The sequence below is a fragment of the Mirounga angustirostris genome, unplaced genomic scaffold, assembly GCF_029215605.1.
Source record: "Mirounga angustirostris isolate CCGP_5_RB_7025 unplaced genomic scaffold, mMirAng1.0.hap1 SCAF_2, whole genome shotgun sequence".
In the NCBI taxonomy this organism is placed as follows: domain Eukaryota; kingdom Metazoa; phylum Chordata; class Mammalia; order Carnivora; family Phocidae; genus Mirounga; species Mirounga angustirostris.
The window spans coordinates 70056203-70344560 of NW_026991710.1; the positions used below are offsets into that span (position 1 = coordinate 70056203).

The window sequence follows — 288358 nt, forward strand, 5'->3', positions numbered from 1 at the left end:
CAAAACTGCTTTCTTCGCTTATGGCCGCAGGTTTGCTGTCTCTCGGTTCCTCTGGCTGCATATGTAATGTCGCCAGTCCCGCGATCAGCTATGTCTTTATAGCTCCACTTATGCTCAATTTGAGTTTGACATCTAATGTTACCACTTTTTGTTCCTTGGTTGTACTTTCATCTTTCTTGGCCAATTCCCTCTTTCAATGATCTGTTTTTGTAAAATGTCACATGGGTTTATCACCGGGAGACAAGAAGTCTCCCCAACTACATGCTTTCCTGGCTGAGTGCAAACTGAATTACAGATGTGCAGTGACCGATCACTGATAGACTTTGAATTCAGTGATGTGATGGGTCACTGATCATAATGGGCATCTGTTATTGACATAGTGATTTGTGGACTAAAGAACAAGCAGTGAGTTGATACCTTATATAATCACGCAGTAACTATACCCTGCTACCAGAGGTTGGAACTATGTTGCTGGCGAATGATGCTATTTAACTTAAACCCATGGTAACTGAATTTTGTGCATATCAGAACCATGGAAAGTGAGGACTGTATATAACTCATGTGTTTTCTGTAGTATAATTTGAGGGAAGCTAAAGCAATGGCTCTCAACATACTGTTAGGGTGATCATTCTAGAATGCTTACTCGATTACATTATTCCTCTGCTAAACATCCTTGAGTGACTTTCTATACAAGATAGCGAAAATGACTACAATCCTTCACTCCTCTCTGTGCCTCAACCATTTTCAATATGACTTTTTATCTCCTCCTGTGAAGAGGTGAAGTCTCTTTCCCCACTTCTTGAATTTTGGTTGACCTTGTGACTTGCTTTGGCCAATAGGATGCAGTGATGGTATGCTAGGGCTTCGCACACTTCCTCTTACGCTGTTGGGACCCTCCTTTCTGCCGTGGGAAGCTAGCCAGCTTCAGGATCAATGTCGCAGGAGACAATGTCCCAGTTCCCAGTTGACCCAGCAGTTGACTGCAGACATATGACTGAACTTAGCCAAGATCAGGAGAATTGTCCAGCTAACTTACCTCAAAGTGCTGACGCCCAGATTTAAACAGTTTTGTTTTAAGCCATTACACTTTGGAGTGGTTTGTTCTGTAGCAATAACTAATTGATACTCTTCCCAGTGCCTATAGGACCAATTCTGACCAAGGGGCTTTCCAGCCATGGCTGAGACACCCCTAGCAACAGAGAACTCCCCACCTTTAATAATAATCTTCTCCACTTTTCTGTAATATGAGATTAAAAACAAAACAAAACCCCAAAAAGGTGGCTCTGGTAGTTATTGTTATCAAATCTTTAAGTAGCACTGAGTATATTTGAAAGTTATTTCTTTGTAATAACTGAAATCTATTACCCTGTAGTTTCTACTCACTAGACCTGGTTCCACTTCTTCTTCTTTTTTTTAAGATTTATTTATTTATTTGAGAGAGAGAGTGCAAGGGAAGGGCAGAGGGAGAGAATCTTCAAGCGGACTTCCCCTGAGCTCAGAGCCCAACCTGGAGCTTGATCCCATGACCCATGAGATCGTGACCTGAACTGAAACCAAGAGTTGGGCACTCAGCCGACAGAGCCACCCAGGTGCCCCAGACATAGTTCTACTTCTTAGGGATAAATAAAATAATCTGAGTCTCTCTTCCACATGGATGCTTTTCAGATACTTGAAGATAGCAGTTGTGCACTTCATGAGTCCCTGCTTCTTCATGCTCTATATTTCCAATCCTGAGTGACATATAACTTTCTCCAGAAATTCTTGTCATTTCCACTTCAACAACAAATTCCTCCCTGTTGATCATTGTTTGCCACAGAGTAGCAACTCCCCTGGTCACTTCCTTTACATGATAAAACTGTCAGGCAAGTTAGGACATTTTCAGATCACTGCTCTTCAGCTGATTCAGTTTTGTAATCTACATTATGAAGGCAGCTTCCTTCTTCTTCTTTTTTTTTTTTTTTCCATCTGGCCTGCCATAGCATGGACTTTTTGGAAATGATCCTGAGACTATTTCAAGGACAGAAAAAAATTAGGGAGGCTGGGATTCAAGTAATACACTTGCCAGGCACAAGTTGGGACTATTCTAGAATATTTTGTATCCTGCGTTTTTGTTTTAGGTGTATTCCTTGGATTTTTATTTTTTTTAGGTGTTGGAACCTTGGAGAAAGACACGTTAAACTTGCATATTGCTTATGTTTATTTAATGTTGCTATTTGGGCCTCTAAGGCCATAAAGATTGATTTTCGTCTGGATGCCCTCTCCTTATATCTTGGGTCCAGGAACAAGGGTATGGAATCCTTACCTCAGATAATAATTGTGCTCCTGCCAGAGAGCTGTACAAAGGAAGCAATATCCTCGTGCTAGGACAGAGTGCCAGAGGAGAGACTGGAAGTAAGGACATATTCTGTTTGCTGAATATGTAGAGATAGCCAAGAATCAAATCTGGGAAGATGTGGGGTTTCGTAGGTGAATGACTTGTATATACGAACACCATTTATTGGTTAGAGAGGATATAATGCATGGATGTGTAATTAGCTATCAGGCATCAGGGTGAACAAGGGGGATTGAGTCACCTCTATATCGCTTCCAAATCTGAAGTCGTATACTAATTCACCCTGGGTGGGGTAGGGAAGGAGATCCTTGGAACTTGACTTTTTACAATAATTTTTTGCTTAAATCGCTATTAGAGCAATACCTTCCAACTGGCCCTGTTTTCCAAATTATGTTCCCTGCCATTTCTCACAGCAAAAGTCCTTTGAATATGGACACATATGTAGAGACCTTTCCAAATTCCCATTTGTGCATAGCCCCCAAATTGGCATAGGAGTTGTAGCAATTTTCTCTTGAACTCTGGCAAGCATTTTGTCACCAATATAAATGCGCTGATGCCTTTGAGTCCCTGCCAATTCCCAGTGCTGGACCCTGCGTATTTTATATTAATAGCCATGTTCTGCCTAGAACTCCAAATCCTCCTGTCCTATCCTCGTTTTCTTCCAAATTCTCTCCAGTAACTGAGCCTAGACCAGGGTTCCCCATATGTGCCTGATCACCAACTCCATAGAAGGCATTCAGTCTTTTGAAAATCCTTTTTAGGTAGGTAAAGTAAGATAAGGGCTTGGGCGGGGGGAGGGGGGCATATCAAACCCAACCTCCTAGATCAATAAGAGTTTCTTGGACTTTTGCATTCCATGAGGCTCATTATGGCACTGGGTATGGCTGGGCCTCTGTCTGAAATATTCTCACTTAAACTGTACCTCCCTTAACTCTCACTCCCCTATCCCAGTCTGTAATCATTACCTCAGCAGTCTCCTTAATTTCCCTGCAACACAGGTTGAATTCCAAAACCTCTTACAGGTCATGCCCCCTTCCTGCAACAGGAGTCTCATAGTTTGGCAGTAACTGTGAGGGGCATACCTGGTTCTAAAATGATGATTCCAACTGAGATCAAACTGGGTTTTTCACCTTTGTTCAAAGCAGCCTGGATAAGCTGAAAAGCAAAAGCACAAAATAAAACTGTGAAAGGTGAAATGAAATGGAGTCACTTATGTCAAGGAGTTTTAACATGCAGCCAGGAGACCATTAAAGAAGTGGATCTTATGCATGTCCTCAGTGGATGGAACCATCAACTTCTGAGCTGGTCCAAGCTACAAATATTTCAAAGACTCTGCACAAACACCTGTGATTTGCTGCTTTGCTTAGTGATAGCTTAGCAACCAATTATATTCAGCCAAGGTTCATTTTCTGCGGCCAACACCAATCAAAATTACTTGTAAACAACCCATACAAGCATTCTCTTTTGTCTTTTAAAACCCTTGCCTTTTTTTTTTTTTTAAAGATTTTATTTATTTATTTGACAGAGAGACACAGCCAGAGAGTGAACAAAAGCAGGGGGAGTGGGTGAGGGAGAAGCAGGCTTCCTGCGGAGCAGGGAGCCTGACGTAGGGCTCAATCCCAGGACCCTGGGATCATGACCCGAGCTGAAGGCAGATGCTCAACGACTGAGCCACCCAGGCACCCCTAAAACCCCTGCTTTTTGTTCCCTAGGGGCACACAATTTGGATTGCTACCCATGTCTGTGCTCCCTGAATTGCAACTCTGAGACCCCCAAATAAATGCTTTTGTTTTATTTCTGCTCTGCCTCTTTTCTCAGTCGACAAATAACGTGTTACCTCTATGTCATTTGGGCGCCTGGCCTCTCAAAGAGTTGGCTAAGCTTGGTTCAAAACCCTAATATCATGGTCTGTGAGGGTCTGATGTCCTCTTGATGCCTCATGTTTTCCTCTGCTTTCACCATTCCTCTTCCCTTCAGATGTATCTCCAATCAGCCCCCACGAGATCCTGGAGATGAAATCTGTACCTTCACCACTTTTTACTCACTCACCTCAAAACTTTCATGATTTTTTCCAGTAGATCTGCATGAAGAATGGTGGTGGTTGTCTTCAAGAGATGTCACATCATGGGCTTTCGTTATCCTCCTTCTACCCCGTCTCTCGCTCTTCCTTTTCTGAAACTACCACACAATCCATCCCCTTGTCCTACATAGGACATTTTACCCACATTCAGATGCTCTCCATTTCTGAGCTTCCAACATACACAGATTCAACAAGGCTTGTCTTCCAACATACACAGTTTCGACAAGGCTTGCCCTCTCCCTGAAGGGAATTCTGGTAAATTCGATTTTTCCACTTCAACACACTAGAAAAACAGATTTGGAAAGGTCATGCTAAGGCCAGAACTACTTAGTGCCATATTTTGGGAGGAAGTAATATTTCATCTTTACTTTTGTAGTCTATTTTTTTTTAGTTGGTTTTGCCAAATAGCTTCAAATAGCCCTAGCTGGAATAATTGTTACGGACTCCATAGACAGAGAAATACTTCACCTTTGACCCAAATATTGTTGATTTGGTAATTCTTTCTGTTTGCATCTCCTTTCCTTCAGACTCTAATTGGATGCAGAACCTCTGCTAGTGTAATTAACGAATTTGTCTTTATTGCTGTGAAAAGCAAAGCTGATATACTCCATGCCCTTGTCCCTCACCATTTGTCCTTATTTATTTATTTATTTATTTATTTATTTATTTATTTATTTATTTATTTTAAAGATTTTATTTATTCATTCATGAGAGACGGGGGGTGTGGTGCAGAGGGAGAAGCAGGCTCCCAAGGAGCAGGGAGCCTGACGCGGGACTCGATCCCAGGACCCTGAGATCATGACTTGACCCGAAGGCAGACGCTCAACCATCTGAGCCACCCAGGCGCCCTGTCCTTATTTAAACAGATTGTTTGAAAAAAAGGAGGAAGAGTAAGAGGAAGAACAAAAGGAAGGAGGGAGGAGAAGGGCTACTTTAATCACCATTGCTGTTTTCCCTTATGTACTATAAAGACAGTCTGCAGTCCATTTGATAGACATTATTAAGCATGATATTAGTAGGTGAAGGGGAGGACAAACTATTAATGGGACATGACCAAGAATGGATTATAGGGAAATGCATTTTTTTAATCTTTATTGTATCATTAATCATCGAGGGGCGGATAGGAGTTTTTGTCCTTTTATTTATTCCATTATTTCTCTTTCTTGGAGAACCTCTGTGTTTTACTTATTTAGCTAAACTTTACTGAAAGAATTTAAAGAATACTTCTTTTATTTTAAATGCGTGGGGAATTTACAGAGTTATTTTCCTAGATCAGTATTAAATCCATCTTAGATGAGACTTCAGAGTCATTTGCCCAAGGTTTATATAATAACAAAAATTGCAAGTTATAAAATTTTCTTTAGCGCACTTGTGCTCTCTCTCTCTTTCCCAGTTTTATTCCCTGTGTTTAATACTTTACAAATATTTAACATTTTTTCCTCTTACATCTTCTGACACTGAGAATTTGTTACCACTTCCCTTTTAGGATGGAAGGAGAATATGAGTCTAATCTTGCTGCAAAATGACTCAGAGTTCCCTTACGAACATGACTTACATGAAAAATGAGAGATGGTGAGCAGAAGGCAGATCAGAACCTTCTGCCTATTTAATGATCCATTGTTGACCCACTGCCTAAATTGCTTTAGGCCTTTCCTGATTTAAATTTCTTTTTCTTTTTTTTTACTACTGGGGCACCTGGGTGGCTCAGTGAATTAAGCATCCGGGTCTTGATCTCAGCTCAGGTCTTGATAATAGGATTGTGAGTTCAAGCCTTGTATTAGGCTCCATGTTGGACATGGAGCCTACTTAAAAATAAATAAGTGAAAATCAATAAAAATTTTTTTACTATTGAATTATAGTTGACAGACAATGCTATATTAGGTTCAGGAGCACGATATAGTGATTCAACAATTCTACACATTATGAAATGCTCACACAATAGGTGTAGTTACCTGATTTCTCTTTGTTCTAGGGTAATGGACCAGGACTTATTTTCACGGATGACTTAATTCCTTTGCTCTTTCTTCAAATTCAGTGAGTACCTGAACTAGCCAGAAAAAGAGCACTTTTTAAAACTTTGTGAAATAAAATAGATTTATCAAGTAATCATTTTTCTATTTTATTATACATTGTTTGACAACTGCTTCAAGTAGCATCAATTTTAGCTATATTTTTATAATTTAAATTTTTATTGGAGAAATACATATATTCAGATTTTAACAAGACTTGTAATGAAAAGCAGTATCCTCTGCCACACTCATCCCCACCATCATCCTTCTCACCAGAAGAAATATTTACTTATTTTTAAACAATGTATTATTCACAATGTTCTGCACAAAACTAAAACTTTTCTAGACATACCAAGAAGCAGGAAAGAGTGAACACAAAATCAAGAAAAACAGGAATTAATAGAAACTGACCTCAAGATGTGTAAACTGTTGGAATTAGCAGAAAAACTAAAAAAAAAAAAAAAAAAAAAAAGTCCAAGTCCTCCTCCTCTCCTGCCCTCACTACCATAATCATCCCCACTAGTCTGTGTGTATCTATGAGGATTTTTTGGTTTTGTTTTTTGTTTCTTTTGTTTGTTTTTTAATTCCAGCATGGTTAACATACAGTGTTATATTAGTTTCAGGTGTGCAATATAGTGATTCAACAATTCTACACATTACTCAGTGCTCATCCTAATAAGTGTACTCTTAATCCCTTTCATCTATTTCTCCCATATCCCCGCCACCTCCCCTCAGGTAACTATTCTCTATGTTAAGAGTCTGTTTTTGGTTTGTCTGTCCCCCCACCCACTTTGTTCATTTGTTGTTTCTTAAATTCCACAAATGAGTGAGATCATATGATAGTTGTTTTTCTCTGACTGACTTATTTCACTTAGCATTATACTCTCTAGCTTCACCCACGTCGTTGCAAATGGCAACATTTCATTCCTTTTTTTCTGGCTGAATAATATTCCATTGTATACATATACCACATCTTCTTTATCCATTCATCTATTGAGGGACACGTGGGCTGCTTCCATAATTTGGCTATTGTAAATAGGGCTACAATAAACATAGGGGTGCATGGATCCCTTCGAATTAGTGTTTTTGTTTTTTTGAGTAAATTCCCAGTAGAGTGATTACTGAATCTTAGGATAGCTCTATTTTTAACTTTTTGAGGAATCTCCATACTGTTTCCCACGTGGCTATACCAGTTTGCATTCCCACCAACAGTGCATGAGGGTTCCTTTTTCTTTACATCCTCACCAATACTTGTTGTTTTTTGTGTTTTTTATTTTAGCCATTCTGAGAGCTGTGAGGTGACATCTCATTGTTGATTTACATTTCCCTGATAATGAGCCATGTTGAGTAGTTTTTCATGTGTCTGTTGGCCATCCATATGCCTTTGGAGAAATGTCTGTTCATGTCTTCTGCCCATTTTTAATTGGATTATCTAGGTTTTTTGGTGTCGAGTTGTACAAGTTCTCTATATTAATATCCAACATCCTCTATATTGGATATTAACCCTTCATTGGATACGTCATTTGCAAATATCTTCTTCCATTCAGTAGGTTGTCTCTTAGTTTTGTTGACTATTTCCTTTGCTGTGCAGAAGCTTTTTATTTTGATGTCATCCCAGTACAGAAGAGGCAAGAATATGCAATGGAAAAAAGACAGTCCCTTCAACAAATGGTGTTGGGAAACTGGGTCACTTTCTTACACCACACACAGAAATAAACTCAAAATGGGGACGCCTGGGTGGCTCAGTTGGTTAAGCGTCTGCCTTCAGCTCAGGTCATGATCCCAGGGTCCTGGGATCGAGACCCACATTGGGCTCCCTGCTCAGCGGGGAGCCAGCTTTTCCCTCTCCAGCTCTCCCTGCTTGTGCTCTCTCTCTCTCTCTCTCTCAATCTCTGATAAATAAATAAATAAAATCTTTAAAAAAACCTCAAAATGGATTAAGGACCTAAATGTGAGACCTGAAGCCATAAAATCCTAGAAGAGAGCACAGGCAGTAATGTCTCTGACATTGGCCATAGCAAAATTTTTCTAGGCACATCCCTGAGGCAAGGGAAACAAGGGCAAAAAAACCAGTCTGCTTAATTTAACTGGCTGACAGTTATTTATTTCCTGATAAATAACATGTTCACTCTACTATTTTTCTCCAATTTTACATATTCTTTTTTTATTTTTTTAGAGAGTGAGAGCATGAGTATGAAGGAGGGGAGGGGCTGTGGGAGAGAGAGAGAGACAGAGAGAGAGAGAGAGAATCTCAAGCAGGTTCCATGCTCAGAACGGAGCCCAACATGGGGCTCCATCTCATGACCCTGAGCTGAAATCAAGAGTCAGACACACAACCAACTAAGCAACTCAGGCACCCCTCTTTTACATATTCTTAATTACTTTCAACAAATTAGTTATCTTACGCCTCCAAAAAATTGCCTTTTTTGCTTTTAGCGTATTCTTATTTTATTCACCCATCCTTTATTCATTCATTCATAATACTTGATGGCAGGATAAATATCCTCTTAAGTTATACATATGTATCGGGTAATCTACTCCCTGAAACCCCATTCACTTGCTCTCACTCTTTCTGCAAACAGCTACTCCCTGGAGCTCTGTGGCCTTCTGTTCCAGTTGGGATTGGTTGCTCTCTAGGTCTGATGCACAACTATCATCCTGGAACTTCCTTTGCCTTTCTTGTGTTGGATTCCCTATTCCCTAGATCCTACATCTTTTTTAGTTACCTTTCCATTGTGTGGAGAACCTCTTCTAAGTAGCTTCCCAATAAAAGCTACATGATAAATAAAAGTTTGAAAACTTGGAACATTTGAAGATGACTATATTCTACCCTCATGTTGATTTGGCTGGGAATTTAATTTTGAGTAGAAAATAATTTCTTCTGGGATTATGAAGACATTGTTCCATTGTCTCCTAGTTCCTGTGTGTATGTTGAGAAGCCTATTTTTTTATTCACAAGATTTTGTATATAAACTTTTTTCTCTTTGTGGAAGATTTTAGGAGATTTTCATCATCCTGGTGTTCTGAAAATTCATGTTGATGTGCTTTACTGCCAATATTTTTAAATTTATTGCCTATGATATTCAGTGGGCTCTATCTGAAGGGTTATAACTTTCATTTCTGAGTGAGCTCCATGAAATCAGGAATTTTACTGCTTTACTGTTGACTGCTGAGTTCTCATCATCTAGCACACGGTCTGGAACATAGTAGGTACTCATTAAAGGAAATGAATAAATTCATGACTAAATGAATAGGGGAATTTTTTGGTAATAATTTTTTGTTAATTTCCTCCCTCTCTTTCTTTTATTATCTAGAACTCTTCTGGTTCTCTTGTTTTTTTATCTGTCTTTCTTTTTATTTTAAATCTCTTTGTTTTAATTTCTGTGAAATTTCCTTGGCTTTACCTTCTAAAACTTGTGTGTGCTTGTGTGTGTGTTTTAAGGTTTTATTTATTTATTTGAGATAGAGAGCAAGTGAGTGAGCAAGAGCAAAAGCAGGGGGAGTGGTAGGGGGAGAGGGAGAAGTAAGCTCCTCGCTGAGCAGGGAGGAGTCACCCAGGCGCCCTCCCTTCTTTTTTTGCCTTTCTATATTAAGCATAATATATTTAAACTCCAAGATTTTCCCTTTTGTTTTCAAAATGTTCTTTTTTTTTTTTTTTAAGATTTTATTCAGGGGTGCCTGGGTGACTCAGTTGGTTGGGCCTCTGCCTTCTACTGGGGTCATGATCTCTGGGTCCTGGGATAGAGCCCCACATGGGGCTTCACACTTCATGAGGAGTCTGTTTCTCCCTCCCCCTCTGCTCATGAACGCTCTCTCTCTCTTTCTCTCTCTCTCGTAAATAAATTAAAAGAAAAAAGATTTTATTCATTTATTTGAGAGAGAAAAAAAAGAGAGAGAAAGAGAGCACAAGCGGGGGAGGGGCAGAGGAAGAGGGGGAGGGACAAGTAGACTCCCCGCTGAGCGCCAAACCTGACTTGGGGCTAGATCCTAGGACCTCAAGATCACAACCTGAGCTGAAGTCAGATGCTTAACCTACTGAGCCACCCAGGCGCTCCTCAAAATGTTCCTTTTATAAAATAGCTCATTTTTCTTGTTCTAAGAATATCGTATGTCCTATGCAGTACCTTAAAACTTGAGGATATCACACTTCTTTGCTTGTTTTACTTTAATTTACTCAAAAGTTATGTGCAAAGATTAGTTTGTTTCTTTTTGGTCTCTGGGGTTTAGGTTCAGCTTTTTTCTGTTCTGCTAAATTACTTAGCACACATCCATCTGCTTTCTACATTCTCTTCTGTGTTGTAGTCTTTTTTTTTAAAGATTTTATTTATTTATTTGAGAGAGAGAGACAGCGAGAGAGGGAACACAGGCAGGGGGAGTGGAAGAGGGAGAAGCAGGCCTCCCGTGGAGCAGGGAGCCCGATGCGGGGCTCGATCCCAGGACCCCCGGATCGTGACCTGAGCCCAAGGCAGGCGCTTAATGACTGAGCCACCCAGGTGCCCCTGTTGTAGTCTTTTTTTTTTTTACATTCTGTCCTTCTATACTTTCTAAAGATTCCTTAATTGCTATTTTAGAGAAATTATGAAAAGGAATGCGGTAAGTTTAGGTCTCAATCTACCAATTTAACTAGAATTTCCCACTACATTTTCAGTGAAAACCTTAAAGGATTAGGGTTAGGTAACTTTTTTTATAAAGACTTGAGCACAGCATGGGAAAATAATCTTGATCATGAAGATGGTGAATGGGTTATTATTGGTTTTACTTTTTTTTTTTAAGATTATTTATTTATTTATTTGACAGAGAGAGAGACAGCGAGAGTGGGAACACAAGCAGAGGGAGTGGGAGAGGGAGAAGCAGGGAGCCCGATACGGGGCTCGATCCCAGGACCCTGGGATCATGACCTGAGCCGAAGGCAGACGCTTAATGACTGAGCTACCCAGGTGCTCCTATTATTGTTTTTAGATAATAAAATATAATGTATTAATAAACGGTCGTAGCATATAAGACATTTTTTGTAAGTGTGAAAAGTTACTCTCCTGGATTTTATTTGAAAGTTCTAGTGAACTTTTTGAGGATTTATACCACTTTTGATGGCCTTTGCAAAAATTCTAAGGCAAAGTAATACAAAGCACGTGTCCTACCCAAATTGGGGAGGATAGAAGGGAAAAAATAACATCTCTAAAAATTATTCTTCCACATATATTAAACATAGAAACAACGACCCAAGGACATTACAAATAGTGCTTTCATTTCAGCATAGGCCCTTCGATGGCTGATTATTTTGCTCCCTCTTGGTGGAGCTGTCTGCAAGGAGTTTAATGAATCAGCCTGAAACCACTGACGCCCAAACGAAAGTGCAAGGAGTCATTGTATAGACTGATCATCTCCTAGAAGTACAGCTTATAAAATCAAGATAAAATCTTGGTTTCCCTCAATAATCTAAAGGAAGTAATGTCTACAGCAGTGGTCTGTCATTTTAAAAACAATTTACTTAAAAATATGCATGTAAACGTAAAAAAAATAGCTAAAAGAAATGATAAAGGGGCATATATTTTTAGAACTCTTCAGCACTACTCGATTTTTTAAATATATGTGTATATATATGCATATTCTAGGAAAATAATGTATATACAGCCATATTTTGATTAATTTAGGTACTTTTTTTTTTTTTATTTATTTGAGAGAGAGAGAATGAGAGACAGAGAGCATGAGAGGGAGGAGGGTCAGAGGGAGAAGCAGACTCCCTGCCGAGCAGGGAGCCCGATGTGGGACTCGATCCCGGGACTCCAGGATCATGACCTGAGCCGAAGGCAGTCGCTTAACCAACTGAGCCACCCAGGCGCCCCTAATTTAGGTACTATTAATTGACTTCTGTGTTAGTCCAGACCCTCCAAGAGGCAGACACAAAAATGGGGAATTTATTAGGGAAATGCCTCTAAGGAAAAATGGAGAGAGAACCAAGGGAAAACTGAAGTGCTATCAGACTGCTCTGTGGGTCTTACTAAGTCAGAGAGAGGGAAAGGAGTAAGTCTGGGTAGGATCACTTTATAACGCAGAGCAATTCAAAGGAAGGTCAGCAAGGCCCTTGGGGACTCCTCGAATCATAGTCACCCCTTGGAGAAATCCCCTATCTCCCAGAAACCAGTTTACCTTAATATCCCTTTCTCTCTCAGTCCCTGCTGGGAGCAGCCCATGAGAAGTATGGATTCCACATAAATGTAGTGATGGATTTCAAAGTGCAGCGACTGGGCCCATTGGACTGATATGTTTGTTCCCTGCAGTTAGAAATCTGAGAAGGGACATTCTCATGCCTGCCTCCAGTTCCAGTATGACAGGTGAAGATTTTTGCTCCCTTTCACAGACCTTTTCCCCTCTTTTCTTCTCTCCAATCTAATGATACTCCAATTTTGATTACATCCATATTCAGGGTTTTCATTATTATGATTATGTAAAATTTGCTCATAGCTGAGCCAGATAATGTGTTATAATTATAGTATTTTTACTGTGTACTTTTTGTTTTTCCTAGAGATAGTAACTACCTCATTTTTCCCCCACTTGTTTAGTTTTGAAATTTTGGCTAAAGTTTCCCACATTCCCGATAGCTTTGTAAAATACCTCTTACTATAAATTTCCACATAGTCAAACTTAACAGCGAATCTACTAAGTTCAGGAGTGGGCTGGTAAATGATGAACAACTAGCTATCCTTGGGGGGTTGGGGCACCAGAACTCTGAAGTTTAGCTTTTCCCCTTCCATTGTCTAAATACAGATTTACACATGACCCATTTCAAGCTGCCGGTCGTGATGTCACTGAAGGCAGGGTTGCAAAGAGAAGCACACAGTGTATTCCTGTGAGCCTTTACAAGTTGGCTCCAGCACGTTACGGAGGTAGCCTTCCTGGAAATCCTCTGCCTCCTGCTCCGATCTGGACTTGTCATTCGGGAGGCTTGCTGTAACTTCAGCTCTCTTGTATTTCCCTGGTTTTCTTCTAATTCTTGCAATAGGTATTATCGGAGTTTATCTGGTCATTTTGATGAAGCATATCTTCTGGTTACTGCCTGAGAAAGGCCATATAGCAGGTTGACAAGCTTTCATTCTTGCATTTACATTTTCAAACTTGCATCTCTGAGAATGTCTCCCTCTACCCTATATTTTCTTGATAATTTTCTTATAGAACTCTTTAAAATTTTAAAGTTTTTTTTAAAAGATTTTATTTATTTATTTGAGAGAGAGAGAGAATGAGAGACAAAGAGCATGAGAGGGAAGAGGGCAGAGGGAGAAGCAGACCCCCCGCTGAGCAGGGAGCCCGATGCGGGACTCGATCCCGAGACTCCAGGATCATGACCTGAGCCGAAGGCAGTCGCTTAACCAACTGAGCCACCCAGGCGCCCTAAAAAATTTTAAAGTTTTAAAGTTATATCTCCTCAGAATTTTGTAGGCTTCGCTCCCTAGGCTTTTAGCTCCCTAATGTTACTGTTGAGAAGTGTGATACCATTATCTCCTCAAACTTTTTTTAAAGGTTTTATTTATTTATTTTTGAGAGAGAGAGAGAGAGCATGAGGAGGAGCAGAGAGAGAGGGACAAGCAGACTCTGCACTCAGCACGGAGCCCAATGTGCGGCTCAATCCCATGACCCTGAGATCATGGCTTGAACCAAAACCAAGAGTTGGATGCTTAACCAATTGAGCCACCTGGGCGCCCCATCTCCTCAAACTTTTCTGACTTCTTTTTTTTTTAAAGATTTTACTTATTTATTCATGAGAGACAGAGAGAGAGAGAAGCAGAGGAAGAAGCAGGCTCCCCGCTGAGCAGGGAGCCCGATGCGGGGCTCAATCCCAGGACCCTGGGATCATGACCTGAGCCGAAGGCAGACGCTTAACCATCTGAGCCACCCAGGCGCCCTCTCCTCAAACTTTTCAATGTGAAGTTTTTTTTCTTTCCATGAGTGTTTAGGATCAGCTCTGTCCTTAGTGGTTTGCAATTTCATGATCATGCACTTTGGTGTAAATATTTTCTTATTCACTGTTAGTAGCAATCTTTCAATCTGGACACTCACATATAAGTTGCCCTTTCAATTTAGACAATTATTTCCATCAATTCTAGTTACCTTTCTTCTTTGGTTTTATTGAAATTTCCTCCCTTTCTTATTTTTAATTATATCTTTATTTTTCTGGCCTTCCTATTAGACAGATATTGGGCATGCTGGATAGACTAAAAAAAAAAAAAAAAAAAACCTTCCCCTTGTTTTCCATTTTTTCCCTCTTTTTGTTCCTCTTTCTAGATTATTTCCTCAATTTCACCTGCCAAAGTTTTCACAGAATTTTTTTATGTCTGCTATCTAATCTGCAATTGTCAAGAACTCTATTTTGTTGTCTCGTTTCCTTTTAATAATATCCTCTTTGTTTCTTGTATGCAATATCTTTTCATATCTCTCTGACAAAATCAATTAAAGTTTAAGTTTTTATTTTCCTCTCTTTATTGTTTATTCTTAGTCTTTAAAAAATTGTTTATGATCTTTATCTGCTATGTTGGAGGCATATTTTTTCAAATACCTGGCAATACTGAGTTTCCAGTTCTAAAAAATCAAACAAATTCTGGAGACATGGGCTGGTTCACTGTAGTTTTTTTCGGAGGACCATTCGATGTTTCCATTTTGGACCCCCAGTGTCAGAATCTATAGACCTTCCCTCTTGTGTGATTCAGTTTCTTAAAGATATAGCCGCCAATCTCTTGCCTGGGGTATATAAATCTGTCTACTGGCATTCTGGAGGAGGATGTGGGAAGCATTCCTCTCTCAACATTGTTTCAACAGTCTTATCATAGAATTTCATCCAAACATTAATTGAGGCCTTACTGTGCAGAGGCACCACAGAAGAGCTGGGAATCTGAAGAAGGAAGGACAAGGTTCCTATACTCAAGGAGCTTGATCCAGTGGAGAAGCCAGAGAGCAACAGACAGATGTAATCCAGTGTAGAGAGGTTATGAGAAGGCAGTGCAGATTGCTCTAAGAGCCCTGACACGGTATACGTGACTTTGTCTAGAAGTGATTAAACACTACCACATCTCCAACTCAGATATGCAAAGCTACACACACACCTACCTCCCGTCCCATTTCCCGTGCTACTCATTAGATCAAAGTTGTGTTCTCTTGCCTTCCCTCCCATGAGCTTCATTTCCCTTTTCTTAGTTTTCTGGGATTAATTATTTGGTTTCTTCCCAAAAAAATCATCTTGTAAATGCAGTATTTAAGTTTAAATTATAATACTGTTTGCCCGAGGAGGAAGACATGTGTTATAAATGGAGAAACTGATTTTATAGAGATTGTTCTATAGAAGGTCACAGAGAAGAGGAAGACAATATGACCTCACTAGGGACACCCAAGAAAAATATCCTGACCATAGCTTATTGGAAAAAAATATAATGTTTTCACTTATAATTGCTGTATTTACCAAAAGTTAACTTTATAATTTTATTTTCCTTTAAATTTATGATATTCTGTTACAAATGAATGCATTTTACACAAACAATTTTTCTTTAGGTTTTCATGTTTGACCTTTTTACTATCTTCGGGAACATCGGGACAAGAGGAGACATTTTAGTGCTTCTGTGACCAACTTGATTCATTCCTTAATCAATGACAGCTTCACATTTAAAAAAAATTTTTTTAAAGTAAGCTTTATGCCCAACATGGAACTTGAACTCATGACCTAAAGAGCAAGAGTTACATGCTCACTGACTGAGCCAGCCAGTTGCCCCTCAAATCAGAAATTTTGGAACAGACTTCAAACTTACAGATTTTGAAGGAAGTAGCCATATGAATGAGTGCCAGCCAAAATAAATCAAGAGGAGGTAATATATGTCACTTCTAGTCTACAAAAACTTTCACTGGTGATTCACCATCCTTTTATTCCCTCTGCTGACTGAATGCAGAGGACATGAAAGCCCACTAGGAGAAAAGAACCACACACACAAAAAATAGCTTGGTCTCCTGAATGGACTTCATTTAAATAATAAATAAAATTCTATTCTACAAGCCACTGGAATTTGGGGATTTATCTGTTACAGTGGTTACTGTTACGTTAATGGATACACTTCTTCATGAAACGATCTTGCCCCCTCATTTATTTTATTTTTTTTAAGCTTATTTATTTATTTTAAGTAATCTTTACACCCAATGTGGGATTTGATCAAGATCAAGAGTCACAGGCTCCACTGACCAAGCCAGCCAGACACCCCTTGCACATTCATTTATTTAAGAAATATTTAACACCTGGGGTGCCTGGGTGGCTCAGTTGTTAAGTGTCTGCCTTCTGCTCAGGTCATGATCCCAGGGTCCTGGGATCCAGCCCCACATCGGGCTCCCTGCTCCTCAGGAGGCCTGCTTCACCCTCTCCCACTCCCCCTGCTTGTGCTTCCTCACTCACTGTGTCTCTCTCTGTCAAATAAATAAATAAATAAATAAATAAATAAATAAATAAATAAAATCTTTAAAAAAAAAAGAAACATTTAACACCTAATAAAAAGCAGCCACTGTATCAACTCATTGAGATACAGTAGTAAATAAGACTGGTAAGGTGCTTGCTCTCTTGGAGCTTACATTCTGATGGAAGGGAGACAACCACTAAATGAGTAAGCAAATAAATAGTAAACAGGTGTCAGATAGTAGGAGGTGCTAGGAAAGAAATATGATAGAGTGAATACTGGCAGGATGAAGAGGTTGATGTAGATGGGGTGGTCATGAAAGGGGCCACCCAGGTGCCCCTGTCTACACATATTTGACTAGTCTAGGTACCTCATATAACTGGAATTATAATATTTGTCCTTTTCTCCCTGACCAACTTCACTTAGCATGATGTCTTCAAAATTCACCCATGTTGTAGCATGTGTCAGGATTTCCTTCCTTTTAAAGGCGGGATAATATTCCATTGTGTGCATGTACCACATTTTGTTTATCCATTCATCTGTTGATAGATTTGGCTGGGTTACGGGATCTTAAGAAGTGGATGAGGCTTCTCCATTCTCTCTTACACCATCCAGTTTAGAAAGCCCTGAGATCTTGGAAAACAGATGAACTTCAAGAAGGAAGGAAATCGCACCCTGGAAAAACTGCCCTCTGACTAGGCATACCTGCCTGGGTCCTTTAGACGAGTAAGAAACACATTTTGGGGTGCCTGGGTGGCTCAGTCGGTTAAGTGGCTGCCTTTGGCTCGGGTCATGATCCTGGGGTCTTGGGATCAAGCCCCACGTCTGGCTCCCTGCTCAGCGGAGAGCCTGCTTCTCTCTCTCCCTCTGCCTGCCACTCTGCCTACTTGTGTTCTCTATCTCTCTGTCAAATAAATAAATAAAATCTTAAAAAAAAAAGAAAAAAAGAAACACATTTTCTTTTTTTTTTTTTAAGATTTTATTTAATTATTTGAGAGAGAGAGAATGAGAGATAGAGAGCACGAGAGGGAAGAGGGTCAGAGGGAGAAGCAGACAACCTGCTGAGCAGGGAGCCCAACGTGGGACTCGATCCCGGGACTCCAGGATCATGACCTGAGCCGAAGGCAGTCGCTTAACCAACTGAGCCACCCAGGTGCCCGAAACACATTTTCATTGTATTAATTAACCACTGGAAATGTGGAGTTTATTTGCTACAATATCTTGTGTTACTGCACACTATTCATACTGCCTATTGGCTTGACAAAATACGTTTTGGTCACTGAACCACAAAAAATTTTTTCCCCTCTATCTACTACCACAATGTCTCTGCTTCTAGAAAACCACAGTCCTGGGGCCCCTGGGTGGCTCAGCTGGTTAAGCATCTCACTTTGGCTCAGGCCATGATCTCAGGGTCCTGGGATCGAGCCCCACACTGGGCTCCCTGCTCAGCGAGGAGTCTGCTTCTCCCTCTCCCTCTGCCCATCTCCTCACTCATTCTCTCTCTCTCTCAAATAAATAAATAAATTCTTAAAAAAAAAAGAAAAAAGAAAACCACAGTCCCTTAATAAAAAAGCAAGCAATATTGAAGGGGCTCTTTGTACTTTGCCCCCATCAGTAAGAGTAAGAATTATGACTTCTTTTCCCAAACCTACTCAAGATTAATGCATCTCTTACCTTGACTGAACTAAGATAAGATACTCCTCTGTGTGACCCTGGATCACGTTTCAGTTCAAATAATGAATTTTCTTTTATGAAACTGCACAAAGTCCTTCAGACCAAAATCGTCAGGCCTTCACTTGGCAGGGGTCCTGGCAAATCAAGAGCAACTTCTGCCATCTGTGTTGGCACCATCCCCAGATGGGTTTGTTTAAGCTCTGCCAGCCAAAATGTATAAAGCTTACCTTTCTCATATTTAGCAAGGTTTTAAAAAAAGAGGGCAGCTCCTTCTGTGAAGCACATACAGACTGATCTTAACCCCATCTGGTGACAGGTTACTAAGTGCGAATAAAACCCATTAACAGTTTCCATGCTGACAAGAGTGACTACAGGCAGACTGGCTTACCTAGATTTCCAAGATTCTGGGAGCCCTCCAGGTGTCTGGTCTACCTCGCCTCCCTCAGATTCATCTTCAGGTCCTTCCAAAGAGCAACTTGTTTTCCGACATATCCTTTAACTGAAAGGTGGATTTTCCTGGCATTCAGTCTGGAAAAATTAGAAAGCGGGGGATACAAATTTTAAATGTGCGTTGGAAAAGGCAAGGGTCAGTAGTTGACTCCATCTCTGCCCAGTCGAAAGGACCTGAGAGCACAGTCACTCTGGGAGTGCAGAGCCAGCGTTAGAGGAAATGCTAAGCCTGGTTGTTCCTGGCCACGCTGGCTCCCGGAGTACAAGCTCTTGAAGGTCTCACCCTGAATGGGGAATGGGGGTGGGAGAGGATTCGATAGAAAGGAAAGGGGGAGAGAGGAGTGGGAATGTGAAGCATCAGAAATGGGAGGGAAGAGGCGAATGAAGGAGGAAGAATTGGTAAGGTGGTGGGTGAATCAGGAGGGGAAGAAATGGAAGGAGAAAAGGAGAATAAAGTGAGGAAGAGGGAGAGAGGAAAGGAAGAATGCGAAGGAGAGAGGGACAGGGATGGAAATTAACATTCACTGAGTACCTTTTAGGTAAGTGATAACAACCTTAAGGCTGGAATCTTACTTTTCAGCTTGATGGGACAGGGGTTGGGGCTGGGCTTTAGGCACTGAAGGCCATGATGTCCACAAAATCTTGTCCTGGATAAGAGCTGGTTGGTAGTTCGAGGCACCTTCAGCCAGCCACAATTTGCAGGGCCCTGCACAAAACAAAAATGTGGGATCCCCTGTTCCTAAGTTATTATGACTTTCAAGATGGCGGCAGCAGAGTATGAAAACAATCGTGGGGCCGTTCCGAGCACAGGGCCCTGAGTGGCTGCACAGATTTCATTTACATGAAGCTCATCTTGTTTTCAACATATTGGCATGACTAGAAACCTAGAAAAGGAACTAACATTCAAGTAGTGTCTATATGATAAAAAAACATCTGATTGACTGAAACTGCATCTTTGGCACCATTTAAGTGAAATGGTTGCTTTGAATTTTTCTTAGACCATCTATTTGCCTTGTGTTATATCAATTTAGCTCAGTTTTCTTTCATACCTGGCTCTACTACCTAGAGCTTTATCTTTAAGATAAGACTTGTGTTTGCTTACCGGACAACAACTACTATGAAATTAATAGCTACTCGTAGTTTTAAGGCTCAAAGATGGTATTAATTGCACAATAAAGGGTCAGGCGTCAGCTCAAATTTATCAAACACAGGGAGACCTTGTGATAAGCTCATGCAGACACACAGGAAGGAAGCATGAAGAAGAAATTCATAAAAACATAATTATTCCAGTTATTAGGGAAACAGGTATAGTTTATCTAACTTGTATTATTTTCCTTTACGCTAATGATAATAAATTAAAATGACTCTAAGTCCCCTTTCTCCTGTATTCTGGATGTCTCTAAGTTTCATATTTAGTTTGTCTTTTTTTTTTTTTTTAAATTTTACTTATTATTTGAGAGAGAGAGAGGGAGAGAGATTGAGAGAATGAGTGGGAGTGGGAGGAGGGGCAGAGGGAGAAGCAGACTCCCTGTGGAGCAGGGAGCTCGATATGGACCCCGGGATCATGACCTGAGCCAAAGGCAGATGCTCAATGACTGAACCACCCAGGTGCCCTAGTTTGTCTTTTTGCAGATGCAAATTCTGTGTTTTTTTTGTTGTTATTGTTTAAAAAGATTTTATTTCTTTATTTGAGGGGAAGGGGCATGAGCGGGAGGGGAGAAGGGGCAGAGGGAGAGGGAGAAGCAGACTCCCCAGTGAGCAGGGAGCCCAACACTGGGGCTTGATCCCAGGACCCCGGGATCATGATCTGAGCTGAAGGCCGATGCTTAACCAACTGAGCGACCTAGGCACTCTGAGAAAATTCCATTTTATATAAAAAGTCGAAGATTAAGAACTTGGTGGGTGTCTCTGCTTGGTTATTGGCACTTGGCCCTCCTTTACACATCAGAAAGGTAACTGGGTCTCTGGGCAGGAAGCTCTTGGCAAGTTCCCTGCTGCTTGCTCGGATATAGTATGACCAAGACCATCATCCTTTTATCTTTACCTTCTCACAGTGTGCATTTCTCAATCTCTAACCATCAAGCTCAGAATTTTAAAAGGGCAAATCTAAGTTTTACTCAGAAGATGCCAGTTACATATAGAGAAACTAGCACTCAAAACCTTTTTCATTTTGAAATAATTTTAGATTTACATAATGGTGATAAAAATAGTACAAGTATAACCTTCAACCAGTTTCTCAAAATGTTAATATCTTACATAAACCAGAGTATGATTATTAAAACTGGGAAATCAGCACTGTTATAATTTTATTCAAATTTTGCCAGTTATCTCACTGATTTTAAAATGTTCAAACTATACGGGCACCTGGCTGGCTCAGTCAGTGGAGTGTGCGACTCTTGTTCTCGGGGTTATGAGTTCTCGTCCCACATTGGGTGTAGAGATTACTTAAAAATAAAATCTTAAAAAATGAAATAAAATGTTCAAACTACAGGAAAACAACCTGGTGGTTGCCAGAAGGGAGCTGGGGGGTGAGGGGGTGAAACAGATGAAGGTGACTAAGAGTACACTTAGCATAATGAGCACTGAATAATGTATAGAATTGTTGAATCATTACATTGTTCACCTAAAATTAATATAATACTGAAGTTAACTACACTTGAAAAAAAATTTTAAATGCCAGAATTGAGTTTTAGTAAGATATAGCTGATAACATAGTTTTTTGATTTAAGAATTTTTCCCTAAAACGTGTTTACCATCTGAGTTGTTTGTAGTCTTAGAGCAAACACCGATATTGGTGAAAATCTGAAGTTATCATATTAAGGCAATCTCTATATAAATTATCCAGTTTTAGTGCTTGAACGGGACATTTGTTTTGTCCTAACTCTGGAAAGATAAATTGGTGAACTTCAATATCAATACAAGTCCCTAAATTTTAAAAAATTGAACATTTTACTCACTGATAAGCTCTTTCTCTTCTTTTATTATGTCCTTTGCCCAAATATATATCTTGTAACATAATTATCATCCAGATGTATATAATATTGTATTAGGGGCTTAACTTACTTAATACGAGATGACATAATTTGGATTGGATTAATATGAAATAAAGAATATTTCCAAAAATATGATATATAGGATTTGCTTAAAAATAATAGAAGAAAGAGGTGGAAGCAATCCAAATATCCCCCACTGACAGACAAATAGACAAAGAAAATGTGGTACATAGGTACAATAGAATATTATGCAACCTTAAAAAAGAAGGAAATCTGGTCACATGCTACCACATGGATGAACTTTGAGGACATTATGCTAAGTGAAATGGATATGATTCCACCATATGATTCCACACATATGAAGTATTTAAGGTACTCAAAAGCACAGAAACAAGAGGTAGAAAGGTTGGGGGCAGGAGGAGAAAGGAAATAATTATTTGATGATAAAGAGTTTAAAAAAGTATAGAGTTTCAGTTTTGCAAGATGAAAAAGTTCTAGAAATCTGTTGCATGATAATGTGAATACTCTTAACATTACTGAACTGTACACTTATAAACGGTTAAGGAGGAAAACTTAATGTTATGTGTTTTTTTTAAAAAAGATTTTATTTATTTATTTGAGAAAGAGAAAGCATGAATGGAGGGAGGGGCAGAGGGAGAGGGGCAAATAGACTCCCTGCTCAGCAGGGAGCCCAATGTGGGGCTCAATCCCAGGACCCTGGGATCATGACCTGAGCTGAAGGCAGACGCTTAACGACTGAACCACCCAGGCACCCCTTCTTAACATAATTTCTAATCCCACAGCACTCTTTATCTGAAATGAAAAAGCTTTTCTCTTATGAAAATTTTATATTTTAAATGTTAATTGTCAAAATGAAAGAGAAAAAAAAAGTCCTAACCCAGACAAAGGCTGGAAAGACCTTGAAAATAGAGACAACAATAGAAAAAAATTAAAAATCATCTCAAATCCTACCATCCACTGGAAGGATTTCGGTGTATATCCTTCCAGAATTTTTAAACAAAAAATTTAAAAAATATATCATTTGTTGCTGTCAGATAAAAAGAACTTATACTTACACTATATGGGAAATGACTCCTTTCTTGTTTGTTGTTTTTTTTTTTTTTAAAGATTTTATTTATTTGACAGAGGGAGACAAAGCGAGAGAGGAAACACAAGCAGAGGGAGTGGGAGAGGGAGAAGCAGGCTTCCCGCGGAGCAGGGAGCCCGATGGGGGGCTGGGATCATGACCTGGGATCATGACCTGAGCCAAAGGCAGATGCTTAACAACTGAACCACCCAGGCACCCCGACTCCTTTCTTGTTATCAAGAAAGTCTTTCAGGGCATCTGGCTGGCTCAGGTGGTGGAGCATGCAACTCTTGATCTCCAGGTTGTGAGTTCAAGCCCCATGTTGGATATAGAAATCACTTAAAAATAAAATAAAATCTTAAAAAAAAAGTCTTTCAAAATAGATCTATAAAGTAGCAACTACACATTGTATATACAAGATTATGTATTTATATATACACTTCCCCCCTCTAGAGTTATTATTGAAAAAGATTACATTCCAGAAATGGAAGCCTGAAGAGTTTAAGAAAAAACACAGTTGGAAGACGGTTGTTCCAAGCTGTGCTATAGCATTTCAAGTAATAAATTCAACATGACCAGAAAACAAATTATTCACGTGTTCCTGTACACTCTGGGTCAGACATGAATTTGTGATTATTATCAAAGAAGTGCCATAGCAATCTTTGAGTGACTGAAGCCAGAATTTACAGGTAGCACAATGGATGATGCAGAGTCAAAGGTAATGATGCAACTAACATTAAATAAATGGTAGTAGGGTCTTGTAGAGGCTAGGAGACTCGTATCATTTCAATACAAACATGTTACAAGCGCCATGGCATTATGAGTAGTAACAGCATTGCTACCTTTTCTTGTGGCAAAAGATATGAAATTAGCAAGAAATAGCTCATTTGATAATAAAAAAGAAAGGAATGATTCCTGGACCACACGAGAAGAGATGGTAGCTGGATACCAAGAAGAATCTTTACATGCACTGACTGGAGAATAAATAAATAAATCTTCCTATTATTCTAAATCTTCATCAATAAGTCACTATACTTCACATAGACTTAGGAATTTTATAATATATATATTTAAAAAATTTTTAAGTATTAACCTGTACCCCCAATGTGGGGCTCGAACTTATGACCCTAGACAGAGTTGCATGCTCTACCATCTGAGCCAGCCAGGCACCCTTTTATAATATATACATATATATATTTTTAAAGATTTATTTATTTATTTGAGGGGGGAGGGGCAGAGGGAGAAGGAGACAAGCAGACTCCGCTCTGGGCAGGGAGCCCAACCCAGGGCTCAGTCCTGGGACCCTGAGGTCATGACCTGAGCCGAAATCAAGAGTCTGATGCTTCACTGATTAAGCCACTCAGGCGCCCCTTATATTTTTAAATCAACTTATTTTTATAGACAGGAGTCCAGAAGGAATATTGTCCCAGGGACCTGCACACCCTAGAAATAGCCCTGGAAATGGGATTTTAGTGGGAGTAAGAACCCTTTGGGAGAATCATGAGATGGAGCCTGTCTTGGTAAAGCATTTAGAAACTCAGTTGGAACTTATAAGGAAGGAGTCTGCACTCAAAATATGCAGGAAAATTGGCAAAGAGAGCTCAGTATTTGTGCATCCAGGCATTTCTCTAAGTTTCCCTCACAAAGGATTAAAGCCAAAAGTGGAATTAAAAAGGAAAGTTTTCTTCTTTGCAACAAACACTGGGATTTTATTTATTTGGGTCTATCCCCACTCAAGTTTCTCAGATCCTTCCTCTCACACTCAGAAAAATCAAAACTTCTTACTGTGTCCTGCGTGATCCCCAGTAATCTGGTCGCTGCCTACCTCTCTTAGTGCATCACCTACAGTTCTGCCCACTTGCGCTGCCCCTCTGGCCTCATACAGCGCTTCATAGAAGTTTGCTTTTTTGTCAGAATGTGCATGTTCTTTACCCTAGGTATTTGCAGGGGCCATGCCTTCATACATATTTCTGCCCCAAAATGTTGCTTCTCAGAGAGTTCTTCCCTGACTCTACTATTTTAAATACTCTCTTATAATATTTGTCATCTATTGTTTGCCCCCCCTACTAGAATGCGAGTTTCATTAAAGCAGGAAATATATATATCACATCTTGGCTTCTTTAACCATTCATCTATCAATGGACACTTGGGCTGCTTCCATATCTTGGCTATTGTAAAGAATGCTGCAGTAAACATAGGGATGCACATGTCTTTTTGAATTAGTGTTTTTATTTTCTTTGGGTAAATACAGAGTAGTGGAATTACTGGATCATATGGCAATTCTATTTTTAACTTTTTGAGGAACCTCCATGCTGTTTTCCACACTGGCTGCACCAATTTACATTCCCACCAACAGAGCACAAGGGTTCCTTTTCTCCCCATCCTCACCAACACCTGTTGATTTTTGTCTTTTTTATTTTAGCCATTCTGACAGGTATGAGGTGAGAGCTCATTGTGATTTTGATTTGCATTTCCCTCATGATAAGTGATGTTGAGCATCTTTTCATGTGTCTGTTGGTCATCTGCATATCTTCTTTGGAAAAATGTCTACTCATGTTTTTTGCCCATTTTTTTCATTGGATTATTTGTGGGGGTTTTTTTGGTGTTAAGTTGTATCAGTTCTATGTTTTAGATATTAACCCCTTATTGTATGTATCAATTGCAAATATCTGTTCCCATTTGGTAAATTGCCTTTTTGTTTTGTTGATGATTTCCTTCACTGTGCAAAATTTTTATTTTGGTCTAGTCCCAATAGTTTAATATTGCCTTTGTTTCCCTTGCCTCAGGAGATACACGTAGCAAAATGTTTCTATGACCAATGTCAAAGAAATTACTGCCTATGTTTCCTTCTAGGAGTTTTATGGTTCCAGGTCTTTAATCCATTTTGAGTTTATTTTTGTGTATGGTCTAAGAAAACAGTCCAATTTCATTCTTTTGCATGTGGCTGTCCAGTTTTCTCAACACCTTTTGTTGAAGAGACTATCTTTTCCCATTGCATATTCTTGCCTCCTTTGTTGTAGATTAATTGACCATATAAGCATGGATTTATTTCTGGACTCTATTGTGTTCTACTGACCTATGTGTCTATTTTTGTGCTAATACCATACTGTTTTGATTACTACAGCTTTGTAACATATCTTGAAACCTGGGATTGTGATGCCTCCAGCTTTGTTCTTCTTTTTCAAGATTGCTTTGGATATTTGGGTCTTTTGTGGTTCCATACACATTTTAGGATTATTTGTTCTAGTTCTATGAAAAATGCTGTTGGTATTTTAATAAGGATTGCATTAGATCTGAAGATTGCTTTGGGTAGTATGGACATTTTAACAATATTGGTTCTTCCAATCCATGAGCATGGAATATCCTTCCATTTGGTTGGGTCATCTTCAATTTCTTTCATCAAAGCTTTATAGTTTTCAAAGTGTAGGTCTTGGTTAAGTTTCTTTCTAGGTGTTTTATTCTTTTTGGTGCAATTGTAAATGAGATTGCTTTCTTAATTTCTCTTTCTGCTACTTCATTTTTAGTGTATAGAAATGCAATAGATTTCTGTATATTTTTATATCCTGTGACTTTACTGAATTTTTTTTTTCAGTTCTAGTAGTTTTTTGGTGGAGTCTTTTAACTTTTCTATAAATAGTATCATGTCATCTGCAAATAGTGACAGTTTAACTTCTTCCTTACTAATTTGGATACCTTTATCCACCCCCCCCTTTTTTTTGCCTGACTGCTGCAGCTAGGACTTCCAGTACTATTTTGAATAAAAGTGATGAGAGTGGACATCCTTGTCTTGTTCCTGATCTTAGAAGAAAGGCTCTCAGTTTTTTTCATTGATTATAATGTTAGCTATGGGTTTTTTTTTAAAAAAAATACAACCTTTATTATGTTGAGGTATATTCCCTCTAACCCCATTTTTTTGAGAGTTTTTATCTTGAATGGATGTTGAATCTTGTCAAATGCATTTTCTGCATCTATTGAAATGATCATAGGGTTTTTATCCTTTCTATTGTTGATGTGATGCATCACGTTGATTGATTGAATATTGAACCACCCTTGCATCCTGAGAATATACCCTACTTGATTGTGCTAAATAATTTTTAAAAATATATTGTTTTTACTTTGCTAATATTTTGTTGAGGATTTTTACATCTATGTTCATCAGAGATATTGGGCTATAGTTTTCTTTTTTTGTAGTGTCTTTATCTGGCTTTGGTGTCCATGGCAATCCTGGATTCAGAATAAATTTTGGAGCTTTTATTCCTCTTCTGTTTTTTGGAATAATTTGAGAAGAATAGATATTAACTCTTCTTTAAATATTTGGTAGTTTCAGGGACGCTTGAGTGGCTCAGTTGGTTAAGCATCTGCCTTCTGCTCAGGTTGTGATCTCAGGGTCCTGGGATCAAGTCCCACATGGGGCTCCCTGCTCAGCGGGGAGCCTGCTTCTCCCTCTCCCCCTGTCCCCCAGCTTGAGCTCTCACTCTGTCTCTGTCAAATAAATAAATAAAATCTTAAAAAAAAAATTTTGGTAGTTTCACCTGTGAGTCCATCTATCTGGTCCTGGACTTTTGTTTGTTGGGAGTTTGTTATTGTTGGGAGTTTTTGATTACTGATTCAATTTCATTTGAACAAACTGTAATCAGTTTGTTCAAATTTTCTATTTCTTTCTGATTCAGTTTTGGAATGTCATATATCTCTAGGAATTTATCCATTACTTTTAGGTTGTCCCAATTTGTTGGCATATACTGTTCATAATACTCTGATGATCCTTTGTATTTCTGTGGTATTGGTTGCTATTTCTCCTCTTTCATTTCTGATTTTATTTGATTCCCACCCCTCACACACACTTCATGAGTCTGGCTAAACGTTTATCAGTTTTCTTGATCTTTTTAAAGAACTAGCTCTCGGTTTTCTTGACCTCTTCGACTTTGTTTTTTTAGTCTCCATTTCATTTATTTCTGCTCTAATCTTTATCATTTCCTTTCTTCTACTGGCTTTTGATTTTGTTTTTTCTTCTTTTTCTAGTTCCTCTGGGTGTAAGGTTAGGTTGTTTGAGATTTTTCTTGCTTCTTGAGGTAGGCCTGTATTGCTATAATCTTCCCTCTTCAAACATCTTTTGCTGCATCCAAAGATTTGGGACCATTGTGTTTTCCTTTTCATTTGTCTCATGTATTTTTTTTTAAAAGATTTTATTTATTTATTCATGAGAGACAGAGAGAGAGACAGAGGCAGAGGGAGAAGCAGTTTCCCCGCGGAGCAGGGAGCCTGATGCGGGACTCGATCCCAGGACCCTGGGATCATGACCTGAGCCGAAGGCAGATGCTTAACTGACTGAGCCACCCAGGCGTCCCTCATGTATTTTTTAAAAATATTTTATTTATTTGAGAGAGAGAATGTGAGAGTTGGGGGGAGGGGCAGAGGGAGAGAGAATCTCAAGCAGACTCCAGGCTGAATGCAGAGCCTGACACAGGGCTCAATCTTACGACCCCAAGATCATGACCTGAGCCAAAATCGAGAACTGGATGCTCAACTGAGTGAGTCATCCAGGTGCCCCTGTCTCCATGTATTTTTTGATTTCCTCTTTGGTTTCTTGGTTGACCTATTCATTGTTTGGTACCATGTTACTTAGCCTCCATGTATATGTATTCTTTCCAGATTTTTTCCTGTGATTGATTTCTAGTTTAATACTGTTGTGGTTGGAAAATACACATGATATTATTTCAACCATTTTGGATTTGTTGAGTCATAAGAAATTGGAAACATCCAGGGCGCCTGGGTGGCTCAGTTGGTTAAGCGACTGCCTTCGGCTCAGGTCATGATCCTGGAGTCCCGGGATCGAGTCCCGCATCGGGCTCCCTGCTTGGCGGGGAGTCTGCTTTGTCCTCTGACCCTACCCCCTCTCATGTGTTCTCTCTCTCTCATTCTCTCTCAAATAAATAAATAAAATCTTAAAAAGAATAAAAAAAAGAATTAAAAAAAATAAAAAAAAGAAATTGGAAACATCCAAAATGTCTATTACAAAGGAATTGTTAATTATAATCATTTAGTACTATGAGCCCAAGAAAAAGGATGAGGTTAAACTCTACTGAAAGAAAAGGCTGTTTGTGATACATTGGTAAGGTAAAAAAACAAGTTACAGAATATAATGCATGTTATCAAACTATTATGTAATACAAATGGTAAAACATACAATAAAGGAATGTAATGTATTTATCATATATATGCTTATATATGCATTAGAAAATGACCAGAAGGTTGTGCATTAATAACCTGACCGCTGGGGAATGGGATTGTGGGAGGTAGGCTTATATTTTCTACTTTACATATTTCTCTTTCGAAGTTTTGTAATCACACTTTTAAAATAACACATTTTAAGCTTCACTTATACAGTTCTTAGTTTTATTTATTTTTTTAAAGATTTTATTTATTCATTTGTCAGAAAGAGAGCAAGCGAGAGAGAGTACAAGCAGGGGGAGCGGCAGGCAGAGGGAGAAGCAGACTCCCTGATGAGCAGGGAGCCCTATGTGGGGCTGGATCCCAGGGCCCTGGGATCATGACCCCTAGCTGAAGGCAGACAATCAACTGACAGAGCCATCCAGGTGTCCCTACAGTTCTTAGTTTTATTTTTTTTTCTTTCTTTTTTTTTTTTTTTAAAGATTTTATTTATTTATTTGACAGAGAGAGACACAGCGAGAGAGGGAACACAAGCAGGGGGAGTGGGAGAGGGAGAAGCAGGCTCCCCGCAGAGCAGGGAGCCCGATGCGGGACTCGATCCCAGGACCCTGGGATCATGACCTGAGCTGAAGGCAGTCGCTTAACCAACTGAGCCACCCAGGCACCCCAGTTCTTAGTTTTAAAGCAAGGAATTAAAATGTCATCATGGGGACGTCTCTCTCTCTGACAAATAAATAAATAAATAAAATCTTTAAAAAAATAAAAATAAAATGTCATCATGAATAAAAATTATTGCCAAAATATCTAGGAAAAAACAAATCTCAAAACAATAAAACTCTGCTCAGTGCCACACACAGAAAGAATTTAGTAAGTCATTTGATAAACCAACACTTCTACTGTCAAAGAAGCCAAAGTTGAGAGAACCCTGGGACCCTTAATACCTGCTAGTTCTAGCTATTACCATCCAGATCCTTGCTTCCTGAAGGAGATTCATTGAGACTGAGAGATTAAAAATCAAAGCTCTATTTTATAACCACAAGAGGTTATTTTTTTAAAAGCACAACATATTTATCATTTGTTTTTAAGAAATTTTTATTAATGATTTGTGTTTAATCATTCATTTTTAATAAAAACAGGCAAATAGTTGATGGAAAAGCAGTCTATTATATATGAGAAAAACACAAAAACAAGATTACTCTTGATGAGTAATTACTCATCAAGTAATTGATTAATTACTACTTGATGTAGTGGGAATCAGATCTTTAATTTCTTTTTTTTTTTTTTTAAGATTTTATTTATTTATTTGACAGAGAGAGAGATAGCGAGAGCAGGAACACAAGCAGGGGGAGTGGGAGAGGGAGAAGCAGGCTTCCCGCAGAGCAGGGAGCCCAATGTGGGACTGGATCCCAGGACCCTGAGATCATGACCCGAGCCGAAGGCAGACGCTTAACGTCTGAGCCACCCAGGCGCCCCGGGAATCAGATCTTTAAAGAGAACACTCTTTTATCTCTTAGATCTACTGTCTAGTATTGGGTAGTCAGCCTAATTCTTTTTTCTGTGTTAGTTTTCATTTTTGAAGCTCAAAACTATCTAAACATCTCTGGTACCAATGATATGTGAAAGCATAAACTACAAATAAAGAGGGGTTTATCCTGGGGTTAAAATTTCAGATATTCGGGGCGCCTGAGTGGCTCAGTTGGTTAAGCGACTGCCTTCAGCTCAGGTCATGATCCTGGAGTCCCAGGATCGAGTCCCGCATCGGGCTCCCTGCTCGGCAGGGAGTCTGCTTCTCCCTCTGACCCTCCCCCCTCTCATGCTCTCTCTCAAATAAATAAATAAAATCTTAAAAAAAAAAAATTTCAGATATTCTGAGATTCAAGGAAAGTCAGGTTTTATAAGGTCATAGTATTTTAAGAGGTTATGAAAAGGGCAGAACGTATAGTGTCCACTCTTGGTGGATATAAGAGCGATACAAAGGACAGAATCAAGCAAGAAACTACAGAATACCGTTGCACTGTTTTGGGCTGCTGAAAAGGGAGAAGCCAGTGAAAGCTTCCAGATGTTGAATTTCACAGAAGTAACCTCTTTGTCCCTCGGAGCACTGCAGCCTGCTTAAACCTCGTCTCTAACTGCTAGCTCACATGGCGTACATGTTGACAAGGTCTTCAACCTTCCCTGTGTAAGTAACTTCTCTTTGCATTTACTCTCCGGGAGGTGGCTTTGTTCCCATTGAAGCAGAAAGAAAAAAAAGTAAAATATCTGAAGAAAAGAGGCCTTCTGAGTATGTTTACATAAGCACAGAAGTTTTTAAGGGGCATGGAATGAAACTGGATCTGACTGTTAAAGCTACATTAATATTCTTGAGATAGACAGGTAATTAGTCTTGTTCCTTTGCTGCTGATGTCAAACTAATGTGTTTTTTTTATATTAACAGTATTGAAAAATGTGAAATTAAGCTTTGAAGCATTGATTCTAAACTTAGATTTACATCATTAAGGTGCAGACATCTCTGGCTGGAGCTCCATTATTCATTTCATTTTGGTTTTGTGGCCAATCACTGCTTCAAACTGAATGTTCTGTAAGTGATTTATAGCTGCCAAGGCACGTTCAGGAAGAAATCTGTATAAAAAAAGATTAAAAATTCTCAATGAAAAATTTTTGACACGAGAGTTCTTTTTTGTTGTCCTTTAAAATACGGAGAGTTATCTGGTTTGCATTTAATCTTCCTGTGTTCCTCCTTTCTTCTTTCACATCTACCCCTCTCTCATGTGTGTGTGTGTGTGTCTTTTAATATTATAGTTCAAATACTGTGGACATATAAAGAAAACACTGATATAAACCATTCTTCAAACCTTCTCATATTAGTGAAATCTTATAGGAGATTTCATATGATAAAGATCTGAAACTGAAGGTCTGGACTTATTGCTGAAACTGTCAATGAATCCTGATAGGAAGCATTCACAGAAAGACACCACCAGAATATCTATTATACACCTTATAATACACCTATTATATACCTTGTAAGCCCCATGCAGGGTGTAGAGATTACTTAAAAATAAAAAAAAATCTTTTAAAAAATGCTAAGGAGATAGGATTATTTACCCAGAGGACATAATCTCAGCTTTCTTCTGAGGGACAGTTTATGATAGATTAAAATTGTATCAATGAGAAGATAGACAAAAGTACTCAAAAAACAGCCACGGCCTGAGCAGCTTACTGTTGAGCTGAGAGACTAAGAGGAGAGGAGAGGTTGTCTTGGAACAATGGATGAGAAATATCAGCCTTCTCTAACTAAGGGCTATAACTGTGAGGAGGATTCGTGTGGGCTGGAATAGTGAAGGAGAACTTCAAAAGTGTTCAAGGACAGGTAAGATTTGAGTAGGCAGATGAAAGGAAGAGCGTATGTGTGAATATAAGAAGGCAGATGTAACACATTCTGCAAAGAAAATCATATTGAAAACCACTTTGGTGTTGTTGACTAATGCAAGATTTACATCCTTGCCTCAGGTCGGGTAGAAGATGGATGAATAAGCAAAGGGGCAGGGAGAAAGACAAGTATAAGAGAACCTGTATGGGCTTTTTAACTATCCTTACAAAGAAACCTCCATACTAGTAACTGCATCTGCTCACAAAATTGTCTATCTCTGTAAAAGGAATTATATGTGAAGAAGATTAACAGTAAGTGCCTATTGTTGAGTAACAAACCATCATGACAGCTCCACAATAATACCAAATATTTTGAGACTCTTGTTTATTGTACAGAGATACCTATTCTCTAACTCTGACAGTATGACTATGCTTAGTATCTTGTTCATAAGCAAATATGCTATGATTTTTATTTTTTCAATATTAATATGACGTGTTTTGAGCCCTAATTGAGGAGGAATCCCATGAAACTCCTTTCCTACAGTTGCTTAGCAGTAAGACATTTAGTCAACTCTTGAGATGATGTTGCCATGAGGTCGAGGTTATGCTAACTTAAGTTAGTCTACTGAAGCTAAAATGGAAGACTGAAATTGATGCAGTGATGCAGCTTGTCCCCTGTTCTTGAATTGTTCTATTCCAAGGTAGCACAGTTTATGTGGATTGGTTTCAAAATCACCCAAGGTCTTGTGAAGTTATTATAGTTATCTTCTCATTGATACAATTTTAATCTATCATAAACTGTCCCTCAGAAGAAAGCTGAGATTATGTCCTCCGGGTAAATAATCCTATCTCCTTAGCATTTAAAAAAAATTTTTTTTTTATTTTTAAATAATCTCTACACCCTGCATGGGGCTTGAATTCACAACCTCGAGATCAAGAGTTGCATGCTCTACAGACTGAGCCAGCCAGATGCTCTTTTTCCTAGAATTCAATGTAAGTTCTGTTTCCTAAATCTTTAATATCTGACTTCTGTGCTTTTTTAATGGCAGGGGCCTTACTTGCATTATCTTATTTTTATGGTAAGCTTAGAAAGGAGGTATTAGCACCACCTCCATTTTATATATGGAAAATCTGAGGCCACAGAGGTTAAATAACTCATCCATGGTTAAAGAACTACTAAGTGGTAAAGTGGTTTTTCATCTTAGGTGGAGCCTTCATCCTTAATCACTTTATCATATCGTGTTTCTTTAAAAACAATCTTTGCTTCAGTTAGAACAGCCTCCAGCAGAGATGATATGGAAATCATAGAGGTGGCAGAGAATATCATATAAGTACTGAAAAACAAAAAACTATCAACCTAGAGTTCTATATCCAGTGAACATATCTTTCAAAGCTTAGGGCAAAATAAAGAATTTGTTAAACATCCACGAGGCGAAAGAATTCACAACCAGCAGAACTTCTCTGAGAAAATGTTAAAGGATACTCTTCAGGCAGAGGGAAAATGATACCACACAGAAGTCTGGATCTACACAAATGAATAAAAAGCACCAGAAATGTTAACCACATGCGTAAGCACTTAAGAATTTACCTCGTTATTTAAAGATCTTTAAAAAAGTATTCGCTGTTTAAGCAAACAAACAAAAACTGTAATGTGTGTTTTTTTTTTTTAACATATGTAGAAGTAAAATGTATGACAATCATAGTGTAAATCAGAGGGGAGAGATAGAAGTATATCATTGTAAGGTTCTTAGACTATACATGAAGTGGTATAATATCATTTGAAGGTTGACTATGGTAAGTTAAAGACACATACTATGAATCCTAAAGCAATAACTAAAGTAACAAAACAGAGAATTATAGCTAGTAATCCAAAAAAGGAAATAAAATGGAAACATGAAAATATTCAATTAAACCAAAAGGAGGCAGAAAAAGAGAAAAAAGGAACCAAAAATAAATGGAACAAATAGAAAACAAATAACAAGCTTTAAACTTAGCTTTAAATTTAACTATGTCAACAATCATATTAAATGTAAAGAGCCTAGGGGTGCCTGGGTGGCTCAGATGATTAAGCATCTGCCTTCAGCTCAGGTCATGATCCCAGGGTCCTGGGATCGAGTCCCGCATTGGACTCCCTGTTCAGTGCAGAGCCTGCTTCTCCCTCTCCCTCTGCTTGTGCTCTCTGGCTCTATCTCTCTGTCAAATAAATAAATAAATGAAATCTAAATAAATAAATAAATAAATAAATGTAAAGAGTCTAAAAACCCCCAATTAAAAGGGGTTTTATAAAATTGGATTTAAAAAAAAAAGAACAAGCTATATACTACCTACAAAAACACATTTCAAATATAAGGAAACAGGTTCAGAGTAAAAGAACAGAATAGGATATACTAAGATAACATTAATCTAAAGAAGCTGAAGTGGCTATATTAATATCAGTATATTTTACAGCGAAGTATGTTTCCAGGGATAAACAAGGTTATTTCCAACACGACAGAGTAGTTAATTCATCTAGAGGACACAATAATCCTAATTGCTATGCACATAATAACAGGGCTTCAAAATATGTGAAGCAAAAATGGAAAGAAAAGTAAAGAAAATAGACAAATTCACAATTATAGCTAGAGATTTTGAGACTCCTTTCAATAACTGATAAAACAAATAGTCAGAAAATCAGTAAAAACACAGAAGATTTGACAACACTATCAACCAATTTGACCTAAGCTGACATTTACAGAACACTCAACAATACAGAATACTCTTCTCATTCTTTTTGGGTGCATATGGAACACTTATCAAGATAAACATATTCCAAGCTTAAACATGTCTCAATAAATTTAAAATATTAAAGTCATATGAAGTAATTAAATTAGAAAACAGAAAAATCTCCCGAAAATCTCCAAAAAGCTAGAAATTAAAAAATGCATTTCTAAGTAACCCAGGATACAAAAGGGAAATTAGGAAGTATTTTGAACAGAATAGAAATGAAAACATAACATGTTAGAATTTGAGAGACAGAACTGAAAACAGTACACAGGGAAATTTTATAGTATTAAGTGCCTATGCTAGAAAAAAAAATCAATGGACTCAGTTTCCACATTAACAAACTAGAAAAAGAAGGGAAAATTAAATAAAAAATAGTCACAATAAAATAAATAATAAAGATCAGGAAAGAAATTAGTGAAGTAGAACACATGAAAAATAAAAAAAATACGTGAAAAATAAAATAAACCAAATGCTAGTTCTTTGGAAAAAAATCAATCAACTGATAAACCTCTAGATAGACTGAAGAGAGTAAAAAATCAAAAAATACAAATTGCCACTACCAGGAATGAGATATCCTAAAGATATTACAAGTACAATAAGGGAAGATTATGAATAAATTTATGCCAATAAATTTGACAATTTAGATGAAATGGACACATTCCCTGAAGGACACACATTACCAAGAACAAATAAGTAGCCTGAATAGCCCTATAGGTTTTAAAGAAACTAGATTTTTAGTTAAAACTTGTCTATAAAGAAAACAACAGGCCCAGATGGCTTCACTGGTGAATTCTACCAAATGTTTAAAGAAAAAATGCCAATCCCACACAAGCTCTTCTGGAAAAGAGGAGGGCATACTTTCCAACTTATTCTATGAAAATCAGACAAAGACATTACAATGCAGGGGTAGCTTATTCTTTAAAATTAATCAGTATAGTGGTGCCTGGGTGGCTCAGTCATTAAGCGTCTGCCTTCAGCTCAGGTCATAATCCCAGGGTCCTGGGATCAAGCCCCGCATCGGGCTCCCTGCTTGGCAGGAAGCCTGCTTCTCCCTCAACCACTCCCCCTGCTTGTGTTCCCTCTCTCGCTATAGCTCTCTCTGTCAAATAAATAAATAAAATCTTAAAAAAATAAATAAAATTAATCAAATTAATCAGGATAATACATCATATCAACAAATGGAAGTGAAAATGGAAAAAAAATATGATTTTCTTAACACAGTTAGTAAAAGCATTTGATAAATCTCTCATCAAAATAGTAATAGAAGGGAACTTCCTCAACATGATAAAAAGCATCTATGAAAAAACATCTACAGCTAACATTATACTTAATTGTGAAATATTTAATACTCTTCTCTTAAGCTTAAGAGGAATACTTGGATGTATGCTTTCACCAATCCTATCTAACATTGCATGGAAAGTTCTAGCCAGTGCAATAAGGTAAGGAAAAAAAAAAAAAAACATACAGATTGGAAAAAAAGAAGTAAAAGTGTCTTTATTTGCAGACAATATGATCATCTGAAATAATCTATAAAAAAATCTGTTAGAATCTACAAAAAACTACTAGAAATGAATTTAGCAAGGGTGCTAAATACAAGATCAAAATGCAAAAATCAAACACATACTAGTAACAAACAATGGGAAATAGAAAACATTTTCTGAATGCCATTTGCAACAGCATCAAAACCATGAAATACTTGGGGATACATTTGATAAAAGGTGTATAAGACTGTATGCTGAAAACTATAAAATGTTGTGTAGAGATATTAAAGAAGAGAAAAAAAAGGAAAGGTATTTTATGTTCTTTGTTTTCTTGGGTTGGAAGACTCAATGTTGTTAATGTCAATTCTCCCCCAGTTGATCAATAGATTCAATGCAATTTCCATCAAAATTCCAGCAGGCTTTTATTTTATTTATTTGATTTTTTTAAAGATTTTATTTATTTATTTGAGAGAGAGAGAATGAGAGACAGAGAGCATGAGAGGGAGGAGGGTCAGAGGGAGAAGCAGACTCCCCGCCAAGCAGGGAGCCCGATGCAGGACTCGATCCCGGGACTCCAGGATCATGACCTGAGCCGAAAGCAGTCGCTTAACCAACTGAGCCACCCAGGTGCCCCTCCAGCAGGCTTTTAAATAGACCCTTTATTTTTAATTACATCGTGTTCTCTTTAAACTGCCTTTCCTTCAGTTGGAATGGTCTCTAGCAAAGATTAAACTGAGATGGTAGATGTGGTAGAGAAAATGAATCATTCTTTTTTTTATAGACTGAAAAACACAGTAACAGAGAAAACGTAACTGTTCTCCCCAGGCACGGGGTGGGCGGGGGGGTGGGGGTTCCACAGCAACTTTCACAGCTGAAAGACTCTTCATTATAATGAAAGCTCTACTGCTGTTTTAGCATTTTAGATGTTTTGTGCTGTACTTACTTGTCTAGTATTATATAGATATTGAAATATGATGGAACAAAAATCATCTTCTTATTGGTAAGTATTCCATCTATCAAGCTTCTTGCAACTGCATCTGTCTCCAAAAGAGGCCATAGTCTGTGATTAAGAAGAAAAAAGTTTGGTTCTTATTGTTGTTGGTGTTTTAATTATCAAAGGCAGGAAAATTACCTTATCCTGTCACCAAATTAGGATTTAAAAGGTTCCAGGATTCACTGAACAAATGTCACCTGCTCCCCCCACCCCACACATTCCATGGGGATGTTTTGTTATCACAATCTTAAACTTTCACATCCAGTGGGCATGTTTTATGGCTCACTCAGTTAAAATATCAAAAGGGTGAAAGGGTGCCTGGCTGGCTCAGTTGGTTAAGCATCTGACTCTTGATTTCTGCTCAGGTCATGATCTCAGGGTCCTGGGATGAAGCCCCAAGACAGGTTCCCTGGGGAGCCTATTTGAGGATTCTCTCTCCCTCTGCCCTCCTCCTGTTCGTGCTTTCTCTCTAAAATAAATAAATAAATAAATCTTTAAAAAATATATCGGGGCGCCTGGGTAGCTCAGTCATTAAGCATCTGCCTTTGGCTCAGGTCATGATCCCAGGGTTCTGGGATCGAGCCCCGCATCGGGCTCCCTGCTCTGCAGGAAGTCTGCTTCTCCCTCTCCCACTCCCCCTGCTTGTGTTCCCTCTCTCACTGTGTCTCTCTCTGTCAAATAAATAAATAAAATCTTTAAATAAAGTTTAAAAAAATAAAAAATATATCAAAAGGGTGGAGAGGAATTGGAGATATAGGTGAAGAGGCTCCAGGCAAGAAGAGTAGCAGGTGGGATTATTCATGGACAGAAAGGGAACATCTGACATCTTTCGTCAGGGCTTGTGGGATACAAAGCTATTGCCAAGCATACTTTCTTTCTTCTGGAGTTATCCCATAAAGCTGGATTGTTGTTGTTGTTGTTTTTGAAGATTTTATTCATTTGTCAGAGAGAGAGAGCAAGCATGCACAAGCAGGGGGAGCAGCAGGCTGAGCAGGCAGAGGGAGAAGTAGGCTCCCTGCTGAGCAGGAAGCCCGACTCGGGGCTTGATCCCAGGACCCTGGGATCATGACCTGAACTGAAGGCCGATGCTTAACGACTGAGCCACCCAAGTGTCCCAAAGCTGGATTGTTTTGAAGGCATTTAATTCTTGAGGTCCATCTCTGAATTGCCTATGCTACAATTTAATGAGAGTTCAAGATATGCACAGGGAGTATTGCATTCCAGAGGCGTGACCTTGCATATACCGAAGACTGTGTATGTGAGTTCTTTTTTATTTATTTATTTATTTATTTATTTATTTATTTATTTATTTTAAAGATTTTATTTATTTATTTGACAGAGAGAGACACAGCGAGAGAGGGAATACAAGCAGGGGGAGTGGGAGAGGGAGAAGTAGACTCCCCGCTGAGCAGGGAGCCCGATGTGGGGCTCGATCCCAGGACCCTGGGATCATGACCTGAGCCGAAGGCAGATGCTTAATGACTGAGCCACCCAGGTGCCCCTCAAGTCAGTGTTTTACTTGGTAAACATGTCTGAGACCATGCATCCCTGGCTGCTAAGCACCATGGCGGACAGGGCTAGAAAGGTAACAGCTTTAGTTTGAGCAGGGGGCAAAGACAAGGCAGCACTTTACAGCTACATTGTAACTAGATCCTGCATTGTATGTGAGTTCTTGAGAAGCATTTATAACCACAGGCTCAGTGTAGAATTACCACTAGTGCAAGATGATGAGAAGAAATTAAAATGTAAATGGATTGAAAATGTTACATCAAAACTAAGAAGTCTGGGCACGGGTTGAATGGAAAAAGGTTGCATAGAAGAGTTAAGTTATAACTTCCTTCCCTGACATGTTCTGTGATTTACTACAGATTATTTTGTGATTTAGGTTTTCATGGCATTGAGTAGCAAACCAGCAGAGAGTAATATAAATCAATACCTTTCTAAATTATTGGGTTCTGCCTTTTCCCTCCCTGATTTTTCCTACCTGGTTTCTTCAACCCAGTATCTGAGCCAAGCCTAACATTAGTATATGAATATTTTAGCCTTTGCCAACGGGATTCAGAATCCAGCAGTCTGGGTCAATCTTCAGCTTTGCCTGTCAGCCCCTAGAGTCACCCCCAGGCATCCACATTACCTGGGATCACACTAGACTTACTCTTCTCATCTCTTGTGTCTTCCCCACCCAGTGGACCTGGTACGCTTGGCCCATACTAAGCCTGAATGCTTACCAAGAAGGTTTTATTAGGCCCAATTTGCTGTTTAAGAAAACTGAATCCAGAGTCCCAGTCATACCACAGTATTTACTTAAATATTGTGTACTTGTTAAGTGCCTATGATCTAGCACTATTAAAAACTCCACTGCCAGGGAGTGACCACAGCTCCAGAGACCACACAGCTAATTTAGAGTTCAGAGTCAGTAGCTTCAAATGAGGCTAAGTTTAAAGGAGAATTTGTTAGCTCTTTTGAATGAATATATTTGGACTAATTCCCCTTTAGTAATAAATTGGCTTCAGATGAGCAAGCTTAGTGTATTTTGTTAACCTGCAGCAGAATATATACCAGAATTGAGGCAAATTTGTGAAGGTGTCTGAATTTTAGGGCCCATCTCCTCACCTCTCTGCTTTTTTCCTCTCCTTTCAGGACCAATTTCTCCTCTCTTATGGTTTCTATTTTTTTTTAATTCTTTTTTTTAAAGATTTTATTTATTTATTTGAGAGAGAGAATGAGAGAGAGAGAGAGAGCATGAGAGGGGGGAGGGTCAGAGGGAGAAGCAGACTCCCCGCCAAGCAGAGAGCCCGATGCGGGACTCGATCCCGGGACTCCAGGATCATGATCTGCGCCGAAGGCAGTTGCTTAACCAACTGAGCCACCCCGGAGCCCCTCTCTTATGGTTTCAAATCCTCCCTTACCAGAGACAAAGTTCTCATAGAAATTCCTCTTGATTAAAGGGTTAGGGGCTCAACTTATTGCTGCTCCTAAAAGCATCTACATATTTACGGAGGACAAGGAGGTAACGGTCATCAAATGCTGGGATTATATTTAATACATCAATGTTTTCCAAACCTGTCTCCAGACTTACCTGGCAGGTATGCTTGCAAAGCAAAGCAAAGCAAAACAAAACATCTAATTCTTGGAGCTCATCTCAGTCTAATCTCTAAGGAAGACCCATAGAGTGTTTATTTTCTATGGAATCACAGGTGATGATTCTTAGGACCAGACAAGTTTGAAAAATGTTGGAGTACTTCCTGCTAGTACCGTGGAAGATGGAAAAGGGGCATATATTTGTACCTTTCCATACTCTGAGGAGAATGAACCATGAATGGGCGAGGGGGATGTTATGTAACATTCATTTTTGGAGTGGGGTTTCTAAGAGAGGACACTCTTGACATCCCTGAGCACACCTCTCCAGCCTGTCCCACCCCCTCTCATTCCCTCTTGGCACCCGAGTGTGTTGAACCTTTCACCTGGACAAAAATAAACACCCAATTGCCTAACTTGTTGGCAGTTGGTCACTCCTGCCAGTCATCAATGCATTTTCCCCCTTTGTTCGTCTAATTTCAAAGTGAAAATTTAAAGGCAGCACAACATTAAGACGAAACATTTTTCCTTTTTCATTCTTTTTCCTATTTTCTCAGTTGATCCACCTAAAAATTTCTTGTACAGATTTCATATCAATTTCTCATGCCATATTTTCATCCTAACTTGACTTTGACCTCACCTTGTGCTTGGGTTTTTGGTGAACCCAGTATTTACAAAAACTGGGCAGAGACACGAAGTTTTGATTCCAGTTTTCCCCAAGGTTTCAAGTTCTAATGTCAGAGCTCTGTGGAAGCCGACAGCAGCAAATTTGCTGGAACTGTAAGAGAATTACCCACCATCATTGCTAGATTTCTGTAAGAAGGCAATGCTGACTTGGTTTGAGAACAAGTAGAAGCCAACGTCCCAAATCTTCCACTTGGTCATCGATTTTCATTTACATTTTCTTACATGATTTTACAGAATTCTGAACGTACCGATTTCTTACTTAGCAATGATAGCAATAGAACGAATCCTAGTAATATATTAACTGCCTTACTGCTCGCTTTTCCACCCTAGTGTAAGGTTTTCCATTCAATCTTCAAACTGTTTTCTAATTAGTTTTAATTGCTATTTTTATTTTAAAAAATATGAAACAGGTAAAACATATGTAGAAAAACTATGTAATAGTATCTACACTGAAACTTCTGCGGGACTCTCCACATTTCTCCTCTCTTTCTTGTTAAGTGAGTTCCTAGTTTCTCTCTTTATCCTGGAGGCCGCTTTGACTTCTTAATTTCATTGTCAAAATCTGGAGTAAAAAGACTTTAGGTGGTATGGGTGTGCCTTTAGCATATCACTTTATCTTCTTTGATTTTCTCACTTTTATTTTATTTTATTTATTTATTTTTAAGATTTTTATTTATTTTATTTGAGAGAGAGAGAATGAGAGACAGAGAGCATGAGAGGGAGGAGGGTCAGAGGGAGAAGCAGACTCCCTGCTGAGCAGGGAGCCCGATGCAGGACTCGATCCCGGGACTCCAGGATCATGACCTGAGCCGAAGGCAGTCGCTTAACCAACTGAGCCACCCAGGCGCCCTGATTTTCTCACTTTTAAATGCAGGTTATAAAATATAGGGCTGTTTTGAGAATTAAATTGTATAGCATATGCCTTATAACTTCATTACCTATAAGAATCTATATAAATGTTCATTGTATTTTTGACCCAGGTGACAATAAAAACAGTGAAATTAAAGGCCAGCTGCTTTCTTAAGGGAGAAGCAAAAAAGGAAAAGTATTACATTGGGTTTCCACATTTCTAGACATTAAAACAATAGCAAATGTTTAATCTGTGACATTCTTACTTGTGTTTTAAGATGGTAGAGGCCGTTTGAAACAACCATGTGTGTGCAATGACCCCTAACTGACGCTGAAATTGAACTAGAGTGACCACATTCAGCGTCAGAAGTAATTTTGTCCATGACTCAGTTTAACCTTGAATATGATGTATAAGTACATAATAAATCTATTAATTACCCACACCTTTCCACTGATACTCATGTGTTGGCTGTTACAAAAAGAACTGGACCAAATGAGGGGCACCTGGGTGGCTCAGTCGTTAAGCGTCTGCCTTCGGCTCAGGTCATGATCCCAGGGTCCTGGGATTGAGCCCCGCATCGGGCTCCCTGCTCAGCGGGAAGCCTGCTTCTCCTTCTCCCACCCCCCCGCTTGTGTTCTCTCTCTCGCTGTGTCTCTCTCTGTCAAATAAATAAATAAAATCTTTAAAAAAAAATAAAAAAAGAACTGACCAAATGTTACCAAGTTAAATTTTCTATGAGGTTGATATGAAGCTGAAGTAAGCAAATGAGATGCCATTGAAGGAGTTTACAAGGAAAAGAGATTTTGCAAATAGTGTATCCTCAGGGCTCCCAACCTTTTCTCTTTGTGTCCTTGGTAGATCATGGAGTGTACTCTCTATATCTTTTAATCAGCTAGAGGCTTTCTCTCAATCTCTCTCTCTCAACACACACCATCTTTCATGGCATGAGCACAGTGGAAAATGTTTTGGGGCAGGGCTCACTCTGGTTAGCTAATCTTGGGTATGCAGGTGATGCACACGTTTATGTTCATTTGGACTTCTGTCTGTTTTACTTCTTAGTCTGTGGTTCCCTGTTTCTTTTATCAACATGTACTCATTCCAGGATACGATGGAAACATACTTGGCATTACATTTCATTGCTCTATAGAGGAGCTTTCAGAAATCTAAAAATATTTTAACAATTACAACCAGTTTCATTGTTTTAGGAGAAGTCATTTTGTAAAAGTTTATTCTAGACTACTATGTAAATTCTGTAAATAACCCTGCCACGAGGATTGGAATCTAAGGTCTAATAAACCCTTGAAAGAATATATAGTTATATCATTGCTGGAAAATAATACTTACCAATATGGAATAAGATAAGGAATCACTCCATGGCCACACACTGAAGCCACTGTGACAATGTGGCCATGATTTCTCTTCATCATGGATGGAAGAAGTGCTTTTGTGATCTTAAAGATCATTGCAGAAAGAAAAAAAAAACGGCACAGGTGTTAGGTTTCTAAATTAGGTAGTTCTCTTTTTAAGAAAAAATAGCATTTGAGACTTCTAAGATGAAATGAAACGTGTCAATATTCCATGATTACTTCCATATAAATGACAGAAATGAAAAAGATTGAAATGTATTTGTTTAAGGTGGCATTGAGGGCTGTGTACTAAGTATCATATGCTAAGAACTCATCTTAATATTTCCCCTTCCTTCCTGGGGCGCCTGGGTGGCTCGGTCAGTTCAGGGTCTGACTCTTGATTTTGGCTCAGGTCATGATCTCAGGGTCATGAGATTGAGCCCCATGTTGGGTTCCGCGCTTGGTGCAGAGTCTGCTTGCGATTCTTTCTCTCCCTCTCCCCCTACTCATGTGCTCTCTCTCTCCCTCTCTCTAAATAAGTTACTTAATTTAAAAATCTTTTTTTTTAAGGTTTTATTTATTTATTTGAGAGAGAGAGCATGAGCAGGGTGAGGGACAGAGGGAGAAGCAGACTCCCTGCTGAGCAGGGAGCTCGATGCGGGGCTCAATCCTGGGACCTTAGGATCATGACCTGAGCCAAAGGCAGACACTTAATCAACTGAGCCACACAGGTGCCCCAATAATTAAATCTTAAAAAAAAATTCCCCCATCTTCCCTTCAGAAGGAATCAAATATCTCCTTTATGGATATATCATCGCAATAATATCAAGGGAAAAATTCAGTGTTTTCAGAACCGAAAAGATCCCCTATGGTAATCTGGTATCATGTAATTTTTTTTGGTTTGGGGCTTTATCATTCTAATGAGAAGAATTGAAATCTTGTGTAACTATATCAAGGTAAGTAGGAAAAGCTGGGTTTTATCCTGATCCACAATCATTATCCATCATGATTAGATTTAGTATCTCCCTATTTGTAACATTGTGTATTATATATTGATGTTACAGGAAACAAAAAGTCATTCTTTATCTCCAAAAAGCTTTCACTGTTTTGAGAGAAATATCAATATTTTATGAGAATTTTATGAACACACCCTATGGACCCTATACAAATCCACAGAGCCAGAACTGCCAAACTAAGCCACTCCTAAATTTCTGATCCACAGAAACTCTGAAAGGAAAACAAACACTTATTGTTGCTTTCAGCCACTAAATTTTGATATAATTTGTTATGCAGCTATAGATAACCAACACATGAGGTCTCTATGTAGTTTGCTGGGCATAATAATCAATCCTCATTAGCATGTGTGAGTGGTTGGGGCAGGTGCGGGGGGACACATATCTTTTTCTTCTCTTCCAGAGTCGGATTTGCTCTAGGTTCTATACCTAATATTGAGGCACTGGAAGATTAATCCATATAAATGCTTTCTACAGAGTCATATTTCAGTTTTCTGATAACCAATTATAAGAGGTCTGTAGAGCCATATATCTAAGTTCAGGCATGGACCTAGAGCTTATCTGAGTCCCATGCAGAAAAGTTCCTAACCCCGATATACATTCAAGTAGTGATTTATGTTGTCCTTTCAGTTCTAAAATTCCATGGTATGAGGTCACAAGTGAATGTATATTGTATATATTTCCTCTAAAGCCCTGAAAAGATGTACACTGATACCCTTAGCATAGCTCCACAAATATATTGAGCACTTGGTCCATCCAGGCCATGTTTTGTGTTAGATTCCTGGATAAGAGAGACCAACGAGCCTACATTCTGGTGAGTTGTGTCCTTTCAAACTCTGTGCCCTTCTCTCAGAGACTCCCCCACTCAAATTAATTTGGTGATTCTTGATTTAAGGCAAATATAAAGGTGTGAACTTAACTACAAACTTCATGTACCTTAGGGGGAGGTGTGAGATATGCACAAACCAGAAATGTTTCTCACACTCACCCAAAAGTGTCCTAGGATGTTGACCTCAAAAGTTTTGGTAATCTCATCATCCTTGGTACTAAGAAGGTCAGCTGGATATATTGTCCCAGCATTATTCACCAGGATGGTTACATCTCCCACTTCTTTCTTTACCTTTGAAATGGAAAAAAAACACATTCACTGGATGTGTTATAGAAACTCAAAGTTTTGGGGGAAAAAAAAAGAAAAGAAACTCAAAGTTTTGGGGCTTATGTCACCCAGGGATTAGATTCTTTAATCCACTTGATGAGAGCTCTCAGAGTTCAGGCAGGAAAAAAACTTGTCTATAAAGTGAAATTAATATTTGTGTCGATTAATTGATATTATCAGTCCTGACCAAATATGTTCTTAGTGCTGAGTCATCTTCGTTCTACCACCTACCAGCCATGTGACCATGGACTGGCTAAGCCCTCTCAACCTCCGTTTGCTTATCTGGCAAATGAGGTCAATAGGGTTATTGTAGAGATCCAAGGATGCAGTCGTTTATCAGAGTGCTTGGTTCACTGTATTTGATATCTACTCTTCTAAAAACTGTTATAATAACTATTAACAATTCATTTTCTGTAGAAGACTAGATTAGCAGCAACATAAATAAAATCCCCTAGGGAAAAAAAATTACAGATAAAAAAGGCATTACTGCAAAAGTAATAGGACTAAATTGAAACTAGAAAGTGATCCTTTCTCCTGGGACTAAATCTCTTCTCTGTCACTCCGTACCACTGCTCAAACTTCTGATCAGAAAGAAATTGACCGATAACATGAAACAGTAAGAATAGGCAGAGTTGAGTGGATTCTATGCAGGGAAAAAATAAATGCCCTTCCTTCTTCATACAACTTCCTCAGTTCCAATCCAAATCAGGCAGCCAAAAAGAACCTTTACATTTTCTATGTCAATGGATACAAAATTATCTGAAGAAATTTGTATTCTGAAGTCTCACCTGCTTTACAGAGTTGTAAATGTCTTCTCGGTTACCGCAGTCCACCACATAGGCGTGCGCAGTGGCCCCCAGGTTCCTGCATTCGGCGGCCGTTTCCTCAACACCGCGCTGTAATTGGGAAAGACAAATGCAAAAGGAGGTAGGTCAGTTAGGGGACAAGAGTGGGAGAGAAAGAACTGGAGAAGTTTCTTTAAAGATTAAAATTCATGTCCAAAGTGCCCTCCTTGCTTGTACGAAGTTTCACGAGAGGCGCTGCTTGCGTAACGGGCCAAGGGCTTTTACCTGGCTTTTCTGCCAGTGAGGGCGCCTACCGGTCACGTGTCTTCACCTTGTTTGGCTTCATTCTCAACAGCCATTCTGAGTCAAAGCGGAAACAAACAAACAAAAAGTCCTTCATGTTTCTCTAGCTTTTTATCTTGGGTGAGAGGGTTCTCCAGGAGGCAGTTTTTCTAAAGCAGGCTGCTCTCACAGCTAGAACGTGCTTGAAAGATGTTGCTCTTTGTGGGGTCATGGAAATGTTTGAGGACAAAGGAGAGAAAACTCAGTTTTTCATTTAACGTATATTTGTTGAGCACCAACCATATAATAGGTAGTAAAGCAACTCTAAACGAGTGGTAATTTTAAACTCTTTGCCTCTGCCTGTCATAGGTTTCTCGATGATTCTAATTTAACCCTCTAGGAGGGAAGGTGAAAGAGGGATCCTTATTTGAGGAAGACTTTCATAGGGAGACAAACTACTCTTGGGGATATAATCTTGTGTGCAAGTGTTCTGGAGTAAAATGGGGAAGGGCCACTGGATAGAGTCTTATCTATGTAACTATTTCGCAAGTATAATAATAACTATAGTAACTTTGTAACAACTCCAGGACATGGCGATGGAGAAACTTTTCAGCCTAAATTCAAAGACCTTTTTTCCTAAGGTAAAATCGTCCTGATGTTTCTTGACCTGCATTTCTGGAAAATGAGAATTCTTTTCAAGTTTTGACCTCTGTTAATTTTTTTTGACCTCTGTGGATTTATCTCAATAAAATTCCACTTTTTCCTCTCACAATTTATAGACTCTTCTCTGTGATAAAGAGGCAAGGACAGCTGCAAGCCCTTTTCTAACACTGGGATGTTAGTTGTGTGGCTGTTGCTTGGGACAATCCCTGAATGAGTGGCAGGGGGGTTCCCTTAGCCAGCACACCACCTCCCTTGTGTCCTCCATATCCCACTACCTCAGGCTAAGCCCCGGAGCAGAAGCCTGAAATCCCAAAGAATAGACACGAACAGAAATTAGGACATGTAGTCACAGAGTCAGTGTCCCCTCATAGCCTTTTGGGGCTTGCAGAAGAGTGTGGAGGGAGGACAGGAGCTCTTTCACCAATTTAGGCTTCACCTGGTAGCTTGCTCATTGTCAGATTACAAGACCCACCATGCATTCTTTTGTCTCTCGATTCATGGTCAGTAGAGAGCATTAGTAACCAGAGCTTTTGTCAGAGGCTTTGAAGAATCAAAAATGTGTCAGTCTTATAACCGAGCTACAGAACTGCAAAATGTAATGCCTTGTCTTTTTGTAAGCAAAATAGTTGCTTTAGCTTCAACTCCGGCTTGCATTGTTTACTCCACTTTTCAGTTTTCCTAAAGCAACAGTTTAGATTGAGTGAGGGCAAACCACTAGCATGATTCCTTAGGTAAGGCAAAAGAAGCCAGCCTTAACAAAAAGGGAGTTGGCACCTTCCACAGGTAAAGGAGATCTGAGCTATATTTGCAGCCTTAGAGTGAATCATTTAATACCTTTAATGTTTAACCATAAAATCCAAGGATTCAAAGAAATCCTGTGAAGTTAGGTGACTTATCCTTCAGGCATAATCTTAAATAAGTCATTTTTATTCCTTGTCACTGGAACTTTAAAAAATGTAGTAAGTATAATCCTCTCCCCAAAAACACACATCTGGAAAGATCCAAAGGTTAGATTTTATCAAGTCTTTTTCATGGATCTATACTTATTTCTATCTTTTTGATGAATGCTTGAGAACAGCAGACAACAGTTGTCTCAATTGGTAAATTCTTGTCCTCTTCTAAAAAATGCTTTGGAATCTCTTCAAGGACCAAGCCGATGCCAAATCACTTTCATGTATATCAACTCATCTATTAAATGCCTGTGTCTGTTACATGGAAATGTATCAACTTTTCCTTGTATAGTATTCTTTACTGTCTGGAAAGAACCAGAGAAGAACTACTTTTCTAAGTTCAGGTGACATTTCTTTTTAAAGATTTTACTTTTAAGTAATCTCTACACTCAATGTGGGGCTCGGATTTATAACCCCAAGATCAAGAGTCACATGGTCCACCAACTGAGCCAGCCAGGTGCCCCCAAATGACGTTTTTGAAGGCTTTAAGAAATAGGGGCCAACTGGATGTGATAGCAAAGAACATCAGAGAGTAGTAATATAATGGCAATTAAGATCTCACTGTGATTTGTGGAAAACCTGATTCCTAAAACTTTACAGTTTTTCCAATCTTAAAATCCTGTAACATTTTTCTGTGTATATTTTCATGGCCTTACCAGAATTCACAAGTTTAGGGGAAATGATACAAAATTTCAGTTATTTCAGTTTTGAGTAGCTAATATAGTGTTTATAAATAACAGTACAAGAAAAATATGAATGCTCAAGAGAAAGCCTGACCCACTGCTTGTGGGTTTTATTTAACATGACTAATGTTTACTATGGCCAGGCATTGTTCTAAGCACTTAAAATATTCACTTGTTTAATCCTCTTGCCCAGGAGTCCACAAACTATTCTGTAAATTGCCAGAGAGTAAATATTTTAGGATTGTGTGGATGTGAGGGGAGGCACTAAGAAGTTCTGTCTTATGTTCTTTTTGGTTTTTTATCTGGTTTTGCTTTGACATGCTTTTAACAATATAAAAAACATTCCTCGCTCAGCACCCTGCCCAAGGACCAGGTTTGGCCCCGTAGCTGTAGTTTGCTGACCCCTGTTCTTGCCCATTCTGTGAGGTATTATTTCCATTTCAAAGATAAGGAAACAGTGGGCGCCTGGGTAGCTCAGTCGGTTAAGTACCTGCCTTTGGCTCAGGTCATGGTCCCAGGGTCCTGGGATCGAGTCCCGCACTGAGCTCCTTGCTCAGCGCGGAGCCTGCTTCTCCCTCTCCCCACCCTTCCCCCCCACTTAGTGCTCTCTCTTGCTAAAAAATAAATAAAATATTTTTTCAAAAAGATAAGGAAACGGGAAGCTTGGAAGTAGCCTGGCTCCGAGTCTGTGTTCTCAACCTGCATATGATGGCATAAAAAAAAAAAAAAAATCACTGCTTAGTTCTCAGTTATGTTCCCTTTGTCAAACCATCCCAATGCATATGTAAAATATGGCACTGGAGAGTTTATGAAACATTGAAAAAGAAAAATACAAAGGTAAGCAGCTGCTAAGTCAAATAATTTTTACAACATGTCTTACTTGTGACTTTAAAAGATGGGCAAGTGAATGCATTACCTTATTAATATCCCACAGAACCAGTCGGCTCTTCCGTTTTGCAAATTCATAGGCAGTCCACCTGCCTATTCCATGCCCGGCTCCTGTAATGAGAACAACCTCCCCCGCCACAGATTTTCTCCTTCGGGGAAAGAAAACCTTCACCAGTGCCTCCAAGTAGGAGTAGATGATGGTGAACAGAAGCAGGAGGAGACCGAAGATGATATTCATGGCTCTGCTCTGTATTCTTCTCTGGCTCAGTCCTTGTCTAATGCCAGGCACCCTCTGCACAGAGATCCCGGAAAGAGCTGCGCTCCAAGTGTGGATGGGACTGGCAGAAGCCAGATTTGCCGCAGGCTTTGTCCACGTGTTCTAGTAGGTTGGAAACACCTGAGTTTGGAAGTGATGCAATTGCTACCCAAAGCTTGGCACAGGGACAATGGAATCCTGGAGAAAGTGCTCTGTGGACTTCCTTACCGAGAAGCAGTTCTGTGCTGTGTTGCACAGTGAAGTTTCACCTTTAGAAATAATTCTAAAGAGAGTGCATCAGCTTTTGGTAGTCTCTTGGTATCTCCCTGTAAACCACTGTGTGTGTGTGTGTGTGTGTGTGTTTAATTGAAGGAAAAGGAGAAAGAGATACTATCTTCAGGAGACTTAAAGTATGGACCAACCAACCTTAGTGTGATTCATTTATTCATGAAAGCTCAGCATCAATATTTCAGTGAACTAATTATTTTACAGGAGATGCCCATTTCCCTGAAAACCTCATAAGTTTGGAGGAGATTCAAGGTTATATAAAGCAAGCAATTCCCTCTGTGATACTATGGGAATTAGCATTAGATCAGGAGCCAAGTCTCCACTTAAAAGTGATGCGATTTCCACTTGATCTTAGCCAAAGGGCTAATAAAAGTGGTGCGACTTCCAACACCTCCAAAGTAGAAACAACTCAAGTGTCCATGAACAGATGAATGGATACACAAAATGTAATATATACATACAAGGCCATATTATTCCTTTTTTTAAATGTATGCAATTCTGATACATGCTACAACATGCATGAACCGTACAAACATTATGCTAGGTGAAATTAGGGCCACAAAAGGACAAATATTGCATGACTCCACTTAAATGACCTAAATTAGTCAAATACACAGGGACAGAGTATATTTTTCTGTGTATATTTTCATGGCCTTACCAGAATTCACAAGTTTAGGGGAAATGATACAAAATTTCAGTTATTTCAGTTTTGAGTAGCTAATATAGTGTTTACAAATAACAGTACAAGAAAAATATGCTCAAGAGAAACCTTGGTTATCAGGAAATACCACTCTTTGGAGACCATGAAATGATAAAGTTATAGGATTTATGTACATTACTATAACCCACTGTTTGTTTAATCTAGCTACAGTAATCTGCCAAGTACAAGTTGAGGAATATAATCTCTTCAAATAAATACTTTTCCCCTCCTTTCTGGAGAGTTCATTAGTACATCGTCAAATGTTCTGTGTACTGCCAAACTGATAAAGCAGTGTTAGGTAGTCTTAAATATCTTGTAAACTTCTTGAGGCTCCTAAACCTAGGTTTGTTTGTTTTTTTAAGATTTTATTTATTTATTTGAGAGAGAGAGAGAGTGCACAAGCAGGGGTGAGGGGCAGAGGGACAGAGAAAAGCAAGCTCCCCACTGAGCAGGGAGCCCGATGTGGGGCTCAATCCCAGGACCCTGGGATCATGACCTGAGCCGAAGGCAGATGCTTAACTTACTGAGCCACCCAGGTGCCCTGAAACCTAGTTTTTATCCAAACAATCCCCAAGTTCACATCTTATAGAGGTCTCAGCATATTTTTGGTTTATGAAACCCCTTGCTTCATCTCTGCATATCAATCCAACTTCTTTCCTTATAGTAGCAAAGAGAGGGTCTTGATCTACTTCTCAATATTTCTTTCCTCGTTCCTCTAGTTATTCTTTCCCTATTAATTCTAACTTCTTCCTGCCTACAGAACCTGTCTCTTTTGCTTTCAACTCCTTTCTGTTCTCTACCATTGTAAAAATATTCTGTGAAATATTTTTCCACCCCACGCCTGTTTGCTATCCCATCTTTCATATCTTACTGTCAAAGTATTATACAGTGATTACCTCTGTTTTCTGGCTACCCATTTCCTTGGGGGAATAGAAATCTCTTGCCCTTTTACTCTTCACCTGGTGCAAAGTGCAATGATGATCCTAAATATAAGGAGCTATGTGAGCATCACCAGATCTGAAGATGGGGGGGGTGGGGAAGGTGAGCCATAAATGGGACCTAAAGGGCGAGCAGGGGTTGGCCACAAGGTGAAGAATGTTCTAGATATAGGAAACCATGTGTAGAGGCACTGGGAGGTGAGAGATCATGACTTCAAGGACTAGGAAGGTCCATCTTGGATTCCAGAGTGTGGAGCAGAGAGAAGGTAGAGAACTTATCAGAAGCTCAGTCACTCAGAGTCTCAGCATCAAGGAGGACTTGTGAAAGGTTTTGAGCAGGGGATTGCTATCATCAGATTTAGAAATGCTGTAGGATGGAGAATGCATTGGAAGAAGGGGAAGAATAGATGGAGGGAGACCAGTTGGATGGCTGCTCAGTAACCCAGGCCAGAAATGGTGGTGGCCTGAATGAACATGTTGGCAAAGAGATATTTGGGAGAGGGAATAATAGAATAAATGGGCATTCATTTAACAAATACATATCAAACCCTTTGTCTTAGGGACTATTCCAGGCATTGGGGATACAGCATTGAACAAAATATATAAAAACAAATCACTTCCCTTAAGAAGCTTTGCTCTAGGGGCAATGTAGACAATAAGGAAGATAAATAAGCAAAATATATAGTATGCTTCACAATAGTAAGGATTAGGAGAAAAATAGAGGACAGAGGGAGAAGTGGAATCTTATAGGGCATGGCTGTGTAGGAAGGTTTGCCATTTTAGATATGGAGTGAGAAGTTCTGAAAAGACCTAAGGAAAAAGACTTAAAGGGAAGATAGAGGTAGCCATGTGGCTGTCTGTAGAAGAGCATTCTGGAGAGGAAACAGTAAGGTACAAAAGTCTTCAGATAGGAACATGTCTGGTGGGTTGAGGATCATCAAGGGGACTGGTATGGCTGGAGTGAACTGAAAAGATTGTGAAGGTAGTGTGAGAGTTTTACAGGTCAACGTGACTAAGCTATAGTTTTCAACTTTTCAAACACTAATCTAGGTATTGCTGTGAAGGCATTTTGTAGTTAACATCTATAATGAATAGTCTTTAAATAAGACAAAATTAGGGGCGCCTGGGTGGCTCAGTCATTAAGCATCTGCCTTTGGCTCAGGTCATGATCCCAGGGTTCTGGGATCGAGCCCCACATCGGGCTCCCTGCTCTGCGGGAAGCCTGCTTCTCCTTCTCCCACTCCCCCTGCTTGTGTTCCCTCTCTCGCTGTGTCTCTCTCTGTCAAATAAATAAATAAAATCTTAAAAAAAAAAATAAGACAAAATTATTCTTAATGCTATGTATGGGCCTTATTCAATCAGTTAGAAGGCCTTGAAAACAAAACTGAGCTTTCTCTGTGCTATAGACTGAATGTTTGTGTCCCCCCTTCCACAAAGTTCCTATGTTGAAACCTAATCCTCAAAGTAATGGTATGCGGAGGTGGGGCCTCTGGAAGATGATGAGTTCATGAGGATGGGGCCCTCATGAATGGGATTAGTATTCTTGTAAAAGAGATACCAGAGAGCTCCCTTGCCCCTTCTGCCATGTGAAGACACAGCAAGAAGACAGGCTGGTTGGCCGTGAACCAGAAGGCAGGCTTTCACCAGACACTAAGTCCTGGTGGCTTGATTTGGCTTGACCACCTGGTGGTGGTCTCTAGAACTGGGAGGAAAAATTTCGGTTGCTTATAATCCACTGGCCTTTGGTATTGTGCTGTAACAGCCTGAACTAAGACACGGTGAGTCAGCAGAAATTCTGCCTCAAGACTGTATCATCAACCTCTGCCCAAGAGTTTCCAGCCTGCCAGCCTCCCCTACAGATTTCAGAGTTGCTACCCTCCCACAATAATGTGAGCCAATTCCTCAATTCCTTGAAATACATCTCTCCTTGTATGTATGTATGTATGTATATAAAATCTCCTACTGGTTCTATTTCTCTGGAGAACTCTAATATAGGTAATAAGGTAGTGGGTAAGAAGACTGGATTACGTATGGCCTTCTAGGTCATGGTAAGGACTTCAGTTTTAAGTTTTAGGTGAGAAGCTAATGGGGGATTTTGAGCTAAAGCATGACGTGATCTCATATTTTAAAGACTCGTTCTGGGGGGTGCCTAGGTGGCTCAGTCAGTTAAGTGTCTGACTCCTGATCTCAGCTCAGGTCTTGATCTCAAGGTCCTGAGTTCAGGCCCCACATTGGGCTCCATGCTGGGCATAGAACCTACTTAAAAAAAAAAAAAAAAAAAAATATATATATATATATATATAAAAAAAAGACTCATTCTGGCTGCTGTGCTGAGGGGAACAAGAGATGATGGTGGCAGGGTGGCATCAGGGTGGTGGTAGGGGGGTGATAAGAGGTGATAGAATTCTGGATATATTCTCAAGGTAGAGCAAACAGAATTGCTTTTGTAATGAATGTGGGAGGAATCAAGGGTGACACTAAGTTTTTTGGCCTGAGCAACTGGAATAATGGGGTTTGGAACAGGTTTGGGACAACATCACAAGCTCATTTTCAGAAATCTTAGGGTGAGATGCCTGCCGGTCATACTGGCAGAGACATCAAGAAGGCGGTTGCATATGTGTGTGACATTCAGAGGAGAGATTCAGGCTGGAAATATAAATGTGGGAATGGTGACCAATATTGAATGTGTGTGCCAGAGGTTAGAGGATTTTGGTGAAGTGAGGGATGAGGGTGAGCAGAAGGAAGGAGGCAGGTGTAATTCTAAGTTTTTAGCTTGGACACTTGGTAGACACGCCATTCTCTGTTAGGGAACACAGATGGTGTAGAGAAGACGCTAGATTTTGCATGTATTGATTATAAGACATTTATGGAACTGGAACTGGAGATAATAGAGGAGATTACACAGTCTAATTCAGTCCTTTTACAGATGAGGAAATGGAGGTTCCAGCACAGCTAGCTTGAGTTAGATTGCCCAGTGCTCTTTTTGCCATACTTGGCCACTTGTAATTATAGGGAAGACTATGAAAGTAAAAGGCACATCTCTCTCATCCCAAGATTGTCCAGTCATCCCTACACCAATTAAAAAAAAAAAAAAAAGAGGAAATTAAAGAGAAAAAGAAAAAAAAAACTTGAGTGGTCAGATTGGCTCTAAGGTCAAGTGGGAATTCCTATGTATTTTGGAGAAGGATGTGATGTCCAGTGTAGATCAAGACTATCCCAGTGTTTTCAGGCTCAGCATTTTAATTTCAGGAAACTTTAGACTGTCGTGATATTGGGTCAGTCCAAGCTAGACTTTTTTCAGGTAGAATACTTGGGCATCTGCATGTAGCATTTTGTTCCACCTTAAAATAATTCGTAGATGAAAGAGCTCCAATCAGAGATTATCATTGGCTAATTATGGAATATTGTTTGAATACCAAGGAAAGCTTGGTAAAAGGAAGCAGAGGGTGTTTAGGGTGATGGTTTGACTTTCCAAGAATTTCACTGAGGCTGTAGGATAGTGAGGTCAGCAAACATGCGTTCAAATCCTTATCTTGACTTCTGAGTAGCTGTGTGATTTTAGGTTAAATATGTTGAATCTCTTTGGGCTACCCCATCTATAAAATGGGAAGAATGATGTCTCCCACACAGAATTCTTCAAAGGAGTAAATCTATCACCCAGCCTGGGAGAGGAAACTCCTAATAATTGCTCCCTTCCCCACAGCAAAATCCTTACTAGCTATTTACGCACTAGCCAAGTTGGTGTTGACAACATAAGGGTCAATTTTAACCCTTTTCCTTGACCTGATTCCTCACTCTTTCTAATCCTCATTTCCATTATAAAGAATAGATTTCTGGCAAGTGAGAATGGTGGCATGGGAAAAGGGGTGGGGAAGAGTGTTTCTGAAGGCAAGTATGGGAACATTCTCAAAGGGAATAGGAAAGGTCAGTGAGTCCTAGTTATCCCATGGCAGGGCCCACAGGATGATAGCAAGGGTTCAGAAAGACTTTGGTGTGTCCAGGGAGAGCTGGTTCCTTGCCAATGGTCAGAATTTCCCTACCGCACAAAAGAGAGGGCTGTCTGTTATCAAGGTCTTAGTTTAGGACCACAGAATACCATGACAGGTGACAATTAGAGAAATCTTTCCCGTTTACCCCAAGACAACATAAGCCTCTTTGATTTTTGTGTGACTCTCAGAAGCAGCCCTATTATTGATGGCTGAGATGAATTTTCCCACTGAATTGTACAGAAGTGGGTTCAGAGTTAGAATTCATTCACTCAAATAACAGTTAAAAGTTTTCAGACCTTTAAATATCTGAAATTAAAAAAAAAAAAGTTTTCAGACCTTCAAGTCAACAGCAGTAATTGCCTGATGTTAGTGAATCAGAGCAAACTTTTTTTTTTTTTTTAAAGGGCAGAGAATAAAAGCCCAGAACCTCTACAGTATTCATTAACCTCTCAGCAGACCTGGGGCTGCAGCCTCTAAGGTTCTTCTGGGTTCCTGCTCCCTATGGGAATTTCACCAATGCCTTCAACATCGCCTGCTACACAGAATTGCTGGAGGTAAATAAATAAATATTAAATAAATATGTTTCTGTGGAGAAACAGATTTAAGATCTTTTACCCTGAAGTTTATGTACCTAATGTGACTCATTTGCTCCATTTCATAAGGGTCAGTATTCTGATTTATATGTTTTCTGAGTATGAACCTTCTGATATAAGCAGGGAGCCTGCTTCTCCCTCTGCCTGCCACTCCCCCTGCTTATGCATGCTGGCTCACTCTCTCTCTCAAAATAAATAAATAAAATCTTAAAAAAAAGAAATCCAACAAACCTGCTTATTTTTTCAATTTATAGGTCAGATCTTATATTCTCTATCTCACTGAGCATCCCTCACATCCAAGAAATTTCTGAGTATTAAAAAAAAAAAGATCTTTGATTACATAATCCATTTTCCTTGAATTTGAAGGTTAAGCCAAGTTCTGTTCAAGATGAAAAGATGGAGACAAAAGTTTAAGTGTGATCTGTTTATTGTTGCCACTGTGGGTACATTCTCCTAATTCTCTACCTCAAATTCCAATGATGCTTTTATATATGTGTAACACGTGTAAATCTCTAGTTTCTTTGAGCTGAAATGTTTGGCTTTGAAACGTGAGGCATCTTTCAGGAAACAGAGTGGTAATGTGTAAGATGAAATGTTTCAGTGATATTTCTTACATCACATGAAACTCATTCTGAAAGGCCACTAGATTCAGTCCTTCATTGTATTTAGAGAGTCTGAAGCTTTTGTTTTTATGGAGATTAGAAAAGGAAACATGTGAATTATATAAATTTAAATGCAATTAGAAATAAAAATATATCTTATACATTTATAGTACAAATTTTGCAAAGACTTCACAAGCCACAAAATCTTAGAAATTATTATAAAATTATTTTTGTTCCTTTTCTCTATTTTCTATAAGGTCAATTCCTAAGATTGTCCCCTCTTTGTATTATATGAAATCAGCTTTCAGATAAAGGACAAGTGATAATAAATGAGGACTGCCAGGGCCTCAAAAGATGACACTGAAGAAAAAAAAGATAATTAGGAAAAGCAGAAGTCTAAACATTAAAGTTCTGATTAATATTAGATGAAATCAACTTAACCCTGGTAAACCAGTCCTATTTATTTATAGCTAATGTATGAAGAAGAATTTAAGTTATGCTACCTAAATATAATGATGTTTTGGAAAGCAGGTATTTTTGAAGATATGTATTCACATCAACTAAATGTGGAATGTAGTCTATGTACGACTTATTGTTCTTTAGTTTTATATCCAATAACTGCATCAAAGTTAACATTGATCATTCGTTTTAAAAATACCAGGAAACGCTCAGGAAGGATCCTAAAAAAAAAAAGATACATGAAAATAATTAGGAAATTAATATTAAGTGTATTTGTAAAATATCTTCTTTTAAAATACTTACATTTATCATGTATCATCTTTTTTTGCATGAGGAAAGGAACTTTTTAATTTCTATTCTACATATGAGGCAGCTATATGTAACATATAAATCAAATACTGGAATACAACCACATCCAATTAGAGGAAGGAACAGGCACATACAAGATGGAAACTATTTGTTGGACTTACTTCCTTTCTCTTTCTTTTTTCTTTCTTTCTCTCTTTCCTTTAAGGATAAGGAAGTTTTTTGGATATTTCTTAAAAAACCAGACTTCAGCCTTATTGCCCTAGTCCCCACTTAACAATGGGTATTTGTAAAGTCTCCCCATTATAATGCTGTTTTCTCATCCACGGCTGGCTATGGAAATGCCTGTAGGATGGAGCTTTCCATCCTACGGTCTATGGAGAGCCTTGGATGAGTATGTGCTATTAGTCTTGTATAAAAACGAAGGCATGATGTGTCTCTTACTTCCCTGCACTATTTCCTAATGGACGTAAGTGCTGCTGTGACAGCTAACATAAAAAAAATTCATAGCAACTTCTTGTCATCAGTAGTTTCTCAATCAATAGAGATAATACATATCTCTAATCTGTGGTTTAGGTGTATCCCTTATCAGGTATCATCTTAAACAAGATTAGTCTTAAAATTAGGAGTTTTTTTTTTTTTTTTTAAAGATTTTATTTATTTATTTGAGACAGAGAGAATGAGAGACAGAGAGCATGAGAGGGAGGTGGGTCAGAGGGAGAAGCAGACTCCCTGCCAAGCAGGGAGCCCGATGCGGGACTCGATCCCAGGACTCCAGGATCATGACCTGAGCCGAAGGCAGTCGCTTAACCAACTGAGCCACCCAGGCGCCCTTAAAATTAGGAGTTTTAACTCTGAGTCACTACTCTATGTTCTTTCCAATTAAATCCATTTTGTTTTCAAAAGGAAAAGGAAGGAGGCTTCACCTCCTTTAGGGTAGGAGTGACTTGAAATATTTAGTTTTCGAAATATATTTATGCCTATGTTTCTCCAAAGATCTAAGAGAGGAGGTGTCTAGAACTGAAGAGTTGAGAGGCTAAAGGCTTTTAAAACAAGAAACATGGGGTGCCTGGGTGGCTCAGTTGTTAAGCATCTGCCTTTTTTTTTTTTTTTAAGATTTTGTTTATTTATTTGACAGGCAGAGACACAGCGAGAGAAGGAACACAAGCAGGGGGAGTGGGAGAGGGAGAAGCAGGCTTCCTGCTGAGCAGGGAGCCCGATGTGGGGCTTGATCCCAGGACCCTGGGATCATGACCTGAGCCAAAGGCAGACGCCTAACAGCTGAGCCACCCGGCACACCAAGTGTCTGCCTTTGGCTCACGTCATGATCCCAGGACCCTGGAATCGAGCCCCACATCGGGCTCCCTGCTCCACGGGAAGCCTGCTTCTCCCTCTCCCACTCCCCCTGCTTGTGTTCCCTCTCTCGCTGTGTCTCTCTCTGTCAAATAAATAAATAAAAATCTTAATAAAATAAAATAAGAACCATGACATTGGAAAGGAAGTGAGAAAAGGAACTAATTTTGTACTTGATAATCCAAAATATTATTAAAAATGTTCCACTGAGAGACTGAGGAGACAGAACTACTAAATGAAAATGTAGATAAAGCACTTGGTTTTGAGTATAATGCTGAACAAGTTATTTAACTTTTGAGTTTAAACTCCCCACATGAAATTGGAAAAATCAACACCTACTCCACAGTGCTCTTGTGAAGAATCCATGTGTTAATATAAAATGCTTTAAACATTTTATTTTGTACACGACGGACATGTAGTAGGTCTAACATTTTTTTTCTCCCCACCCTAAATGGACAAACCTCAGAGATACTGCAGGTTTGGTGCCAAACTACTGCAATAAAGAGAATATCACAATAAAGCAGGTCAAATGAATGTTTTGGTTTCCCAGTGCATATAAAAATTATGTTTACACTATACTGTAGTCTATTAAGTGTGCAATAGCATTATGTCTAAAAAAATTTTATAGACCTTAATTAAAAAATACTTTATTGCTAAAAACATGCTAACCATCATCTGAGATTTCAGTGAGCTGTAATCACCGATCACAGATCACCGTAACAAATACAATCGTGAAAAAGTGTGAAATAGTGTAAGAGTTAACAAAATGTGACAGACACATGAAGTGAGAAAATGGTGTTGGAAAAATGACACCAGTAGAGTTGCTTGATAAGGTTATCACAAACCTTCAGTTTGTAAAAAACCCAGTATCTGAGAGTACGGTGAGATGGAGGGCAATAGAATGACGTATGCCTGTACTTAAGAATATTGAGGAATTTGTCACATTCCAATGAGACTGAGAGAATCTAAACAGATTATCTAAGTCGGGGTAACCATAGTTGACCCTTGCACAACATGCACAACACACATATATCTTTTGACACTCCAAAAACTTAACTACTAAAAGCCTACTGTTGACTGGAAGCCTGATAACTTATATAGTCAATTAACACATGTTTTATATGTTATATGTATTAAATATTATATTCTTATAATAAAGTAAACTAGAGAAAAGAAAATGTTATTAAGAAAATCATAAGGATGAGAAAATACATTTAAAGTACTGTACTTTGTAAAAAAAAAAAATCCACCTCTAAGTGGACCCCTGCAGTTCAAAGCCATGCTGTTCAGGGTCAACTGCATATACAGACATCTGACCAGATGGCATTAAAATAAGGCTTGGCAATTGAGCACCAAACATTCACAGTCAGAAAAATCAGGGCAATGCTAATAATAGCGTTAATTATAATAATAATAGCTGTATATAACATTTATTGAGTATCTATAGTATACTAAATACTCTAAATGCATCATTTTATTTATTCCTCACAGTCCTATAATGTCTTATTGTCTCCAGGTGACAGATGAAGACACTGAGCTTCAAAGAAGTTAAACAACTCATCTTATGTTCATGTGGTGAGCAAGTCACAAACACAGCTTCATCTAACTCCAAAGCACAAACTTTGAGTCTCTATGCTAAAGGTCTAGGAAATAGAATTAATTTATTAAATCAACAAACATTTTGGTGCCCCCCCCCATGTGTCTATCAACTCTTCGAAGTACAAGCATTACATACAGTGATGAAAACAGGCGACCTTCCTTCCCTCATAGACTTACATTCTAAGGGACTGTAGTCAGAGTGCTTACTTATGAAATGTAACAAGAATAATGCTAAATACATTACACGTTTTAACTTGGTTATTCACCCAGGAAATCCTTGAGTTTTACTACCTAAACTTCTAAGGTATGTTCAACCATAGTTCCTTGCAGAATGAGCTAAAAAGGGGCTAAAAAGCCTGACATGCTTTTGATCTTTGAAGTTTTTTCAGTTCCTAGGTCAGTAATTCTCAAAGTATAATCTTGAACCAACTGCCTGTGGCAACTGCCTGTTAAAATACAGATGTCTGGGTCCCAACCAAAATATCCTATATTAAAACCTCTAGAGGTGAGATTCAAGAATCTATTTTTAAAAATTATCTCCCCAAGTGATCCTGATACCCCACCATGTAGGGACAGAGAACAAGAGGCTGGCTGGCTTCCTTCTTTCCTCCCTCCCTCCCTTCCTTCCTTCCTCCCTCCCTCCCTTCCTTCCTTTTTTCCTTTCTCCCTCCCTCCCTCCCTCCCTTCCTCCCTCCCTCCCTTCCTTCCTCCCTCCCTCCCTTCCTTTCTTCCTCCCTACCTCCCTTCCTTCTTTCTTTTCTCCCTACCTCCCTCCCTTCCTTCCTCCCTCCCTCCCTTCCTCCCTCCTTCCCTCCCGTTTTTTCCGTTCTCCCTCTCTCCCTTCCTTCCTTCTTCCCTCCCTCTTTTCCTCCCTCCCTCCCTCCCTTCCTTTGTTCCTTCCTTTCTCCCTTCCTTCTTTCCTTCCCCCCTCCCTTCCTCCCTCCCTTCTTTCCTTCCCCCCTCCCTTCCTCCCTCCCTCCCTTCCTTCTTCCCTCCCTCCCTCCCTTCCTTCCTTCCCTCCCTCTTTTAACCTAAGCCACCTCTTCACATTCCCCTCATGACCTGGACCAGCCTCACTGCTACACAGTGTTCTCATATGAATAATGAGGCAATGTGCTATCAGGAAGGTGGTTAAGCCAGTGGTTTCCAATCTTGGCTGTACATCAGAATCACTCGGAAAGTTGTATCTCTCAGAGACCAGCCCACACCTCAGGCCAATTCCAACAGTCTTGGGGAGTAGGTCCCAGGAGTTAGTATTTTGAAAACTCCCAAGTGAATTCCACTATGAACAAAGCTGAGAGCTACTACTCTAAAGAAATGCTTCTCAAATTTGAATATGCATTCAAATCACCTGTGGATCCTACAAGAATGCAAATTCTATTCAGGACATAAAGAGATTCTGTTTTTCTAACAAACTCCCAGGTGATGCTCATGCCACTGGTCCGTGCAAGTAGTAAGGCTCAAGGATCTCTAAAGTCATAGAAGATTATTTAACTATTCCTATGCTTTGATATGATTTTGCACAAAATAAGAGCTTGATGGTTATCTTTGTATATTTAGATGAATATCTAACACCTAACTATAGTCTCCTCCAATATTATTGTTCTGTGATTCCATTATGTAGTGATGCTTAAAAACTATCCTTTATAGTCATTCATCTATGAGACAAGACTTTCAGAAATATACACTTCTCTTTCTCTAAAAAGAAAACTTAAAAACTTGTGGAAATTATTCAGTTCAGTAAATGACTGCTATACAAACGTTGTTCCAAGGATTAACAAATGTGGTATTAAAAACTGATGGATTATTGAAGCCTATCGTTTTTATATACCTTAATTCCATTCAATTGTACTTTATCAAATGTCTGGTTTGAAATCTGAGTAAAAACATGTAATACATAAATCTTTATTTATAATGCTAATAAATGTAAATATCACTTACTTTTCCACCACTGTTAAAAAGCTTACAGAAAATGGAATAAAAATCATTTTCTGCTCAGTCAGGATCCCATTCATTAGCTTTTTTACCACTTCCTCAGGTTCCAGGGTGGGTCCCAAACTGAAATCAGAAGCAGTCTTTAGCAACAAAACATTTCACGGAAGCTTCTGTTTTAGTTAGGTGCTAAACAAAGAAGTTAAATTACCATAGGAATCATAACATAACGGACTTGTAGTATCTGGCCCATTATAAGTGCCCCCAAATAGTAGCTGCGTTAGCATGAATAATAACAACAACCACTTATTTAGTGCTTATCACATACTGTGCACTGTGCTAAACACGCTCCATAGGCCATCTCACTGCAGTCTTGCGACAGCCTGTGACAGAGAGACTACAGTCCCTATTTTGCAAATGAGAATTATAGATGTAGCCAGGAATAAAAAATAATTGAGCTAGATTAGGACTGACAAATTCACTTTTTTTTTTTTTTAAAGATTTTATTTTATTTATTTGAAAGAGAGAGAATGAGAGACAGCACATGAGAGGGGGGGAGGGTCAGAGGGAGAAGCAGACTCCCTGCCAAGCAGGGAGCCCGACGCGGGACTCGATCCCGGGACTCCAGGATCATGACTTGAGCCGAAGGCAGTCGCTTAACCAACTGAGCCACCCAGGCGCCCCTGACAAATTCACTTTTAAGTCTTTAGAAGTCTTGGGCGCCTGGGTGGCTCAGTCAATTGGGCATCTGTATTCAGCTCAGGTCATGGTCCCAGAGTCCTGGGATGGAGCCCCACATTGGTGGGTTCCCTGCTCAGCGGGGGCGTCTGCTTCTCCCTCTCCCTCTGCTCCTCCTCCCACTTGTGCTCGCTCTTAAATAAATAAATAAATAAATAAAATCTTAAAAACAATCTTTAGAAGTCTTGGGGGAAAAGTCAAATACCATTATACAAATTTTATTATATACTAAGTCTCTTCAGCGAACAATTTCTAAAGTGTTAGAGAAAACTAAAATATAAAAATGTGCCTGGCTCCTAGTACCCAAAATCTATAAAGAACTTATCAAACTCAAAACCAAAAGAACAAATAATCCAATCAACAAATGGGCAGAAGACATGAACAGATATTTCTCCCAAGAAGATAACCAAATGGCCAACAGACACATGAAAAACTGCTCAACACCACTTGGCATCAGGGAAATAGAAATCAAAACCTCAATGAGATACCACCTCACACCAGTTCAGAATGGCTAAAATTAACAAGTCAGGGAATGACAGATGTTGGTGAAGATGTGGAGAGAGGGGAACCCTCCTACACTTTTGGTGGGAATGCAAGCTGGTGCAGCCATTCTAGAAAACAGTATGGAGGTTCCTCAAAAAGTTGAAAATAGAGCTACTCTACAACTCAGCAATTGCACTACTGGGTATTTACCCCAAAGATACAAAGGTAGTGATCTGAAGGGGCAGCTGCACCCCAATGTTTATAGCAGCAATGTCCACAAGAGCCAAACTATGGAAAGAGCCCATATGTCCATCAACAGATGAATGGATAAAGAAGATGTGGTGTATATACACACACATACACACACACACAGTGGAATATTATGCAGCCATCAAAAAATGAAATCTTGCCATTTGCAATGATGTGGCTGAACTAGAGGGTATTATGCTAAGCGAAATAAGTCAATCAGAGAAAGACAATTATTATATGATCTCACTGATACATGGAATTTAAGAAGCAAGGCAGAGGATCATAGGGGAAGAGAGGAAAAAGTGAAACAAGATGAAACCAGAGAGGGAGACAAACCACAAGAGACTCTTAATCTTAGGAAACAACCTGAGGGTTGCTGGAGGGGAGGGGGGTGGGGGGATGGGGTAACTGGGTGATGGACACTGGGGAGGGTAAGTGCTATGGGGAGTGCTGTGAATTGTGTAAGACTGATGAATCACAGACCTGTACCCCTGAAACAAATAATACATTATATGTTAATCGAATTTAAGTTAAAAATAAAATAAAATAAAAATATTAAAAAAACAAAACCAAAAAAATGTGCCAGGCTTTAGGTCCTTCATCTCCATAGGAAACCCTTATATTTACTAGGTCTTGATTTAATTTTCAGCCTTGTTACTAGTTCTATGTTGCATCCTCACCCTGGCATATGCACTGTGGAGTAGCATGAGATCTCTAAAAGATGGCCTTTGCTATCTGCGTGTTAGAACACGTGCACTTAGGATGGTGTTACGCAAGAATTGGTCCTCAGTTTTTAACATTTTATTGATAACTTAAAAAAAAAGGTACATAATTAAATACACTCATGAAATCTGCCAACATCACCAAATATTTGAGTAACATTTTGGGGAGGCAGATTTTAAATGTGTGTGATTAGTTAAGAGAAGTGAGACAAAAAGAATTGGATGAGATTCATTAGGAACAAATATAGAATAGTTCATTCAGAAAGAAAAAAATATGCAGTAAAGTAAAATTAGGACAGTTGAGAAGTGTAGTGTTGTACTTAAAACTGAGCATGATTCATATGTGGAATATAAGAAACAGTACAGAGGATCATAGGGGAAGGGAGGGAAAACTGAATGGGAAGAAATCAGAGAGGGAGACAAACCATGAGAGACTTTTTGACTCTAGGAAACAAACTGAGGGTTGTGGAAAGGGAGGTGGGTAGGAGGATGGGGTAACTGGGTGATGGGCATTGAGCAGGGCACGTGATGTGATGAGCACTGGGTGTTATACGCAACTAATGAATCATTGAACGCTACACCAAAAACTAATGATCTGCTATATGTTGGCTAACTGAATTTAAATTTAAAAAAGTGAGCCTGGTAATTGAATATATGAAGGAGAGCAGAGTTTAAAATATATATGATACGATCTTTCATTCTCAGCATAGGGCAGTCATTTCTGAAACTACTGTGCTCTCCCGGGACCCTGAAGTATTATATAGAAAAAATGTGGAGATGCAACAGAAAAGGAAATATAATAATAAAGATGATAGCTTTTGGCCCAGAGGAGGTAAAAATGAAAGGCAATCGAAGCTTGAAGAAGACTAAGCCCTCATGTAGCCAGTGACATAAGCAGAGCACCAAGGAGGATGAGCCTAGAAACTGAAAGATGCTTGTGCCTTGAAGTGTTCAGGAGGAAATTCACCTTCTAGCACATTGCTCCCAGACTTCACTATTCCCAAGCTTCAGGAAAGCACACAAACACCTGTGTAAACAGTATAGCATACTTCTGCATCCACACTGTGGCCTTGTGAACCTACTGATCAAATAGTGTTGCACTGACTAAACTTTTCTTAGTGTACTTGATCTCTTTACCCAAAAACTTAGCCTCTGCCAAGAAATTTTCATTAAATTTAATGGCTGGCCAATACCAAGATTTTTAAAAGGCTAAAAAGAAAAGATTTCCACAAAATAATATCTTGGCAGAATGAAATCTTAGTCATTAAAATATCACTGCCCTATTCCTGACAGTCTAGTGTTAATAAGAGTTGCAAATCCTATTAAATAAATGCTCATGATGGATTTTGTAGAAACTGTCCCCAAATACTTCAGGCCTATCTGTTGGTGTGGGGAAGGAGAATGCATGTGGGGGCATAGGAATACTTAGGGACAAAGAGTATTTTCAGGTAGAAGAACTATGTTTGATTATCTAGTGACCACTTAAGTAACTGAGGAACTTTGGGGAAGGTATTTCTACTCTTTAAAGTTTAGAGGTTTTTGTTTTTGTATTTAATCTGAAAAATGGGGTTAATGCAGTGGTATGCTAGTGAATGTTTCACAACTGGCTCTCTAGCACCTGTTTTGTAGCATTTCATTTCTGTGGTGTATATACTCTCACCATTGTGGATTTCAAGCTCTCAAAACAGTGTTGCTGAATGAGTATAAGCCGGCTCCTGCATTCCACTGGTAATGTGCATGGAAGTACTTTACACAGTCATACGATACAAATGTTACTTGTTACCTTCTTATATAACATTTTCTTTTTTATAGTACTAGCCAACGAAACTAATATCTTTCTGTAGCACACATGAAAACTAAACTTTTAAAGGAAATTTAAAAAATTTTTTTTATTAACATATAATGTATTACTTGTTTCAGGGGTACAGGTCTGTGATTCAACAGTCTTACACAATTCACAGTGCTCACCAGAGCACATACCCTCCCCAGTGTCTATCACCCAGCCTCTCCATCCCTCCCACCCCCCTCCCCTCCAGCAACCCTCAGTTTGTTTCCTGAGATTAAGAGTCTCTTATGGTTTGTCTCCCTCTCTGGTTTCATCTTGTTTCATTTTTTCCTCCCTTCCCCTATGATCCTCTGTCTTGTTTCTCAAATTCCTCATATCAGTGAGATCATATGATACTTACCTTTCTCTGATTGACTTATTTCGCTTAGCATAATACCCTCTAGTTCCATACACATAGTTGTAAAGAAAATTTTTTATGTATATTTCATGTAGGAGGGTAGATATTTTAAAAGGATATTGAACAAAAATTCTTGGCTGTCCAAAAAATTTAGTCAGGACATCCAATTACACTTAATCTAATAAATTCAGATTATGCTACATTGTTGGAAATGGAAAGAGAGAACTTATGTGAGGGAAGAATATTTAATTAAAAATTGTTGATATACCTAACAAGAGAGCTCCAAAAACATGAGGCAAAAATTGACAGAATTGAAGGAAGACACAGTTTAAAAATAAGAATTGGAGACATTAACCTTACTTTCAACAATGAATTGAACAACTAGACATATTAGCAAAGAAACAGAGGACTTGAACGACAGTATAAGCCAAATGGACCAACAGCATCTATAGAACTCTTCATCCAACAATAGCAGAATTCATATTCCTCTCAAGGGCACAAAGAACATTATCAAGGTCAGACTATATGTGAAACCACAAAACAAGTCTTGTGAAATTAAAAAAAGACTAAAATCGTACAAAATATGTTCTCCAAACACAATGGAATAAAATCAGAAATCAATAACAGAAGAAAAACTGGGAAAATTCATAAATATATGGAAATTAACCAAAGGGACAAGGAAGAAATCACAGAAAATTAGGAAATACTTTGAGATGAATGAAAAAACACAACATGCCAAAATTTATGGGATGCAGCAAAAGCAATGCTCAGAGGGAAATTTACAGTTATAAATTCCTATATTTAAAAAAACCCCAAGATCTCAAATCCATAACCTAACTTTTCACCTTAATAAACTAAAAAAAGAAGAACTAAATGTAAAGTAAGCAAAATGAAAGAAATCATGATTAGAGCAAAGATAAATGACATGGAGAACAGATTACAATAGGAAAGAATCAATGAAGGGGCGCCTGGGTGGTTCAGTTGGTTAAGTGTCTGCCTTCGGCTCAGGTCATGATCTCAGGGTCCTGGGATCGAGCCCTGCATCAGGCTCCCTGCTTGGCAGGGAAGCCTGCTTCTCCCTCTCCCACTCCCCCTGCTTGTGTTCCCTCTCTTGCTGTGTCTCTCTCTGTCAAATAAATAAATAAAATCTTAAAATAAATAAAGAAAAAAAGAAAAAAAATCAATGAAGCCAAAAGTTGGCTCTTTGAAAAGATCAACAAAATTGACAAACTTTTAGCTAGAATGACCAAGAGAGAAGACAAATTATGAAAATGAGGACATTGCTGCCAACCTTACAGACATAAAGGGGTTATAAAAGAATACTATGAACAACTATATGCCAACAATTAGATGACCTAGAAGAAGTGTACAAATTCCTAGAAACACACGAAGCAATAAAACTGATTTCAAGAAAAAATATAAAATCTGAGTAGACCTTTAACAACCGATTGAATCAGTAACCAAAAATCCCAGCAAAGAAAAACCCAGGACCAGATGGCTTCATGAAAAACTACTCAATGTTTAAAGAATTAACACCAGTCCTTTTTAAAGTTCTTTAAAAAATACAACTCTTCCTAGCTCAGTCCACAAGCCAGAATTACCCTGTAACTAAAGCCGGACTAAGATATCACTAGAAAACTAAATAACAATATCTCTTATGAATATAGATATAAATATCCTCAACAAAATCCAGCATCAAACCAAATGCAGCATAATAGTAAAAGGATTATAAGGGTGCCTGGGTGGCTCAGTCGGTTAAGCGTCTGCCTTCAGCTCAGGTCATAATCCTGGAGTCCCAGGATCAATCCCCATGTCAGGCTCCCTGCTCAGTGGGGAGTCTGCTTCTCCCTTTCACTCTGCCCCTCCCTGCTTGTGTTCTCTCTCTGGCTCATTCCCTCTCAAATAAATAAAATCAGTAAAAAAAAAAAAAAAAAAAAAGGATTATATACAATGGACAAGTGAGATTTATTGCAAGAATGCAAGGTGGGGGGCATCTGGGTGGCTTGGTTGGTTAAGCATCCAATTCTTGGTTTCAGCTGAGCTCATGATCTCAGGGTTGTGAGATTACACCCCTCATCGGGCTTGGTGAGGAGTCTGCTTGAGATTCTCTCCCTCTCCCTCTGCCCCTCCCCCCTGCTCCTCTCTCTCTCTCTCTCAAATAAAACAAATAAATAAAAAGAACACACAAAAAAACCTCCAAGAATGCTAAGTGGTTTACCATATAATCAATCATTATAATATATCCTGTGAAAAGCCCCACATGACCATCTCAATAGGCACAGAGAAAGCATTTGACACAACCCAACATACTTTCATGGGGAAAAAAAAAAGCACTCAACAAACTCGGAACAGGAGGGAACTTCCTTAAGCTGATTTCACAAGCACTTGTATGATGTAGCTTGATTTCTATAAGCAGAGTGGAGTAAAGAAAGTAACAGGACTTATTAAATATGAAAAGATTATTGTCAGCCTTTCTAATAATCAAAAATATATTAATATAACACAGTACTTTTCCCCCCCATCATATTGACAAAGATTAAACGTGTGCTACTATTCAAAGCTGGCAAAGGTAAGGGGAATGGGTACTTTATACTCCACTGGTTGGCAGGATAAATCAGGACAATCCTTCTGGAGGGCAATCTAATAAATCTTTCAAAAGTAATTAAGTTCCTACTCTTCTATCCAGCAATTCCATTTCAAAAAAAAATCATAACAAAATGGTTAGAAAAGTGAGCAAAGATACATATGCACATACACATAAATACACAAGCACCCCAATTATTTTTTAATTGTCACTAGCAGAGCTTTGCCAGAAGAGGGCACTCTTGCCCACAAGGAAGGTTAGTTTGTGCAGCCTTGTCCTGGGGGCAAGGTTAAAAAATTCAAGTACAGGGTGCCTGGGTGGCTCAGTCGGTTAAGCGTCTGCCCTCAGCTTGGGTCATGGTCCCAGGGTCCTGGGATCGAGCCCTGCATCAGGCTCCCTTTTCCGTGGGAAGCCTGCCTCTCCCTCTCCCACTCCCCCTGCTTGTGTTCCCTCTCTCGCTGTGTCTCTCTGTCAAATAAATAAATAAAATCTTAAAAAAAAATTCAATTAGAATTTTTAAAAAATACGGTGTCTGTTTTTAACTGCTAAAAGAGAGTCTGGGTGAAAAAACTGACTCAAATATATTATATCAGGGTCCAGTGAGGGTTTTCCTCCTGAAAATAATGGGAGGAAATTGGCAAATCTTATCCTTGAGGATGGAATTCACCTCTTCCTTTGACACTTCCTTTTAATTTTAATGGACTCTTTAAAAATATATATATATATTTTTATTGAGATATAATCAACACATCACCTAACACATGTAAGTTTAAGGTGTATGATGTGCTGATTTGATACATTTATATATTGCGATATGATTACCATGGAATGAGCTAACACCTCTACCACATGACTGTGTGTGTGTGTGTGTGTATGTGTGATAGGAACAATTAAGATCTAGCCTCTTAGCAACTTTGATGTTTATAATATAGTACTGCTGTCTACAATCACTATGCTGCATATTAGAACTCCAGAAGTTATTTATCCACTGGTTGCAAGTTCATGCCCTGAAATGACTATCTCCCCAGTGCTCCCATCCCCGACCTCTGGTAACTACCATTCTACTCTGTGTTTTTATCAGTCCAGCTTTTTCAGATTCCCCACATAAGTGAGATCATATAGTACTTGTTTTGACAGGTTAGTGAAGTTTTATCCTCTTCCTACTCCTCCTGGTCAGCTCTACTACTCAGGCCCCCAAATTAATTTGTCCTTTGTGTTCTCTCTTCAGGGTTCAATTAGGGTTTACTTGATTAATACAGATGAATTAAAACACTGGCCTTCTAAAGTAAATATGTCCGCTTCTGTTTTCTAACAAAATTGTATCTTAAAAATAGGCTCTTGGGCACCTGAGTGGCACAGTCAGTTGGGCGTCCAACTCTTGGTTTTGGCTCAGGTTGTGATCTCAGGGTCATGGGATCAAGCCCCGAGTTGGGCTCTGCACTCAGCCTGGAGTCTGCTTGGGTTTCTCTCTCCTTCTCCCGCTGCCCCTCCCCCTGTGTGCTCTCTAAAATAAATAGATAAATTAAAAAAAAAAATAGGCTCTTGGACAATTTGATAGATTCTTCAGGGGGCTTGAGATCTTTGGACAGCTACCAAATTTCTACCTGATGTTGGCTTTCTACTCTGTCGACCTGTGGGTAGACATATTTAGGTTAAGATGTATTTAAATAGAATCTGCTATTTTCCCAAAGGGCCACAATGAATATTCTTTATTAACATAAAATATATTTTCACCAAAGGCAGATAAATGGGGGAAAAGAGGGAGAAAATTTGAGGAGACAGAATAAAACTTAAAAATTGAATCTTAACAGTGTAATAGATAATCCAAAAGTAAATCCAAGTAAATATGCAGATTATAAAGATGACATTTCAAAGCAGTGAAGGAAATGATGTACTATTTAATAAATAATGCAAAATAACTTATTAACTATTTGGGGAAAACAATTAAGCATTACCGGACCTTCTTTCTTTCTTTTTTTTTTTTTTAAAGATTTTATTTATTTATTTGAGAGAGAGAGAATGAGAGAGAGCACATGAGAGGGGGGAGGGTCAGAGGGAGAAGCAGACTCCCTGCCGAGCAGGGAGCCCGATGCGGGACTCAATCCAGGGACTCCAGGATCATGACCTGAGCCGAAGGCAGTCGCTTAACCAACTGAGCCACCCAGGCACCCTACCGGACCTTATTTCTTAAAGTAAATTAAATCTAAATGTGAAATGCAACCATAAAAGTACTAGAAAAACAATATAGGTAGATACTTTCATAAGCTTGGGGTGAAAAAGACCTTCAAAAAAACCTCGCAGAAACTCAAGGCCATGAAGGGAAAAAAAATGAGAAATTTTAATGTAAAACTAAATAAAAATAAGTTTAACAGCAAATAGTCAGCTGGGGAAAAATATATGCAACATCTATGACATATAAAAGGGTGTCTTAAACATACAACGAACACCTAGATACCAATTTTAAAACTCGATAGCTCAGTAGAAAAGATGAGCAGAGGCCATGAAACAGGCAATTCACAAAAGAAGTCAAACTACCCAAAAACATAAGAAAACACTTTGATCTAGCTACTGGGTCATCAGAAAATAAGTGTCTGCCTTCGGCTCAGGTCATGGTCCCAGGGTCCTGGGATCAAACCCCGCATCAGGCTCCCTGCTCAGCGGGGAGCCTGCTTCTCCCTCTCCCTCTCCCACTCCCCCTGCTTGTGTTCCCTCTCTCACTGTGTCTCTCTCTGTCAAATAAATAAATAAAATCTTTAAAAATAATAAAATAAAATAAAATAAAATAAAATAAAATCTACCTGAAGGAGATGGTACCAAAATGTGAAAATGTGTGTGCACTAGGATGTTCATTACAGCTGTGCCAGGGAAAAAAAAAAGTTGTGCCAGTAGACACAACTGTTCAGACTAAGTAATCAATAGAATTTATGATAAAACTCTATTTACTGACAGGAAATGATGTCCACAACATAATACTGAGCGAAATAAGTACCTGACTTACAGCCTCCAGAACCCCAGGTGTTATATATGCCAGTTACATAAAATTCAGACATTTAAGCAGTACACAGAGAGATGTCTTGAACAATGTTCATCAAAATGTTAAGAGTAGTCTGCATTGGATAGAGGGTTTCAAGGAAACTCAAAAAGAAACTTTCTTACTTATTTGTAATTTTCTATATATTGGAATTTTTCAAAAAGTATGTATCGTGTTTACAAAGACATTAAAATTATTCTCAAAGAGAAGAAACGTTAAAAGTTAACCTCAGAACTGATCCTTGATAGTTGTATTTATTTATTTATTTTTTAGAGAGGGAGAGGTGTTGGGGGAGGGGCAGAGGCAGAGGGAGACAGAATCCTAAGCAGGTTCCATGCCCAGCTCAGAGCCCCATGCAGGGCTCGATCCCACAACCCTGAGATCATGACCTGAGCTGAATTCAAGAGTCAGACGCTTAACCGACTGAGCCACCCAGGTGCCCCTTTACTTTTGTTTTTTAACCAAGTAAAGACTGGTACTCATTTTGGGGGATAACCTCTAGATTACCAAAGGAAGGTGTTTTTCACACTGTGGTCCTGGGTTATCTGTATCTGAACTGCCAATGGTGCTTGTTAAACAGAGCCCCAAGGCCCCTTCCCCCACCACCACCCTATCCCGGCCAGACCCAAACAATCAACATCTCTGGGTGGGACCCCTACGTGGTTCCCAAGCACTCCTGATGAAATGTATGTATACTTAAGTCAGAGAACCATGGCCCAGGAAAAGGAAAGAAAGGAGGATTAGCAAGTTCACCTGAGTTAACTCATATTTATGTTTATATACATTCTTTCCCATTCTTTGTCTCTCCACCTGTTTCCCCACACTCCACAGGAGCTGAAATTGAGATGAGCTAAGGGCATTGAATATCAGGTGTTTGAAGGATTAAACTATTTAAGAAAAATAGTTTTTTTTTTATCAGCCACAGAATGGCTGATATTCATAGTAATCACCAACCCTTTTGTCTTCCTTTCTGTCTCAACTTACGCAGTGCTTGGGTTTTTGATGAAGCCAGTGTTTATGAAATTAGGGCAGACACATGTTGTTTTGATGCCAGTTCTTTCTAAGGCAGCCAGTTCTTCAGTTAAAGCTTTATGAAATCCAACAGCAGCAAACTTGCTTGAACTGAAAATAAACAGAGAGAGGTCACAAAGTAATTCCAGAAAGCTGCTGCATCTGCTTATTTCAGATGTCTGTTTTCCCTACTTAAGTGTGGTCCTGTGCCGAGCCTCATGGCCATCAGATGAGTCTCAGGGTCCAGCCCAGACCTATTGAATCAGAATGTGCATTATAGACCCTCAGGTAAATTCATAGGCATTAAAGTCTAAGAAGCAGGGTGCCTGGGTGGCTTAGTCGGTTAAGCATCCGTCTCTTGGTTTTGGCTCAGGTCATGATCTCAGGGTCAGGAGATCAAGCCCAGGTAGGGCTCCGTGCTCAGTGGGGAGCTTGCTTGGGGTACTCCCTTTCCCTCTCCCTCTGTCCCTCCCTGCTTGTGTGCAAGCACGAGTGATCTCTCTCTGTCTCAAAAATAAATCTATCCTTAAAGTTTGAGAAGCATTGGCACAGAACACTTACTACATCCCAACATCACCTACTAAAGTGAGAACTGAGTAGGTTCAAAGGTCTTGCTAGGAAAATTGGCCAATGGGGCGCCTGGGTGGCTCAGTCGGTTAAGCATCTGCCTTCGGCTCAGGTCATGATCCCAGGGTCCTGGGACCTAGCCCCAAGTCAGGCTCCCTGCTCAGCGGGGAGCCTGCTTCTCCCTCTCCTTCTGCCTACCTGTCTGTCTGCCTACTGTGATCTCTCTCTCTCTCTGTCAAATAAATAAATAAAATCTTGGGGCGCCTGGGTGGCTCAGTCGTTAGGCGCCTGCCTTCGGCTCAGGTCATGGTCCCAGGGTCCTGGGATCGAGCCCCACATCGGGCTCCCTGCTCGGCAGGAAGCCTGCTTCTCCCTCTCCCACTCCCCCTGCTTGTGTTCCCTCTCTCACTGTGTCTCTCTCTGTCAAATAAATAAATAAAATCTTTAAAAAAAAAAAAATCTTAAAAAAAAAAATTTGGCGACGTGTTTGTTTTTGCTGTTGTTGTTTCCGTAAGATTTAATGTCACTAGAGCCTGTTAACTATCTAATATATCCAGGAATTCCTGGGAAAATTCTCCTGGACAAGTCCTATTTTTCCCTTTAAGTCTCAGCTTCATTTCCTCAAAGAGGACTCCCCTGACCCCTAGTCTAAACTATTTCCCCATTATATAGTAATCTTCAGTTTTTCATGATAGCCTGTTTAGGATTTGTGATTAAATATTCATTGGGGTGATTTTTTTTTTTTTTTACATCTGTCCCTCATACTTTTACTATAAGTTTTGTGACTATTTTGGTTTCCAGTAAATCCCAAGGGCCTAGCAGTGCTTGGCTTATAATAGCTGCTCAATATTTGTCAAATGAATGAATCAAAATGCATAACTATTCTTATTGTCACAGCTCCTTCATTTGGCAAGAGAAGGAAAATCATATTCTAAGCAGATATTATTTTTCTAATTAGGTATTTAAAAAAATACCTTTATTGAGAAATAAATTCATGTGTCATAATTCACCCATTTGAAGTGTACAAGTCAATGATTTTTGGAATATTACATTATTAATTTTTAAAAATTGTGTGAGAATATTTATAACAAAATTTGCCATTTTAACCATTTTTAAGTGTGCAGTTCGGTGCCATTAATTACCAGATTATTTTTCTTTAAGTCTGTATTTATTAGCAATTATACAAAGTAGTTGTAAATTCTTGCCAATTAACCTGTGCTTTGGAAAATACAAACCTGTGGAAAGTTCTCTCAACTTTTTTTTTTTAAAGCTTACACATACACTGAAGGCTTAAAAGATTGCTAAATTTACTTACGTAAAATGTAAATCTTACCTTGAAAAATGACACAAAAATAATCATATGTAAAATTGATCACTACATGTCAGACACTGTCCTCAGTTATTCAGATGTATTATTGCATTTAATCCTCACAACGACTCTGCAATAGATGTTACTATGATCCCCACTTACCAAAAGGACACTGAGGCACTGGGGTGGGGGCAGTTGGTTTACAATCTCCTTGGGAGCTTGCTGGGTATAATCTAAAGCTGCCCCCTGCTGCACATACAGGGCAGGGAGGCCAAAGAAACACAGACCACTCAAGATTGGTAGGTGGCAGGTTTAATAAGCAAGGGAACTTGGGAGGCTTGTCTTGGGCAGACATAAGGTGAGTAGATCTCCACACCCACCTGCCAGAATCTTAAAAAGTTTATATAGAGGCCTTAATTGGGTTCAGTCACATATACCATCCAGATAGTCTCGACACCACATTTCTTTTTTTTTTTTTTAAGATTTTATTTATTTAGGGCGCCTGGGTGGCTCAGTTGGTTAAGCGACTGCCTTCGGCTCAGGTCATGATCCCGGAGTCCTGGGATTGAGTCCCGCATCGGGCTCCCGGCTCAGCGGGGAGCCTGCTTCTCCCTCTGACCCTATCCCCTCATGCTGTTTCTCGCTCTCTCTCTAATAAATAAATAAATAAAATCTTAAAAAAAAAAAGATTTTATTTATTTATTTGCCAGTGAGTGAGAAAGACAGAGAGAGAGAGCAAGAGCACAAGCAGGGGAAGCACCCAGCAGAGGGAGAAGCAGGCTCCCCACTGAGCAAGGAGCCCGATGCAGGGCTCGATCCCAGGATCTCAGGATCCCAGGACCTGAGCCGAAGGCAGGCGCTTAACCAACTGAGCCACCCAGGCATCCCTCGACACCACATTTCTATATCAAGGCTGTGTCCCTGGGGCAGCTTTTGGGAATGGGGAAGGCAGTCAGATACCACATTCCAAGGACAGGGCAGTGGGGAGGAGCCTCCAATTGCCTAGGTCCAGCTCACAGGTCATGTCTTCTGGATGCCTTCCCCCTACAGAGTTATAGGGCTTGCCCAGACACACAAAACGAAGTGGTAGAATCAGGCTTTAAATTAGGGCAATAAACCAGGCTTCTATATGGTATACTCTAAACTTTATTTGCTCCCAACCAAGTTGAGAGGCAAATGACAAACTGGTAAAGCAGTTGCAATATTTAAGCCGTGGGTAGGCATTAATATAGGGCAACTTTTTTTTTTTTAAAGATTTTAATTTGACAGAGAGAGACACAGCGAGAGAGGGAACACAAGCAGGGGGAGTGGGAGAGGGAGAAGCAGGCTTCCCGCCAAGCAGGGAGCCCAATGCGGGGCGTGATCCCAGGACCCCAGGATCATGACCTGAGCCGAAGGCAGACGCTTAACGACTGAGCCACTCAGGCGTATAGGGCAACTTTTTTAAATAAATAAGACAATACTCCAATGGAGAAATGGCTAAAGGACATTAGCAGAAAATTCACAATATAAAAATACCAATGGGTATATGCATCCAAAAATGTGTTATTCCAGGAATAAAATAAATACAAACTAAAACAAGATGGAATTTTTGCTTAGCAATAATGGTGAGGATATGAGGAAATTTTTATTTGAGTTGCTTTTCAACGTACAGAATGTTTTCATTTTAAATCACTGAACTGGGAATCTTTTCTCTTTAAGCCTTCAATATATGTCTAAGCTTAAAAAAAAAAAAAAAGAATGAGAGAGAACTTTCCACAGCTTACTAGTTTCCAAAGCACAGGTTAATTGGCAGCGTTTTCTGGAAGGCAATTTGGCAAAAGGTATCAAATTCATTCAAAATATGCCATGCTCTTAGATCCAGTCATTCCTCTTATAAGTATTTATCCCAAAGAAATAATCAATCATGTTTCTAAAGACTTATATTCAAGGTTAGCCCAATGAAGGCCAATAGTTGGAAACAATTTTAAATGCCTGGAGTGGACAGCTGTTGTTTTTGCCCTTTGGCCTTCCTATTTCCTTATTCTGGTGACGTCACGCAGGTGGCACCCTGTACAGTGGCTGGATCCAGCTAGTTGGAGTGACCTCTGGAGCTAGATAGAGCGTTTGAAGGCAGTACTGGAAAATCATGGCTTTTCCCCTACCTGCTGGTTATTGGGGGACATTACTCGGGAACTGCTGGTAGCTACCTCACCAACAGACAGAGGCAAAGAGCCTGCCTGAGAGTTTTAACTACAGAGCTAAACAATTCCTCTTTTGGTCCCAGGCAGTTTAAGTGTCGTGTTCCTTGCAGCCGAAAGAGTCCTGACAAATGAACTGTGCAAAAATAATGGATAAATTGCATAAACGGTGGCACATGTGCCGCGGCATACCATGCAAAAAATGAAAATGATATTGCGCATATATGTATTAACGTGCAAAATGTTCATTTAAAATTTTAAAAAGCCAAGATTATGTAGGCAGATTTTTTTCAATGCTTGACTATATAACTGTACTGAAAGTGTCCTAAATTATAACAAATGCTAACCACGAGTATTTCTGCATGGTAAGATTATCGGTAATTTTTTTTTCTTTTACTAAACTGTATTTTCTGATTTTTCTTAAGTGAACTAAAAGTACACAAATATATTAAAGCTCAGAGTTAATAATGTTGAATGTATTAAAAGAACTCTGTTTTTGAACTTCAGGGTAAATTTATTTTTAGACCTATGTATAAATGAAAGCTAAAAGTGAGTGGATTTTTTTCCTGCACTTTGTAACATTACATCAAATTTCTTATTATTAGTAACATGAATTAATATTTCTTATCCCAATCATTCTTTTTTTTTTTTAAAGATTTTATTTATTTATTTGAGACAGAGAGAATGAGAGAGAGAGCACATGAGAGGGGGGAGGGTCAGAGGGAGAAGCAGGCTCCCTGCCGAGCAGGGAGCCCGATGTGGGACTCGATCCAGGGACTCCAGGATCATGACCTGAGCCGAAAGCAGTCGCCCAACCAACTGAGCCACCCAGGCGCCCCCCAATTATTCTTTTAAATAACATTTCATTATAAGCTAGTAAAGATCAGGACTTGATTTTGCCACGTCTTCCCATACTGGTGACTTTCATGCTTATAAATTGGCTCTTCAAGTTGACAAGAGATATTAGCCAGAGTTTCATGGTACTTTTAAATATTTTCTTTTAAAAACCAAGATACTTTTGGGGATGCCTGGGTGGCTCAGTTGGTTAAGCGTCTGCCTTCGGCTCAGGTCATGATCCCAGGGTCCTGGGATCAAGTCTTGCATCAGGCTCCTTGCTCAGCAGGGAGCCTGCATCTACCTCTGCCTGCCTCTCTCTCTCTCTCTGACAAATAAATAAATAAAATCTTAAAAAAAAAATCAAGATACTTTTGGACAAAATACTTAGCAAGCAGCAAAAATCATTTTAGAATAGAATTAAAAGGTGAACATCTCTCACCGTGAATCCAGTTCTTTGATCTTGGATTTTTCACATTAATCATTTAAAACTGGTGAACTGTAACTTCAAAATAAATTGAAACATTTTTTTCCAATATAGGTGACTGGAGCTCTAATAAATTCTTTTGCTGTGGCTTAGCAACTCAGGCCAGTGGCAGATAAAGGTTCGATTACACAGAAAAGAACCGGGTAATTCCAGACCCCCTCTCATTTCATTTCAACATTGGGGAGCCAGAGCATATGGGATTAGTTCCACCGAGGCAAAGCATTCTGGAAGCTAAAATGACAGGCAGGACTTTGCTATTTTGTGTGATTACTGGAAAGTAGAATTGGAATGTAACATCAACAGGTACCCTCCTGTTATTGAACGCTTAGAGGACTCCAGATTCTATACTAAGTGCATTATATTATACGATTTAAACTTTACAGCATCTTGATGATTTAGTTAGTTGCTATGATTAGCCTCTCGTATGGGTGAAGAAAATGAACCACAGAGGAGTCAAGTAACTTGCCAAAGGTCACATAATGTTCGTAAGTGATTAAGTCAAGATTCATACCATATGATTCACAATAGTCCCATCCTGAAAACAACCCAAATGTTTGTAAACAGTAGTATGGATAAATAAACAGCTGTCTCGTCACATCATGCAATACTATGCAGGCAAGAAAAAGATGAAGCTGTAGCTACCAACAATAGCAAGGATACACCTCACAAACATAGCATGATTCTGTGTATATAAAGATCAAAGATAGGCAAAATTAATCTGTGGTGTTACAAGTCAATACAGGGATTACCCTCGAGAAGGAAAGAGGGATTGCTGGTTGGGAAGAGTTCTAAAAAGTGCTTCTAAGGTCTTGTCCTATTTTTTGACCTGCATGGTGGTTAAATAGATGTGTCCATTTACAGTAGCTCATTGAGCTGCACATTTATGATTTCTGCGTTTTTACCAATGTATGTTATACTTCAATAAAAGAGTTTATGTTTTAAAAAGCAGCATCTCAGTTGCATTGCCCAGTTGTTAGTAACAACCACTGATAAACACTGCTTTCTGCTAGGAGAAGTCCTTCAGTGTGTCTCTGTGAAAGCTCCATCATTGATCAGATGCTGAGCAAAAACCAGAGTCAACTGAATCCAAGACAGTTACGGTCACTAGGATCATAGACTGCAGCAGCTCAGGCCATGTGCAGCTGAGGATCCAAAGAAGAGTCCTACAGGGGCAAGCAAGCCGCCGCTCCATCCCAAAGCCAGAAGTGCACAAACCACTTGTGTGCTTGCGACCCTACCTTTCAGCCCAAACGGTGCCTTTGTGTGAAGAAGAAAAACCTGCATCTCCTCTCAAGCGACTTTACAGCCATCTCCCGGAAAATCGAGTTTAAAGGGAACTGAATATGAACAGTGCAGCCTAGAATTGTGTAGTCTACAATCCACACAACTGTGTGTGTCGTTCCTGCTTTGACAAGACTCGGTGAGATCTTTTACTTCTGCTGAAAGCACTATCAGTGGTGATCAAAATAAATTTGTTTCTCACGCAAAACATGTTCTCTCTTGATTTTCACTTCTGGACATTTAATGGAAGAGAATCAAATCCGAATCAAAAGAGCTACAGCATTTACTATGGCAAAGAGAAGGAGGAGGCATGATAGCTTTCCCAGCCCTGCTGGACTCAGATCCTCTTGGCTTATCTGGGTACCTGGAGCTAAGAACCTGGCAGCGGAACAGGATGCCATGTAGTACCTGAGAAGCAACACCTGCAGCTATCTTTCATCAAGTTAAGGAAGGCCAAATTGGATCAGTCTCAGGTGGCCAGGGGACAATCACCAAACTTCTACTGGCTCTGGGCCATGGGTCTGCACTGTGACCTCCTCAGCAGTCCTTTCATCTTTTAGAAAAAAAACCTCAATCCAAGTCTGTGTTGATTTTAAAAGCTATTAGAAAACAAATATACGTTAAGAAAGAAAATAGAGATGAATAAAAGGAACAAAATAAAATTACTTGTCATTATCAAAGAATAACCACTCTCTAGGTGTGGTTAGAGCAAAACGGCTTGGTATATATCCTTGGGAACTTGTAAAATGCAAGATATAGATCTTTTATATATGTATATATATACATATGTATATATTATATAAAAATAAGATACCCACCCACGCCAATGTTTATATATTTATACCCATACAACTACATGTTGTTTGGGTTGTTTCTAGAACTTAGATACTTAATTCCAAAAGAGCATGATGGTAGAAAACAAATTTGAGCATATGTGTATGTGTATTTATTTGACAATACATATTATTTACACAATAATTCAACACCTTAAGAGTTACTACTTGCTAAAATATAGAAATGGCCAAGCACTGTTGGGGTATGTGCAACCAGTAGGATCCCCTGGGGTATGGTGGCCTCACTAATCAATTCTTTACAGTATACAGTGGAGCATACCATTACTGTGCCCTGCTTGCTACAGTAAGTTCTTCAGGTATTATAATGGCATGGCTTTTTAAATGTATAACTATTATAATTTTTTTTACAATTCCACTGTTTGGATGCTTTTAGTGTTTAGAATCCTAGATTATACTCTTTCTCTTTACACCATTTTGTTTCCACAAAATTATTAAAATTTATTATTAACTTTTATTCATGGTACAAAAATATTACTCTTGTTTTGTAATTTCTTGCTGCTAAAAGGGATGAGAAATGCTTTGAGAGCTGGCTTCTAGGGGCGCCTGGGTGGCTCAGTCATTGAGCGTCTGCCTTCGGCTCAGGTCACGATCCCAGGGTCCTGGGATCGAGCCCTTCATCGGGCTCCCTCCTCAGTGGGGAGCCTGCTTCTCCCTCTTGTGCTTGCTCTCTCTCTCTAGTGCTCTTTCTCAAACAAGTAAATAAAATCTTTAAAAAAAAAAAAAGAGCTGGCTTCTAATTTGATAATTTCCCTGCAGCCACCTCTAGACCTCTAGAATGGTCAGCCTGGAGGGGGTTAATGGTTGATAATACTGTTGTACAAGAGACTTTGTGCAACTTTCTATTTGGGCAACTTCAAGTTTATCATCATTAATGGTAGTTTTCATTAGACAGGGTAAGAAATCACACACAAGTTAAACATAGAAACAAATTAAGGAAATACATGCTCACTTACCAATAAGCAAGTAAGAAGGGGACCCCAGTATGCCCAGCTGCTGAAGCCAGAGTGACAATATGGCCATGATTATTCTCCATCATCACTGGAAGAAATGCTTTTGTAGTCTAGACATAGTGTTTATTAAGAGAAAAAGATATATTGTTATTTCTGATTTGCAGACCCATTGGGAATATTTCCAAACAAAGCTATATTTTGTTAACATTTTTCCTAGAATAAAGGGAAAAACCCAATTAATTGCCAAATGTGACAAATTAAGGCGACTGGATAGGATGCATAGATTGGAAAAACTATGCAAAGCAATGGATACTGAAAACTTTGAGAATCCATTTCATTTAAATTATGAACTTCTAATATCCCCTGATCCTCTACCCCTTTTGTCATTGATGTTTTCTATCATTTCATGTATTGAATAGATATAATAATCTAGAGTTATCAAAAGAATTTATATGTAATGTGAAAATGTTAGAAAATAATTTGGTTATGTCAGCAAAATACTGAAATGAATAGCTATCTTCCAGTAGTCACTGAATGATTCATGCAATAAATATTTACTGAGCACCTACTATGTGATGGGGATTCAAAAACATTAAGACAATGCCCTATGTTCTAATAAAGGCAGAAAGACAGGCAAATTCATCAGTTGTAATGCAGATACAAAGACAGATGCCAATAACTTGGGAATACTGACATAAAATAATACTGCATTTTCACTAATTCTAATATTCTTTAGAGATTATGTATCCCAAACTCACATCCAAGAAAACTTTGAGGGACCCTTTCAGTAACTGGCTATTTGGGCAATTTTTAGCCTCTTTAGCAACTCTCTTTCTCATATATATATATATATACACACAGATATATATATCTCTGTATCTGTATATATTGCAACTGTATATATATGTATCTGTATCTGTGTGTATATATATACACATATATATGTATATGCACATATAGATATATATTATAGATATATATATACATATATATATATCTGAATCTATAGACCTTGAATGGTGAGGTTTATGATAAAGTTGGCAACTTTGGGGCCAGAAAATACTCAAGGCCTGAGTCTCATGAGAATCCGAAAGCAAACTGGGCTTACCCTTAAAAGAACCACACAAAAGGACTCAGGTGACCCCTAATCCCTTTCTTCATAAACAATGTCACATAGATGTGAGAATCTAGTTTAAAATTAAAACATATATAACACCTGAAGTTTATTATTAATTAATTATTAGTATTAATATTATTAAGGGGGGAGGAAGAATGGTTGATGAGATTTGGTCAGAGCATGAAAAATGACTTCTTTTTTTTTTTTAAGTCTATTTATTTTTTTTAATAATCTCAACCCAACGTGGGGCTCAAACTCATGACCCAAAGATCATGAGTCTCATGCTCTTCCAAATGAGCCAGCCAGGAGCCCTGAAAAATGACCTCTTCGTATATTATTATCCTTAGTACCTACAGAAAACTTCAGTATTAATTTGATACATTTTTATGTCTGCTGAAATCTCCACTTTAAGATTTTATTTACTTATTTGTCAGAGAGAGAGAGAACATAAGCAGGGGGAGCATCAGGCAGAGGTAGAAGTAGGCTCCCTGCTGAGCAAGGAGCCTGATGCGGGACTTGATCCCAGGACCCTGGGATCATGACCTGAGCCAAAGGCAGACACTTAACTGAGTCACCCAGGTGTCCTGAAATCTCCACTTTAAACAAAGTCTTTGGGTTTTACAAAAGGGAATGTTTTCATAAAAGAAGTCATACCTACCCAGAAATGTGCAAGTACATTAACTTCAAAAGTCTTTTCAATCTGAGTGTCTTGTGTTGCAAACAAATCCGATGTGTAGACTACACCAGCATTATTTACTAAAATACTAACATCTCCAATTTCTTCTTTCACCTTTAAAAATAAGACAAATATTTGTATCATTAAGAGTTATGAAGGAAGGTTTGCATGCAAGGATTATTAAAGAACTATGTGTTCCTCTATTAGATGTGGGGGGAAAAGTAGTTTTGTAATCTATGTGCCAATATGGAAAAAAGAACCTTTTAATCTTAGGTACTTAATTTCAAAACAGCTCTACCTATAAGTCTGGTTAAGTAGAAGTTTTCTTTTGCAGTTTAGTCTTTTGACTTTTGCTCTATTGATTTTACTCTGAGAGGCATCTGGCTAATAAAAACATAACCAGTGGCAAAAGACAAAAAAACAAAAAAACAAAAAAACAAAAAAAAAAAACCCCGGCATTTATTTTTTAAATACTACTTCAAAAGGTAAGCAAAAAAATTTTTTTTAATTAATTGGCAAATGCAGGGACCATCTGGGAATCTATGTAAAACTGATTATACCATTAAGCTGGTCACATCTTCTATTTCTTTATTTTTGTAGTACAAACTATTTATTTTGTTTCTCACCAACCTTCCCCCTGCAAGTGACAGTTGGCCTAAGGGCTGGCAAAGCCAGAATATCTTATCTGATATTTTTACAGTTCTTTGAGTAACTAAGCTTCTTGGTGGATAGACCCTAGAGTTACAATGCATTCTGTTACACACTGTGTTCCAAATAAAAGCTAACTTCTGTTAAGAGTTATCATATTTAGATAGTGCTACAGTGTGCTGGGGGACTGAAGGGGAGGTGGCAAATAGCCTGTTAAAGGCTTTCATTGTGCTATGCATTTTGCAAAATTTCATTATTTATCTCATTTAATTCTCAAAATAATTCCATGAGCTGGCAACTCTTGGTATGCTCACTTTAGAGATGAGAAACGTGAAACACAGAATGGCTGTTTCTTGCTCAAGGCCATGTGACTATTCAAGGTCACATGGAGCTGAGACTCTCCCAGACCTTCTGACCTCAGAGCCCAAGACAAACCTCTAAGCTCAAACAGAAAGGAAGCCAGGAGGTGGGATACCCATCAGCGACCCAGTAGGACACCAGTGTGCCAACAGCTGAAGGCTTGTCAGCCAGAAATGAACTTCATCAGGTCGTATTTAAAGTATGAAAGAGTCAAGCTAAGATACTGGGCCCTTGGTCAACACTATTTGTACCTATAGCCACATCTCTAGCATGATATGAAAACTGTCGTTCAGAATAATGCCCCTCAGTTACTGAGAAGAACAGGACAGGGTGTGTGGTTGAAATGACGAAGGTGCTGTAACGCCTCCAAACTAGCGTGACTTAAAACACAAATTGCTCTTTTATGCTGCCAAAGAATTTGCCCAGACACACTTGTCCCTTCCTTCATCCTTGGGCTCCCCATCATCACCTATTGTCTCTCCACACTGTGAATGTCTGCTCTGCACATTTCTCAATAGTGAAAGCAAGCCATGAGTTTAAATGCTTAGGTGACACAAAATGTCCTGATATTAAAGTAACCACATTAAAATAACTTCAAAATATCCGATTATCACATGTCATTGTGCATATTCTGTTAAGCATATTGTTTATCCTTGAGCAATTTCAGTAAAAACACTAGGGTTAAAACCCATGGAATAGGTTCAAATAATGAAATTACCTTTTCCAGAACAGCCTATTCCCAGATGAATCTAGACACGATCACTGTGTGCCAGGGACTGATCCAAAGACTTTACATCATTAATTCACTTAATCCTCCTAACAACCCTGAGGTGGGTACCGCTGTGATCCCCGTATTATAACTGGGGAAACTTAGGCACAGAGAGGTTAAGTAACTGCAGTGATAGAGCCAGTGGTAACTGGAAGAATGTACATCTCTCTAAAGGAAAATCACTGTTAATTTAAGTAAAATAGTAACTGTTAAATGCAGAGGTTTCTTGTCTACAGGCCTTGCTCTTACTGTACCCCTCCCTTCCAGGAAAGCTATTTCCCACCACTAGCCTGGGTAATTTCTACTTAGTTGGTTTTTTGTTTTGTTTTTTTTCAAGAGAGGGAGGGAACGAAGGGTGGGGGGGGTGGAGTGTGGGAGGGGGCAGAGGGAGAGGGGAAGAGAGAGAATCCCAAGCAGGCTCCACACCCAGCACAGAGCCATACATGGGGCTCGATCTCACGACCCTGAGATCATGACCTGAGCTGATATCAAGTCAGTCACCTGAGACACCCAGCTGCCCCAATTTCTACTTATTCTTTTGACTTAGCTCAGGCCTCACCAGTAATAGAGGCATTAGCTCGAAATAAAAGTTTACAATTCAAAAACAGAAGTTAAAAATGTCCTCAAATCTAAAATTCCCTAAACAAGGAAGTTCTCAAGGCTGGTTGAATCAGAATCTTTATACTGTGCTGGATCAGATTATCCAGGGGTAAGGTCCAGGAATGTGTATTTTAAGGAATTTGCCCAGATAATTCTACTGACTTTCTTACTATTGTAGCATTTCGTTAACAAGTATATGTATAAATGCATTCGGAGTGAAGCTCCATTATATACACATAGCATATTTCAGTTGTATATAGAAGAGGCAAATACTGCTTTATAGAGATAAATCTATGATGAAAGTCTGATAAACAGTTAAATTTATCCTAACTCCTTAACCCAGTTCTTTGACTGGGCATCTGAAGACCCCGTCAGTGATCTGCAGTGTCATCCAAGAATTTACTTGTAGCAGAATCACATGGGTGAGGCGTGGGTGGGTATGTGGGGTACTAAACGGGCAGATTCCTGGGCCTAGCCCCCGATCCACTGAAAGCAAACCTCAGGCGTGTCATTTTTTAAAAGCTCTCTGGAAGATTCTAGAACACACTGAAGTCTGGGAAACTCAGTTCTAGGTTCTAGTTCTGGGTCTGCCACTAGCTGGCTGCACAACGTTAGGCAAATCACAAAACTTCTGCTACTTTGTCTGCATCCTGACAGTGTCATCTCCAGGATCCCTCCAGGCTCTGACATGACCCGATCCTAACCAATGCAAAATTTCACCTTCTTCGCAGAGCTGTAAATATCTTCTCGGTTACTGCAGTCTACCACAAAGGCATAAGCCTTCGCACCCAGTCTCTTGCATTCAGCAGCTGTGTCCTCAATTCCCTGCTAGAAAGGCAACAAAAAGTTTGATAAAGAGAACGAAATAAATGACATGAACATATTGTATCAACAGCTGAAAATAATTAAGAATAGTCAGATTGTTTGAACTAGCGTTAGGCAGGAATTTAACTGGACACATTTTTGTCAGGGATATAGGTACACTTTGCTCTTAGTACTTTGAAGATTCTTTTATTTGGAACCAAACTTAAAGCAAGCTTTTTAAAGAACATAAAAATCTTAAAATACTAGTTCTGTATTCATGAATTTTACATACTTTGTGAATGTGTGTGTGTGTATTCCATATCAAGATTTAAAAAAATAATATTTAGCTTTTTCTTTCTGTCACTAAAAACTATCCACATACATCAATTTTCTAGCTAAATAAATAAATAAATAAGGGGTTAATTACATTCATTCATTCATTCACTCATTCTTTTAACATTTTAATGTGTAGGTCATAGTCACGGCGCTTAGAAGAACCTTACAGATAGAAATATGAATGAGACAGGGTACTGACCTCAGCAAGCTCACAGTCTAGTAGAAAGAAACAAAAAGTAAGTATAAGATTTAGGTAGGACTTATGAAATTGTTATTGTGTCAGAATAAAGGATTGAATATTGGCAGTTTCACATGGTTCAAACTAACACGTTGTGGTAAGTATAACAACAGAAAAATATACAGAAAGTTATGGGAACACAGAGGAGGGGCATGAAATAGAGTTCTAGAAGAAAAGGTACCAGGGGCACCTGGGTGGCTCAGTCGTTAAGCGTCTGCCTTTGGGTCAGAATCCCAGGGTCCTGGGATTGAGCTCCGAGTTGGGTACCCTGCTTGGCGGGAAGCCTGCTTCTCCCTCTCCCGCTCCCCCTGCTTGTGTTCCCTCTCTCGTTGTGTCTCTGTCAAATAAAGAAATAAAATCTTTTAAAAAAATAAAAAAAAGAAAAGGTACCAGAGTAGGGTCTTAAGGGTGAGTAGAACAGACAGGTAAAGAGAGGGGAAAGGACAGGCAGGCAGAGTGTAAACAAAGGGATGGGTAGGAGAAAGGTCAGTAGGAAAATATTAACAGATTGGCGTTGCTGGGTCATAAAGCTCAAGGCTGGTAAGAGTCCAGATTAAAGGGCATTGTGTGGGGCGCCTGGGTGGCTCAGTCATTAAGCGTCTGCCTTCGGCTCAGGTCATGATCCCCGGGTCCTGGGATCGAGCCCCGCATTGGGCTCCCTGCTCCGCGGGAGGCCTGCTTCTCCCTCTCCCACTCCCCCTGCTTGTGTTCCCTCTCTCGCTGTGTCTCTCTTTGTCAGATAAATAAATAAAATCTTAAAAAAATAAATAAATAAAAATAAAGGGCATTGTGTGTCATACTAAGTTTTATCCAAAAAGTTAGGAGGGGGGCACTGATTAAATTACAGAATCAGATTTGTGTATTATACTGATTACTCTTGCTAAAGTATGGAGAACAGACTTTAGGGGTCAATACTGCAGGAAGAGAGAAACATTAGTAGGCAGTTGACAATGATTCAGCCAACAGATGACACAAGCTTGAACTGTGGCACGACTATAAAGAATGTAGAGAAGAGAATGAGCCTTAAAACATATCTTTAGGAGGCAAAATCAGCAGGGCTTGGGGACATGAGGAAGGTGGGAAGAATCGAAGTGACGTCCTTTCTTTTTTAGTTTAAGGAACTGGCAACACAGTGTTGCAACAAGTCAGATGGAAGTCACAAGGAGAGTGGAATTTGAGAGAAGGAATGATGAGCCCAGTCTGGAGTGTTGATTTTGTCACCTTAAATTCATGATCAGACCATAGGGTTCTGTTTTTGTTTTCCTTTTTTTTGTTTCCATTTTTGCTTGTTTGTTGGTTTGTCTTTACCGATTTTGTAGCTTTTTCACTGTAAAGAATGTCTCAAACCATACCTTGGATTGAGGGTTAGTCTGTGAACTCTGCAAGCCAAGAAATTATTGTCAGCTAATGCACAAGTGGGTGGACTTACTACATTTACCCACAGAGAGAACGGTAGAGCAGAACGCTAGTGTGTGAATTTGCTGGTAATCTGTAATTCCTCTTGCAGAAAACCCAAATCTGGACAGCTATGGAAAGAATTCGCAGTTCTCCCAGTGAACTTACTGTGACAGTAAAAGAAATAGGGTGTTTCCCTTTTGCTGAAATCTCTCACACAAACTGTTGTTTGTCCTCTGATGAGGAGCCCTTATTCCCCAAGGGGCATCAAAATGTCTCTAGTAAACCTTATGCTGCCCTCCTGTACCTAACAGGCAGCTTTGGGCCCCTTCCTTTAAAAGTATATTTCATTAATGTAGTATATACATACGATGGAATATTATTCAGCCTTCAAAAGGAATAAAATTCTGACACATTCTACAGCATGGATGAACCTTGATGATACCAAGCTTAGTGAAACAAGTCAGATACAAAAGGACAAATATTGCATAATTCTAGTTATATGAGATACCTAGCATAGTCAAATACATGGAGACAGAAAGCAGAATGGTGGTTGCCAGGGGCTGGAGGAGAGGGGGCTGGGGACTAATTGTTTAATGGGTGCAAAGTTCCATTTGGGGATGACGAAAAAGTTCTGGAGATGGATAGTAGAGGTCATTTCATAACAATGTGAATGTACTCAACACAACTAAACTGAATGCTTAAAAATGGTTAAAATGGAAATTTTTATGTAATACATATTTTACCACAATAAAGAAAGTTTTAAAAAGTATATGGTACTGATTCTTTGGGTATTCACAAAATTCAGTTCTTATTTAGAACAAATTCTACAATAAAACTCCATTTGCCCTTTATTCCATTTGTGGAGATTTGCTTAGTACTGGTTAGCTTTCTCCATCAATGGACAGAGTGTGAAGTGACAAACATGCCCTTCCTTTATGTCTGCAATCATGCTTTGCCTATTTCCCTGGTCTTCCCCACTTAGGGCCAAGGTATGTACTCCACACCTCCTGAGCTATGCAACAAATTTAAGTTGGAAATACTGCCAGGAAAAATCTTAGACAGTCTCCATATTCATCTGGTAAGAAATAAAAAATAAACAGACCTTTAAAATTTTTCTCAGCACAGTGGAACTGCTCATCATTCTTCAACATTTCCCTTGTTAACCTTTTTCCTAATGTGCTGGATTCAGTTCTCAATTTTTATTTTTTATTATTATTTTTATTTGTTTTAAGATTTTATTTATTTATTTGAGAGCGAGCATGCACGCACACGTGCGCAAGAGCATGAGCAGGAGAGGGGGCAGAGGGAGAGGGAGAAGCAGACTCCCCGCTGAGCCAGGAGCCTGATGTGGGGCTCGATCCCAGGATGACGGTATCATGACCCAAGCGGAAGACAGACGCCCAGCCGACTGAGCCACCCAGGCGCCCCTCAGTTCTCAATTTTTAATCCTGGGCTCTCCTTTAAGACTTTACTTATCATTCTTTGCCTCTATCCCCACAACCAAAGCTTTTTGCCCATTACCTAGACTACTAAACATCTACATGTTTTTCTGATTCTTTCCATGTTTTTTTCCATTCATTAATTCACTTTAACATTTGATAAACAGTCTTTGAGTATATATTAGGTGCTCACTACTTGCTATAAATTTATCTTCACAGGGACGCCTGGGTGGCTCAATCAGTTAAGCTGCTGCCTTGGGCTCAGGTCATGATCCCAGGGTCCTGGGATCCAGTCCCGCATCGGGCTCCTTGCTCAGCGGGGAGCCTGCTTCTCCCTCTGCCTCTGCCTGCCCCTGCTTGTGCTCTCTCTCTCTGACAAATAAAATCTTTAAAAAATTAAAGTTAAAAAATAAATTTATCATCACAAACTTATCTAATGAGGCATGGGGGTGACACTGGTCAAGAAATGTGATTATCTACATAAAACAATAAAAAATTCATGGCATCTGTCTCAGTAGAATAACAAAGCTGAAGCCACCACTAATCCCTCCCTAAATTCATGCTCCTTTTCTGTGGACTTCATGATGAGTAGGAAGATGTCTGTCCACAACATCCTGAGAAGGATATCTTTGGACATTGCTATCCTTGCTGCTTGACTTAATCTGAAAAATTTGTCTTTGGGGACAATTTGTCTTTGAACCCTGGGGGGAAAGAATTTGATCTGGCCCCTCCCTGCCCTTCCAGCTTGGTCTGAAAACAATCTGAAACTCTCCTCTTCTTCACTCATTCTCTATATAGCCACCAGCCCAAAAGTTTTACATCTCTAGGTTCTGCTGCCTGGACTCCTTGAAATTTCCACCCTACCCTCCCTCCCCAGTCAGGTTTAGTGGTTCTCAGACTTTCATAATTTTAAAACCTGTAAAATTTCAAGAAAAGTGGACTGCAGTGTATATACTGAACTAGGACTGCCAATCTTTTATTTGGTCGTATAAGGACATTAAAACCAACACAGAAACTATCAGTCCACTATCATTGTAATTTCATTAAATATATATGTATGTTTCATCCACAAAAAAAAGTGGGAAAGATATAACCTTAAAACAACAGATGGTTTATTTAAATTTAATGAATTTAACATAATAAATACTTACTACATTGTCTTTAATTTTCTGACCACTTCCGCTACTATCTCCCTGGTCTACAAAACCAGCATCATCTCTTGCCTGGATTACCACTAGTCTGCTAACTGCTCTCCCTGCAACCCAACAGCCTAGAATCTGGCTCAAAACCCTCCACTGGCTTCCCCAGGAAAAGCCGAAGCACAAACAATAGCTTATGGGAAACTTGATGATCTGGAGCTGCTGCTACTTCGGTTTCTAGACCAGCGCTGTCTCATAAAATATAATGCGAGCCACGTACCTAATTTTAATTTTTCTAATGGTCACGCTGGAAAAAATAAAATTTAATTTAGCAGTATATTTTATTCAACTTAATATATCCAAAATATTATTTTGGAATATTTGTTATTATGAAATATTGTATTTCAACATGTAGTCTATATAAAAGTTGTTAGTAAGATATTCAACATTCCTCTTTTCATACTCTTTGAAATCCTGTGTGTAATTACACCAACAGCACATCTCAATTCAGATGAGCCACATTTCAAATGCTCAACAACCATTGTGTTGGAAAGCACAGATCTAGACTTTTCTTTTACTTCTCTCCCTTCCCTCACTCTGTGCCATGCTTTGCATTTGCTGATCCCTCTCTGCAAAGATATGGGAGGGGCTGACTGTACCCTCTGCCTCTTCTGATCTTGACTCAACTATCTCCATCTCAGGAGGCTTTCTGTGTAAGATCAACACGTTCATCCCTGCCCTTCCCACCATAAGAGTCTCTATCCCCTTTCATATTTTACTTTTCTTTATACTTATCACCTTCTAGCAATCACATAATTTATTATACACCATATCTTGTTTACCGTCCCTTGTTCATGAACTTTGTGCTTTTCTTTTTTTTTTTTAATTTTTTTTAAAGATTTTATTTATTTATATGACAGAGAGAGACATAGCGAGAGAGGGAACACAAGCAGGGGGAGTGGGAGAGGGAGAAGCAGGCTTCCCGCGGAGCACGGAGCCCGATGCGGGACTGGATCCCAGGACCCTGGGATCATGACCCGAGCCGAAGGCAGACGCTTAACGACTGAGCCACCCAGGCGCCCCAACTTTGTACTTTTCTTACTGCTGTGTCCTCAGTTCTGTATTACAACAGTGCCTGGCAGATAGTAGGCACTCAATAACTATTTGCTGGATAAATACACTCCACTCCGAATCAGAGAAAATTTTGTACGAACAAGCATAAGGCATTGGGAGCCATTAACACAGATGTGTAACCTAATTCTTAGCCCTAAATCCTCTAATGTTGGCTTAAACTTCACTTTGTGAATGGATAATAACTAATGTGTGTTTACCGTATGCCAGACACTGCTAAATGCTTTGTGGGCACTATTTGGTATAATCCTCCCAGTCCTTTAAGGTAAATACTGTTATTTTATCCATTTTGCCAAAAAGGATTCTAAAGCTCTAGGAAGTTAGGAGGTAGCTCATGAAGAGGTGGAGAGCTCCACTGAGTTTGACTCTACCGCCATGTCTGACATCAGATTAGAGTGGGACTAGTTTGTATCTTTCAATGCATGTATAATTATTTAAAGTCTATTTTCCCTACAAGATTACTCACCTATTCGCCACTGTGTTCTTACTATCCATGTAACAGATACTCAATAAGTACTTGTTGATTGCTATCTCAACCATCCACTCACTGGAGAACTATTATCTAACTTCACATTCCCTGAATTTTTGTTTACAGCTACAGCGCTGGATGTTGACTAATGTGTAAGGGATGGCTTTTCAGGCCCTCAGGTGCCTTGCAGAAAACTCTCTGTCCATCTACCACTGGCCATATAAAAGGTTAGGTTCTAAGTCCTCCTCTCTTCCTTTAAGCCTACACCTATTCTTGTAAATCATTATGTATATTGAAGAGTTTTTTCTTTTATTTTTATTTAAAATTTTTTGTTTAATTTTGCTTTTTTAAGTAAACTCGAGGCCCGACATGGGGCTTGAACTCAACCCCGAGATAGGAGTCGCATGCTCTACTGACTGAGCCAGCCAGGTACCCCGAAGAGTTTTTTCTTTTATATTGTTTTTAACTAAAAGATGATTTTTAAAATTATTTTTGGCAATTGCTATGATACAGTAATATTGCTTTCTATTGGGTATCTTTTAAAACCACTTATCTCAGTAATGGCAAGTAGGACTTTTTTCTTAATAGGTGCAAACCTCTTAATAGACTAGCTTAAAACCATTACTCTTTCCATTTGTTTAAGATCGAGGGATCAGTGAAATCAGGCTCTGGAGGAGACCACAGATTCTTTTCAGGGCAAAAGTAAGGATACATTTACAATGCAAAATTAGTGATGGGTAGTAACTGGGAATCTTATATCCTCTAGGTCCATTTATCCTGTAATCATAAACATTAATGGAACTATAAAATGCCAATAGTAATTTTTTTCTCCCTACTTTATAGAGATGCTGTACAGGGTTGTTGCCTGAAGAATGCATCCATGACTACGATTAAAGGTGCCAGAAAGTAAAACATAGGAAGCACTATTACCTTATTTATATCCCACAGAACCAGTGTGCTTTTAAGTTTGGCAAATTCATAGGCAGTTAGTCTCCCAATTCCGTGTCCAGCTCCAGTAATCAGGACGATTTCTCCAGTAACTGATTTTCTCTTCTTAGGAATAAAAAGCTTCAGGAGAGACTCTAGGGTGAAGATGATCAGCAAGGGCAGAAGCTGGAGGCACTGCAGAAAGAATTTCATCCTGGTCGTTGCCGTGAGCTTTTGGTGTATCTGCCTTTCGCCAGTCACTCTAAATTGCTTCTGGAGGGCGATCCCGTCCAACACCGGAGAGAGTAAAAGCAAAAGCCAGGAAGGGCTCCTTTTATCAAAGAGAAACAACTCTGAAACCGTTCCTTCCGCTGGGCTGGGCTTGGTTAGGTCTTTCACAATTGGTTCGGGCTGCAGTGCGGAGCGGCTGCTCGCCAGCTCAGAAATCTGGGAGGGACAAAGTCCAGAGGAGGGCAAGGCTTCCCAGTCCGCTCGTCTTTGACCCACTACCTCCGGGTCTTGCGAGCCGACCTTGGAGGCTTAGCTGCCGCTTGTTTTCCTAAATATGGTCATTCCTCTCCAAGTTACAAAGATCACTGACAGTGTCCGCAGTCCAGATGCTTCTTTGAAACTTGATCTCACCACCAGTGAAGGGATGCAGATGTAGTTTCCTATCTTAAAAGGGACGTGGGGAGAAGGTCAATTGTTCCGCAAGCCCCCCCCCCCCCCCCATCACGAGAAATTATGCTATCTCACATTCTGGTTTGAACTAAGCGCGATTTCTGGAGGGCAGAGAAAATGTCCTTTCAGGGGCAGCGATAATCAAGGCCCAGGAAAAATCGTATCATATCATAAGGGATTGTATCCACAAGGAAGAGCAGTGTATTTAGATAACCTTTTTCGCTCAACCTGTTGGACCTTGTGAAAAAAACATATCACACTTAAGTAATCGTATCTTTCTCCAGGTTAATAAATAACGGCTTCCAGAATGAATCATAAAATAGAAAGAAAATCACCTTGCATAAAGATTACCTATGTAATTTTTAGTTTAGTAGCCTATTTATATAAGTATTGGTTACTGAAAAGAAAAAGACCCAATTCTGGGTTTGTGTGCAGGAAGAGCTTAATCATTGTTTGTTACATGTTTTTTGTTTTCGTTTTTTTTCCAGTTCAGTTCTTGATAGTAATTGAAATGGGGCTTTTTGTGAGACACTACAGTATTTGGAAAGAGACTTCTGTCAGTGGGTGACTGATGGTCACTTTATATTTAAGAGGCAGGAAGATCACAAAAAATTGGAAGTTCACGAAGAATTCATACATCTCTCTATCATCTGCAACTTTTTGTTATGGCTCTCAAATCCAAGTTTACAATAGTACAAATACTTGCATAGAAAGTTTCCTGACTGATGAATCACAGACCTGTACCCCTGAAACAAATAATACATTATATGTTAATTAAAAAAAAAGAAAATTTAGCTGTTAAAACATTAAAAAAAAAGAAAAGAAATTTTCCAGTTTCCAGAGCTTTTTTCCACATATATTATCTCATTAGATTTTTATAATTTTTAAAAAATATTTTATTTATTTATTTGACAGAGAGAGACAGCGAGAGAGGGAACACAAGCAGGGGGAGTGGGAGAGGGAAAAGCAGGCTCCCTGCCAAGCAGGAAGCCCGAGGCGGGGCTTGATCCCAGGACCCTGGGATCATGACCTGAGCTGAAGGCAGACGCTTAATGACTAAGCCACCCAGGCGCCCCTATCTCATTAGATTTTTTTTTTTTAAGATTTTATTTATTTATTTGACAGAGAGAGACACCGCGAGAGAGGAAACATAAGCAGGGAGAGTGGGAGAGGGAGAAGCAGGGGCCCCGCGGAGCAGGGAGCCGGATGCAGGGCTCAATCCCAGGACGCTGGGATCATGACCTGAGCTGAAGGCAGACGCTTAACCACTGAGCCACCCAGGCACCCCAATCTCATTAGATTTTTAACAAGCTTCTTAGGAAGTAGAAAAGAAAACTATTTCCCTATTTTATAAATGAATAGATCAGTTAGATTAACTTTTTAAAGCTCCCACAGCAAATAAATGCATTAACTGTCAAATTTTTTTGCCCAATACCTGTAGGAAGAAAGCACATCTTACATGTGTATGCTTTCATATATGTTGGCTCTGTTTCTAATATTTTCTATTAAGAAAATTATATTTGAGGTACCTGACTGGCTCGGTTGGGAGAGCATGAGACTCGTGAGTTCAAGCCCCATGTTGGGTGTAGCGATCACTTAAAAAAATAAAATCTTTAAGAAAAAAGAAAAACAATTGTATGCAAAGAGAACTACGTAGTTTTGATCCAATAAGCCAGCTAGAGTTCCCCTGGTCTAGGAAAAGAACCCAATGTTTGAAAACAGTCATACCTGAATCCTATATGTGTATGTGACTTCACCTCCCTGAGAATGTTTCCTAATTTGTACAACTGGGATGTTATTAATAGATACCCTACAGGATTCTTGTGAATCCTGAGCTGAAGGCAGACGCTCAACGGCTGAGCCACCCAGGCGCCTCATTGGGACAGTTTAAAATGTTTTCTGTGGGTGCCTGGGTGGCTCAGTAGTTAGGCCTTCGGCTCAGGTCATGGTCCCAGGGTCCTGGGATCGAGCCCTGCATCGGGCTCCCTGCTCGGTGGGGAGTCTGCTTCTCTCTCTCCCGCTCCCCCTGCTTGTGTTCCCTTTCTGTGTCTCTCTCTGTCAAATAAATAAATAAATAAATCTTTAAAAAAAATAAAATGTTTTCTATGTGGAGAACCTTAATTTCATGCTGCCCTCCCAGCTGCTGAGGTAGCATTAAAAAGGGGGGGGGGCAACAAAAAGTAAGGATAAGGAGCCCTTCAATGATGATTTGAGCACTTACTATGACTAGGCATTATGCTGAGTGCCTCACATATAGACACAATTTATTTTACCCTCTCAACAGTCTTAAGAAGTAGGTTCAATGAGATGTCTATTACATGAATAAAGAAATAAAAGATTAAGAGAAATAAGCAAATCACCTGAGGTCATAGTATAAATGGTAGAGTTGAATTTAGATCTAGGCCATTATCACTACTCTATGTTGCCTTTTTTCTTAGGGCAAAGAAGAAAAGCTAAGCCATTCCTAAATCACTTGGAAAAATTCAAAAGGATAAAAACTATTACTCATAATACCTCCCGTTATTCATAACTCCTATAGCATTTATAACACCTCCCCCTCATAGCATTAGGTGGCTTAATCCTTAATTAACAGGTCATAGAGTGCAGCTATTAAAAGAAAGATTTTGTTTGTTGTTTTTTAGAGAGAGAGGGTGTGAGCACATGAGCGCGCGCGTGTGTGTGTGGTGTGTGTGTGTGTTGTGGTGGGTGAGGGAGAGAGAGAATCCCAAGTGCAGAGCCTGACATGGGGCTCAGTCTCAGGACCCTGAGATCATGAACTGAGCTGAAATAGAGTTGGACGCTCAACTGACTGAGCCACACAGGCACGCCTAAAACTAGGATTTTGAATTCCTGCCAACTTTTTATCAGCTATGTGATATCTGGCTAATTACTTACCTTTTCCTGAGGTCTCAGTTACTTCATCTGTAAAATGGATATAATAGCAGCTTGGTTGAGTAAATGAGATATTTAAAAAGCAGAGCTGACATCTTACATACAAATATACTTAATGAATGATAGCTACTACTGTATTTTAACCAGTCATCAGTTAAGAGGTTTATGTTTGCAAGGCTGGCTCTGTAGAGTCCTAGTGGATTCAGAAGGAAAGGCCACCATACTTTGCAATTACATAGGCCAATGAAAAACAGTCTCTTTTCTTTTCCCCGTTACTTTAAAGAACCCTGAGGAAGAACATTCAGAAATGATTGCCAGACTGTGCTAAAGAAGGTACTTCCAATAGTTTTTCAGTCATTCTGGGATAGACGCCTTCATACTTGGCTCTGAAGTCTGAATTTTAGAGCTGGAAGGAGTTAAATGTTAGCTTGTCCAACCACATTTTTTTTTTAAAGTAATGAATCTATGCATTCAAAGTAATGAATATATCTGGTTTAAAAATAGTTCAACAAGGGGTGCCTGGATGGCTCAGTCGGTTAAACATCTGCCTTCAGCTCAGGTCATGATCCCAGGGTTCTGGGATGGAGTCCCACACAAACAAAATTTGGTACAGTGTTAATGGCTTTCCATTGTACTTGGGATAAACTGCTAATTCCTTATCATAGCCTATAAGACCTTATATGATTTGGCTTTTGGGTCAAGATTTTTACATAAATAAACCCATAGTAGCTTAGTCAAATAGGGGTTTATTTTCCTTATTAGTCCAGAAGCAGTCTAGGTAGGACAGGTGCAATGGTGCAACTATTTGAGGAAGTAAAAAAACAAAAACAAAAAAACCAACAAACCCTCAGGTTCCTTCTTGTACCCTATCCTGCCATCCATGTGTGTGGCTTTTGTCATTAGGATCTCAAGATGGCTTCTCCTACTCTAGGAAATGTGCCCTCCTTTCAAGCAGGAATACAAGAGGGAGGGGAAATTGCAAAAGGTTAATAGTTCCTGCTAAATCAGCCAGTCTCTTTTGCCCAGGAAAATAACAGCCTTCCCAGAAAACCCACACAGTAGGCTACCATGTTCATCTCATTGGCCAGGAAAGGGTCACGTGGCCCCCTTAGAAGCAGGGAGCATAGGGGGTAAGTTTTTACCTGGACACATTTCTTTCTTTCTTGTTTTTTTAAAGATTTTTTTTAAAAAAAGATTTTATTTATTTATTCAACAGAGAGAGAGAACGTGAGTGGGGGCGGGCAGAGAGAGACGGAGAAGCAGGCTTCCCGCTGAGCAGGGAGCCCGATGCGGGGCTCGATCCCAGGATTCTGGGATCATGACCTGGCCGAACGCAGACGCTTAACCGACTGAGCCACCCAGGCGCCCCAACTGGACATATTTCTACATATGACATGGAAGAAGGGAGAATGAATAAATGGGTATTGGGTAACAGAGAGCTGTGTCCACCATACTGGCCACCTCTCTGGCTTCATTCCGGATCACACTTTCTGGTTTACTACTATGCTTTAGCCTTTCTGTTCCTTGATTATGGCGAAGCTCTTATCTACCTTAAAGGTTTTGTACTTACAGTCCTCTCTGCTTGGAATACTTTCCCCAGCTTTTCCAGTGCCTGGTAGCTTCATATCCTTAAGTATTTCTCAAGAGTGATCTCCTCAGAGAAGTCTTTGCTGACACTCTTCTCCTGTAATATAGTTACTCCCGTTTCAATTATTCTTTTATGTAGCAAGTTGTCTACTTCCTTCATAGCACTTTTCCTAATATGCAATTCCTAGTTTGTTTATTTAGAGTTCATTTACCTCCCCTAGAAAGTAAGTTTCATGAGAGCAGGACCTTGTTTGTCTTGTTCATGACTTTATTCCTGGCACTTAGGGCAGTGCTTGGTAAATAGTAAGTAATCCATAAATATTTGCTATGTAATGAAATGAATAGAACAAGGGTGAAACAGTTGGAATTATTAATCACTCTTATTTTTAGTATACCTAAAATCAATTCCGGTAATCACATACATTGCTTTCCGATTGAAAAACATTAATTATTCAGCATCTTTTGCCTGCCTCACTAACTATTGTAAGAAGCACTTAAAGTTGGTATGTGGTTACTAACTAAAAAAATTAAATAAAAAATATAAGCCCTCACTTCTCTCTACTTAAGTTCTAATGATATCCATTTAATTTGGAATCTGGATAAATGGATGGTAGTATAAAACAGTAAATATCTGAGATGGCATTTCGGTTCTGCCCAAGAGTGGGCTATAGCACATGCTCACAACACTCTAGTAGATCTAGTAGATGTCCCCGAAGGGTGGAACCCTGGAGACCCTCTGTCTGAGCTAACGGTGGTATAGTCCTAGTACTGAGGAGTTGGTTTTGTTTGCATAGTTCTGTGGTTCTTTGAGCTAAGTCCATTCCAATCTCTCTTTAAGGAATGTAGTTAGAAAACTAGAGCTCGAGGAACTTTCTATGAGAATGCCTTTCTCTCTCCTGTTCCTGGTCAAACATTTTGTGGCTCACTGCCTTACTTCTCTTCTTCCTAATGACCGATTTGTCAGCACACTTCAGAGGAACTAAACATTTTAAACAGAGCCTGCCTAATTATATTTCCAGTTTAAGCAGAGGTTAATGGCTGTCAACAATTAGGGCAAAGTTTATTTGACCAGAGGAAGCCAAAGCCAGAAATTTATTTTTTAATAATAGTACTTTACTATCTGGAAGAACTGCCAAAAATAAACAGACCTGGATACTAGGTAAAGTGGTAAGGACACATTTTATTCAGTAATACTATTGTGTGAATGAACTCAACCTCCCTGAAACAGAAGGCTGGAGACTTTTTAAAGCCTGCAGGGTGCTAAGGGAAAGGCACTGAGGGGTGTTAAGGGGGTGAGTTGGTGCTTCACATGAGTAGGCCATCTGGGTTTGTTAACTGGTGCCTGTCAGAGAAGAAACTTCTATCTTTATGACAAGAGGCAGCAGTCCAAGTTGAAGAAAGGTGTCCATTGAAGTTAGGCCTACAAGGACTGGGAGACAGAACGGAGTTATCTCCCTGAAGATTGCATTTCAAAGTGAGGGGCTCTCAGGTCCTTGTGAAAAGAGTTCTGGATAGATTTTTAGCACAAAGGGCAGAGAAAGGATTTATAATTGCAAACTTTTGAAAGAAACTGCTCTAAGAGAGGGGTGTAGGTACTATCTACCTATCACGAGGTTTTGCCTGGAATAGTCAATTCTCCTGCATTGTTAGCTTTTCCACCAACGCATTTTAAGGGGGTCTCCGATTATCCTAGGGGCAAGGCCTTAAACTGCTAGAAGCCATACTAGTTTCGTCAAGTGTCTTAGTGTAGAGGTTGTGATGGAGCTGTTATATGCCAAAAGTTCTGCATTCTTCAGTCTTCAGGACAATACTTGTCAAAGTTTGATTAATCAGGCTTTTGAGATAGTCAAAATTTTATAATGTCTGTATCTATACCACATCATCGAAAACAGTGGACTTCGTACTTAAAAGTTAAGTATTTGCCACATTAGTAAGATAATGAATATAAAAAAATGAAAGCCAGGTTACAAACTGTTTTGTTCAGCCTGAATTACCAATCTTCAGTCTGGCGGTTTGGCTAATTTTTGCCCCTTGTTTTGTCTTGGGTGTTGGTCTGTATTCCTGCTCCAAGCTGCGTAGCCGACTCACAGCTGGTTTGCTCCTCCACTGGTTTGCCAAGGCCACATCCGGCAAAGCTTTGTCAAATTTAGCAGCTATAGTGAACAGCTTGGTAAAAGAGGAAGAGAAAAGCCTTAAATGCATTGCAAATCTCTAAAGTACCTCCTTTTCCTGCAACCACTTCTTCAGATAGGATTAGGACGCCCACTGTTCACTACCTGAGGGGCGTGTAACTCCTTCCTGCCGATAAAAATAAAAACAGGTACACAACTTTCTCTCAATCCCTTTTCTTTCTTTCCCCACTTCCCCCCTTCCAGCTCCCCATGTTGTTGCACTTCTCCTTTTTTTCGGGCGCTTTCTCGGTAGAGTTCGCACCACTCCACCCCAAGTACGCCTGCGCATACTGGGAGGTCGAAAAAGGTGAACGCTGCGAAGCCGGCGCTGCTTTTGCTTTACGGCGCGGCTGTAAAGCGCTGTCACGGACGTGTGAGGTCACGGGGTCCGCGTTGCTGTTCCGCGGCAGCAGGCGCTGATAACGTCCGCGTCCCTCGCAGATCTGGTTCCCTTCGTCTCACTGGTGCAAGCGGGAGATTATTTGGGGAGAGCTCCCGGTCTTGTGTGTTTCTGTGAAAGACGTAAATACTCCTTCCCCGGGACGGGAGGGCGGCCCGGTCCTAGTGCCCGCTAGATACCTAGGGCTGTGGGGCGGACCGAGGCTGTGGCCCCGGCTAAGCGTGACCTCGCTCCGCGAAGCGCCCGCGGGCAGCTGATGGCCGAACGCATCCTGGGAAAGGCTTTAGCCACAGTGTCTCTCTCTGTGGCCTTGGCCTCTGTGACTGTCAAATCCTCAGGCTGTTGCAGCATTCCGGCGTGCAGGTATTTCCTAGTGCTGCCTTCTCCTGGGTCCTGGGGTTGTGGGTGGAGCCAGCGTCCGGTCCCGCGGATTCTGTAGGCTTTGCTTGCATCCCGGGTTTTTATAGCCGTATGCACGTTTTCAAAAAGGCTCCAAAATGTTTTATCTGCCTTTTGAGGAAAACTGGTGGTAGTAAATCTTTCTTGGTCTCTGATACTGAAATTTGCCATCCTCCATAAGTCACCAATATTATTGTCTTCCCAGAGTTTAAATAGCACTTGTTTGGATGTGTGGTGTTGTCCCGTGCCATTTTTTTTTTTTCCTGGTTGATGCTTAAAACATTATGGTAAAAATTAATACATGCATATAGTTTAAAGATGTGAACAGTATAAATGGTGTAAAATGAAAAGTATAAGTCGTCATTCCTCCCCACCACCTCTACTTTTAAGTGTAGATGATATATTTATCATCTACCTCTTTACCCCTGGATAAATACAGGGATTTATGGTATCTCATACTGCCTCCTACTTTTATTCTGTTTTTTTTCTCTTAATTCATTGTTCAGTAAACACGATGTCCTAGATATGCTAGGCACAGAGTAAGGAACGAGTTTTCTGTCTCTAGGAGTGGTTTTGAAAAAATTCTTGTTTGGCGTGTCATGTTTATTTGGGCAAAAGAAAATTTTCTTCTATTCGCCCTCTCTCCATTTTTGTCTTGTCCTTTTTTTTTTTCTTTTTTCTTTTTCCCTGGAACTCTTGTGATAGCTGTTGGACCTTCTGGATTGAACTTCTTGCTTCTCTTTTTCTCTCATTTTCCATTCGTTTGTCTTTTTTGTATAATGTTCTTAGAGATTTTACTCAGATTTATCTTCCAGATTACTAATTCAGACTTCAGTCCATTGTGTCATCACTTCTATTAAATTGTAAATTTTGACAAGAACTTTTTTTTCTCTAGTTGCTCTTCTTAATAGCAGCCTTTTCTTATGGATATAAAAACCTTGAATCTGTAAAAATGATAATTAAAATAAAAAATTATCTTCTATTTCGTGAATTATCTGTTAATGGGTCAATGGTTCTGTTACTTTTCAGTCCTTTTTCCTTCTGTTCTCGAACATTTGGTGGACACCGGTTATCCATTTATATTTTGATTAATGTAAGTAATAGACATTGTTTTCTCTAAATGGGAGGACTGTTAGAACATTGGCCTCATATACCAGGGCACGTAGACTGGAAGGTTTCAGTTGAGTGTGTGTGAGCAGGGAGTCTGTAGACAGGCTGGGAACCCTCCCCTTCCCCCTTTCTTCCAGGTTTTGCACTAGTGGAGCAAGTTCTCTGCTGAGCATAGGTGCGTTAACTTTATTTCCTGGTGTTAGTGTGAACTGTGGTGATACTAAGTCTGAATTGCTGCTGTATTCTCTAACACCAATATTCGCAATAGAGGTTCTAGTCTTCATTTTAAGTTTTTGGCTTTATCCCAGGGGCAAACATAACCAATGGCAACTTTTTATTTGGGGAAGGAGGACGACCGAGTTCCATAATTATTGCCCCACTGCCCACTTAGGACAATTGGGCCCACTATTTTAAGCTTGAAAGCTCTCAGGCCTCCTCTTGTAGGCATAGCATCTCTCACTCACTTTTTTGTGCATATTCTCAAATATAATTTGTTGTATTTTGGTTTGTAAGTCACTATGAGTCCATCCACTTTCTACCTGAAATTGGTTACAATCTCTTATTCAGTGGTGCTGTTCTAGTCTCTCTCCTGCTGTGGATTTTGTTGCCTTTTGTACATCTTTATCTCTTTTCTTTTTTTTTTTTAAGATTTTTTTTATTTATATATTTGACAGAGACAGAGTGAGAGAAGGAACACAAACAGGGGGAGTGGGAGAGGGAGAAGCAGGCTTCCACTAAGCAGGGAACCTGATGCAGGGCTCGATCCCAGGACCCAGGGACCCTGACCTTAGCCGAAGGCAGACGCTTAACAACTAAGCCACCCAGGCACCCCATCTTTCTCTCTTTTCAGTGGGATTTGGGGAGGGAAGGAATAAAAGTCCATGCTTTTTATAATATAACATCGTGTGTCAACCAAATTCCAATTAACGTAAAATTTAATAAAATTACAAAATATTCCAAGTTAAAGACAAAATCAAACTATGTTCTTTGGAAGTTATGAATGCTTTTTTTTCATAGATGCTACTAGAACAGTGTAAAGTTGCTTGCCAGTGGGCGCCTGGGTGGCTCAGTTGGTTAGGCGACTGCCTTCGGCTCAGGTCATGATCCTGGAGTCCCGGGATCGAGTCCCGCATCAGGCTCCCTGTTCGGCGGGGAGTCTGCTTCTCCCTCTGACCCTACCCCCTCTCGTGTGCTCTCTCTCATTCTCTCTCTCTCAAATAAATAAATAAAATCTTTAAAAAAAAAAAAAGTTGCTTGCCAGTTACTTTTTTTTTTTAAGATTGATTTATTTTAGATTTAGAGTGCGTGTGAATGGGGGGAGGGGCAGAGGGAGAGGGAGAAAGAGAAATCTTCAAGCCAACTCCCCACTGAGCACAGAGCCGGAGGAGGGGCTCCATCCCAGGACCCTGAGATCATGACCTGAGCTGAAGTAAGAGTCTCACTGAGCACAGAGCTGGAGGAGGGGCTGCATCCCAGGACCCTGAGATCATGACCTGAGCTGAAGTTAAAGAGTCTTGACGCTTAACTGAGCTACCCAGGCACCACAGTTACTCTTCATTTTTATAATGCTAGGAACCCTGGGTGAAATGAGGATATATCTAAAACCAGTGACTGCTTATTGATGCCCAGAAATTTTTAACTTTGATGTAGTCCAATTTATCTGTTTTTCTTTGTTGCCTGTGCTTTTGGTTATATCCAAGAAATCATTGTCAAGTTTAGTGACAGGAAATTTTCCCTGTATGTTTTCTTCTAAGAGTTTTATAGTTTTAGGTCTGTGTTTGGGTCTTTGATTCATTTTGCATTAGTATTTGCATATGCTATAAAGTAAGGGACCATCTTCATTTGCATGTGGATATCTAATTTTCCCAGGCCCATTTGTTGAAAAGACTGTCCTTTCCTTTTGAATAGTCTTGTCAAAAATCATTTGACCATCTATGTGAGGGTTTATGTGTGGGCTCTCCATTCTTTGTTGTTGTTGTTAAAAATGGTCCTGTTGTTTAATCCCTAGGATCCAGATCTGAGGTATTCATTCATTCCTATAGGAACTAGTTGTACTTCCTACCATGGCCAGAACCATTTGTTTGGATACAATAAAGTTAGCTTTATTCTTTCTTTCTTCCTTCCTTTTTTCTTTTTTGATGTAGTGTTCCATGATTCATTGTTTGCGTATAACACCCAGTGCTCCATTCAGTACGTGCCCTCTTCAATACCCATCACCAGGCTAACCCATCCCCCCATCCCCCTCCCCTCTAGAACCCTCAGTTTGTTTCTCAGAGTCCATAGTCTCTCATGGTTCATCTCCCCCTCCGACTTCCCCGCTTTATAACACACACACACACACACACACACACACTCCTTCCTTTGGTTTTCTGGCATTTTCAAGTTTGTGGTAAGAGTTTCAATATGAATTTTTTCTTCAGTCTGCAATGGGGCAGATATCATGCTTGTGCAAACTTAAGGAGCCCATTCAAATTTAGGAGAACCAGAAACTTATTCTAAGGAGACACAAAGAATTGCTGATACCGTCACACGGAGTCCTTCTGTGTTAAAGAGTTTAGAAGGTGGAAATAGAGCTCCTGGGGTTGTATTCTGAAGATTTGTTGAGGAAGATCAGTGTTAGCGGGCTTCACCCTCTGGGGGACTCAAAAGTAGGTAAGTAGAGCAGAACTGGAGACAACAGCTTCTTCTGGAGGGAAGGAGTGCAGATTGGTGTAGAATGCACCAGAAGCTCTTTTATGTCAGACTTTTTTTAGGATCCAGTTTTACAAATAAACTTGTTGCCTCGGAGTATAGGGTCTTTTCATCCTGTGTGGGCTCTCCATTCTATCCCATTGGTCTATATATCTGTCTTTATGCCAGTATTATACTGTTATGATTACTATAGCTTTGTAGTAAGTTTTGAAATTAGGTAGTGTGACACCTCCAACTTTTTCTTTTTCAAGATTGTTTTCAAGGGACTGTTTGGGGTCCCTTGTTTGTGGTCTTAGAAAGTTTTCAGTCTTTCACTATTCACTATCACACCAAAAATTGGGCTTTTGTATATGGCCTTTACTATGTTGAGGTAGTTTTCTTCTTTTTCTTCTATTCCTAGTTTGTTGAATGTTTTTATTGTGAATTTTATTTATTGGATTATGACCGACTTTTTCTGTATCAGTTGGGATGATCATGTGTTTTTTTCCTTCATTCTGTTAATGTGTATTACATTGATTGATATTTGTATGTTTAAACATCCTTGCATTCCAGTAAATCTCACATGGTCATGGTGTATAATCCTTTAAATGTGCTGTTGAATTCTGTTTGCTGCTTTTTTGTTGAGGATTTTTGCATCAATATGCATCAGGGATATTGGTCTATAGTTTTCTAGTAGTGCCTTTGTCTGGCTTTGGTATCAGGGTAATAATGCTGGCCTCATAAAAAAAATTTTGGATATATTCATTCTTCAGTTTTTTTGAAGAGTTTGAGGAGGATTGGTGTCAATTCTTTAAATGTTTCATAGAATTCACCAGTGAAGCTGTTGTCTCCCAAGTGTTTCTTTGTCAGGAGTAAATAAATACGGTTTTGCATCACCTTTTAAAATTATTTATAGGGGTGCCTGGGTGGCTCAGTCGTTAAGCATCTGCCTTCGGCTCAGGTCATGATCCCAAGGGTCCTGGGCAAGCCCCCCCATCAGGCTTCCTGCTCGGTGGGGAGCCTGCTTCTCCCTCTCCCGCACCCCTTGCTTGTGTTCCCTCTCTCACTGTGTCTCTCTGTCAAATAAATAAAATCTTAAGGGGCGCCTGGGTGGCTCAGTTGTTTAGCGTCTGCCTTCGGCTCAGGTCATGATCCCGGGGTCCTGGGATCAAGCCCCGCATCGGGCTCCTTGCTTGGTGAGAAGCCTGCTTCTCCCTCTCCTGCTCCCCCTGCTTGTGTTCCTGCTCTCACTGTCTCTCTCTATCAAATAAATAAAATCTAAAAAAAAAAAAAATAAAATCTTAAAAAAAAAAATAAAAGATTTTTTTTATTTTTGACAGAGAGAGAGAGAGTGAGAGCAGGAACACAAGCAGGGGACGTGGGAGAGGGAGAAGCAGGCTCCCCACCAAGCAGGGAGCCCGATGCGGGGCTCGATCCCAGGACCCCGGGATCATGACCTGAGCCGAAGGCAGACGCTTAACCAACTGAGCCACCCAGGTGCCCCAATAAATAAAATCTTTTAAAAAATAAAATTATTTATATAACCCCATTCAAATTTCACCACTTGTCCTGCAAAAAAAAATTTTTTTTTCTTTTTTGGTTCAGGAACCAATTCAAATCATTGATTGCATTTAGTTTTCATGTCTCTTTAGTCTGCATCTATCTGAAAGAGTTACTCTGTCTTTCATGATGTTACCAGTTGAAAGAGTACACACATTTATTTTGCAAGCTGTCCCTTGACCTGGTTCTATTCTGTATGTCTTTATGTTTTCGATTCTGGTCATACATTCTTGTAAGGAATACCTCAGAAATGATCACTGTACTTCTCAGTGTATGATATCAGGAGGCACAGGATGTTGACTTATTTCACCACCCTAACAAGTTGGCGTTTGATCACTGATACTGTGAGAGCAGAGCAGGGATGCTGTCATCAGTTTAGAATTCATATATTTATCATAGTCTGACTTTCAGTAGTATTACGTTAATTCTTGTACAATGTAAGAACTTAAAACAGATATTTCCATTTTCTTGTTCTTCTTTTGTGCCATTCTTGGCATACATTTTACACGTGTGTTAGACCATAGACCATTTTTTTTAAAAAGTCTCTTCTTTTATATTTGTTTTTATGGTTGAATTTTCATAACAAACTTCCTCAACTTTTGTGCTAACAAAAGTAAACTTCTGTCCCTTTTTCTCAACTAAAAGAAATTCAGTGAGTAGGTTCCAAGTAATAAGATTTGGCAATATTTTAAAATTTTTCATATTTGAAAATTTTCTCATCGATGTTAGACTTTTATACTTTGAAATTGAAAAGTATGTTTTTGGGTCTTTGAATTGGGTTCTTTATTTTTAATTTTTTTGGCATTTATGTAAAACATTTTTCCTTTTTCTTTTTTTTCTCTCCAGAAACACATTTTCATCCTGTGGGTTTCATCTTAGCTCAAACATCATGTCTAGTTCTAATGGTGCCAAAGAGAATTCCCACAAAAAGGCTCGGACATCTCCTTACCCGGGTTCAAAAGTCCAACGCAGCCAGGTTCCTAATGAGAAAGTAAGCTGGTTTGTTGAGTGGCAAGACTATAATCCTGTGGAATACACTGCAGTCTCTGTCTTGGCAGGACCAAGGTGGGCAGATCCTCAGATCAGGTGAGCAAATCAGCTGGCATTAGCTGGTAGCTGGATGTAGGACGGTGACGAGAATGGTTGTATTTGTAAATTACCATTTTGACAGCTGAAAAATTATTTTTATCTAGTGTTTGATTTTGTCAGAACTCAGTTTCCACATTGGCTTGAATTCTTGCAAAAGCTAGACAATCCATGTTTGCTTGTTCTTTTGGGGGTTTTATGATGATCCTTCCAAAAAAGTAAATCTGTTTTACTGTGGAGTTTTATAGAATGGCAAGTGGTGGTATCTATTTTCATTTGTTCTGTTTAGGTTATCAGTAGAACATCTTTTGTGGTTATTTTCCACCACTGCTAGACTTGTATTTGAAGTAGTGAACATATTTTTCAGAATTTTTTCAGATTACTAAGAACAGGAGGATGATAAAATTAGAGCAGTGGGAAAAAAATAGAAAAGGGATAGATAAAGGAGAGAAAAGAAAATAAACACTCAAGCAAAAATCCTTTGACTAAATTCATAGAAATACATCAGTTCACATTTTATATTTATGTTCCTTTTAATGAATATAATGATAGGGTTTTTTAATGTACTAACTACAAACTAGGTGTTATACTAAGTGTTTTATAAGCATTATTTTATTCTTATACCTCTTCTGGAAGACAGATAGGGTTGTTATTTCTACTTTATAGAAAAAACACACAAAAAACGGAAGCAAAGAAAGGTTGCCCTTTACCTCTGGTCACAGAGCCAATAGATGGTGAAGCTTGGACTTGAACTCAATCTGACTCCTATAATTCATGCTCTTAACTACTCTGCTAAACTGCTCCGTGGTTTTAGAACAGTTATAAAACTTTATAACTGAACTTATAAAAGTTAGATTTAATGGGCCAATTTATTATAAATGCTTCCCAAGGGATTATTTAGTCAGGTAAGTAAAAAATGTTGCTAGTTAGATCCAGTATTAGTTCATTAGGTTAAACTTTACCATGGTCTTATGCTGTGACTTGATTTTGACCTACGGTTTTCTTATTTTATCTGATAGTACTTGAACTTTTATTTCTTATTTTTTTGTGATAGTACTTGGATTATTAATTATGAAGCTAACCTGTGGAGAAATTAGTAGCTTCAGTGAATTCTACTTCCCCTCATTTTAGAGTATTTTACGTATACATCATAGACAATTAAAATTAATGGTGTTGGCAAGGGTGCTATATAGTGTAAACAGAGGAACGTTTTCTTATTTTTCATTCAGTTTATTTTTTAAGAGTTGAATTTATATCGCCATCTAAGTCAAGCTTTATTACTAACATTAATATTTCAATTATGGTTAGGTTCATGCTTTTTTTCCCCATTGGTGAATTTCTAGAGTCCCAAAAGCATTGTAACACTGGTTTTATAATTTCATGATTTTTACCATTTAATTCTTTTTATTTGTGTGTTAGGTAGAAGATTGGTTAGAAGTCTTGAAAGAATGTCTGAATCATTCAAATTGGAACTTATTTCCAAAATAGAGCACAAATACTTCGATGCTCACTTCTTGAAATTAAAGCAAGAAAAAAAACAAAACTTATGTCAGAACTGCCTATGAACAATTCACTATCAATGCAGTTATGTCAGTGGTTTCATAATGGTGAGGAAAGTAGTTTATTTATATTTACTTTGAAAATATTTTTATTGAGGAATGACAAATACAGTAGAATGCACATTTCTTAGGTGTGTTTCTATAGCTCAGAACGATTTTATGTTTATACGGCTCTAACTACCATTGAGATCAAGATTTAGAACACTTCTAACATATAATATTTATTTTAGTCTACATTATAGTTAGTATGAAGTTTGGGGGTAAATTCATTGTTTTGTGGGTTTACTTTGATGAAAATATTAGCTAGTGTACATTTGAGGAAATTAAAGTTACTTTGAGACAGTAAAAACATCAAGATATCAGAAAGGATCTTATTTTGGGGACCACAAAGGAACCACTAATTTCCATATTGTGCCCACAGACAATTCCTCCTTGCTAATAGTAATGTAGACTTTTTTGTAGCATGTGGGAGGAGCTGCAGATTTTCTGCATAGTCCTTCCCAGAGGGGTTACAATACACATACTTGTATTATAAGGTGTTTTGGTTAACACTTTTTTAAGAAACTGTTTTGAAGGAGTAAGATGGATTTGTAAATGAAAACTGACTCTTAATTAAGTTTCATGGATACTTTATTATAATAACAGATTGACTGGCATTAGTGAGCTCTTGGTAGTATTAGGCCATTATTCTTATTTTGCTTTGGTATTCTAATTACAGTGAAAGTAACTTCTCTCCTAAGTTTAATGAAAAGGATGGGCATGTTGAGAGAAAGAGCCAGAATGGTTTGTATGAGATTGAAAATGGAAGACCCAGGTAGGTACTGGGGATGGGAGAATGTAAGAATGTAGAAAACCCAATTAACATTTATTGAGTGTTTGTATATGCCAGACAATATACAAAAGAATTTATATGTGTGATCTAATTAAAACATTACAATAACCCCACGAGTGGATATTTTTAGTTCCATTTACAGATGAGGAGAGAGAAGGTAAGCAATTCGCATACAGTAAGTGGGAGAGGAAGGATTTGAATGCACTTTTTTGTAACTCCACCTTGTAGGTAGAAATAATGAATTGAGTAAATGAACAGAGAAAGGAGGGGCGCCTGGCTGGCTCAGTCAGTAGAGAATCTGACTCTTGATTTGGGGGTTGTGAATTGGAGACCCACGTTGGGTGTAGGTATTACGTAAAAAAAAACAGGATTGAAAATTGTACATTCAGTAGTTTATTAAATTTATTAAATTGATGTCTAAAGGTAAGAATTTACCCAAATGTAAGAGTAAAAATAAAAATAATCCAGTAACTTAACATGAAGGTTCTTTCTATACTTCTAAAAATGATTTTTATACACAACTCCAAAAATTTCCATTTTCCTTAACAAGACATTATAAAAGTTAGGAAGAAATGTAAAAATTAGCATGCCTCAAATAAAACAAAGAAAGATCAGGGATCTGTAGTCATAGTTCTTACCTTGAAAAAATGTTGTGATTTGTATTCTTAGTTGCTCAAGGACAAGGCAGTGGTTGTACTCCTCTCACCATAACCTGGTCCTTCAGTTTTGCTAAATTCAGCTTTTGGTCATAACTTCACCTTTCTGTGTTGTTGGATCTTTTTAAGTCAGACCCTCCTTGCATTTGACTTATTCCTTTGGTTCATTTCTGGATAAAATATATTAAAGGATATGTACCCATGTAAAAGGATAGGCAGCAAAGGCAAGATAGCATGTTATTTTAGCCAAGAGTCTGACTAATAGAAACAACTCTAGCTTGCCTGAGTAAAAAGTGAACTTTAGGGTTATAGGATCATCTCAAGGAGCCCAAAGCATAAGTGCAACTAACTTGAGGAAGAGTAGAATTGAAAATCCATCTCTGCTTTTTTTACATGGTGCTTTTATTTCTCTTTCACTGCAAACAACTTTCTCTGCTTCTCAAGCTACAAGATAGGCTATGTGTCTTTTCCATAGTTTCTAATGTACAAGTTAGAGGCTTGGTCATCTATTAAAAACTAACATTCTCTCTTAATATTTTTTTTTTAAGATTTTATTTATTTATTTGACAGAGAGAGACACAGCGAGAGAGGGAACACAAGCAGGGGTAGTGAGAGGGGGAGAAGGAGGCTTCCTGCAGAGCAGGGAGCCAGATGTGGGGCTCTATCCCAGGACCCTGAGATCATGATCTGAGCCAAAGGCAGACACTTAACGACTGAGACACCCAGGCAACCCTTAATATTGGTTTTGATCATTTATATTCAGGAGTGGGTGGTTACATGGAATAAACATAGTTGTTGGCCGCCTTGCCCCTCTTCCTGTGAACTTGAAAAGTAAAATTATTGTCACCTGGCCATGTGTCTTGTCTTTATTTATAAATCTTGCTGAAATATTTCTGAGCCCAATACAAAAACAATAGCAAAACTCATTGAGCCTGAATAACAGTCACAGGAAAGACCAGAATAAAAAGAGATGGCTGACAGAGAAAATTTTGGCTATTTGTTTATTTACTTTCACGTATTGAGAGGACAAAAGATAAAATCTTAATAAGGTAGGACTGTAGGTTACAGTATTTTACTGGTACATAATGAAAGTTGAACATTTAAGGAATATTGACTGGAAGAGAATTACGCATGAATGTTGCTATGTTTACCTGACAGACTTTTTGTTGGGTTATGCTATTTGGTTACACAGTAAGTTGGCATTTTTATAATATTGCTTTCTTTAAAAATCTTGAAATCCTGGGGCGCCTGAGTGGCTCAGTCGGTAAGCATCTGCCTTCGGCTCAGGTCATGGTCCCAGGGTCCTGGGTTCAAGCCCCGCATCAGGCTCCCTGCTCCACGGGAAGCCTGCTTCTCCCTCTCCCACCCCCTCTGCTTGTGTTCCCTCTCTCGCTGTGTCTCCCTCTGTCAAATAAATAAATAAAATCTTTAAAAAAAAAAATCTTGAAATCCTGAGTAATACTACTAGCTCATTATATGCTACAAAATATATATTATTGGTAATAAACATCCAGGACCCACTGAGAATAAATGGACTTTTAAAAGTAACAAAAATAGGGGCACCTGGCTGGCTCAGTTGGAAGAGTGTGTGACTCTTGATCTTGGGGTTATGGGTTTGAGCCTCACATTGGGTATAGAGATTACTTAAATAAACTTTAAAAAAGTAACAAAAATACTTTCATGAGAAGGGTTGTATGAAATGGTAGTAAGAAAAGGAAATGGTGAGAAAGTGAAGACAAGTGTGGTTATCTTGAATGATAAATCATCACTTTTGTAGAGATAGATGATGATTAGGTGCAGACCATTCATCTGCCCTGTTGTAAGAGTTCAGTAAAGTTCTGGTTTGAATTTAGGAGTATAGATGAAAACAGAAAAAATTCTCATATTGAGAACAACTTTGAGAATGAGATCTTCCTGGATCAGGCCCAAAGCTTAAGACATGCACAAAAGAAATGTTAAATAACAGTGTAAGGAAATAGGAGATTTTAGTGCCAGATATGTGACAATGCTAGTGGATTTGGGATGAGATACTATTTCCCTCTTATTGTACTGACTGCCTTCTTTTGGGCTATATCAAATTGGGTTAAAAATGATGAACACATTCAATTGATTTTACATTTTTTTGTCCCAGAAATCCTGCAGGACGGACAGGACTGGTTGGCCGGGGGCTTTTGGGGCGATGGGGCCCAAATCATGCTGCAGATCCCATCATAACCAGGTAAGAATGAAAAAAACATTTCAGCAGCAGAGAGCCAAGCGATTGAGAAATACGGACTGTAACCTGTGTTTATATACACACGTATGTATGTTTGTGTATATATAACATATGCATATATAATGTATATGTGGTGGTATATATACATGTGTATGTATATAAGTATCCTTGTGAACTCTATATTTTAAAGGAACTTTATGTGAAATCATACTGATATAAGTGTAAAGCTGTAGTTGTTTTTTTTTTTTAATTTTATTATGTTATGTTAGTCGCCATACAATACATCATTAGTTTTTGATGTAGTGATCCACGATCCATTGTTTTCGTATAACACCCAGTGCTCCGTGCAGTACGTGCCCTCCTTAATACCCATCACCGGGCTAACCAATCCCCCCTCCCACCTCCCCTCTAAAACCCTGTTTGTTTCTCAGGTTCATAGTCTCTCATGGTTCATCTCTCCCTCCAATTCCGCCCCCCCCTGCCATTTTTCCCTTCCTTCTCCTAATGTCCTCCATGTTATTCCTTATGTTCCACAAATAAGTGAAACCATATGATAATTGACTTTCTCTGCTTGACTTCTTTCACTTAGCATAATCTCCTCCAGTCCCATCCATGTTAATGTAAAAGTTGGATATTCATCCTTTCTGATGGCTGAGTAATATTCCATTGTATATATGGACCACATCTTCTTTATCCATTCGTCTGTTGAAGGGCATCTCGGCTCTTTCCACAGTTTGGCTATTGTGGACATTGCTGCTATGAACATTGGGGTGCATATGGCCCTTCTTTTCACTACATCTGTGTCTTTGGGGTAAATACCCAGTAGTGCAATTGCTGGGTCATAGGGTAGCTCTATTTTTAAATTTTTGAGGAACCTCCACACTGTTTTCCAAAGTGGCTGTACCAACTTGGATTCCCACCAACAGTGTAAGAGGGTTCCCCTTTCTCCACAACCTCTCCAACATTTGTTGTTGCTTTCCCTGTCCATTTTTGCCATTCTAACTGGTGTAAGGTGGTATCTTGGTATGGTTTTGATTTGGGTTTCCCTGATGGCTAATGATAATGAACATTTTTTCATGTGTCTGTTAGCCATTTGTATGTCTTCTTCAGAGAAGTGTCTTTTCATATTAAAGCTGTAGTTTTATGTTATATGAGTAGACTAGGCATTATCTGAACAAAGTTAACTCACCTGGTATTTACTGAACATATGTTTGTTCACAGAATTGAGTAGGTGCTTTGGAGGATATAAAAAATAAAAGAATCCTAAGTTTCAGCTCCCTGTCACAGAAGAGCTATGGCTTCATTTGCAAGATGAAAAATATGAAATAAGAAAACATGTCAAGGTTAAAAAAAAAAACATGTCAGGTAACATGGGCGTTCAGGATGCTTTAGAAAATTAGATGAGGGGCCCCTGGGTGGCTCATTAGGTTAAGCGTCTGACTCGATTTTGGCTCAGTCATGATTTCAGGTCGTGAGATCAAGCCCTGCATTGGGCTCCATGCTGGGCATGGAGTCTGCTTAAATTTTTCTCTCTCCCTCTCCTCCTACCGCCCCCCCCCCCAAATTAGATTAGATGTTGGTCATGATGATGGTAAGCTGGAGCACCCAAGAAAGGCATTATTAAGGAGGCAGACTTGAGCCGAACTTGAAGCTTAGATAGGGGGACAGTAGGAGGCCTAAGAAAAAGGCTTGTAGTAATATCTGAGTACTGAGGGCCAGTGAAAAGACCACCTTGGTTGAAGCAGAAGATTTTTATAGGAGAATAGCGGGTAATCAAACTTAGTTAATTTTTGTGCAATTTTATTGTGGAGAATATTAAATGCCAAAGTTAAGGAGTGTGAACTGGAGCCAGTGAAGGTTTCCGAACAGGGGACAGGCATTCTCTTCCTGAGGCAGGTCTATCTGGTAAGCCAAGTATTCAGAAGGCCCCTTGGTGAGCATGAATCAGAATAAAGAAGGTAGGTGAATCCAGTGTTTAGATGTACTTGACCATCTCCACAGGGATCATCTTTCCAATACATCTGGAATATTCTGTCATCTCTGTCATCCTTTTAATTTTTTTATTTTTAGGATTTCTTCACTTCTCAACTCCCTTCTCACATGTAATTGTCACTCTCCTTTAAATAATGCAAATACCTTCAATATTTTTACTTTTTTTTTTTTAAGATTTTATTTATTTATTTGACAGAGAGAGAGACACAGCGAGAGAGGGAACACAAGCAGAGGGGCTGGGAGAGAGAGAAGCAGGCTTCCCGCGGAGCGGGGAGCCCGATGCGGGGCTCGATCCCAGGACCCTGGGACCATGACCTGAGCCGAAGGCAGACGCTTAACGCCTGAGCCACCCAGGTGCCCCAATATTTTTACTTCTTGTGTTTTGATATTTTGAGGCCCTTTCATTCTTTCATGAGACTTTGTTTTTCTCTGATCTGAGATATAAATATGATTTCATAGTTTAATTCTAGGAAAGCAGCTTATTTCCCTTATTTTCAAGTTCCTGGAAGAGGCACCGATATTTGTCCCATCTTATTCTCCTACTTGCCCTTTCAGTTCTCCCGCCAAAAGAGATCTTTACCCCACACCCCATCCCAGATTTATCTTTCATCCATCTACCCACCTACCAGTCCACCTCCCTCCCTGTCTACCTACCTACGTATCTACCTACCAACCTACCTATCAGTTTCAAATTCCTTTAGAAGCTTCATGGTTTAAATGAAATGGGAAGAGTTAATATATTTTTATTAATGAATCTAAGTAAAAAATACTAATGACAGTATCAGTTTCTTTCCAGTTTTGCTGAGGCTGGCTAAAATCCGGAAGGTGTGAAACATTTGAAGTAGGAATGCTGATAAGGGGCCAAGAAGAAAAGGGAAGCTAGAGTCTTGAAAGTTAGCTTCTTGTTAGCTTATTTTTTTCTCTGGTGGACCAAATATATGGGAGTGTATATGGTGATTGTGTTGCACTGTTTCAAAATAATAGACATTTTGAGCTTAATTCTGTCATTATACAAATGAGACATCTGAAGGCTTTGAGATGGTCCAAGGCTATGAAAGAGCCCACAGGTGGCAGAGTCTAGCTTTCAGCTGTGCTGTTAGATTGATGCTCTTTGCTACCTCAGTAACGGATCTATTAACCAATGAGTCCCTTTAAATAGATGAGTGGCAGTAGAAATGGAGGGAAGAGAAGAATATAAGATGTTAGTTTGTCCATTTGTTTCTCACAAAACTCCTCAAAGTAGGTATTAACCTTTCTATTTTATCGATCTGAAAATGAAGACTCACTGAGGTTAAGTGACTCGCCTAAATCTTGTAGATCTGAAATTTGAATTGGGGATATTTGGCTTCAGATATTGTGCTTTTTCTCTTTTATACCAGTTTTTCACCTAGTCACTTTTAAAGAAAAGATTCCATTCCCTCTTCTTTCAAGTACTTCATGATTCAGGAACAGTATTGTATAGTATAGAATTTCACAAATGTTCTTGTCCATACTCTCCAGGCAAATGTTAAATTTTTCTCTTCCCAGATGCCTCTCACAGAGATTCTATGTGTACAACTATCTGATATTCCTTTAGATCCTTTAAAATGAAAATGTAATGGGAAGTGTTAAATATTATTATGAATAAAATCAGATCAAAAGTTAATGGTGTTAACATTTTCTTTCTAGTTTTGGTGAGACAGGAAGGTGTGGGCCATCAGAAGTGGGGAGGGAATGTCAATAGTATATAGAAATATCATTGGTATTGAAGAAATGTTAATGAGATTCATTAATTAAAATGATACATTATTCCCATTATATCACATTTTGTTTTAAATTTGGTAATAATGTATTAGGTAGTAATAAAGAACAAAGCAAGAAACTACTTGCTTAAAATCCTTAAGTGAGTGCCTTCAGGATAAAATCTGAGAATGTAAACATGATGTGCATGCTGTTCAGTCTCTGGCTGGTCCTGCCTTGCCCGGCAGGCAGCATCTCTCCCTCTGTTCTGCTTCTCTTCCCTGTGCTGGAGCCAGGACTGGCTGGCTGGCTGAGCAGCAGGGGACTGTGTTGGTCTTTGTTTTCCCAGCTCCTTGAATGTGATGTGTAGTAGGTGCTAGTAAATGTTTGTGAGTGAACAGCATCATCACTCACCTTATTACCTCCTTTTATCTAATTAGTGTAAATGTTGTGTTTGACTTAAGTAAATAGTATAGTGATTAAGAGAACAGATTCTGGAAGCAGATTGCCTGGGTTCAAATCCTGGTTTATACCACTTACAAGCTCTGCAATCTTGGGCAAGTTTAATCTACTTCTCTGTGCCTCATTTTCCATATCTGTCTGTAAAGTAAAGGTAATAATGCAACTACTTTATAGGGTTGTTTTGAGATTTAAATGGATAAATACATTAAAGACTTAAAGCAGTTATCGGGTACGTAATAAGTGCTATATAAATGGCTTTTAAGAAATAAAAGTAAAAGGCATGCTGTCTCTATTCTTACCCTGTTTGCCTTCAGTCCTGTCCTCATCATCTTGTACATGGATCATGGTAACAGTTTTCTAGCCTCCAGTCTTGCTTCCCTCCAAACCAGCCTCCATACTTTTGTCAAAGTGAGTGAGCGTTCTAAAATACCAGGTGCTTATGGCTTTGCCCTGCTTAAACACATTCTCTGGCTCTCTAAGCAGCTGACTTTGATGAATTCTTCGCCTACTCCTCCAGCTTCATCACACCTCTTGCCCCCACTGATGCCCATGGGGCCAGACCCCACCTATACATTCAGTTTCTTGAACATATTATTTTATACCTTTGTTTTTTCCTCATGTTATACCTATGTCTGGCATCTTTAAAAACCGATGCTGTCGGGCGCCTGGGTGGCTCAGTTGGTTGAGCAGCTGCCTTCGGCTCAGGTCATGATCCTGGAGTCCCGGGATCGAGTCCCGCATCGGGCTCCCTGCTCGGCGGGGAGTCTGCTTCTCCCTCTGACCCTCCTCCCTCTCATGCTCTCTGTCTCTCATTCTCTCTGTCTCAAATAAATAAATAAAATCTTTAAAAAAAAACAAAACAAAACCGATGCTGTCTTCTTGTACTAATTATTCTTTCATTTCTAGTTATTGTACTCCTCAAACTGTCATTCTCTCTTATAATTCATTCACTTACATGTCTAGCTCCACTACTAGACTGAGCACATTCAGGGCAGGAATTATGGGATAGAACTGGTAGTCAGCCACTATATAAAGAAATTTGGAAACTCCTATTTAAACTCATTTATTTAGGGGCATCTGGGTGGCTTAGTCGGTTAAGCATCTGCCTTTGGCTCGGGGGTCCTGGGATTGAGCCCCACATCAGGCTCCCTGCTCAGCAGGAGCCTGCTTCTCCCTCTCCTCCCTGATTGTGTTCTATCTCTGTCACTATCTGTCTCTCTCTCTCAAATAAATAAATAAAATCTTAAAAAAAAAACCCTCATTTATTTCATTGAATCTGATGCAAAGCAGTGATTAGGTACTAGGCTTTCTTTTTTGGTTTAGTACTGGAAGTTCAAAGTCTTTATCTTTGCCTAAGATACTATTAGAACAATTCTTAAAATTGGGTGTTGGGGTGGCTATGGTGGGGGTAGAGAAGGGAAAGGGGAGATGTATCAGCATCTGGGAAAGAGGATATGGTTAGAAGAAGTGCATTCTGAAAGGAACCATCACCTTGATATTTATTTATTTAAAAAAATTTTTTTTGAAGATTTTATTCATTTGAGAGAGTGAGCAGGAGTCGGGGAGAAGGGGCAGAGGGAGAGGGACAAGCAGACTCTGCGCTGAGTGCGGGCCCAATGCAGGGCTTGATCCCAGGACCCTGAGATCATGACCTGAGCTGAAATCGAGAGTCGGACACTTAACTGACTGAGCCACCCAGGTGCCCCTACACTAGTTGTGATTCTTAAAAAAGGTCCTTGGACTGTTTCTTAAGTTTACACCCCTGTCTCTAAATTCTGTTTGGCTTTTAAACTTCTTTTTTTGACAGTACTTTAAGTAGTAAAAACTATTTATATTCTGAATTTTTATTACAGAGAATACAGTATCTTTTATAGAAAGTAGATACCTGACTTGGTTTGTAATAGTGCTAAATACCAAATGTTTCTATTACAAAATATTTTTCTGGTAAAACTAGCTGATTTGAGGTAAACTTATATATAATCTTGTTATAAAGAAAAATACATCTTTGTAACTTTGTCTTAAACTTGAGACAGGTCCTTTTCTTTGTTCTAAATCAGTTATGATTTTATATTACTATTTACAGGTGGAAAAGGGATGGAAGTGGAAATAAAATCACCCACCCCGTTTCTGGGAAAAACATCTTACAGTTTGTGGCAATAAAAAGGAAAGACTGTGGAGAATGGGCAATCCCAGGGGTAAGAAAAGAACTAAAATAAAATCAAATTAATGTTTTAAGTCCTTCTTAGTTGCTTCATTTGCTGCAAGATTATTTATTGTGTGTGGATCTTTATCCTTCATTTATTTTCCATTCCTCTCCACTTCAATTAGTAATTCTTTTGTCATTCATCACTGTAATGAAGTCTCATTGTCAATAGCAAGTGTAAGGTAATGCATCAAAGTTGTTAGACTTTGAGTCTAATTATAAAACCCTTGGAAAAGAACATGGACTTTGGAGTTAGGCATAGATTTGTATCCTGGCTTTTGCACTTTGAGCTGAAGATTTGGAGTTCAGATTCTTCTCTTTAAGAAATCTTTATCTTGGGCGCTGGGTGGCTCAGTTGTTAAGATAGCTTTATCTCTTTAAGATAAAGATAATGGTATCTGCTTCATAGGATTACTAGCAATAGCATATAAAGCACCTCATAAATGTTGGATCCCATTTCAGACTTCAACCTCTACTCCAAATCCAGAGTAAAACTGTTAGCATTGTTTTTTTGAATTCTGATAACTTTAGACATAAAAAAAGATAGCTTTTATTACTTACTGTTCCTTGTAGTTTTAAAAGTTTCCATAATATCAGGAATAGTGGACTGTTTTTGCATTCATGTGAGTGTATATTTGAAGTGGCATTTTAAAATGGGTGTTTGTGCAACAGAGGTTTTTTAAATTTTGTTTTGCTTTTTAAGATTTTGTTTATTTTTAAGATTTTTATTTATTTATTTGAGAGAGACACAGCGAGAGAGGGAACACAAGCAAGGGCAGTGGGAGAGGGAGAAGCAGGCTTCCCGCGGAGCAGGGAGCCCGATGCAGGGCTCGATCCCAGGACCCTGGGATCATGACCTGAGCTGAAGGTAGATGCTTAATGACTGAGCCACCCAGGTGCCCCTTATTTATTTATTTGACAGAGAGAGAGAGCAAGAGAGACAGGGGCAGAGGGAGAAGCAGACTCCCCGCTGAGCAAGGAGCCCTACACGGGGCTCTGTTCCAGGACCCCGGGATCATGACCTGGGCTGAAGGCAGATGCTTAAACCAACTGAGCCGCCCAGGCGCCCCCAACAGAGGGGTTTTTTTTTTTTTAATTTTTAAAATTTTTTAGCAACAGAGGGTTTCCTATTTTATGCCATATGAAATGGAGATAGTTTGATAAGAAGATGACTTTTATACATATACTGCTATCTGCAAGAATGGTTTTTTTCTTTGTAGGATAAAAATGGATTGGAATGAGCAATGAGGAAGTATTAGCTTGCTGTATTCTTTCTTGCCTCCAGGCCTTCCTTCCTTAGCTGGAGTTTGGAAGGTATCAGGAAAGGAGTCTGAATGGCTCAGTTTACCATAGGCTAACCTTGGACCAATTACTGTGATCAAATACATGAAATACCCTGACTGGCTGCTTCTACTAGAATCAAATGGTTTACAGAAGAACATACCACAGGAGAATGGGGATTATGATTATGGGCAGATAGAACAATAAATGTGTACTGTATCACCCAGTAAATATTTGTTGCATGAGTTAAAGCATATTACTTTTTCTTTTTCTTAAACAAAAATGTGACTGTTAGGGGATGGTGGATCCAGGAGAGAAGATTAGTGCTACACTTAAAAGAGAGTTTGGTGAAGAAGCTCTCAACTCCTTACAGAAATCCAGTGCGGAAAAGAGAGAATTAGAGGAACAGTTGCACAAACTCTTCAGCCAGGAACATCTAGTGGTAAGAAATGGTGGTTCCTCTGAAGGATTTAGCCCCATGGATTAGTGAAAATTATTTAAAAGTTCACCTGGATATCTGGTAGATTATTCTCTGAATAAAGTGAACTACCTGTGTATTTGAAATACATATTCATGAAAACAATTTAAATTCTAGGGGCGTCTGGGTGGCTCAGTTGTTAAGTGTCTGCCTTCGGCTCAGGTCATGATCTCAGGGTCCTGGGATCGAGCCCCGCATCGGGCTCCCTGCTCAGTGGGAAGCCTGCTTCTCCCTCTCCCACTCCCCCTGCTTGTGTTCCCTCTCTTCGCTGTGTTTTTCTCTGTCAAATAAATAAATAAAATCTTAAAAAAAAAATAAAAACAACTTAAGTTCTAGTAGATCTTCACTGTAAATAGAGTTCTATTTAAAGTTTTATAGCCCAACTTTAGGTCAGTTACATTAGAATACATTTTTATCCTCTGAGTTTTTCTTTGGACTAGATGTGAGCTAATGTGACCCTGAGTTTACCCATCCATCACAAAACCTTTAAAAAAAAAAATTACATGAATTTAGCTCTTTGCAAGGACACTTATATTTTAAGTTATGTTATTCAGAGTTTCTCTGGTTGATAACCATTTAAGTCTTATGTCTGTTTTGTCTACACACCCTTTGTGATTTAAAAAATCACCTTATAAGGTATATGTATACTGATGATAAGAAAAAGGACGGAGTTTCTTGTCTTTTATGCTGGCTTATGTTCCACTTGCTTTGTTTTCTTTCTAGAATTAGGATTTCTTATTTATGTTTAGGTTTTTGGTCACATTTGTGTTAGATGGCTAGATCCAAATCTTTTCATGTATTAATAGCTTAAATATTAGTCTTTACTAAATTTATTTATAGATCTCTTTATAACTAAAAGAATATTTGTATGTCTGAAATCATAATTACAGAAATTACTAAAACAGAAATGTACTTATAGAGCCTTTTAAAAAGTCATATGGCCCAAATATGACTGTTCCCAAATTATGAAATTAAAGTCTGTGGAGTTGAGGGTTTTGTGAATTTTTTATTTTCACACGAGGGGGTGGGAGAAGGGGCAGAGGGAGAGAGAGAATCTTAAGCAGGTTCCACGCTTTGCGTGGAGCCCAACACAGGGCTCAGTCCCACAACCCTGAGATCATGACCGGAGCTGAAATCAAGAGTCAGACGCATGGGGTGCCTGGGTGGCTAAGTCGTTGAGTGTCTGCTTTCGGCTCGGGTCGGGTCCCGGGGTCCTGGGATGGAGCCCCGCATCGGGCTCCCTGCTCCGTGGGAAGCCTGCTTCTCCCTCTGTCTGCTGCTCCCCCTGCTGTGCTGTCTCTCTCTCTGTCTCTGTCAAATAAATAAATAAAACCTTAAAAAAAAAAAAAAAAAGTCAGACGCTTAACCAACTGAGCCACCCAGGCACTCTGAGGGTTTTGTGAATTTTAAAGCTGACTCAAGTGGTTCTGGACAGTATTGTTTCCTGGGAAATTTAAAACAAGCATATGGAATGCTACATGAAAAAGGTTCTATGATGTTTACATTTCTTCTATGAAAGGTGAAATAATGGAGTCAGTTATGTCAAGGGGTTTTAAAATGGAGCTAAGAGGCCTTTAGGGAGGTGGGCCTTATACATTTCCTCACCAGGTGGAGCCCTGAACTTTTAAATTGGGCCAAACCACAAATACTCCAAAGACTACACAAATTCCTGCAACTTGCTAAAGAACAGACTTGCTTAGTGATAGCCTTAGCAACCAATTATATTCAGCCACGATTGGTTTTCTGTACCAACGCCAGTCAAAATTCCTTGTAGACAACTTCTACAAGCATTCTCTTTCTGTCTTTAAAAAAACCCTGACTTGGAGCACCTGGGTGGCTCAGTCGTTAAGCATCTGCCTTCGGCTCGGGTCATGATCTCAGGCTCCTGGGATCAAGCCCCGCATCAGGCTCCCTGCTCTGCAGAGAGTCTGCCTCTCTGTCTCCCTCTGCCCCTGCTTGTGTTCCCTCTCTCACTGTCTCTCTCTCTGTCAAATAAATAAATAAAATCTTTAAAAATAAAAAAATAAAAACTCCTGACTTTGTTCCCTAGTGGGACACTGGGTTGCTACCCAAATCTGTATACTCTGAATTGCAGTTCTTTGATCCTAAGTAAATGCTTAATTATTGCCTCCTGACAATTTGAGCTTGGCACTTTTTTCTTACTGTGGTAAAAAATAAGTAACATATAATTTACCATTTTAACTATTTTTAATGTACAGTTAAGTAATGTTAATTATATGCACACTGTTTTGCAACAGGATATTTACATTTTTTTTTTTTTTTAAGATTTTATTTATTTATTTGAGAGAGAGAGAATGAGAGATAGAGAGCACTAGAAGGAAGAGGGCAGAGGGAGAAGCAGACCCCCTGCTGAGCAGGGAGCCCGATGCGGGACTCGATCCCGGGACTCCAGGATCATGACCTGAGCCGAAGGCAGTCGCTTAACCAACTGAGCCACCCAGGCGCCCGATATTTACATTTCTGATTCTAATGAAGGTAACATCCATCTGCTCTACCCATTTGTGTTCATTCTACACTTTTTTTCTGCCTCCTTTTAAAAATAGATATATAAGGGATATGTTGATGATCCTCGAAACACTGATAATGCATGGATGGAGACAGAAGCTGTGAACTACCATGATGAAACAGGTAAGCTGACTTATGTTTATTAAACCGACTGGATAAGAGGCACTCTGATATTTGTGGAATGACTGCTCATCAAAGAGAATTTGCTTTTGATAGCTCTTGATAGCTTGGCCAAATTGTCTTCCAGAAATACGCCATTTTCATTCCCAATAGTGATTGAGAGCGTTACTTTTAATTTTTTGATAGTTATAATTATTTTAATAAATATATTTTTATTTATCTGTAAATATAATTATAAATATTTTCATTTATGGTTTCTGGTTTGGGGTCATGCTTAGAAAGATCCACTTACCTTAAGAGTGTAAAATGAGTTGCCAATGATGGTTTTATTTTTTTTACATTTAAATCTCTAATCCCTCTAGAATTTATTTATTTATTTTTAAAGATTTTTTAAATTTATTTTTTGACAGAGAGAGAAACAGTGAGAGAGGGAACACAAGCAGGGGGCATGGGAGAGGGAGAAGCAGGCTTCCTGTGGAGCAGGGAGCCCGATGAGGGGCTCGATCCCAGGACCTGGGATCATGACCTGAGCTGAAGGCAGACGCTTAATGACTGGGCCACCCAGGAGCCCTTAGAATTTATTTTGACATAAGTTTTCATACTTATTTAATATGAACTTTTTTTTTTTTTTAAGGCTAATATTCTTCTTAAAGGGAAAAGTTCCCTTATTGGTACCTCTACTTAAAATTTAGGAACTTGGGGGTGCCTGGGTAGCTAAGTTAAGTGTCTGACTTCACCTCAGGTCATGATTTCAGGGTCCTAGGATCGAGCCTGACGTTGGGCTCAGCACTCAGCACAGAGTGTGCTTGTCCCTCTGCCCTCCCTCCTGCTTGTGCTCTCTCTCTCTCTCAAATAAATAATAAATAAAATCTTTTTTTAAAAAAAATTAGGAACTTGGTTAAAATTTGGGCATCTGGAAAAATTTGGAACATTCTAGTTTTTAATTGACTGGGCCACCTAATACAATGATGATTTAAGACTATTTTTAATAGGAATACTTGAATCTATAGAATTATGTTGAAAAATAAATAAATAAATGGATTACTTTTTCTTGGTGATGTTTTTTCTTTGGTAACAGGTGAGATAATGGATAACCTTACCCTAGAAGCTGGAGACGATGCTGGAAGAGTGAAATGGGTGGACATCAGTGATCAACTCCAGCTTTATGCCAGTCACTCTCAATTTATCAAACTCGTGGCCGAGAAGCGAGATGCACACTGGAGTGAGGACTCTGAAACTGAGTGCTGCGGGTTGTAGCCCACATTGCTGTGGGAGCTACAGGCCAGCAAAGGGGCGTGTGCTGAAAAGAAGGCGGTATCACAGAGCTCATCCTACAGGAGGGCAGGGTCGGTCACTTGGAAATTATTTTATTCACTTTCAAAGCTATTTGCATTTATTCTATTCGCATCAGAATAAAATTAGTAAATATGGTGAAATTCAACACAGAATTTTCTGCTTTCTGATCGAAAGAAATATAAACAATCATTTTGTATGTATTCTATTTAAGCAGAGCTTAAACCAAGTCTAAACAACTGGTGATCTTTGAAGAATCATAATCTGAATAAAGATAAATTTATGGTCACCCATAACTTCTGTTTTCCATCTAGTTCTTATTTTTCAGTTCTGTTCTTTTTTTTCTATTGATCTACTGGTGTCTGAAGGATGTTCCTGCCACATCAGGCTCCTTTAGGAGGAGCACCACCATTGTCTAATTTATCTTTAAATTATTTGCTTCATATTTTGTTTTATGTGATCTTGCTGAAGCTGATTTCAAAATGGAAACCTTATGTATTCTTGACTTTAGAGTCATCAGTGTTTTGAGGAAATTTCAGTCACTTTTTTTTTTAAAGATTTTATTTATTTATTTGACAGAGAGAGACACAGCGAGAGAGGGAACACAAGCAGGGGGAGTGGGAGAGGGAGAAGCAGGCTTCCCGCCGAGCAGGGAGCCCGATGTGGGACTCGATCCCAGGACCCTGGGATCATGACCTGAGCCGAAGGCAGACGCTTAACAACTGAGGCACCCAGGCGCCCCTCAGTCACTCTTTTAGTCAATAAAGATCAAGATGAATGAACAAGAGCTCATGTTCTCACTTTTCAAAAATTCTGAATTTAAAATATGTTCAGGAAATTAGTAAATTGATTGTTTATTTCACTACTGTAACTGCATGTATCATAATAGATGTTCAAAAAGGAATTGAAATGAGAGAGACAGGGAGGTCTTTGAGAGTTAAAGTTTTTTTTTTTTTTTGGAAGGGAACGTTAAGGATTGGAATAGGTTTTTGAGAGGCTCACTGTTAACATTATAATTCCCAGAGGAAAGGAAAGAGTTGTTGATGTTCTAGGTGCTTCTGGAAGCAGGGAAGAGGAAGGAAAAGAATACTTGTCTGAGTGGGCATGTGTATCACATTCTGGCTGTAAGATATCTATTGGGAAAGTCCCATGGTATTTAGTCCTGTCAACCTAACGTATGGACGATCATAATTCCTTCATTCCAGCTGGACTACAGATGGGGCATCTGAAGAAAAGGAAGGTTAGGGGATAGAGACATGGTGTTTCCCTTTCTTCACATATTTGAGAAGGGTATTAGGTTTACTCTGTAGCTTGAGGACAGAACTTGGGCTAAGGTAAATCAAAAGGTTCCCCCCCCCCACACCCCAGATTAGTGTCAAAACTACTTTGGTGGTAAACCTGAGCTGAACTGACAGGAAGCTTTCTCTCCATTCTTGTGACTGTAAATTTTGCTGAGAAACATTAGAATGTTTGATTTCAGGATGTTTCAGACCCTTCTGGAAGAGTTACAAGGTTTAAATACGGTACTAATTTTCTAAAATCCATAAAATCCTGGTCCCTGGATATGTAATAAGGGACTTGTGCTGACCAGGATGACCTGCTCATTAGGTGATAGGTAGGATGACCTTCTCCTAGAATGAATGATTTGGATTCTACTTTTACTCTTTGGCAGGAAGAGATTGCGTTTTCCTGGCACTGAATAGAATTCTTTAAATTGAAGCTGCTTACTAAAGCTCTTGAGAAAGTTTGAGCAATTCCCTGAAGGTCAACATTTACTTATGTCTAATAGTGTTGAAATATTTGCATTGACATTAGAAAAGATATTAGATAATACATTTTATTTAAAGAATGACTAAAGCACATGATCTATAGATAATAAATTCTTCATGGCATTTTGGAGTTTTCTCTGGAACATATACAAAGTATGCAGAATTATAAAACTACTATAAACTATAGAAGGATAGAAGTAGATAATCTTCTGATAAGTGTTTTAAATATCCAGCATCATCTATAATAAGAAAAACCAGATTAAAATTTTAGTTTAAGACATTTCTGGAGGAATATCTGCTCCTATATTACTAGGTGATATTACCTCCATATTTGCTTTTCTTATATTTTAGGTATCAGGAATACTCTTGGAATACTTTTGTCTAAAGGAGATATTTAGCAAAATAGTAATAACATCCATTTACTGAGTATCTACATGATATCACTCAATCCTCAACAACAATCCTATGAAGTTAGGTGGTATTATTTCCATTTCACAGATGAAAATGATATTTAGAAAGATTGTCCCAAGGTTAATTCAGAAAGGGCCAGAGCTGGGATTTGAATCCTGGTCTGCCTTGTTCCTAAATCTGTTCTGTATTGTGTTCCTTACTAAGGTGATGAAGCTTTTACGATTTGTTACTTTAAGCATGCTGTTTGGAAGATTATATATTACTTAAGGAGTACCCACATTATCCATAGTGATATAGTTAGAGTTTACGACTTGACTTTAGGGCCACGTGTGATGTAGCTAGCATTGTTGAAATTGAAATTTTGGCTCAGAGACAGTTTATTTGGTAATATCTTAAGGCTAAGTGACAGCAACCAATATTTTTCTTGCTAGCAGGTGTTCTTAAGCTTTTGAAAGCATTTCAAACTCAAACGGAAGCATATGCTGAACTTACATAATAAGACCATAATTATCTAAAACCTAAATATTTGGTAGCTAAAGAGGGCACTTGAAAATTCTAACCACTTTTAGAGGTTAAATGCTCTATTTTCTTACAGTATAAGAAATGGTGGTTGGTATTATACTCTAACATATTTGTGAAGTTTTAATAAACTGATTTAAAAATACATCCTTTGAAGAAAGCATTTAAGTAGGTTAATTAATTACCTGCTTTCATCAGTACACTTTCATTGAACTATTAATTTATCAATATGGACATGAGCTGAGACTATTAAACTCCTAAGATAAAAATATTTTTAAAATGTATAATAGTGCTTGAAAGATATGTGGGGATTTTACTCACCGTATATAACTTCTGACATAGTAGTGAGAGATTTATTTCTGCCAAAATAAACAATACAGATTATAGTTACTATATGAAGGTATTTTTGCCATAATTTCTTCTTTGCTTCCACTCATGTCTCCCATCCTATGGTTATTTTACTGCTGATGGATTAGTATTGGTATAATCATGTGTACTGGGAGGTAGAAAATAATGTGGTTCTGTTACACCGGAAGTGCTGATAAATTTTATCTTCAACTGGGTTTTCTGCAACAAAGCGCTTAACTTCTCCCATCTGGCCTTTGATGGCCTGATACTAAGGAGCTCTAATTTGGGTAAGTCAGTTGGGTTTGACTCTGCCATATGTTTTTATGGTTCAGGAGAATTATCCTTACCTTTCCTGAGATTAAATGTCACTTGCTTTTATCAATAGAATCATAGAAATAAAGTCTTACCCCAATGAAACCCTAAAAAAAAAAAAAAAAACCAAAAAAACTCATCAGTCCATTAAATAGGTTTGTAGTTTATAATAGCTTAAAAATTAATATGAACTTACCCCAAGTTGGTTCAAAATAGAAGTGATTAACTATGAAAGAAGAAAAGTCAATGATCAGTGCTAGAGCTCTCAGTGGGTTTATTTTTTTAACTTAGTCCACATATAAGCTAAAATATTTTCTATATGAAAATCTTTCTTTTTGTTGAAAAATTCCATTTTTAGTGCTTTATTTATGTGATGTAAGATTTTAAAATGAATATACACTATCTAGATTTAAATTTCCTTAATTCAAAAAACTATTCCCTTGTAACTATTTTCTTGTAACTATATTCACTATATCTGAAAGATAGGAACTTGATGTGAATGGTTAAGAAACTCGCTGTGTACATATCCAGGCAAGTGCTATGTTTCTTAAATTATGCAAGCTCCCTATGTGAATGATACTTGAACCAAAATTGTAGGACAACTATGACTACTTTGCTTTGAGGGTCTGCTTAGACAACCCGTTTCACTGGAAAAGTCCTGCTTTGTAGCTTCCACAGGTCCTTATGTTTTAACAGACTGGCAGCTTGCTCAAGGAATTGACCACTGAAAGAAGGCGAATCCCTCTATTTGCAGAGCTGTCCACCCCGGCACATATGCAAGAACATGTAAGCTAAACACTGTCCCAATTTTCTCTTAGGCAAGAGCGATACCTGAGGTAGTGTTTGTTCTCTTAGGGGGCCTCTTCCTGCTTTCTGACTTAACTAGGATCACTGGGAGAAAAAAATTCTTATGACTATGAAGATGATGCAATTCTATAAGTTATTCAGTCAGAATTCTTCCCACGATGGGTTGCGGCCAACAGCACTTTTTTTTTTTTTTTTTAAGATTTTATTAAGTGATCTCGCCACTCAACGTGGAGTTCGAACTCACGACCCCGAGATCAAGAGTCACACGCTCTACTGACTGAGCCAGCCAGATGCCTCAGCCAATAATACTTTTAAAAAGTTCAATAAAAGAAAGTATAAATAGATATTAAGTGTTCAGATCTGGTAACCTGAATGAGTCCTGTGTCTGAGGAGTCAGTATTTTCACTGGAAGAGACTTTGGAGATAAACTATACTTTTTCCCATGGTCACACAGCTAATTTAATTGTGAAAGTAAGATGAGAATCTAAGCTTTCCAACTGCAGGCCGGTGGTCTTTCAGCCATGTTTTGATGTAGAGGTGAACTTGCTATTTTTGTAATCATCAGTAATTAATCATGGAAGATAGTTTCCTAAAACATTTTTAGTTAGAAATATGCAAGAATTTTTATTGTTTGCCCTTTGGAAATGGACTATAATGTTGCTTAAACAGAGTGGATTGTGGGGAGAGCACTAGCACTTCAACTCAAGAGACTTAAGTTCTTATTGATTAGACTCAGAAGCTATTTGATCTCAAGGTTCTGGGACGCATAAATATTGCTCAAGATGGTTGGCTTTAAATAGTCTCGAATCCGAAAATTTTTACCTCAGACACACAGATGATTTAGGTCTAAGTTTCTGACATTTGTACAAAATATGCATGTCCTTGGTTCTAAGATACCACCAACTGTAAAATGTACCACTTAGTTAATGATTGCATTTTAAAGAAAAAGGAGATCCCCTTAGAATAAATATATGTATCTGTTGTGAGTTTTGTCTTGATTTCAGAAAATGTTTAAGTATGAAAAGTATGTTTTTAGAGGAAATGGAATTTTTTAGTGTTTTCTTTTGTAAGTCCACTCAAGTATTTCTCCTGAGTTTTCATAAACTAAGATCCTGACTAACTTACTGTATCAATGAAGGGCATCATTAAAAAGTTGAATTCATGCATTTCAGTTAAAAAAGCATTATCTGTTGGAATTTAGATTTGATAATTTTTAATGTATTATGTGTTTATACTAATGCCTTGTTAGTGAAGCAATAATCAAGTCTATTTCATTTCTCCTAAAGCAGTTTATTCTGTAAGTCTTTCAACTCTTCACTTTCACCCTCATCAGTGATGGAAGAGGTGGTTTTGTCAATACATAGTTTGGATGAATTCAATAATGAATGTAGAACTGTCCACGTGCATTGAGATTGTTTTTTGGCTTTGAATTTAACAGCTGTGCTTTATTTTGTTTCCAAATGAATTAGACTAATAAAGATAGTAATTTTCGGGGCGCTTGGGTGCTCAGTCACTAAGCGGCTGCCTTAGGCTCAGGTCATGATCTCAGGGTACTGGGATCGAGCCCTGCATCAGGCTCCGTGCTCCGTGGGAAGCCTGCTTTTCCCTCTCCCACTCCCCCCTGCTTGTGTTCCCTCTCTCACTGTGTCTCTCTGTCAAATAAAATCTTAAAAAAAAAAAGCATGAAGATAGTAATTTTCATGATGAACTGGCCTATCTTATATAAGGAGTTCCATGTAACATTTTTATGAACTTTATACATTAACAGGGCAGATATATTTACCATTATAAGATCATTAAGTGTCAGGACCTAGAATAAAATGTAATAAAATAAGGAGTTGTAATTCAGCATTTTGTTTATCTTGTCTATGTTATACATTTTATATTAGCTTGATTAATGAAAACATGCTTTTTAGAATTTTTACATTTCTAAAATTATGTCATTAAGAATCATATTCACTAATATTTTAAGTAACTCCCCCTTCCCCCCCCCCCCAAACCTACTATCTCTGGAAGCATATAGTCCACATTTTCTTTTGTGGTATCCAAACACAGCAGGGACTTTTTGAAAAGGTCATTAAACTTATGCCTACTAGGTTGGAAAAAAGACTATATTTTAGGATCACTTCTTTATGAAAGAAAACCTTAATAATGTCATTTCCTATCATTGTAATAGGAGTATCATTAAAAAATTTAGTTTTAATATGCTATAAAATACACAACTTATTTTTTGGTTTGTGACTCAATCAATCTCATCACATGTAATTGTCCTCCCATTCAGCAAAATCCTGTCAAAAGTAAAATTTAAATAATCCTTTTATAACATGACCATAATCTTAAATCCAGTTCAAAGGATTCCATTTCAATAAGAATGCATTTTTATCTCATTAATGGCAGATATAAGCATATGATTTTAGAGGTGAAATGGACTTTATAAATCATTCATTTTCATTATTTTATAATCTAGAAGAAAGTAAGACTCAAAGGAATTCAAGATCACTCCAAAGTATGAAATGGCAGAGTTTGCATCCCTAGATTATTTGACTTCAAATGCTTTTTCTACTAGTTTCCTGGGTTCCTTCCACACGATCAAGGAAAGTTTCAGGTCTTAGGTAGTTCAGTTTGCAAGGGTATGTGAGATTTGTACATTAAATGACTCAAACCAGATAAAATACCAATAACTGAAGGTCCAAAAGAGAATGATGACTATTAATCCTTGGTATCAGGTTTCTCTCCAATTAAATCTAAAGAATTTTCAATTTTTTGTTTTGTATTCATTTAAATACTTTCTTAATGACATTTTAAGTATACTTACCTGATTTGGATCAAAAGGAAAAGGAAAAGGAAGAGGAATTGGAATCTACAAAAAAAGAGGGGGAAAGTGAATTGTGAATAAAACAAAATTTTGTTTTAGCTTTTTTTCTCATTAACTCATCCATCCATCCATCCATCCATCCATCCATCCATCCATCCATCCATCCAGTACTTATTGAACAATTATATGCTCTTAAAGGAGCCCACTTTCTACTTGGTGGAGCTTAGATTCTAAGGGATTTTAAATTATTTTTTTTCTCTTGAGAGGTATGCCTTTTTTTTTTTTTTTTGGCTTAATTAGTCAAATCGAAAGCCAAGGAATCTGTCTTATGGGCTTGATAGTTCTTGTGAATCTGCCAATTTCTCTATAGTGGTTTATTTGATTTTAATACTACTCTGCCATCTGGTGGAAGGAAGTTTCCATTTCAAATACTAGTGATTCTTTGTTGCCATACGGATTTACATAAGATGTTAACAGAGAAACTTAAATCTTAACTGAATTTCAGCCAGAAAACGAAAAGGGAAACAATGCTCTAGCCTTGACTAGAACCAAAATTAGCAATTAATTAGCAATTAATGATAAATGCAAGTACTTAGAAATTCAGGATATGTGAAAACATTAAAGACTGTTCCATTGAGTACTGTAACTTCAGTGACAAATTTCCAAAAGCCTACTTAAAGTTGTGATATAAACAGTTTGAAATTAAATACAAGCAAAAAGGTGTTTATTACATTTAGATATAAAACAAAAATCATACAAAACCATGTTTGTTTTCAAAGTAGGTGGTAGACAAGAAGTTAAGCAAAATTCTATTTTATTTTATTTATTTATTTTTAAGATTTTATTTATTTATTTGACAGAGAGATAGAGAGAGAACACAAGTAGGCAGAGGGAGAGGGAGAAGCAGGCTCCCCGCAGAGCAGGGAGCCCGATGCGGGACTCGATCCAGGGACTCCAGGATCATGACCTGAGCCGACGGCAGCCGCTTAACCGACTGAGCCACCCAGGCGCCCCAAGCAAGATTCTATTTTAAAATGTGTGTGAACTTTTCAAAATATCATTGCTTAAATACTGTCCAAATGTAACACATCTCCAGTCTGTGTTACAGCCTCATTGTCCTGATCCTTCGCCCAGATTGTCCTGTCGTTCTCAGGTCCTTCCCACACACTTGCAGTTCCCTCTGCCCGCAGCGCCCCGCCCACTCCTCAGCCCTTGGGACCGGGCTCCGATCACTTCTCCTCTGTGAATGAAGTCTTTGATCACGGCCCAAGTCAACTATGTATTTACATCTAGAAGCACTTATCAACTTATATTTTTACATTTACAGATTTCTCTCTCATCCAATTGTGAACTTACAGTTTTTGTATTTCCAGCCCTCACTAGAGACCCTACCATGCAGTAGACACTCAGTAAATATTAATCGAATGAATGTTACCTGTCTGTATGAGTGTAAGTATTACATAGAGAGTGAAGGAAATTCTATTATGTATTTAGCACTCTTCTGGCCTTTATTTACAAATGTTACAAGATTCTAGATATTAGAAGACATTGGAGAGGAACTAACAGGAAGAGTAAACTAATTATATTGTTTCACCTCTGAGAAAAAGTTACAGAGAGCTGGGAAAAAAAAAAAAAAGCAGCAAGATGATTTGGAAAAAGGTATTGAAAGAGGTATTTTCTTCATGAAGAGCACCTAGGCTCACCACAGTCAAAGGAATTCAGTATGAACACCTTTTTGATGGCAACTGGAAGAAGTCACTGATGATTCAGAGGGGGAAATCCTCTGGCCACTTGTCACATTCCACCACAGGCTGTGCGGGGCGGGGGTGTGAAGAGCTGATGCCTGGCAAGCTCTTAAAGCCTCATATTTGGGTATGAAAATCTGGGAAATTTAATAGCCATCATCTAAGTAATACATATGTTTTGTAATTTGAGATTCCTCAAACCCATGTTTACCAAGGGCAGTTGGGGAGGCAGAGGTGGGGGAAACAGGATCTGAGGAAAAAATGGTGGTCCTGGTGGTGGGTAAAAGCCAAATCTCTGTAAAAAGAAACATGATGTCAGTTATTTCAGACAACTGTAAACTTTAAAAATGATGAGCACCGTATTTGAAAATACGAGAAGTTTACCTGTTCACTGGTACTTCCTCCAAATTGTTCAAGCTTGTAAAACAACAACAGCAACAAGGTGAAGCAACATATGCCAATACAGTATTCGTTACAAAGAGATTTTATGAGAATAGGTAACAGGCCACTATTCGGCAGTACGCCCACCAGTGGTGCACCTTCACTTCTTCTTCTTCTTCTTTTTTAAGATTTTATTTATTTATTTGACAGAGAGAGAGACAGCGAGAGAGGGAACACAAGCAGGGGCAGTGGGAGAGGGAGAAGCAGGGTCCCCGCCAAGCAGAGAGCCTGATGCGGGGCTCGATCCCAGTTCCCTGGGACCATGACCTGAGCCGAAGGCAGAAGCTTAATGACTGAGCCACCCAGGCGCCCCTGTACCTTCACTTCTGAAATGAAAAGCGTTGCCTATCTAATGGGGAAATGTCGAATTAATTTTGTTCAGTGATTTAGAAGGTGTACTTTTTGCCTTTAAACTTACTTCGGAATGTTTTCATTTACGTTTCTTAAGAGTAATTACATGTTGCATGCCTCTTTATCTTCAAATCAACAGTGTTCTCAATTTAGTTCTCAGTGTTTAGAAGTTCAAAGTGAAGGGAGTATAGTACTGTAAATTTAAATTTTGTATCCCCAAACACAAATTTTGAAAGCTCCCTCACTTTGAAAGCTCCTTGGTTACAAAACGTGCAGGAAAGAGGATTTCTTGTCTACTGGGTGTCCTACTTATTCAGATTGTAGCTGATACAGATGACACTCCTAGATCTCATTGGTATAGATGCGGAAGGCATGGCTGTAGTCAACGTGAGATGGACTGGGGTAAAGATATCATAAATGAAACTCAATTCAAACTGCATACTTAGGGCGCCTGGGTGGCTCAGTTGGTTAAGCGACTGCCTTCGGCTCAGGTCATGATCCTGGAGTCCTGGGATCGAGTCCCGCATCGGGCTCCCTGCTTGGCAGGGAGTCTGCTTCTCCCTCTGACCCTCCTCCCTCTCATGCTCTCTGTCTCTCATTCTCTCTGTCTCAAATAAATAAATAAAATCTTTAAAAACAACAACAACAACAACAAAAAACTGCATACTTAGGACTTAGGTCACTGTGGAATAGGGTTCCATCTGGCTAAATTTATTTGAGAGCTTCCTATTTTCCAGTCAGGACTCTTATGTGCTTCAGATGTATTTTTGTTATCTTTGCACTACTCTGAGATCATTCTTATGACTCATTTTACAGACTGAGAAGCCATGGGTCAGCTCCTTGCTCAAGGTCACCCAGTTAGCAGATGGCACGTGGGACTGAGATTGGTCCTGGGAAGACTACTGGGTGAGGACAAGTGATAAATTCCTGATTCTACAACTTTCCTGGACTCTACCTTTCTCTTTTGTGAAATGAAAAGATACAGGAAAGGCTTCCTAGCCCAGAAATACTGTCTCCAGAATGGAAATGGAGTGGACAATGGAGGAGGTGTACTCACAGGGATCGGCAGAGCAGTGGCAATGCTCAAAAGGCCAGCCAAGATGAGAAATTGCATTCTGAAGGAAGAGTCTGGAATTGAAGGGTTAGAAGATCATTTTTAGTTTTTTCTAAGTCCTATTTCTGTTGTAAATAGGCTGTTTACTTAGAGCTGTTGAAATAGTGGTCAAGCTAAATTCTGCCTCCAGATTTAGGTTTTGTAAGCCTAGAACAGTGCTTTAAAAAACTTTGAATGCCTTCAGACAAGACATACATTCTTGGGCTCATAACATTGCATACAATTCCTACTCTTCCTTATAATCTCACAGTTTAGGGCGCCTGGGTGGCTCAGTTGGTTAGGCGACTGCCTTCGGCTCAGGTCATGATCCTGGAGTCCCGGGATCGAGTCCCGCATCGGGCTCCCTGCTCGGCAGGGAGTCTGCTTCTCCCTCTGACCTTCCTCCTTCTCATGCTCTCTGTCTCTCATTCTCTCTCTCTCAAATAAATAAATAAAATCTTTAAAAATATATATATATAATCTCACAGTTTAACCTATAGCTGTTTGGTCCCTGAAGTTATTTGAATTTGTGACCTCTACCCACCAATCTTTAAACACCAGTGTTGCATCATGCTTAGTATTGCAGACATACCACCACTGGCTCAAATGAGATTTTTTTTTCTTTTTTAAAGATTTTATTTATTTATTTGACAGAGAGAGACACAGCGAGAGCAGGAACACAAGCAGGGGGAGTGGGAGAGGGAGAAGCAGGCTTCCCGCGGAGCAGGGAGCCCGATGTGGGGCTCGATCCCAGGACCGGGGGATCATGATCTGACCCGAAGGCAGACGCTTAACGACTGAGCCACCCAGGTGCCCCAAGATTTCTTTTTTTTTTATTTAATATTTTATTTATTTGAGAGAAAACGAGCAGTGGGGAGGGAGGGAGAGAGAGAGGGAGAGAAAGAGAGAGAGAGAGAGAAGCAGATTCCCCACTGAGCAGAAAGCCTGATACAGGGCTCAAACCCAGGACCCTGGGATCATGTCCTGGGCCGAAGGCAGATGCTTAACCCAGGTACCCCTCAAATGAGATTTCTTATATAATATACAAATAAATCCACCTCAAGCTTCTACCCACATGAGACTTACTAGACTTTCACATAGTCTGGATGCTGTTACTGACAATTATAATTTCTCAAGAAGAAAACGATAGGGGAAAAATCTTGTAAGGCACAGTGGATTGGTAGAGAATAGCACAATACTAGTAAATATGAGTAAATTCAAAAAAGGAAATCAGTGTGGTCTTTACTGGCCAGCAGATTCTGAAAGCAAGCATTTTTATGGTCTTAAATCACATTTAATTCAAATTAACTTACCATGTGGGTTTCAAACCAAACCACTGTACTCTGGAATTGAATTTTGAAAGAAAATCAAATTCATCACATTCTTCATAAGACTTGTCACCAGCATCTGAAGCAAGGTATAATCTCTTTATAAAAGTCACTCTTCAACTATTTTATATATATTTTAAACTCAACTATGACTTATCTTCATGCTATTTTACTTTGCCTGAATTAGGCAACTCATCTACCTTTCTCTTCTTTTTCAGGTTTCTCCTTTGGACTTTTCTTCCTTCAGGATCGAAACCCTTGAATTTTCTTCTTTGATAAGTGGGCTTGCTAGAAATCATAAATTACCCAACACGAGAAAATTTTACCTTCTTTTACCTAGTGCAATAGAATCAGCCCAGAATATACCGTATGTCTTTTTAATTACCTTTGCTTCAAATGGCCCTCGGAGCAAAGAAGTCAAGGAGCAGTGTGATCTTCTAGAATCTGTACGCCTATCTAGTATTTAAGCCATATTACGAATGCCTTTATGGTCATGGGCAATATGAGTCACAAGATTTAAAGCTAAACTGAATAAATGGTTTCAGACTAGAAGTCGAACTTTTTCTAAAGTATCTCACACAGAGATAGGGCTTAAAGACTGATGACTGAGAAAATAACTTCATCTCCTTGGTTGGGATTAGAGCAATGTCTTTATTACAAACAAACCACAATTAAAAATTGTGACTACCAAGAATATTAAAGTACATCCACAATATATCATCTAGGGCAGCAATATACAAGGGAGACTTAGTGGACAGAAAATTTAAGGTTCTAAAATTTTCTATTATTAAATAATATTTATCATTCCAAAATGAACTTATTTTCAAATAAAACATTTTAATAAACAGGTAGTGTCTTTATAATTAAAATCACTTTTCACTATTCTAAAACATTTAAAATGGTAATTTAGTTCTAATTAATACCTCCAAATATAATTTCACTGTTCCTAACAAATTCATAAATTTATAACTAATTAGTTAAGACTTCTCATGACATTTCTTTGCAGCTACAAATAAAAACATTCTGAATTTTGGATTAATTTCTAAAATCATTTCCCTAGTTGGAAAAAATTATATATAATACTTAGATTTTGATTATTCAAATTGAACTTAATTATTTAGAAATGACTGGTGTGATATGATCTGGTTAAGAAGTGACTCACAGAGCTAAGAAAATAGGTAATACAATTTTGAAGTTAATCAGAGAAAATTATTCTGATAAAAAGCACACTTTTCCATAAGTTCCTTTAGATGAAATTCTTTGGGGGCACATTCTCTCAGTGACTACAACAGACAAAGCTCTTAACACAACAATACATTTTTGATTATTTGAAAAAATAAAGATAATTGCATTGATATCTTTCAGATAGGAAAATACGTAACAAAAACATTTTATTTTCTTTTAAATATTATTAAATAGAATATAGAAGGTGACAGGTTCTTTTATGCCTTAGTTCAGACCTTGGAAAAAGCTCTATTATGGTTTCTTATTATTTTTGCAATCTAGCCTTTACTGTATTGTTATCAAAGAAGAAAGAGTTCAAATGAAAACACAAATTTTCTCTTATGACTGATTTCTTGCTATCAATTTACAGTAGTAATATTTATCTCTGACCACCTTGGACATTAAGGCACTTCAGAGCTTTCTACTGTCTATGTTATCTTTACATTACTTGTATTTTGAGGACGTGAAATGTGTAGAAATTTTGCAAGGCCCCCCTTCTCCCAACACACATGGACAGCTGCACAACAATTAGAATTAGTTGTATTGAGGAGTGCATAGTCATCCATATATTAAATTGAATTTAGTAGAAAGCACTTGAATTTATTTATTTTTTCTGTTTAAATTTACATTACGACAAAGGACATTAATAAGCATCTACTATTTAGCAACTGAATATTTGTTTCCCATAGGAAACATCTTCCCCAACCACACTCACACTTTTTTTTTTCTTTTTAAAAGTAGTAGGACCTAGGAAGCACAATTACAATTTGATTTGAAGCGTGAATCCTGAGTTGGTCTTTCACATACAGTTGTTTAAATAAATGACTGGAAATAAGCTTGAGTAAGCATTTAGATTTTTATTAGGACGTTAAGATACTGAAAATAATACACATTAACAACAAAAGAGCATTATTCCATCTTCTTGAAGTGTACATGATAATATGAACAAAATGTAGTATTTTCTTCAAGTTTTATAATTAGTATCTCATAAATGGATGCAGAGAGTGATGAGTTAAACTCCTGTTCACAAATAGTACACAGTATTTTGCATATGTTGACTTTATTTAAACTTTTATTACCGAAGTTAATGTTAAATGCTTGGTGCATACACTGTTAGCAAGCATAAACTGTTAGCAAGCAATTACTCTCATTGTCTTCTCAGACATGCAAACATTTTACTAAATATAAATCTACAAGTATTGTGGCTGCATATAATTTCAGGAGTGGTCAGAAACACAGGAAGATGCTGGAATGTATGAGTTCTTTCAAATCATAATTCAAAACAGGAGATTTTCATCTATGTCTTCTGTAAAAAACAAAGCAAAACACACTTTTAGAAAATAGCCAGAGTAGTAATATAAACAAATAATGTCAGAGCTGGGGGATTAGAGAAACCATTTAATAAGACTGTAGGATAGTTCTCAACCCTGGTAGGGCATCAGCATCACCTGTGAAGCTTTAAAAAGATACTGTATGGTTTCACTTATATGCGGAATCTAAAAAACAAAACAAATGAACAAACAAAAAGCAGGATAGAGAACTGATGGTTGCCAGAGTGGAGGGGGTGGGGAGATGGGCAAAATGGGTGAAGGAGGGTGGGAGATACAGGCCTCCAGTTATGGAACGAATAAGTCACAGGGATAAAAGATACAGTGTAAGGAATATAGTCAATGGTATTGTAATAGCGCTGTATGGTGACAGATGGTAGCTACACTTGTGGTGAGCAGAATGGTAACATATAGACTTGTTGAATCCCTCTATTGCACACCTGAAACTAATGTAACTTTATGTGTCAACTGTATCGCAATTAAAAAAAAAAAAGATACACCCTCAGGCCATACCCCTGGCCTCCTGAATTAGAACTTCCAGGGATGGGACAATGGCATGTATACATTTAAAAAGCTCCATTGGTAGTTCTAATGTACGGTTGAGAAGGACTAGTAGAGGCCCAGCCAAGGAAGTATCAAGTATACTAACCTCTAAGGATTGTTAAAATATAATAGAAATAAGAAGTATAGTGCCAATTAAATCAAATTTCCAACCAAGTAATTATTATTTTTTGTGTATGCAAAAAGTTAAGAGAGTTAGAGAGAGAATGCACACACCAGAGTCGGGGGGCAGAAGGAAAGGCAGAGAGAATCTTAAGCAGCCTCCATGGCCAGTGCAGAGCCCAATGCAGGGCTCTATTTCACAATCCCAAGGTCATGAACTGAGCTGAAATTGAGAGTCAGATGCTTAACAGGCTGAGCCGCCCAGGTGCCCCTCCAACCAAGTAATTATAGGTGCCCCTCCAAACAAGTAATTATAAAAGAACTTGCTGCCACACCTATGAAAGAAGACAGCATCCTTTAGGGGATATAAGACCCCGCCTACCAGTATGGCTCACCCTCACTCACTAATTGTTGAACAAATACTTAAGCAGATAAACTTGAACCATACTAAACTACTACCCCGTCTGGGACACCAGGTAATTTTCCTGCCCAATGTAAGTCTCTGCCCAAGAGTAGGAAAGATTATGAACTTTGGCATATTTCTTTTGAATAATGGCTTCATTTGTAAAACGGACATTTTAGTCTCATGACTTGTAAATTTACTTATCGTTGTGTTCATACTTTTTGTCTTCTTTCTGTTGTTTAGATGAGAGATGTCCTTCCTGTTGACTTTAGGCTAATCCTTTGCCTGTGCCCAGGATCTCTCCTGACCTCAGAAGTTCTCCCCTAATTTTCCCCTTTTGCTTTTCTTTCTTATATCCTCCACTTTTTTTCCTCACTGGGCCCTTCCTATTAGCATTTAAATAGATTGCATATCCAGCCTTGAGAACAGTGCTTGGCACTATGTGGACCATCAGTAAACACCTGTTGAATGAATGAATGAGTCAGTGCTCAAGCTTGTTTTATTCCCAGAAATCCTTCCCTCAACTTTACAACCCTCTTTAGCTCTGTCCTGCCTTGGAACAGCCACTCTTGACCAGATCTCATCTATTCTCTCTCAGGCTATACAATCTGGCTTCCATCTCTACCATTCCACCAAAATTGCTCTTACTAAGGCCACTCAGGGTATCCTTAGTTCTATGTAAAAGGAATATTCTTAGTCTTTTATCTTGACATCTCAGCAGCATTTGGCACTGTGATCTCTTCCTCCTCTTTGAACAACTCCTTTGACAAGGCACTATCCTGTTTTCTTCCTTCCTTTCAAGAGACTTTTCATTCTTCTTTGTGAACTCCTTCTTCCTCCTCTATCATCCAGATATTGTTGTTCCTTGGTGTTCAACCCTCGAGCCTTTTCCATGTAACTGAACACATTTTTCTAAGTAATTCCCTTTTATGGTGCTAAGTACTTTTTGTATGCTCATAATCCTCATGTACTTGAATTCCAAAATGCCTTCTTGAAAAGCTGACCCATATATTCATCTATCAACTGTACATTGTCTCCCATGTACCTAAAAGTTCAACATGTCATAAATGAAGTTAAAATCTTCCCCAAATCTGCTTCTGTTCTTGTGTTTTCTATCTCTGTGCCTCTGTTTACCTGCCTGGGCTGAGCAGGGAGCCTGGGTTTCATACTTCTCTTTCTCTCAATCTCTCTGTCTGCTCCCTGCCCCCACATATTTCCTAGCAAACATTGTCTTATTATTTCTATACATCTTGAATATGTCTATATTCTTGAATATGTCTTGAATATGTTTATATTTTTAAATATATCTTGAACAGTTTTCCTTTTCTTTTTCCCTACTGTAACTGCCCTAGTTCAAATTCTCATCAACTATGCCTGAACTTACCACACATCCTCTCAACTCTTCTTGGGCTTCTCCACAATGTAACCAAAAGAATCTTTCTTTCTTTTTTTTTTTTTTTAAAGATTTTATTTATTTATTTGAGAGAGAGAATGAGAGAGCACATGAGAGGGGGGAGGGTCAGAGGGAGAAGCAGACCCCCTGCTGAGCAAGGAGCCCGATATGGGACTCGATCCTGGGACTCCAGGATCATGACCTGAGCCGAAGGCAGTCGCTTAACCAACTGAGCCACCCAGGCGCCCCAAAAGAATCTTTCTTAAATACAAATCTAGTGAAATCACTCCCTTGTTTAAAACACTTTCATGATCCTCCAGTACTCTTAGGATAATGTCTTTAATTGGTTTAGTAGGACCTGCATGATCTGACTCGTTTGCTCTGTTGGTCTCACTTAGAAGGTTCTTCTGAAGATTAACGTGGATACATGGTATGTCATGGGCACTAAATAAATAAGACTCCTCCACCTTTTAATTAAACCTCATTTTTACACATAAGGAAAATGAGACTTGCTGAGGTTAAGCGGTATGCCCTAACTCACGTAGCTAGTTAATGACAGAGCTGGAATATTTGAGCACATCTAGCTCAGATAAAAGTCAGTTAAAATTCAGGAAAACACTGGCTAAGATTTATCTTGTCCTTCTGTGGATTTCTCAGCCATGAGGGAAGGAAGAGCATAATTAAAAATATTTTGTTTTGTTTTGTTTTCCCTAGCTACATCCCAAAGCAGTAACTTGTTTACTTATTCTGACTGAATATTAAATATTTGCTTTATTGGTTTACTATGTGATAATTCTTTCCCTTCTTCAAAATAACGTGATCATGGCCAAACCACAGTGAACAAACAAGATCATTAGGAGCTTTTCGAGTTACTGAACTCTAAGCCCTTCCTGCTCCTCCCAGACAACCGCCCAGCACAGAGCCTGAGTGAGACTACATGCTGAAGAGTTGCCAGAAGTTTTAGGACAGTGGAGCACAACTGGTTTCCTTAAATAAATGGACTCTGTTCCAATTTGGTCACTCCATTAAAATTAAATGCCATGTAAAAGGGCATACATAAATATGTCCTATCCCAGCTAAGTTTCCCCCCTCTTGATAATGGTGGGGTGGGGAGAGTGGGGTGGCTGTACTTGGGTATATTTTGTCCTTTTTAAAAAATTTAAACTCGGGGCGCCTGGGTGGCTCAGTCGGTTGGGCGACTGCCTTCGGCTCAGGTCATGATCCTGGAGTCCCGGGATCGAGTCTCGCATCGGGCTCCCTGCTCGGCGGGGAGTCTGCTTCTCCCTCTGGCCCTCCTCCCTCTCATGCTCTCTGTCTCTCATTCTCTCTCTCGCAAATAAATAAAATCTTAAAAAAAAAAAATTTAAAAAATTTAAACTCCATTAGCCAACATATAGTACCTCATTAGTTTCAGATGTAGAGTTCAGTAATTCATCAGTTGCATATAACACCCAGTGTTCACCACATCACGTGCCCTCCTTAATGCCCGTCACCCAGTTACCCTATCTCCCCACCCATCTCCCCTCCAGCAACCCTCAGTTTGTTTCTTACAGTTTAGAGTCTCTCATGGTTCATCTCCCTCCATGACTTCTTCCCATTCAGTTTTCCCTCCCTTTCCCTATGATCCTCTACAGTTTCTTACATTCCACATATGAGTAGAACCATATGATAATTGTCTTTCTCTGATTGACTTATTTCTCTCAGCATAATACCCTCCAGTTCCATCATGTCTATGTAAATGGTTAGATTTCATCCTTTCTGATGGCTGAGTAATATTCCATTATGGAATATTCTTCTTTATCCATTCATCTGTCGATGGACATCCAGGCTCTTTCCACAGTTGTTATAAACATTGGTGCTGGACATTGCTGCTATAAACATTGGGGTGCAGGTGTCCCTTCAAATCACTACATTTGTATCTTTGTGGTAAATACCTAGTGGTGCAAATGCTGGGTCATAGAGTAGCTCTATTTTTAGCTTCTTGAGGAATCTCCATACTGTTTTTCAGAGTGGCTGTATGAAAAGCCCACAGCCAATACCATTCTCAATGGGGGAAAACTGAGAGCTTTTCCCCTAGGATTAGGAACACGACAGGGATGCCCACTCTCACTACTGTTGTTCAACATAGTACTAGAAGTCCTAGCCTCAGCAATCAGACAACAAAAAGAAATAGAAAGCATCCAAATTGGCAAAGTAGAAGTCAAACTCTCGCTCTTCACAGATGACATGATACTTTAAGTGGAAAACCCAAAGACTCCACCCAAAATTTGCTAGATCTCAAATTTTTCCTTCTTAACATGGGAATTAGAAAAGACAGTTTTAGCCATTTTTAGGAGTATATTTGAATTTATAAGTAATGTGCTTATAGAATAGATGTTAGAAAGGAAATTGGTATTATTTATGCAGGTCTCTGTCTTAATAGCTTGTTAATTTCCTATCAATGCTAACAGGGTATAAACAGTATGTTACAGCCAGCCTCCAAGAGCTCCTCCCACATTACAGTAGGGCTGTCTGCCTGACCAACAGAATATGGCAGAAGTAATGTATGTCACTTCTGCGATTAGGTTATAAAAGACATTACAGCTTCAATCTTAGATTCCCTCACTCTCTATTTTCTCTCTGATCACTCACTCTGGAGGAAACCAGATGCTGTGCTGTGAGCAATCCCATGGAGAGGACCACATGGTGAGGAAATGAAGCCTCCCAACAATAGCCATGTGGGTGAGCTTAGAGCAGCTGAGAGCAGAACCCAAGCCAGAACCATCCAGGTGAACTACTCTTAGATTCCTGATCTTGGAAACTGTGAGATTTTAAGTTTCTAAGCTTTAGAGTTATTGGTTACACAGCATTAGGCAACCAATACACAGCACTCGGTGCTTACAGAAATACACATTCTTTGCTCATTACAGTTGTGCTTATTTCACAGAATAATATTGCAGAGGAAAAGAGCTAATCTTTTCTGCTTACCTATTTATCAATAAGTAAGTAAATCTTCTGACTCTCCACTCTTTCTCTTTAATTTCAAGGCATTGTACATACCATGAAGAATATTTTTAAAATGAAGGTCACACAAGTTACCTCTTTTTGGGAAATTCTGACCTTTGATGAACTCACTTTTCTTTACTGATTGGGTGTACATTCATCCTACTTGTATGTTGTGAACATACATATAAAACCTCTGCTTTAGAGATTTGATGTTTACTGTTGATTTACATTGTGCAAGCAGCTCTGATTCTTCATTTTTTGAACATCTTTCCAATCTTGATTTTTAAAAACATGCTTGCTCATAAAAATCAGCTTTAACTTAGGAAAATAAAAGGAAGTACATTAAGACATAACCTAGCAAAACAAATGTCTAAATTCCTCCATCACAGGAGTAAAGAAAGAACCCTCGATTATTATTACTATTATTATTATTATTATTATTGTCATTGAAGATGAAGTCATGGATTAAAGGCATAATATCTGGACACAACTTGTGATATGAGGCCCAATCTCCAGTGCATCCGTAATGAATTCTAAGATTTTTCTGACATCTCTCACTGGCAGAATCAGACTTGCTGTTTTACTCTTTACATACAATTTTTAGAAGTTTGAACCAATACCCAGGTTAAGAAAGGATATAAAATCCCTTCTTCCTCAGAAGGGTAGCCTTCTGACATTTGGCACAGCTCTGTGGATTGACATCATTTTCTTTAGCTTAGGCAACTGCTAAGACCTCAGTGTAGTTATCCCCTACATATTCCCACCTGTTACCCTTTGAAAAAAGAGTATTGTAAGGGAAGTAGGAAATAACCTTGCCATGACAGCATGTGCACTGAGGGACTTCTACCTGCAGTGCTGCCACCTTGCTGTCTTGAGGTTTCAATCTGAGAACACAGCAGGACCTCTCTAGGAGGGTTTAGGGCTCTGCTGGAGAAAAGGACACCCCTCTCCCTGGGCTGATGATGAATTTACCTTCTTTAATCCCAAAGCAATGGCCCCACTCCTTCAGGGTGATGTGCTTATCCTTGTTGGGGTCGCACTCCTCAAAGAAGCGAGTTATGCAGTGTTCCATGGGCACCAGAGATGCTCGCAAAGGAGCAAGCTCAGAATGAGTCAAGACTCTGCAATAAAGTAAATGGCAGTATGTTAAAGAGTAGCTTGTATACCAAAGTTAACTTTTAGGATAACCAAGGCATTTTCCTTCCACAAGGTTGCTACTTATGCCAAATAAATAGTACACTCATGAAAAACTGCAAATGAAATAAACTATTTATGGGTAAGATAGACAGCGCTTGGGATGTCACAAGGTTTCCTTCCTCGCAGGCATGTATTCTCCCACGATCTTAAATTTATAGGGATGCCCCCGCCAGCAATCGTGTTTGTACAACCTGGCTCTTACCCACTGACCATACCTGATTGTTCCAGGTGTAGGCACTTTACCCAAGTTGGGCCAATCAGATTTTCTTGGGAATTTAGGATCACGAATGAGAAAGAATTGAAGGAGTCTCTGTTGCAGGCTGGGTCCTAACATTTAAACTTGGGAACCATGGTGTGGCCATATTCTGTTCTTTTCAAAGCAGTTTTGTGTTTAGACACCTAACCACATTTGTTTGGCATCTCAATGTTCTAAATCAGAGCTGGGAAACTTCCTAAATTTGTTTAGAATTATCTTTGTATAGATAAGTAAGATATTATATCAGGGAGATGACCTAGTATTGGGAAGATAAAGAGTTTTTACCTGTCCATAGGATGTTGGTCAAGTTCACCAAACTGCCAGTGCACAGGATATACATACATGTGGTAGTTTTTCTTAAAGTCCCTTAAGAGAAGGTCAATGGAATGGTCCCCAGCCAAGAGCCTCTTTTCATCCAGGTAAATTTTCTTGACCTGGGATTAGGAAGGGAGAAAATCATGGGGGAACCAGACAAGTGAAATGGAATTATCACTTGCTAAACTACTTAAAGAGTGACAGTGACATGACAGAGGAAAATAAGCCCAGACCATCATATGAGACCAAATGAAATACTTTCTAATCAACACTATAGACTTTCTTATTTCTACAGAGAATAACAACTAACATTAAAAAACAACAACAACAACAACAACAACCTGTGGTTTTCAGAAGAGATTTAAGTCTTCTGATTTTTCTTTTAACCGGGTACTATTCATCACAGTAGAAGAAGGTTTTAATGAAAGGGGCTAAATTGACCTAAGCAAAATTACTGGTAAGTTAGTAAAAAGTCTTGCTTTCCCCCCACTGACATACTCCATTCTTAGTTCTCTGTGTACTTCAGTCCAGTGTCTGCTCACAGTCTAGCCGTGGTGTGACACCACTTGGCCACCCCCATTAAAATTTCCCTGTTTTGTATGTAATGCTCTCAAGGTTTTCATGATGATGTATTAAAGAGAGAGGACAGAAATTATTTCTGGGCAATTTATATAAAACTCTCAGCTTGTGATGTTACTCATGAACTAACTGGAAGCAATTAGAACAGGGCGCTTGGGTGGCTCAGTTGGTTAAGCAACTGCCTTCAGCTCAGGTCATGATCCCGGGGTCCTGGGATCGAGTCCCACATCGGGCTCCCCCTGCTCTGCAGGGAGCCTGCTTCTCCCTCTGCCTGCCACTCCCCCTGCTGTGCTCTCTCTCTCTCTCTCTCTCTGTGTCAAATAAATAAATAAATAAAATCTTAAAAAAAAAAAAGGGAGCAATTAGAACGGAACTTCTACTCATTCCCATGACCATATTCACCAACCCCCCTCCTTGTTAGCACGGATGAACTTCCTATGCTCTGAATATAAGCCCAACCCTTCACTGGTACTCAGGAGCCTACTCCTTTTCATCTCTTCAAGAACACCCTATGGCAGTTGGGCACCTTTTCTACCCCTCATTAGTTTTTCCTTCTTTATTGGGTTACTACCAGAGGCATATAAACATCCTTTACCATCTCCCACTGGTAGATGGGACCCTTGAACTCACATTCCCCTCCGGATGCCACCCATCTCACTTTTCATCTTTATAGCAAAATGCTGTGAAAATATTGCCTATACTTGATGCTTCCACATCCTTCCTCCTATTCTTCTGAACCCTGTCCACTCAGGCTTTTCTCCTCTCCATTCTGCAGAAACAGCTTCTGTCAAGATCAACTCTGTGACCACCACATGCCATATCGGTGGCCAAGTCAGTCCTCATCTTACAACCTTTAAACAGCATTTGACACAGTTAATTCATAGCCTCCTTCTTGTTTAATTTTTTTCTTTATAGCATTCCATCTGAAGTATCTTATACATATATTTGCATATTTATTTACATGTTTATATATTTGCATGTATGACCATATTTGCAAAATTTATACACACACTCAACACATACACACATACACACATTTACACACACACACACATATTTGTTCACAGTCTCTTTGCCTAGAATGTAATCTCATAAAGGCAGAGATTTTTGTTTGGTTCATTGCTGTATCTCCAGTATGTAAATCAATTCCAGATACCTGAGATGCAATCAATAGCTATTTGATGAATGAGTTATCCCTGAGAACTTCTGGAATAAATATTCTGAACTTTTAAATCTTAATATATTACTGACTTTGCAAGTAGGGGATTTCTCTTATATAATAAATCTGTCTGGCCTAGGAGGGCAAAAAAATGTTTAAATTTAAATAATATGTCTGGGCCTGAACATAGAAATGCTGAATTGAGGTTCACTTTGCTCAACCAGGGTTTGCTCTAGAGTGTGAGTTAAAGAGTCCTTGCGCAGGCCGCTGCCCTTTGAGTAGGAATGGGGTGGTTTGGCTGTGTCTCAAACCTTGTGGCATGAATGGTGACCACTACTATTCTGTAGTACATATGAACTTACCAGGTGGGGGAAGGCAAAGTGGGCTCTTGCTGATATGCAGAGGGAGGTAGGCCCCCCTGCCCCCAACACACACATCCTTTTTCCTCAGGCCCTGTAGACAGACACTTAGGTAGCTGACCTGTGGGTAACTTACTTTATTTCTCTGCTTCTCATTTAGATATCCAGCATGTTCAGCGTTCGGCTCATAAAGCTGCATGAGGATATTCTTGAGCCAGTCTCTCATCCTTAGGGGAAACTGAGTCACTTCAAAGTCTGTACAAATAGGAATAGCTATTCCAAGGGGAAAGAAAAGAGATTTTAATCTTTGGGTCCTACTCCTGTCCAATGGCAAGTAGTCGTAATAGGAGCCTAACAACATCTGGTGACTGACGGCTCCCTTACCGTCCTACCCTCACAACAGTCTCCTTAACCCCTGGTGGCACAACAGGCCCGCCAGGCTGTTCGGAAAACATACCAGATACTGGCTTCCATTCAAAGAAATTCTGATTTGATTGGTTTGGAATGGATCTTGGGTATCAGGATGTTTTAAAAGTTCCAAAGATAATTTTGATACACAGGCAGGGCTGAGAACCACTGCACCTAGAATCAGAAAGTTGGCATGTGGAGGTGGAAGATGCAAGAACTCTTTATTAGGAGAAAAAAGACAAAAGTGGAAGTTAGATTATGCTGTGGTAACAAATAATGTTCAATCTCAGTGGCTTAAAAGAACAAAAGTGTTTTGTTTCGTTTTTTGTAGTTTTATTGAGCTATAATCGACACATAGCACTGTGTAAGTTCAGGGTGTACAGCATAATGACTGACATCCATATTTTGTGCTGGGACTACCACAGTAAGTTTAGTTAACTGTATCACCTCATCCAGTCACAAAAATTTTTATTTTTCCTTGCGATGAGAACTTTTAGGATCTACTCTTTGAGCAACTTTCAGATATGGCAGTGTTAACTATAGTCACTGTGTTGGACATTCGAGTCCAATACAAGTTGGCAAGAGGGCTCTGCTCATGGCAGTCTCTCTGGGGCTCAGGATGATGAAGACACCACCATCTCCACACAAGATGGAGGGAGCATAAGCATAGATGACCAAACACTAACTCTTAAATACATCTGCCCAGAACTCACATGGATGCTTTTGGCTGAAATTCCATTGAACAAAGCAACTCATATGGCCACATTTAACATCCAGAGGGCTGAGAAGTTTAATACTCTTGTGTGTCAGGAAGGAGAGGAGAATTGGAAATATCAGTGAGCACAGCTAAAGTGGAGAATTACTTAGTGATAAGAAGATCCAAACACAACTGAGAGTATCTTGGTAAAAGGAAGACAATTAAGAAAACTTCTGGAAGGATAGATTATCATAAAACTTCTTGGCAGAGACTTAACGTACTTGGAAAGAGGACAAGTAATTTAGCAAAATTCCAATGATTTGTCTCAGTTATTAAGTGGTAACATTATTATAGTGGTTTTACAACCTGGCTGCACATTAGAGTTGTCTTGGTTACTTTAAAAACAAATGAAAAAACAATACCAAAGCCCCAACCCAGTCCAATTAAATCAGTCTCTTATAGTTAAAGCCTGGGCATTTTTCTTTTTATTTTTTTAAAGTCTCTCCTTTAGGGGCACCTGGGTGGCTCAGTCGTTAAGTGTCTGCCTTCAGCTCAGGTCATGATCCCAGGGTCCTGGGATCTAGCCCCCAGTCGGGCTCTCTGCTCAGTGGGAAGCCTGCTTCTCCCTCTCCCACTCCCCCTGCTTGTCTCTCACTGTCTCTCTCTCTGTCAAATAAATAAAATCTTTAAAAAAATAAAAAATAAAAAAATAAAGTCTCTCCTTTAGTGAGCATCCTAGGTTCAGAACTACATTAGCCTTTTTCTGTTTGCATGTAGGAGTATATATATATATTCATCAGATATGCAGAGATTCACCCCAAATCCTCTTAGCAACGGTGGAATAGTGGAGGAATCTTACATTTGCAGGCTCCAAAATAATCCAGCTGTAGTTGGTGCCCTTTTTTGGTTCCCTCCAGTTTACACTTCGTAGCAAACAGATGACAGGAGCTAGCATAGGTCTGATTGTCAGTGCCACAAACCTAGGACAGACAAGCGTGAGAAAAAGCTCATGTTTCTGAATGTACATTGGGGAAAGACCCTGCTCCTTAAAGCTTGTAGACTGATCAACTGTGCCAATGATGTGGTCAGGTAAGTGAAGTTATTAAAGTGATAACTGTCCCATTTGGTAAAAAAAAGAAAAATCAATTAAATTTGGTGGTGACGACAATTTAGCTCTAGATAAGCTCAGTAGAACGCAAACTACAGATGTTCCAAGGATACAGTGAATTTTAAAATGAGTTCTGAAGATCAATGCCATTATTACCATCTTAGGCCACAGGGGAAATTCCTTGTTTTTGCTGGATTTTTTCCTATTCAATATTATTTCAAGTGTTAGATGATAACCTGGATATTTGCCTTTTTTTTTTTTAACCAAATATTTCAATTGCAAACCACTTTCATTTGAATCACTATTTGGGGCCCCTCGGAGACCCTTTTGTAGAACACTTACTTGGTCAAGGAGTTTCGTAGGAGGACAAGTCACTGAATCTTGGCAAACACAGTGGGGTTTTCCCTGTTGGTCAGCCTTACAGATGTGTCCTCTTTTACACTGGAAGTTCATGCAAGAATCTAACAGGAAAGTTTGGAGAGGAACATAAGCAAAGCTGAACTGAGTATGCAACCTCAAATTCATCCAGATAATTAGCTCCATTTGCATTAATGAGAGAAAACTTGGGAAAATATTAGAAACCATTTTAATGGACATGTTAATGTTCAGATGGGACCCTCCAGCATCAGACTGTTTTACGCAATAGTTTAGATTTTCTGTGCAGCTTGAATTGGGAATTAAAAAAGAACAACCAAAACAACAACAACAAAAAAACAAAAATTAAAAAGAACAAACAGCTCTTCTTGGCCTGCCTACAATGGCCATAGTCTGGAGTCTATAATTCAAGGATGTCCAAGTGGGTTAGAAGTTAAATAAGCCCTGACATTTTTATTGTGTTGAAATTAAAAATGTTTGTGATAGGGGTATGCAATTGGGAATTAGGTCTGAATTAAATAGGGGGTCTAAATTCACTAGTAAGTTATGGATTTGAGATTAAATAAGGTAGAATTAATTCAATTCTTCTTCTCAGAAGCAAAAGGATTTAGGACAAAAGAAGAACCTAGCTTTCATACTAGTATTACAACAAGACTTCCAGTTTGTAAACATATTTGCCCATAGTTGTGTATCAAATGTGTGCAAGAGAGTGTCAACCACTTATGAGAACATTTCCTTGGGGAGGATTTGGGAGAAGAAATTTCTGTGAAGCAGTGACAAAGGATGGAATGGGGAGAGCCTCGCGTAACCATTCCATTTCTTCCTTGATACCTTCACAAGCCACTTGCTTAGCCTGTACTCACCAATACCGTGCACCATTCTGTTGTCTTCATATGAACTTTCATCTTCTTTCGGTGAGCTCTCTGTTTTCTTGGCCTTTATAATAACAAGGGAAGAAGCTGAAGTGTATTTAGGGGAAATCCATTACATAATTTGTATTTCCACTGCATACCTTCACAAGGCTTTTCATACCCAAATCATTTCAGATCTCAAAAAGGCACCAGCCGTAATTATGGAAATAGACAGTAACCCTTTGAGAACGGGAGCCATTTGTATCTTCAACTGGATTCAGTGCTATATCTCTGGAGATTACTCAATCAAAGTTGGAACTAACATCAGGAGTAAAGTTGGAACCTTCCCTTTGCATTTTGGAAAACAGTAGAAATGTAGTATTATCATGTGATTCCATAGTTAAGACACAATTACATCAGTAATCTCTATGAAGCTGTTGATAAAGGTTTCTTACCAGGTTTTTGGTTTGTTTTTTTTTTTTAAGATTTATTTATTTATTTTAAAGAGAGAGAGAACAAGTGTGGGGAGGAGGAGCTGAGGGAGAAGGATAGAGAAACTCAAGCCTACACCACGCTGAGTGCGGAGGCCTACACAGGGCTTGATCTCACAATCCTGAGATCAGGACCTGAACTGAAACCAAGAGTTGAATGCTCAGCCAATGGAGTCACCCAGATGCCACAGGTTTCTAAAGTGTAATAAAACCCTTACCTTAAAATGGCAGCAGAGTTCTCAGAAAACAAGGTTACTATTGACTTCGGCCACCAAAAGCTATGGCAAGTCCTCGTGCTTGGCTGCTGGGGTTTTGCATGAGAGCTCCAAACGATTAAACAACCAATAGCAATATGCTTCTTCCTACTCCTACTCTGCTGCAGTTTTCTGATGATCACTTTGGTGTGTGTTTGCTTAATAAAGTTGTAGCTGAAGTCTTTATTCTTCATCTTTATAGTTAAATCAACAGCATTCCTGGATCTCTTACTATGTTGGAGGCATTTTGCTAGACATTGGTGATTTAACTTGAATATTACATGGCATCTACTCTTAAGACATTACAGCGGTAGCTGTCAGTGTCTCCCATCCCTCGGATCTGTCAGATTTTATCATTCTAGTGAGCGCTAGCTACTTTCAACTGCCTGTATCTGCATCTCTGTGCCTGAAAAACCATGGCAATCTATTTGGCCTGCTCAAAGGACAGACCAAAAGTGCTGGGGAATTAACACCTCTCCTAGCAATTCTCAGTCTGTATAAATGCCCCAGCTCCCTCAATCTCCAAATGGGTTAATTCAGAGGACTGTGCTTTACATGGCTTTAATGATGTACTTTTGATTAGCTTCCTTTCCTTCCCTGTATCATGTTCCACACCTCTTTGTTCCCTGAACTTCTCAGATAAACTGTACTAAAACCCAGGATCTACTTCTAGGGGAACCCAAATAAAATAGGCACTTTCAGCCTAGTGATGGAGATGCAGAGGAAAATAAATAATTTTGATATATTTTAATAATATACTGATAGAGATAGGCATAGGAGACTGAGAGCACAGAGAAAGGTCATGGCTATGTCTTGATAAAGCTAACTGCTCTATCAGAAAAGCATTATTGTAAAGAGTCTCACCCCTTGGTATTCTCCAGGTTCACTGGTATCTACATTCCCATTCTCACGTGCTCTTTCTCTTTCTCTTTCCTCTTCATATCTGAGGTGATAGGAAATGGACTGAGATCTTTCAGCCTCTATGAAGTCCTCACTTGGGATGAATTCGTAGTCATCACTTGCATCGTGTCGGGGGTCATCATCGCCATCATCATTAGCTCCATGATTTCTGGGCATGATGTTACCAGCTTCAGTAGGCTCCACAAACAGAGCCTCAGAAACAGACTTCTTATCTATCTCCTCATGGTTGCTGATAACTTCTGGTTTTTCTTCTTTGCTCTGCCATTCAGCATCTTGATTGTGCTTATTAATTTTTGATGCAGTTTTGTCTTCCATTTCTGCATTGGAACTATCCTCTTGTTCTTGGTTACCCGGCTCAAATTCATCTTTCTGCATCTTGCTTACTTGAGTTGGTTGATAGGACTCTTCCAAAACATCATCAGATTGGGTACTGTCTTCTTCCTCCTTGCTGTTAGAATGCTCCTTGGGAAAGTCTCTCTCCCTTTCTTGGTTATCGTTGGGGGTACCAACTTCATCTGGCTCTTCTTCCCCTTCCTCTTCTCCATTGGGAATATTTGGATCCTGCTCTTGGTTTCCTTGATCACTTACATCTTGGCTATGTTCGTTGCTCCTGTTCAGCTGAGGATGTAAATCATTTATTGGTTGTTCCTGTTCTTTTTCTGTTTTTGTGATGCTTTCTTGTTGGTTAGGATCTATGATGGAACTAATATTAGGAGCAAGGAAATCAGTGTTCTCTGGGAGTTTTTTCTTTTGAGGCTCACCCATATCTTCTTTTAGGTCCAGTGTATCTTCAGATGGTATATACTCCAAATTCTCACTTAAGTCACTTTCACTTTCCTCTTCATCCTGCAATCCAAGCTCTGGGCTGTAACTCTGGTCCTGATCTGCTGACTGGTCATGGTTTTCCTCCTTTGACTTTAGTACTGAAGATTTTTCAGCCTAAAAGAAAGGAAGTTTAGTCTTGAAACAAATGATAATGGAATATCTACATTATATTTATAATTCATAAGCCAACACTTAATATTCATTATTCTTTCTCATCACATAATATCAGGTAAACTCATATATGATGTTCTTCACATTCTACAGCTACAAGTTTAACTTGAATTCAAATTTTATGAAATGACATGATATAGAAACTTGGCTGAAGGTGTAAAACTCATTCTCACAGTTCTGGTGATTGGAGACAGTTGATATCATCATCATCTTTTAAAAATTAAGCTGACATGAGGTAATGTCCTTCACTATGCTTTGAAATCAAGACCTTGGGAAAATTAAAAAATTGTAATAGTATAACCATGTTACTTTTACCTTATGGTTGGGATGGTCTACAGACACTGCAATTTCCTTTTCATTTTCTGCATCTTCAACCCCTAACATGGGGATTGCAGTGTTGTTAAGTGTTACCAATATTTCAGCCTGTTGGATGGAACTCAAGGGATCAGCAGTTGGTTTGGAATGATCAGACAGGAACCTTGCATTTGTCTGAAAAAATTAGAAATTGGCTCATGTTATTCATGTCTAGATGTTAACGTTTAAAATTTCTAGTTACTCTCTTATTGTCATCATTATTAGTAACAATATGCTTCACACATAATATCACTTAAAAGATACCCTCTAGGGGCGCCTAGGTGGCTCATTTGGCTAAGCAGCTGCCTTCGGTTCGGGTCATGATCCCAAGGTCCTGGGAACGAGCCCCGCGTCAGGCTCCCTGCTCAGTGGAGAGCCTGCTTCTCGCTCTCCCTCTGCCTGCTGCTCTGCCTATCTGTGCTCTATCTCTATCTCTCTGTCAAATAAATAAATAAATAAAAATCTAAAAAAAAAAAAAAAAAGACACTCTCAGAATGTTTAAGAATACAAGCAAATGTCCAGATTATAATGTTAAATGAAAACAGAGTCTCAAACATATTTAAGAAAAAGAAAAAGTTATATATGCAGAGACTGGGTGGAAATAGAGCAATAAGTATTTCAATAATAGTCATCTTTGAGTTTTGGAATTATTTTCTGTGCTTTTCTTTTTTTTTTTTTAAAGATTTTATTTATTTATTTGAGAGAGAGAGCATGAGAGGGGGGAGGGTCAGAGGGAGAAGCAGACTCCCTGCCGAGCAGGGAGCCCGATGTGGGACTCGATCCAGGGACTCCAGGATCATGACCTGAGCCGAAGGCAGTCACTTAACCAACTGAGCCACCCAGGCGCCCTATTTTCTGTGCTTTTCAAACTTTTAAAAAATATTCATACTTCATAATTTTGAGAACTGTTGTTTAGCAGAAAGTTAAAGTCAAATTAAATTAACCAAAGGATATAACACTACATTTTCTTAACTTTTAAGTACGCACTGATAATTAGCAGAAAAGATATAAACTTTTTATTCAATATTTGTTTATTTTCTTAACACAATCAGCCTTATATCCATCAAGAAATCTTATAATAACAATAATTTAATGTAGAACTAATTCAAAAGTTGTGCGAAACAGTACACTTAATTTGAGTAGAGAAGAACAGCTATGGAGTATTATTTCAACTAGGGGGATGGCTCTATTTCTAGCAAGACTGAAGGCATCGATGAAGAGCTTGAGTAGGTTGAGCAGTGATATATGATGGAGACGTTTAACAACTGGACTTAGAGATAAGAGATCTCCCTTCAAGTCTTGACTTTGTTATTAACTATCTGTCATTTGACAAATTGTGAATCCCTACCCTGTCATCTATCAAGGTGAAGTGAGCAGAAATATCAAGGTAAGTTTATGCATATATAATAGTTTGTGAATTGTAAAAAGTTACCCAGGTGTAAAATGACTATTGCTAGCAGTGAGATCATACAGTGGTAACACTGTGAACTGTCTGATACCCTAAGCAGGTATTCACCACAAGTCTTTATTAGAGAGATGCTGTGGATGCTCAGATGTCAGGCAGATCTAGGTGTAAGTACAAAACTCAGATTCTATTTGCACTGACTTGTTTTTATTAGCACATTCTGTTGTACTGATTATGTAACATGAGGAAAGACATGGGAGTACAGGATTCATTTTAGATGCTGTCTGCTTCTTGCTTCTTATCACCTTCTCAACTAAAAGGAGTAATGATATTTGAAAACATTTCCAAATAAGCCATTTATAAGAGGGAAAGGAGAAAGAACGGTGGCCAGTCTGGCAGGTTGCCCACAGGGGCATCATGGAAGGCAATGGAAGGAGGAGATTTTAGGCTTATTAGTGGGGAACTGATCCCCCTCTCTGCACCCTTCTTCCTCTGCTCTGCCTCCCTAAGCTGGAAGAAATGCACAAAAAGCATGGCAGCTTTTCTTCTTTTAGAAATTTTCTGAAAACAAATTGTTTTATTATTATTCCCACAGCTATAACAAAATAGCCTCTGGAAATTTGTGTGGAATCTCCTAACCACACAGAATCCACTTACTTCTGTAGAATTCAGGCAGGTGGGGAAAATGATACAAGATTTTTAATAGGTAAACCCTATGAGAAGATACTTAGCTTTTTAGCATCTGACTGGATCTGCATGACAAATTGTCCTAAAGAGAAAACATCTAAAATGTGTCTATATGTAGATGTGTTATTCAAACATTTGGTTGAAAGACACTTTTGATGTCTGTTTACATAGTGGCAACAGCTGCAAGGGCAAAACACATTTTTTAGGAGAGAACAATGGGTCTGTGGAAGCTTCTTTCTGTGCTGAACATAATTTATCCCACTTTCGTAATTTCAGAGGACAATGTGTAATTTCAGCAGGAGTAGCTCCAGCTACTTAAGCATAATCCCTAGCAGTGTTGTCATATATTCTGTTTTCGAAGAACTGCTTGGTCTGGGTGGCATGATGTTTGTCTTTGCTGACACATCTGTCAACCAAATGTTAGCCACCAGCTATCCAAAAAGCAAGGACAGAATCCTAGACGTAGCGGAGAATGAGGAAGAGAGGGATGAGAGAAATTACTTTGTCTATTTAAAGGAGATTGATTGCTCCATTTGGCGAAAGAGAAAAAAATGGCACAAATCCTTTGGTTTGATTGTAGATGATATGGATCATTTGGGAAATGATCATCCAAGCCGTGGTTCCATTAACAACAACATTAAAAACTTTCACGTTATTTTAAGGCTGCTGACATGGTCTCAAATGATTCTGATTTGTGTGTGGATGATTTATTGCCATGTGAATGGTGGGGCCAGTATATCTGATTGTGAAGAAAAAAAAAGTTCTAGTTCGTCTATTTTCAACATGTTTGCTTGGACAGTATCCCCCCCCGCCCAAGGATGAGTTAAGAGCTGATTTCTGATTATGATACCGTTTCCTGACCCTAACTCATCGGTTCCTGTTTTATTACAGACTCAGAATTGATGAGCTAGTATATATTCGAACTTGGAAGAAAATGCTGCTGAAGAGTATGGATATGCACTCCCAAAACTTCTCATACTAATTTCTTGGGTTTCTCATACTAAGTGATGAACTTCCATAGGAAAATTTATTTCTCCCCGTTCTCTTTGGCTTTTGTGCCCTGGCATATCCCCTTTCTAATAACTGATAATCAACATTTTCAATTTTTAATTTATTCTATCTTATAGAATCTGGTAGTTCCAAAAGAAGTATTCTTTTAGAAAGTATTTTATCTCAATTTTTCTAGTCATTCATTCCCTGCTTGGGAAAAAATAATATTAAGATTAAAAAGAGAATTTCAAACCACTATATGAACACATTTTCTTTTTAAATGGAGGATGTCTAAATTAAATGTCAGGAATGAGAGGTGTAACAACACATTAAAAAAAGGATATTTACCGGGATTGCAGCTGCAGTTCCCAAAATGTATAGGAAAAAAAGCACAGTCTTCATGTTTTCTAGGCCTGTGAACCAAGAAGATAATTAGCAGTGGTGGGTAAAAGTTTCCTTGTGAAACATTAAAAGATAACCTTCTTAGCAAATACTGATCTTTGTATTTAAAGGCGATTATTGTCTTTGTGGACTAACATGTCTGGAAAGATGGATTAATGACAGTTTTTACCCTATGTGTCTCTGTGAGAATGACTCCTTGATTTTCTGGCCCAGTTGTGTTTGGCAGAACCTACCTTTCTTTATGCCTGTGTTTCCTTGAATAAAGGCGCTATGCAGATTTGGGTCTTAAGATTTGTGAGTGTTCACAGTGAATATAAAAGTGACAAAGTGAAACAGTATAGTATGTCAGGTTGGGATAAAACAACCTGCCTCTTTGGTGGTGGAGAAACCCATACATTCAATGCAGTTTTAGGAATGAGACACTGTACTGCCTAAAGCAGTCATCAGCGTTCATCTGATTTAGAGGTCTCATCTGTGGGTGGGTGGGTGGTGGCCTGAAGATGGGTTTGGTTTGGTGGGCACTGTGTATTTTAAACTAGCATTTTAAAGTCCAAAGGTTTCATGTAAAAACCCAGATTTGTAGTTTCTCTTGAACCATCGGGCTTCTTAGCAACAACTGGTCTTCCTGGCAATAGCTGGCTGGATCTGAGTAGAGACTCTGTTCTGTAAGAATTGCTGCATTTGCCCCTGGTCTGTTTCATTTCTGTTATTTGCTTTGAATTTGAGTTTGGTTTGTTCCAAATGAACTTTTTCAGTTGAGAGATGAGGCAAGTGAGTCTCAAAGAGGTGAAGTAAATTGGCCTCCTGGGGAATTCTCTTAAAAGGAGTGGGAGGTGTACATTTCCCTGTGGAGTATCTCTAAGCCTGGCAATCCAACTCCATCTGGGATTAGGAACAGAGTTTTTAGTCTTTATTTATTTATTTGACAGAGAGAGACACAGCGAGAGAGGGAACACAGGCAGGGGGAGTGGGAGAGGGAGAAGCAGGCTTCCCGCCGAGCAGGGAGCCCGATGCGGGGCTCAATCCCAGGACCCTGGGATCATGACCTGCGCGGAAGGCAGACGCTTAACGACTGAGCCACCCAGGCACCCTGAGTTTTTAGTCTTTAAAAGAGATTCTCTGGGTCTCCTATAAATAGTAGATGACTCTTTTAAATTATTTTTGCAATCTTTTATACATAAGTGTATCCACAGAGCTTTAAATATTTTGAGGTTTATAAAGAAAGTAAACAGTTTCTTCTGCTGGTTACCTCAATATTCTGAAACAAATGCTTAAATGGATATTTAAAATAAATATATATTTTAAAAAATATATTAATGTTAAAAATTATTCTATTAATACTGTAACAGCTATCGCTTCACACACACACCACATGCATGCACACACATGTTCAAACATACTCTTCTCCTCCTTCCCCCCTTCTCTTCCTAAAATAATGACATCACAATTCTTATTTAAATCACTATGTAACATTTATGAACAATGTGTATATTCTTCACAGTTGAGCCAAGTAGTAATTTCCTGTGTTGAATCATACTTGCATTTATTTCTTGAACAATATTTTGTTTTGTCTGGCCCTAGAAATTCCCTCCTCTTTTAATGTACTTTTCCATGTATACTTATTCTTTGCAAATTTTCCAACAAAATTAAAAAATTCCTCTTAATATGGTAACAACGACAACAATAGAACAACAACAACAAACCCGTAAGAGAATCCCCAGGTCCTATTTTCCCCTTGGAGATGTCCCTCCCAGATGCTGGTTGTCTTGCCCCACATGACTGACCCACCCCAGGCAGCTGCCCTGCTTTCCTCCTGGGATCACTAGTCCCCACCACCCTGGGAATCCCCTTTCCTTTGCTCTTTTCCTGTGTTTGAGTTCTTGCTCCCTGGGTCCCATATGTTTTTCTTTTTTTGGTGTTCTCTCTCATTTTCATGGAGCACATCCTCCAGAAGCTTCCTGAGAAACAATATATAGGGGACAGAAGTTTTGAGACTTTGCATATCAAGAAAACATGAGTATTTTATCCTTTGCTTGACAGACAGAATTTTAGATCAAAACTTTTTTTCTCAGAATTTTAAAACATGTTCCATTTTCTTTTAGTTTCCTATGTTGCTAGTAAGAATACCAGTGTTGGTTTTTCCCAAATTTTTTTGTAACGAGAATTTTTTTTTTCTTTCTTTATGTAAGTTTTTAAGTTTTTTTCCCCCATGCTTTAATATTTGTTCTTAGCATTCTAAGATATTACAATCTCTGTCTTAGTTTGGATCCTTTTTTTTTTAAATTATTTTTTATTTTTAGTAATCTCTACACCCAATACAGGGCTCGAACTAACAACCCCAAGATCAAAAGTTACATAATCTTTTTTTTTTTTTAAGATTTTATTTATTTATTTGACAGAGAGAGACAAAGTGAGAGAAGGAACACAAGCAGGAGGAGTGGGAGAGGGAGAAGCAGGCTTCCTGCTGAGCAGGGAGCCCGATGTGGGGCTCGATCCCAGGACCCCGGGATCATGACCTGAGCCGAAGGCAGATGCTTAACAACTGAGCCACCCAGGTGCCCCGAAAAGTTACATACTCTTCTAAGTTAGCTAGACATCCCAGTTTGGATCCTTCTTAATTTACTTTAGGCCCTCATTAGGCCCGTTGAATTTGAAAATTCATATATTTCAGTTCTGAGAAATTTTTACATGTTTATTCTTTGACAATTTTTGTCGCTCTATTTTTTTGTATTTTCTTTCTGGAATTCATAATAGTTACATGTCAGAATTTTGGGGTTGGTTCTCTAATTTACTTATAGTTTTTGCTCCTTTTTTTCCATCTTGTTTATATTATTCTGGGAAACTTCCTCAATTTTATCTTTTTTCTCTACTATTGATTTTTTAAACATTTTGCTCACACACTTTTAATTTCTTATTTCTTGATGTTCCCCTTTTAAATTTTATCCTCTTCTTTTTTCTTTAGTGTGATATATACTCTCATGTTTTTGAGGATATTAATTAAATATTTATAAAATTTCCTCTGAACCTTGTATTTTCTGTTTCCATATTAACCCTGTTTTTCTGGTTTGTTTACTTTGGTCTCAATTTGATTTTTTTTTTTAAAGGTTTTATTTATTTATTTGACAGAGAGAAACACAGCAAGAGAGGGAACACAAGCAGGGGGAGTGGGAGAGGGAGAAGCAGGCTCCCCATGGAGCAGGGAGCCCAATGTCGGGCTTGATCCCAGGACCCTGGGATCATGACCTGAGCCGAAGGCAGACGTTTAACGACTGAGCCACCCAGGCGCCCTCAATTTGATTTTTATGTTGAAAGCTTTTCTCGAATGTGCAGTGTCTTTGGTTGTACAGTAATATTTAGTAACAAGTCACTAAAAAGCCAGTTAGACATTTCATGGGCAGGGCTGGTCACCCTGGAGAGCTACCATGGAGGGGCTGAGACAATCCCCTAACACTTTTGATGCAGTGCCCTAAATGTCACTGTCAGATTTTTATTCTTGGGGAGATTTTTTTTCTAGGGAAGATCTTCATACTTCCTACCCCATTGGGTGGGATAAAAGCCTGGTCGCTACATTCTGTGAGATGAAAGAGTGAAGGGACTGGAAATCTCTCAGTGCATATACTGACTCTCACTTAGTCCCCAGATTTCTGTATGGCATCGCACCCCACTCTCCTAGCTAAAGCGCAGGACCAGAGAATAACCTCCCCTTTCCTGTTTAGGGTGAAATGGGGAGTCCTCTGGCAATGCCGGCATTAGGAAGAATCTGGCATCTCAGTTTATCTGAGAGGCTTTCAATCAATCCTTCCTGATTTCACTCTACCCTTGCCTCAACTTCCAGATGACCTGGTACCTCCAATTCTGAAACTTTTCTGAGTTCTGCAATGGGAACTGGCTTCTTTGTTTATGGCACCCTTCTCTGAAAATCCGTAGATTTAAGCTTTCCCTGTTCTTCCAATTGCTTGCTACATTCTAAAAATTTGCCAATACCTTTTATCTTGTCACCTTCTCTTTTTTCTTTGTCACTGTGAGTTTATATTACTATTTTTCCTTTCCTAGCATTATACTGGAATTTTAGCAGGGAGTGGCAATATATGCATATGTTTCATCTACTCCATTTAATGAACAGATGATTTCCATCTCTTCATCTGACTTATATCCCCATTACTACTGCTGCTGCGGCTGCTACTTCTAGCAAAATAGGAATTACTATGGGTCTGTGGTTCTAACTTCATTAGCAAATAAAGTTTTTATTAAAGAAAAGGAGCCTGCAGGTGGTAGGACAGACTTCCTTATCGTGTTAGAAAAAATAAGAACACACTTTGCCTATCCCTTTATTCAAACTCCACAGGGTGGGCCACCTAGACTAGGGAACAGTGTGTTGGAAGAATGGGTATTAAAGACTGAGTGTGGAAGAAGAAGAAAGAGAGAGAGGGGCAGAAGGTATATTGGAGCAAATTAGCAGAGAACTTCCCTAATTTGGGGAAGGAAACAGGCATCAAAATCCAGGAGGCACAGAGAACCCACCTCAAAATCAATAAAAATAGGTCAACACCCCAACATCTTATAGTAAAACTTACGAGTCTCCGAGACAAAGAGAAAATCCTGAAAGCAGCTTGGGACAAGAGATCTGTAACCTACAATGGTAGAAACATTAGATTGGCAACAGCCCTATCCACAGAGACCTGGCAGGCCAGAAAGGACTGGCATGATATATTCAGAGCACTAAACGAGAAAAATATGCAGCCAAGAATACTATATCCAGCTAGGCTGTCATTGAAAATAGAAGGAGAGATAAAAAGCTTCCAGGACAAACAAAAACTAAAGGAATTTGCAAACACGAAACCAGCCCTACAAGAAATATTGAAAGGGGTCCTCTAAGCAAAGAGAGAGCCTAAAAGCAACATAGACCAGAAAGGAACACAGACAATATACAGTTAACAGTCACCTTACAGGTAATACAATAGCACTAAATTCATATCTTTCAATAGTTGCCCTGAATGTAAATGGGCTAAATGCCCAATCAAAAGACACAGGGTATCACATTGGATAAAAAAACAAGACCCACTGATATGCTGTCTGCAAGAGACTCATTTTAGATGCAATGACACCTCCAGATTGAAAGTGAGGGGGTGGAAAACTATTTACCATGCTAATGGACACCAAAAGAAAGCTGGGATGGCAATCCTTATATCAGACAAATTAGATTTTAAACCAAAGACTATAATAAGAGATGAGGAAGAACATTATATCATAAATGGTCTAACCAACAAGAAGATTTAACAATTGTAAATATCTATGCCTCTAACATGGGAGCAGCCAATTATATAAGCCAATTAATAACAAAAGCAAAGAAACACATTGACAACAATACAACAATAGTGGGGGACTTTAACACCCCCCTCACTGAAATGGACAGATCATCTAAGCAAAAGATCAACAAGGAAATAAAGACTTTAAATGACACGCTGGACCAAATGGACTTCACAGATATATTCGGAACATTCCATCCCAAAGTAACAGAATACACATTCTTCTCTAGTGCCCATGGAACATTCTCCAGAATTGATCACATCCTAGGTCACAAATCAGGTCTCACCGGTACCAAAAGATTGGGATCATTCCCTGCATATTTTCAGACCACAATGCTTTGAAACTAGAACTCAATCACAAGAGGAAAGTCAGAAAGAACTCAAATACATGGAGGCTAAAGAGCATCCTACTAAAGAATGAATGGGTCAACCAGGAAATTAAAGAAGAATTTAAAAAATTCATGGAAACAAATGAAAATGGAAACACAACTGTTCAAAATCTTTGGGATGCAGCAAAGGCAGTCCTAAGAGGAAAGTGTATAGCAATACAAGCCTTTCTCAAGAAACAAGAAAGGTCTCAAATACACAACCTAACCCCACACCTAGAGGAGCTGGAGAAAGAAGAGCAAATAAAGCCTAAACCCAGCAGGAGAAGAGAAATAATAAAGATCAGAGCAGAAATCAATGAAATAGAATCCAAAAGAACAATAGAACAGATCAATGAAACTAGTTGCTGGTTCTTTGAAAGAATTAATAAGATTGATAAACCCTGGCCAGACTTATCAAAAAGAAAAGAGAAATGACCTAAATAAATAAAATCATGAGTGAAAGAGGAGAGATCATAACCAACACCAAAGAAATACAAACAATTATAAGAAGATATTATGAGCAACTCTATGCCAGCAAATTAGATAATCTGGAAGAAATGGATGCATTCCTAGAGATGTATCATCTACCAAAACTTAACCAGGAAGAAATAGAAAACCTGAACAGACCTATAACCACTAAGGAAATTGAAGCACTCATCAAAAATCTCCCAAAAACAAAAGCCCAGGGCCAGGTGGCTTCCCAGGGGAATTCTACCAAACATTTCAAGAAGAATTAATACCTATTCTTCGGAAACTGTTCCAAAAAACAGAAATGGAAGGAAAACTTCCAAACTCGTTTTATGGGGCCACCATTACCTTGATCCCAAAATCAGACAAAGACCCCATCAAAAAGGAGAATTACAGACCAAAATCCTTGATGAACATGGATGCAAAAATTCTCACCAAAATACTAGTCAATAGGATCCAACAGTACATTAAAAGGATTATTCACCACGACCAGGTGGGATTTACCCTGGGCTGCAAGGTTGGTTCAACATCTGCAAATCAATCAGTGTGATACAATACATTAATAAAAGAAAGAACAAGAACCATATGATCCTCTCAATAGAGGCAGAAAAAGCATTTGACAAAGTACAGCATCCTTTCTTGATCAAAACTCTTCAGAGTATAGGGATGGAGGGTACATACCTCAATATCATAAAAGCCATCTATGAAAACCCCACAGCGAGTATCATTCTCAATGGGGAAAAACTGAGAGCTTTCCCCCTAAGGTCAGGAACATGGCAGGGATGTCCACTATCACCACTGCTATTCAACATAGTATTAGAAGTCCTAGCCACAGCAATCAGACAACAAAAAGAAATAAAAGGCATCCAAATCGGCAAAGAAGAAGTCAAACTCTCACTGTTTGCAGATGATACGATACTTTATGTGGAAAACCCAAAAGACTCCACCTCAAAACTGCTAGAACTCATACAGGAATTCAGTAAAGTGGCAGGATATAAAATCAATGCACAGAAATCAGTGGCATTCCTATACACCAACAACAAGACAGAAGAAAGAGAAATTAAGGAGTTGATCCCATTTACAATTGCACCCAAAACCATAAGATACCTAGGAATAAATCTAACCAAACAGGCAAAGAATCTGTACTCAGAAAACTGTAAAATACTCATGAAAGAAATCGAGGAAGATACAAAGAAATGGAAAAATGTTCCCTGCTCATGGATTGGAAGAAAAAATATTGTGAAGATGTCAATGCTACCTAGAGCAATCTACATATTTAATGCAATCCCTATCAAAATACCATGAACTCTTTTCAAAGAAATGGAACAAATAATCCTAAAATTTGTATGGAACCAGAAAAGACCCTGAATAGCCAGAGGACTGTTGAAAAAGAAAACCAAAGCTGGTGGCATCACAATTCCGGACCTCAAGCTCTATTACAAAGCTGTCATCATCAAGACAGTATGGTACTGGCACAAAAACAGACACATAGATCAATGGAACAGAATAGAGAGCCCAGAAGTGGACCCTCAACTCTATGGTCAACTGATCTTCGACAAAGCAGGAAAGAATGTCCCATGGAAAAAAGACAGTCTCTTCAACAAATGGTGTTGGGAAAATTGGACAGCCACATGCAGAAGAATGAAACTGGACCATTTCCTTACACCATACACAAAAACAGACTGAAAGTGGCTGAAAGACCTAAATGTGAGACAGGAGTCCATCAAAATCCTAAAGGAGAACACAGGCAGCAACCTCTTTGACCTTAGCTGCAGCAACTTCTTCCTAGAAACATCACCAAAGGCAAGGGAAACAAGGGCAAAAATGAACTATTGGGATTTCATCAAGATAAAAAGCTTTTGCACAGCAAAAGAAACAGTCAACAAAACCAAAAGACAACCGACAGAATTGGAGAAGATATTTGCAAATGACATATCAGATAAAGGGCTAGTATCCAAAATCTATAAAGAACTTAGCAAACTCAATAACCAAAGAACAAATGATCCAATCAAGAAATGGGCAGAAGACATGAACAGAGATTTTTCCAAAGGACATCCAAATGGCCAACAGACACATGAAAAAGTGCTCAACATCGCTCGGCATCAGGGAAATCCAAATCAAAACCTCAATGAGATACCACCTCACACCAGTCAGAATGGCTAAAATTAACAAGTCAGGAAATGACAGATGTTGGCGGGGATGTGGAGAAAGGGGAACTCTGCTACACTGTTGGTGGGAATGCAAGCTGGTGCAGCCACTCTGGAAAACAGTATGGAGGTTCCTCAAAAAGTTGAAAATAGAGCTACCCTACGACCCAGCAATTGCATTACTGGATATTTACCTCAAAGATACAAATGTAGTGATCTGAAGGGGTATGTGCACCCCGATGTTTATAGCAGCAACGTCCACAAAGCCAAATTATGGAATGAGCCAAGATGTCCATCGACAGATGAATGGATAAAGAAGATGTGGTATATAGGGGCGCCTGGGTGGCTCAGTCATTAAGCGTCTGCCTTCGGCTCAGGTCATGATCATAGGGTCCTGGGATGGAGCCCCGCATTGGGCTCCCCACTCCCCGGGGAAGCCTGCTTCTCCCTCTCCCACTCCCCCTGCTTGTGTTCCCTCTCTTGCTGTGTCTCTCTTTGTCAAATAAGTAAATAAAATCTTTAAAAAAAAAAAAAAGAAGATGTGGTATATATATACAATGGAATATTATGCAGCCATCAAAAGGAACGAAATCTTGCCATTTGCAACGACATGGATGGAACTGGAGGGTATTATGCTGAGCGAAATAAGTCAATCAGAGAAAGACATGTATCATATGATCTCACTGATATGAGGAATTCTTAATCTCAGGAAACAAGCTGAGGGTTGCTGGAGTGGTGGGGGTGGGAGGGATGGGGTGGCTGGGTGATAGACAGTGGGGAGGGTATGTGCTATGGTGAGTGCTGTGAATTGCATAAGACTGTTGAATCACAGACCTGTAGCTCTGAAACAAATAATATATTAGATGTTAAAACAAAAAAGAAGAAGATAGTAGGAAGGGAAAAATGAAGGGGGGGAAATCGGAGGGGGAGACGAACCATGAGAGATTATGGACTCTAAGAAACAAACTGAGGGGTCTAGAGGGGAGGGGGGTGGGTGGATGGGTTAGCCTGGTGATGGGTATTAAAGAGGGCATGTACTGAATGGAGCACTGGATGTTATAGGCAAACAATGAATCATGGAACACTACATCAAAAACTAATGATGTAATGTATGGTGATTAACATAACATAATAAAAGAAAAATAATAAAGACGAGTGTGGGGGAAAACTGAAATCACTTGTAAGCTTATATCACCTTAAATAAACAAATCTATTCCATTTTTAATGAAAATAACATGTACTTAGCTTGGAGACTTCAATTTAATTCCTCTAAGGGATCCCTCTGAAAATGACTATCCATAACTTCAGAAATTCAAAGAACTAACAGTGGAATGTGTGTTCCATTTATATCTTTAAATAAACATTATTTAGAACTAGTAATGGTGTATAACAAATACTGGCAGTTTATATTATCAAAGTGCCTTGAGTTTACCAAACAGATTTACAAATGGGATAGTATCTTATTTGACCTTTGCAACAACCCCATGATGTGGCAGATGAAGAAAGGGGCTAGAAAGGCTATGACAGGACATGCTGGAGGTCGGAGAGCTGTTAAGAAAGGGAATTGGCCTTGAACCCAGCTTTCCTGGCTCCTGCGCTGGTGCTCTCCCAGCTCCTTTGCAAATAAAGATCTCCATTTATCTCTTTACACAAAGATGTAGGGAAGGAGGAAAAAACTCTAAGCCAGTATTGGGAAAAACTCAGAATTTGCTTTGAACTTTTAAATAAAGAGTTCCCAATATGTTAAGGTTTAAGATTTTGCATACATGGCAATTACATTTTTCTTTTCTTTTCTTTTCTTTTTTTAGATTTTTTTATTTATTTGAGAGAGAGACACACAGTGAGAGAAGGAACACAAGCAGGGCAGTGGGACAGGGAAAAGCAGGTTTCCTGTGTAGCAGGGAGCCCGATGCGGGGCTCGAATCCAGGACCCTGGGACCATGACCTGAGCCAAAGGCAGATGCTTAACGACTGAGCCACCCAGGCGCCCCACAAATACATTTTTCTATGTTGAGGAAAAGAAATCTTATCATAGAATGTTTGTTGGGTTATTTGATATCAAAAATCCCTTTCAATGATGCTTTTTATAGTCTAAACAAGGCCAGAACAGAGAAATTCAATTTCCTTTGAATGAAGTACGTGTTTAAATAAAAATAGTACCAACACCCCACACCCCAAGTTCTAACACTTCAGGGATATTGAAAAATACCTTGGAATGAAAAAAAAAAAACCCATATAACTCTCAGGAGAGCTGAATTCTGGCTCCAATACTGTCCTTCACCTTGGGTATGTCACTTACCTTTCCTAGATACAGTTTTTTCAAGTGATGAACAATGAAGCAGATGACCTTGATGATCCTTTAGCTCTAATATGTTATAGTTGTAAAACTGGAGATAATTCTATAAATCTCATGAACCACAAACTGCTGCTATCTTTTTTCCTTAAACTAAATATATTGTATGATTTTATTGTATCAAAATGAAACATTTTATATTATGGTATTTAATGCTTTAAGCACATAAATGGTACCTATTTCCTATCTCTATTATTGATGATAATTTAAAATATTTTATTCTCTTAGTGAATACTAATGTAAAAAGTCATTGAAAAATGCAGTTTCCTTCCTCTATACTCAGAATTTAACATGCATTCACTCATTTAACCAGTATTTATTAGAGTTAGGAACTATAGTCATTTATATTTTAGATCAGCATATTATTACTATTCTACCAGCAGTAGGAAACTGTAAAAATACAAAATAGTATAATTTAGTGCAGGGTTTCTTTATCTTGGCATTATGAACATTTTGGGGTGGGTAATTCTTTGTAGTATGTAGGATGTTTAGCATTTTTTTTTTTTTTAAAGATTTTATTTATTTATTTGACAGAGACAGAGACAGCGAGAGCAGGAACACAAGCAGGGGGAGTGGGAGAGGGAGAAGCAGGCTTCCTGCTGAGCCAGGAGCCCGATGTGGGACTCGATCCCAGGACGCTGGGATCGTGACCCGAGCCGAAGGCAGACGCTTAACGACTGAGCCACCCAGGCGCCCAGATGTTTAGCATTCTTATGCATGTAGGATGTTTAGCAGTATCCCTGACTTCTACCCATTGGATTTTATAGCAAGTCCCTCATCCCCAACCAGTTATGACAACCAAAAATGTTTCCAGATATTGCCAAGTATCCCCTGCAGGAGAACATTGCCCTGACTGAGAACTACTAGTTTAGGAGGAGATTGGTGCTTTGGGGTTAGAAAGACATGTATTTGAATTTGGTCCAGCAGTTGCCGTCTATGTAATCTTTGGCAAATTATTTAACCCTGTGAGCCTCAGATACCCCATCTAGAATGAGGATAACATCTGTGATGGTTAATTTTATGTGATAACTTGACTGGGCTGCAGGATGCCCAGATATCTGGTTAAACATTATTACTGGGTACGCCCGTGAGGATGTTTCCAGGAGAGATTAGAATCTGAATTGGTAGACTGTGGTGTAAAGCAGATTGGTCTTCTCAGTGTGGGTGGGCTTCATCTAATCTGTTGAGGGTGTGACTAGAACAAGAAGGTGGAGTAAGGGAGAATTTGTTCTCTCAGTCTCACTGTTTGAGCTGGGACATTAGTCTTCTCCTGCCCTCAGACTGGGACATATTCCATCAGTCTTTGTGGTGCTCAGACCTTTGGACTAGGGGCTGGAGAGTTATGTAAGACCAACATATTTCCTGGGTCTCTAGCTTGCCGAAGGCAGATCATGGAAGTTATCAGCATGCATAACTTCATAAGCCAATTCCTTATAATAAATCAATCTCTCTTTCCATCTCTTCCCCCCAACCCTCCATCTATCTTTGTCTGGAAAACCTTGACTAACACAATATCTAAATCAGTTTTGTGGAGATTAGAAGAAATAATAGTTGTAAAAATGCCTGATATCTAGGAGGTACTCAATACATTTTTATCCTTTTTTAATTTCTTCTTCCATAAAAGTCAAATGGTAATTCTTGAATAAACAACTCAAAGCCTCAGAAAATAATATAAGTTTTGCTGTGAGATCAAAATAATTTTCCAGTGGAACATTTACAGTCTCTTTGCCTACCCATTTACCAAAGTTCTCTTTAACTTCAGGAGTCTTTCCTACATTCATCACAAATAACAATGAAATTAGGCTAAGAGACTGTTACCACAATTTCTTATAAATGGTAGCAACATAAAGAGGAAGCAAGAATCAAAGTATTATGGGTTTCAAGACTAATTTCCTTTGATTTTAGTTTTTATAGCAATATGCATAGCTAATTAAATTTGAGAAAAGAAATTTCCCTTTAACTTGATCATAGGATCTCACATAATTCCCTTTGTTTTCGTAAATCGAATGCAGCTGAATGGATCAAGAAGAAACATGTGTCAAGTTGGCCAGGGTGTGCGTCACTCCTTCACTCTTTTATGCATTTATTAAGTGCTTACTAGATACTACCTAAGCACAGGGCTACATAGCTCCTGTCTGAAGAGTTAAAAAGGAGGAAGTCAAGTACATCAATGATTTAATATAATGTGATGTGTACATTATACAACAGAAATAGGGATAAAAGGCATTTGAAATTAGATAATGCTACCCAACAACCCCACTAGCCCCACCCCATCCTGCCTAAAGCTGGTTGTTAAACATTTACCACTGGATAAATGTTCTGAGAACTATTTAAAGTTACAACAGATAAGACCAATTGGATACTGTGGGAAGAAGAAAAGGAAGAGTCTTGGGTTATCTCATTTCTAATTTGGGCAGCTGGGTAAATGGTGGCATTCATCACCAAGATAAGGGATTATAACAGGAAGATATGGTTTTAGAAGAAAGATGATGAATCAGTTTTAAATTCACTGCATTTGAGTAGAGACATACTTGGATAAATAGGTCTGGGGGTAAGTGTAGAGTTTGGGGCTAAAGATTTAGGTTTGGATGCTATTAGCATGAGAAGCCATACAGTGAGTAGGGCAGAGAGCAGGAGCCACAACCCTGGTGAGTGAAGACCATTTGGTGCCATTAGAGGATGAGAAAAGCTAAAGATACAAAGGATGAGAGAAAGGAGTCACATAAGAAAAAAAAAGTGTTAAATGTCACAGAGAGGTCAAAGTAAACAAGGTCAGTGAATTATCCATTGCCTTTGGAAATACAGAGGTTATTGGAGTTGAGGGAGACTCGGTTTGGTGCAATACTGTTGGTGTAGGCCAGTCTGCAGTGACTGGGGAGTAGAAGAAGGAATGAAGACAACGAATGTAGACCACTCAAGATGGCTGACTATGAACAAAAGGTAAGATGGTAGCTAAAGGGGAATGTGTGATCACAGGAAATTTTTATTTGTATTTAAATGTGGTCATTAAAGTATTTTCTATGCTGAAGGGAAAGCATAAATAATGAGTGAGAAGATTAAGGGAGAGAGAGAGGAGATGCGGTGAACAATGATAGTGAACTACAACTTTTGGGCTTTATGCTTTGTGACTTTGGCCTCGGTCTTACGACTTATTTTGGCTAATGGGACATTATCAAGCATGATGCCAGCAGAAGCTCAGTAAGCACTTACATATTGGGATTTGTCTTCCTATGAAGACAAAAGCCATTCACCGTATTGTAAGAAAATCTGGACTAGAGACTAGTTTGGACCGCTAAATGATAAGTGGCCACATAGAACTCTGGAAGATGAAAGACTATCTGGGATGGTTCAGCCCCAGCTGAGCTCTCAGCTTGCTGGAGCCACATGAGTGACTCCAGACAAAAGTCACCAGAAGAACCACCCAGGTGAGTCCCGTTCAGATTGCAGAATCATGTGCAAATAAGGGGATTGGTTTTAAGCAATTTAATTTTGGGGTAGATTGTTATGCATTTAATAGATAAGTGAAATAGGAGTAAAACAGAGAAGTTGCCTGAGTCACTGTGAAGGCAATATTGCAAAAGCTCTGATGCAGGACTTCTGGGCTCTACTACTTAATTTGCACAATATTGGATAAATTATTTAGCTTTTTTGACTCTCAGTTGTTTATCTGTACAATAATGATGAAATTGAAGTAAGGTGGTAGAATCTTGATAAACATTTGCTGGTCTAATATTAAAGCACAGGTGGAAGGTTTAACTTTGAAGAGAAGAGAATTCTTTGTTCTTTTAGACAGAAGGGAGGAAAGCTTAATAATAAGGATATGTTGAGGCAAGACCCCAGGAATTCATTAAGTTGCACTTAGCTATTCCCCTTTTTACATTTATATAACATTTCACAGTTATAAAATACTCTCTTGTATACGGTCTCATTTGATCCAATAAGGAAAATAGGTAGACAACATTTGACTGTAAAGAAATGGAAGCCTGAAGAATCTAAATTACTTGGCTAAATGTGCAGGCTTAAGAGGTGAGCAAGGATTAGAATGTAGTGCTTTGGACTCAGAATCCAAAATTCTCTCATGGCTTCAGAACAGGCTACAGACTAAAAATGAGAGATTCTGGCTTCGGGCCCTGGCTCTGCCAAGTACTAATTATTACTTTGAGCAAATTACTTCATCTCTCCAAACTTCATGTATAGAATGCAAATAACAATTCCTTGCAATGTCAAAGGGAGCCAGTGAGGTGGGGAAGCTCTTTGCAAACTCTGAAGTAACACACACATGTAATTGATTATTGTTTCCATCACTCTGCCTGGTGCATCCCATCAACATTATCACTGTGGTCATTTATGTCTTGTATTAGGTGTGTTATAAAGAAAACAAATCTTGGGCACCTGGGTGGCTCAGTTGGTTGGGCGACTGCCTTGGGCTCGGGTCGTGATCCCAGGGTCCTGGGATCAAGTCCCATATCGGGCTCCCTGCTCCTTGGGAGCCTGCTTCTCCCTCTGCCTCTCTCTTTCTCTCTGTCTCTCATGAATAAATAACTAAAATCTTTGAAAAAACAAACAAACAAACAAACTCAAACAGACTTGTCCTCTATTCCCCACATTTAAATTCTAGTTTTCTACATGCATCTAATCCATACTTAGGAGATAAGGATATTCCTGAATAACTGTCTTTCTAGTCTCAGGTAAGATGTATTTTCACATTGGCCTTAGCCCAAAGGAACTAATACAATGCTGAGAATCTTGGCATAGCCCCGTGGGAAGACATACTAAGACATGAAATAAGTATAGGGTTTGTCACATGACCTCTGGTGACCTGTCGTGCAGGCTTTTTGAGAGTCAACCCAATATTTCCTGTATGGTCCCTGATTATTTACTGTGTCCAGAATGGAACTATTTTTTATGGGTCTCATGTTTATTTTCATCCTGAAATAAAAGACAAAATTTAAAGACAGACTATGACTGTGTCATTTAGAATGACCCAAGTGGGAAAACACCTTGAATTTTCACTTATAAAGCAGATGACTGTATTATACTTTTAAAGACTAGACCTTGTGGAACAATCTAGTATTCAGAATGTAGAAGGCCTTGAGTTCTTGTGCTGTGTTCCACTTTGTCCTTTAGACCAGTCACTGGGCATTTTTGCCTCACTGAGCTAATCGTATTTGCCATACACTATTCAAAATAATTTCACAGCCTTTAGCTTATTTTAAGAACTGAACAAATGTGCTGATTTGTATAAATAAGACAGAGTGGAGAACTTTCCTGGGAAATGAGAGATATTTTGAAAACAACTGTCATACTGAAGATGACAGGGAGGCTTAATTAGCTGATGCTTGCAAAGTACTTTGAAAATGAAACCCATGATGTCCTTACTAAGCATGATGAATACCATTTAATCTTGGATAAGTAAAAAGTCATATATTTTGAGACATTTAAATTTGGTGTGTGTCTTCTACAAAATGCAGATTGTTCTTTTTGTAAAAAGAACAAATAAAACTCTTGTGAAAAATCCAGAAATGAGACAAATTTTTGAATACAAAGTTATTAGCCTTGAGGACTTAAATATGGAGAGTTGATGTGAAATTAGATCATGTTTTTTCGCCCAAATGTATGAATCTATTCAGAGGCATTGGCATGGCTGAAAGAACACTTGGTACCGAGTTGAAAGATCTGAGTTCCAGAACTGAGCTGCCTTTGCCAGCCAAGACACTTTTTGTCAAGTCACTGGTTTCTTCATCTACAAAACAGAAAAAACTATAGTACCTCTCCTATTTATCTTCTAGGGTTGTTCTGAGACTCAAATGTGATCATATAGTCATTTGGTGATTGCACCTGTAAAAATGAAATGAAAGATATCATTTCCTTGAAACATTCATAAAGCAAAAATGGCTTAATAAGTCCAATAATTAATACTTCACAGAGACTTTAATTCATCCCTTTTGTGTTCTTAAGTTCTTTCTTTCCTTTGTACCACTCTTTCTTTTCATGGGTCTAGAGAGGTTAGAGGTGAGAGATGGCAAGGAACTTTGAGGAGAGCCTTTTCCTTCTGTTAGAAACAGAGTGTCTCGTTACCAAACTTTCAGGAGAACCTCATCTGGAATGTTAAAAGATGACAACTAGACTGCATTTTATAGGAATGGCCTTTTGGGGGAAACCTAGGATTTGAAATTTTAAATGCCTGAAGTTCTTCTACTGGCCAGCCCATGTTGCATCAAAACAAACATCCAGATGAAACATTTGGCATGACAGAAATAGGTCTCCCCTTTAAGAAACAAACATCTACGAATGTCAACTCTATTCTAACTTGCACGAGTAGCTGTCTTGAGACAATTTCTAACATTTCTTATTTAACACACATAAACATTACAGGACAGTAAAGATAACTGTAAATTCTTTGTTGCTCCTCCCATTGAGAGGTCTAATTCTCTGCCACTCAAATCTGGACTGGCTTTAGTTACTTGACCAAATGATTGAGGTAGAAGTGATATTCTAGGACTCTAGAGTTTAGCTCATAAGGAGCTTTGGAATTTTGGGTGCCTGGGTGGCTCAGTTGGTTAAGCGACTGCCTTCGGCTCAGGTCATGATCCTGGAGTCCCAGGATCGAGTCCCGCATCGGGCTCCCTGCTCGGCGGGGAGTCTGCTTCTCCCTCTGACCCTCCCCCCTCTCCTGCTCTCTCTCTCATTCTCTCTCTCAAATAAATAAATAAAATCTTTAAAAAAAAAAAAAAAGAAGCTTTCGAATTTTGACTTATGTTCACCCAATTATAGTTTTATTGAAAAAGTAGGTTTTTATCATTAACTGTTATATATAATAGGTAATATAATGGCTTATATTTTTTGAGATTTTACTATATGCCAAGTACTATGCTAAGCACTTCACCTATGAACCATCCGTGTATTCCTACCTGTCGCCTCACCTCCACTTCATAGAGTATCCATCCAGTGAGCCTCCAGAGTTCTGTGCCACTGTGCCCCGTCATGAATGAGGAACATGCAAGATTTCAAAAGGAATTGTTTTTCAGGGACATTCTCAAAGATTTCTCTCTCTCTCCAGCTTGGGAGAAATTGGTACATTCTCCCTCTTCTATAACGTGTAATTGAAGGATTACTTTATATTTAGAGGATCCCACAGCCTTATCTTAGGCAAGACTGTATGACAGCCACGTTTCCACACCTCTTCATCATTCCTCCTGGAGTTCCTCATCTGATTGTACCACTCACCACTCACTAATCTCATTGGGTCTCATTTTACAACTCTATACAAGAGGGACCCATGAAGGCAGTGCTCTGTTCTTTCCCTCAGGCGTTTGCCAGCCCTTCTGAAAGTTTCCACACTGCCTGTGTTAAAAATGGCTCTATCAGGCTAAGGGAGCATGAATACCTGAGCAAACATGGTGTCTTTTTTGTTTTTTTAAGATTTCATTTTTAGGTAATCTCTACACCCAACATGGGGCTCTAACTCACAACACCGAGATCAAGAGTCATATGCTCCACTGAGTGAGCCAACCAGGCACCCTGCAAACATAGTGTTTTAAAACCAGTTACAGGTTTTCACTGACCTATAGACAAGGTCAATTCTTCTGACTTGTAAATCTCAGACTATGATCCCACCGGTTCCTATCATATTGAATCAAGCATAGGAAAAACGCTTTGCTTTTGGAGCTATTGGAGAGTGGTGCAGTGTGAAAAATTATTTTGGCTATATTTATTTTTCTTTGCTCAATCATATTATTGATGAGGGAACAGAAGGCAAGGTGAGGACAAAGCAGAAGCTGACACCCCCCAACCACCCCCATATCTGTGACATTCCTCATGCACTCCTGGTGGCCCTAAAGCTAAGGAAAGAAAAAACAAATAGTTAATTTATAGAGATTACAATCCTGCAAGACTAAAGTCTCCCTCAGTTTACAAATGTTTTAGCAATCTCCAAGAACAAAGCATTTCTATCAAAGGCCTAGCTTCCAGAAGGAAACGTAGATACAATTAAATGTCCTTATAACTTGCAGCTCATTAACAGATACTTGAAGCGGGCAGAGTGTAAAGTTCCTCCAGGAAGCTCCTAACTATATTCATGTTAATGCCTTGCTAGAAGGAAAAAAACCTTAATCTGACAATGGCAAGGCCTCTAGTATCTTGTAGGTCCTCTTTAGCATATCAAAGTTCTTTTGAAAACCTCCCTTTGCCTTACCTCCCCCAACCCCATAGTATATAATTAGCCACCCTTCACAACCGTGGTACAGCAGCTCTTTCTGCCCACAGGTCCTGTCCCTGTGCTTTAATAAACCACCATTTTGCACCCAAGAATTCCTTCTTGGTTGTTGGCTCCGGACCTCACCCTACTGAACCTCACCTATATTCCAAAACCCCATCATTATGATATCTGTCCTTTTATTTCCTCTTTCTCTGTGCATGCAGAGTTTTCTTGTATTTACATTGATTCCCCCCAATCTTTTTGCATATTCTTTGGGGTAACAGACACGTGAATATAGCCAGAGGTGGATGTACTACAAAGCTAAGAAGCTTAAGCTTTAGAGCTCTTCACTTGAACGGGATCCTTACAAAGCCCTGTACCTAATTTTTATTTTTTACATAAAAAAAGAAGGCCCCATACATACAGTAAACTTTTGGTTCACAAATTCTGAATCTACTCCTGAGTACGGCTCCCTTGAAGGCCTGTGGCATTTGTCATGTTGCAGGACTTAATAATACCTGAATGAGGGGCGCCTGGGTGGCTCAGTCGTTAAGCGTCTGCCTTCGGCTCAGGTCATGGTCCCAGGGTCCTGGGATCGAGCCCCGAGTCGAGCTCCCTGCTCGGCGGGAAGCCTGCTTCTCCCCCTTCTCCCCCTGCTTGTGTTCCCTCTCTCGCTATGTCTCTCTCTGTCAAATAAATTTTTAAAAAAACAAACAACCTGACTGATTTGCTTCATGTTGTTAATGGCATGACAATTCACCTTTTGAAGCCTAGCCCACGATAAGATCAGATCTATTACTCCTATTCTCTCTCTGCCTTTAGCTCTTTTCTCTATGCCCACTCCCCCAATTTATTTCATTCCCTACTTCCCTGAAATTTCTTTCCCCTGAATGTCAGATTCTTGGCTTTCTGCTCTGACTATTCTTATTTGAATTTCCCTTATTAGTTAAACTCAACCAGCACAATAGAAAGCCTCTTTGGATTCAATGGAAATTGTCTCTCTTTTGTTAACAAAGTCGGTTGTTAAGCGCTGCTAGTTGGGAGAGGAATTTCAAGTGCTTTCAGCTCTGTGAATGTACCAAGAACTATTCATTGGGGGTAGTTCTCTTCCAGGATTAAGAAAACAGCAAATCATACCTAAGAACAGTTCCAAGTAGCCTCATTCTCATGGTGTTGGGATCTGCTGAGGAACAATGGTGGGCTTTGATGAGTAGTTCTTGTGAGAACCACTAATGAAAGGACTCACTCCAGGCATAAGTCCCTCCAGGATTCAGCACATGGTTGAAGCCTCTCATATGCCTTGGTGAGAGCCAACACATTAAGCAGGGAGAATGGCTTTTCCCAATGGTGCAATGTTACACATTACCTGCCTTCTCTGAAAGCAGCAGATACAATAACCCTAATGAATTTTATGGCTGAGGTTTGAGAAGTTCTTTGAAATAGGGTGAAAAACCTGGGCATATTTATGCCTTCCAAGGGGAAGCTCCAGAAGATTCATTCAAGCAAGAAGAGGACACAGCTGGTCTACAGCTGTTAATTCTACCTCTCCCACACTGGGAAAAGATTTCCCTCCAACTAAATATCTAGAAACCTTCCATCTGCTCTTCCAGATCCACACCATATCCATTCTCCAAGCCTTCTCCAACCTGAGCTTTCCCAGAACCTGTGTGAATTACATCTTCCAGTTCTCTTGCCTGATGCTTTTTGTTGGGTTCAGTCGGTGGGGTGCACTGCAGGAGAAATGTGAGGGAAGGAGGAGTGCAAAATCAGGGAATACATTTTCTCAGCTCCCTCTCTGTGACTATGCCCCTCTCGTGAAGGTCATAGCTCCCCTCAGTGACCCTCTCTATGCAGCATTTTCTGGCTGAGTTTAGAAAATGCTCCCTTCCCTGGCATGTACAAACTTAGTTCTTACCAGCCTGTTCTCAGAACCCCTTGTGCTTCTCTATACCCTGCCCACACCTTGACAAAGAATCCCTTAAGACATTCTCTCAAATCCCCAAATTCAATTTTTCCGCCTGGGATCTATCATGTCTGGAACCTTGACCAAAAAACACTTGATTCAAAAGTTAGGATTCATGGGTTTGAATATTTTCAGATCCTCTGCCAATGCAGCTGTCTCCTGCTCCCCGGTGCTGCCTGTTTCAAGTCTGTCTAATAGTTGCTGTGGGGACCCACTTGGAACCCTTCAGTTGGTATGAAGATTATTGAAAGCTGAGGGCATCTGAGATTCAACAGATGCAGAAAGAAGCCTTCTTGGAGCTTCCCTTATCCGACTAAAAGCAGGACCTTCTGAGAAATGAAAAATGCCATAAATTCCCTCCTCAGGGTGGCTTCTACTCCTGGGAGAGAGCCAACAGTAAACCTACCATAAATTCCTCTCCAGGAGAGTTTTATGGCTCCGAAGAAGAAAGACCAATTATACTTGTATAATCACACATTTTCACAAACTCTCTTATCTCCAGTTTGTTCTAAAAACCCATTTGTCTTTCCTAAAGAAAACTTTTGTCCTTTCATAGAAGCTGTTTCTTTCCCCACTCATTCCTTTTCCTTACTAAGTTAGGTGTATAAGCCTTAAACTTTAACTCTTTAAGGAGCCAGCTCCTGGGTGCATACAGATAAACCTTTTTCTCCTGTTAACCTGTCTTTTGTCAGTTTAATTTGCAGGCCCCAAACACTGAACATGAGTGGGTAGAGGAAAAAGTTTTTCCTCCTCTGCAGTGCCTTAGCTGAGGCACATTTTTCTTTTTAAATGGAACACAGCAGTCCTCATCTTTGGAGAGAATCCAAAGCTACAAGGTATTCAAATGTGATTAGCACTCAATAAAGATGATTTTGCTGCTATAATCATAAGATTTGAAGAGTGAACTGAAGAGTTTTATAAAGAAATATGGGCAAGTAGCTCTGGGAGTATTTTGTGTTAGAACACGGCTTTTTTTTTCACTTTAAAGTACTCTCCCATTTTGCTTTTCATACAATCTCTAGAATGTTATGACACCAGGATTAATCTGGAAACTTAGGAAGTAAATTAGTCTCTCTGTTCTTTTTTCCTCCATTTTGCAGTCTTTTTCTATGCCAGAGGAAATCCAACTCATTAGCTCAGTCTGACTACAGACTGTAAACCTCTGTTCTAAAATCACTGTTTTTGGGTAGTTAGTCCCAAAACATGCAGAAATTTGCCTCATCAAGAGTAGTCTAGGGGCGCCTGGGTGGCTCAGTTGGTTGGGCGACTGCCTTCTGCTCGGGTCATGATCCCAGGGTCCTGGGATTGAGCCCGGCATTGGGCTCCCTGCTCAACAGGGGGCCTGCTTCTCCCTCTCCCTCTGCCCCTCCCACTGCTTGTGCTCTCCTGCTCTCTCTCTGCCAAATAAAAAATAAAATCTTTTTTTAAAAAAAAGAGTAGTCTAATTAGCCACATTGAAACAAAATTGTCTTTTGGATGAATAATGGTGTATAAGGGAATCTGCTGTTAATTCTTTTTGGACAATGACTGTTTTTGATAGTTTCATGGCACTAAAATGTACATACTACACTCAGTAACTATGCTATGGATCTCTAGAGATATTAGCCCTGTTATCAAGGTGCTGGGAATGTGAGGTGAGTCAGCTACTTCTAGCCATGATTACAACCTCAGACCTTATTATGGCCACCATCCAAATACAGAGGATTTGGGAAAAATAAAACAACAAAAAAACCAAACATAGAATAAGCATGGGCTAATTTTTGTCTGTCACCTTTTGGGAAAAGAAAAGAAGTTAATCATATCCAGAGCTCAGACTATAGTAACCTTCTACTTTCCTACCCAGAGTATTTTTCAAATTATAAGAAAATATTTGCTTTTGAAATCACTTTCAATTGTTTTCAGATTATAAGGAGACATCAATCAGCTGTTTTTATTAGTGGCTAAAGCCCCCATACCTATCTAAGAAGCTCTTAAATGCAAGATCATTGGGAGTACCAAGGTTTAAACCAAAAGTTTTCCCAGTTTAAAACAAAAACTTCTAGTATCTTCCTCTACCTGTATTTTAGGAAATTACTGAAAAGTTTCCTGGAAAGAGCTTAACCTGCACTCTACTATGAGGTCCTCAAAGGCTACTGTTATGTGCTGACATTGGGATCTGGGAAGAAAAAGAGAGGGAAAGAGGACATTTGGGGTTCAGCATTTGTGTTTTAATTCTCCTGAATTCCAACAGAATGCTACATGGATTTAGAGTTAGCTCAGAGTTTTTTGGTTCCCAATAAAAGGTTGAGGGAACCCTCTGAACTAATGGCTTGAGAGCTAAAAAATGATTCCAGAGGGCTAAGAGAACATGAAGATCTGAGCAAACACGGTGTCTTAAAACTAGTTACAGGTTTTCATTGACTTACAGTCAAGGTCAATTCTTCTGACTTGTGTAAATCTCAGTCATCCTTGCTACTGGCTCCCTATCATATTATATAGATGATTAGGTTCTGAAGTTGAGTCAAGCATAGTAAAAATGTTTTGCTTTTGGAGGTATTTGAGAGTCATTAAATGGTGGATCTTATCCTTGTTCATATATTTATATTAACTTTATGGCTGTAGCACTTTGATTTGAGCCTAGGGTAATTTTTTATCCTATAAAAAAACCATTGCTCCACTCATATCTAATTAAAAACCTGATAGATAATGGGATTCTCCTTCTAAACATTTTGCCCATTTTTGGGGGGGAGAAGCTGCAAATCTGGATTTTATACATAGTCTGTGACTAGTAATTATGTAGTAGTGATAGATATTTGATTAGAACGTGGTTAGGATTTTATTGTTTCAGCAATTACAGACTTATGCCAGGTACTTGGAAAATCTGTATTTCCATAAATGACTATTTTGAGAACTGTCTCTGTTAATCTTATTTAGGTTTCAGGAATTTGGGGTGACCCTTCTTCCAGCAGCACTGCAGTTTCTTCTCATTATCCTCAAGTGAACAGGTAGCTGAAAGGGTGGGATAGGACACTGAAGATGGCAGGAACAGATTATAGGAGGATACTGGATTTAATAACTCACTTTTTTCTTGTTTAACATATTCCAAATTCAATAAAAAAAAGTCATCTTGCTGAATCAAAAATGTGTGTGTGGAGAGTGCCTTAAAATTTGCTTTACCCAACTAATGGATGCTTGAGAAAATCCCCAGGAACTCCAGCATCGATATAAAAATATTTTTCCAGGGGCACCTGGGTGGCTCAGTTGTTAAGCGTCTGCCTTCGGCTCAGGTCATGATCCCAGGGTCCTGGGATCGAGTCCCGCATCGGGCTCCCTGCTCAGCGGGGGGCCTGCTTCTCCCTCTCCCACTCCCCCTGCTTGTGTTCCCTCTCTCACTGTGTCTCTCTCTGTCAAATAAATAAATAAAATCTTTAAAAATATATATATTTTTTTCTTTCTTATGAGGATGGGAGTCATAACAGATTATGACCGCCATTCCTACTCAAGGCAAGAGAAGGTCACTGCAACCTTTCTGAATAGTTGCCTAAGAGAAGGCAGAACACAGGCACACCCCCTGCTTGAAGCCTCTTTGTTTGGCTTCCTTTTGTATCAAAAAGATTGGCTTTCACCCTAGGAGAGGTTGTAATTGGATTTTAGCATGAAAGGAGGTTGTAATTAGATTTCTCAGCAGGTCTACAAGCTCTGTCTCTGGAAAAACAAGGAAAAGGGCCTGGATATCCTTTCCTCTAGCTGGGAAAGTAGCCCAGCTGAGCCCAAAGGGATTGGACTAAAGGCACAGGAAAAATAGGCGATGCGTGTGTCAGCCGCCCCTGATTGATGGAGCTATGTGAGCTCTGGCCTCTACGACCAGTGTCTTGTCCTTTAGATGGAGGGTGGAAAAGCAGTGCATGTGATACCTAAATATGGCTTGGATGCTGCTTTGGTACAGAATATTTCTGAATGGAACCCTCTGACTCTTGGTCTATCTCCTGATGTCCAGAAATTTCTATCTCTTAGAGAAGGGAAGGGAGCCTAAAGTTTGGCAATCCCTAGAATGTCATTCTCCATCTAGATTTAGGAGTGAACTTCCACAAACTACCAGAATATATTTTGGGTACTCTTGATTCATTCTGAGTTCTTATTTGTGATTGGTTGCATTTCAGTTTCTAGGATATTTTCTAGGAAGTTCAAATTAGAATAAGATGGGGTCACAGTAGACTTTTGTACTTGATTTCTTTTCAGTTTCTATAGTTTTGTAGGACATTCATTCAATTGTTTCATTTGAAACACTAATTTAAATTTAAACTTAAAAAGCTAAATCGTATTCTTGAATTTCTGCATGTTCTCTTGCTGCTTAAATCGAGCTATTCTAACCATCTCTCTCCACTGGGCACTCCTTGTGTCACTATACACCTCTTCTCTCTTTTTATCTCCCTTTTCTTTTCTCTTAAGCATTAACAAGTGGGCTGACCACTGAACTAGTGTAAACATAGCTATCCATTCCTCAAAGGAAGGAACAGGCTTGGAGTCCATTCTTTTCTGTCTCTTCTATTGGCCATGTAAATAACTCCTTGGAAACTTTCGTGCTGGCAGTTATCATTTGAAGTGAATTTCCCTCATGTTGCCTGGAGCCTCCCCCTAGAGGCTCCTTCGCAGGCAGCTTCAGCCAAACTTACAAGTCCTTCCCCCTCCCTTCTAGGCCAAGGAAACGAAACAAACCTTCCTTTAACATTTTTGGTTTTCAGGGCAGATTATGACTATTGATCTGTTCATCTTACCTCGTCTAAAGTCCAACAAACTGAGAAAGACACCCCATATATCCTAGAAAAAAGAGAGGTTTGCTTTGACTTTTCCTTATTTCACTTTTCTTCTTACTATTGGCATATTGTTTCTTAGACCATGTACATCCATGCTTCTAAATTCATTTATGTCAGAGGAAGACTGTAGGCTGCTATTTTTAGTAATTATTATAACTATGGAAAATTTTCCTTTCAGGGAAATGTAGTAAACAAAATGATTATTCTAGGATTTTCATAATCAAACTCAAACAGACCATTTTCCTTCACCCTGTCTTTACAAGATAGCCAAAGGCTTTGTTATTAGAGAGGAAACCTTCAGTCACCCTTCAGTCATTTCAGCTGACATACGCATATGGTCACCTGATCCAGAGTTAACACTGATGCTTCAGGGCTTTTAAGGTATTAATGAGTCTCTTGGGAGAGCTCTGTAGCTTGACATTACAGTTATCTGAAGGATTACAAAAAAGATGCCCTTCTATTTTGAGTTCTCTGCTGAGTCACCATCTACATCAAGGTGTCCTAGCCCTGTGAATGATACAGATTTTCTGGACTCTGACCTTCAACTGGCTGTCATTCTTCCTAATCCAACCTACTACCACGTGGGGCCGAGTGAGGGATAAACATGGTTAATGCCAGTTGGGGCACTGAGTCTAACCAGAATTTGACAGAGACGGTAAAGATACACATTAAATATGAATCAAGCAGAGGATAAAAACACTTAGTGCTCAGGCAAAAGGGCATCATGGGGAGAGTTGCTTAGGATTTCCATCTCCTGTTGCCCTGCTCTTTGCTCTCCCAGGAGCTGGCCTTCTCTCTGTTCCTCAAATAGCCCATGATCCCACTTGCTACAGGGTCTTTGCACAAGGTGTCACATTCAGAATTCTCTTGCCAGCTCCCATTCACCCCAACCACCACCACCCAACACACACACACACACACACATGCACACAAGCACACACAGAGACACCAGAGAGTAATATCGATTTAGCTTCAGATCAGGGAAAGCGGTCACTGACCTTCGGCAGGGGTCAGGCTCCTTACATACTTTCTTAGAACAAAGGCATTTTGTCCTCTTAATGCTTATTTCAGCATATAATTATACATACTACATATTCAAATATACTGTGAATTTTTCACCCCCCAGAATTATGCTATGAAAAGGAGAGACTTGCTTTATATTTTAGTGCTTCCAAGATCTCTCACATTAAAGACCACTGTCTCAATGACTTTCATTTTGAACAACAAAGTACCATTTCAGGAAAACAGCCTGAAAGGATCTCAAGCAATGCTTATTTTTGTCATGCTTAAGGCGGTCATCTTGACAATAAAAAAGGAGATAAGGATATTTCAAGCAGATGTGGTAATTATTCTTGAGGTATGATTTCATTATTGCAAGTGTTGGAACTGCAGTTTTAGAGAACCACACTTTATAGACTCAAGTGGTTTCGAGTAAGTCCTTCTGATGTGGGAAACAAAGGCAAAAGAGAAATTAAATGTCCTTACTACCTACAGCCCATTGACAAGTCCCTGAAACAGGCAGAGTGACATTCCTCTAGGGACTCAGCTGCCTTGAGGTTAATACTTTGCTAAAGGCAAAAGGCAATCTTAGTCCGACCCCCCAGGATCCTATAAGTCTACTTTAACTTAAAAAAATTCCTTTGTAGGGTGCCTGGTTGGCTCAGTCGTTAAGCGTCTGCCTTCGGCTCAGGTCGTGATCCCAGAATCCTGGGATCGAGTCCCACATGGGGCTCCCGGCTCGGTGGGAGGCCTGCTTCTCCCTCTCCCACTCCCCCTGCTTGTGTTCCTGCTCTCGCTGTCTCTGTGTCAAATAAATAAATAAAATCTTTTTTTAAAAAAAAAATTCCTTTGTAAACTTCCTTTATCTCTACCCCCCAAGATACCTGTTGGCAATCATCGCCCAAGCATATGACCCACCGATACACATCTGAAGGGACTCATGACTGAGATTTTGTTTTTACTAAACAGTAATAAATGACCTTTACCTAACAATAGCTGGCCCCCTCAAGGTCCTGGAAACCTTGTTTTCAAAATACCTTGGAGGCTTGTGCTATCCCTAAGCCCCTCCCAACCTGAAAGCACATAATCAGCCACTCCTCATGAGCCCACTGCAGCTCTTTCTGCCAAAGGTCCTGTCCCCGTGCTTTCATAAAATCGCCTCTTTGTACCAAAGACGTCTCAAGAATTCTTTCCTGGCTGTCGGCTTCGAACCCTAACATCTTTCCTACATCACTTGAAAGAGGGCTGGGAAAAGCAATAAAGTAATTAATACATAGAGATCATTACCATAGAAAGAGAATTTATGCTTGGGGATCCAGTTTGCAGCATTGACAGATTTTTCAGAAGTGTGTTATAAACAACCTGCAGAGGACTGATGATGCACTAGTCTGTATTAGAAAATTAGAGTGGATTCAGTGAGTAGATCTTAGGCATCCTAAGTATACATTACAATATACTATCCATTTGTGCATTTAGGTTGGCCAAAGACTTTGGCTGAGGATCTTTTCATTAGAAAAATAAAGATGGCTTTGTATTTGAGGTCACCTTGTGTTTGGGCATAAGCACTTTTTATTAATGTGATGATTTGTTGAAGGACAGTCTCCCTAACTACACAGTAAGAGCCACCAGAACACAGCCCCTCTCCATCCTCACTCCTGCAGCACCTCTGGCATTTCTCATGATACAGAACATTGAATACTTGAGTTGTCTGAGACATAAGATTACTTATTTTCATAATTGCATGACATGGACAACACTGGAGAAACTAAAACAGAAATTTTAATATAAAGCATCTTAATGAGAGATAAGATGTTTTAATAACCTTTTACTCTATTGTTAATCAAGATGAGAATTTTCTTTATTCTTTATAAATCTAAAAAAACCCTTCTTTCTTTTTTTTTTTCCTCTTCAGAAATTCAATGGTTCACATTTATACGATGATAATTCTGAGACCTGTATTCATTACAGTTTACTCATTGGGAAATTCCAAGTTTAAAAAAAGCTATTCCCATCAGAGTTAGACATAACGATGAAAAGTATTAAAAGAACTACTACTTACTGAGCATGTACACCCATTATTTCAGTTAACCCTGCAACAATCTTATGAATTAGCTGTTATCCTCATTTAACAAGTAGGGGAAACTGAGGCCTTGCAAGCCTAATAGTCAACCTTGACCACTGGTCAGACATTGGAATAAGAGCCTTACAGACACTATCTCATTAAATTCCCACAACAGTTTTAGGACTATTATCATCTCTGTTTTACAGATGAGAAGACAGAGGCAAAAAGTGGGGTAAGGTAAGACTAGAGAGTGCCAGGATGTGAGCCCAGGCAGCCTGCCCCAGGATCCCCCTGGATAACCACTCCACTGTGGTGCATCGGGAAGATGGGAGCAGCCAGTGGGAACTTGGAAAATGGATTTATTCCAGGCTGTGCAGTATGTGCTATGAAGGGAGGTTATTTCTATCTTTCTTCTTTTGCCTTCCCAGTTGTTTTTCCCCTGCCCTCCAGAGGAAACTGGTCACTGTTTTAGTAGCTTTCTTGTTCATTTTCTTAGCACCTATTCATTGAATCTTTAAAGGAAACATTTTGCTACTGCAATTGGTGTACACAAGTTGGTTGCATAATAGGAAGGAAACAAGCCAGGGCTGGAGACTTCATTTCTAAAGAAGGATTCTAGAGCCGACTAAGAGTTATTTCACAGAGTGGGTCATGAAACTCCAGTCTCTCTATACCCTTTCATTGCTATGACGACAGGCTGCTCCTGCTACATGTAGCCAGAAAAAGCAGCTGACATTTCAATGCGAGGAGCGTAGGGGAGAGGTTTACAAAAACAAAAAACAAAACCCAAACCCTTTCGTTTGAATTTCAGTTAGAAAGGAAAAAAAATACCCCCAGAGCAAGTCAAAACCCCTATTCTTTCCTTTAGAAAAGATAAGAAAGGAGAAATGTTGGGGGCCTTCTCCCCTGTCCAACTAGGCCAATAAAACAGAACTGGCTGCAAAGCAGCATTTCGTCTCTCTCTCTCTTAATGGCAATCTGAAACAGAAAACTCCCCTTGGTTTCACTTGACTTGGCCATTAAGAAGCAACTAATTGATAAAGGAATAAAAGACTCACGGTAATAAATACGTCATGTTGAGCCCCCGCCCTCCCCCCCCCCCGGGAATCCAGTAGAATCAGATTTATTTTTCCATTTCTTTGGGTAAAAAAAGACAATTCAAAGAATATTTCCTTCTTGACCCCCAATTTTGTTAGCAGAAAAATAATTTCAAGTGCATAACCGAACACTTTCTCATGGCATGCCCCTCTGCCAGGTGTTATACTTGGTATTTAAAAAAATCTCATTTAATTCCTACAACAACTGCATTTGTGGGCATTATTACCACTACTTGCTTAATAGATGGGTAAACTAAGAGACCTTGAGGGAAAACCTATAGGAAATTCCCTTCTTACAGAGTTCTAGTTGGGACTTATAGGTAGGGTAGTGTTTTCATATTAACTATGATTGATTGATTACTTCATATGCACCAGGCCTAGCTGTTTTCTTGACTTAATATCACCACAGATCTCTGCGGTGGCAACTAATTTTATGATCCTCACTTCCACAAATGAGGGGACTGAGGTTCAAAGAGTCATTTGCCCCAAGTCACAGAGCCTAGTAAAGCCCAGATATAAACCAGGTCTGTATGTTTCCAGAGCCCCTGATCTTACCCACTTTATTCCACCATCTCCCTACAATCAGTCAAGACCACACATTCTGTTCCCCAGAGTTCTGTCCATCTTTTGATGCCCAAGACAAAAGCCAGGCTAGCCCCAGCTGGTACTACCATTGCAAGCTGAGCCTTTGGTGGAAGATGCCCTGCGGGCCTGTATGAACCAGACCCTAGCTTAGCTGGGCATCTCTTGGACTGCCAGTCCTATTGGGAAAGTTCTTCTGGATTTATGGGGCTCCTTTCTCCTTCACTGAAGGTTGTTCCAGAAGGATATGTGAAGGAAAAGGGCACCTGAAGTCTTTCAACAGCAGTTGTTTCTGTTCTTCTTCGTGGAAAAAGATCCCTAACATGTTCTGGACATTGTGCTAAACTTAAATAGCAATGCTTGTATACTGTTACAAATTAATGGAATAAAAATGACAAGCTGTCAAGAGGAAATGAAATGAATAATGTTCGGGCCTTGTCTAGAAACATCGCCATTCATTTCCTTTCTATCATCACTGTCTTTTTACGTAGTTGATAAGTGGAGCTGCACATGAGAAAGATTGGGGATTGAATCCCAAAAGACCTGGAAAGGAAGCCTTAGTAATTGCTGAATGGCTGTACAGAAATCCCGTAACAGAAAAAAAGGGCAAGAGTCATTAATAACATGTACATATTGTTTTCAAAAATGTGGGAAGTAGCATTAGTTGACTGGACGATAAGTGGATGAAATAGATTGCTTTGCTTTGCTAGATCTTGTTGAATGAACAGAAATATAAACTTAAATCTTTCCTAAGAGGGGTATCTTTTTTTAAAAATAGTCATAGTTAGCAATAGCCATTACCATCAAAGTTTAGGTGAATAAGCTCTGAACTGAAAAAAAGTTGGTATCCAAGAGAAAGGGGAGAATTAAAAAAAAAAGAAAAAAGGTTTCTGCTGAGTAGGATTGAGTGAACATTTCTAGTCAGTGTACTTAGGCCGTGGGCCAGAGGAAAGCTCAGATACAATGCCAAGATGACATACTTAACCTCTTTGCAGATTAAAGGCAGTGCAAAAGAGATACTCTTTCCGCAGTACCCCTTGGTTAGAGTATCAACAGCATCAATCTGCAGTTGAAAGCATGGTATTCTCCTGCAGGGGGACCTCTAATACCTAGGAGGAATGAGTGAGCATGACTTGCATTACTGTTTTTTATTTTAGTAGAGCCAGAAATGATAGTACCTTACACTAGAGGAGTTACCATAATCTCTTTAGCTCTTTGGTTCCCCTCCCACCTCTTTCCCTCCCCAAATAAGACATCATTAGAAATTAGAGAAATTTTATGTGGGTGCATCTTAAAAAATGGTAGAAGGAGACAAGCGACCATTAGTCATGAAAGTATAAAACAGAGTTAGGAAAGGAATAATAGTCATAATAACTAAAAAAATAATCAAAGATAATAGTAGTATAGGCATTTTCCTACCTTTTGGAAAAGCAAAATGTTCCATTTCTACATTGATGTTAGGTAGTACAGACTGGGACAATGGTGGTGATGAAATAATTTCAGGTAATTTAAACATGGAAAATGCTTTGATTTGAAAGTTAAAAGAAAAATTACATCCCTTATGATTTCTTTAATATATTTAATAAAATATTTCTAAAAAACCCATTTCTGGATTCAGACTTCACCAAGATCTGAATGTTAATCTGGCCAACAACAGTTCTACATTTATGTTCTTGGTCTACATTAAAAACCATCATTTATTACTACTTATTGTTTAATCTTGGAGAAGAAAAGGAAACATGAATACGAGAGTTAAACTTTCCTATTAAGTAGCTTTTCTCTAAGTCACACAAAAGGTTTGTGGGTTTTTGTTTTTTTTTGTTTTTTTTTGGTAAATAAATGGCTTTGTACTAGGAAAAAAATATTAGACATCTTCATCAGATCATGCAAATTAGTGTAACAAATGCAATTTGATGATATAGTAAACTTATTAAAATTTACCTTCAGGGATGTGACTGGACCCAGAGCCTTGATACAAAATTGGAGTTGAATCCCTTCTTTGCACACAGCCAGGAAATAAAAGTTTGATAAATATGCAATACTCTTTAAAAAATCTCTTCACCCGTTAGCTCTGCTTCTCTGCCCAGAAACACATTCGAGTCTGTTGGAGTTGAAATTCTGCTGCTCTGTCAACTAGTCAGGGTCTGAGGTGACAGACAAATGTGGAGGTTGGCACCGGGGTGTATTTCAGGCTGTCATCGTTTTTGTTGCAGATTCCTGCAGTTCTCTGGCAGGCTGGCCTCTCTGAGGGTGCAAGCTTTCCAGGCAGTGCAAGCCAACAGGGAACGAGCTCATTCTGCCCGAGATGAGGGGGTTAACAGTCCTCTCCTCTAGCTCTTGTTCTCAGAGGCTAATAACTTGGCCAGAACAGAAGCACGTGGCTCTTTAGGCATTTTTTTTCCTTTTTCAAACAACTCTAAAAGCAAGCAGGATCCCTTTTTTGGGGATTTTTATTTTAAGACTTTGAAAAGAAACTCCGCTGTTGTTTCTTCTTAAAGGAAATTGGGGGGTGGGGGTTAAAGGAAGGGGAGAAGAATAATTGCAGCAGACGCATTTTTACATTGCTTAATTGGAAATCGTTTTCACGAATAGTCTCAATTTTAATAGAAGCGGGGTAACTCAGATACTTTCAACTTTCTTTAAATGACCTTCAGAAACATCTGTATCTATGAAGCATCACTCATTCATATTATAGATCATTTGGATGCCGATTCAGAAATGTTGCAGTTGGGGCGCCTGGGTGGCTGTCATTAAGCGTCTACCTCTGGCTCAGGTCATGATCCCGGGTCCTGGGATGGAGCCCTGCGTCGGGCTCCCTGCGTCGGGCTCCCTGCTCGGCGGGAAGCCTGTTTCTCCCTCTCCCACTCCCCCTGCTTGTGTTCCCTCTCTCGCTGTGTCTCTCTCTGTTAAATAAATAATAAATAAAATCCTAAAAAAAAAAAAAGAGATGTTGCAGTTCATGGACTATTATTCCTCCATCACCACTCCTTACTAAAACCCCCTGTATAATGACTGGTCTATGAGAAGAAGTTTTCTCATGAAATAGACTGGTGCTACGCATTTTTTTTTTTTTTTAAGATTTTATTTATTTATTTGACAGAGAGACACAGCGAGAGCAGGAACACAAGCAGGGGGAGTGGGAGAGGGAGAAGCAGGCTTCCCGCTGAGCAGGGAGCCCGATGCGGGGCTCGATCCCTGGACCCTGGGATCATGACCTGAGCCGAAGGCAGACGCTTAATGACTGAGCCACCCAGGCGCCCTGGTGCTATGCATTTGTTTTTGACTTGGCATTCGGGTTATTTATACATGTGTTGAATCTGTTCTACTGCTACTTCTACCTTTATTGTACATTTATTATGTGTCAGACACTGTGTTAACAGTTTTGTATGCATGCTTTCAGTTGATCCTCACAAGTCTATATGAAGCGAGTCGAAACTGTGCTCCCATTTGGGGGTAGTGCCGTATAAGCAGTAAGATCTGCATGCTCTGAGGCCACACAGCTTGGGTTTGTGTCCTGGCTTCATTTCCTAACTGTATGACCTGGCACAAATTATGTAACCTCTCTAAGCTTCAGTATCCTTATCTGTAAGATGGGGATACAAATCTGGGGATGATAATCATCTCTATCTCAGGCAGTTGCTCTGAGTTTCGGGTAAATGCAAGTGCATAGAAGACCTCCCGCCACCCAGGAGCCACTGTGGTTTGCATGAGGAAACCAAGATTCAATAAAGCTGGGTGATTTTTCCAGGGTCTCCAGCTCGTGAGCTAGAGAGGAGGATTCCAACCCAGCTCCCTTGGCCAGCTGCTATGCTGTGTCACTCAACCTCTAGGCTATATGAAATACCTCCTTCTGAGTGAGCTGAGGGTAGGGATATGCTCCTTCTGCCTGGCACAGCGCTTTGTTCACTATAAATGCTCCACTAACAGCAGATGAATGGTTATAATTTAATTCAGATTTTCTTTTTTTTTTAAAGATTTTATTTATTTGACAGAGAGAGACACAGCGAGAGAGGGAACACAAGCAGGGGGAGTGGGCGAGGGAGAAGCAGGCTTCCCGCCGAGCAGGGAGCCCGATGGGCTCGATCCCAGGACCCTGGGATCATGACCTGAGCCGAAGGCAGATGCTTAACGACTGAGCCACCCAGGCGCCCCTAATTCAGATTTTCTACACTTACGCCAAAGTCAGGCCAAAAGCAAAATAACAACGCCAAAAATAAACAAAAACCCCACCTATAGTTCTAGGCAAGTATGTCCTTAGACAATTGTGTCCAACCACTTTAGAAACACTTGCCCTATTTATTTGTCAGAACATCGCAAGGGAAAGGTAACAATAATTATCTCTGTTTTGCAGTTGGGGAAATTTGGGAGCAGAGGAAACTGGGCAATTTGCCTAGGAACCGAAACAAGTCACGGTGCAGCTGGGAACTGTCTCATGTCTCTACAATCAGGATTACTTGTTCTGAACGGCCTTTCCAGGCACAGGATGAAATGACGTGATGTCCTTTTGCCTCAGACAATAGGATGTTTTTCCTTAGCCAAGGTCTAGGGTGTGAGCCGTCTCCTCAGAGGCAGGATCAAAGGAGTGGGCTGTGTTTGACTTTGCTTCTCCTCTGCCTCTGTGCACATCCGGTCTGAGAAGTGTAGGAGACATAGTCACCATTTTTCTGACAGCTCCTGAGGGCCACAGCTATGGTGGTACTATTGAGGGGTACGTAGGACAAGCATTTCTGAAGATTTTGCCTGATTTGGCTACGGAAATTTCCTCTGGGACCCGAAATATTGACTTCATATTCTAACCACATTCCCCATTTATTTGAGATCGCTTGATGAGATTGATTTCAGGTATTATATTAACCCAATGAGAATGTAGAGAAAGTTGTAGCTGGAAGACTATGGAAAAAAGGCTCGACCAACAAAAATATTCTTTCTAATACTAAAATTGATATTTTATGTTTCTATGAAATGATCAAAGTGAAATTTCTTAGAGAAATCTACATTAACATAGAAATAATTTGGTTAAAGCAAACTGGATTTATATCTTTTTTTTAAAAAAGATTTTATTTATTTATTTGAAAGAGAGAGACACAGTGAGAGAGGGAACACAAGCAGGGGGAGTGGGAGAGGGAGAAGCAGGCTTCCCGCGGAACAGGGAGCCCGACGCGGGGCTCGATCCCAGGACCCCGGGATCATGACCTGAGCCGAAGGCAGACGCTTAACGACTGAGCCACCCAGGCGCCCCTGGATTTATATCTTAAGTGAAGATACGTGATTTATCTCTTAAATGTAATTATGTAGCTACAGAGTTCATTTATAGGTGGCAAAGCTTGAGAATTCTGACTCTGTTACATTAGGTGTTTTCTCTAGATCTTATTAATCTATAACATGATTCAAAAGATCCACTGTATTTCTTATAACTAGATAACCGATTATTATTTTTTTTAAATAAAAAAACCCTGAATCTACAATGTCTTTTAAGTATGGCTTTATTTTGGGAATGTTCATGGGCAGCTATCCAAACTCTTATTGTTTCTAAGGCTGTCATTTCTAAAATAGTTTACGGCTTATGAAGCTGAGAACAATAAACCTGTAATACCCACCTAACAGATGGAGCTGGAGATCAGATTTAGAAATTTACCCAGTGTTTAAATGTGATTGGAGAACTCTGACAAATGAAGTGCTTATTACATTACTGCATATGACCTGACCCACATAACATCAGCATTGGTCAAAAGGGTCTAACAAAAGCCAGTATCAAAGTTGAAGTATTTTTTTTAACCCATGAGGGCTAGGATTCCTTTTAAGAATCTGACAAAAAGAGGTAGGCAAGCTCCTAAAGTCCACCTATGAATTACCCCCTCACTCAGAGGTTCCATGAAGTTAAGAACCTCTGATTTAGGTAAACACAGAGAACACAGTAATCAATCCTCAGGCATTGAATACACCTTTTTGTTATATACAGCACAGATCTCTGGGTGATACGAGAGAAATATCATAGTTCCTGCCTGGTAGGAGTCTAAGACATAAGACATACACTCGTTTTCAGGAGGGGCATGATTCCCTTGGAGTAGTGGAGAGCTCCAGGTAGGAAGTGGGTGTGGATGAAGGGAAGTTGCAGTGAAAGCAGAGTTTCAATAATTATCTTGTCCAGGACTTGGCCTGTAGGACCTTCCTCCTTGCTATGCCATGTATTAGTTTGCTAGGGCTATCATAACAAACTGCCACGGAATGGGTGGCTTACTTATCTAGTAGAAATTTATTTTCTCACAGTTGTGGAGGCTGAAAGTCCAACATCAAGGTGCTGGCTGGGTTGGTTTCTTCTTAGGCTTCTCTCTTTGGCTTGTAGATGGCTATCTTCTTGCTGTGTCCTCACATGGATTTTCTCTATGCTCACACATTCCTGGTGTCTCTTTTCTTAAAAGAACACTAGTCGTATTAGATGAGAGCCCCAAACGTATGACCTCATTTAACTCAAATTACCTCTTTTTTTTTTTTTAAAGATTTTATTTATTTATTTGAGAGAGAGAGAGAATGCAAGAGAGAGAGAGAGCATGAGGTGGGGGAGGGTCAGAGGGAGAAGCAGACTCCCCGCTGAGCAGGGAGCCTGATGTGGGACTTGATCCCGGGACTCCAGGATCATGACCTGAGCCGAAGGCAGTTGCTTAACCAACTGAGCCACCCAGGCGCCCTCAAATTACCTCTTTAAAGGCTCTATCTCCAAATTCAGTCACATTAGGTGTTAGGGCTCAACATGTGAATTTTTGGTGGGGACACCATTCAGTCTATAACACCCCATTATCTTTCATACCTTGATATTTAATTCCCTGTGGGTCTTACTCCTGGGACCCACACTCATTTATCAGTTCTGGCTTAGCTACTGACTTCTACTTGTGCAATCTCCCTCACGTGCCAGCACCACCGTCATATTCTGGCCCTGAGCCATTTCAGATCTCTCAGCTCTCTTTGGTCACCAACCCACTGGGTCAATTTCTGATCATGGGTTCTTGCAGAACTTTACTCTACCCATCCTCTCCTAGCCTGGCTCTTCTGTGGCTTAGTCATACTCTCTAGTTGGTCTTAAGCAGAGGCTTGACTTACAGAAACAGTAAGTAAGAGAGTAGCAAAATATGCATAATATTTTGTTAAATATAATGTGGCTAATGTGATTAACTGCTATTTTTCTAGTAATAACTTTAAAGCAAAAAAAATAAATAAATAAAAGGAGAAAAACCGGTTAGAGTGAGGTGAATTTTACATGTCAGTCTAAGTAGTTTGGCTTTTATTTGTTAGGTAAAAGGGAGCTCTGGAAGGTCTTCCCATTGAAGATTAGGAAGAAGCGGAAGAAATGAACATAAAATACTGTATCTAGGGGGTGCCTGGCTGGCTCAATTGGTGGAGCAAGCGACTCTTGCCTTTTGGGCTGTGAGTTCGAGCTCTATGTAGCATGGAGAGATTACTTAAAAATAAAATCTTTAAGAAAAACTGTATTATCAGGACAGGTAAAGCTGTAATAAAAAATATCCCCCAGGGCGCCTGGGTGGCTCAGTCGTTAATCGCCTGCCTTCAGCTCAGGTCATGATCTCGGGGTCCTGGGATCGAGCCCCGCGTCGGGCTCCCTGCTCGGCGGGAAGCCTGCTTCTCTCTCTCCCACTCCCCCTGCTTGCGTTCCCTCTCTCGCTGTATCTCTCTGTCAGATAAATAAATAAAATCTTAAAAAAAAAAAGTAAAATAAATTCTATGAGGCAGTAACAAATGATCTGTGATAGTTTGGTTTTTATTCTTCAATGCTGACATTAACAAACCTACAGAAACAAATGTAACTGCTATTTGTGATTAAAGTCTAATCTCTGTTCTGTGGGTTCGGTTTAAACTTAGTTTCTCACACCACTGAAAAAATCTGGACATGTACTGAGGGATGAGAGGGGTGGGCCCTTTAGGAGGAGCCAAGGACTTTTGGGAAAGACTCATTCCAAGGGAACAGGAAGCTAGGCAGACATGATTAGCTCAATTATGTAGCCGGTGGAGCAGTGGGACACAGACATTGGGGATGGAGATATTGGGGGTCTGGTTCCAGACCACTGTAATAAAGCAAATATTGCACACTAAAGCAAGTCAAATAATTTTTTTGGTTTCCCAGTGCATATAAAAGTTATATTAAGTGTGCAATAGCATATGTCTTTAAAAACAATGTATAAACCTTAATTAACAAATACTTTGTGGCTAAAAAATGTTAACCACCATCTGAGCTTTCGGTGGGTTGTAATCTTTTTGCTGGGGGAGGGTTTGCCTCCCTGTTGATGGCTGCTGACTGATTAGGGTGGTGGTTGCCGAGAGTTGGGATGGCTGTGGCAATTTCTTAAAATAAGGTGACAATAAAATTTGCTGTGATTAACTCCTCCTTTGATGAATGATTTCTCTGTAGCATGTGATGCTGTTTGATAACATTTTACCCACAGTAGAGCTTCTTTCAAAATTGGAATCAATCCTCTAAACCCCAACACTGATTTATCAACTAGGTTTATGTAATAATCTAAATCCTTTGTTGTCATTTAGATAATCTTCACAGTATCTTCACCAGGAATATATTCCATCTCAAGAAACCACTTTCTTTGCTCATCTATAAGAAGCAACTCCTCATTCATGAAAGCTTTACCATGGGATTACAGCAATTCAAATATAATAATAATGAAAATGTTCAAAATCTTATGAAGATTACCAAAATGTGACACAGAGACACAAAGTGAGCAGTGTTGGAAAAATGGTGCTGATGTGATAGATGGTAGCTTACGCTTGTGGTGAGCATGGTAATGTACAGACTTGTGGAATCACTATGATGTATGCCTGAAATTAATGTAACATTGTGTGTCAACTATACTTCAATTTAAAAAAAATGGTGCTGACAGACTTGCTCAACACAGGGTTGCCACAAACCTTCAACTTGCAAAAATGCAGTATCCGCAAAGCACAGTAAAGTGAAGTGCAATAAAATAAGGTATGCCTGGATTTTATTTCCCTTAGTTTTGACCCGAGCCCAGCTCTCAATGAATGCAAGTGCATCCTGGAAAGGGTGGGGGGTGGGGGGAGAGGGGGGCGCTCTGGGTTTAAATGGAATAAGCCATTTAACTGAATCTCCTGAAAAACCAGGGCATAAGCAGTTTTGCGTTTATACCCATGTGACTCAGTGCAATGAAAGTACAGCAGGCTGTCGTGTATGGCTGACTCCAGAGCACAGAGTTACTGTGGCATCTCAGTGGCACCAGCCAAAGGCAACAGTGCACAGTGTAGACCCTTGGGGTGATGGTGGTAGTGATGCTGACTGGCAGTGACTGTGCTCAGTGTAGGCAGAGGGCCAGATGAGGTCGGTGGTATTAGGCAATGAGAGTGGTGCCCTCTAGAGATAGTGGTGTCTGGCAAACATAGTGGAATCCAAAGGGGGTTAGGGGCATGGCTGGTGAGAGGTGGTCCAATCATGGGCCTGAGAGCAGGGCTGCTGATCTCATGTAGCTTTCCAGGCAGTAAATAACCCCAGAAGAGCCATGGCAAGAGATTATGAAATGGGAGACATCGTGTGATAACTGGGAATCTAGAACACATGAGAAATCTTTGAGGACATCAGGAAGGTAATGATTGAGCATAACTTTGAGTTGGAGAGCTGAGTTTAAAGAGTAAAGTTGAAAGTAAAAGAAGTAAAGCTGCAGTGGCCTGAGAAAGGATATAGGAAATTCTTCTGAAATTAAGATCATTCTTAGTTCAACAAAAAACTATAGCTGCTTTTATGTGGCCCAGTTCATGATATTTTTGCACCTGTGTGTAGCAGATTTTCATTTAGTAGTTATGAGTTCTGTGTTTTTGCATTCTTTTTTTAAAAAGATTTTTAAATTTTATTTATTTGAGAGAGCGAGCGAGCGAGCAGGGAGGAGGGGCAGAGGGGGAGGGAGAAGCAGGCTCCCCACTGAGCAGGGTCCATCCCAGGACCCTGGGATCATGACTTGAGCCAAAGGCAGGTGCTTAACTGACTGAGCCACCCAGGCACCCTTGTCTTTTTGTATTCTTGAAGTCCTTCATCACAAGAGCGAGAAATATTTCCTTCCTCCCTCCCTTCCTTTTCTTTCCTTCTTTCTTTCCTCTGAGAAATTTTAACCAGCACTGAAAGATTCCAAAAGAACCTAGTCTGGCAGTACTTGGCTATGAATACGGACTGTCAAATCCATTACCAAGGTGCAAGACACATATGTCTGAGTTCCCCCCAAAAGTTCCATGTAAGCACATATATCCATTGCTTTGATTCAGGATTGGTGAATTCTAAAATGCCTGCTGTTTTCTTGCACCTCCAATCTTTTGTGCCTACCTCCCTCGTAGGTGCCAGATTATCAAAGGCCATCAGAAAGGCTTGATAGGATCCTGCTAATCACTGATGCCATTGACTACTACCAGAAATAAATTCTACTGCCTCTCAATCTAAATTATACCAGTCAAGCCCTCAGAGGATGGAACACATGTCTTCTTTTCTCTGGAGGAAGTGGCAGAGAGTTGATGAGTCAGACAGACCTGAATTCAAGCCCTAGCTCCGATGCTTCATAGTTCTGTGACCTTGGACAATTTTCTTAGCCTCTTTTTGTTTCCATGTCCTTATCTTTCAAATGAGGATGATAATAATGCCTACCTCATAGGGTAATTTCGAGGAAAAGAGATGATGTTTACGTAGTGCTTTGTCTAACATGTGACTGGATTAGGGATCTAATAAATAATAATAAAAGAGATGATGATGATGATGATGATGATGATGATGAAGGCCACCAATAAGGAAGCCAGACATTGCTGGAGATTGTCACGGAGCCTTCTGTAATAAGAATTAGCACGCCTCCTCTTTTCACATAAACTGCTAATATCCTCTTGAGGGATGAAACACATCCTTTTAGTCAAGTTCTGCAAACACAGCAGCTGCTCACATCAATCCCTGGAGTCCTGTGTCGTTGTCTTTTCTCAGGCAGAACCCTCACTGAGTTTGGGGGAATTCGGGTTGGTTGTGTACTAGCAATGTGAGCTATGCTAGCCACTCTCTCGTTCTGACCTCACCTTGGGAGAGTCACAGAGCCCAATCTATCACATCGCCTGGTGTTTGGATCTCTTGTCCAAGTGAGGTGCAGCTGGACTTCTTTATACGTCTGTGCATTTGACTTGCAGGATGTGTCTTGTTCACCAACACTGGAGTTTGCGCTCAGGCCGTCTCATGGGTGAGGTCACTTTGCTGTTATTAGCCAACAGCCGCCCTTCTCCAAATCTGTGTGGTGTTTTTTTGGCTGTAGTGTTACGTTCCCAGGGCAAGATGTTTTAGACTAAGAAGTACTGTTTGTGTAATGAAGTGATCCTATTCTGGAAATTTGTTCTGGTGGTTGTGTTTTCTTCTTGGTTTTCAGCAAGGGCATTTGTATTTTTGTCAATATTTCGGTTGTGAACAGTACTGGGTTTGTTACAGAGCTTTTGTGTGGTCTTTACACATGAGCATTGGTGATGCTATGACTGAGGCTTGATCTCTCACAAATGATAAGCAAGCAGATTTGAACTGGTTAGAGTTTACACAGGCATTAACTGGTAGGTAATTCAGATGGAGACAAAACAAATAATTCGCTCAATGTCTGTTCTGTCTAGTATTTTGCAAATATTCTTTTCAATATCACTCTCCCAAGGGGCCCTTTGAACTTTTTTCCCCTAGGTGTCCCCTCCCTATGCAACTGTAATACCACAGATATTCTGTATATCCATTTATGTACTATATCCACAGCTGTGTTTTATATGTTAAAAAAATAGGATTTTTTTTGTCCCTCCCATAGCCAGTTTTGCCCCCTTGACGAATGAACCTCACCAACTGATTGAAACACATCTCATGTTTAAAAATACAGTTTACTGTGGTGTAATCAATTGACTACCATACTTTATGGTGGGAGAAACTGAATCATTCCTGTTTTTTTAACTCTAAAACATATAGCTCAGTGCTATTAAATGCATTTATAATGTGCAACCATCACTACCATCTGTCTCTAGAACTCTTCATCTTGTAAAACTGAAACTCTGTACCCATTAAACAGTAAGTCCCATTCCTCCTTTCCTCCAGCCCTGGCAACCACCATTTTACCTTGTCTCTATGATTTTGACTATTCTAAGTACCTCATATGAATGGATCATATAGTAATGGTCTTTTTGTGACTGGCTTATTTCACTTAGCATAATGTCCTCAAGGTTCATCCATGTGGTAGCATGTGCCAAAATTTCCTTCCTTTTTAAGGCTGAATAATACTCTGTTGTATGTATATACCACATTTTGTTTATCCATTCTTCTGTCAGTGGACTCTTGGGTTGCTTCTATGTTTTAGCCATTATAAATAATCCTGCTATGAACATGGGTGCACAAATATCTCTCTGAGATCTTGCTTTCAATTCTTTTGGCATATACCCAGAAGTGGAGTTGCTGGATAGTAATTTTATTTTAAATTTTTTGAAGAACCTCCATACTGCTTTCTACAGCAGCTGTACCATTTTTACATTCCCAATAACAGTGCACAAGAATTCCGATTTCCCCACATCCTTGCCAACATTTGTTATTTTCTTTTTGCATGGTAGCCATCCTAATGGGTGTGAGGTAAATACTATATTACCTTTGATAAGGTGCTTAGAACACCTAATGCAGAGTAAGTGCTATATCCATATTTGTCCTGCACTAGAATGTGTTGGTTCAGAAGGAGAAGCTCATCAACTGTCCCTCCTTCACTTCCTGTCTCTGGCTTTGTTCTATGTCATAGAGAAAGAGCATATTGATTTTTTTTCTTTAGCATTTATCACTTTTCATCATGTAATGTAGATATGTATACAGGTCTCCTCACCCCTCCTGGGTAATATTTTAAGACAGGGAAAATTTTTATATAATGATGATTCCCTACAGTGGCAAGTACTCAATAAATATTTGTACAATGAGTATTTGTGATGTTATCGATTGCTTCATCCACCAGATCATTCCTTCCCACACTCCCCAAAAGTTCCAAATCTACTAATGTGCTACTTGAGGAGGAATAAACTGAGATAAGGTATATATAATTAAGGAAAGGTAATTTGCAAGAAATGATCAGGCCTCTCATGTATTTGCATCAAACCCTCCACCAGCTTAAATGTTGAGCTTTTAAAACATTTTAAAACTTTAATCATTAAAGATTTAACACAAAGACCCTTGTTTGGAGATACTGTTAAATGTCCTACCAATTTTTAAAAATTGGTCTGACATTGAGAAGGGCTAAAGAATGAGTGATTCTCAGGTTCCTGACTTGAATAAGGGAATTTGATTTCTCATTTGCCTTCTACATTCCTATGTACAAGCTGGTATCCTTGAAAGTGGCCACAAGAGGGGAGTATGAACCACAGTCATTTTTCACAAAGGCATGAACTTATGAATCATTCTTTCTCCAGCTGAATGCATGCTCAATTCTCAACAACAGTCAATTGAATAATCATATTCCTTCCGGCTGATTGTCAAAGAATGAACGTGGATTTGCTTTTTATGTGTTCACGGAAAATATAACCTCAAACTCTCAGCTGTCCAATCATACCACAATGCTGATTAGAATAAAGATTTATGGAAAGGGCCTGAAGGACATGCAGTTCCTCTCCTTTTGTTCCACTAATACCATTTTACCTTTGCATTAAACCAGAACCCTGATAAAACTGTGTTCTTGGATTACCTTGTTTTGCCCCATTTAGAATTGTTTATAATGAATTGTGATAGGCCTAGGACAACATGCCAAATCACAATTTGATATAATCAGTCAGATGAATGTATGAACTACAAACTGAAACGTGCTATGAAGGAAAGGAAGCTTCACAGCATGAAAGTGCGTAACAGGAGGACTGGACTTAATTGGGAAGAAGTGCTCTTTGTTTTTTAAAGATTTTATTTATTTATTTGACAGAGAGAGACACAGCGAGAGAAGGAACACAAGCAGCAGGGTGGGAGAGGGAGAAGCAGGCATCCTGCTGAGCAGGGAGCCCAATGCGGGACTCGATCCCAGGACCCTGGGATCATGACCTGAGCCGAAGGCAGACGCTTAAAGACTGAGCACCCAGGTGCCCCAGAAGTGCTCTTTGAACACAAGGATGAATATGTTACCTGAATGACAGGGGTGGGGCACAGACATTCCCGACCAGAAGGGGACAGCACTGTGCATTCTGGCAACTGGAAGAATTCCAGCAGGGCTAAAGTACAGGTAAAGATGAGGAAGGTATGGGGCAAGGCTTGAGAGGACAGTGAGGTTCTGGTGGCTTTGCCGAGGCTTCTGTTTTACCCTCTATTTCTTGTCTGTTATCCTTTCATAATAAATATATTTTTGTGGAACAGGATGGGGTATAAATGAAAAGTTATTATTCCAAGTTGCATTACAAGCTGGCTCCATCAAACATTACATGAAAACCATTTTACACATATATCACCACCAAGGCTCGCCTGTGTCCACAGGTTCTTACTCAGACCGGTGTGCTGGCCTACTCTGGGCGAGCCCGTGGACTGGAGAACACAGACTGGCTTTGCTCTCATGGCAACTGGAGGCTCACATTATTCTACCTTTGCAGAACATCCAGATCAAGAGTTAGAGAGTTCTTAGAAGTTAGGTTTATTGACAATTTAGAAATAGTAGCCCTGCCTTCTGGTTCTGTAAATACTACCATCAGTTGACCCTTAAAAACACTTCAGGGATAAACAGGCCAAGTGAATAAAAAGGCAGTATTTGCTTTTTGGTTATAAACCTTCATTCTGGGGGCGCCTGGGTGGCTCAGTTGGTTAAGCAACTGCCTTCGGCTCAGGTCATGATCCTGGAGTCCTGGGATCGAGTCCCGCATCGGGCTCCCTGCTCGGCAGGGAGTCTGCTTCTCCCTCTGATCCTCCCACTCTCATGGTCTCTGTCTCCCATTCTCTCTCTCAGATAAATAAATAAAAAATCTTTAAAAAAAAAACAAACCTTCATTCTGCTAGCTTTGCTGAGGATTAGAATGCGTTGGTAAAAGATTCCTAGAGGAAACCTCTATGGTTAGGCATTCTTGCCTTCATCCTGTAGCCTTTGTTCTCAGTATTAAGTTGAACCAAGGCCTTCGTAAGGACAAAACAAAACATACCAATGCTGCTTATCTTTCCCATGTCACTTAATGGCCTATTTCTTTTTTTTTTTTTTTAAAGATTTTATTTATTTATTTGAGAGAGGGAGAGAGAGAGAGAGTATGAGCAGGGGGGAGGTGTGGAGAGAGAGGGAGAAGTAGACTCTCTGCTGAACAGAGAGACTGATGCGGGGCTCGATCTCAGGACTCTGGGATCACAAGCTGAGTCGAAGGCAGACGCTTAACCAACTGAGCCACCCAGGTGCCTTGAAAAGGCCTTTTTCTGAGCCCTTACTCACTGTAGTAAAATATTTCATTTAGTGAGAGTGGTTACAAGTAGGGTCACTCACTCATTGTGCCTTAACCAGACAGAGCTTCTTCCCGATGCTTCAAAACACACCAGACACACTGCTGCCACAGGACTTCAGCACTTGCCACTCCCTCTATCTGGAATGTTCTTCCTCCACATAAACCACAAGTCTGACTTGTTCAGCTCCTTCTAGTTTTTGACTGGATATTACCTTCTCAAGGAAGCTCATCTTGATCATCCTATTTAAAAGTGGTGAGCCCCTTGAACTCCTGATTCCTTTTTCCCTATTTCATGGGTTGACAAACTGTGGCACCCTTTTTATAAACAAAAATTTTATTGGAACAAAACCATATTCATTTTTTAATGTCTCGACTGTGGCCAATTCTGCCCTATCACAGCAGAGTTGAGAGACAATGTGACCTGCAAAGGGCATGGTAGGTCTTTAATAACTGCTTGTTGAGTGAATGAATGAATGAATGAATGAATGAATATAAAGTATTCCAGAAAGATTAGACAGTTATGGTCAATACCATTATTTCAATATAGCCACAGCTTTTCAAGAGGGGAGGATAAATGTTACACCAGCATATATTCCCAACCTAACATGCAGAAAGTTGTGACTAGTGCAAGACTCCCTCATCTACGGCGGGAAGCATACTCTTAGGGTTTTGTCTCTAAGTCTTATATACCTGCTTACTTCTACTAGAACACCTACACGATCCCAAAATACACACTAGAGGAAAAGGCTTTTTTATAAAAGTAAACATCTTTTGCAGCTCTAAGACATTTGGCTTTTGTTGGGGAAGTACTATTTTCATGTTCAGACAGAAGAATGTCTATTTTTACACTATAGCCAGACAAGACTTAACTATTGAGCCAAATGGGTAGGTGCATTTTCAAACTCTGTCTTTATTTCACTTAAAAGAAGAGGGGAAGGGATAAGCTCACCTTTTGACCAAGGAAATAAAAGATTCAGCCTTCTGGTTCCTTCAGCAGTTGATAAAATTTTTTTCGTATAGCTTACATTTCTTGATCACCTTAACAAACACCAATTTATAGAAAATAGTCTCTTGTCTATGCAAAATAGTCACATAGTCACTGCAAAGGCATTAAGGTTGGATCCTATGTAACCAGAATTCTGAAATTTATTTTTTACATCTGTTGACTTTTTAATTGCTACTTCAGTTGTAGTTTCCAAAGGCACAGACATATCAGCCTCCTTACTGTTTTTAGACAGTTTTTGAGGATGAGCATGAGCTAAGAGTTATGGATGGCACAACTGGATCACCCCATGACAGTCAGCCTCAACTGGGGATGATTCTGCATTTAGTAAAACCTGGAGACATTTCTGATTGCCATGACTGAGAAGGAGTTACTGGCATCTTAGTGTTACTTAGCATCAGCCAGGGATGCTTCTAGACATTCTGCAATTCCCAGAATAGGTACCCCTGACTTCCCAACAAAAATTATCTTGTCCAAAATGTCAGTAGTGCCGAGGTTGAGAAACTCTGTCCTATAATATAGTTAACACTTTCTCTTTTCCTTTCTTGTTGCCTTAGTGATGTCATCACATGTAACCCAGAGTTAACAATAGGTGCCTCTTTCCTCCATCAATTGGAGAAGATAATACAATACCATAAATCATTCAAGCACTAAAAACCCTAACGAAGATAATTATTACTATTTATTATGATTAAATTATGTTCCTAGATTTCATGGCTGTATTGATTCAGGAACACTTTTTGAAAGTTTAAATATTTTAGAGAAACTAAATCCTCAAATTGTTATTGGAAACTGTGTTTTTTTTTTTTTTAAAGATTTTATTTATTTATTTGAGAGAGAGAATGAGAGAGAGAGAGTACATGAGAGGGGGGAGGGTCAGAGGGAGAAGCAGACTCCCTGCTGAGCAGGGAGCCCGATGCGGGACTCGATCCTGGGACTCCAGGGTCATGACCTGAGCCGAAGGCAGTTGCTTAACCAACTGAGCCACCCAGGTGCCCAACTGTGTTTGTTTTTTAGCTTTATAGAAGTCTTGGGTTCATGGTGACAGAGGGCTGGCATGGTGGTAGGGGCTGCTACATAAATGGAGGACCCAACAGGTAACCCTGATGTGTTGGAACCTCCTATCTTTGACACAGGTCATCGTCTCACAAGAGTTTATGCAAACTAAAAGAATATGTTTTAAGACGGAATTATATGCATTTCTACATAAATGTCTAGTAGATTTTTATGGGGAGGTTAGCGATTAGGATATAGCACAAGGCTCTTCCATTCAGCAAACTGGAAACATTTTAGATGTAGAAGACTGAGTTAAATAGGCCATTGGTCCTCTCTATTATGTTATTTCTTAGGTTTCCATATGTTTTCTTAAATGAGAAGAAATATTTTGTCTGTATCAATTAAATTGAAGAGAAAATGTAACATTTGCACCCAATTTAACATCCAAAGTCCTTGCATTGGTCTATAAGGTCTAGAGTTGTGGCTGCCTTGATCTTCCTAATAACCTCATCTCCTCCTCCTCTCCCCTCACTCACTCACTCTGCTCCAGAACTCTGTCTCTTTGCAGCTCCTCAAACCCTTCAGACACATTCTTTTTTTTTTAATCTTTTTTTAAAGATTTTATTTATTTATTCGACAGAGAGAGACACAGCAAGAGAGGGAACACAAGCAGGGGGAGTGGGAGAGGGTGAAGCAGGCTTCCCGCCGAGCAGGGAGCCGATGCGGGGCTCAATCCCAGGACCCTGGGATCATGACCTGAGCTGAAGGCAGACGCTTAACGACTGAGCCACCCAGGCGCCCCTTCAGACACATTCTGAAGGGCCTTTGTACTTGTTCCTTTTCATGCTTGGAATGTTCTTTCCTAGTTTATTCACTTGCTCATTCTGTCCCAAACTCAAGGCTTTGCTCCAATTTATTCTCAGTGAGACCTCTTCTGATCACTCTATTGAATATTTCAAACCACACCTTTGCCTTCTCCCCTCAGCTCTCTTGATCCTTCTTCCCTACTCAAGTTTCCCTGGTTTTACACAGTATTAATAACAAACAAATAGACTAAATGTACTCATTTAAAATATGACCTGTTTATTTTCTGCCTAGCTTTGCTAAAATGTAAGCTTCTCAAGGGCAGGGATTTTTGTCTGTTTTGCTCACCAAAGAATCTCAAGAGCCTAGAACAGTGCCTGGCTCATAGTAGCCATTCCATACATATTTGTTGAATAAATGAATGGGTTGGTTAAACATAAGCAGGGACAGAGAGCTGTATTTATGGCAGGAGTCTCTGTGAGGGATTTACAGTTCTCAAGAGGGCAGCTTGTGGATACCACGAACAAGGACAGAAGGAAGACAAACAGAGATGGTGGAGAAGGGGTGATATGTATTGTATTTTATAATTCTTTCTAGGGTTGACCTTGCTGGTGGGTATCTGAGGAATAGGAAAATGCTTGGTATAGGTGCTGATAGGCAGCTGTTTCCAGTGGATTTAAGTGAGAGAGAGAGAGAAAATGTGTGTGTGTGTGTGTGTGCGTGTGTGTGTGAAGGGAAGGCATTACAATAGTATGGCTAAGAAACTTCCAGTCACTCACTTGACCTCTCACACCTTCCACCTCCATACACTCAACCATCATGCTCATACCTGCTGCATGCCATCTGGTTTTTATTTTTATAGTCAGACAAAGATGACAAACTCAAGACGTCTCTGGATATAACCTTAAATACCTCTCAGGGCCACAGTGAGACAAAACAACATCATTTTTACCAGACACAAGACAAAGATGACTCACCAGACAAAACAAATCTAGTTTTACAAACCCACCTGTTCACTCCTGGGAAGCTGTTTTAACTTGATATTCCAGTATGCTCCAGCTGAATTAGAAGGCAAAATGGAAAGTTTATTAGAAAACAGTAAGGTCATATTCGTTTATGCTTTCTTCCCCAGTAGAAGGATTCTGCTAGTGAGCACAGCTCTGAGCATGAGCTCTGTACTAGTTTGGAGGAGAGGAATCAGACTGCCTGGATTTAAATCTTGTTCCAGTACTTAGTGGTTATGATTAAAGGAAAGCTGTCTAATTTTTTTAATCCTCAGTTTTCTCATCTGTAAATAGTACCGCGAGATTCTTGTAAGGATAATATGAGCTGATATCCACATAAAGTGTCTAGCACAGCACCCCAGTTAAGGGTATCTCAGGCATATTGTGTAATACAGGCGGTTAGATTGCCTATGTTACAATTCTGGCTCTGCTACCCACTTGCCATGCAACGTGGGGCAAGAGACTTCATATCACTTTGCTTCAGCGTCATTTTCAAGAGGCAAGTTACTTACCGCAAAGGATGGTTATGAGAACCCAACAAACCAGTTTAGAGAAATAACTTAGGAAAGGCCTGACCCATAGCAAGTGTTCCATCAAAGGCGCCTCGTTTGCCTCTTACTTCCCACTACCGTTACCGTTACTGCTACTATTACTGTTACTGCACCACTGTGGTGTTGCTACCACTATATTATTGCAACGTGAGAAGGCTGGAAAAACCCACAGTTTACTTTCAAAGTAAGTACTTTGAAAGTACTTACTTTCAAAGTAAGTACTTTGAAAGTACTTACTTTCAAAGTAAGCTTGTTTACAGCTTTCGAAAACATTTTCTCTCACCTTCCCATCCGTATTCCCTTGTTCACCACTAAGTGCCATCATTTATCCATAGAAATTGGTGAATGATACCAAGATACTAGAGTAAGGGGATGCACTTCAGATTTTTTTTTTAAGATTTTATTTATTTATTTGACAGAGAGAGACAGCGAGAGAGGGAACACAAGCAGGGGGAGTGGGAGAGGGAGAAGCAGGCTTCCCGCTGAGGAGGGAGCCCGACGCGGGGCTCGATCCCAGGACCCTGCGATCACGACCTGAGCCGAAGGCAGACGCTTAATGACTGAGCCACCCAGGAGCCCCTGCGCTTCAGATTCTTGACTCCAGAAGCAGTCATGGAGTTCCTTGGGTGGTAATTTGAATGGCATCTTTAAGTGCAAATGTCCTGTTTTCCAGTTCATTTCATTTGTACGTGGACTTTGACATACTGAAAATAATGGCAGGGGTGAGGAGCTGGCTATAACTGAGGGATAACTGGTCACTCTGGAAGAGGCAGTGAATTCTCTATGAATATCTATTTTGTCTTTCTTTCTGTAATATTAAAATTCCTTGGTCTTAGTGGGGCACTCTGATTTTTAGTTGGAAACTCTTTTTCCCAGATTCACTTGCAGCTAGCTGTGCCCTTATGACTAAGTTCCTGACAACAGAGTGGCAATAGAAGTGATATGTATCACTTCCAGGTTACACCCTTAAAAGAAATGGGCAATACACATTTCTTTTCCTTTCGTTCTTCTCACTACCTGGGATGTACATATGATGGAGGGTGCTGGAGCAGCTGTTTTATTTTTATTTATTTTTATTTTATTATGTTATGTTAATCACCATACATTACATCATTAGTTTTTGATGTAGTGTTCCATGATTCATTGTTTGCCTATAACACCCAGTGCTCCATGCAGAACGTGCCCTCTTTAATACCCATCACCAGGCTAACCCATCCCCCCACCCCTCCCCTCGAGAACCCTCAGTTTGTTTCTCAGAGTCCATAGTCTCTCATGGTTCGTCTCCCCCTCCGATTCTCCCCGTTCATTTTTCCCTTCCTGCTATCTTCTTCTTCTTCTTTTTTTAACATATAATGTATTATTTGTTTCAGAGGTACAGGTCTGTGATTCAACAGTCTTACACAATTCACAGCGCTCACCGTAGCACATACCCTCCCAATGTCTATCACCCAGCCACCCCATCCCTCCCACCCCCCACCACTCCAGCAACCCTCAGGGTATTATGCTGAGCCAAATAAGTCAGTCAGAGAAAGACATGTATCATATGATCTCACTGATATGAGGAATTCTTAATCTCAGGAAACAAACGGAGCAGCTGTTTTAGACAAAGAGATGGAAGGTTCTTAATGAGGATGTAGAGATGCCCTACCAACCTTGGATTGTCTATCTCTGGACTTTCACATGAGAGACACTGATAAACTTCTATATTGTATTAGCTGCTAGACTTTAGGATCTCGTAGCCTGTAACGAATATAGCCAAAATAACTAAAAAAAGCGGCACTCTACTCAACCACAATCATAAAGGAAGACAATGTCAAACAGTTCGAGTGTAATGAAGACATTTTCAGAAAGGGAATACCTCAGCCTTTGAGGTAGATCGCTTTAAATCTAAGAGACTACATTAAGTTTTGAACTTCAAAGCATTTCCCAAGCCCTTTCCTCATACTTAGTGCCCTGCTAAAGGTCCAGCTCTAATGATCAGTAGTAACTCACAGATATGTCTGCAATGGTATCAATTACCAGCGCTCTTTGGGTTTGTGGTGAGATACTATTTTGTATGGTTAGAATTCAAACAAACACCAATGTTATCATCTACATAGCCTTTACTTAGGGTTTTAACGTATTCAGTCCATGGATTAGAGTGATGCAGACACCAAAGTAAAATTGACCCTAAAATTTAGGATAAAAGATAAGTATATTAATATGTCAGCAAGAGGTTGATACAATCACATCAGGGAATGACATGCTCAAGATTTGCAAGTCTGAATTATTTACTGTGAGTATGTACTGTTTTTATATTAAAAAAAAATCTTTAAAAAATTACATGCTACGGTTGTGATTGATTGTTTGCAAGCTTAGAACTATCCTACAATTTGGAGGTAGTTTACTGCCTTATGACAGTGAGTTTAAGCATCCTTAGGAAGTCAGTATTTTAATTTATATATATATATGTATATATATATACACATATGTATATATTTATTGAAGTATAGTTGACACGCAATGCTACATTAATTTTAGGTGTACAACATAGTGATTTGACAACTCTGTACATTATGCTCTGCTCACCACAAGTGTAGCTACCATCTGTCACCATATTGCACTTTACAACAGCACTGACTATAAGGAAGTCAATACTGTAAAATGTAATAAGTGAAAATTAGTACACTTGGGAATGAGCATGTTAATGGAAATTGAAAGAAGCAGGTTCATGCTGCAGTGTAAAATCCACAGTAAGGTAAGTGACCCTTCTGTAGAAAGGGGATTGAAAGTGGACCTTTTTCTTCAGCACAGCCATGGCCAAAGGATGATTTCATCTTATATACTGCGATTGCGATTCAACCGGGAATATCTAAAGTAAAGGCAGCCTTTCATAAGGCTAGCGTAGCTTTATAAAAATGCCTATAAGAACATCCACATCCTCTGCTTTCCTTCTGTAAACATATGCTCTGAGGGTTGGGCCCCTGAGTAGACCCACCATGCCAGAGGAAATGGGTACCTGATACTGTTACACCTAATATTCTAGCCTGCAGAGAAATCTCTTAGAAGTTTCTCTGCCTATAAATCTTTTTATCTCTAGGTCAATAAATAAATGAAAGTTTCTGAATCTTTAGAGCTGGGACCAGATCATTAATCTCATCCACTGAGATTCAATCTGGAATAGCTATCCTTGAGTTCATACCATCACATGTATTTTTATGCTAATTTTATGTTTGGGGAGCACTATTCTTTTTTTATTGTTATGTTAATCCCCATACATTACGTCATTAGTTTTAGATGAAGTGTTCCATGATTCATTGTTTGTGCATAACACCCAGTGCTCCATGCAGAACGTGACCTCCTTAATACCCATCACCAAGCTAACCCATCCTCCCACCCCCCTCCCCTCTAGAACCCTCAGTTTGTTTTTCAGAGTCCATCGTCTCTCATGGTTCGTCTACCCCTCCGATTTCCCCCACTTCATTCTTCCCCTCCTGCCATCTTCTTTTTTTTTTTTTCCTTAACATATATTGCATTATTTGTTTCAGAGGTACAGATCTGAGATTCAACAGTCTTGCACAATTCACAGCGCTTACCAGAGCACATACCCTCCCCAGTGTCTATCACCCAGTCACCCCATCCCTCCCACCCCACCCCCCACTCCAGCAACCCTCAGTTTGTTTACTGAGATTAAGAATTCCTCATATCAGTGAGATCATATGATACATGTCTTTCTCTGTTTGACTTATTTCACTCAACATAATACCCTCCAGTTCCATCCACGTCGTAAGGGGAGCACTATTCTTAATAATTAAACAGGTCTCAGTTTTAAATTGGACAAAGAAAAGAAAGGTAATATTGTTCTTAAAAATAAATGACTACCCCACTACACACCAAGTAGCCAAGGGAAAATACTGATAATACTGTATGCTGACAAGAATACAGAATACAGGGAAACTGGATCTTTCATATATTGCTGGCTGAAATTCAAAAGTGGACAATTAGTCTAGAAAATGTTTTGCAGTTTCTTATAGAATTAAACATATACTTATCATACAACCTAGCAATTGCACCCTTGGACATTTATCCTAGAAAAAGGAAAACTTACTCTACAAAAATCTATATACAAATGCTCTTAGCAGCTTTAATTATAAAAGACCTAACTGGAAACAACCCAAATGTCCTTAAAAAGGTGAATGACTACAGAAATTAAGGTAAATCTGTACAATGGGATACTATTTTGAAATACAAAGGAATTATTTACACCCACATCAACTTGGATAAATCTCAAGGCATTATGCTAAGTGAAAAAAGTCAATCTGAAAATATTACCTACAGTATGATTCCATGCATATTATATTCTTGAAATAGCAAAATGATAGGGATCAGATCAGTGGAGAACAGATGAATGGGGTTAGGGATGGGGGTGAATGGAAGTAAGACTATAAAGGGGTATCATGAGGGAGTTTAGTAGTGTTGAAATCTATATACTGATAACATTTCATAGAACCATACCAAGGGAGTGTATGTGAAAACCAATGAAATTTGAGTAAAGCCTATAGTCTAGTTAATAGTATTCCTGATTTTGATAATGTGCTACAGTTAAATGAAACGTTACTTTAGGAGAAGCTTGGTGAAGGGTTCACAGGACCTCTCTATACTACTTTTGCAACTTCTTGTGAATCTATAATTATTTCAAAATAAAAAAATTTTAAATAATGATTCTATTAACTCACCAACTATTACAGTCTATTTTTAAGTCTATTTTATTTGATGGGAGGCAATGCAAGGAGGGGCGAGAATGCCAAACCACTTTAATCAGAACTGTTCTTCTTTCATCTGTTTATCCCTCTGGGAAGACTTCTTGGATACAGTCTGAAAACCACTTCTAAAAGGTTATAGAAATTTTTTGAGACAATAAAAATAAAATCATGTGCAATAGTTTAGTTTTTAATCAAGAAAAGTAGGTATGCTTTAGAAGGCCATTTGATTATTATTTATGGTAACAAAGCGTTATAGCTTCCAGGAGGAAGTGATTACAAATAGCCATGTATTTTAGACATGGAACGAGAACTGGTTCGTTATGAAATTACAGACGCTGATGTTAACCATAGCTAATACATTGCTTGTTGCATTGCAGGGAAATGAAATTGTTGGTGGGCCTTTCCTAGAAGTCATTTAAAACTAGCAGTTAGCTGGTAGAGCAGTGGTTTTTCGAACTGAGACCCAGTTAGGCAAGACAAGAACAGCTGCAAAACTACTCAGCTTGGCCTGACATAGGCTTTGTTGCCAATATAAACTGCATCTCTAAATACTAAAAAAAAAAAATCTTTATTTGCTCCCATGAATTTCTGCCCTCCTGCAGAGACTGTGGACAGCAGAACAGTTTGAGGTGGCTGTCAGCTGCCTCATGCAGAGCTGTTTCTTGCAGCATCTGTAGAGGCAAAGCTTTCCTGGTAGGACCTGACCAGATGTGGTTTGGCCCCTTCACTCTACATGCCCAACACACCTGCCCAGAGCCCCAGTCAGTCTCTTCTCCCAGTGACCGATGCCTGATTATGGCTGTGGCCCTCAGACAGGGCCTCTGGGTAATTACAGAGTTGGCCTTGTGCTTGTCTTCCAGGAAATGGCAAATACCACTTGCCGTGGTTTGTCTCGGGCGACTTCACTCAGGGAGAGCAGGAAACAAATGCCATGTAAGGGCATTCTGCAGCAGCTGTTGCTTTTTGGCAGCTGGAAGGTAGACACGTTCTCTTTCACCATCTCCGCTTCCCCTTCCTAAATCAATTTGAGGCTTGTCATGAAGAAAAATTTGTACATATACAGTGATCCTCAAAAGGACCTATGCTGGATAGTTGCTCTTGACCTTCCTCTACTTAAAGCAACTCAGAGAATGTTTTTGCAGCTAACTTTTTCAACACTATTATCTTACTGCCAAGTCTCCTGGAAAGTTTTTCAAAGCGTTTCTCTGCTTTCATCATTTGAGAGAATAGTAGCTTTATTAGCTTGCAGCCAAAAATAGATCTAAAAAATGTTAATTAGTTCCCAGAATTAAACTTACCAGCTGCAGAAATTCAACTCTTCTCTGAATTGTTAAATTTGGATGTGTGCTGTGAAACTAGATCAGGAGCATGTTGTTTGATGGGGCTGGGGGTGGGCAGGTCAGATAGGGTCTTCTCAGGTGTCCTCACCATCTGTTGTCCTTGGGTACTTGTCCCATTTTCCTACCATAAGAGAAATTTAATAGGGTGTTGTAATGTGAAAGAAAGCCATGGCTGGAAAAGCTCTGGAATGCCACAGGATATTATGTGGCCGTTAAAAATAATGAATTAGAGCTAATCCAAACGCTTTTCAGCAATTCCCACAAATTATTGTTGAATGGGGAATATAAGATGCAGAAGAGTGTGATACTATATGGGATACTCAGCATTGGTCTCTTTTGCTCGCAAGTTGTACATTTGGCAGGTGCAATAGTTAAATTAGCATTGGTGAACGGGAGCATATGTTGGGCACATGCACAGTCTCTCTCCCCAAGACAAAGCTATTTCATCCATTTCCCATTGTGTTAGCAGTGGGTGGCTGCAGGCAGAGGATGAATAATGTCAACTGGCCGAGTCATTTTTGTCTACTCGGTTGTTTGGTGCCCCTTCCATGTTGGTGATCTTGGCTGGGTGTTATATGTTTTAAAGCTCTTCATACTTTATGCTCATTCTCTAATGTTCAGCTGTATGCCTGTCTCCCAGACTTCCTTTTTCCTGATATTCCACTTTTTCTGCTTTTAGACCCCTGTAGGGGCTTAACAGTGTTTCTCCCAAATTCATGCCTCCCTAGAACCTCAGATTGTGACCTTATTTGGAGTTAGTATTTTTGTAAATGTAATTAGTTGAAAAGCTTGAGATAAAATCATCCTGGATTTAGGGTAGGCTCTAAGCCCAATGACTGAGGCTCTTACAAGAAGAGGGGAGGACACTGACACGTACATGGAGAAGGCAGTGTTGATGATAAAGGGAGAGACTGGAACGAGGAGTCCACAAACCAAGATATGCCAAGGATTGCTGGTGATCCCTGGATGCTAGGAGAAAGGCTTGGAATGATTCTTCCTTAGAGACCCCAGAAGAACTAACCCTACTAACATCTTGATTTCAGAATTCTGGCTTCCTTGAACTATGAGGGAATAAATTTAAGCTGCCTAATTTGCATGACAGCTCTAGGAAAAGAGCACAGTCCCTGACCAGCTGGCCAAGCATTTGCTACTATCTAAGAGTTCATGTATATTCTAACCTTATGTCCCTTCTCTCTTCACACAAAATGGATGATTAGGTACATAGCTTGAAGCTCTACCTATTGTGGTGATTTCCCTTATTACTGTCTTTCAAGGCTACTGCTTAAACATTTATGATAGCTGATTTCCCTCATAATAAATTTGACATATTAAACTAAAAAGATGGCACATTAAAAGATATTAAGAAAGTGAAAAAATAAATGAAGACAAAATATTTGCAACACCTTGGCAAAGAACTGATAGCAAGAATACATAAAAAACATTTATAAGCTAATAAGAAGACCATAATGAGATACCATTTAAAACCCAATCCGTTAGTTAACTGAAGAAGTCTAATATCAAATATTGGAGAAGATGTGGATATATAGGCTAGCTTATACTTTGTTGGTGGGAGTACAAACTGATTCAACTACTTTGGAAAAACATTTGGCATTTTCTTTTAAAATTGGAGATTCATGTACCCTATATTAGTAATTCTACTTACATACGTATAATCTTAAAGAAAAGTGAATGCAAATGTATCCTAGAACTAGAATTTAAGTAAAAAGTAAGCTCCCAAAGATGAGATATTCCATAATACCCCACACCCCTTTTAAAAAGTTACAACTAAAACTGCCCTATATATATGTATATAAAAATATATATATATAAAAGATTATTTATTTATTTATTTATTTATTTATTTATTTATTTATTTGACAGAGACAGAGAGATAGCGAGAGCAGGAACACAAGCAGGGGGAGTGGGAGAGGGAGAAGCAGGGTCCCCGCCAAGCAGGGAGCCCGATGCGGGGCTCGATCCCAGGAGCCTGGGACCATGACCTGAACCGAAGGCAGACGCTTAACGACTGAGCCACTCAGTCGCCCCTGCCCAATATATTTTTAAGAAATACCTATATTGTGATAAAGCTATCATTCTAAAAAGCGAAGGGAATAATAGTAAAAGTTGCAGGATAGTGGTTTCTACTACTGGAGAGAGGCAGGGTATAAAATGGGGAGGAAAACATAGGTAAATGTTAGAACGTTTGAATGTTCTCATTTATATGCTGGGTGGCATATATACAAGTATTTATTTTTTAATAAACAAATATGTAACTAAGTAAACAAACAAACAAACAAACAAAAAACAAAGGCCAGGCCTGGACCAAGGCTGAGACTGTGTCATAGGCCAAAGATCATGATTAATGAGATTTTAGTATTGGAAACACAACAACTGGACTTCTGATTGTGTGGATACGTTCTTCGTTGAATCAACATTGGAAGCAGGAAAAGCCCTGGACCTGAGACGGGAGGAGAAACAAGATAAGCTCTGAAAGATAAAGGGAAAGAAGGCCCAACATGGTCGAGAACGTGGCCTAAGGAGGGAGGCTTGTGAGAAGTCCCTATGGAGGATGGTCCAGGAGCTTGGAAAACAGAGATGTTTAGGGGTCCATTTTAAATTCTTTTCCTGTTCTGAGCTCTGATGTAAGTAATCGACATTATCCAAAGCTCACAGTAAAAGTCTGCTGCACTGACGAAATAAATAATCATCATGAAGCCTTCATTCAATCACTCATGCATCACAGGCATATTTACTGAGTTCCTCTGCATGTGGGACAGCATTAGGGGTATCACAGCAAACGCAACAGACCGAGTCTCTGTCCTCATGACATCAACATACAATTTTCCAGATGGCGACAAATTCTAGGGCAAAAAATGAAGCAGAGTAAAGGAGAGGGAGATCCAGAAGTGGAGGTGAAATATATTAGTGTTATTTGGAGTGAATGAAGAGAAAGTAAGCACAGAGAGGACCACTCACACAGCGGGGTGAGAATGTAAAGGGCACAGTGAGTGGGGACTCAGAATTCTGTAGAAGCAGGAATTTGCAGTGACAGATGTCTAGGACAACAAAAATCTCTTTCAGAGTAAATCGCAGGAACATTGGAAGAGGCTCTGGATTTCCCACTGCAATGGGGAATGTGGTTTGCAACATTTGGTTTGTAAATTAAAGAAAAAGTTAATTCTAAAGGTTGGAGAACTTGCAACCACTGCTATTATACTTCCAACATTTTAACTATTAAGTTGTTTCTCTACCTTCTTTTGTATCAGTGGTTCTTACTCTAGAGGAGCAATAGAGGGGAGCATGGGCTTTTGCACTTTGAAAAAGTTTTCCAAGAATTCTGCCTCCAGATAACCCCCTCCCCCATTCCCTCCTACCTCCATTGGTGAACATTTCTTCTATACAACAGCGATTCCTAGTTTGGTTATCCTAGGGTAGCTCAAATAATCTCAGGTTACAAAATTGTAACAAAGTACTACATAAAATTTTTTTATTGATAACACATTTAATTAAAAAAACCCAACAGAGATTTTGTTTAAAAACAATAGCATTGTTAAATGAAATGTGAGAATCCTCATTGCCTTAACTCTGTTAAGAGTCCATTTTAAAAATCAGTTTTTGATCTTCTTTAAAAATAGCTCCATTTTTCCTGACATTATTTCCCATATATTGGAACTGAAACTGGACAAAATAGATCAATGTTGAGCTAACATAAAATCTCTCCTTTGATCTTTCTGTGTGTGTGTGTGTGTTTAAATGTATTGAATGCTTACTACATGTCAGGAATCATATTAAGCACATTGTATGTGTTATTTCATTTAATGTTCACAATATCCCCATGAGTTATATTCGTTAGTATCTCAACTTACAAATGGGGAGACTAAGGCACAGGCTCATGCAGCTAAGTACAGCGCTATTTTGTCACCAAGCGGTCTGACTCCTGAGCCCATAGCTTTAATTCCGAATATCACTCAACAGTAGTCAAACTAGAACACATAAAATGCTTTTTCTCACAGGAAAGTGTAGTTCTTATTGACCCATCATTTTTTTTTTTTAAGATTTTATTTATCTATTTGACAGAGAGAGAGAGAGACAGCGAGAGAGGGAACACAAGCAGGGGGAGTGGGAGAGGGAGAAGCAGGCTTCCCACGGAGCAGGGAGCCCGATGCGGGGCTCGATCCCAGGACCCTGGGACCATGACCTGAGCTGAAGGCAGACGCTTAACGACTGAGCCACCCAGGCGCCCCTTGACCCATCATTTTAAACTTTCTTGTTAAAATGCTTTGAAAAACATGCTACCTTGAATTTTCAAGGTCCTCCAAGTTCATGATTATCAACTCATGAATGCTAGAAGAAGAGATGATTCATTGCTGCCCAAAGTAAGTGCAGCAGGTTCTTAGTGAAAACCCAAGTCCAGGGTTAATTAATGACTAAATCTAAATGCCACATAGAATATGTCCTTTTATTTTTAGGGCTCCAGGAAATAAAGATATCCGGGTACCAGAACATTATAAACTCTCAGTCGGTTTTGCCAGACAGCATAACCTAAGCATTTTATTTTTAGTAGAAAGAACTCAGTCTTTGTGCCCTACAAATGTCATACAGTTTGCTTTCATACCATGTTGTTTCGTCTGTGGTTATTACTTCTTAGGTACACAGATAGAAACTTTTGCTAGCATGGAATGAAACTTTTCCAAATTCCTATTTCCTTTCCTCACCACATTCCATAGTAAAACAGTAATTTAAAAAAAATATATCTCAGTTGCTTTTCCTCTTTCTACAGATATTTTAGTATTTCCAGGATTTGAAAACATGCACACACACACACACACACCTGACAATCCCTATCTCTTTTTTAATAAAAGTTTTGTGAGCTCATAATTTCTCTATTCTGGATTTTTCCCCATAAATCTTGTTTTTTTTTTAATGTTTTATTTATTTATTCATGAGAGTCAGAGAGAGAGAGAGAGAGAGGCAGAGGGAGAAGCAGGCTCCCCGCCTAGCAGGAGCCCGATGCGGGACTCGATCCCAGAACCCTGGGATCCCGTAAGTCTTGTAACAAAGTTATCCTTAAGGGCATAAGCCAGAGAGGCTGTTTACAATTAGTTAAATCCAGGTCATTCTTTTTTTTTTTTTTTTTTTTATCATAAACAGTTTCTAGTATCCCTGACATTAGAACTGGGTCCCCCAAAGCAATGTAGATAATATAGATTTTGTTTTGTTTTGAAACAAAACAAAAATTTGACAAACACCCCTAACCCTGCGATGCATGCTAACTTAATTCCATTCTGTTAAAACAATGCTAATTGGGGCCCACTAAATTGATTTCACAACCCATAATAAGTGATGACCCATCCTTTATAAAGCAAGTGCCCCTGGCATTGCAGGACAGTGGTTTTCAAAACCTGGGTCACACATCAGAACTACTTGCAGAACTCTGCAGAAGTACAAATGCCCAGGTTTCACATAAGATTTATTAAATCAGAAAAGCCAGGGAGTTAAGAGAGGTTCCTGAAACTTTTTACTTGACAGATTTGGGAATACAGTTGGACTGGGGGAGTGACAAGAATGAGTTCACTTGTCACTGAGAAGTGAGATAAATGAAGTGCAGGGGTGGATCCAGGTTTTGTGGAGCCTGAAGCTTGTACAATTTTGGAGTTCTTTTTAAGAAACATAATACAAATTAGATAAGAAATATTTCTGTAGAATGAGAAAATAAAGCACAACAAATTAAAAATTTTATTTTATTTAGTTTTTAAGTTTTTATTCAAATTCCAATTAGTTAACATACAGGGTAATATTAGTTTCAGGTGTAGAATTTAGTGATTCGTCACTTCCATACAACACCCAAATGTTCATCACAACAAGTGCACTCCTTAATCCCCATCACCTATTTAACTCATCCTCCCCCACCTCCCCTCTGGTAAGCAACAGTTTGTTGTCTATAGTTAAGAGTCTGTTTCTTGGTTTGCCTCTTTTTTCCCCCTATAATATTCATCTGTTTTGTTTCTTAAATTCCACATATGAGTGAAATCATGTGGTATCTGTCTTTCTCTGACTGACTTATTTCACTTAGCATAATACTCTCTAGTTCCATCCACATCATTGCAAATGGGAAGAGTTCATTCTTTTTTATGGCTGAGTACTATTCCATTGTGTGTGTGTGTGTGTGTGTGTGTGTATACATATATATATATGTGTGTGTGTATATATATATACCACATCTTTATCCATTCATCAGTTGATGGACATTTGGGCTCTTTCCATAATTAATAAAATTGATGAACCCCTAGCCAGACTTATCAAAAATAAAAGAGAAAGGACCCAAATAAATAAAATCACAAATGAGAAAGGAGAAATAACCAACAGCACAGAAATACAATTATAAGAGAATATTATGAAAAATTATATGTCAAAAAATTGGACAATTTGGAAGAAATGGATAAATACCTAGAAACATATAAACCAAAACTGAAACAGGAAGAAATAGAAAACTTGAACAGACACAGCAAAGGAAATGAATCAGTAATAAAAATTCTCCCAGCAGGGGCACCTTGTTGGCTCAGTCGGTTAAGCGTCTGCCTTTGGCTTGGGTGGCTTGGGTCATGATCCTGGGGTCCTGGGATCAAGCCCCACATCAGGGTCTTTGCTCAGCAGGGAGACTGCTTCTCCTTCTCCCTCTCCCTTTGCCCTCCCACCCCCCGCTCATGCTCTCTCTCTCTCAAATAAATAAATAAAATCTTAAAAAAACAAAAGTCCACAGTCAGATGCTTCACAGGGGAATTCTACAAAACATTTAAAGAAGAGGTAATACCTATTCTTCTCAGACTATTCCAAAAATAGAAACAGAAGGAAAACTTTCAAACTCATTCTATGAAGCCAGCATTACCCTGATTCCAAAACCAGACAAAGATTCCACTAAAAAAGAGAACTACAGGCCAATATCCCCGATGAACATGGATGCAAAATTTCTCAACAACATACTAGCAAATCAAATCCAACAGTACATTAGAAGAATCACTCATCATGATCAAGTGGGATTTATTCCTGGGCTGCAAGGGTGGTTCAGTATTCCCAAGTCAATCAATGTGATACATCACATCAAGGATAAAAACCATATGATCATTTCAACAGATGCAGAAAAAACATTTGACAAAGTACAACAGCCATTTATGATAAAAACCCTCAACAAAGTAGGGAGAGAGGGAACATACCCTAACATCATAAAAGCTATATATGAAAAACCCACAGCCAATATCTTCTTCAATGGGGAAAAACAGAGCTTTTCCTCTATGGTCAGAAGCAAGACAGGGATGTCCACTCTCACCATTGTTATTTAACACAGTACTGGAAGTCCTAGCCTCAGTAATCAGAAAACAAAAAGAAATAAAAGGCATCCAGATCGGCAAGGAAGAAGTCAAACTTTCACCATTTGCAGATGACATGATACTCTATATAGAAAACTCAAGACTCCAACAAAAAATTGCTAGAACTGACACACAAATTCAGTAAAATCCCTCGATACAAAATCAACATACAGAAATCTGTTGCATTTCTATACACCAATAATGAAACAGCAGAAAGAGAAGTCAAGCTATCAATATCATTTACAATTGCACCAAAAACCATAAGATACCTAGGAATAAACCTAACCAAAGAGGTGAAAGACCTGTACTCTTATAACTATAAAACATGGATAAAAGAAATTGAAGATGACACAAAGAAATGGAAAAACATTCTATGCTCATGGATTGGAAGAAAAAATATTGTTAAAATGTCTATACTACCCAAAGCAATCTACACATTTAATGCAATCCCTATTGAAATACCACCAGCATTTTTTCACAGAGCTAGAACAAACAATCCTAAAATTTGTATAGAACCACAAAAGACCCCAAGTAGCCAAAGCAATCTTGAAAAAGAAAAGCAAAGCAGGAGGCATCACAATTCCAGACTTCAAGTTATAGTACAAATTTAAAAAAGCTGACAAATCTCATGAACATAAATCCATAAAAATATTTTTATTGGGCGCCTGGGTGGCTCAGTTGGTTGAGTGACTGCCTTCGGCTCAGGTCATGATCCTGGAGCCCCTGGATCGAGTCCCACATGGGGCTCCCTGCTCAGCAGGGAGTCTGCTTCGTCCTCTGACCCTATCCCCTCTCATGTGTTCTCTCTCTCTCATTCTCTCTTTCTCAAATAAATAAATAAAATCTTAAAAAAAATTTTTTTTTTAATTAATTAACTGCCTTACATGGCCTATTTTAATACTTTCTACATTATATTTATCAGATTCATACTCTTAAGTTTAGAGAGAATACAATAACTGTTTGGCCTTTCCTTCAGTATAGTTAATTGAAGCTTATTTTTTATTGATGATAGTTGAGAAAAGCTTCTTCCAGCTTCACAACTTGCTATTAAAAAATGTTATACTATTGTCTGTATTAGTTTGCTAGGGCTGCCATAAAAAAATACTACAGATTGAGTGGCTTAAACAACAAAAATTTGTTTTCACACAATTCTGGAGGCTAGAAGTCCAAGATCAAGGTGTTAGTAGGTTTGGTTTCTTGAGACTTCTCTTCTTGGCTCACACATGGCCTCCTCTCTCTGTGCTCATGTGATTGCCCCTCTTTGTTGTCTGTGTCCTAATGTCCTCTTAGGAGGGCACCAGTCATACTGAATTAGGTCCCACCTTAATGACTCCATTTTAGTTAAATTACCTTTACGAAGGCCCTATCTCCAAATATAGTCACATTCTGAAGCACTGGGGATTAGAGACTCAATATATGAACTTTGAGGGAACATAATTCTGCCTGCAACATTGCCAAATTTGGGTAAATGTCTCTCAGTTTTCTTTCATTTATGAGCTGGAAGACTTCAGTACATTAAATTTTTTCCTGTGCAGTGACTGATTGTCAATACAATTGGTGATATATTAACTAGTTTGGTGTCTATGTCCTCATTATACTGATTTATTGCTATATCTTTGTAGATGTCAAATCTGCAAAAAGAAAATTGAAAACATTTCCCAGTGATTCACATCTCCTTATTTAGATTTTCAAACAATCTGAGCATCTACATATTATTACTATTTGAAATTTATCACTTTCCCTTAATTAATTATTGCTTTGGGGATGTTCTAAAAAAGATTTTACAGTTCCCTTCTCAACATTAATTTCAACTTATTTTATTCTCATGTTTGCTGCTTTTGTTTTATAGTCCATTAATTTTTATTGAACTTTAAAAATTTATTAAGTAAGCTTAAATTATAAAAGAGGGTATGCTTTATATAAAACCAAATCAGGAGTTTGCAATTTCTTCCTGTTTTTAAAAAACTAAACTTTTTGCTAGATTGAAACTGAGCTTTATCAAGTATGACATTTTCACACACAAAAAAAAGAAAAAAAAATGTATGATGTTTTAATTGTATATGCTGCGTCATTGAATATGTAATCTTGACAGGAGAGAATTTCCATTTTGACAAGATAGAGATAAGAACTAAATTCCCCACTACCATTGTGCATGTCTGATGTTGGAAGCACTTTTACAAACTAAACTCTACCTCTGTACATTTCAACTCTGTTTCTCATCGACAACCCACATGCTTCCAGTGCCAACTGCAATATGAGAGGCTTATTTCTTAAACTGGCTCTGTCCTGAAGCTTCATGATGCCAGGTTAGTTGGCACAGAAGGTGGTAGGGGTATTCCTGGAAGCCATTTCTACACTGGGACAACTAGCAATAACTTCACTATATATGGAAATGACTGTGAACCACATAAATATATCCCACTCAACTCAAACCAAATGCATCCCCATTTCACCTTTCACTTTAGACTGGAAAAGTGCCTACATCAGTGGACATAAGGAGAAGTTGCAGTAGAAAGAGAAGTCTTTACTGCTTGTGGTTAAAATTTCTTACTTTTGCAGATTTTATAAAATCATATATAAATATGGTCAGGGTTCTGGAAGGAGTTATACTGGTGAGAACTCTGAACCTTAAGCTTCATTGTCTTTGTGGAAATCTAACCCTGGTGCAGTGTGCAGGAGCTCTGCTGTCCCCATACCATGAATGTCATTTGAGATTTCCACCTAGTACAGGGCTTGCCTTCAGGTTGGTGCTAGTCCATGCAAAGGTTTCAATATTATAAAATGAAATGAAGGATGCCTGGGTGGCTCAGTTGGTTAAGCACCTGCCTTTGGTTCAGGTCATGATCCTAAGGTCCTGGGATCGAGTCCTGCATCGGGTTCCTTGCTCGGCAGGGAGCCTGCTTCTCCCTCTGCCTGTCACTACCCTGCTTGTGCTCTCTCTCTGGTAAATAAATGAATAAAATCTATAAAAAAATTAAAATGAAATGTAAAGGATAAAGACAGTGTGATATATACCTATCACATAGAGTTGTCAACTGTTCTCTTTTGAGGACTGTCATTTTTTAATGAGAGTACATCCTTCCTATTTGGTGTTAAAATATCCTTCCTTATTTGAAGTATTGATGACAATAGAGAGTACATTTTAAGTTTGCCAATTTATATCAGTCCCTCTATGTTCTGGCTCTGCTATCATAAATTCCTTCATTTTCAGCATGTATGGACAGGGAGAGAGAAAGAAAATGAAAGATTGCATGGGACAATTGATGGCCAGGTATAGTACAGAAGAGCATTTACCTGTTTTGCCTACATTTCTTTGATCAGAATTTAGTCCTGTGGTCCCACCCTAGATGCTTGGATAGCTGGGAAATGTGTGCATAGGAAGGGAATGCATTAGTGAACCATAGCATTTTCTGTATCAGACTGTCTTTTCCTGGATTCTAATAAAGTTTTAAGCAGTAGGAGTAAAACACAATCATGTTTTTAGGCCTTTAATCTAACTATGTCATTATCTTTTGCCACATAAGATGACAACCTCAATATCTAGCATATTAGTTTTCTATTGTGTAACAAATATTACAAACTTAGTAGCTTAAAATAACATCCAATTATTATCTCACAGTTTCATGGACTTGGCTGGATTCTCTGCTTTGGTGTTACAAGCCAAAATCAAGGTGTTGGCAGGTATGTACGTTTTTCTGGAGGCTATGAGGAATTATTCACTTCCAAACTCATTCAGGCTGTTGGCAGAAATCAGTTCCTTGAAGCTGTAGGACTGAGGTTCTGATTTCCTTGTCTCGGTGGCTTCCTCCATCTTCAAGCCAATGTACATCTTCAAGCCAATGATACATCAAATACTTCTCATGCTTTAAATCTCTCTGCCACCTCTTCTGCTTTTAAGGTCTCAGTGGTTACCCTGGCTCCACCAAAGTCATCCAAGATAATCTCCCTATTTTAAAGTCAACTGATTTATAACCTCAATCATATGTGCAAAGTCCTTTTTGCCATGTAAGGTAATGTATTTGTGGATGTAACACCAGGAGGCAAAGGTCATAGGAGCCAACATTTTGCTTAGCACATCAGGAGTATCCTCCAGGTTTAGCCTTCCTTTTCCTTTTATTGATTTTCTAAATACACTAGGCCCCAAGAGACTTCCAGGACCTTGCCAACCTTGCATCCTGAAATACCAAATGTCAGCAGGCTTTCTCCTTTGTCCAATTACAGGTGTATGCAGAGGTGTGGGCAAATGTATATCACTACTCTCTGGCCAGGTATAGAGGGAACTGGTGCTATAAATGAGGGGGCACCAATGAGCTTGATCCTTCCCTATTCTAAAAAGCAAGGACATTGTGCTGTGGAGCTGCTACAATTTCACTTCCACTCTCACTGTTATCCTTACCCACAGGGCTGTGATATTAACAACAAACAACAACAAAAAGCCCAGGGTCCTGAGGCCCACACTAGCCTTGGTTGCACTGGGGCACAGAAAAAAAGCCACAGTTTAAAAGGGCCAAGGAACTGTGGGAATGTCCCCTCCCCTTCCACCTTAAAAGCCCAGACCAGAGGAGGGTCTGATTCATGGTGAGCTTGTGACCTTAGTGAGCCCAGGGTCCATAAGCCTATACCAGTTGCCTTGTGTGCTGAGGCACAAAAAATAAGATGTGGTTTTGGTGTGAGTGTGTTTTGATTTTTACTGTTTTATTTTACTTTTTAAAATTTGTCTTGCTTTTATTTTTTTCTTTTTAGTTTTGTTCTTTTCTTTCTTGTGCTCTTTTTCTCTCTTCTTTTTTTCTTCTCCTTTTCCTTTTATTATTTTTCTCTTTTTTATTCTTCCTATAAAAAGCCATGGTTTAAAAGAGTACAGCTGCAGCCCGTCAGCAAGTCACCAAGCACACAGTCTGCATAAGGGTCACCGTACATGAGACCACTCCTTCAACTTGAGAAGTAGCCAGTTTGCTTAATCCATAGAAACAAACACAGAAAGCCAAGCAAAATGGGGAGACAGAAAACTATGAACCAAAAGAAAGAATAAGAAAAAAAAACCTCAGTAAAAGAATGAAATGAAACAGATAAGCAATATGCCTGATAAGGAATTTAAAGTAATGTTCTTATATATACTCACTGGGCTGGAGAAAAGAAAGGAAGAACTCAGTGAGACTTTCAATAAAGAGATAGAAAATATGAAAAAGAACCAATGAGAGCTGAAGACTACAATAACTAAAATAAAAAACACTCTGGAGGGAATTAACAGATTAGAGGATGCAAAAGAACATACCAGGGATCTGGAAGACAGGGCAATGGAAAGCACACAGGCTGAACAGCAAAAAGATAAAAGAATTTTTAAGAATGAGGAAAGATTAAGAGATCTCCTGGACAACATCAAGTGGACAAACATTTGCATTATAGGGGTCCCAGAAAAAGAGGAAGAGAGAAAGGGAGATATAGGAAACTTATTTCAAGAAATAATACCCGAAAATTTCCCTAACCTAAGGAGGGAAACACACATCCAAATCCAAGAAGCACAGAGAGTTTGAAATAAGATGAACCCAAGGGAGTCCATATCATGGCACAAAATAATTAAAATGCCAAAGGTTAAAGATAAAGAGAGAATCCTAAAAGCAGCAAGAGAGAAACAAAAATTTACCTACAAGGGAGAACCTATAATCTACAGGAAAACCTATAAAGCTATCAGTTGATTTTTCAGCAGAAATTTTGCAAGCCAGAAGGCAGTGGCATGATATATTTAAAGTGCTGAAAGGAAAAAACTTACAACCAAGAATATTCTACCCAGTAAGTTTATTATTCAGATTTGAAGGAGAGATAGAGTTTCCCAGACAAACAAAAGACAAAGGAGTTCATCACCACTAAACCAGCCTCATAAGAATATTAAAGAGACTTCTTTAAGTGAAAAGAAATGGCCATAATTATAAGAAAAATATGAATAAAAAGATGTAAAATATGATAACATATGTGTTTGAACTTAAATGACCATCAAATTAATATGGACTGCTATTTACTTAGGATGTTATATATGAACTTTATGGTAACCACAACCCAAAACCCATGATAGAGCCACAAAAAATAAAGAAAAGCCAAATAAAACACTATAGATACTCACTGATCACAAAGAAAGGGAGCAAGAGAAGAAGAAAGAAACAAAGAGGAGTTACAAAAACAACCAGAAAACAAATTTTAGAATTGGCAATAAGCACAAATTTATCAATAATTACTTTAAATGTAAATGACTTAAATGCTTTAATCAAAAGAGAGAGTGGTGGAATGGATAGAAAAAGAAGACCCATCTACATGCTGCCTAAGAAAAGATTCACCTCAGACCTAAAGATGCATACAAACAGAAAGTGAAGGGATGGAAAAATAACTTTTTCACCATGCAAATGAAGTGAAAAAAAAAAAAAGAAAAAAGAAAAAAAGACCAGGGTAGCAATACTTATATTACACGAAATACCCTTTAAAACAAAGACTGTAACAAGAGCAAAGAAGGGCATTACATAATGATAAAGGGATCAATCTAATAAGAGGATATAACAATTGCAAATAACTACACAACCCAACACTGCAGCACTTAAATATATAAAGCAAATATTAACAGACATAAAGAGAGAAACTGATGGTAATAGAGTAATAGTAGGGAACCTTAACACTCCACTTACATCAAACGATAGATCATCCAGACATTAAATCAGTAAGGAAACAGTATCTCTGAATGACACATTGGACCAGACAGACATAACAGATATATACAGAACATTCCATCCAAAAACAACAGAATGCACATTCTTTTCAAGTGCACATGGAACATTCTCCAGAACAGATCACATATTAGGCTATAAAACAAGCCTCAATAAATTTAAGAAGATTAAAATCATACCATGCATCTTTTCCAACCACAATGGTATGAAGCTACAAATAAATCACAAGAAAAAACCTGGAAAAAACACAAACACATGGAGACTAAATAACATGATACTAAATAACCAATGGATCAATGAAGCAATCAAAGAAGAAATAAAAAAAAAAAAAATACAGAGACAGGGGCACCTGGGTGGCTCAGATGGTTAAGCGTCTGCCTTCGGCTCAGGTCATGATCCCAGGGTCCTGGGATCGAGCTCCACATCAGGCTCCTGGCTCAGTGGGGAGCCTGCTTCCCCCTCTCCCCCTGCTCATGTTCTCTCTCTGTATCTTTGTGTCTCAAATGAATAAATAAAATCTTAAAAAAAAAATACACGGAGACAAATGAAGATGAAAATATGATGGTCCAAAATCCCTGGGACACAGCAACAGGAATTCTAAGAGGGAAATATATAACAATACAGGCCTACCTCAAGAAACAAGAAAAAACTCAAACAATCTAACCTTATGCCTAAAATAACTAGAAAAAGAAGAAGAAAGCCCACGGTGAGTAGAAGAAAGGAAATAATAAAGGTCAGAGCAGAAATAAATGATGCAGAGACTAAAAAAAAAAATCAATGACTAATGATATGCTGTATGGTGACAAACATAACATAATAAAAAAAAATCAATGAAACGAGCTGGTTCTTTGAAAAGATAAATGAAATTGACAAATCATTAGACAGACTCATCAAGATAAAAAGGGAAAGGACCCAAATAAACAAAATCATAAATGAGAGAGGAGAAGTAACCACTGATACCATAGAAATACAAAAGATTATGAGAGAATACAATGAAAAATTATAGGTCAACAAACTGGACGACCTAGAAGAAATGGACAAATTCCTAGAAACATACAGTCTTCCAAAACTGAACCAAGAAGAAATAGAAACTCTGAATAGACTGATAACAAGTAATGAAATTGAATTGGTAACAAAAAAACTACCAAAAAATAAAAGTCTAGGGCCAGATGGATTCACAGGTGAATTCTACTATACTTTTAAAAAAGCGTTAACCTATTCTCCTCAAATTATTCCAAAAAATAGAAGTGGAAGGAAAACTACCAAACATCTTCTATGAGGCCAGCATTACCCTGACACCAAAACCAGATAAAGACACCATACACACACACACACACACACACACACACACCCCTACAGCCAATATCCTTGATAAACATAGATGCCAAAATCCTCAACAAAATATTAGCAAACCACACTTCAAAAATACATCAAAAAGATCATTCACCATGATCAAGTGGGATCTATTCCTGGGATGTAAATGTGGTTCAATATTCACAAATCAATGTCATACACCGCATCAACAAAATGAAGGATAAAGATCATATAATCAAGTCAATAGATGCAGAAAAAGCATTTGACAAGAGTCAACATCCATTCATGATAAAAACTTTCAACAAAATGGGGCTAGGGGGTGCCTGGGTGGCTCAGTCGTTAAGCGTCTGCCTTTGGCTCAGGTCTTGATCCCAGGGTCCTGGGATGGAGCCCCTCATTGGGCTCCCTGCTCAATGGGAGGCCTGTTTCTCCCTCTCCCACTCCCCCTGCTTGTGTTCCCTCTCTCACTGTGTCTCTCTCTGTCAAATAAATAAATAAAATCTTTAAAAACCCCCAAAAAACCCAAAATGGGGTTAGGGGGAACATACCTATAGGCCATAAATGAAAAACCCATAGCTAACATCATCCTCAATGGTAAAAAACTGAGAGCCTTCCCTCTAAGGTCAGGAACAAGACAAGGATGTCCACTCTTGCCACTTTTATTCAACATAATACTAGAAGTCCTAGCCACAACAATCAGACAAGAAAAAGAAATAAGAGGCATCCATATTGGTAAAGAAGTTAGATTATTAGTCACTATTCCCAGAAAACATAACACTATACATATAAAATCCTAAAGATTCCACCAAAAAACTACTAGAAATAATAAATTCAGTAAAGTGGCAAGATACAAAATGAATACCCAAAAATCAGTAGCGTTTCTATACACTAACAATGAAGTTGCAGAAAGAGAAATTAAAACAACACCATTTACCATTGCACCAAAAAGAATAAAATACCTAGGAATAAACTTAACCAAAGAGTTGTAACACTTGTACGCTGACAACTATAAAATACCGATGAAAGAAATTGAAGATGACACATACAAATGGAAAGATATTCCACGCTTATGGACTGGAAGGATTATCATTGTCAAAATGTCCATATTACTGAAAGCAATCTATAGATTCAATGCAGTATTTATTAAAATACCAACAGCATTTTTTCACAAAGCTAGAACAGATAATACTAAAATTTGTATGGAACTATAAAGACCCTGCATAGCCAAAGCAATCCTGAGAAAGAAGAACAAAGCTGGAGGTATCACAATTCTAGATTTTAAGATATACTACAAAGCTGTAGTAATCAAAACAGTATGGTACTGGCACAAAAACAGCCACCTAGATCAACAGAACAGGATAGAGACCCCACATTTATATGGTCAATTAATCTATGACAAAGGAGGCAGGAATATACAATGGGGAAAAGATGGTCTTTTCAATAAATGGTCCTGGGAAAACTGGACAGCTATATGTAAAAGAATGAAATTGGACTACTTTCTTACACCATGCACAAAAACAAATTCAAAATGGATTAAAGACCTAAATGTGAGACATGAAACCATAAAAATCATAGAGGAGAACACAGGCAGTAATTTCTCTGACATGAGCCGCAGCAAAATTTTTCTAGATACATCTCCTAAGGCAAGGGAAACAAAAGCAAAAATAAACAATTAGGAGTATATCAAAATAAAAAGCTTTTGCACAGCAAATGAAACCATCAACAAACAAAGAGACAACCTACTGAATGGGAGATATTTGCAAATGATAGAACCAATAATGGGTTAATAGCCAAAATATAAAAAGAACTCATATAAGTCAACACCAAAAACACAAACAATTTGATTAAAAAATGAGGAGGACCCTAATAGACATTTTTCCAAAGAACACATACTGATGGTCAACAGACATATGGAAAGACGCTCAATGTCACTAATCATCAGGTAAATCAAATCAAAATCACAATGAGATATCATCTCATGCCTGTTAGAATGGTTAAAATCAAGAAGACAAGAAACAACAAGTGTTAGGGAGACTGTGGAAGAAAAGGAACCATTGTGCAGTGTTGGTGGGAATGTTAATTGGTACGGCTACTGTGAAAAACGGTACGGAGTTTCCTCAGAAAAGTAAAAATAGAAATACTATATGATCCAATAATTCTACTATTGGGTATTGACCCAGGAAAAATGGAAATACTAATTCAAAATAATACATGCAACCCTGTTTAATGTAGTATTATTTACAATATCTAAGCAATGGACGCAATGTAAGTGTCCATCAGTAAACAAATGGATAAGGAAAATGTGGTATATATACACAATGGAATATTACTCAGCCACGAGAAAGGATGAGATTGTGCCATTTGAGACAACATGGAGATGCACCTAGAGGGTATTATGCTAAGTGAAATAAGTCAGACTGAGAAAGACAAATGCCGTATGATTCTACTCATAAATGGAATCTAAAAAAATGAATAAACAAAAAGTAGAATCAGAACCATAGATACAGAGAACAAAGTAATGGTTGCAAGAGGGGAGGGGGCTGAGGGGTTGGGCAAAATGGGTAAAGGGGAGAGGGAGATATAGGCCTCTAGTTATGGACTTAGTAAGTCACAGGGATAAAAAGCAGAGTATAAGGAATACAGCCAATGATATTATAATAGTGATGTAATGGGATAGACAATAGCTCTGTCTGTGGTGAATATAGCATAATGTATAAACTTGTCAAATCACTAAGTTGTATAGCTGAAACTAATGTAACGTGTGTCAATTATATTCAAATAAATAAATAAATATACATTAAAAAAAAAGACATCATATAATGTGGTCAATGTGTGTTATAAAGGTATCAGTATCCAGAGAAATAGTAGGTTCATATCACGTATTTTGACAGTAGTTTTTCTTGTTATGTCTGAACTCCAGAATTACTTGTTGTAAAAGGGCCTTTTTTTGTGTTTCATGCCACAAATTTATATGTTTTAAGATGGCATCACATAAACTGTTTCCCATAAAAATAGTATTTTCATAGAAAAACAGTGTTTTCATAGACAGATAATTATAATTTTTGCATTGTCTTTCAAAACGAGACACACCATTTGACTCAAAGTTAGAGATTTATGTCAAGAGGTAATCACACAAAACTAAATCTAACCTGCTGTTACTTTCTGTAGCAAGGAGTAAGTAGCTATGAACTACTGATCATTTCAGTAGAAAAACATTTGTTAAAACAGTGTGACTGGCAACTGGCTGAGTTTTTTGCTTTTCATCCAATTGTCTTAAGAGTCTATCAATATAATGAAGATACTTTTTAAATTTTAAATAATTTATTATGAAATAACCCCAACCTTATATGACAGTTGCCAGAACAGATAAAAGAACTGCAATAGCTCTTTCTCCTATATTCTTTTTTTTTTTTTTAAAGATTTTATTTATTTGACAGAGAGAAACACAGCAAGAGAGGGAACACAAGCAGGGGGAGTGGGAGAGGGAGAAGCAGGCTTCCCGCAGAGCTTCCCGCAGAGCAGGGAGCCCGATGTGGGGCTTGATCCAGGACCCTGGGATCATGACCTGAGCCTAAGGCAGACGCTTAGCGACGGAGCCACCCAGGCACCCCTCTCCTATATTCTTCAAATGTTTCTATTTTACTGCATAATAGTACTGTATAATGTTTGCTGCATCACTCATACTCCATTATCATTAATCTATTTCCAAACATTTGGAGAGTAAGTTGCAGAAATGATATTCCATCACCTCTAGATACTCTGGTGTGTATTTCCTTTATTATATATGACACTCATATATAAAAATAGCCCACCACTCTCCACATAGACATGTCAACATTGGTACAACACAATTGTCTAATTGAAAGACCCCATTCAAATTCTTTTTTTTTTATATTTATTTTTTTTATTCTTATGTTAATCCCCATACATTACATCATTAGTTTTAGATGAAGTGTTCCATGATTCATTGTTTGTGCATAACACCCAGTGCTCCATGCAGAATGTGCCCTCCTCAATACCCACCACCAGGCTAACCCATCCTCCCACCCCCCTCCCCTCTAGAACCCTGTTTGTTTTTCAGAGTCCATCGTCTCTCATGGTTCGTCTACCCCTCCGATTTCCCCCGCTTCATTCTTCCCCTCCTGCTACCTTCTTCTTCTTCTTCTTCTTTTTTTTAACATATATTGCATTATTTGTTTCAGAGGTACAGATCTGAGATTCAACAGCCTTACACAATTCACAGCACTCATCATAGCACATACCCTCCCCAATGTCTATCACCCAGCCACCCCATCCCTCCCACCCCCCACCACTCCAACAACACTCAGTTTGTTTCCTGTGATTAAGAATTCCTCATATCAGTGAGATCATATGATACATGTCTTTCTCTGTTTGACTTATTTCACTCAACATAATACCCTCCAGTTCCATCCACGTCGTTGCAAATGGCAAGATCTCATTCCTTTTGAAGGCTGCATAATATTCCATTGTGTATATATACCACATCTTCTTTATCCATTCATCTGTCGATGGACATCTTGGCTCTTTCCACAGTTTGGCTATTGTGGACATTGCTGCTATAAACATTGGGGTGCACGTACCCCTTCGGATCCCGATCCCATTCAAATTCTGCCAAATGTCTCTTTTTCCTTTTTGTTTCCAGATCCTCCTCAGGAAAATGAGTTACATTTAGCTGTCTTGTCTTCGATTTGTTTCTACTTTTTATCTCCCTTTCATGTGCTTGACAGTTTTAGAGTAGAAACCTTGCATTTATAGGATGATCTTCAATGGGGTCCATGTGATGTGTTTTCACGACAGACTCAGGCCACCCATTGTTGGCAGGGGTACCACTGAAATGACTTTGTGCTCTTCCCAGTGCCTCACATCCAGGGGACATGGTGTTAACTCATCCTACTGCTGGTGGTGTTAATACTGACTACCTGCCATGTTGCTCTCTACCAGATTTCTTCACCTTAAAGTCATCATTTTCTCCTTTGCAACTGATTAGTATTTGGAGTATATAAGCAGGGCATTATTCTGATATTTTACTAATATCTTGTACCTCATCCAACCTCTGTCCACCAGTTTCAGTATCCATTAATAGTTTCTGTTTCAATCAGCCTTCTTCTTTTTTTTTTTTTTTAAATATTTTATTTATTTATTTTGACAGAGAGAGATACAGTGAGAGAGGGAACACAAGCAGGGGGAGTGGGAGAGGGAGAAGCAGGCTCTCTGCAGAGCAGGGAGCCCGATGCAGGGCTCAGTCCCAGGACTCTGGGACCACGACCTGAGCCAAAGGCAGATGCTTAATGACTGAGCCACCCAGGCGCACCTCAACCTTCTTTATAATGGTTGCAAAAATGTTTATTCTCTATTTTTTACATTTAATAGTTGACATTTTTAAAGAAAAAGCTTTCTCTTCTACTCTATTCCATTATATCTGTATGGACTCATGGATTCCTATTTTACTATTTTTTGTAATCAGTCACTAATAATATTTATTTTGACGTTCAAATTGTCCCTAAATTGGCCAGCGGCGGTCCCTTCAGCCTGGCTCTTGTCCTCCTTTGACATGTCCTCATCATTCTTGGGAGTATTTACATACTTTCTGATATAAAAAGATATTTCAGGCTCATCTTGTATTTTATTTGCCTCAGTCTTAGTATCAGCCACTTTTCCAAAGTGCTCTGATTCCTTTCAGAGGAGAATGGTATTTAGAAACTAAAATACCAGTGTGTGTGGTGTACTCACCACTAGTAGAGTCTCATTGCTTCTAGGCTTTCTTAGTAGACAGAACTAGGTATATAAGCGGGCATATAAATACACATATATACATCCATAACTATTTCTTTTATTATTTATTTATTTATTTATTTATTTATTTATTTATTTATTTATTTATTTATTTATTTTATTCTTATGTTAATCCCCATACATTACATTATTAGTTTTAGATGAAGTGTTCCATGATTCATTGTTTGTGCATAACACCCAGTGCTCCATGCAGAATGTGCCCTCCTCAATACCCACCACCAGGCTAACCCATCCTCCCACCCCCCTCCCCTCTAGAACCCTCAGTTTGTTTTTCAGAGTCCATCGTCTCTCATGGTTCGTCTCCATAACTATTTCTTTTTTTTTTTTTTTTTAAGATTTTATTTATTTATTTGACAGAGAGAGACACAGCGAGAGAGGAACACAAGCAGGGGGAGTGGGAGAGGGAGAAGCAGGCTTCCCGCGGAGCAGGGAGCCTGATGTGGGACTCGATCCCAGGACCCTGGGATCATGACCTGAGCCGAAGGCAGACGCTTAACGACTGAGCCACCCAGGTGCCCTCCATAACTATTTCTATTTCCATGCATATACATGTATTTTAAAACCATGAATTCACATTGTTACCTCTGATATTAATTCCCTATCTCAAGGTTCTTCCTAGTATTTTCCCCTGCTTATGGTTTAAATACCTTTTCTGGCACTAAGAAGCATGGCTCTCATTTTCCCCAACTTGTCTACTCAGTGTAACCCATTCCCAACTAAACCAGTCATTTCCTTCTTTTGCTACCTTAGACTCCCTACTCCCTATTGTCCCATGACCTTGGCCAATACACCTGCTGGTCTGTGCCTCCCCATGGTGCCCCAAACCCTTTGTTGCTACACTAACACCTTCAGCCATCTTGCTGATTCTCCACACTGGGAAAGGGAAAGGGAAGCCATGAGATACTGCCTTTTAAACTTCATTTAACAGGGGCGCCCGGGTGGTTCAGTTGGTTAAGCATCCAATTTCAATTTTGGCTCAGGTCATGATCTCAGGGTTGTGAGATTGAGTCCCATGTTGGGCTCTGCACTGAGCATGGAGTCTGCTTAAGATTCTCTCTCTCCCTCTCCCTCTGTTCCTCTCCCCCACTTGCACTCTCTAAAAAAAAGAAAAAAAAATCATTTGTAACACTTTCAGTTTTACATGGTACCAGTCTGGCCAAATCCCATTCAATTTCCACTGATTAAAGTTCAATATTTTTCAGTTAGAGTCCAGGACATTTTGAACAAATATACATGTTTCATATAGTTGATAATGATGGTTATGGTTAATCACAGATAACAATATTTTCGAATAAAAGTCCTAATTGACACTTTATTTATTTATGAAAAACCTTGATTAAGGAGAAAAAAACTGAGGGAACATACAAAAATACATACAGTCAAGATGTTGGAAATAGGTGATGAAAGAAAGGAAAAACAAGAATAGGACCATAAGCCAAAAAATGAGAGTGACAAAGTGTTTCACAGACTTCTTTAGACTAAGCCAGAAATGTGATTCTAGGACTCTGTCAAGTGTCTGGATCTTGACCCCACTATTCAGTAGATCAGGTTCTGGGCAAGGCACTTAACCTCCTTGAGCCTCAGTTTCCTCTTTTGCGAAGTAAGGATACAAATAATTATTACCTCATTGAATTGTTGTGAGAATTAAATAAATTAAAGCTCTTAGTGCTTAGCATGTGTTTAAATCCTCAAAAAGTCTAGCTATTGTTATTAGTTGAGGTAGGGTTACATTCTTCGGTTTATACAAGGATAAAACAATCCAGAGGCCTGAAATTTTTTTTAAATATTTTATTTATTTATTTGAGACAGAGAGAGAGAGAGAGAGCACCAGTGGGGGGAGAGGCAGAGGGAGACGGACAAGCAGACTCTCCTCTGAGCTGGGAGCCTGATGTGGGGCTCAATCCTAGGACCCCAAGATCATGACCTGAACTGAAGTCAGATGCTTAACCAACTGAGCCAGCCAGGTGGCCCCAGAGGCCTGGAAATTTAACATCCTCCTCAGGCTTTCTCAGTATCACTTCCTCAACCAGAGAACAGGTACTTGGTCATAGTTATTTCTAATTGAGGCTTCTGTCCTCACTTTTGAAGTGTAGCTATTGTGCATAATTGATTAAAGATCTATACTGTTTAGTTATCAAGTAAAAGGGGGCAAAGGTAAAACAGTTCTTAAGAAATTGAGGATCTAGAAAATTCTCTTACCTCTGTCAGCAGATATAGCAGAAAGACTCTTTTCTCAGAAAAGAATCTATGTATATGCATAAATGTCTGCACAAAAACTTGAAGGAGACCTCAGAGTCCCATGTCCAAATGTGACAAATCCACACAAGAGAGTGTCTGAAGGATATTTATACCAATTGTCTGTCTCATCCGTGAAAGAAACAATGGCTCAGAGTCTGAGGAGAAGAACATCTGAATGAAGGCCTGCTTGGATTTTCTATAGGATGTGTCCCAAGCAGCTGAATGAAGTGACATATTGGGTAGGGTCTCTTGGTATCATTCACTTGCACTCTGGATGATGTCTATCAGAATTCTGTTTTACCTTTTCATCTAGACAGTGACTAATCAAGAAATCTGGTTATACCTTAAAACTACTCTTATTTTATTATACAATATTGAACACATAATGCACATAATATATGCAGAAAAGTTTTCTTATTTTTATGAAGGTATTTTAAAAAGGATTTATTTATTTATTTTAGAGAGGGAGAGAGAGAGAGAGAGAGAGCATGAGCTGGGGGAGGACCAGAGGGAGAAGGAGAGAAGCAGACTCCCCGCTGAGTGTGGAGCCAGACACAGGGCTTGATCTCAAGATCCTGAGATGATGACCTGAGCGGAAACCAAGAGTTGGATGCTCAACTGACTGAGCCATTCAGGTGCTCCTTATGAAGCTATTCTTTGTGATTAAAACATGTAATTCAAACATGAAGTTTACAAAATTATTTATGAAGAATATTCTTTTCTATTTTGTAGTATGCTTGTTTAAAAATTTTTGATTTGCCAGCATCAGTGCAAATCAGAATTATTCTAGAAATGCGATTTTATGTTGTGCTGATTAAGTCAAACTGTACACTGTGATCTTGTGTCCTTTTACTATCTTTATCCTCTGACATGATTTCAGATACTGATGAAATATAGCCTTGCTGAAAACAGCATCAACATTTCTGAATAATGAATCAATCCTGTCCTGATTTGCAACTTGGGCACGTTGGTGACATTAATTACCATATATCTTCAAACTCCGAAGATGACTGTGGTATAGCTTCCTGCCTTTTCAAACATAGCAGCCATCAATTTAGACAAAATGCAGACATAATTACGGCCCTAAAAACCAGAAAGGATGGTAAATTTCCCTTATGACTGAGCACTTGGACAATATTCCAAGTGAAGACCTAGGCCTAAGAAACTTAGTTTTCTCTTGTGGGGGCTGATCCTTGCCCCATTCTGTCTCCCATAGAGAACACATCCTTTGACATCATCCTCTGACATCAGAGGATGGGTATTTTATAGCAAAAGATCCAAGCATTAGCTTAACTTGTGTAAACTAAGACCTTCCTTGACTACATGTTATCATTGAGATATTGATTTATGTTTTCTAAATTTGACAGTGTTCTAATTTTAAATGGGAATAATTTACTTTGCAATGTTCTTTGATATAGTATAGTCTCTTCTAAACATTTTGTGCTTGTGAGGTCAATTTGCTATAATTTTCCCTGTCCAATGATTTGGTGCCTGCATCTATTCTTTTTCTGCCAACCTTATCCTGTTACCACCCCCACACCAAAACAGAGGAGGCCTGCAGTCCCAGTAGAGATAGACAACTCACTAATGCTCCAAAGGTGGTACCAGAAGGAGCAGCAGCAGGAGGGGCGCCTGGGTGTCTCAGTCGGTTAAGCGTCCAACTTTTGATTTCAGCTTGGGTCCTGATATCAGGGTTATGAGATTGAGCCCCACCTCAGGCTCCATAGGCATGGAGCCTGCCTGAGATTCTCTCTCCCTTTCCCTCTGCCTTGTCCTTCCCCTCCCTCTCACCAGCTCTCTCTCTCTCTTAAAAAAAAAAAAAAAAGGAGCAGCAGTAGGAGGCAAGGGTTGAAAGAAGAGTATAGAGTCAGCAGACTGGAAAATACTACCGTGTGGTTTCACTCAGCAGTATCTACCATGTGAATCATATCAGAACTAGGCTCTAGAATATTTAGGTATAATTATCTTTTCTGTAGGGAAAGGGAAAAATATTATATCCATAATAATAACTAATGCACTTACAGTTCTTTTCTGTTTACAAAGTATTTTCACAAGCATAATTTTGTTTGATTCTTACAATAACCCTGTGAGGTAGGCATAAAAGGTATTATTATATTCATCTCTTTGCCAATGATATGACGGGGGTTCAGGAAAGTTAAATGAAGTTAGCATCAGATCTCATATGTACAGAGCTCAGTTCCATAAGACTGCTCCCATTTCAGATGTCAATTGCAAGATCCACACCTCCCACACTTCTGGCTGACTGGCTATAAATCAGTGGTTCTCATGATCTCCTCAGGTTTGATAATTTGCTAGAACTGTTCACAGAACTTTAGGAAGGCACGTTACTGGTTTATTATGAAGGATACAACATAGTCATGGTCAAATGGAAGAGATGTGTAGGAGAAGGTATGGAGGGGAGGGATGTTGGAGCTTCCATGTCCTCTCTGGGTACACCATCCTCCCAGTACCTTAATTTATTCATTAACCTGGAATGCCTTTGAACCCTGTCATTTAGTGCTATTCATGGAGGCATTATTAATTAAATCATTGGCCATTGGTTATTGAATCACTCTCCAGCCCCTCTCCCCTTCTTAGAAGTCAGGGGATAGGAATGGTTTATAATAAACTAGTAAATAAAGTGCCTTCCTAAAGTTCTGTGAACAGTTCTAGCAAATTACCAAACCTGAGGAGGAGGTCATGGGAAAGAATATAAGAACACTAATTCAAAGGGATATAGGCACTCCTATGTTTATAGAAGAATTATTTACAATAGCCAAGATATGGAAGCAGCCCAAATGTCCATCAATTGATGAATGGATAAAGAAGATGTGGTATAATATAACAGCATATTATTCAGCCAGGAAAAAAAAATGAAATCTTCCCATTTGCAATGACACAGATGGAGCTACAGAGTATAATGCTAAGTGAAATAAGTCATCCAGAGGAAGACAAATGCCGTATGATTTCACTGGTATGTGGAATTTAAGGAACAAAACAAATGAGGAAAGGGAAAAATATTAGAGAGAGAGACAGACACAAATCAAGAAGCAGACTCTTAATTATAGAGAACAAACTGATGGTTACCAGAGGGGAGGTGGACAGGGGATGTGTGAAATAGGTGATGGGGATTAAGGGGTGCACAGGTCGTGATGAACACCTGGTGATGTATGGAACTGTTCAATCACTATATTGTACACCTGAAACAAATGTAACACTGTATGTTAACTAACTGGAATTAAAATAAAAACTTAAAAAAAAAGTTTGTTCCAACCGTCTAATCATGCTTTGGTCTTTTTGGTGACCAGCACCCATCCTGAAGGTATCTAGGAGCCCCAGCCATCAGACATCTCATTAGCATGCAAAAGGCACTCTTGTCCCTCTGGAGATACCAAAGGTTTTAGGAGCCATGTGCCAGGAAACAAGGACAAATACCAAATGTGTATTCTTATTATCACAGGTATAAAAGATTTCTCTATTATCTCTTATGACTGCATGTGAATCTACAATTATATACAAGTGAAAAGTTTAAAAAAAATCCATTCGTCACTTGGGATTTTTAATACATTTCAATGAGAATCACTGGTGTAGGCTTTTCAGAGGGAGGGAAGATGGCAGAAGAGTAGGGGACCTGTTCCATCTGGTCCCTTGAATTCAGCTAGATATCTATCAAATCATTCTGAACACCGTGAATTCAACCTGAGATTTAAGAAAAGAATTGCTGCAATTCTCCAAATAGAAAAGCTACTGCTTTTTGCAAGGTAGGAGGTGCGGAGACATGAATCTGAGGCGATATATGGGAAGATAAATCACGGGGCGGGGTGGGGGGGGGACTCTGTCAGCTGGCTATCGGAAAGTCATATAGCAGTGGAGCACAAAATTGGAACTTGTAGAAGTCTGCTCCTGTGAGGCACAGCCCTACCTGAAAGGTGCTCCGGTGGTGAAGTGGGGCAGAATCCTAGGTGGGACAGTGTGGTCTCAGGATCCCCAGGGTCACAGAAAGAACAGGGGTGCCTGAGTGTGGCAGAGTTCCCAAGCATTCCATTGGGGAAGCCAGCTGTAAGTAGTGAGCCCAGGAGTGGCCTCTCAGCTAGGTGTTGCCAAAAACTGCAAACCGTGGCAGGATCTGGCCACTGCTCTCCAAGCAGAGGTCCGGCAAGCAACAACTGCTGTGATATCCAGCTTCTTCTCCCATGAGGAGCAGTGTGGGTGCTTGCAGGATCAGGCAAACACTCCCTGAGCAGGGGCCCAGCGAGTCTTGGGGATGTGGTGAGACACCCCTCCTTCCCCTGGGAGGATTGGCTTGGGTGTGCACTGCAGGAGTCTGCAGAGTGTGACACACACAAAAGGGACTGACTACCTGTCCCTGAGGGTGCACTGAAGAGTGGGGGCCATGATTGTTCAGCTCTGGAGCTGGAGATCAGGGCACCGCCATTTTTTACCTTTTTTTTCATCCTCTTAAGTGGCGCGAAAAGCCTTCAGGGAACAAAAACCACACAGAGCAACCGGAAGCAGCTTACACTGAGCCTGGGACTCTGGCAAGGGGTGGTGCAACTCTGCCCAGGCAAAGACACCTGAGACTCAGTGCAATAGGCCCCTCCCCCAGAAGACCAGCAGGATCCCAAGTGAATAACAAGTTTACAAAGCACTCAGAACTGAAAACTCCTGCACTAGGGGAAAACAGTATATAGATTTAGAGGTTTTTTTCACATGAGTCTTTAGTCTTTCAGTTTAAATTTTTCTTTTTCTTTTTTCTTTGTTTTCCCTGTCAACTAGTTTATCAACTCTTTATTTTTAAGTCTTTTTAAAATTTTCATTTTTACATTTAGATTTTATAAATATATTCTTCATTTCTGGCTTCCTTTCACTGTATTCAATTTATTTCTATATCTATATCTATATCTATATCTATATCTATATCTATATCTATATCTATATGTATATATAGCTATATAAATAAGTTTTTCTTTCTTTACAATTTTGGGATTTAGTGTTTTCTAACAAACAGACCAAAACACACCCAGGACCAAGTGGATCACCGTGTTTTGCCCACCTATTAGATTATATTCTCTCTCTTTCCCTTTTTGTTTTTTCTTTTTCTTTTCTTTTTTCGTTTCTGACCTCTTCAGATTTGTCTAGTGTGTATTTCACTTGGGTCATTGTTGATATTTTTGTTTTCTTGTTCGTCCATCCTTCTCTGGGCAAAATGACTAGACAGAAGAATTCACAACAAAAGAAAGAACCAAAGGTAATACTCTCTGCCACAGATCTAATTGTTATGGAAAGAAGTATAATGTCAGAGCTAGAATTCAGGATAATGATTATAAAGTTACTAGCTGGGCTTGAAAAAAGCATAAAAGATACTAGAGAATCTCTTAGTGCAGAAATAAAATCTAATCAGTTCAAAGTTAAAAATGCTTTAAACTGAGATGCAGTCTAAAATGGATCAGCTAGGGTAAATTAGGCAGAAGAGAGTCAGTGATAGAGAAGACAAGATGATGGAAAGGAAGGAAGCTGAGGAAAAGAGCAAAAAACAACTAATGGACCATGAGGGGAGGCTTTGAGAAATCAGTGATATCATAAAGTGAAACAATATTAGAATTATTGGGGTCTTAGAGGATAAAGAAGAGAGAGAGGGAAGAATCATAGCTGAGAACTTCCCTAATCTGGGGAAAGAAACAGACATTCAAGCTCAGGAGGTAGAGAGAAGTCCCCTCAAAATCAATAAAAATAGATCAACATCCCAACATATAATAGTGAAGCTTGCAAATTTCAGAGATAAAGAGAAAATCCTGAAAGCAGCATGAAACAAGAACTCCTTAACCTACAAGAGTAGGAACATTACACTGCCAGCAGACCTACCCACAGAGACCTGGCAGGCCAGAAAGGACTGGCAGGATATATTCATGGTACTAAATGAGAAAAACATGCAGCCAAGAATACTTTATCCAGCAAGGCTGTCATTCAGAATGGAAGGAGAGATAAAGAGCTTCCAGGACAAACAGAAACTAAAAGAATTTGTGATCACTAAACCAGCCCTGCAAGAAATAATAAAGGGGATCATGAAAGCAAAGAGAGAACCCAAAAAGTAGTACAGAACAGGAAGAAACAGGGACAATATACAGAAACAGGGACTTTACAGGTAATACAATGGCACTAAATTCATATCTTTCAATAGTTACTCTGAATGTAAATGGGCTAAATGCTCTAATCAAAAGACACAGGGTATTAGACTAGATAAAAAAGCAAAACCTATCTGTACGCTGTCTATAAGAGACTCATTTTAGACCCAAAGATATCTCCAGATTGAAAGTGAGGGGGTGGAAAACCATTTATCATGCTAATGGACATCAAAAGATAGCTGGGGTAGCAATCCTTATATCAGACAAATTCGATTTTATTTATATATTTATTTATTTATTTATTTTTTATAAAAATATTTTATTCATTTATTTGACACAGAGAGATACAGTGAGAGAGGGAACACAGGCAGGGGGAGTGGAAGAGGGAGAAGCTGGCCTCCTGTGGAGCAGGGAGCCCGATGAGGGGTTTGATCCCAGGACTCTGGGATCATGACCTGAGCTGAAGGCAGACACTTAACAACTGAGCCACCCAGGCACCCTGACAAATTAGATTTTAAACCACAGACTGTAGTAATGGGTGAAGAGGGACACTATATCATACTTACAGGGTCTATCCAATAAGAAGATCTAACAATTGTAAATATTTATGCTTCTAACTTGGGAGCAGCCAAATATATAAACCAATTAATAACAAAATTAAAGAAACACATGATAATACTACAGTAATAGTAGGGGACTTTAACACCCCACTCACAGCAAAGGACAGATGATCTAAGCAGAAGATCAACAAGGAAACAAGAGCTTTGAGTGACACACTGGACCAGACAGACTTCACAGATATAGACAGAGCATCCCATCCTAAAGCAAGAGAATACACATTCTTCTCGAGTGCACATGGAGCATTCTCCAGAATAGATCACATACTGGGTCACAAATCTGGTGTCAACCAGTACCAAAAGATTGGGATTATTCCCTGCATATTTTCAGATCACAACGCTTTGAAACTTGAACTCAATCACAAGAGGAAATTTGGAAGCAACTCAAATATTTGCAGGTTAAAGAGCATCCTACTAAAGAATAAATGGATCAACCAGGAAATTAAAGAAGAATTTAAAAAATTCATGGAAACAAATGAAAATGAAAACACAACAGTTCAAAACCTTTGGGATGCAGCAAAGGCAGACCCAAAGGGAAGTACATAGCAATACAAGCCTTTCTCAAAAAGTTAGAAAAGCTTCAAAGACATAAGCTAACCTTATACCTAAAGGAGCTGGAGAAAGAACAGCAAATAAAGTATAAACCAAGCAGGAGAAAAGAAATAATGAAGATTAGAGCAGAAATCAATGAAATGGAAACCAAAAGAACACTGAAACTAGAAGCTGGTTCTTTGAAAGAATTAACAACATTAATAAACCCCTGGCCAGACTGATCAAAAAGAAAAGAGAAAGGACCTAAATTAATAAGATCATGAATAAAAGAGGAGAGATCACGTCCAACACTAGGGAAATACAAACAACTTTAAGAACATATTATGAGCAGCTATACACCAACAAATTAGGCAATCTGGAAGAAATGGATGCATTCTTAGAGACATATAAACCACCAAAACTGAAACAGGAAGAAATAGAAAACCTGAACAGACCCATAACCAGCAGGAAAATTGAAACAGTAATCAAAAATCTTCAACAAATAAGAGTCCAGGGCTGGATGGCTTCCCAGGAGAATTCTACCAAACATTTGAAGAAGAACTAATACCTGTTCTTCTGAAATGGTTTCAAAAAATAGAAATGGAGGGAAAACTTCCAAACTCTTTCTATGAGACCAGCATTACCCTGATTCCAAAACCAGACAAAGACCCACCAAAAAGGACAATTATAGACTAATATCCCTGATGAACATGGATGCCAAAATTCTCACCAAGATACTAGCCAATAGGCTCCAACAGTACATTAGAAGGATTATTCACCACGACCAAGTGGGATTTATTCTTAGGATGCAAGGTTTGTTCAACATTTGCAAATCAATCAATGTGATACATCACATTAATAAAAGAAAGGACAAGAACCATATGATCCTCTCAATAGATGCAGAAAAAGCATTTGACAAAACATAGCATCCTTTCTTGATTAAAACTCTCCACAGTGTAGGGATTAAGGGAACATACCTCAATATCATAAAAACCATTTACAAAAAGCCCAGAGCGAATATCATTCTCAATGGGGAAAAACTGAGAGCTTTTACCCTAAGGTCAGGAACACAACAGGGATGCCCACTCTCACCACTGTTGTTCAGTATAGTACTAGAAGTCCTAGCCTCAGCAGTCACACACACAAAAGAAATAAAAGGCATTCAAATTGGCAAAGAAGAAGTCAAACTCTCACTCTTCACAGACGACATGATATTCTATGAGGAAAACCCAAAAAACTCCACCACCAAATTGCTAGAACTCATACAGGAATTCAGCAACATGGCAGGATATAAAATCAATGCACAGAAATTATTTGCATTTCTATACACTAACAATGAGACAGAAGAAAGAGAAATTAAGGAGAAATTAAGGAATTGATCCCATTTATAACTGCACCAAAACCCATAAGATACCTAGGAAAAAAACCAAAGAGGTAAAGGATCTGTACTCTAAAAACTACAGAACACTTATAAACAAATTGAGGAAGACACAAAGAAATGGAAAAACATTCCATGCTCATGGACTGGAAGAATATTGTTAAAATGCCTACGCTACCCAGAGCAATCTACACATTCAATGCAATCCCTATAAAAATACCATTGACATTTTTCACAGAACTGGAACAAATAATCCTAAAATTTGTATGGAACCAGAAAAGACACTGAATAGCCAGAGGAATGTTGAAAAAGAAAACCAAAGTTGGTGGCATCACAATGCTGGACTTCAAGCTATATTACAAAGCTGTAATCATCAAGACAGTATGGTACTGGCAAAAAACCCCAGACAGAATAGAGAGCCCAGAAATGGACCCTAACTCTATGGTCAACTAGTCTTCGACAAAGAGGAAAGAATATTCAATGGAAAAAGGACAGTCTCTTCAATAAATCGTCTGGGAAAACTGGACAGCCACATGCAGAAGAATGAAACTGGGCCACTTCGTTACACCATACACAAAGGTAAACTCAAAATGGATGAAAGACCTAAATGTGAGACAGGAATCCATCAAAATCCTAGAGGAGAACACAGGCAGCAATCGTCTTTGACCTTGGCCGCAGCAACTTCTTGCTAGACATATCTCCAAAGGCAAGGGAAGCAAAAGCAAAAATGAACTATTGGGACTTCATCAAGATAAAAAGCTTTTGCACAGCAAAGGAAACAGTCAACAAAACTAAAATGCAACCTACAGAATTGGAGAAGATATTTGCAAATGATATATCAGATGACAGGCTAGTATCTTTTTTTTTTTTTTAAAGATTTTATTTATTTATTTGAGAGAGAGAGAATGAGAGACAGAGAGCATGAGAGGGAGGAGGGTCAGAGGGAGAAGCAGACTCCCTGCCGAGCAGGGAGCCCGATGCGGGACTCGATGCGGGACTCGATCCCAGGACTCCAGGATCATGACCTGAGCCGAAGGCAGTCGCTTAACCAACTGAGCCACCCAGGCGCCCCGACAGGCTAGTATCTAAGATCTATAAAGAACTTATCAAACTCAATACCCAAAAAACAAATAATCCAGTCAAGAAATGGGCTGAAGACATGAACAGACATTTTTCCAAAGAAGACATACAAATGGCCAACAGACACATGAAAAAATGCTCCACATCACTTGGCATCAGGGAAATACAAATCAAAACCACAATGAGATACAACCTCACACCAGTCAGAATGGCTAAAATTAACAAGTCAGGAAACGACAGACATTGGCGAGGATGTGGAGAAAGGGGAACCCTCCTACACTGTTGGTGGGAATGAGAGCTGGTGCAGTCACTCTGGAAAACAGTGTGGAGGTTCCTCAAGAGATAAAAATAGAGCTGCCCTACGACCCAGCAATTGCACTACTAGGTATTTACCCCAAAGATAGAAATGTAGTGATCCAAAGGGGCACCTGCACCCCAATGTTTACAGCAGCAATATCCCCAATAGCCAAACTATGGAAAGAGCCCAGATATCCATTGACAGATGAATGGATAAAGAAGATGTGGAATATTACTCAGCCATCAGAAAGGATGAATACCTACCATTTACATCAACATGGATGGAACTGGAGGGTATCATGCTGAGTGGAATAAGTCAATCAGAGAAAGACAATTATCATATGGTTTCACTCATATGTGGAATATAAGAACCAGCATAAAGGATCATAGGGGAAGGGAGGGAAAACTGAATGGGAAGTCATCAGAGAGGGAGAAAAACCATGAGAGACTCTTAACTATAGGAAACAAAATGAGGGTTGCCGGAGGGGATATGGGTGGGGAGATGGGGTAATTGGGTGATAGGCATTAGGGAGGGCACGTGAAGTGATTGAGCACTGGGTGTTATATGCAACTGATGAATTATTGAACACTACATCTGAAACTAATGAGGTACTATATGTTGGCTAATTGAATTTAAATAAAAAAAAGAGACTCTGAGGTAATAATAGAATGACCATTTTCATTAAATCAGACAATTATAGAGCAGGCAAAACTCCACATTATTTCAGAATGAGGAAACTGAGGTCAAGGGAAAATCAAATGATTGTTGCTGTGGTACCTGAATCTACCTATATACAAAATACCTTAAGTGGAAAGAAGGAAACTGACATTTATTAGGTGACTATTTTGTAGTAGACATTGTGCTAAAGGGGTTTATATAAATGATCTCATTGACTTCCCAAGAATTCTTTTTTTTTTTTTTAAAGACTCCACTTATTTATTTGACACAGAGAGAGATAGTGAGAGCAGGAACACAAGCAGCGGGTAGTGGGAGAGGGAGAAGCAGGCTTGCCGCTGAGCAGGGAGCCTAATGCGGGGCTCGATCCCAGGACCCTGGGATCATGACCTGAGCCAAAGGCAGACGCTTAACGACTGAGCCATCCAGATGCCCCTACTTCCCAAGAATTCTTATAGATATTATTCCCACTTTGCATCTGAGGAAATTGTGGCTTGTTACAAGTCATAAAACTAAAGAGTGATAGAGCCTGTATGCAAACTCCCTGTAATTCTAGAGCAGGTAGCTTTCTGCCACACATTTTCAAACTCTTCCCATGACAATCAATCTACTATTCAAAGTGATCTGATGAGCACTGGGTGTTATCCACAACTAATGAATCATTAAACACTACATCAAAAACTAATGATGTATTATTATGTTGGCTAATTGAATTTATTAAAAGAACAAAACAATTAAAAAGATATAATATTGTAATCAAAATACAGATACCACAAATTGAAATAAAACTAGGTCAAATATCCTTACTATCTGTGATGTCCTGTTCTATTTTATTTTTCCATTAAAAATGCACTAAAATTGATTTTATGATTCATTAATGGGTTGTGACCTACAGTTCAAAAAACACAGCATGCTATTTTCCCTTTTCTGTTATCATTCCATTAATATTTTGGAAGAATCTTTCTTTTCACTGCTAAACAACAGTCTTCTTTTTAGCTTTGCTTAGATCTTACATACCCAAATTAAAGGAGATGTTGCCTTAGCCTTTGCTTCTTTAAATTCATAATAGCTCATGCAAAACATGATTCTTCCTGTGGTCTTAGGCACTTTAGATTCCCCCCACTCCCTTCTCTCTCTTTCTCTTCCTGACCACATCCCTGTGAGGGGGCAGAGAGACCCATTAAAATTGAACCCTGTCATTTTCTGAACCGATGGGCGGTTTGTTGTTTGAGGAGACTCCAAGGCCATGTCTATAAGAGGCAAATGTAGGCAAGTTATCCACTGATGTACATTTGGCTTAAAACCTTCTCTGAGTGGGTGGGTTGGGCAGTGGTAGAGGTGGGGTTGGGCTATGTATCATTTACCCTGGCAATACTCCATAGGACAGGGTGTACTTGGGTGGCCTGGCATTCCTAACTCATTTTCTGGTGGGTGCCGTGATGTACTGATAGGGTCATCTATATCAACGATTCACAACTCTTGGGTAATGGTCTATCAGAACTTTCAGTCTGAAATTTGAAATTTCTTGGCCCACCATGGATAACTTTTAGAGTCCAGAAACACTATCAGTCTGTCAATGGTTATGTTAGATTCTGATAATTGCCTGCATTCATTTAACCTTCTCACATTCTCAGAGCAGCCTTGTGATGATATTGTTATTACAACATTTTATATTAGCAAAAAGGCTAGGTTTGCAGGTGGCTTTTGTTCAGCAGACACTTAGAGGGGCAGGGGAGGGTTGAATTAGAAAACGTGATGAGAAAGGAAGTGGTAGAGATAAGATTTACATACACACACACATGCACGCATGCACGAACACATCAAAAATAAACTTTTGGGGCACCTGGGTGGCTCAGTTCTTGGGTGTCTGCCTTCGGCTCAGGTCATGATCCCAGGGTCCTGGGATCGAGCCCCACATCGGGCTCTCTGCTCAGCGGGAAGCCTGCTTCTCCCTCTCCTGTTCCCCTGGCTTTTGTTCCCTCTCTTGCTGTGTCTCTCTCTGTCAAATAAATAAATAAAATCTTTAAAAAAAAATAAACTTTTGAGGGGCTTTGGTGTCCAAGTTAAGTCTGTCCTGCTTTATTCTTTTTCTGGCCTTGATTGTCTGGGCTCTGTTATCATCTGTTTCAACCAACATTATAACAGTTTAAATCCTAGAATTTTCTATCCTTGGCTTTCCTCATTTAGTAAAGAAGATTGAAATTGGCTCTCAGATCTGAGCTTATTTTGTAATCACAGACAGATTAAGCTTTCAAGTGGAAGAGATTTCAGCTCGCTGGGCAGTAGTTCTCAAATACTGGTGCACATAGGAATAATCTAAGAAGCAGTTTAAAATGCAGATTCTTGAGCTTCACTAAGATAGATTCTGATTTAATAGGTCAGAGGTGGTTCCCTGAAATCTACATTAAAAAAATTTAGATTTGGGACACCTGGGTGGCTCAGTTGGTTAAATGCCTGACTTTGGCTCAGGTTATGATCCCAGGGTCCTGGGATTGAGTCCTTCATCCGGCTCCTTGCTTAGCAGGGAGCCTGCTTCTCCCTCTGCCTGCCTCTCCGCCTTCTTTGTGCACATGCTCGCTCTCTTTGACAAACTAAATCTTAAAAAAAATTTAGATTTAACAACTTGAATCAAGGTGATTCAGATTCAAGTCATCTAGGGGCCACATTATAAAAAATGTGAATTCCAGATACTATAAAATATATTTATGAGTAATCTACTTTGTAGGCCTGCCTCCTTTTTAGTTCCATCTTTACAACAGTCATAGAGGATCTCAAATATTTTTATTAAAGAAAATAACAAAAATATTTATTAATAACAACCATAAACACAGATAGCTATCTAAAAGTGTCCTCAGTCATGTAATCAACCAAGATATAGGTTGCCTGCACCAATGTGAAGACCAACATGGAGGTTGGAGAAACTGCTGCCTGTGTAGACTATTAGAGCTCTCCCATATCTGAGTGCTCCTCCACATTTCCCAGCTTCCCTTGGAGTTTGGTTGGCCCTGTGTCTGGGTCCTGGCCAATGGAACATGGACAAAAGTACAGAACCACTTTTAGAGCTGATCTCTAAAATATGCAGAATAGTTGTTTATGTTCTTTGTCTTCTCTTCTCCATCTTCAGAGAAGTAATGCCAGGGTGAACTTGAAGCTGCAGATTGGCAGAACAAAATGGAAACAGCCTGGGTTCATGAGTCATTGCTCACAGGAGAGCTACCTGGCCTTCACCAAATTGTGACATGAAAAAAATAAGCCTCTATGTATTATGCTGCTTATATATTAGGACTTATTTATTTTGGTGGCATAGTTTGTCATATCCTAATACCACTGCTATGTTATTAACAACTAATTAATAATCATGATGAAAATTCTTCCTTTATTATATCAGAACAGACTAATTTGAATTGAATTGGGCCAATAACCAAGCAGAACAAAGCCTGGGCTATCTTGCCATTGCCCTTTAAACCAATAGAATTGTTCCAACCAAATATTTGCTGAAATGTATAAGCCAATCTTGTTTAGCATGCAAGGAATAAATATCCACTTATTCATCTATGGAAAGTTTATGGCCTTCTGCCTTAAACTTGATCACAAACCAACCTTTTCTTTACTGCTTCATTTATAAAAGATTATGAACTCCCTCAAATGTCAAAAAAGAAATGGTGTCTATGCATTAAACCATTCTTATATTCAACAGCTGTTATATATCCAATGGGAAAATGAAAACTAACACGGTAGCTGAAAGAATGACCACTTTTCAAATTTCTTCACAATGAAATCATTTAACTTGTCCCATTATCTTTCCCATAAATGTTGAATACTGACTTTATTTACTCATCTTAGAAAAACTGCTTTTCTTTCTGTGCAAGGTAGAACAGTGTTTCCAACTGCCAACCATGACCTGTTAGTGGGTTATTAGTTAATTCAGGGAGTTGAGACATTATAAGCATAATTAAAAGGAAACATAAAAGATTATCAAAGTGCATCACACACAGTAAGGTTAAGTACTATATTTCATGAAAATTGATTCTGATATAAACATACACACACATACACACAGTTGATTCTTATCAAGGTAGTTATGTTCTATTCAGTTGCCTTGAACACTGAACTATTGTTCCTAGTGGAAATACTGTTTTCTGTGTGTTTCTATTTAAAGACACCTTATTAATATATATTGACTCATTAACATTGAACTCATGGTCAACAGTACTATAACTCATGCCTTAATGAAACTTATCCAACATGTGTTTTCTCCTTGTTGACACATCACATCCTTCTTGTAATTTGGAACACTAGATACCATTTCCGTACTATGCTTCAGCGTGATTTTAAACAGCAAAATCACCAACAAAAAGCAAAAAATATAAAAGTGTGGCACTAAATAGACAACCAAAAGACATTTATTTACAGTATCAGCTGAAACAAGAAGGCTAAGTATTACCTTGTTTGGCCTCAGGCAGCTGCGGTTGCATGTAAGACAACTCAGATTTTTTGCTGCTCTGTGTATGCTCATGTCCTCAATTGACCACAAGATAATTGTAATATTGATCTGAACTGTAATATTGATCAGAACTGTAATATTGATCACTAAACATTAGTGAGTTGGTGAATTACCAAATATGGAATCTTCCAATAATCAGGATTGCTATCAAAGCTATTAGATACTGAGGCTTCTGCACAGCAAGGGAAAACACCAACAAAACAAAAAGTCAACTTACTGAACAGGAGAAGATATTTGCAAATGATATTTTGGGTAAGGGGCTAATATGCAAAATATATAAAGAATTATATCTATCTATCTATATATACATATATAGATATACGTGTGTGTGTGTATATATATATATAACAACCCCCAAACAATCTGATTAAAAAATGAGCAGAGGACCTGAACAGACACTTCTCCAAAGAAGACATACTGATGGTCAACAGACACATGAAAAGATGCTCAACATCACCAATCATCAGGGAAATGCAAATCTAAACCACAATGAGATATTACCACACACCTGTCAGAATGGCTAGTATCAAGAAGACAAGAAATAACAAGTGTTGGCAAGAGGTGGAGAAAAGGAAATCTTGGGCACTGTTGGTGGGAATGTAAATTGGTACAACTGCTGTGGAAAACAGTATGGAGGTTCCTCAGAAAATTAAAAACAGCATTACCATATGATCTAGTAATTCCACCACTGGGTATTTACCAAAAGAAAATGAAAACAGTAATTCAAAAAGATATATGCACCCTTATGTTTATTGCAGCATTATTTGTAATAGCCAAGATGTGGAAGCAACCCAAGTATCCATCCATAGATGAATAGGTAAGAAAGATGTGTGTGTGTGTGGGGGGGTGTATCTATATACAGTGGAATATTTTAGCCATAAAAAAGGATGAAATCTGGCCATTTGTGACAACATGGATGGATCTAGAAGGTACAATGCTAAGTAAATCACATCAGACAGAGAAGGACAAATACCATATGATTTTACTTAAATGTGGAATCTAAAAAAAACAAAGCAAACGAACAAACAAAAAATAAACAGATTCAGGGATTAAGAGTACACTTACCATGATGAGCACTGAGTAATGTATAGAATTGAGTCATTATATTGTACACTTGGAACTAACATAACACTGTATGTTAATTATACTTCAATTTAAAAAAACCAGTTTTTTAAAAAAGTGGTAACCATTTCTTTTGGATTCCTTATTCCATTTCCGAAAGTCCACAGTTGGCATAATGTTCTCAGAACAATTGCTAGGTCACATCATTTTTTCTTCTTCTTCTTCTTTTTTTTTTTTTTAAAGATTTTATTTATTTATTTGACAGAGAGAGAGAGACAGCAAGAGCAAGCATGAGCAGGGGGAGGGGCAAAGGGAGAGGGAGAAGCAGGCTCCCTGCTGAGCCGGGAGCCCGATGTGGGGCTCGATCCCAGGACCCTGGGATCATGACCTGAGCTGAAGGTAGACACTTAACTGACTATGCCACCCAGGCGCCCCATCTTTTCTTCTTATGAAAAAAAAAAGAATACTTCAGTTTTTCTCTTTTCATAGTCATATATTTTATCATCTCCAGACCTGTATATATTGAAAGTTAATAGAAAGTAATGATTAAGATCAGAGTCTTTGAAGTCTAGGTGAAACCCCTGGCCTGTCACTTACTGTGTGACTATGGACAAGTAACCTAGTTTCTCTAAGATTCAGTTTTCTCATCTGTAAAATTATGTTACAAGGGATGCCTGGGTGGCTCAGTTGGTTAAGCGACTGCCTTCGGCTCAGGTCATGATCCTGGAGTTCCAGGATTGAGTCCCCCATTGGGCTCCCTGCTCAGCAGGGAGTCTGCTTCTCCCTCTGACCCTCCCCCCTCTTATGCTCTCTCTCTCTCAAATAAATAAAATCTTAAAAAAAAAGTATGTTACAATACCTAACACTTATTGAGCACTTATAGCAGGATACACCCTATACACAACAACTTAAGCCCCTTATCTCATGTAGTCCTTAATGATCATACATGGTAGCACTGTTTTATCTTCATCAAAGGGATTAAGAAAGTGGGTCCTATTGAGGCACAACTAACAAAGTGACAGAGCCAAGATTTGAAACCCAGAATTCTGACCTTTGAACCTGGCTCTTAGCCACTGCACTAAATTAACTGCCTATTTCATGATGACATTATAGAAGTAATGTATGGAAAACTGCTCAGTATCCAGCACACACATATAAATCCTAGTAAGGGGAGCTATTACGAATTTCACAATTCTTTATCAAGTCTGAGTCCTTTACCTGTCACTGCCCAAAGAATTTGGGCCAAGTGACAAAGGATTATTGGCAAAGTGATTCCTTTTAAATAAGACGTCAAAACTGTGGCACTTATTTTATTCAATACTGTAAGTTAATTAGTAATATATGGTGAAAACAAAAGTCTAATGGCCCTCATTCTTTCTCTCCTACTGAGTGCTGAGTCTTTTAACAGGCTCACCTGCTTCCCAGTCTCTGGGTCCTATTCCCAAATCTCACACAGATTCCATAATGACTTTTCTTTTCTTTTTTTATTTAAACTCATTTTATTTTTTTAACTTTGTAACAACTGTATTATTTTATTATTTATTTATTTTTATTATGTTATGTTAATCACCATACATTACATCATTAGTTTTTGATGTAGTGTTCTGATTCATTGTTTGCATACAACATATACTCTATTATTAGTTTCAGGGGCAGAATCCAGTGATTCATCTGTTGCATGTAACATCCAGTGCTCATTATATCAAGTGCCCTCCTTACCGTCCATCACCCAGTTACCCCATTCCCCCATTCCCCTCCCCTCCAGTAATCCTCAGTTTGTTTCCTAGAGTTAAGAGTCTCTTATGGTTTGTCTCCCTCTCTGTTTTCATTTTACATAATGATCTTTCTAAAATGCCAACTTAATCATGCTGCTACTTTGATTCAAACTTTTCAGTGGCTCTTTAATCTAGTTTAGAACTTCTCAAACTATCTTACCTCACCTTGGGCCACTACCCTTTGAGAACCCCTGAGACCCTGGAGCACAACCTATGTCGGGAAGATCACAGAAAAGCAGGGCCAGAGATGTGGTTGGTATCTGGTTGCCAGAAGTGAATACACAGGACATTCCCCGACTTTTCCAACTTCCTGTATTGACTTTGTGAGGATTACCCAAATGTCCTCTATTCAGCTCTTCTCAATAGTTGCAAAAAGTTGACAACTTGAACTAGTTTTTTTTTTTTAAAAAGATTTTATTTATTTATTTGACAGAGAGAGAGAGACAGCGAGAGAGGGAACACAAGCAGGGGGAGTGGGAGAAGGAGAAGCAGGCTTCCTGCTAAGCAGGGAGCCCGATGCAGGGCTGGATCCCAGGACTCTGGGATCATGACCTGAGCCGAAGGCAGATGCTTAACGACTGAGCCACCCAGGCGCCCCGAACTTGTACTAGTTTTCCACCACAGTAATTGGTGCTTAAATCTCTTAAATGGCAACACTAGCCAAAAATAATTTTTCCACAAATAAAGATCTATATATGCTCTTTACTGCAGGCTTGGTTGACAGAAGACCAAAAGGGGGAACTTAGAATTAGAATATGTATTTTTTTCCTTATTTATTTATTTTAATTTTATTATGTTATGTTAGTCACCATACAATACATCACTAGTTTTTGATGTGGTGATCCACGATCCATTGTTTTTGTATAACACCCAGTGCTCCATGCAGTACGTGCCCTCATTAATACCCATCACCGAGCTAGCCAATCCCCCCGCCCCCTCCCTTCTAAAACCCTGTTTGTTTCTCAGAGTCCATAGTCTCTCATGGTTCATCTCTCCCTCTGGTTCTGCCCCCCTCATTTTTCCCTTCCTTCTCCTAGTGTCCTCCATGCTATTCCTTATGTTCCACAAATAAGTGAAACCATATGATAATTGACTTTCTCTGCTTGACTTCTTTCACTTAGCATAATCTCCTCCAGTCCCATCCATGTTGATGTAAAAGTTGGGTATTCATCCTTTCTGATGGCTGAGTAATATTCCATTGTATATATGGACCACATCTTCTTTATCCATTCATCTGTTGAAGGGCATCTCGGCTCTTTCCACAGTTTGGCTATTGCGGACATTGCTGCTATGAAATTGGGGTGCATATGGCCCTTCTTTTCACTACATCTGTGTCTTTGGGCTAAATACCCAGGAGTGTAATTGCTGGGTCATAGGATAGCTCTATTTTTAAATTTTTGAGGAACCTCCACATTGTTTTCCAAAGTGGCTGTACCAACTTGCATTCCCACCAACAGTGTAAGAGGGTTCCCCTTTCTCCACAACCTCTCTAACATTTGTTGTTTCTTTCCCTGTCCATTTTTGCCATTCTAACTGGTGTAAGGTGGTATCTCAAAGTGGTTTTGATTTGAATTTCCCTGATGGCTAATGATGATGAACATTTTTTCATGTGTTTGTTAGCCATTTGTATGTCTTCTTCAGAGAAGTGTCTTCTCATATCTTCTGCCCATTTTTTGACTTGATTATTTGTTTTTTGGGTGTTGAGTTTGAGAAGTTCTTTATAGATCTTGGATACCAGCCCTTTATCTGTAGTGTCATTTGCAAATATCTTCTCCCATTCTGTGGGTTGCCTGTTTGTTTTGTTGACTATTTCCTTTGGTGTGCAGAAGCTTTTTATCTTGATGAAGTCCCAAAAGTTCATTTTTACTTTTGTTTCACTAGCTTTTGGAAATGTATCTTGAAAGAAGTTGCTGTGGGTGATGTCAAAGAGGTTACTGCCTATGTTCTCCTCTAGGATTTTGATGGATTCCTGTCTCACATTGAGGTCTTTCATCCACTTTGAGTTTATCTTCATGAATGGTGTTAGAGAATGGTTGAGTTTCATTCTTTTGTATGTGGCTGTGCAATTTTCCCAGCACCATTTATTGAAGAGACTGTCTTTTTTCCATTATATGTTTTTTCCTGCTTTGTCAATGATTATTTGACCATAGAGTTGAGGGTCCATATCTGGGTTCTCTATTCTGTTCCATTGGTCTATATGTCTATTTTTGTGCCAGTACCATGCTGTCTTGGTGATCACAGCTTTGTAATATAGCTTGAAATCGGGCAACGTGATGCCCCCAGCTTTGTTTTTCTTTTTCAACATTTCCTTGGGGATTTGGGGTCTTTTCTGATTCCATACAAATTTTAGGATTGTTTGTTCCAGCACTTTGAAAAATGTCATTGGAATTTTGATTGGGATGGCATTGAAGGTATAGATTGCTCTGGGTAACACAGACATTTTAACAATGTTTATTCTTCTGATCCATGAGCATGGAATATTTTTCCATCTTTTTGTGTCTTCAATTTCTTTCATGAGTGTTCTGTAGTTCCTAGAGTATAGATCCTTTCCCTCTTTGGTTAGGTTTATTCCAAGGTATCTTATGGTTTTTGGTGCTATTGTAAATGGAATCGTTTCTCTAATTTCTCTTTCTACAGTTGTGTTGTTAGTGTATAAGAAAGCAACTGATTTCTGTGCATTGATTTTGTATCCTGCCACATTACTGAATTGCTGTATGTGTTCCAGTAATTTGGGGGTGGAGCCTTTTGTGTTTTCCACATGAAGTATCATGTCGTCTGCGAAAAGAGAGAGTTTGACTTCTTCTTTGCCAATTTGAATACCATTTCTTTCTTTTTGTTGTCTGATTGCTGTTGCTAGGACTTCTAGTACTATGTTGAACAATAGTGGTGAGAGTTGGCATCCTTGACGTGTTCCTGATCTTAAGGGAGAGGCTCTCAGCTTTTCCCCATTGAGGATGATATTTGCTGTGGGTTTTTCTTTTTTCTTTTTTTTTTTAAAGAATTTATTTATTTATTTGGGAGAGAGAGAATGAGAGACAGAGAGCATGAGAGGGAGGAGGGTCAGAGGGAGAAGCAGACTCCCTGCCGAGCAGGGAGCCCGATGCGGGACTCGATCCTGGGACTCCAGGATCATGACCTGAGCTGAAGGCAGTCACTTAACCAACTGAGCCACCCAGGCGCCCTCTGTGGGTTTTTCATAGATGGATTTTATGAACTTGAGGAATGTTCCCTCTATCCCTATACTCTGAAGACTTTTAATCAGGAAAGGATGTTGTATTTTGTCAAATGTTTTTTCTGCATCAGTTGAGAGGACCATATGGTTCTTCTCCCTCCTCTTAATGTGTTCTATCACATTGATTGCTTTGTGAATGTTGAACCACCCTTGCATCCCGGGGATAAATCCCACTTGGTTGTGGTGGATGATCCTTTTAATGTATTGTTGGATCTTATTAGCTAGGATTTTGTTGAGGATTTTGGAATCCATATTCATCAGGGATATCGGTCTGAAATTCCCCTTTTTGATGGGGTCTTTGCCTGGTTTGGGGATTAAGGTAATGCTGGCCTCATAGAATGAGTTTGGAAGTTTTCCTTCTGTTTCTATTTTTTGAAAGAGCTTCAGTAGAATAGGTATTATTTCTTTTTGAATGTTTGGTAGAATTTCCCAGGGAATCCATCAGGCCCTGGACTCTTGTTTTTTGGGAGGTTTTTGATCACTGCTTCAATCTCGTTACTGGTTATTGGCCTATTCAGGTTGTCAATTTCTTCCTGTTTCAGTCTTGGCAGCTTATAGGTTTCCAGGAAGGCCCCCATTTCATCCAGATTGCCAGTTTATTGGCATATAGTTGTTGATAATAATTTTTAATAAGTGTTTCTATTTCCTTGGTGTTAGTCATGATTTCTCCCCTTTCATTCATAATTTTATTAATTTGGGTCCTTTCTCTTTTCTTTTGGGTAAGTCTGGCCAGTGGTTAACTGATCTTATTAATTCTTTCAAAGAACCAACTTCTAGTTTTGTTGATCTGATCTACTGTGTTTCTGGTTTCTAATTCATTGACCTTTGCTCTAATTTTAATTATTTCTCTTCTAATGCATGGTTTAGGCATTGTTTGTTGCTTTTTCTCTAGTTCTTTTTTTTATTTTTTCATTTTTTTTTATTTTAAAGATTTTTATTTATTTGTTTGACAGAGAGAGAGATAGCGAGAGCAGCAACACAAGCAGGATGAGTGGGAGAGGGAGAAGCAGGCTTCCTGCCGAGCAGGGAGCCCAATGTGGGACTCGATCCCAGGACCCTGGGATCATGACCTGAGCAGAAGGCAGACGCTTAATGACTGAGCCACTCAGGCGCCCAGCTTTTTCTCTAGTTCTTTAAGGTGTAGAGTTAGTTGGTGAATTCGGGGTTTTTCTATTTTTTTGAGTGAGGCTTGGATGGCAATGTATTTCTCCCTTAGGACCGCCTTTGCAGTATCCCATAGGTTTTGGACCAAAGTGTTTTCGTTCTCATTGATTTCCATGAATTGTTTAAGTTCTTCTTTGATTTCCTGGTTAACCCAAACATTCTTGAGCAGAGTGATCTTTAGCTTCCACATGTTTGAATTTCTGCCAAATTTTTTCTTGTGATTGAGTTCCAGTTTTAAAGCGTTGTGGTCTGAGAATATGCAGGGAATAATCTCAATCTTTTGGTATCGGTTGAGACCTGATTTGTGACCCAGTATGTGGTCTATTCTGGAGAAAGTTCCATGTGCGCTCGAGAAGAATGAGTATTCTGTTGTTTTAGGGTGGAATGTTCTGTAAATATCTATGAGGTCCATCTGGTCCAGTGTATCATTCAAAGCTCTTGTTCCCTTGTTGATTTTCTGCTTAGATGATCTGTCCATTGCTAAGAGTGGAGTATTGAGGTCTCCTACAATTAACGTATTGTTATCAATATGACTCTTTATTTTGGTTAACAGTTGTCTTATGTAGATGGCTGCCCCCATGTTGGGGGCATAGATATTTACAATTGTTAGATCTTCTTGTTGAATAGACCCTTTAAGAATGATATAGTGTCCTTCTGTGTCTCTAATTACAGACTTTAGTTTAAGATCTAATTTGTCTGATATAAGAATTGCTACCCCAGCTTTCTTTTGAGGTCCGCTGGCATGGAAGATGGATCTCCATCCCTTCACTTTCAGTCTGGATGTGTCTTTGGGTTCAAAATGAGTCTCTTGTAGACAGCATATGGATGGGTCCTGTCTTTTTATCCAATCTGCAACCCTGTGCTGTTTTATGGGAGCATTTAGGCCATTCACGTTGAGAGTAATTATTGAAAGATATGAAATAATTGTCATCATGTTGCCTGTGAAGATGTTGTTTTTATAGATTGTCCCTGTAAATTTCTGTTGTATATCACTCCTGGGGTCTTTCTCCTTTTATAGAACCCCCCCTTAATATTTCTTGCAGGGCTGGCTTAGTTGTCACATATTCTTTCAGTTTCTGCCGGTCGTGGAAGCTCTGCATCTCTCCATCCATTCTCTTGACAGCCTTGCCGGATAAAGTATTCTTGGCAGCATGTTCTTCTCATTTAGTACCCTGAATATGTCTTGCCAGGCCTTTCTGGCTTGCCAGGTCTCTGTGGAGACCTGACGTTATTCTGATGTTCCTCCCTCTGTACGTAAGGAATCTCTTCCCCTTCACTGCCCTTAAGATGGTTTCCTTGGTTGTAAGATTTGCGAGTTTTACTATTACATGCTGGGGTGTTGGCCTATTTTCCTTGATCTTGGGAGGGGTCCTCTCTGCCTCTAGGACACAAATGTGTGTTTCATTCCCCAGATTAGGGAAGTTCTCAGGTACAATTTGCTCAAATACATCTTCTAGTCCTCTCTCTCTCTCCACTCCCTCGGGATTCCAATTATTCTGACATTGGAACGCTTCATGGTGTCACTTATTTCTCTGATTCTATTTTCATGGATTCTGAGTTGTTTTTCCCTGGCCTCCTCTTTTCCCTTTTTATCTATTATATTGTCTTCCAGGTCGCTTATTTGTTCTTCTGCCTCACTTACCCTAGCTGTTAGATTATCTAGATTGGATTGGATCTCATTGATAGCATTTTTAAGTTGTGCCAATTCAGCCTTCATTTCTGCCCTTAGAGACTCTATGTTGCCATTAATTGATTTCTCCATTCTAGCCATTGTCTTCACAACTGCTAGCCTGAATTCCATCTCCGACATCTTGGTTATATCTGCATCCATTTGTAAATCTGCAGCATAAGTCATAATCTCTGACTCTTTCCTATTTTGGGGGTTCCTCCTCCTAGTCATTCTGTTGATGGGTGTTTGAGGGAATGTATAGAGTTCAAATTATTGACCAGAACCCAAGCAAGATGCACCTGTTTTCTTGGGACCTTAGGGTTGCTGGCCTCTTGTTTTCCCAGATTGTCTTCTGGGGGAGGGGCCTGCTGCACTGTTACTCAGGCAACCTTGTTTGGGCGGAGTTGCCCTGAACCCTTGTGACGGGGGATGGGCTCAGTGGGAATCAGTTTTTGGGGCTTTTGTTCTCTGGCGGTTTTCCCTGGTGGCTTTCTGCGTCTCCTCCACACATCAGAGCAGAAGAGACCGTTTCCAACCCTCTGCCTCAGAGCAGAGAGACCGCAGTCTGTTTTTCAGTGAGCTCTCCAGGCCACACCATCTCTGTTTCTGTCCATGCTGCTATAAACTGCAGCGTCCTCTGTTGTGCGCCTCTCCGCAGCACTCCCAGTCCTGCCTCCAGGTCGGAGCACGTCTCTGCCCTTTGTGCTTCTAAAACTGCCAGTCACTCTCAGTTCGCCTGCGTGTGACCCCGCTGCTCCAGGTTTCTGCCCCAGGGGCTGCCTAAAGTCCTTTCCCCACCGCTACCGGTCTGCGAGTCTGTGCTCCGTCCCCAGCGCGTGAGGCTGTCGCCTACCGGCGGTGTAGGATCCCCACGGCCAGGCACCCTCCTGCTGCCGTTTATCCTCTGATATCTGCCCATGTAATCGGGGCTCCCCGCTTCGTACCTCAAAACCAACCACCTGCGATATTCTGTTTGTAGAGATCCAGATCTTCTTACATCTCAGGCTGGTTTCGTGGGTGCTCAGAGTGGTCTGGTAGGTATCTAGCTCAATTCTGGGGACCAGTTGAAATAGGGTCCCCTACTCCTCCGCCATCTTTCCTTTCCCCCGAATATGTATTTTTCATATGTAGGAAAAGACTGTTCTTTGGCCAAAGCCCCAAATCATTAACAAGCAACCATCATTAATTAGTGATAACAGATCGTACACATGCTCTGAAAATCAGCCAATCAGCAATAGCCTCACTCCATGCTTCTGAAAGTTACTAAATCAATGATAGCCCAAGCTTCACAAAGTCAGCCAATGACAAACCCACACTTCTGGACACACAGCCAATCTGCAGGTGCCTCATTCTAGTGACCACACTAGCACATCTGCAAATCCACCAATGCCTAGAAGTCCAGGCTTCCCATAACATTAATTAATACTGTGCCTTACAAGTAAAGATCTTCCTTGCAAGCAGGGAGTTTTTATTTTTTATGTCAGATATTGAGTTCAGTTTATTGTTGTTCACAAGTCTGTAGCACTTTAAACAGTTCAGCCTCTATTGAGAGTTAGTTATGAGTTCTAACTTGTGAGTGGCAAATACACTATCATGACTCTGACATTATCAAATTCAATTTTTTCAATTCTTGCTGTGGTTGTTCTTTAATCTGAGTATATTTGAACTCCAAAATGCTGAAACACAAGTATAAATTTTGTGATAAGTTTTCTGAAGAGTGAATATTTATTAAATGAGGAAAAAGTCCTTTGGAAACTCTCTGTGCAGTTCCCAACTGTGGATTTAATATAAAAAATGGTGAAAAGTCTGATATAAACTAGTATATAATAATAACTAAACAACCTATGCCAAAGTTATGAAACATTCAAATGAGGAAAATAAAATAAGCACAGTGAAGTTGTTATGGCTTTCCACAGTGGATATCATCACTAATTTTCAGTTCAAATGACTGTTAGGATGTCCTGCTACCAGAAAGAATATCCAATGGAAAAAAGTGTCTTCAACAAATGGTATTGGGAAAACCAGACAACAACATGCAGAAGAATGAAACTATACCACTTTCTTACAGCATACACAAAATTAAATTCAAAATGGATGAAAGACCTAAATGTGAGACAGGAATCCATCAAAATCCTAGAGAATATGGGCAACAACCTCTTTGACATCAGCCATAGCAACTTCTTACTATACGCATCTCCAGAGGCAAGGGAAACAAAACCAAAAATGAACTATTGGGACTTCATCAAGATAAAAAACACAGCAAAGGAAACAGTCAACAAAACTAAAAGGCAACCTCTGGAATGGGAAAAGATATTTGCAAATGACATATCTGATAAAGAGTTAGTATCCCAAATCTGTAAAGAACCTATCAAACTCAACACCCAAAAACCAAATAATCCAGTTAAGATGTGGGCAGAAGATATGAATAAACATTTTTCCAAAGAAGACATACAAATGGCCAATAGACATATGAAAAAATACTCCACATCATTTGGCATCAGGGAAATACAAATCAAAACCACAATGACATACCACCTCAACCAGTCAGAATGGCTAAAATCAACAAGTCTGGAACTGACATGTTGGTGAGGATGCAGAGAAAGAGGAACCCTCTTACACTATTGGTGGGAATGCAAACTGGTGCAGCCACTCTGGAAAACAGTATGGAGGTTCCTCAAAAAGTTAAAAATAGAACTACCTTATGACCCAGCAAATGCACTACTAGATATTTATCCAAAGGATACAAAAATACTTATTCAAAGGGGCACATGCATCCTGATGTTTATAGCAGCATTATCAACTAGCGAAATCATGTAAAGAGCCCAAATGTCCATTTATTAATGAATGGATAAAAAAGTTGTGGCATGGGGCGCCTGGGTGGCTCAGTCATTAAGCGTCTGCCTTTGGCTCAGGTCATGACCCCGGGGTCCTGGGATTGAGCCCCACATCGGGCTCCCTGCTCAGTGGCAAGCCTGCTTCTCCCTCTCCCACTCCCCCTGCTTGTGTTCCCTCTCTCACTGTGTCTCTCTCTGTCAAATAAATAAATAAAATCTTAAAAAAAAAAAGTTGTGGCATACACACACACACACACACACACACATATGAATATTACTCAGCCATCAAAAAGAATGAAATCTTGCCATTTGGAACAACGTATTATGCAAAGTGAAATAAGTCAATCAGAGAAAGACAGATACCATATGATTTGTCATATGTGGAATTTAAGAAACAGAACAGAGGCACCTGGGTGGCTAAGTCGGTTAAGGATATGCCTTTGGCTTAGGTCATGATCCCAGGGTCCTGGGATTGAGCCCTGCATTGGGCTCCCTGCTCATCAGGGAGCCTGCTTCTCCCTCTCCCTCTGCCGCTCCCCCCTGCTTGTGCTTGCTCTCGTTCTCTCTCTGTGTCAAATAAATAAAGTCCTTAAAAACAACAACAACAACAACAGATGAACACAAGGGAAAGAAAAAAAAAGGGGGAGGCAAACTATAACAGACTCTTAACTATAGAGAACAAACTAAAGGTAGCTGGAAGGGAAATGGGTGGGGGGATAGGCTAAATGGGTGATGGGTATTAAGGAGGGCACTTGTTATAATGAGCACTGGGTATTAGGGATGAATCACTAATTCTACTCCTGAAACTAGTATCACACTATATGTTAACTAACTAAAATTTAAATTAAAACTTGAAACATTAAAAAAGAAGAGAATGTGCTGCTACCAGAAGTATTTTCTGATCCCAAAATTACAAGCAAATTATTAAGATAAAATCTACTGCAGTAATAAAATATGTAATAGTTCCATGTACTGTTAGAGAGCTTATCAAAGGCATAATGCCTTACCTTTTTATAACATAACTACAGATGCAAGTAATCATAATGTGGAAAACATGTTCCTTTTACTTGTGTAATACTTGTCTCATGAGAAAGTATTACTTATAAAGCTACCGGTAGTAAAATCTCTTCCAGATAAGACTTCAAAGGGGTTCTATAATAGAAGTCAGATTTAATGAGAAAAATTATACTGCTTTTGGTGATAATATAAATACAAATTTGGGTGGATATATACAAGAAAGTACAGACAGTGTTTATTCAAAGTTGAAGAAATATAAAGGGAAGATGTTGGCTGTCCTGCTATATTCTACATAATGTTGCTCAAACAGCATCTAATGTCCTTTCTACTGACATTGAAGTCGTTGCCATGAAATTGTTCTCCAGTTTCAGTGTTTATGCTTTTCAAATTGAGCAGTTAAAAGATTTTTGTGAGAACTATAAGAAAGAAAAATTAATCCCACATACAACTGCACCAAAAAGAATAAAATACCAAGGAATAAATGTAACCAAGGAGATGAAAGACCTGTACTTAGAAGACTATATGACATTAATGAAAGAAATTGAAGAAGACACAAATAAATGAACAGATATTCTGTTCTCATGGATTGGAAGAATTAATACTGTTAAAATATCTATACTGCCCAAAGCAATCCACAAATTCAATGTCATCTCTACCAAAATTCTAATGGATGTTTCACAGAAATGGAACAAACAATCCTAAAATTTGTATGGAACAACAGAAGACCTCAAATAGCCAAAGCCATCTTGAGAAAGAACTAAGCTGGAGGCATCACACTCCTTAATTTCATGCTATGTTACAAAGCTACAGTGATCAAAACAGTATGATATTGCCATTAATACAAACACTTAGATCAACGGAACAGAAATAGAGAGCCCAGAAATAAAACCATGCATATATAGTCAGTTAATTTATGAGAAAAGAACCAAAAATACATAGTTGGAAAAGGCAGTCTCTTCAACAGTTAGCACTGGGGAAGCTGCACAGGGACATATAAAAGAATGAAGGTGGATCACTAATCTTACACCATACACCAAAATTAACTCAAAATGGATTAAAGACTTGAATGTAAGACCTGAAATCATAATACTCCTGGAAGAAAGCATAGGCAGTAAGCTCCTTGATATAGGTCTTGGCAAAGACTTTTGGATCTGACACTAAAAACAAAAGCAACAAAAGCAAAAATAAATAAATGGGACCACAATAAACTAAAAAGCTTCTACATAGCAAACTATCAACAAAATGAAAGGCAACCTACTGAATGGGAAAAACTATTTGCAAATCATATATCTGATAAGGGGTTAATATCCAAGATATATAAAGAACTCAGTTTACTCAACAGCAAATAAATAGATAGATAGGTAGATAGATAGATAGATAGATAGATAGATATAGATAGATAGATAATTGATTAAGAAATGAACAGAAGATCTGAATAGATATTTTTTCAAAAAAGACATATGGATGGCCAACAGGTACATGAAAGGATGCTCAACATCATTAACCATTAGGGAAATGTAAATCAAAACCACAGTGAGATATCACCTCACACCTATCAGAATGGCTAGTATCAAAAAGATAAGAAAGAAAGTGTTTTGAGGATGTGGAGAAAAGAAACCCTCTTGCACTGTTGGTGGGAATGTAAGAAGTAAAGCCTCTATGGAAAACACTATGGAGGTTCCTCAAAAAATTAAAATAAAACTACCATATGATCCAGCAATTCTACTTCTGTGTACTTAGCTGAAGAAAACAAAAACACTAACTCAAAAAGATATATGCACTCCCATGTTCATTGCAGCATTACTTAGTCAAGATATTAAAACAATCTAAGTGTCCTATTCCGGTAATTCTAATTGATGGATGAATGGGTAAAGAAAGTATGCTATCTATATATATAATGGAATATTATGCAACCATTAAAAAGAAGGAAATCTTGCCATTTGTGACAGCATGAATGGACATTAAGGGCATTATGATAAGAGAAATAAGTCAGACAGAGAAAGGCAACATATTATCTTACTCTTATATAAATAAAACAAAACAAAACAAACATACTAAACTAAACTCATAAATGCAGAGAAGAGACAAGTGGTTGTCAGAGGCAGGAGGCAGGAGGGGGATAGGCAAAATGAGTGAAGGGGATCAAAAAGTACAAACTTCTGGTAATCATGTATAGCATAGTGACTATAGTTAATATGCATATTTGAAAGTTGCTACGAGAGTAGATCTTAAAAGTTCTCATTTTAAAAAATGTGTACAGTGATAGCCAATGCTGTTTGTTATATTATTAAAAAACAGAAACAACCTAAATGCCCATCAGTAGGGGACAAGATGAATGAAGAATGATATACTTATATGATTAAATAACTATATAGCACTTAAAAAGGAATGAACTCGAACTCTACATATCAACATGGATAGATAAAAAATAAATAATTGAAAAAAAAAGACAACTATAGTCACTAATATGTTTTTGGTCCTTATAGTTTTACCTTATCCAAATGTTGTATGAATGAAATTGTACAATATGTAGTCTCCTCTCCAGCTTCTTTCACTTTGCTTAATACATTTGAGATTTATTCATATTGTTGCAGAGAGCAGTAGTTCCTTTCCATTGTTCATATATTTTGCCTAATATTTTATTGGGCTGTTATGTATGTAACACTGCTTTAAAAAATAAAGGTCGGGGCGCCTGGGTGGCTCAGTCGTTAAGCGTCTGCCTTTGGCTCAGGTCATGATCCCAGCGTCCTGGGATCGAGCCCCACATCGGGCTCCCTACTCAGCGGGAAGCCTGCTTCTCCCTCTCCCACTCCCCCTGCTTGTGTTCCCTCTCTCACTGTCTCTCTCTCCGTCAAATAAATAAATAAATATCTTTAAAAAATAAAGGTCTAGGAAGACTTTTTCAAAAAATATTTGTGTGATATTGTTGACATTCAGCAGTCTTCAGGTCTCTTGGATTCAGAATCCATTGGCTCTCTTGAAAAGTCATTTGAGAAATCCTCAGTTTATCTGAAGCACTTAAATCCTACTTTAATTCTGAAGAAAAGACTCCCAAATTAAAATAATCCATTGAGTGAAGCCTACTTATTTCTTGATTGTAATTTTCAATTATCTCTTTAGTAATGGGATTACGCAGATAGAAGAGAAAACAGTGTTATTGGAGTCCCCCAACCCTCAAAGAAAATTGTGGAATGTGTTAAAGAATTACAGAAAAATTCATCCCTTTAAGTGTCAAGACTGTTCTTAAGAGGGATATTATGAAGAAGATAAGAAGTTCTGACTTGAAATGGATTCTTATAATGGCACTTGTCATTACTATTTTGTTATATGATATAATCCCTTGAAGGATTTGATTCTTTTATATGGATGTTTCTAAATACTCTTCTGGCATGGGAGCAATTTGGAATCATCATGTGCGGTGTTGAAGAAAGGAACAAACACTGACAGCAATGCTTTTGTTAGTGGACAACATTTTAAAAAGTCATTGATCAAGAGATGGAATATAATTTTGAAGACTACAAAACTAAGTTATACAGTGGAAGATGGTATTATGTGCTTCAATAAACTAAATTTGAAAAGTGATTTATGCCAGTACATACCAGTTCATAATACTAATATTGATTGTGTTTTTCCATTAATGAATGTTCAGTGAACTAAAAAGGAAAGAATTTTCTACAGACCACTGTGTGGAAGCTATGTCACAATGTAAATTAAACATAGACTATCATGAAAAATTTTATAAGTAAATTTTGCAAGATAAGTAACTGCTAAGGGGAGCCAAATCATGAGGGAAATATAATTAAAGAAAGATGTAATTTAGATATTTTTATAATTATTTCAGATAAACAACAAATATTTTAGTACAAGTATGTCCCATGCAACATTTTTCTTTTATCTCAATGTACATTAGCACAGGTAATTAGAAATCACTCAAATTTAACTGGGCATTCTGTATTTTCATTTGCTAAGTCTGGCAACCCTAGATTGGATTCTATAAGCAGATATAAGGCTGCTCTCCAGGTGGTCATTTTGTGATTTTTTTTCTTTGCAGGAAAGACAATCAGAAATCTGAAGAGAATCAATGGTCTCACACTCTGGCACAAGCATTCATAAGCCATACTAGGTTGCAGGTAATCCCCAATCTCATATCCTACCACCTCCCAGACCAGTTTAGAGGAGAAAAACAAACTAGGACTATACTGTAGAATTGTTTAGATAAAGCTGCCACAACTGAACTTCTCTGAATCCGAGCAGCTACTGCAGGGTATAATAGAGCTCTTCTAAGATTGGTTGTACCACCTTTGGCTACCATTCATATATCAGCAAATTTGTAAAGAAAAGCATTGGGCTAAGGCTCCATGAAGGACAGAGGTAATTTGCTCCTAAGGAGCCTCCAGTTTTCAAACCATCAGTGGTTTTTTGCCAATTACCTATTATGTAACAGACTTCGCATGTCTTACCTATAGTATTTTTATTTTATTAACATATTATTTATATATAAACTTTGTGGCATAAATTCATTAATAAAAACATGTTCATAAATTATTCTTTTAACTAAAGCAATCTCTTAATATCTTACAGATTTTTTTTTAAAGATTTTATTTATTTATTTGAGAGAGAGAATGAGAGGGGGGAGGGTCAGAGAGAGAGGCAGACTCCCTGCTGAGCAGGGAGCCCGACGTGGGACTCGATCCCAGGACTCCAGGATCATGACCTGAGCCGAAGGCAGTCGCTTAACCAACTGAGCCACCCAGGCGCCCAATATCTTACAGATTTTTTATTGAAGTATAATTGACATACAATGTTATATTAGTTTCAGGCATATAACATAGTGATTCAACAGTTCTATACATTATTCAGTGCTCACCACAATAAGTGCAGTCACCTTCTGTCACAATACAACATTATTATGATATTTTTTAAGGTATAAGTGTTTTCATTTTATTTTTAAAAGTTTTAATTTAAATTCCAGTTAGTTAACGTGCAAGGTATTATCAGTCTCAGGTGTGCAATATAGTGATTCAACACTTCCATACAACACCTGGTGCTCATCACAACAAGTGTGCTCCTTAATCCCCATCACCTATTTAACCCATTACCCTATCCACCTCCCCTCTGGTAACCATCAGTTTATTCTCTATAGTTAAGAATCTGTTTCTTGGTTTGCTTCTCTCTTTTTCCTTTTTTTCCCTTTGCTCCTTTGTATTGTTTCTTAAATTCCACATATGAGTGAAATCATATGGTATTTGTCTTTCTCTGATTTATTTCACTTAGCATAATGCTCTCTAACTCCAACCATATTGTTGCAAATGGCAAGATTTCATTCTTTTTGATGGCTAAATAATATTCCATTATATATATATCACATCTTCTTTATTCCTCAGTCTATGGATACTTGGACTGTTTCCATAATTTGGCTATTGTAGATAATGCTGCTATAAACATCAGGATGCATGTATCCCTTTGAATTAGTATTTCTGTATTGTTTAGGTAAATACCTAGTAGTGGTCAATTAATCTTTGACAAAGCAAGAAAGAATATCCAATGGGAAAAAGACTGTCTCTTCAACAAATGGTGTTGGGAAAACTTGACAGCAACATGCAGAAAAATGAAACTGGACCACTTTCTTATACCATACACAAAAATAAACTAAATAAAAAAAAAGGATTAAAGACCTAAATGTGAGACCTGAAACCAGTCCCAGAAGAAAGCACAGGCAGTAACCTCTTTGACATCAGCCAAAACAACTTCTTCCTAGATATGTCTCCTGAGGCAAGGGAAACACATACAAAAATAAACTATTGGGACTTCATCAAGATAAAAAGCTTCTGCACAGCAAAGGAGACAATCAACAAAACTAAAAGGCAACCCACAGAATAGGAGAAGATATTTGCAAATTGACATATCTGGTAAAGTGTTAGTATCCAAAATATATAAAGAACATAAAACTCAACACCCTAAAAACTAATAATCCAATTAAAAATGGGCAGAAGACATGAATGGACATTTTTCCAAAGAAGACATACAGATGGCCAACAGACACATGAAAAGACGCTCAGCATCACTGATCATCACTGAAATACAAATCAAAACTAAAATGAGATATTACCTCACACCTGTCAGAATGACTAAAATCAACAACACAAGAAACAAACAGGTGTTGGCAAGGTTGTGAGAAAGGGGAACCATCCTTTTCTGTTGGTGGAAATGCAAACTGGTGCAGTCACTCAGTAAAACAGTATGGAGGTTCCTCAAAAAGTTAAAAATAAAATTACCCTACGATATTATTGATTATACTGCATGCTATACTTTTCATCTTCATGACTTTTATTTTATAACAAAGTTTGTATCTCTAAATCCCCTTTATCTATTTTGCCCATCCCCCCACCCACCTCTGGCAACCACCAATTTGTTCTCTGTATTTAAGAGTCTGTTCTTTTGTTTGTCTCTGTTTGTTCATTTGTTTTGTTCTTAAATTCCAATTATGAATGAAATCATATGATATTTGTCTTTGATTTGATTTACTTAGCACTGTACCCTCTAGGTCCATCCATGTTGTCACAAATGGCCAAATTTCATTCTTTTTTATGGCTAATATTCTGTTGTGTATATATACCACATCTTCCTTATCCATTCATCTATGGATGGATACTTGGATTGCTTCTGTATCTTAGCTATTGTAAATAATGTTGCAATAAATATAGGGGTGCATATATCTTTTTGAATTACTGTTTTCATTTTCTTTGGGTAAATATCCAGTAGTGGAATTACTATCATGTGGTAATTCTATTTTTAATTTTTTGAGGAACCTCCATACTGTTTTCCACAGTGGTTGCACCAATTTACATTCCCACCAACAGTGCCCAAGGGTTCCTTTTCTCCACCTCTTGCCAACACTTGTTATTTCTTGTCTTCTTGATACTAGCCATTCTGACAAGCGGGTGGTAGTATCTCATTGTGGTTTAGATTTGCATTTCCCTGATGATTGGTGATGTTGAGCATCTTTTCATGTGTCTGTTGGGCATCTGGATGTCTTCTTTAGAAAACTGTCTATTCAGTTTCTCTGCCCATTTTAAAATTGGATTCTTTGTGTTGTGTAAATTCTTTACATATGTTGGATATTAACCCCTTATCCAATATATCATTTGCAAATATCTTCTCCTATTCAGTAGGTTGCCTTTTTGTTTTGTTGATGGTTTCCTTTGTGCGAAAGCTTTTTATTTTGTTGTAGTCCCAATAGTTTAATTTTGCTTTTTTTTTTCCTTGCTGGAAGAGACATATCTAAAAAAATGTTTCTACAGCTGAAAACTATAGTTGTATCTTAAAACTTAATATTGTATCAATTGCCAACTGCACTGGTCTGCCCACACAGAGAACCCCTACTCAGGTCGCTTATGCTGGTTTCTGAACCAGCTTGACTTAATTTAAAATAATTTGATTTGGAAGATTCTCTCTATGTCTATACTTCTATTGCTATTCTTGCCTTAGTTTTTTTTTTTTCTTACTTCCACCTTTTTTTTTTTAAAGATTTTATTTATTTATTTGAGAGAGAGAATGAGAGAGAGAGAGCACATGAGAGGGGGAGGGTCAGAGGGAGAAGCAGACCCCCTGCTGAGCAAGGAGCCCGATACGGGACTCGATCCCAGGACTCCAGGATCATGACCTGAGCCGAAGGCAGTTGCTCAACCAACTGAGCCACCCAGGCGCCCCACCTTTTTTTTTTTAATGTTCAACTAGCCAACATACAGTACTTGCCTTGGTTTTGACATTTGCCTCAGCTATGGTTTATACAAATTTAAGAAAACAGGAAGGCAGATAGTTCAAAGTCATGGTTGTAGAATATCCACCAGGTTAAGCCTTCCATTCCAAACTCTTGGGAATAGAATAACAATCCTAATTAAGGGTTTTTAGATAACCTGCTTAGTTACTAAAATGTGTAGCTCTCTGAGCCCAGATCTTAACTTTTAATTAATTGTTTGGTTTCCACAATAAATTGGGGTTTATGCTTCTCTTTGGGAAGCCCTTATTAAAGCCACAGTTTTAACTTCTCAATTTACAGGATTTGAAATGTGTTAATTACTTTTTCCCCTAACAACCTTACTGAGGTATCACCCACACACAATCAACTGTATATATTTAAAGTGTACATTTGGTAAGTTCTGACATATGTATATACCTATGAAACCATCACCACAATTAAGATAGTAAAAAATATCCATCAAAATTTCCTCATGACCCTTTATAATCCCTTCCTCCCTTCCTTCCACCTTTTCCCCTGGTCCATGAAGCCACTGATCTATTTTCTTTTACTATAAAGTGTATGGTAGACAGAATTTTAAGATGACCTCTAATGACCCTCATGCTTATATAATCCCTTCTCCTTTGAGTGTGAGGAGAAAGTATAAATATGATGATGAATCATTTCTATGATTATGTCTCATTATGTGGCAAAAGGGATTTGGCAAATATAATTACGGTTACTAATCAGTTGATCTTAAGGCAAAGAGATTATTTGGATGAGGTTAACCTCATCCTTCTGCCGTCTTAGCAAAAGTCAAAGGTACAGAAAGGATTATGTGGAAAGATCTGGGGATATGACTGAGTGAACTCTTGTGAAATCTATAGAAGACTTCTTAAAAAATTTGTATCAGTGGAGATGCTGACAGCTTAGATTAGAAGTGGCAGAGAGAGTATGAAATGAAGAAAGGCAGCTGGGGGAAAGTTTTTAACTATGAACTTAACTTCTTTAATAGATATGGGGCTATTCAAGTTATCTATTTCTTCTTGAGTGAGGCTTGGTGTTTTCAAGGCATCTATCCATTTCTATAGTTGTTGAATATATTACTGGCAAAAGTTGTTCATAATATTCCCTTTTTATCTTTTAATGTCTATAGAATCTGTAGATTTCCCCTCTCTCATTTCTTATATTGATGATTATGTCTTCTGTCATATTACTCTGATTAATCTGACTAGAGTCTTATAAATTTTAGTGAACTTCTCAAAAATCCAGCTCTTGGTTTCATTGATTTTCTCTATTGTTTTTTTCTATTTTGTTGATTTCAGTTCTGATTTTTATTAATTCCTTTCTTTTACTTAATTTGAATTTAATTTTTATTTATTTATTTTTAAAGATTTTATCTATTCATTTGAGAGAGAGACACACAGAGAGAGCAGAAGCAGAAGGAGAGGCAGAGGGAGAAGGAGAAGCAGACTCCCCACTAAGTTGGGAGCTCGGACGTGGGGCTCCATCCCAGGACCTGGAGATAGTGACCTGAGCCGAAGGCAGATGTTTAACCATCTGAGCCACCCAGGCACCCCTGAATTTAAATTTTAAAAAAATTTTTGTAATTACTTAAGGTGGAAGCCATAGTCATTGTTTTAAGAACTTTTTCTTTTCTAACATAGGCATTTAGTGCTATTAATTTCCCCATAAGAAGTGCTTCAGTGACATCCTGCAAATTTTGATAAGTTGTTGTTTTCATTTTTTAATCCAATATATTTTGAATTTCTCTTTGGTTTCCTCTTGTACCCATTGGTTATTTAGAAATATGTAATTTAGCTTCCAAATATTTGGGTTTTCCCGAGATCTTTCTGATATTGATTTCTTTTTTTTCTGTTATTGACTTCTAATTTAATTCTTTTGTGGTCAGTAAGCCATTAATTTTATTGAGATTTTTTGGGGGGCCTAGAATATGGTCTATCTTGGTAAATATTCCACCTGCATTAGAAAAGAATGTCTATTCTGCTGTAGTTGGATGAAGTGTTCAATAAATGTCAAATTAGATCAAGTTGGCTGATACTTTTTATTTTTTTAATTTTTTAAAAAGATTTTTATTTATTTATTTGACAGAAAGAGACCACAGCAAGAGAGGGAACACAAGCAGGGGGAGTAGAAGAGGGAGAAGCAGCCCGATGCGGGGCTTCATCCCAGGACCCTGGGATCATGACCTGAGCCGAAGGCAGACGCTTAATGACTGAGCCATCCAGGCGCCCCTATTTCTTTTTAAATCTTTTTATCTGCAATGATTTTCTGCCTACTAGTTCTATCAATTATTGACATATTATTAATTTAAATGAAATGAAAAGGAAGACAGGTTTAGTTCATTAATCTCCCCTGGTGTCTTGTGTGAGTGAAGGTGTAAAGTTGCTCCCAGGAGTGACTTAGGACTCCTTAAAATTTGGTGAGGCCCTTTAAGGCAACCACATAAACATGCTGTCTAAACAAAAACAAAATGCTTGCTAATGAAAACACAGCTTCATGGCAAATTATCTTTCCATTCCCTTCATTCTTCTTCAATCTTACTGTATTCCCTGTAATAGTTCTATATATAAATTCTGAAGTTTCCACTGTTGGGTAGTGGTATATTAGTGCTTTTATGGGGTTCACATCCTTTGGTATTATAATATAAAAAAAAAGCTTGAAATATTCTTGAAAGTTCTGAAGAAGTACATGGAGAGACATAGATTGTCAAGTTTTTGAATACACAAATTGGACAAATGGTTTAGGGATTACCTGCATTATTGCATACATCTGGGGTTCAGGAGAATGGTAAGTTCAGGGTAGCAAAACTTTCTGCTAAAAATACTGTCTGGTTTTCTATTTTGTCCCTCACAGTTGACACAAATAACAGAGATAATTGAGAGCTAAATCAATTGTCTGTATGCACTTTTGCACATCTAGGAATTATTTCTTACAATAACTTTTGGCATTTTGAATATCTTTTTTTTTTTTAATTATTTGACAGAGAGAGACACAGTGAGAGAGGGAACACAAGCAGGGGGAGTGGGAGAGGGAGAAGCAGCTTCCCACCAAGCAGGGAGCCCGATGTGGGGCTTGATCCCAGGACCCTGAGATCATGACCTGAGCCGAAGGCAGACGCTTAACAACTGAGCCACCCAGGTGCCCCTTGAATATCTATTTTTAAAGTTCAGTTTGAATACTACTAAACTGATACATTTTTAAGCCTCACATGACTGTTTATTTAGGTCAGAGAGATTTCATGCGCGTTACTATTTATATATCCTAAAGACCCCTCAGGCAATGTCAGGCTGTTGCCTGTGGACAGTTTCTTGAATTATAGCACAGAAACTTTAATACCTACCTCAGGAATGATAGGAGTCTTAAATAGGCAGTCATATTTACTAAAGAAACATAGAGTTTTCTTAGATTGTCAACCTTAGTTAAGACAAGAAATGTCGGGGTGATAGAGTTTAAGTGGCTCTTTTCAGATATGCTACACTGATTCTCTATATTTAAGATGCAAAACAGCCTTACAGGAGCTATTTAATTAAGTGAAAGTAAGTCTAGTCCCTTGGAACCGAATAGTTCAGTGAGCAAATACATGTCAGTATGTGAAGGAAGTGGGGGAAGTTACTATGTGCTTCATAGACATGGTGACACTTTATAACCCCATTATCAGGGATCCTAAACAGTGATTGGTTGAGAAAATGATCAAACTGAGTTTAAATTTCAGCAGGTACAAAATTGTCATGCAAAAGTCCAGGACAGTGAGCCTCTCTCAGTCTTCAAAGCGAAAGATGAGAAATCCTGGATTTTCAAAGTCCCTTTGAAGGCTTTTAAGGTAAGATGAAACATCTTCTTTACTCAGAACCAACTGATTCTTGTAGAAATTTTAATTTCAGAGAAGAAGCTGACTTGATTTTAAGAAGTGAATAACCCTTATGATTAGATTTTTTTCCTTCTCTTTTGACTTGGCAAATCAAGACTACGTGTTTAAAAGATAACAGAAAATTATATGGTAAGGGATGCTAATTCCATCTAGCAAAATATTGGATCACTGAAGAACAGGAATTTTTTTTTTACAGCCACTATGTTAAAATATCAGTTGCTAATAGGAAAAGTATATGTAAGATGAAGCAAATATTGTAAATCTAAAATATTAACGAAATGAGTGATTAAGAATATTTTACACATAATTCACGATAGCTCCATTACTGTTATTTTTTATCTACAAAGACCATCTTTAAGAATCTTGAATCTAGTTAAAGACATTTTTTAGCCTTACCATTGCAATATAAGATGTGATGGCATTTAATAAAAAAGTAAAGAAACAAAGAGTAACAATAGTGACATTTAAATACTGACTCAGGAAATAAACATGGATTTGGGAATTTTATTCAACACATTATGGTACATTTACTTCAAAGTCTGGCTAATCCACTCAGAGTTAAGCTCCAAGGGTAGGGCTCATATCTACTTCCAGGGCTCAGTATCTGGTCCACATTTGGTCTTCAAATGTTGAATGAATGATTGCATCCCAGTTTACATTTGATTTTTTGGTCCCTGAAAAATCAACCTTCATCCTAAAAGATCAATTTTTTTTTTTTTTTTTTTTGCCTACTGACATGAAGGTTTTGAAAGCTAGAACAAAATAATTTTACTTAGGTTATCTGGAGATTCTGACCTCTATCACATATTTTTTCTGTTTCATGATATCATAACAGGTTTAGAAAATGAAAGAGGTTTCAGGCTGACAGAACTGGGGCTATTTCTATAACAATCTTTTGAGCTATTTACCTACCTGTGAATACAGTAGCAAGCATCATGGTGCATTGTGCAATTGTTCTGGAGTGGATAGGAAAGAGAACCAAAGTAGTCAGATTGCTGGATTGCAGTTTAGAACGGGATGTGTATAACCATGACCTTCACTACAGGTACATTTCTAGGATACCATGGTTACTCCAAATAAATGTAGACCAGCCTTTGGCAGAGTTTATGTAATAATTAGGTTTGGTACTGTAAAGTACCGTATAACCCCTGCTTACTAAGCAGCTGCCCTTCAACACCTATGCCCCAGAGTTCTGCATTATACTTGTCCTGAGGTCACTTCAGCTTCATTTTTAATCTATAGGATTTTTGAAGAAAGTCTAGCTATTCTTAGCTTTCTACTGAATAGCCATAAAAGTAAGCCTTTTTTTCCTCTCAGAAAACATGTCCTCTGTTCTGTGAGGAAATGCCAATAAAATTCTATGACAGTTGATATTCACTAAGATTTTATTATGTTTCCATTATCAACATTAAATTCAATCAAAGCTATTTTATGACATGCATTATTGTAATCTGTTAACTCAGTGGGAGTTCATGAAATAGGAGTAAACTCTTCCTTTCTGTGGTAATAGTATCATTACACCAAGAAATCCAATTTTCAGTAATAGCAATTTAAATTTTTGATTCACATGGACTATACAATGTCTATTCCAATGTATCAAAATATATATTATACCATTTCTGAATGTGAATTCTTTTTTTTTTTAAGATTTTATTTATTTATTTGACAGAGAGAGACACAGCGAGAGAGGGAACACAAGCAGGGGGAGTGGGAGAGGGAGAAGCAGGCCTCCCGTGGAGCAGGGAGCCCGATGTGGGGCTCGATCCCAGGACCCCGGGATCATGACCTGAGCAGAAGGCACATGCTTAATGACTGAGCCACCCAGGTGCCCCCTGAATGTGAATTCTAACAGGAATAAAGGATCATGTTTCTAGAAGCTCCACATAATAATTGCTATCATTTATAAAGGGATTGCTAAATACCCAGAACACTGCTAGTTATGCTTATAATAATACGTATTTATTCACCAACAATATTCATAAAACATCTCTTTCTGTACTATGTATTCAAATATAGTGATTACCAACACATTCTCCTAGGCTTCAGAGCTCTCAGTAGGTCAGAGGAACATAAAAGTAATCAGGCTATGCTAAAACAGTGCAGTATGCTACCAGTGAGGTTTACAGAAGCTGCTGGGTGTAAAAAGGCTAGAGACACCAAATGGCCTTTGACAAGGAGTCAGAGAATGCTTCTCAGAGAAGATTCTTCTGCTAAGGTAACTGGGATAATCCCAAAGTGTAGGTATTATTATCCCAGATGGAGGAAACAAAGGCTTAATAAAACTACTTAAATTTCTCAAGTTTACACATTAAGTAGCAGAGGTAGAACTTTAACTTGGTCTCTAAATCCAAACTTCATGTTCCTTCCACTAGCCGAGGCTCCTTGATGCTAGTAATTTCTTTCCTTTACAGTGTCCCACAGCCCACTTGTGCGGATTTGGGGTGGGGATGATAAATGATTCATCTTTCAGCGATAATCCTAGAATTAGTTAATACTTGATTAAAATTATTCAAAGGAAATGTTATCACCATTAAGAATAGCAAGACAAAGTTATGGTTGTGTCCTTTGTAACTACATGGCTGTGCCCCTTCATTGGCATAGGCAGAAAAAGTCTAGTTAGTTACTTCAGTGCTGAGCCTGATGATGCCCCCTGTACGTATCTGTGAGCACTCCATATAAAACAGATACAAAATGTGTTTCTTCTGTAACACTGAGTCTTGATAGCCTTCTTCTCATGTTGGATATACACTCCTTGCCCAGGAAAAAGTCAAATGCTAACTGACCAAAATAATACCTTACCATGATTATCATCTTTTGCTTTATAAGTGATTTTGTGCTGTCCTTTTTTCTTTAAAAACAGACTGATTAATATTCCTAAGGAAAATGAAGATAATTATATATTTTTGCATTTGGGCAGCAGCACGGGCTATTCCAGTAAGTATGTATTCCTCAGAAAATCTCCTCACTTTGTTATCTCTTTTAACCTAACATTAAATAATATATATTTCCTTAAGACTTTGAAGATAAGCTGGGCCTAAACATTTAGATTTGCATGAAAGACTTTACAAGATTTCTTTGGGGGTCTCAACAAACCCAAATATGCACTCCAATTCATGCTCCCATTCCTCTAACTGAAACTCATGTCTTGTCAGATGGATTATTACTTTTAAAATTTATTCAGATTGTGCTTGCTCTGGCAGCACACATACTAAAATTGTAATAATACAGAGAATATTAGCATGGTCCCTGCACAAGGATAACACACAAATTTTTAAAATTCATTCAGATTAATTTACATTTAATGCCCAAACGCCATGGAGACTTTAGCCATCTTTGCTCATGCCTTATGAATTTCATTATAATATCAATGAAACCTACATTTTAAAGGAAGTTTTCAAGGAATGAAAGTAGGAAAAAATAAGATTTTTTCAACATAGGAGAAAATGTTTCACTCAGATAATTATTTTTTTAATGTTCATTGAGAAAAATTTGGAATATACAGATAAACACCAACAGAGAAAAAATTAGGAAAATTAAACCATTTGTAACTATGTTACCCTGCTATGGGTAACATTTTGGCATGCTTTCATAATATCAAACAATTTGGTATTTATGCAGGTGAGAATTTTCTCAACTATTTCAAATGTACTCCTGAAGGACAGAAGTAGCAAATTACTTGGTTTTGTTTCTGCACTGGCTCAGGTGATACCTGCTATTTTCTTAGGGGTATGGCCAGGATTATACTTAAGGTGGGTCTTGTGCTAGTGTGGGAGGCTTGTACAGAAATACCAAAGGTCTATCTCCTCATTTTTATAAAAGACAATCCTCTTTGAGATAAATGGTCTGGTTAATACCAATAAAATTGGTAATACCATTGTGAAAAGTATCTCTCTGCCCAGTTTAAATTCTACATAAGCTGTGTAACAAGCTTTATTATATCATACTTTGGCCTTTGCATTATATATGTTTTCATTTAGAGAAAAATGCGTGTCTGTATGTATGCGTGCATGTGTGCATGCATGCATGTACACAAAATTAGAATGTTTTAAATTTCCAATATTTTCATTTTGGTAGGTTCCTCAAATCAAGCCATTGGAGAGACATGCTGTTGACAAATTTGTAAATTTAAATCTTCTAGAAAAAGCAAAAGTGCCAATACAGGTAGGTATAGGATATAAAATATGTTTCTAAGCTGTTTTTAAATTCTTTCTTTCTTTCTTTCTTTCTTTCTTTCTTTCTTTCTTTCTTTCTTTCTTTCTTTCTTTGAGAGAGAGAACATGAGAGAGAGCACGAGCAGGGGGAGGGACAGAGGGAGAAGCAGACTCCTCGCTGAGCAGGGACCCTGACATGGGGCTCCATCCCAGGACACTTAATCGACTGCGGCAGATGCTTAACTGACTGAGCCACCCAGATGCCCCTAAATTCTATTAACTTCCAGAAAATTGATGCTTATCTTTTCAGTTTGTTTTACTTCAATTATTTTGAATTGTTTCTCTTTTCCAGGATGAGTTAAATGCCAATGATACTACCAAAGAGAGTGGTGTCCCCCCTGAAAATGAAAGAGGAAGGCAACAATATACCAAAGATGATTACAAAGAAGAAAGAAATGGCTCTGAGTGGGCAGAAATAGGAGGGAAAAGTTCTTCTACACATTCCATGTTAGTAAATGACGAGGGGAATAGTGAGGATCAATATGGGGTCACAGGAAAACTAGAAACATATGGTTATAATGGGATACACGGAAAAGAAAGTAGCGCCACAACAAATGGCATCAGGGGACAAGTAAGTATCATCGACAATGCTGGAATAGCAAATGGGAGCAATATTAATAGAAATACTGATAATAATGTAAACAATGGAGGAGATGTTGGAGATGCAAGTCAGAGTGAGAATGCCACTGTTGTCCAAGAAGATGACCATCAAATAGCTGGAGGCAATAACAGCACAGGCCAAGAGGATGAAATAAACAGGAATTCCTGTAGAAATGAGGGTGATACAGGTGAAGAAACATCTCAGAGAGAAAATGAGAGAAATGGGAATCAGGAGGCAGGAGTAACACCAGGGGGTGGAGCTAACAATGAAGAAGATGATAATTCTGATGGGAATCCTAGTGGGAATGGAGCAGAGGAGGATGAAGATAAGGGCTCTGGTGATAATGAAGGTGAAGAAACAGGGAATGGAAAAGAGGACACTGATAATAGCAAGGGCCAAGAGGGTCAGCCTCATGGAAAAGATGACAATGATAATAGTTTAGGTCAAAATTCAATTAGTAGTGAAGATGATGATCCTGAAGACAAAGAAGATCCCCATGACATCAATGGAGACAACACCTCCAAAAGTGAGGAGGATTCTGATGGTATTTCCAAAGACAAAGATAGCCCAATAACAGAGGACACGCAAAAGCCCCATTACAGAGAAAACAAAGCTGTGGAAAAGAAAGTCACTGATGAATCAGAGCCAGGTGCTACTGGGAAGAGCCATGATAAGGTTAGTTTGTGAAGCTGATTTCTTTCAATGGCAGTTTAAATTCTCCCCCTCCATTCACTGATGGTAACACAAAAATAAATCATAATGAGCATTCATCTATTTGTGCACCTAAATTACTCAAATATTTAATGGGAAAGTTAGAGTCCTTATTAAACTCTGATACAGAACAATTTTAAGGAAGATTTTATTATTTATTTATTTATTTGAGAATGAGAGTGAGAGGGCACAAGTGTGGGGGGGGGGCGATACAGTAGAGGGAGAGGGAGAAGCAGGCTCCTCGCTGAGCAGGGAGCCTGATGTGGGGCTTGATCTCAGGACCCTGGGATTATGACCTGAGCCAAAGCCAGATACTTACTTAACTGACTAAGCCACACAGGTGCCCCCGGAACAATTCTAAAAACAGACATTTCTGAAAATTTGGTTACAATTCTATAATAACTGATACACCATGTAACTGTTCACACAAGTTCCTACTGACTAAAAATGTGGATGGGTTGTTATATAACCTAAACACTGGAGTTCTCTCAAGTGAATAAAGCACATTCTTACAAACAGAAGTTTATGAAGTACTGGAAGCTGAACTTCTGTTTCTCTGGTCACATTCCCCAGTCTGTCTTCCTCAGACCAATGCAATTTTGCAGCATACCATCCACTAACTAATCATTCTTTTCTCCATCTTTCCACAGGGAATAGAAATGGAAGGTCCCAGTAGTGGCAACAGAAACAATATTACCAAAGAAGATGGGAAATTCAGTGAAGATAAAGAGAGAAAAAGACAACAAGGAATGGTCATGAGCAAAGGAAATGTCAAGACACCAGGAGAGACTGACATACAAGGACCTGGTCAGAAATCAGAACCTGGAGATAAGGTTGCACACAGCAAAACAGGTAGTGACAGTAACAGTGATGGATATGACAGCTGTGAGTTTGATGACAAATCCATGCAAGGAGATGATCCCAACAGCAGTGAGGAATCTAATGGCAATGATGATGCTGATTCTGAAGGTGACAATGACAGCAATAGCCGAGGAGATAGTGGTTTTAACTCTGATGAACCAAAAGATAATGGCAATGACAGTGACTCAAATGGAGGAGGTGATAATGACAGTGATAGCACATCAGATGCTAATGATAGTGACAGTAATGACAATGGAAACAGGAGCGATGACAATGGCAAATCAGACAGCAATAGAGATAAATCAGGCAGTAGCAACAGCAGTGACAGCAGTGATAGCAGCAACAGCAGTGACAGTAGCGACAGCAGTGACAGAAGTGACAGTAACGACAGCAATGACAGTAGTGATAGCAGCGACAGCAGTGATAGCAGCAACAGCAGTGACAGTAGCGACAGCAGTGATAGGGACAGCAGTGACAGCAGTGAAAGTAGTGATAACAACGACAGTAGTGACAGCAGTGATAGCAGTGACAGCAGCAACAGCAGTGATAGCGACAGTAGTGACAGCAAGTCAGACAGTGATAGCAGTGACAGCGACAGCAGTGATAGCGACAGCAGTGACAGTAGTGACAGCAGCGACAGTAGTGACAGCAGCAACAGTGACAGTAAATCAGACAGCAGTGACAGCAGCAACAGCAAATCAGATAGTGACAGCAGTGACAGCGACAGCAGCGACAATGACAGTAAATCAGACAGCAGTGACAGCAGCAGCAGCAAATCAGATAGTAGTGACAGCAGTGACAGTGACAGCAGCGACAGCAGTGACAGCAGCAACAACAGCGACAGCAACAATGATAGCAGTGACAGCAGCGACAGCAGTGACAGTGACAGCAGTGACAGCAGTGACAGCGACAGTAGTGACAGCAGTGATAGCAGCGACAGTAACAGCAGTGATAGCAGCGACAGCAGCGACAGTGACAGCAGCGACAGCAGCGACAGCAGCGACAGCAGCGACAGTAGTGACAGTGACAGCAGCGACAGCAGTGACAGTGACAGCAGCGACAGCAGCGACAGCGACAGCAGCGACAGTGACAGCAGTGATAGCAGCAACAGCAGCGACAGTGACAGCAGCGACAGCAGTGATAGCAGCGACAGTAGCGACAGTGACAGCAGTGACAGTGCATCTGACAGTGATAAGAGTCACAGCAAGAGCAAGTCTGGTAATGGCAACAATGGAAGTGACAGTGAGAGTGAGAGTGAAGGCAGTGACAGTAATCACTCAACCAGTGATGATTAGAAAAGAAAAACCCACAAGATTTTTTTTTGGAGAAGTCTAGTGAATAACTGATAGGAAATGAAAATTTCCAAGACAGGAAAGAAAGGGGAGACATAAACAGAAGATGCCTACATTCATAGAAACAATGAGAGGAATAGTCAAATTGCCAGATTTGGAACCAAGTACCCACACCCTCAGGAAAGAATATGAATGCAGGACCTTTGGTATGTGCATATTAAAACACATTCTGAAAAGATTTTTTAAAAGTGTACATCTAAATATAAAAAGGGACAATTAAAATATTCTTTAATACTTTACACAGAAACCTCAAGCAATCACGTACTATATGATACCTGATTTAAATGTCAAGTGCTTTAGGGAATGTAGTAAGTAAATACATCTTATAAACAACCTGTGGCATTGCCTTAATCTTTCAGTAATCATACATTCTGGATAGATGATCGGCTTACTGCTGAGTAAAAGATGCTGTTACCATGATATCCAGCTTGGCTACTGATTCATTTGCTTGTTCTAAGGAAGAAATAAACTTGTAATATGAAAAAGAAATGCAGCAATGATTGAACCTATCTGGACCATGGGGATAATCTTTGTAATTATTGAATAATTACAAATTCGAAAAAATTTAAAGAGTGCTAGTCAGAAAATAATTCAGAGGCTGGTTTAAATAACAAAATCTGATGTACAGTATTACATTCCTGCTAAGCACCGGAAATTTAGCATAATGTCCCTAAAACTATTGACAAAATTGATGCAGTGTCACTGCATCAATTAAAGCGACTGTCACTACTGTCGCTTACAGTGTCTTGCCTCCAATAGCCACTTTCCAAATATTAATAAACAAATGATACATAAATGAAGTACTCTAAAGGGGGATTTACTTTTTTAACTCTATGTTCAGAGCTCTGCTATGTGGAATTGGTATTTGTTTTCCATCTTAAGTCAAACTTGGTTCACACTTCCCTTTTAAACCCTCATATGCTGAAACTTCCAAATCAGACCCTGAGACACCCTTTTCACTGTTAATCTCTTTAATAAAGCCAACTGTTGCTGGTAGGTAATGCTTTGGAAATTACTCTTTTTTGAGAGTC

The 288358-nt window shown here is 39.0% G+C and overlaps 5 protein-coding genes, 1 long non-coding RNA gene and 2 other non-coding genes across 19 annotated transcripts; 3 read left to right on the forward strand and 5 right to left on the reverse strand.

Annotated features, from left to right (window-relative positions):
- Nucleotides 1–19542: 19542 nt before the first annotated feature.
- Nucleotides 19543–57223, reverse strand: HSD17B13 (hydroxysteroid 17-beta dehydrogenase 13). Of its 3 annotated transcripts, XM_064584767.1 has the most exons (8): nt 50225–57223; nt 46734–46841; nt 45778–45909; nt 43775–43881; nt 41534–41671; nt 37765–37881; nt 31700–31830; nt 19543–19669 (listed from the first exon to the last, which is right to left on the reverse strand). In XM_064584767.1, exons 1-7 carry the CDS (start codon nt 50432–50434, stop codon nt 31740–31742), a joined length of 903 nt encoding a protein of 300 aa, XP_064440837.1. In that variant the 5' UTR covers nt 50435–57223; the 3' UTR covers nt 19543–19669; nt 31700–31739. The 3 variants fall into 3 exon arrangements, with proteins under 3 accessions (XP_064440837.1, XP_045736761.1, XP_045736762.1); XM_045880805.3 differs by lacking the exon at nt 19543–19669 and having other exon boundaries at nt 24211–31830; XM_045880806.3 differs by lacking the exons at nt 19543–19669; nt 37765–37881 and having other exon boundaries at nt 24211–31830.
- LOC123849160 (small nucleolar RNA SNORA63) lies at nt 39344–39474 on the reverse strand. The gene has a single exon (XR_006791986.1). It is a non-coding gene; the product is annotated as a small nucleolar RNA SNORA63 (small nucleolar RNA).
- A 142-nt stretch (nt 57224–57365) lies between the features above and the next one.
- Nucleotides 57366–95365, reverse strand: HSD17B11 (hydroxysteroid 17-beta dehydrogenase 11). 3 transcript variants are annotated; one of them, XM_045880803.3, is made up of 7 exons: nt 94729–95365; nt 87565–87672; nt 84450–84581; nt 82678–82784; nt 74186–74323; nt 63221–63337; nt 57366–58242 (listed from the first exon to the last, which is right to left on the reverse strand). In XM_045880803.3, the coding sequence occupies exons 1-7, from the start codon at nt 94936–94938 to the stop codon at nt 58152–58154; spliced, it is 903 nt and encodes a 300-aa protein (XP_045736759.1). In that variant the 5' UTR covers nt 94939–95365; the 3' UTR covers nt 57366–58151. The 3 variants fall into 3 exon arrangements, with proteins under 3 accessions (XP_045736759.1, XP_045736760.1, XP_064440838.1); XM_045880804.3 differs by having other exon boundaries at nt 87565–87669; nt 94729–95217; XM_064584768.1 differs by lacking the exon at nt 63221–63337.
- A 6689-nt stretch (nt 95366–102054) lies between these two features.
- NUDT9 (nudix hydrolase 9) lies at nt 102055–126913 on the forward strand. Of its 3 annotated transcripts, none has more exons than XM_064584766.1 (8): nt 102055–102205; nt 109042–109281; nt 111559–111654; nt 114460–114546; nt 120800–120911; nt 122496–122642; nt 125243–125327; nt 126403–126913. In XM_064584766.1, the coding sequence occupies exons 2-8, from the start codon at nt 109085–109087 to the stop codon at nt 126579–126581; spliced, it is 903 nt and encodes a 300-aa protein (XP_064440836.1). In that variant the 5' UTR covers nt 102055–102205; nt 109042–109084; the 3' UTR covers nt 126582–126913. The 3 variants fall into 3 exon arrangements, with proteins under 3 accessions (XP_064440836.1, XP_045736758.1, XP_045736757.1); XM_045880801.3 differs by lacking the exon at nt 102055–102205 and adding an exon at nt 102409–102819; XM_045880802.3 differs by lacking the exons at nt 102055–102205; nt 122496–122642 and adding an exon at nt 102407–102819.
- Nucleotides 126914–133305: 6392 nt separating this feature from the next.
- On the reverse strand, nt 133306–136634 carry LOC129045984 (uncharacterized). Its single transcript, XR_008506563.2, has 2 exons — nt 135555–136634; nt 133306–133643 (listed from the first exon to the last, which is right to left on the reverse strand). It is a non-coding gene; the product is annotated as an uncharacterized LOC129045984 (long non-coding RNA).
- Nucleotides 136635–140617: 3983 nt separating this feature from the next.
- Nucleotides 140618–193031, reverse strand: SPARCL1 (SPARC like 1). 6 transcript variants are annotated; one of them, XM_045880796.3, is made up of 13 exons: nt 192633–193030; nt 177910–177970; nt 176768–176836; nt 160303–160367; nt 156834–157007; nt 155466–156461; nt 153869–153941; nt 152973–153091; nt 152382–152502; nt 150554–150690; nt 148291–148439; nt 147525–147673; nt 140618–141086 (listed from the first exon to the last, which is right to left on the reverse strand). In XM_045880796.3, exons 4-13 carry the CDS (start codon nt 160354–160356, stop codon nt 141058–141060), a joined length of 2001 nt encoding a protein of 666 aa, XP_045736752.1. In that variant the 5' UTR covers nt 160357–160367; nt 176768–176836; nt 177910–177970; nt 192633–193030; the 3' UTR covers nt 140618–141057. The 6 variants fall into 6 exon arrangements, with proteins under 6 accessions (XP_045736752.1, XP_045736753.1, XP_045736755.1 ...); XM_045880797.3 differs by lacking the exon at nt 177910–177970; XM_045880799.3 differs by lacking the exon at nt 176768–176836.
- An 89443-nt stretch (nt 193032–282474) lies between these two features.
- Nucleotides 282475–287270, forward strand: DSPP (dentin sialophosphoprotein). Its single transcript, XM_045881766.1, has 4 exons — nt 282475–282525; nt 283666–283752; nt 284095–285078; nt 285765–287270. Exons 1-4 carry the CDS (start codon nt 282475–282477, stop codon nt 287268–287270), a joined length of 2628 nt encoding a protein of 875 aa, XP_045737722.1.
- On the forward strand, nt 282776–282883 carry LOC123849104 (U6 spliceosomal RNA). Its single transcript, XR_006791945.1, has one exon. It is a non-coding gene; the product is annotated as a U6 spliceosomal RNA (small nuclear RNA).
- Nucleotides 287271–288358: the final 1088 nt, after the last annotated feature.

Coding starts and splice junctions, on each gene's coding strand:
- HSD17B13 (XM_064584767.1), bottom strand. CDS start 50,434: ATGAATATCATCTTCGGTCTCCTCCTGCTTCTGTTCACCATCATCTAC. Junction 45,910..46,733: donor TTTACAACTCTGTAAAGCAG/GTGAGACTTCAG, acceptor TCCATTTCAAAG/GTAAAGAAAGAAGTGGGAGA. Junction 37,882..41,533: donor ACCAAAAACCCAAGCACAAG/GTGAGGTCAAAG, acceptor TCTTAATCACAG/ACTATGGCCTCTTTTGGAGA.
- HSD17B11 (XM_045880803.3), bottom strand. CDS start 94,938: ATGAAATTCTTTCTGCAGTGCCTCCAGCTTCTGCCCTTGCTGATCATC. Junction 82,785..84,449: donor ATGTACTTGCACATTTCTGG/GTAGGTATGACT, acceptor CACTATGTCTAG/ACTACAAAAGCATTTCTTCC. Junction 63,338..74,185: donor ATCAAAAACCCAAGCACTGC/GTAAGTTGAGAC, acceptor TTCTGATTTCAG/TTTGGGACCCACCCTGGAAC.
- NUDT9 (XM_045880801.3), top strand. CDS start 102,713: ATGGCCGAACGCATCCTGGGAAAGGCTTTAGCCACAGTGTCTCTCTCT. Junction 114,547..120,799: donor GCAGATCCCATCATAACCAG/GTAAGAATGAAA, acceptor TACTATTTACAG/GTGGAAAAGGGATGGAAGTG. Junction 125,328..126,402: donor GAACTACCATGATGAAACAG/GTAAGCTGACTT, acceptor CTTTGGTAACAG/GTGAGATAATGGATAACCTT.
- SPARCL1 (XM_045880797.3), bottom strand. CDS start 160,356: ATGAAGACTGTGCTTTTTTTCCTATACATTTTGGGAACTGCAGCTGCA. Junction 157,008..160,302: donor GAACTGCAGCTGCAATCCCG/GTAAATATCCTT, acceptor TAATTTTTTCAG/ACAAATGCAAGGTTCCTGTC. Junction 148,440..150,553: donor ATGAGAAGCAGAGAAATAAA/GTAAGTTACCCA, acceptor TCCTAATCCCAG/GTCAAGAAAATTTACCTGGA.
- DSPP (XM_045881766.1), top strand. CDS start 282,475: ATGAAGATAATTATATATTTTTGCATTTGGGCAGCAGCACGGGCTATT. Junction 282,526..283,665: donor CAGCAGCACGGGCTATTCCA/GTAAGTATGTAT, acceptor TCATTTTGGTAG/GTTCCTCAAATCAAGCCATT. Junction 285,079..285,764: donor CTGGGAAGAGCCATGATAAG/GTTAGTTTGTGA, acceptor ATCTTTCCACAG/GGAATAGAAATGGAAGGTCC.